Below are 288,358 nucleotides of genomic sequence, written 5' to 3'. Positions count from 1 at the left end.
ACTCTGCCTCTATCTTGTCTATCCCTTTCATTATTTTAAATGTTTCTATAAGATCACCCCTCATCCTTCTGAACTCCAACGAGTAAAGACCCAGTCTACCCAATCTATCATCATAAGGTAACCCCCTCATCTCTGGAATCAGCTTCGTGAATCGCCTCTGTACCCCCTCCAAAGCTAGTAGATCCTTCATTAAATAAGGTGACCAAAACTGCACGCAGTACTCCAGGTGCGGCCTCACCAATACCCTATACAGTTGCAGCAGGACCTCCCTGCTTTTGTACTCCATCCCTCTCGCAATGAAGGCCAACATTCCATTCACCTTCCTGATTACCTGCTGCACCTGCAAACTAACTTTTTGGGATTCATGCACAAGGACCCCCAAGTCCCTCTGCACTGCAGCATGTTGTCATTTCTCCCCATTCAAATAATATTCCCTTTTCCTGTTTTTTTTCCCAAGGTGGATGATCTCACACTTTCCGACATTGTATTCCATCTGCCAAACCTTAGCCCATTCGCTTAACCTATCTAAATCTCTTTGCAGCCTTTCTGTGTTCTCTACACAACCCGCTTTCCCACTAATCTTTGTGTCATCTGCAAATTTTGTTACACTACACTCTGTCCCCTCTTCCAGGTCATCTATGTATATTGTAAACAGTTGTGGTCCCAGCACCGATCCCTGTAACACACCACTAACCACCAATTTCCAACCCGAAAAGGACCCATTTATCCTGACTCTCTGCTTTCTGTTCGCCAGCCAATTCTCTATCCATGCTAATACATTTCCTCTGACTCCGCGTACCTTTAGCTTCTGCAGTAACCTTTTGTGTGGCACCTTATCGAATGCCTTATGGAAATCTAAATACACCACATCCATCGGTACACCTCTATCCACCATGCTCGTTATATCCTCAAAGAATTCCAGTAAATTAGTTAAACATGATTTCCCCTTCATGAATCCATGTTGCGTCTGCTTGATTGCACTATTCCTATCTAGATGTCCCGCTATTTCTTCCTTAATGATAGTTTCAAGCATTTCCCCACTACAGATGTTAAACTAACCAGTCTATAGTTACCTGCCTTTTGTCTGGCCCCTTTTTTAAACAGAGGCGTTACATTAGCTGCTTTCCAGAGTCCTCCCCAGAGTCCAGAGAATTTGGGTAGATTATAAAGAATGCATCTGCTATAACTTCCGCCATCTCTTTTAATACCCTGGGATGCATTTCATCAGGACCAGGGGACTTGTCTACCTTGAGTCCCATTAGCCTGTCCAGCACTACCCCCCTAGTGATAGTGATAGTGATTGTCTCAAGGTCCTCCCTTCCCACATTCCTGTGACCAGCAATTTTTGGCATGGTTTTTGTGTCTTCCACTGTGAAGACCGAAGCAAAATAATTGTTTAAGGTCTCAGCCATTTCCACATTTCCCATTATTAAATCCCCCTTCTCATCTTCTAAGGGACCAACATTTACTTTAGTCACTCTTTTCCGTTTTATATCTCTGTAAAAGCTTTTACTATCCGTTTTTATGTTTTGCGCAAGTTTACCTTTGTAATCTATCTTTTCTTTCTTTATTGCTTTCTTCGTCATTCTTTGCTGCCGTTTAAAATTTTCCCAATCTTCTATTTTCCCACTAACCTTGGCCACCTTATACGCATTGGTTTTTAATTTGATACTCTCCTTTATTTCCTTGGTTATCCACGGCTGGTTATCCCTTCTCTTACCGCCCTTCTTTTTCACTGGAATATATTTTTGTTGAGCACTATGAAAGAGCTCCTTAAAAGTCCTCCACATCCACTGGTTCTCCCTTATCCACTCTACTAGTTACATCCTCAAAAAATTCTAGAAGATTTGTCAAGCATGATTTCCCTTTCATAAATCCATGCTGACTTGGTCTGATCCTGTCACTGCTTTCCAAATGCACTGCTATAACATCTTTAATAATTGATTACAGCATTTTCCCCACTACCGATGTCAGGCTAACCAGTCTATAATTCCGTGTTTTCTCTCTCCCTCCTTTTTAAAAAAGTGGGGTTACATTAGCTACCCTCCAATCCATAGGAACTGATCCAGAGTCTATAGAATGTTTGAAAATGACCACCAATGCATCCATTATTTCTCGGGCCACTTCCTTAAGTACTCTGGGATGCAAACTATCATGACCTGGGGATTTATCGGCCTTCAATCCCATCAATTTCCCTAACACAATTTCCTGACTAATAAGGTATCCTTCAGTTCCCTCAGTTCCTCCTTCTTGCTAGACCCTCGGTCCCCTCGTATTTTTGGGAGGTTATTTGTGTCTTCCTTAGTGAAGACAGAACCAAAGTATTTGTTCAATTGGTCTGCCATTTCCTTGTTCCCCATTATGAATTCACTTGATTCTGACTGCAAGGGACCTACATTAGTCTTCACTCATCTTTTTCTCTTCACATATCTATAGAAGCTTTTGCAGTCAGTTTCTATGTTCCCTGCAAGCTTACTCTCATACTCTATTTTCCCCCTCCTAATTAAACCCTTTTCTAAATTTCTCCCAGTCCTCAGGTTTGCTGCTTTTTCTGGTCAATTTATATGTCTCTTCCTTGGAGTTAACACTATCCCTAATTTCCCTTGTGAGCCACGGTTGAGCCACCTTCCCCGTTTTATTTTTACTCCAGACAGGGATGTACAATTATTGAAGTTCATCCATGTGATCTTTAAATATCTGCCATTGCCTATCTACTGTCAAGTACCATTTAAGTATCATTCGCCAGTCTATCCTAGCCAATTCACGTATCATACCATCGAAATTACCTTTCTTTAAGTTCAGGACCCTAGTCTCTGAATTAACTGTGTCACTCTCCATCTTAATGAATAATTCTACCATATTATGGTCACTCTTCCCCAAGGGCCCTTGCACAACAAGATTGCTAATTAGTCCTCTCTCATTACACAAGCCTCAGTCTAGGATGGCCTGCTCTCTCGTTGGTTCCTCGACATATTGGTCTAGAAAACCATCCCTTGGAGGAGGATTTACACTGCAGTAAATCCTCCTCCACAGTATTGCTACTAGTTTGGTTAGCCCAATCTATATGTAGATTAAAGTCACTCATGATAACTGCTGTACCTTTATTGCACACGTCCCTAATTTCCTGTTTGATGTTGTCCCCAACTTCACTACTACTGTTTGGTGGTCTGTACACAACTCCCACTAACGTTTTCTGCCCTTTGGTATTCCGCAGGTCTACCCATACAGATTCCATATCATCCAAGCTAATGTCCTTCCTTACTATTGCGTTAATCTCCTCTTTAACCAGTAACGCTGCCCCACCTCCTTTTCCTTTCTGTCTATCGTTGCTGAATATTGAATACCCTGGATGTTGAGTTCCCAGCCTTGGTCGCCCTGGAGCCATGTCTCCGTAATCCCAATTACATCATATCTGTTAACAGCTATCTGGCAGTTAATTCCTCCACCTTATTACGAATGCTTCTCACATGGAGACTTAAAGCCTTCAGGCTTGTCTTTTTAACACTCTTTGTCCTTTTAGAATTATGTTGTCATGTGGCCCTTTTTGATTTTTGCCCTTGATTTCTCTGCCCTCCACTCTTGCTTTTCTCCTTCCTACCTTTTGCTTCTGCCCACTTGTTACTTCCCTCTGCCTCCCTGCATAGATTCCCATCCGCCTGCCATATTAGTTTAAACCCTCCCCAACAGCACTAGCAATCATTCCGCCTAGGACATCGGTTCCGGTCCTGCCCCGCAAGACCTGCAAATCCACTGGGAGGATAGAAACACCAACGTCAGTGTTCTCGATCAGGCCAACATCCCCAGCATCGAAGCACTGACCACACTCGACCAGCTCCGTTGGGTGGGCCACATTGTCCGCATGCCCGACAGGAGACTCCCAAAGCAAGCGCTCTACTCGGAACTCATACACGGCAAGTGAGCCCCAGGTGCGCTGAGGAAACGTTTCAAGGACACCCTTAAAGTTTCCTTGATTACATGCAACATTCCCACCGGCACCTGGGAATCCCTGGCCCAAGACCGCCCTAAGTGGAGGAAGAGCATCCGGGAAGGTGCTGAGCACCTCGTGTCTTGTCGCTGAGAGCATGCAGAACCCAAACACAGCTAGCAGAAGGAGCGTGCGGCAAACCAGACTCCCCACCCACCCTTTTCTTCAACAACTGTCTGTCCCACCTGTGACAGAGACTGTAATTCCTGTATTGGACTGTACGTCACCTGACAACTCACTTTTAGAATGGAAGCAAGTCTTTCTCGATTTCGAGGGACTGCCTCTGATGATGATGGAGGGAAAACAAATATTGGGGCTCTCACATTGGGATAAGGTAAATCTGAAATATCATGAACAAACCTTAAAAAAAAATAATTACAAAATCTTAAAAATTGCAATTTTTATCAGAATGGAGAAATTTGATACTCCACAAAATTAAAATTAGTTTGTCAGGGCTAAAGTATTTGTTTAGCAGTCTATGTGTGAAAACCCCAGTTACACCCAATCCAACAAGGCTTAACATTGAATGGGGTATTTAATAGCGATATTACCGTGGAAAAGTTCACATTTCCGTCAGTGTCACTGATTACACTGATGGCGGGGGGGGGAGGGTACATGTTGGCGCAGTGAATGACTGTCTGCGACTTCAAGATTTCTACGTTTGGATGCAAATGCGTTACATCCTGAAGTTGAGGTCAGTTTCAAAGGGGTAACGCTGTTAGTTCGCCGCTTTAACCCATCGCAAAATCCGACCCGGTGTCTTTTATAAAATGGCTTGAAGAACATAGAGCTTCATTTGGCACTTTAATTCATGAGCTAGTAGACTGCTGTATGAGTTTCATGTGTGATTGTTATACCAGATTACAGATATCCACATTAGCGTTGTTTTTAATTCTTAAATTTTGAATACTGATTTCCATAGAAACGAAAGAATGTGCATTTATATAAAGCTTTATCACGTCCACAGGACGTTCCCAAGTGCTTCACATTAAATAAATTGCTTTTGAAATGATGGAGGCAAACACAACAGCCAATTTTCACATAGGATTGTTGGCTAGGATATCTCTTTGCTCCTCTTCAAATAAAAAGAATAAGATTTGTGTTTACACCGTGCCTCTCACAACCTCAGCATGTTCCAAAGCGCTTTACAGCCAATGAAGTAATTTTTGAAGTGTAGTCAGTGTTGTAATGTAGGAAACGCAGCAGTCAATTTGGGCACAGGAAGCTCCCACACACAGCAATATGATAATGATCACATAATCTGTTTAGTGATGTTGATTGAGGGCTAAATATTGGTCAGGACACCGGGGAGATTTCCCTGCTCTTCTTCAAAATAGTGCCGTGGAATCTTTTACGTCCACCTGAGCGGGCTGACTGATTTACATCACATCTGAAAGACAGCACATCCCTCAGTACTGCATTGGGAGTTTCAGCCTAGATTATGCTCTCAAGTCTCTGGCGTGGGACTTGAACCCACAACCTGCAGACCGAGGCCAGAGTGCTACCCACTGACCCATGGCTGACATCATTAACGTCCATCTAAACAAACCTTTACATCTCATCTGAAAGATGGCATGACCAACTGTGCAGCATTCCCCGAAAGTGTCAGTGCCAGATAACGTGTTGAAGAGTTGGAATGGGATTTGAACCCACAGCCTCATGCCTTAACAGTGACAGTGCTACCAGCTAAGCTCTCACTTTAAGAGTAACTTTCCAGGAATAGATTGCCATTCAAGCAGCTGATCCTCTGCCTTTGAGGTTGGGACTATGGTTAATGCATTGGCATAATATATAGGTGGAGATGTTGTGGTTAATGAGTTGTTATGTCTTTGCGTTATAAATGCAACCAGTTGAGTAATGGCTTTCTTTTGTGGCCCATCATCATTTCCTGATGAAGGCACTCAAGCTGAAACATTAACCTGCTTTTTCTCCCTTTTCATATGTTGACAGATTTGCAATTCTGGCATTTACTATTTCATGTATAATTTTACATTGCAAATGAAATACAATATTTACATGGTTACATCTTGAATTGTTGAGTGAAATGGAATGTGCGTTACTCAGTGGCTTCAGGCTATTTTTGTCTCATCTTCACGAAGGTAATCCAAGCTGAGCCCAATTGTAACGGTCTCGCTGGTGGCTGCTGCTGGCACTGTGCACATGCTCCATCTGCTTGGCTCTTCTACCTCGCAAGGGCTGGGAAAATGTGGTACATTTGAATAACGTGGGAAGGAACTCTGTCTGAAAAAGTGTAAATCAATCCACCTTCAAAGTCTGGTTCTCATGGGCCTAGAGGCAACATGAACAAGTGTGGCCGCAGTGTCTCTCCGTGAGACCTCTTTTTCTTTTGTTTGTTCAAAAGCAGTTTTTCACAACATTTGAGTCCATATGAAATATGTTTGGTGTGGCTCGGATCAAAGTGACATCAGGAGTTTTCTGGTGTAAGTAATCAGAACATAATAACTTAAGAAATGAGAGCAGGAGTAGGCCATACAGCCCCTCAAGGTGGCTCTGTCATTCAATAAGATCATGGCTGATCTTCTACTTTCCTGCTCAATCTCCATATCCCTTGGTTCCCTTAGTATCCAAAAATCTAGCGATCTCGGCCTTGAATATACTCAACGACTGAGCCTCCACAGCCCTCTGGGGCAGAGAATTCCAAAGATTCATCACCCTCTGAGTGAGGAAATTTCTCCTCATTTCAGTCCTAAATGGCCAACCCCTTATTCTGAGACTGTGACCCCTGGTTCTAGACTCTCCAGACCGGGGGAAACATCCGCCCTGCATTTACTCTGTCAATCCCTGCACTGAAGTGTCAACCCAGATGATATGCTCAAGTCTTGGGCATGAGGGTTGAACTCACTACCTTCTGGCACAGAGGTGGGAAGCCACCACTCAGCTCAGGCTGACACGGATAATGCATCCTCTACAATAGTGTGTCTAGTGTCAAAGCAAGCAAGCAAGAAGAAGTGGCAAACTATTCAGCGGAAGACAGAAACGAGTGGAGCATTTAGATTTATTTAGTTGTGTTGCCCATGGAAAGTTAGGCTTTAACAAATTTCCCTCAGAGAGTATTCACCCTGTCAATCCCCCTCAGGACCTTAGGGAGGAAAAATTTGTCCCCTAGCACTGCTTGATAGTGCCAGAAGGTGGCGCTAATGCAGCGTTGAGACTAGTACCGACAGGATGAGGCGAATCCAGCAGCGCTGCCGGTAACAGCTACAGCCAGGGTCCTCAATGCCAGGGAGATCGTGACGTCAGTGAGTTGCTTTTAGCCACTTACCTTATCGTCTGGCGTAAACACCAACAGGGAGAGCTGGCATGCAGCACTAGGAAGCCGGCTGCAGAGACGTTATTTAAAAGGATCATCAGTAATCACACACAGCTGTCAGGTTTGTGCAGTTTTAGTGGCTTTTTGTTAGTTTCAGCTACTACAATGGTTTAATTGAGTAATTTCAAGGTTCTTTTGCATCAGGAGTTTTGTGCCAAGTACAAAGTGATGACATTTATTCTTGAATTATTCAAACTGCAGCAATGAATGGGGCTGTAAAGGCATGCTACCTCGCCCTCCAGGATCTACAGCAGAGGGAGCGTAAGCAACGCGAAAGATGGGAACATGTGCGCAGAGGGTGGAAGAAGACGAGGATGAAGAAGACGAGGAGGAAGAAGATGAGAAACAGGAGGGAAGGGGCAGTCACACAATCAGGCTTTCGGACGAGCAGCCAGTGATGTGATGTGCCACCTCCCTTGTAAGGATTCGACAAAAACATCGACAGCAAAAGCATAAACTTTTGGACTTTAAGTTTTGGACATTGCTTTTAACTTTGCTGTTACTGCAGAAGGGCAGACAGCATGACTTGGGACAGGTGCAAACATGATCCACAGGAATACACATCAGGGATGGATCGATGGCTGAATGCAGGAAAGCATCGCAGGAAGGAATCTAATGTAGGACCCTTTGTCATGTAATGGGAACCCATCAGGAAGATTGGTCGGTGCTCAAGACACAAAGGAAGCTTTTTGTCCACCCAGACTTGTTGGAGCCTTATCCCCAGGGTCAGGACAGTTGACAAAAACACCGGCCGAAAAGGTGTTTCATTTGCTTTTTAGTTGTACTACCTCAGGCGCGAGAAGAAGCATTTTTGCAGGTATGAGAGGCAGTTTTGGCTGCCATCTCTCTCTCTCTCTCTCTCTCCTCTTCTACGCTTGCTTGCTTCGTTCAATGCACTCAAAGATCGGGCACTCCGTTTGGGACAGAGAGAAGAAACACTATCTTCGAGCAAAGAGAGCCTCGCTCATCAGGAGAAGCAGCGAGTAAGCCAGAGGGGTAACTGGTGAGCATTATCCCAGCCCACGCATTCTTTAAGACGACCGCACAATGTGAAAGGGTGTTGTGTGTCCCAACCAAGCCTTAGGGGTTTAGTGGGGAGGTTTCTGCAAGGATCATAGGCTTACACACATTCTGTTGGACAGATTTGGTGGTGCCCTATCGAACCAAACAGGGGTGTTTTAGTCATGGGTGCTTCGCGTTAGGGGCCTGTTCAGGCGGGCCAGGGTTGTGTGTTGTACTGTGTTGGTTTGTTTTACACCACCAGGATGTGTTTTACTGGGAGCAGGTGTGTATTTTAACTTGAATAAAAGCATTGTGATGGTTGAGACCGAAAGATCTGGCTATAACTGTGTATTTCTGTTGACTACTGCAATTCTGGTGTCTAGAACTGTTGTAAGGGGGGGTGATTCGAAACCACCAAAGGCAAAACCACTTACACCCTCCACATAATGCGGCAGAGTTGTGGCAAGGGCCTCCTGCCAGTTGGTGGGTACAGGGCTTCCCACCTTCTCTCCACCACTAAAATTAATGCCTCCAAAGCGTCCTCGGAAAACCCCTGGGCGCTCTCCCTGGGGCTGCGATCTGCCATGAAGATTTGTAAATAAGTCTCCTCATCCTTCTTCTTATGGTTGTTGAGGCAGCTGCACAGCCAATAATGCTGAGAGTGAGGTGCTTCGGCATCAATGGACCTCCCCTTTAAGTAGTAAAAAAAAACCTGTTGCAATTATGACTTGCGATTAGACTGCACATGATATTGGTTCACCCTTTAAGCGTAATGCCAATGAGCTTGGGATTTAGACTTGATTTAAGACACCAAGGAAGTGAAATTGCCCCCTTTTATAGCCCCGTTAGCAACTCCGGGGGGCACTAACAGGGCAAAGGAAACTTTTCACCCTGGGGAGGTGGGGGGCGGGGGGCCGGGGGGGGGGAGGGGCGCTGTACTGCCTCCCGGAAAATTGGCCGGGACTTTGCAGAGGCATTGCCACGGCAGCACCGCGCCCCATGATTAGTGCCCCCTGGGCTGCAGCACAACTGCCGATGACATCATTGCCATGTGAGGCAACCCATCACTGCCCTGCACCGACACCTCACCGACCCCTTAATACTCCGGGGGTCGTGAAGCTGGCCAACACCTGCTCTCAAGGCGCTCCTTAAAGGGGAGGGAGCCAGCGCCCCTGGCCGCCATCTTTTTTTTGCCTGCTGACTCTTGGGTCAGCTCCACGATGGTGGCCCGAGCGTGGGCTGGGAAATGGACCTGAGTCCATGATCGGATCAGCCATGATCGTATTAAATGGTGGAGCAGACTCGAGGAGCCGTATGGCCTACTCCTGCTCCTATTTCTTATGTTCTTATGTCATCGGGCAGCCTTCACTCTGTCTTGTGTGCCGGGTTGCAGGTCCGGTCACACGCTGCCCTTGTAGCCGAATGGAGGCCATCAGACGTCTTGCGAAGTGTGCAGCGGCCCTTCCCTTTAATCGAAGGGGAGGGGTGTTGATGCAGGCCAGCGCTACGTGGAGCATCTGCATAGCGCTTCCTTCAGCGCCCCAGTAGCGCACCAGTTACCGCCCCCAAAGGAAGTGGAATGCACAACATTGCGCTCCGCTTCCTTTGAGGGGCGGTAAGGGCAATTTGGCAGCAGGGGTGGGACTTCTGCGCCGGGTGTAGAAAGTCCTGGCCCCAGATGGTTACCGCCCCCCAATCGGGGCGCAGGGCAATTTTGACGCCCAATTATTTTATTGAGCAGTGAAGACGAATTTTGCGTACAGCCTCGAGCATTTTTGCCTGGTGCTAATTCACTGGGGCCGAATTTGTTCCTTTTTGCGCCCTGTTAGCGCCTGGGATGAAATTGCCCCCTGAGATTTGGGGGGCGATTTGCTGGTAGCGCCGCGCCCCACGATCTGCACCCCAGGCCGGCAAGCACCTGACGATGATATCATCGCCGTCCACGCCAACCCTTTTGCGCCCCGTGGGGGAAATTGCCCCTTGGGACGTGAGGTTGGCACAGGCCGTTGTCCGCGTTTGCTTTGCTGGGCGTCGACATCCACTCGGGGCGCCCGTTAAAGGGGAGGCCGTGTTTGCCCCGGTGCCGTGTGCGCTTCGGGCCGGCATTTATTTTTGTCAGCCGACTCTTCTGCTGACCTGACAATGGCAGCCCTCGTCTCAACCGGGCCACCGTCATTCAGCCTCGCACTTCTCTTTGCGTGCCGGGTCGTGATTGTCCCTGGTGGCCCAATCGTGCCCAGCGCCACCCTGACACCTGAGACCGCGCTCCGCTTCATTTGAGGGGCGCTAAAGGGCAATTCCATGCCAGAGGTGGGACATCTGGCCCGAGCATTAACTGACCCGAGCTCGGATCTGCACACCTGGAGTATTGTGTACAGTTTTTGGTCTCCTAACTTGAGGAAGGACATTCTTGCTATTGAGGGAGTGCAGCGAAGGTTCACCAGACTGATTCCCGGGATGGCGGGACTGACCTATCAAGACTGACCTATCAAGAAAGATTGGATCAATTGGGCTTGTATTCACTGGAGTTCAGAAGAATGAGAGGGGACCTCATAGAAACGTTTAAAATTCTGACGGGTTTAGACAGGTTAGATGCAGAAAGAATGTTCCCAATGTTGGGGAAGTCCAGAACCAGGGGTCACAGTCTGAGGATAAGGGGTAAGCCATTTAGGACCGAGATGAGGAGAAACTTCTTCACCCAGAGAGTGGTGAACCTGTGGAATTCTCTACCACAGAAAGTAGTTGAGGCCAATTCACTAAATATATTCAAAAGGGAGTTAGATGAAGTCCTTACTACTCGGGGGATCAAGGGTTATGGCGAGAAAGCAGGAAGGGGGTACTGAAGTTTCATGTTCAGCCATGAACTCATTGAATGGCGGTGCAGGCTAGAAGGGCTGAATGGCCTGCTCCTGCACCTATTTTCTATGTTTCTATGTTTCTATGGAAGGTCACCGCCTCCTGACGGATCACGGGGGCAATTGTGGCCCCACCATCTTTTGTCCTTACACTGCCCATTCCTAGACTATAACAAATGTCTAGCCCTAATGTTTCAAGGAGGTCACGTCTCATTCTTCTAAACTCCAGAGAGCATAGACCCATTCTACTCATTGAACAGGTGACTTTGTTGATAAATGCCCCGTCAGGTATGGGACAGAACCATCCATACCTGCAAGATGCAAGGTTTAATTGCCGGTCGATGCTGGGTTACTTGATCTCATGTTGCGTTGTCCTCAGTGGCCCCTGGTCGAATAAGATTCAAAGTCAGCCACAGATGCTGCTGCTGCTAATAACAATTTAGCCACCCTGACTGGAAAGTGTGGAAATCAGATGAAGAGGGAATTGGGCATAGCGATGATGGTTAAGTAACCCAGTGATACCCACTGCCCAGGCAACAATTTAAGAATTAGCGTTCTCTTGTGTTTAGATACCAGAGGATTGTAGCTGTGGAACTGTACCCAGCACCAGTCAGTGCCTTGAAGAGAAGAGAGAAGAAAACTGCAGCGATGATTTTTGTTTTAACAGGCTGCACAGGAATGACTCGCATCTGTCTTTCGGATGAGATGGTAAACCGAGGCCCAGTCTGCCCTCTCATCATTCACATTGTTGTTTGTGGGAGCAGGCTGTGCGCAGATTGGCTGCCACATTTCCTAAATGACAACAGTGACTACACTTCAAAAGTACTTCATTGGCTGTAAACTGCTTTGGGACATGCTGAGGTCGTGAAAGATGCTGTATAAATGCAAGCCTTTATATATCTATATATTAGCTGGGTCATGTGATGTATGAATGATTGGATTGTTGGAGGAGTTATTTGCCTTACTCTGGACCACACTCCATAGCAGGGCACCTTACCTTTAGGACCTAGTTTTCTTAGATAAACCAGCTCTTAAGCATGTTTCTAAGATGAAGCCAAAGGTCTTTGTTGTTGGTTGAGGGCTACATGTAACTACGAAGAATACTTTTATATTGGAAGGTAACCTTTCCTGAGGAAAACTGACAATGCTGGAGTGCGTTTCTTTCAGCACTGAGGTGTGAACATTGATGTCATTGACTCAACGTACTGGAGTCTTGCTGGACCTGGATTCAGGACCATCAGCAGCTTCATGCCCTTAGTTTTGTTCGTCTCTATTCACATTCAGAAGTTATTCTTTTTTTAATCTCCTCTATATTTATTGTCTCTCCCATAAAGCCACTGCTCAGTGTGGTTCCACAGCTGCCGCTGCTCTCTGATGTCTTGCTGAAGTGGCCACACGACAGAGGCCATTACAGCCAAACTCAATCTTGTCACCCAATGTCCACCTGTACTTTCCAGTTGCACCACTAAAGAGTAGAAAGACCTTGCAATATATATAGCACCTTTCACAACCTCAGGACATCCCAAAGCGACGTGATGTGTAGTCACTGTTGTAAAGTAGAAGCCAAGGTACCCAATTCGTGCACGGCAAGGTCCCAGAAACAGCAATGCGATAATGACCAGATCATCTGTTTTAATGATGGCAGCTGAGGGATAAATACTGGTCAGGACACCAAGGCGAACTCCCCAGCGCTATTGGGAAAGGTGCCATGGGACCATTATGCCTACCTGAGAGGGCAGGCAGGGCCTCGGTTTACAGTCTCATCCGAAAGACAGCACCTCCGACATTGCAGCACTCCCTCAGTACTGCACTGGAGTGCCAACCTAGATTTTATGCTCGAGTATCTGGAGTGGGACATCAACCCATAACCTTCAGATTCAGAGATGAGAGAGTGCTACCCTCTGAGCCACGGCTGATACCTACATATTCAAATCAGGAGCAGGAACCCTGAATGATTTTATTTTTATCCAATACGTAGCAAGTCCAACAAGGGAGGGGCAGCTCTGGACCGAGTTTTAGGGATTGAAGCTGGACAGGTGGAAGGGATATCAGTGAGAAAGCATTTTGGTGCTAGTGATCATAATTCAGTTAGATTTAGGGTATTTATGGGAAAGGACAAAGATAGACGAGGAATAAAAGTTCTCAATTGGGGAAAAGCCAATTTTACTAAATTGAGATGTGATTTAGCCAAAGTGGACTGGAAACAGCTACTTGAAGATAAATCAATGTCAGAGCAATGGGAGACATTCAAGAAGGAGATCCTGAGGGTTCAAAGCAAGTATGTTCCCTTAAAGGAAAAGAATGGGACTAACAAATCTAGAGCCCCCTGAATGTCAAGAGGCATACAGGGTGGGGTAAAGTAAAAAAGAGAGGATTATGACAGATACCGAGGGCTCAATACGCAGAAACCCTGGAGAAATATAGAAAGTGCACGGGGTGAAATCAAAAAGGAAATTAGGAAAGCAAAGAGAGAGCATGAAAAAATATTGGGAAGTAAAATCAAAGAAAACCCAAAGATGTTTTATAAATAAATTAAGAGGAAGAGGAAAACTAAAGAAAGAGTAGGGCCTATTAGAGACCATAAAGGTAATCTGTATATGGAAGTGGAAGATGTGAGTATGGTCCTTAATGAGTCGTACTACTTGGTAAAATAATGGGACTAAAGGCGGACAAGTCCCCTGGACCTGATGGCTTGCATCCTAGGGTCTTAAAGGAAGTGGCTGCCGAGATAGTGGATGTATTGATTGTAATCTACCAAAATTCCCTGGATTCTGGGGCGGTCCCAGCGGACTGGAAGGCCGCAAATCTAATGCCGCTATTTAAAAAAAGGAGGCAAACATAAAGCAGGAAACTATAAACCAGTTAGCCTAACATCTGTCGTTGGGAAAATGCTGGAGTCCATTATTAAGGAACCAGTAGCAGGACATTTGGAAAAGCATAATTCAATCAAGCAGAGTCAGCATGGTTTTATGAAAGGGAAATCAGGTTTGACAAATTTGCTGGAGCTCTTTTAGGATGTAAGGAGCAGGGTGGATAAGGGGGAACCAGCGAATGTGGTGTATTTGGATTTCCAGAAGGCATTCGATAAGTTGCCACATAAAAGGTTAATGCACAAGATAAAAGTTCACGGGATTGGGGGTAATATATTAGCATGGATAGAGGATTGGCTAACTAACAGAAAACAGAGAGTCGGGATAAATTGGGTAATTTTCCGATTGGCAAACAGTAACTAGTAGGGTGCCACAGGGATTGGTACTGGGGCCTCAACTATTTACCATCTATAATAATGACTTGGATGAAGGGCCCAAGTGTAATGTAGCCAAGTTTGCTGTTGATACAAAGATGGGTGGGAAAGCAAATTGGGATATAGACAGGCTAAATGAGTCGGCAAAAATTTGGCAGATGGAGTATAATGTGGGAAAATGTGAGGTTATCCACTTTGGCAGAAAAAATAGAAAAGCAAATTATAATTTAAATAGAGAAAAATTGCAAAGTACTGCAGTACAGCGGAACCTGGGGGTCCTTGTGCATGAAACACAAAAAGTTAGTATGCAGGTACAGCAAGTAATCAGGAAGGCAAATGGAATGTTGGCCTTTATTGCAAGGGGGATGGAGTAGAAAAGCAGAGAAGTCCAACTACAACTGTACAGGGTATTGGTGAGGCCATACCTAGAGTACTGCGTACAGTTTTGGTCTCCGTATTTAAGGAAGGATATACTTGCATTGGAGGCTGTTCAGAGAAGGTTCACGAGGTTGATTCCGGAGATGAGTGGGTTGACTTATGAAGAAAGGTTGAGTAGGTTGGGCCTATACTCATTGGAGTTCAGAAGAATGTGATCTTATTGAAACATATAAGATAATGGGGCTCGACATGGTGGATGCAGAGATGATATTTCCACTCATAGGGGAAACTAAGACTTGGGGGCATTGCCTCAGAATAAGGGGCCATCCATTTAAAACTGAGATGAGGAGGAATTTCTTCTCTCAGGGGGTTGTAAATCTGTGGAATTCTCTGCTCCAGAGTTGTGGAGGCTGGGTTATTGAATATATTTAAGGTGGAGATAGACAGATTTTTGAGCGATAAGGGAATAAAGGGTTATGGGGAGTTGAGTCCATGATCAGATCAGCCATGATCTTATTAAATGGTGGAGCAGGCTCGAGGGTCCAAATGTCCTACTCCTGCTCCTATTTTTTATGTTCTTCTGTTTACGTCTGTTTTCACAAAAGAGAGGGGTGATGCAGACGTTACAATCAGGGAGGAGGAGTGTGAAATATTAGATAAAATAAACATTTTGAAAGAGGAAGTATTAAGGGGTTTAGCAGTTTTGAAAGTGGATAAATTCCCAGGTCCGGATAAAATGTATCCCAGGCTTTTAAGGAAAGCAAGAGAGGAAATAGCAGAGGCTCTGGTCATCATTTTCAAGTCCTCTCTAGCTACAGGTGTGGTGCCAGAGGACTGGAGGACTGCGAACGTTGTACCATTGTTTAAAAAGGGAGAAAGGGATAGACCAAGTAATTAAAGGCCAGACAGCCTAACCTTGGTGATGGAAAAGTTACTGGAAATAATTCTGATGGACAGGATAAATCTTCATTTAGAAAGACACGGATTAATCAAGGACAGTCAGCATGAATATGTTAAGCGGAGCTCGTGTCTGACTAACTTGATTGAATTTTTTGAGGAGCTAACAAAGAGGGTCGACGAGGATAGTGCATTTGATGTAGTCTATATGGATTTTAGCAAGGCTTTGATAAGGTCTCACATGGCAGACTGGTCATGAAAGTAAAAGCCCATGGGATCCAAGACAAATTGGCAAGTTGGATCCAAAATTGGTTCAGAGGCGAGAAACAAAGGGTAATGGTTGATGGGTGTTTTTGTGAAGGCTGTTTCCAGTGGAGTTCCGTAGGGCTCAGTACTAGGTCGCTTGCTTTTTGTGGTATATATCAATTATTTAGACTTGAATGTAGTGGGTATGATTAAGAAGTTTGCAGAAGATACAAAAATTCGCCGTGTGGTTAATAATGAAGACGAAAGCTGTAGACTGCAGGAAGATATCAAAGGACTGGTCAGGTGGGCAGAGCAGTGGCAAATGGAATTCAATCCAGAGAAGTGTGAGGTAATGCATTTGGGGAGTGCTACCAAGGCAAGGGAATATACAATAAATGGTAGGACACTGAGAAGTGTAGAGGAACAGAGGGACCTGCATGTCCACAGATCCTTGAAAGTAGCAGGACAGATCGATAAGATGGTTAAGAAGGCAAACAGGATACTTGCTTTTATTAGCTGAGGCATAGAATATAAGAGCAGGAAGGTCATGCTTGAACTGCATAAAACACTAATTAGGCCACAGCTAGAGTACTGCATGCAATCCTGGTTACCACATTACAGGAAAGATGTGATTGCACTAGAGAGGATACAGAGGAGATTTATAGAATCATAGAAAAATTACTAGGATGTTGCTTCTACTGGAGAAATTTAGCTTTGAGGAAAGATTGGATAGGCTGGGGTTGTTTTCTTTGGAACAGAGGAGGCTGAGGGGGGATTGAGGTGTATAAAATTATGAGGGGCCTCGATAGAGTGGATAGGAAGGACCTATTTCCATTTGCAGAGGGGTCAACAACCAGGGGGCATAGATTTAAAGTAATTGATAGATGGTTCAGAGGGGATTTGAGGGGAATTTATTTGACCCAGAGGGTGGTGTGGGTCTGGAACTTACTGCGTGAAAGGGTGGTAGAGGCAGAGACCCTCACCACATTTAAAAAGTACTTGGATGTGCACTTGAAGTGCTGTAACCTACAGGGCTACGGACCAAGAGCTGGAAAGTGGGATTAGGCTGGGTAGGTCCTTGTAGCCTGCACGGATACAATGGGCCGAATGGCCTCCTTCTGTGCTGTAAATGTCTGATTCTATGATTATCCAACTGGAACTGAGGTTAATTGTAGTGCCCAACTATTGCCTGGCTGAGATCAGGTATGTTGCCACGGATTAGAGACTGAACTTGGCACCTTAGAAGATATGCTTGCTATGGATTTTTATTTCTGTCCTATCTGATATGTACCTGATTATAAATTTCTATCCTTTGCTGTACCTTTTCCAGTGCTAGCAGTCCAGCTACTTTCTAACACAGCATATGTTCTTGCAGAATATAATTATACCTGGCATCTTTTAATCTGGTTCCTATTTGTGTTATTTTTGGTCTGTGTAATTCACATCTGTATCCAGATAGCATGTGCATTCTGATCTTTTGATATTGCTTCTGCTATATGTGTGTGTCCAGCTCCTCTGATTGTAAAATGCAGAAAAACACTAATTTTGTAAGTATATATGCATGTATGAGAATCTTATTCTGGAGTATGGGATGGAGTATAAAAGTAGGGAAGCCATGCTACATCTGTTCAGGGTATTGGTGATGCCACACCTGGAGTATTGCGTGCAGTTTTGGTCTCCTTATTTAAGGAGGGATATACTTGCATTGGAGGCAGTTCAGAGAAGGTTCACTAGGTTGATTCCTGGGATGAAGGGATTGTCTTATGAGGAAAGGCTGGGCCTGTACTCATTGGAGTTTAGAAGAATAAGAGGTGATCTTATTGAAAAATATAAGATTCTGAAGGGGCTTGACAGCGCAGATGCTGAGAGGATATTTCCCCTTGTGGGAGAATCTAGAACTAGGGGGCAATGTTTCAGAATAAGGAGTTATCGATTTAAGACAGAGATGAGGAGGAATTTCTTCTCTCAGAGGGTCGTGAATCTTTGCCTTTCTCTACCCCAGAGATCTTTGGAAGCTGAGTCATTGAATATATTCAAGGCCGAGATAGACAGATTTTTGAACTATGGGGAGTCAAGGGTTATGGGGAGCGGGCAGGGAAGTTGAGTTCAAGATCAGATCAGCCATGACCTTATTGAATGGCGGAGCAGGCATCGAGGGGCTAAATGGCCTAATCCTGTTCCTATTTCTTATGTTCTTAAGCATAATTGACTCTAGATGAGTATTTACAAGACAATGACAGTTGATCTCAAATAAAGAAGAATCTCGTGACAATAAGCGGTACTTTAAAAAAGGCTTAAATTGGGAAAAAGAAGTTCAATGCATGAAACTTATCTACAAAAGAGCAATATGGTAGAATGAATAAAATATGAATTACAATTTGCTTTCTTCAAAGACTGGAAAAAAAATTCCTTGATTTTCTGCCTTTCTCTACTGTCCTTTCCAGAGGGCACTGGGGTACAGCTCCACAAGTGGCTATTGTTCCTGTGTGTGCTTAGGTGGAGGGCTACTCAACTGTGGAAGGTGTCACATCCAAACCAATCCTTTCCACACCTGCCTTCTGCCTGTGTGCACTCTCCAGCAAGGGCCGCTCCATGGCGTTTCCCCCTCCTTAGATGAGGGTGCTGAAGCCAATCATACCACTCCAACTGAGATCCAACAAAATGTCAAACTTGGAAGCTTCTGGTCTTTGGGGGTTAGAATGACACCAGATTGTTCCTTGACCTGTAATGCATCAGGAGGGCGACGGCAGTGAAGAGGACGACTGGATTGGATGTCACCATCCAGGTCTGTGATTGGAGCGTGGGCAGGTACAGCAGGACTGGCGAGGTCGGGGCCCAGGAGAGGCGAGGGCCTTGAGGCAGCAAGGGCCAGCCCACACTGTGCGATATGTGCGCGCACTAGGCCTGTGCAGCAGAGCAGGTCTCCAGTCATCCTGGTTAATCCTTGCCACTGGACCAAGACCTAGATCTGTCAAGCCCGTGTGGTGGCTGGTGTGCAACGGTCACCCCATGTTAAAAAAGTCCACGCACAGACATCTTCCACCCTTCAGGATGTAGTTCGGGACCCGGAATATTAAGTCCTTCATTAAAACACCTGTGAACTCATCCCTTTTTGTCGTGGAAGCAAGTCATCCTCGCTTCGAGGGTCTGCCTAAGAAGTAGAAATGTATCCAGGGATGACTAAGAATGATATTGTGTGTTGTGATTTGAGTTTGATGCTTTTAATAAGCTAGTGGGAGAAAAAAAAGTCCAAATTTTCACCTGTGCTGGTGTCAGCCGTGGTTCAGTGGGTAGCACTCTCATTTCTGAGTCAGAAGGTTGTGGGTTCAAGTCCTACTGCAGGAACCTGAACACAAAATCTCAGCCGACACTCCAGTGCAGTACTGAGGGAGTGCTGCACCATCGGAGGTGCCATTCTCCGGATGAGATGTTAAACCGAGGCCCCGTCTGTCTTCACAGGTGAATATAAAAGAACCCAGGGCATTATTTCGAAGAGGGCTCGGTGGGTTCTCCCTGGTGCCTTGGACAATATGTAGCCCTCAACCAACAGCACTAAACAAAACCTGATCATCTGGTCATTATCACATTGCTGTTCGTGGGAGCTTGCTGTGCGCAAATTGGCTGCCGCGTTCCCTACATTACAACAGTGACTGCACTCCAAAAGCACCTCATTGGCTGTACAGTGTTTTGGGACCTCCTGAGGTTGTGAAAGGCGCTACAGGAATGCAAGTTCTTTTCTCCTGCCAGACCAAACTTACTCCTGTGGGCTTGCTGAAACTATGTAAATGAATTGAGTTCAATGGCTATGCCTTCTGGTCCTGCTAATTGTGTAACTGTGCCAGAGTTTAGTCTGTTGGAGTGCACATAGCTGTTAATAATCTGCAAGCTGATGCTTTTACTGTGTCTTACAGTGGTTTAGAAACAACAGTTCTTTCATTCTCCACATATTTGGAATGTTCTGTTTACGACTGGTGGTACATGTGATGATTTACAACCGGGGTCTGCTCTGGGAGGTCATGAAGTTTTAAATGGAACAAAAAATGAATAATATTTCTTCCCCCACAGGAAGCATTTTATATACTGAGAGAAAGTTGCAGACATGCCAACCTAGGAAACTGGAGAAAAGCTGACAGCTTCAAAAAAAAAACTGATAACTCAAAAACAGGCCAGGATAGAGGTGTGTGACATTGTCTGTAAGCTGCAGGTAGATCCAATTAATCGGTTCTAATATGGTGGAAGATTGTGGCAGACATTCCAGGAATTCTCCTTCACTTCTTGTGGAGAAAGTGCATGCAGTTGTGTCCATGTACTGGGGCTCTCTTGGTTTGTTAAATAGTTTATATGTCTGTCACGGTGACGCCTAGGCATTCCTCTCATCTTCCGCCCAGTTCTCACCTCCCCCCCCCCCCACCCCCAATCCTCCATCACCATTGCTCCTGGCTCCTACCTGCTGGTCTGAAAGAGGGTGGTCTGCTGAGCACTATGACAAGAATTCCCACAAAGTTTGTGAGGCAGTATTTTATCCCTGGATACCGTGGAAAGGTACAAATAATAATTGAAAAGGCTAATGGAATGTTGGCTTTTATCTCAAGAGGGCTGAAATACAAAGAGGTAGAAGTTACGCTAGAGCTGCGCAGAGCTCTGGTTAGACCCTATTTAGAGATGGTGATAAATATAAATGTATAAGTGAATGTTTTTCTTTCTTTACAGCAATCTTTGTTGCTGTAGCATTAAGTAGAGATATCAAAAAAGGAAGGAAAATAATAGCTGACTGTATGGCATGCTGTGTTGATGTATCATCTTGGGAAATATAAAAGAAAGACTTGAATTTATATAGTGCCTTTCATGACCACTGGACGTCTCAAAGCGCTCAACAGCCAATGAAGTACTTTTGGAGTGTAGTCAATGTTGTAATGTGGGAAACACAGCAGCCAATTTGTGCACAGCAAGCTCCCACAAACAGCAATGTGATAATGACCAGATAATCTTTTTTTTTGTTACGTTGATTAAGGGATAAATATTGAACAGGACACTGGGGATAACTCCCCTGCTCTTCTTCGAAATAGTGGCATGGAATTTTTTACATCCACCTGAGGGAGCAGACGGGGCCTCGCTTTAACGTCTCATCCGAAAGGTGGCACCTCCAACAGTGCAGTGCTCCCTCAGCACTGCAGTGTCAACTTAGATTTTTTTTGTGCTCAAGTACCTCGAGTGGGATTTGAACTCACAACCTTCCTACTCAGAGGGGAGAGTGCTACCCACTGAGCCACAGCTGACATATGTCACTCACTCATAGGCAGTCTCTCGAAACGAGTATGACTTGCTTCCACGCCAAAAAAGGATGAGTTCACAGGTGTTTCTATGAAGGACCTGAACTACGTCATGAAGGGTGGAAGATGCCTGTGCGTGGATTGTTTAACGTGGGGTGACCGTTGCACACCAGCCACCACACGGGCTTCACAGAGCTAGGTCTTGGTCCAGTGGGCAAGGATTACCCAAGACGACTGGAGACCAGCTCTGCTGCACGGACCTCGCGCGCACACATATCGCACAGTGTGGGCTGGGCCCGTGCTGCCCCTGGGCCCCTGGCCCCGAACTCACGCCTCCCCTGATCCCCGACCACATCCCTCTCACCGCTCCTTCACCCCGACCTCGCCGCTCCTGCTGTTTCTGCCCACGCTCCAATCACCGACCTGGACCTTAATGTAATCACTCTTCGGTGCCGTCGCGCTCCTGCACCAGCTCCCGCTGCTCCCAGGCCGCCGCACGCCACTCCTTTTATGGCCCCGACCCACCGCTGGTGTTCTCACACAGGTCGGGGCCATACTGCCATATATAACAGCACATGAAATGTCAGGAACAAGACATGGGCCAATTGATAATCAAAATCTCAGCCTTCTAGTATCCTAACTCTTCTATTGAATTATTCATGTGAAATTTTGAATATTTCTAATATTTTATCTCCTCTACCTTCCCTGGAAAATATCAATCTTTCTGCAAAGCAGTTGCAATAGAAGTCACTAAAGTGCCTGATAAGCAGAAAGGATGAAAAACGTGCATTTATATATCCTCTTTCACACCCTCAGCACATCCCAATATGCTTCACAAGCTCATTCCAAACTCTGCTGCTCTGTATCCTAATTTGCACCAAGTCCCGTTCACCCATCACCCCTGTGCTCGCTGACCTACCTTGGCTCCCGGTCCGGCAAAACCTTCACTTTAAAATTCTGATCCTTGTTTTCAAATTCCTCCATGGCCTTGCCTCCCTCCCATTCCCTATAACCTCTTCCAGGCCTACAACCCTCCGAGATCTCTGCGCTCCTCCCATTCTGCCCTCTTGTTCATCCCCGATTTTAATTGCTTCACCATCGGCAGCCGTGCCTTCTGTTGCCTCAACCCTAAGTTCTGGAACTCCCTCCCTAATCGTCTCCGCCTTTCTACCTCTCTTTCCTCCCTTAATTCGCTTCTTAACTACTTCATTGGTCAAACTTTTGTTCATCTGTCCCAATCTCTCCTTCTGAGGCTCGGTGTCAAATTTTGTTTGATAATCCCTCCCGTGAAGCACCTTGGGACGTCTTACTACGTTAAAGGCGCTATATAAAAGCAATTTGTTGTTGTTGTGCACAGCCAATGAGTTACTTTCAAAATGTAATCACCGTTATGTAAAAAAATAGTCCTTCTAAGTTTATAATCATAACGATTGACTGTAATAAATGAACTACTTCTTAAAGCTTTCAAACCTGTAATGTGTGATAAATATTTACCGTCTTGGAGACCTAAGAAGGAAAATAAAAATAGTTAAATCAATTGGTACTTTAGTTCATGATTACATTTATCCCTTTTGTAATCTGTTTCAGTTTTTTAAAAAAAAATCCTTCAAACTTGAAGTAACCGCAACTATTTTGGTTGATCTATCTTGCAGCTGTTAATACTTATAATTACTTAAAGTTCACAGAAGACATTTTGTGCTGCTTGCAAGATGTAATCTTTCAAAATAGCAAAAGAAAATCAAATTATACACAGATGAGAAAACTTTAGTGCATAATCCACAGAGACTCCTGTGTCCTGCAATCCTTAATCCACATAAATCTCTTCTAATGCACTGCCCAGCCATCTCTTCTTGTAGTCTTTCTCTTGTGTAATGCTCTACTTAATCCATGTCGGCATGTCACTAGATTTTGTTTTTAAATCGAAAATGATGAAACAATGCTCCAGTGTCTGAAGGAAAGAACGAGCAGAGCCTGAGAATGCCAGCATATAACAAATGATCAAATAATCCACACCTGTATTGTAGGGTCAGACATTGCTTTAAACAGAATGTACAGCACAGAAATAGGCCATTCGGCCCTATGTGCTTGTGCCGGTGTTTATGCTCCAGCATGGTTAACACCATCTTATACAGTACTCAAGTAAGATTCATTTTATAAGTCAAACCTCAAGATGAGAAATCTGCAAGGGTGAATTCCACAAAAATGAATTATATTAAGATTTCAGCATTTCCACTAAATATAGTCAGGTTTCCAAATGAGCGGGGATTCCACGGTCACTTAAATAACCAGAACACGGTGTTGTGACTCAGAATGGTGCTGGGTGATACCGACCTTTTAATCTCCATTGTTGTGCAGCTCCTTTTCTGAGTTTGTTCCAATTTTTGAGTTTTTTTGTTGTAACAGTAACAGTTACAGTCTGAAATCCGGAATCCTCAGGACCAAATTCGGGATTTCGGGTTTTGCCGGATTTCGGTCCTCACCACCAACGGATCCTCCACTCCTTGCTGCTCGCCAAAATGGCTGATTTTTGGACAATTCCGGTTTTCGGAAGTCCGGATTCAGGACGTTGCACCTGTATTACTATTTTTTAACCGGGTAACCATTTTCTCCCGTGCTCTTGTCCTTCTTCCCTCAGTTAGCCCCCTCACATTCACCAGAATGGTAAGATGGGCCAACCTGCAACAATCTCCAGGGACACTAGCAAGGTCCCTTGAGTGGTGAAATGGTTAGTGTTGTGTATGGAGAAAGAGTCAGACTGAACACTGTGAGCTCAAAGTAAAGTGTGACCGTAGTCTTTTATTGCAGGTCTCCAGAGTGCCTCTCCAACCTGTGAAGCCTTCTTAAATACCTGTGCTCCCAAGGGATTATGGGATCCCTTGGGACTCCAGGAGATGAGCCCTCTTGTGGCTGTACAGAGTAAATACAAGTATACAAATATAACAACACTCCCCCCCGCAAAATCACTAGTGTAACTATTTACAATGTGAGTCGATCTGGGGCCATTCTTGCCCTGGTTGATCGTCTCGGTGTGAAAGCTGGTGTTGTTGAATCATTTGTTGGGCCCTCATTGGGCTGCTGTGCAGCTGGTCTTGCTGGGCTACCTGGTGTGTTGGGCCCTGCTGGGCTGCTGTGACACGTGACACATTTGCGCAATCATGGTATGCACTTTGTTGAAGTCTCCTGCACTGTACCTGTTCATGCAGATCAAGGTGAACTAACGAGAGCCTTGTCTTAAGTGCTCTTTTCATGAGCAGTTCAGCATGTGGGGTCCCAGTGAGAAAGTGGGGTCTTGTGCGGTAGCTAAGCAGGACTCGGGATAGGTGAGTCTGCAGTGAGCCTTCAGTTACCCTCTTCAAACCTTGCTTGATGGTTTGCACTGCTCTCTCTGCCTGACCATTGGATACTGGTTTAAACGGGGCAGATGTGACATATTTGATCCCGTTACAGGTCATGAATTCTTTGAACTCAGCACTGGTAAAATATGGCCTGTTGTCGCTCACCAGGCCATCGGGCAGGCCGTGTGTGGGAAACATGGCCCGCAGGCTTTAAGTAGTGACAGCAGACGTGCTAGCTGACATTATCTCACATTCAATCCATTTGGAGTGCGCGTCTACAACCACAAGGAACATTTTACCCAAGAACTGGCCTGCGTAGTCGACGTGTATCCTAGACCACAGTTTGGCGGACCAAGATCATAAACTTAGTGGCGCCTCCCTGGGTACATTGCTTAACTGCGAGCATGTATTACATCTGTGAATGCAGGACTCTAAGTCCGCATCGATACCGGGCCACCACACGTGGGATCTGGCTATCGCTTTCATCATTATGATGCCTGGGTGGGTACTGTGGAGATCATTGATGAAGGTGTCTCTGCCCTTATAAGAACATAAGAATTAGGAACAGGAATAGGCCATCTAGCCCCTCGAGCCTGCTCCGCCATTCAATAAGGTCATGGCTGATCTGGCCGTGGACTCAGCTCCACTTACCCGCCCGCTCCCCGTAACCCTTAATTCCCTTATTGGTTAAAAATCTATCTATCTGTGACTTGAATACATTCAATGAGCTAGTCTCAACTGCTTCCTTAGGCAGAGAATTCCACAGATTCACAACCCTCTGGGAGAAGAAATTCCTTCTCAATTCCTTCTTGGGGACCATTACTCGATTGCCCCACAGAAGGCAGTCTGCTTGTATAGACATTTCATCTTTGCGCCATTGGAACGGCTTTATCTCTTCCTGCATTTCCACAGGGACACTGGACCAGCTCTCGTGAAGCACTAGAGATAATAAGGGGTCCTGGTTTGTCCAGGTTTTGATCTGCTGGGCAGTGACGGGTGATTGCTCACTCTCAAATGCTTCCATAACCATGGCTAGATCTGCGGGCTGCGCCATTTCCACCCCCGTGGTGGGCAATGGCAGCCTACTGTGAGCATCGTCGCAGTTTTCTGTGCCTGGCCTGTGGCGGATAGCGTAGTTGTATGCGGACAACGTGAGCGCCCATCTCTGGATGCGGGCCGATGCGTTGGTATTTATTCCTTTACTCTCGGAGAACAGGGATACAAGTGGCTTATGGTCAGTTTCCAACTCGAATTTTAGCCCAAACAGGTATTGATGCATTTTCTTTACTCCATAGACACACGCTAACACTTCTTTCTCAATCATTCTGAAGGCTCTCTCAGCCTTAGACAGACTCCTGGATGCTTAAGCAACCGATTGCTGTATTCCAAAATCATTAGCTTGTTGCAATACTCACCTGACGCCATATGACAACGCATCACATGCTAGTACCAAACGCTTACATGGATCATACAACACAAGCAACTTGTTTGAGCATAACAATTTTCTCGCTTTTACAAAGGCATTTTCTTGGCTTTTGCCCCAAACCCATTCGTCCCCTTTTCGTAGTAAGACATGCAGTGGTTCTAGCAGTGTGCTGAGACCCGGTAAGAAGTTACCAAAGTAGTTCAGGAGTCCCAGAAATGACTGCAGCTTTGTCATGTTCTATGGCCTCGGTGTATTCTCGATTGCCTCCGTCATCACGTTGGTGGGCCTGATGCCGTCCACCGCAATCGTCCTTCCCAAGAACTCCACTTCAGGCGCCAGGAAAACGCACTTTGAGCGTATTAACCTGAGCCCCACGCGGTTGAGTCGACTAAGAACCTCCTCCAGGTTCTGTAGGTGCTCGACTGTATTCCAACCTGTGACCAAGATGTCATCCTGGAAGACCATGGTGTGCGGGACTGACTTCAGTAAGCATTCCATGTTCCTCTGGAACATTGCCACCACTGATCAGATTCCAAACGGGCATCTGTTATAAACAAAAAGATCTTTGTGCGTGTTGATGCAGGTGAAGGCCTTCGATGATTCCTCCAGTTCCTGCGTCATGTAGGTTGAAGTCAGATCCAGCTTCGTGAACGTCTTTCCTCCTGCCAGTGTTGCAAAGAGGTCATCGGCCTTTGGTAGTGGGAATTGGTCCTGCAGGGAGAAATGATTGATGGTTACTTTGTAATCGCCACAGATTCTGACGGTGCCGTCTCCCTTGAAGACTGGGACAATAGGACTGGCCCACTCAATGAACTTGATCAGGTAAATTATGCCCTCTCTTTGCAGCCGGTCTAGCTCGATCTCTACCCTTTCTCTCATCATGTACGGTACTGCTCTCGCCTTCTGATGGATAGGTCGCACCCCCGGAATTAGGTGGATCTGCACTTTTGCTCCTTGGAATTTCCTGATGCCTGGTTCGAACAGCGAAGGAAATTTGTTTAAGACCTGGGCACACAAAGTGTTGTCAGCGGGTGATAGCGCTCGGACGTCGTCCCAGTTCCAGCGTATCTTTCCCAGCCAGCTCCTGCCGAGTAGCGTGGGACCATTGCCCAGTACCACCCAGAGTGATAGCTTGTGCACCGCTCCATCATAGGAGCCTTTATGGTAGCACTGCCGATTACAGGAAACAGTTCTTTCATGTAAGTTCTTAGTTTCGTGCGAACTGGAGTTAGGACTGGCCTTGAGGCCTTGTTGCACCACAACCTTTCGGAAGTCTTTTTGACCATGATGGACTGGCTCGCGCCCGTGTCCAGCTCCATTAACACCGGGGGTCCATTTAGTTCATCATTCAACATTATCGGGGGACAATTCGTAGTGAATGTGTTCACCCCATGTACCTCTGCCTCCTCGATCTGAGGCTCTGGTTCGTAGTGATCCTCCGTGGATCTGTTCTCCTCTGCAATATCATGGTTTGCAGGTTTAACAGGCTTTGCAGCTTGCCTGCACTCTCATTAGAGGTGTCCCATTGTTCCACAGCCCTTGCAAACGTACTCTTTGAATTGGCATGAATGGAAACAATGATCACCCCCGCAGTGCCAACAAGGTGTTAATGGCCTTGCATTCATCACCCTTGATGATGGACTCTGAGACACCTGCAGATGTGTAGTTGCAGGTATGCGTGATCTACGTTACGATTCGAAAACAACATCACTTTGTTCACAGTACTGGTAGCAACACTTGTGTGCTGAGAGATTTGCTTTCTATTGTCACTGGTGGCAATTAACGCCTGGGTTATCGCTATGGCCTTACTCAAGGTTGGGGTCTCTACAGTCAAAAGTTTGCGAAGTATGGTTTCGTGCCCAATGCCAATTACGAAAAAGTCTCTGAGCATGTGCTCCAAATGTCCTTCAAATTCGCAATGTCCTGCAAGGCGTCTTAGCTCGGCGACATAACTCACCACTTCTTGGCCTTCAGATCTTTTGTAGGTGTAGAACCTGTACCTCGCCATCAGAATGCTTTCCTTCGGGTTCAAATGCTCTCGGACCAGTGTGCACAAATCGGCATATAATTTCTCCGTGGGTTTCGCTGGAGTGAGCAGATTCTTCATGAGGCCATACGTTGGTGCCCCACAGACGGTGAGGAAGATTGCCCTTCATTTGCCAGTGCTCTCAGTCGCTCCACAAAAGTTTCCTAATCATCTCCCTCCGATAATTTCTCCAGGATGCCCACTGTTCTCTGCATCTTTGGGTTCACTATCTGTATCTTGTCGCCAGTTGTTGTGTATGGAGAAAGAGTCAGACTTAACACTGTGAGCTCAAAGTAAAGTGTGACCGTAGTCTTTTATTGCAGGTCTCCACAGTGCCTCTCCAACCTGTGAAGCCTCCTTAAGTACCTGTGCTCCCAAGGATTTTGGGATCCCTTGGGACTCCGGGGGATGAGCCTTCTTGTGCTGTGCAGTGTAAATACAAGTATACATATATAACAGTTTGTTCTCTTCTTTAGTTCCCCCTGCACCCCACGTCCCTCAGCCTTCCAGTTTGTAAACAGTCATGACTATCTAGTTGGTCTTGAAGGCAAGCCCCTGTGCAAAAATAGTTTTTGAACTTGAATGTTCCTGTTAAGACTTCAAGTTCTAGCTGCTGGCTCAACAAGTCACAATAATTTAGCAAAGTACCTGGGGTAGAGTTCCCACTTTAATTGGTAAATCGTGCCCAAAATGTGCTTGAAATTGTGTTGGTTAGGTTACACTTCAAGTTTCTGCAAACATTCATTTGCATTATCACAATCGTAAAGTCTTCCATGAACCAGCACAATTGGGCAGTGTTTCCAGTGAGGATCCAGAGGGCTCAGTACTAGGTCCCTTGCTTTTTGTGGTACATATCAATGATTTAGATTTGAATGTAGGGGGTATGATTAAGAAGTTTGCAGATGATATTAAAATTGACGGTGTGGTTGATAAATAAGAAAAAAGCTGTAGACTGCAGGAAGATATGAAGAGGCTCGACAAGGTGGATGCAGAGAGGATATTTCCACTTATTGGGAAAATTAAAACTAGGGGACACAGTCTCAGAATAAGGGGCTGCCCATTAAAAATTGAGATGAGGATGAATTGCTTCTCTCAGAGGGTTGTAAATCTGTGGAATTCTTTGCCCCAGAGAGCTGTGGAGGCTGGGTCATTGAATATATTTAAGACAGAGATAGACAAATTATTGAGCGATAAGGGAATAAAGGGTTATGGGGAGTGGGGAGGGAAGTGGAGCTGAGTCCATGATCAGATCAGCCATGAGCTTATTGAATGATGGTGCAGGCTTGAGGGGCCAAATGGCCTACTCCTGCTCCTATTTCTTATGTTCTTATATCAATGAACTGGTCAGATGGGCACATGGAATTCAATCCAGAGAAGTGTGGGATAATGCATTTGGGGATGGCTAACAAGGCAATGGAATCATCATCATCAACATTAAATGGTAGGACACTGAGAAGTGTAGAGGAACAAAGGGTCCATAGATTCCTGAAGATAGCATGCCAGGTAGATAAGATGGTTAAGAAGACATACGGAATACTTGCCTTTATTACCGAGGCATAGAATACAAGAGCAGGGCGGTTATGCTTAAACTGTATAAAACACTAGTTAGGCTACAGCTAGAGTACTGCGTGCAGTTCTGGTCACCACATTACAGGAAAGATGTGATTGCACTAAAGAGGGTACAGAGGAGATTTACGAGGATGTTGCCTGGACTGGAGAATTTTAGCTATGAGGAAAGATTGGATAGGCTGGGTCTGTTTCCTTTGGAGCAGAGGAGGCTGAGAGGAGTCCTTATTGAGGTGTATAAAAATTATGAAGGGCCTAAATAGAGTGGATAGGACGGACCTATTTTCCTTAGCAGAGTGGTCAACAACCAGGGGCATAGATTTAAAGTAATTGGGGCGAGGTTTAGTGGGGATTTGAGGGGAAATTTCTGCACCCAGAGGGTGGTGGGGGTCTGGAACTCACTGCTGGAAAGGGTGGTAGAGGCAGAAACCCTCACCACATTTAAAAAGTACTTGGATCTGCACTTGAAGTATCGTAACCTATAGGACTACGGACTAAGAGCTGGAAAGTGGGATTAGGCTGGATAGCTCTTTGTCGGCCGGCATGGACACGATGGGCCGAAATGGCCGCCCTCAGTGCAGTAAATTTCTATGATTCTATGCGCAGTATCTAAAATGGATAAGCCAATGAACGACCTGCATTGGAACTTGCAGGTTGTAGAGTTGGAGCCGGTTACAGAGATAAGGAGGGGTGAGGTCATGGAGGGATTTGAACACAAGGATGCGAATTATAAACTGATACTTTTCCGGACCGGGAGCCAATGTAGGTCAGTGAGCACAGGGGTGATGGGTGAACGGGATTTGGTGCGAGTTATGTTATGGGCAGCAGAGTTTTGGATGAGCTCAATATTATGGGGGGTGGAAGATGGGAGTCTGGCCCATCTTGAAGTAAAGATCATCATCATCATAGGCAATCCCTCGGAATCGAGGAAGACTTGCTTCCACTCTAAAAATGAGTCCTTAGGTGGCTGAACAGTCCAATACAAGAGCCACAGTCCCTGTCACAGGTGGGACAGATAGTCGTTGAGGGAAGGGGTGGGTGGGACTGGTTTGCTGCAAGCTCTTTCCGCTGCCTGTGCTTGATTTCTGCATGCTCTTGGCGACAAGACTCGAGGTGCCCAGATGTACTTCCTCCACTTAGGGCGGTCTTTGGCCAGGAATTCCCAGGTATCAGTGGGATGTTGCGCTTTTTCAGGGAGGCTTTGAGGGTGTCCTCGTAACATTTCGTCTGCATACCTTTGGCTCGATGGCCATGAAGGAGTTCCGAGTAGAGCGCTTGCTTTGGGAAGTCTGGCATGCGAAGAATGTGGCCTGCCCAGCGGAGCTGATCAAGTGTGGTCAGTGCTTCGATGCTGGGGACGTTGGTGCGTATATCCTCCCAGGGGATTTGCAGGATCTTGCGGAGACATCGTTGGTGGTATTTCTCCAGCGACTTGAGGTGTCTACTGAATATGGGCCATGTCTCTGAGCCATACAGGAGGGCGGGTATTACAACAGCCCTGTAGACCATGAGCTTGGTGAGAGATTTGAGGGCCTAGTCTTCAAACACTCTTTTCCTCAGGTGGCTGAAGGCTACACTGGCACACTGGAGGCGGTGTTGAAACTCGTCGTCAATGTCTGCTCTTGTTGAAAAGAGGTATGGGAAATGGTCCATGTTGTCCAGGGCCGTGCTGTGGATCTTGATGACTGGGGGGCATCATCATCAAGGACACTGAGGCAGTCAGGGCCCGCTGGAAGGAGCACTTTGAAGACCTCCTCAATCGAGACTCTGCCTTTGACTCGAGTTTTCTCTACTCCATCCCGCAGCATGCTACCCACCACCACCTCAGTAAAACCCCAGCACTGCACGAGGTAGAAAAAGCCATAAGACAGCTGAAGAACAACAAGGCTATGGGAACGGATGGAATCCCCGCTGAGGCACTGAAGTGTGGTGGAGAAGCACTGTTGGCACAAATACATGACTTCATCTCTCTCATCTGGAGAGAGGAGAGCATGCCGGGAGATCTCAGAGATGCAGTGATTGTGACCATCTTTAAAAAAGGGGACAAGTCCGACTGCGGCAACTACAGAGGAATCTCCCTGTTGTCAGCCACTGGGAAAGTTGTTGCTAGATTACTCCTCAAACATCTTCTCCCTGTGGCTGAGGAGCTCCTCCCGGAGTTACAGTACGGATTTCGTCCCCTACGGGGCACAACTTACATGATTTTTGCAGCGCGATAGCTGCAGGAAAAATGCAGGGAGCAGCGCCAGCCCTTATACATGGCCTTCTTCGACCTTACGAAGGCCTTTGACACTGTCAACCACGAGGGTCTATGGAACGTCCTCCTTTGTTTCGGATGCCCCCAAAAGTTCATCACCATCCTCCGCCTGCTCCACGACGACAGGCAGGCGGTGATCCTTACCAACGGATCCATTACAGACCCAATCCACATCCAAGTAAAGATAATTCTTTAATGATCAACAATATTGTATTCTAGACAATTGAGGTACTGTATTTGTTTTCTTAGTAGACTCTAATTTTTTAATGATTACAGAAGGAAGAAATATCTCAGACTCCAAACACTGACAGGGGATAGTGAATTTGCGTTTTTCAGATGTATAGTATATACTAACCGACAGAATGTGATGGAAACTATCTCAAGTGACAGCAGCAGGAGTAACCCACAGGCTGATAGTGAGAAATATGTCATGAATGAAAAATGAGATACATTACTGTATCCCAGCAGTCAAATACTGGGGTAGATTTAGACATTGTGCGATAACGAATGATTGAGTTACAGCAGTTTCTCCAGCACAGAAACAGGCCATTCGGCCCTGCTGGTCCGTGCCGGTCTTTATGCTCCACACGAGTCTCCTCTCAGCCCTCTTCATCTCACCCTATCAACATCCCCTTGTATTTCTTTCTCCCTGATGTGTTTATCTGGATTCCCCTTAAATACAGCTGTACTATTTGCCTCAACCACTCCCTGTGGTAGTGAGTTCCACATTCTCACCACTCTCTGGGTAATTAAGTTTTTCCTGAATTCCTTTTTAGATTTATCAGTGGTTATGGCTCCTAGTTTTGCTCTGTCTCACAAGTGAAAACATCTTCACTACGTTTACACTATCAAGCCCTTTTGTTATCTTAAAGACTTCTATCAGGTCTTCCCTGATAGCTATAGCCTCCCAGTTCTGGTATCACCCTTGTGAATCATTTTTGGCACCTTCTCCAGTTTCTCTATATCCTGTTTATAATATGGAGACCAGGGGGCCAAAATTCAGGATCTCAAAGAGACCCGTTATTGCCTGTTTGCGGCAGCCATTCCTAAAAACCGGGATTTTTCAGCCCGGACCCCATCCTGCCCGAATGGTTGCACCGCCAAAGAAAACAATAAAAAAGCAACAAAAGTACTTACCCATCGATTTTCACCTGAATCCGTCGATCCCCTGCTGCACGGTGCCCCCGACAGGTTTTTCTGCCGGTGCACCATCTTCACACTGAGTGCAGCCCGGCAGCACGGCCACCCTTAAAGGGGACTCCTGTGAGCCCCTTTAAGAATATAAGAAATAGGAGCAGGAGTCGGCCATTTGGCCCCGCGAACCTGCTCCACCATTCAATAAGATCATGGCTGATCTGATCTTGGCCTCAATTCCACTTTCCTGCCCGCTCCCCACAATAGTTGACTCCCTTATCGTTCAAAAATCTGTCTAGCTCCACTTTAAATATATTCATATATTCACACATTATTTCTCACTGAGGTTCAGGTAGAAGAATTGCTCCCTGAACACCCTGGGTGGATATGGGCTCTGCTGAAAGCTCTTCTCCCCCTCCTCCTCCCTCTTCTAGCAGCTTGTCCTGCTCTGCGTGGGCTCTGCTCATTCTCCCAGTCGTGCTCAATTACATGGGGAAGGCTTACTACTGCACCATGTCTGGGAGAAACTGGTTTGTGCAGAAGCCTTGAAGTCAGCAAAAAGTCCTTCAGTACCTGCCCCACTATGTCCTGTAGACATTTACAACTTGAAACAACTATGGGAAGCACCAAACACGTAGAATTGTACTAACACATCTGTTGTGAATTTGCAGTTACTGCAGTTGTACAGGGCCTTGGTGACGCCTCACCTGGAATATTGTGTTCAGTTTTGGTCTCTTAATCTGAGGAAGGACATTCTTGCTATTGAGGGAGTGCAGCGAAGGTTCACCAGACTGATTCCCGGGATGGCAGGACTGACGTATGAGGAGAGATTGGATCAACTGGGCCTTTATACATTGGAGTTTAGAAGGATGAGAGGGGATCTCATAGAAACATATAAGATTCTGACGGGACGGGACAGGATAGATGCGGTAGAATGTTCCCGATGTTGGGGAAGTCCAGAACCAGGGGACACAATCTTAGGATAAGGGGTAGGCCATTTAGGACTGAGATGAGGAGAAACTTCTTCACTCAGAGAGTTGTTAACCTGTGGAATTCCCTGCCGCAGAGAGCTGTTGATGCCAGTTCATTGGATATATTTAAGAGGAAGTTAGATATAGCCCTTATGGCTAAGGGGATCAAGGGGTACAGAGAGAAAACAGGAAAGGGGTACTGAGGGAATGATCAGCCATGATCTTATTGAATGGTGGTGCAGGCTTGAAGGGCCGAATGGCCTACTCCTGCACCTATTTTCTATCTTTCTATGTAACAGCCAGAAGGATGATCCCTTTAAATAGCATTGTTGGAAGGTCTTGTATGTTGCTTAACGCGTGTTCAGCTGTGCGAGGTTAAGAGAGGGCATAGACTGGAGCGTGTAGCTCCAAAATGGTAGCACTGACATCAAATCAGCGTACTTCCGGTGAATGTTAGCTGCACGCACACAAAGCCTTCACCAAGATTGTCATGTATCTTACATTATTATATATAACTGTATCCTAACATGCTATACATGACTGTAATAAGATATGACCTGTAACCACCAGCATACCTTACCACCAGGGGTGCACTTGCAAGAGACAGGTATATAAGGGCAGGTCTCAGACAAGTGCAGCATTCCGGAGCTGTGAAATAAAAGGAGCAGGTCCAGAGTGACCTTGACTTCACTACATGCCTCGTGTGAATCTGTACTGAGGGGACAGGACTTTACAAAGATGGCATCCGGCGTGATTCACAACAAATGTGTGTGCTCGCAGCGGAGGCCTTTGTGCTCCCCGAAGGCATTCGTACCCAGCCAACCAACGGGCGTTACCGACCCCAATTTTGCACACCCTTGCTTTTCAATTCTCTCCCCCTAGAAATAAAATGAACCTCTTTCACATCTCTCCCAATTTCTATTTCCATTGGCTATCACATAAGGTCAAAATCTACCCCACGGAGTCCCATATTTATATTAATAATAAATATTAGAATAATTCACTTTCATTTACTGATGCTAGTGACAGACTTGTCACTTGTATTATTTGCCAGTTAGGAATACCCCACTGACTTGCATGCCTCACACTTAGTGTAGGAGCTAGAAACAGAAAATGCTGGAAATCATCATCAGAGGCAGTCCCTCAAAAACGAGGAAGACTTGCTTCCACTCTAAAAGTGAGTTCTCAGGTGACTGAACAGTCCAATACAGGAATTACAGTCTCTGTCACAGGTGGGACAGACAGTGGTTGAGGGAAGGGGAGGGTGGGACAGGTTTGCTGCACGCTCCTTCCGCTGCCTGCGCTTGCTTTCTGCATGCTCTCGGCGACGAGACTCGAGGTGCTCAGCGCCCTCCCAGATGCACTTCCTCCACTTTGGGTGATCTTGGGCCAGGGACTCCCAGGTGCCAATGGAGAAGTTGCATTTTATCAAGGAGGCTTTGAGGATAACCTTGAAACGTTTCCTCTGCCCACCTGGGGCTCGCTTGCCGTGTTGGAGTTCTGAGTAGGGCGCTTGTTTTGGGAGTCTCGTGTTGGGGATGCAGACGATGTGACCCGCCCGACGGAGCTGTTCGAGTGCGGTCAGTGCTTCGATCGTGGCCTGATCGAGAACCGTGACGTTGGTGTGTCTATTCTCCCAGTGGATTTGCGGGATCTTGCGGAGGCAGTGCTGGTGGTATTTCTTCAGCGCTTTGAGGTGTCTACTGTATATGGTCCACGTCTCTGAACCATACAGGAGGGCGGGTATCACTACAGCCCTATAGACCATAAGCTTGGTGCCAGATTTGAGGGCCTGGTCTTCAAACACTCTCTTCCTCAGGCGACCGAAGGCTGCGCTGACACACTGGAGGTGGTGTTGGACCTCGTCGTTGATGTCTGCCCTTGCTGATAGTAGGCTCCCGCGGTATGGAAAATGATCCACGTTGTCCAAGGTTGCACCGTGGATTTTGATGACCGGGGGGCAGTGCTGTGAGGTGGGGTCAGGTTGATGGAGGACCTTTGTCTTACGGATGTTTAGTGTAAGATCCATGCTTCTGTACGCCTCAGTGAAGATGTTGACAATGACTTGGAGTTCAGCCTCTGAATGTGCGCAGACGCAAGCATCGTCCGTGTACTGTAGTTCGACAACAGAGGATGGGACGGTCTTGGATCTGGCCTGGAGGCGACGAAGGTTGAACAGGTTCCCACTGGTTCTATAGTTTAGTTCCACTCCAGCAGGGAGCTTGTTGAGTGTGAGGTGGAGCATTGCAGCGAGGACGATCGAGAAGAGGGTTGGCGCAATGACCCAGCCCTGGTTGACCCCGGTTCGGATGTTGATTGGGGCTGTGGTGGATCCATTGGTCAGGAGTACGGCTTGCATGTCATCGTAGAGCAGGTGGAGGATGGTGACAAACTTTTTGGGGCAGCCGAAATGGAAGAGGACGCTGTATAGTCCCTCATGGTTAACAGTATCAAAGGCCTTTGTAAGGTCAAAAAAGGCCATGCACAAGGGTTGGTGCTGTTCCCTGCATTTCTCTTGCCGTTGTCGCGCCGTGAAGATCATGTCTGTTGTACCCTGATGGTGGTTGGCGAAAGCTCAGGAGATTCAGCAGCTGGCCGACAGCCATGATGTGCGAGGATTCTTCACCGCAGTCAAATCCGCCTATGGCCCAAGCACCCGAGGCCCCACCCCACTGCTGGCCAAGAGCGGGGAGACACTCATCATGGACACCGAGGCAGTCAGGACCCGCTGGAAGGACCACTTCGAAGATCTCCTCAATCGAGACTCTGCCTTTGACACGAGTGTCCTCGACTGCATCCTGCAGCATGCTACCCGCCACCATCGCAGCAAAGCCCTAGCCCTGCACGAGGTAGAAAAGGCCATCTATCAGCTCAAGAACAAGGTATCGGGAGTGGATGGAATCCCCGCTGTGGCACTAAAGTATGGCGGAGAGGCACTATTGGCACGAATACATGACCTCATCTCTCTTATCTGGAAGGTGGAGAGCATGCCGGGAAATCCTCAGAGATGCCGTAATCATGACCATCTTCAAAAAGGGAACAAGTCCGACTGCGGCAACTACAGAGGAATCTCCCTGCTGTCGGCCGCTGGGAAAGTCATCACTAGAATGCTGAAAATATTCAGCAGGTCAGACAGCATGTGTGGAGAGAGAAACAGAGTTAACGTTTTGGGTGGATGACCCTTTGTCAGAACTGGAACATGTTAGAGATTTTTAATAGTTTTAACAGTTTTTAAGCAAGTACAGAGCCAGGGCAAGGGTATGAGGGCGGGGATGGAAGGGAGTGAGAAACTTACACGTGCCTTGAATCGTAAATTAGATTATATTACTGTATCCCAGCATTCATAGCGAATCAGCCTGCCCTCCCTCTTTGCCTGGTTCTGTACTCGATTAAAATCTCTAACTTTTTCCAGTTCAGATGAAAGGCCATCGACCTGAAACGTTAACTCTGTTTCTCTCTTCACAGATGCTGCCTGACCTGCTGAGTGTTTCTAGTATTTTCTGTTTTCATTTCAGATTTCCAATATCCACAGTATTTTTGCTCTTGACTTGAGAGTATAGATTTGTGACATGTTTTTGTGTGACTTTGCGCGTAGCAAGTTAGCACTCAAGGAGGAAGAACTTCAAATTCTAGAATGTTATGAAAGTGATTGGGACAGGGGTGTAGCGGGAGGTGACGGTAGGAAGTTGTAAAGTCATGTTCAATCAGTTAAATAAAAAGAGGCAATCTATTTGTAATGTCACACCAAAGACCGCAAGTAAACTCCTTTTGACTGACAATCTGATAGTCAGCCAAGTTGCTAATTTTCAATGTAAAGAGCTGCAGGGTGTAACTATCATAGCAGTTGAAATAGTCTGAACATCTGGTTTATATATAGTTATACCAATGAGCATGGATTTACAAGGAGCTTTTAAGGGTAGCAAGGCCATTTGATCTGATTGCTGGAGTATTTTTCATGACTCAGTGCAGCATTGAGGTCTTGCTTAATTGTCAGCAGTGCTAACTGTCGAATGAGACAAAACGTTGAGGTCCCGCATGAGATCTTGGAGGGTTGTAGGGCTGGAAGAGGTTACACAGATATATTGAGAATCCACAGCCCTTTGGAGTAGAGAATTCCAACACATTTGCACAGAAATTTCCCCTTAGCGCAGTCCTAAATGGCCGATCCGTTATCCTGGGCTAAAGACAATGCCCAGAGTTGTTGAGTGTATTCAAGACTGTGATTGCTAGATTTTTGGACACTAATGCGAACAAGTGATATGGGGATAGGGCAGGAAAGTGGAGGAATCACTTTCACAACCAGTATTTATTTTTTAGGCGAACGTAAATGATCCCACAGCACTATTTGAAGAAGAGCAGGAAGTTCCTCCGGTAGGCTAGTCAACATTCCTTCCTCAAACGGCATTGCCAAAAACAGATTATGCAGTCATTCATTCATTTGCTGTTTGTGGGACCATGGTTTGTGTTGATTGGCTGGTGTGTTTGCCTGCAATTCGAAAGCAATCTGTTGGTTGTAAAGTGGTTTGGAACGTGCTGAGGATGTGATAAGTTGCTATATATAAACAGAGTGACTGCTGCCAATGAACCGGAAGCTACCGGAAGCTGCGCATAACTGTTAAAAACCAATTCAACTTTTAATTTTTATTTTCTTCAGTTCGGCAGCAGGTCACGTTTCCCCAAAGCATAAATGTTAACTCTCTCTCTCGGTTCAGGTCAGCAACGGCGTGCACCATTTGCTTTTTTAAATAACAAGCAACAACAACAACTTCCATTTATATAACACCTTTAACATAGTAAAATATTCCAAGGCGCTTCACAGGAGTGATATCAGAAAAAATTTGACACTGGTGGAGATAGACAGATTTTTGAAAGCTAAAGGAGTCAAAGGGAAGTGGAGTTGAGGCCAAGATCAGATCAGCCATGATCATATTAAATGGCGGAGCAGGCTCGAGGGGCCAAATGGCCGACTCCTGCTCCTATTTCTTATGTTCTTATAAGGAGATATTAGGACATGTGACCAAAAGCTTGATCAAAGAGGTAGATTTTAAGGAGCATCTTAAAAGAGGAGTGAGAGGTAGAGGGGCAGAGAGGTTTAGGGAGGGAATTCCAGAGCTTTGTGCCTAGGCAACTGAAAGCATGGTCGCCAATGGTGGAATGCTTTCAATTGGGAATGAGCAGGAGGCAAGAATTGGAGGAACGCAGAAATCTTGGAAGGTTGTAGGGCTGGAGGAGGTTACATTGAGAATCCACAGCCCTCTGGGGTACCAATCAAGCGGGTAGCTTTATCCTGGATAGTGTTGAGTTTCTTGAGTGTTATTAGAGCTGCGCTAATCAAGGAAGTGGAGGGTATTCCATCACACTCCTAACATGCCTTGCAGATGGTGGAAAGGCTTTGGGGAGTCAGGAGGTGAGACACTCGCCGCAGAATACCCAGCCTCTGACCTGCTCTTGCAGTCACAGTATTTATGTATTTCCTTCTCGAAAGGACATTAGTGAACCAGATGGGTTTTTATGACAAACCGGTAGTTTCATGGTCACCGTTACTGATACTAGCTTTCCATTCCAGATTTAGTAATTAACTGAATTTAAATTCCCCAGCTGCCGTGGTGGGATTTGAACTCACGTCTTTTGATCATTCGTCCAGGCCTGTGGATTACTGGCCCAGTAACTGGTACTAGTCCAGTAAGATAACCACTATGCTACCGTACCCCATGAGAGAAAGGGGAATAGAAAGATATGCTGAAAGGGTGAGGTGAGGCAGATGGAATGGGAGAAGACTCGTGTGGAGTATAAACAACCGCACAGACTAGCTGGGCTGAATGTTATATATTCCATGTAATTCTTAGTGCAGTTTTAAAATGAAAGCATCTACAACATTCAGATTTAATTCATTATGTCTATTGTGACATTTCATAAAGTCACACAGTGTTAATGCATGGAAACAGGCCATTCTGCCCATCCAGTCTCTTTCATTGTTTTTCTCCACCTAGTCTAACCTTGTTCATTCCCCATACCCTTCAACAGTGCTGCTTTTCAAACAACTGTCTAACTCCATTTTAAAAGCATTTTCAACTCTGCTTCAATACTGATTCGAGCAACAACAAATAAAGCCACATCTTAAACACTTTCTGTGGAAAGTTCAATGGCTTCCTTGATCTATAATTATCTTGTGATCGTGTCACGGTAATCATTTGAATGCTGTATTGTGTAGGGGGTGTGGGGGGATTTAGGGTCATTCTGAGTGAAGAAACTAAGATGGGCCGAATGGCCACCCTCAACTGAAATTATGTTGTGATCTCTCATAATTAGGTGATTTAAAGTCTAGGTAATTTTGGTAAATTAGTAACCGAATTGAATGATAATAGTGATAAGCCCTGCGATTTTAATTATTTAGTGTCAGCTGTGGCTCAGTTGGTAGCACCCTTACCTCTGAGTCAGAAGGTTGTGGGTTCAAGTCCCACTCCAGAGACTTGAGCTCAAAAAATCTAGGCTGACACTCCAGTGCAATACTGAGGGAGCACTGCACTGTCGGAGGTGCCATCAGGAAGGAGAGAATAAAAGGAAAAGGAGGTGGCGTAGTATTGCTGGTTAAAGAGGAGATTAATGCAATAGTTAGGAAGGACATTAGCTTGGATGATGTGGAATCTATATGGGTAGAGCTGCAGAACACCAAAGGGCAAAAAACATTAGTGGGAGTTGTGTACAGACCTCCAAACAGTAGTAGTGATGTTAGGGAGGGCATCAAACAGGAAATTAGGGGTGCATGCAATAAAGATGCAGCAGTTATCATGGGTGACTTTAATATGCATATAGATTGGGCTAACCAAACTGGAAGCAATACGATGGAGGAGGATTTCCTGGAGTGCATAAGGGATGGTTTTCTAGTCCAATATGTCGAGGAACCAACTAGGGGGGAGGCCATCTTAGACTGGATGTTGTGTAATGAGAGAGGATTAATTAGCAATCTCGTTGTGCGAGGCCCCTTGGGGAAAAGTGATCATAATATGGTGGAATTCTACATTAGGATGGAGAATGAAACAGTTAATTCAGAGACCATGGTCCAGAACTTAAAGAAGGGTAACTTTGAAGGTATGAGGCATGAATTTTCTAGGATAGATTGGCGAATGATACTTGACAGTGAATGGGCAATGGCAGACATTTAGACACCACATGGATGAACTACAACAATTGTACATCCCTGTCTGGCGTAAAAATAAAAAAGGGAAGGTGGCTCAACCGTGGCTATCAAGGGAAATCAGGGATAGTAATAAAGCCAAGGAAGTGGCATACAAATTGGCCAGAAATAGCAGCGAACCCGGGGATTGGGAGAAGTTTAGAACTCAGCAGAGGAGGACAAAGGGTTTGATTAGGGCAGGGAAAATAGAGTACGAGAGGAAGCTTGAGGGAACATTAAGACAGACTGCAAAAGCTTCTATAGATATGTAAAGAGAAAAAGGTTAGTAAAGACAAACGTAGGTCCCCTGCAGTCAGAATCAGGGGAAGTCATAACGGGGAACAAAGAAATGGCGGACCAATTGAACAAGTACTTTGGTTCGGTATTCACTAAGGAGGACACAAACAACCTTCCGGATATAAAAGGGGTCAGAGCATCTAGTAAGAAGGAGGAACTGAGGGAAATCCTTATTAGTCGGGGAATTTGTGTTGGGGAAATTGATGGAATTGAAGGCCGATAAATCCCCAGGGCCTGATGGACTGCATCCCAGAGTACTTAAGGAGGTGGCCTTGGAAATAGCGGATGCATTGACAGTCATTTTCCAACATTCCATTGACTCTGGATCAGTTCCTATGGAGTGGAGGGTAGCCAACGTAACCCCACTTTTTAAAAAAGGAGGGAGAGAGAAAACGGAATTATAGACCTGTCAGCCTGACATCGGTAGTGGGTAAAATGATGGAATCAATTATTAAGGATGTCATAGCAGCGCATTTGGAAAGAGGTGACATGATAGGTCCAAGTCAGCATGGATTTGTGAAAAGGAAATCATGCTTGACAAATCTTCTGGAATTTTTTGAGGATGTTTCCAATAGAGTGGACAAGGGAGAATCAGTTGATGTGGTATATTTGGACTTTCAGAAGGCTTTCGACAGTGTCCCACACAAGAGATTAATGTGCAAAGTTAAAGCACATGGGATTGGGGGTAGTGTGCTGACGTGGAGTGAGAACTGGTTGGCAGACAGGAAGCAAAGAGTAGGAGTAAATGTGTACTTTTCAGAATGGCAGGCAGTGACTAGTGGGGTACCGCAAGATTCTATGCTGGGGCCCCAGCTGGTTACATTGTACATTAATGATTTAGACGAGGGGATTAAATGTAGTATCTCCAAATTTGCGGATGACTCTAAGTTGGGTGGCAGTGTGAGCTACGAGGAGGATGCTATGAGGCTGCAGAGTGACTTAGATAGGTTAGGTGAGTGCGCAAATGCATGGCAGATGAAGTATAATGTGGATAAATGTGAGGTTATCCACTTTGGTGGTAAAAACAGAGAGACAGACTATTATCTGCATGGTTAGGAAAAGGGGAGGTGCAACGAGACCTGGGTATCATGGTACATCAGTCATTGAAGGTTCGCATGCAGGTACAGCAGGCAGTTAAGAAAGCAAATGGCATGTTGGCCTTCATAGCGAGGAGATTTGAGTACAGGGGCAGGGAGGTGTTACTACAGTTGTACAGGGCCTTGGTGAGACCACAACTGGAGTATTGTGTACAGTTCTGGTCTCCTAACTTGAGGAAGGACATTCTTGCTCTTGAGGGAGTGCAGCGAAGGTTCACCAGACTGATTCCCGGGATGGCGGGACTGACATATCAAGAAAGATTGGATCAACTGGACTTATATTCACTGGAGTTTAGAAGAATGAGAGGGGATCTCATAGAAACATTTAAAATTCTGATGGGTTTAGACAGGATAGATGCAGGAAGAATGTTCCCAATATTGGGGAAGTCCAGAACCAGGGGTCATAGTCTAAGGATAAGGGGTAAGCCATTTAGGACCGAGATGAGGAGAAACTTCTTCACCCAGAGAGTGGTGAACCTGTGGAATTCTCTACCACAGAAAGTTGTTGAGGCCAATTCACTAAATATATTCAAAAAGGAGTTAGATGTAGTCTTTACTACTAGGGGGATCAAGGGATATCTCGAGAAAGCAGGAATGGGGTACTGAAGTTGCATGTTCAGCCATGAATTCATTGAATGGCGGTGCAGGCTCGAAGGGCCGCATGGCCTACTCCTGCACCTATTTTCTATGTGTCTATGTGTCTATCCTTCAGATGAGATGTTAAAACGAGACCCTGTCTGCTCTCTCAGGTGAAAGGTTCCATGGCACAATTTCGAACAAGAGCAGGGCAGTTATCTCTGGTGTCCTATCCAATAGTTGCCCCTCAATCAACATCAGTAAAAAAAATGGATTATCTGGTTATTATCACATGCTGTTTTGCTGTGCACAAATTGACTGCCACGTTTCCTACATTACAACAGTGACTTTACTCCAAAAGTACTTAATTAGTGTAAGTGCTTTGGGATTTCCTCTGGTCATGAAGGACGCCATATAAATGCAAGTCTTTCTTTATTTTGCACCCTTTATTTAATATAACCCCAGCATTTTTTAATTATTTAGTGACAGCCATGATTCAGTTGGTAGCACCCATACGTCTGAGTCAGAAGGTTGTGTGTTCAAGTCCAACTCCAGAGACTTGAGCACAAAAATTCTAGGCTGACACAATAGTGCAGTACTGAAGGAGTGCTGTACTGTAGGATGTGCTGTCTTTCTGGTGAAATGTTAAACAGAGACCCCATCTGCTCTCTCAGGTGAAAGGTTTCATGGCACTATTTCGAACAAGAGCAGGACAGTTATCTCTGGTGTCCTGGCAAAACAATTCCTGCCATGCAAAACTCCTGATAGATCCAGGCCTTCTTATTCATTGTTTAAAGGCCGATCAGATAGCATCTAATGCGGACCTTGGGGCCCAGAAGAGCCGAGGGCCCAGGGGCAGCACGGGCCAGGCCACACTGCGATATATGTGCGCTCTAGGTCCGTGCAGCAGAGCTGGTCTCCAGTTGTTTTGGTTAATCCTTACCACTGGACCAAGACCTAGCTCTGTCAAGCCCGTGTGGTGGCTGGTGTGCAACGGCCACCCCACGTTAAAAAAATCCACGCACACGCATCTTCCACCCTTCAAAATGTAGTTCGGGATCCAGAATATTATGTTCTTCAAGGGATTGCATATGATAATACCATCCTGCTTTTAAACTATGTAACTGGCTACCTGCTCAATACAACACTAAAATGCAAAGAAGATCTGAGGTGGAATCTCAGTTTGAAATGACCTTCAAACTCAAGTTTCAAGCCTCAAACTAATCAAAGAGATAGGATCAAAAACTAACCTGGAAGTCTTTTAATATACAAGTGGAGCTGACTAAAGAATTATCTGAAGGTTAGAATTCCAAGGGGAATAAATAGATTGGGGGATGGAGGGCATAATAAAATATCTTATTACCGTGTCACTTTAAATTACAGTAGAAATATCACTGCTACCACTCAACTTACAAATGAAGTCAGAATTTCATAAGTTGGACCATGGTTCCATTTCTACGCACTGCACATTCTTCAGATAATACACCTCTGCAATATTATTCTGCACTTTATTGTACAAGAATGCTTTTTGATCTGAATGTATTGTCATTGGCATAACCAATGTAGTTTTGTTTGGCTCAAATATCTATTCAAAGAGATTAAATTACCAAAGAGCATGTGGATTGCATTGTAAATCCATTTAGTGTAGGAATGTGATTACTTTCCACTATGGGTTGTAAAAATAATCATTAAGTTGAATTCCATAGAGGTTATGACTGATTAAACAAAATGGAAATAACTGATTAAGCAAGACTGGGACTCTTGAGATTGTAGATGGCTTCATTGTCAATTGCGCTTTGAAAACCGAATATTATCACTGCTTTCCACAACCACCGTACTTCAATATTCAGATAGAAAATGAAAGTTTCATTCTTTTATACTGACAATCTAACCGTAATAAAATGCAAGATTTTTTCACTTTTGTCCTGACTCAACAGGATTTATGAGTTCTCTTGGTTTCTGATATTCATTGGTACAAGTATCTGTTAAGCATATGACTGGAGTTATATTTGTGGTTAAATGATTTTAAAATGGTCACCCCCATCCTTACTTAAAAGAATTACGTTTCCAATTCATACTCCGCTGTACAGCGTTGTTTATTTTAAACACGACTTACAACATCGTTCCTGATGGCTTCAGTGGGTAAATGCCTTACAATATAGGGTAACTCCACCAAGAAAGAACGGAAAGAACTTGCATTTTTATAGTGCCTTTCACAACCTCAGGATGTTACAAAATGCTTGGCATCCAATGAAGTACTTTTTTAGTGTAGATAATGTTGTACTGCAGAAAAGGCAGCAACCAATTTGCGCACAGCAAGGTCCCACAAATAGCAATGAAATAAATGACCAGATCATCTTTTTAAGTAGCATTGGTTGAGGGATTAATATTAGCCAGGGCACCAGGGAGAACTCGCCAGCTCTTCTTTGAATAGTACCCTGGAATCTTTTACGTTCACCTGAGAGGCAGTGCGGCAGTCCTTCAGCACTGCGCTGAATTGTCAGTCTGAATTCTGTGCTCAAATCTCTGGAGTCGGGCTTGATCCCACAACCTTCTGACTTAGAGGTGAGAGTGCAACCCACTGAATCGAGATGACACCTAATTTCGCACACATAGAAACATAGAAAATAGGTGCAGGAGTAGGCCATTCGGCCCTTCGAGCCTGCACTGCCATTCAATGAGTTCATGGCTGAACATGCAACTTCAGTACCCCATTCCTGCTTTCTCGCCATCCCCCTTGATCCCCCTAGAAGTAAGGACTACATCTAACTCCTTTTTGAATATATTTAGTGAATTGGCCTCATCAACTTTCTGTGGTAGAAAATTCCACAGATTCACCACTCTCTGGGTGAAGAAGTTTCTCCTCATCTCAGTCCTAAATGGCTTACCCCCTATCCTTAGACTGTGACCCCTGGTTCTGGACTTCCCCAATATTGGGAACATTCTTCCTGCATCTAACTTGTCTAAACCTGTCAGAATTTTAAACGTTTCTATGAGATCTCCTCTCATTCTTCTGAACTCCAGTGAATACAAGCCCAGTTGATCCAGTCTTTCTTGATATGTCAGTCCCGCCATCCCGGGAATCAGTCTGGTGAACCTTTGCTGCACTTTCTCAATAGCAAGAATGTCCTTCCTCAAGTTAGGAGACCAAAACTGTACACAATACTCCAGGTGTGGCCTCACCAAGGCCCTGTACAACTGTAGTAACACCTCCCTGCCCCTGTACTCAAATCCCCTCGCTATGAAGACCTTGCGGGAAACCCTGCTCGAAGGTAATGAGTCGGTGAATTGGTGCCAGTTCTTGCAAGCACAGGATTGATGAAATGGCAGTGAGTTTTATAGAGTGCCAATGTCGCAGTTGCAATTCCTGATCTGTGCTGAGCTAATTATCTCAACTGGTGAAAGTGGTCGGGCACTGTGATTGTCCTCGATGTCCCTAGACTAAGAAGAGGCTAAAGGACTTGAAACACTGCTGCTGGAACAAGGCAGATTATAGGGTGATATATTGCAGAAATCATGTTTGACAAATTTGCTGGAGTTCGTTGAGGATGTAATGAGCAAGGTGGATAAGAGGGAACCAGTGGATGTGGTGTATTTGGATTTCCAGAAGGCATTTGATAAGGTGCCACATAAAAGGTTACTGCACAAGATAAAAGTTCACGGGGTAGCCTGGATAGAGGATGGCTAACGAACAGAAAACAGAGTGGGGATAAATGGGTCATTTTCTGGTTGGCAAACAGTGACTAGTGGGGTGCCGCAGGGATCAGTGCTGGGACTCCAACTATTTACAATCGATATTAATGACTTGGATGAAGGGACCGAGTGTAATGTAGCCAAGTTTGCTGATGATACAAAGATGGATGGGAGAGCAAATTGTGAGGAGGACACAAAATATCTGCAAAGGGATATAGACAGGCTAAGTAAGTGGGCAAAAATGTGGCAGATGGAGTATAATGTGGGAAAATGTGAGGTCATCCACTTTGGCAGAAAAATAGAAAAGCAAATTATAATTTAAACGGAGAAAAATTGTAAAGTGCTGCAGTACAGAGGGACCTGGGAGTCCTTGTCCATGAAACACAAAAAGATAGTATGCAGGCACAGCAAGTGATCAGGAAGGCAAATGGAATGTTGGCCTTTATTGCAAGGGGGATAGAGTACAAAAGCAGGGAAGTCCTGCTACAACTGTACAGGGTAATGGTGAGGCCACACCTAGAATACTGGGTACAGTTTTGGTCTCCATATTTAAGGAAGGATATACTTGCATTGGAGGCTGTTCAGGGAACGTTCACTAGATTGATTCCGGAGATGAGGGGGTTGACTGAAGATATTTTGAGTAGGTTAGTCCTATACTCATCCTATAGTCTCAAAATAAAGGACTGCCCATTTAATACTGAGATGATGAGGAGTTTCTTCTCTCAGAGGGTTGTAAATCTGTGGAATTATCTGCCCCAGAGAGCTGTGGAGGCTGGGTCATTGAATATATTTAAGGCGGAGATAGATAGATTTTTGAACGATAAGGGAATAAAGGGTTATGGGGAGCGGGCAGGGAAGTGGAGCTGAGTCCATGATCAGATCAGCCATGATCTTATTGAATGGTGGAGCAGGCTTGAGGGGCCAAATGGGCTACTCCTGTTCCTATTTCTTATGTTCTTATAATAGAAGTGAAAGGAGGAGACAGGGTAGATAGAAGCAGACTGTTTCCAGTAGTTGAGGGGTCTAGAACAAGAAGCCAAAGATAAAAGATTAAAGGTAAGTTATTTTAAACCGAGAACAGGAAATATTTCTTTACATAGAGAGTTGTGAGGCTGTGGAATTCACTTCCAGGACTAGGGGTTCAGGTAGAAGCAATGCCAACATTCAAGATTAGATTGGGTGGGTGGATGAAGGAAAAGCAGACAAATGAACTTGGGATAAGGATGGGTAAACGTGATTAAGACTATTTGTTCACATGCAAGGTAAACACCGATTATGGACTGGATGGGACTATTGGCCTGTTTCCGAGTAACATATGTATTTCTATGAACTCACTAATTGGAGTCCATTGGACCATTGGCAATTGTAAAAACTTGAAAATTATGTTTTGAAGGACAATTAATATGGTGGCAATCTGGTATGTTTTCCTGTTCATGTGCAATTTTCTCATTTAATTCTTCTCTCTAAAGGCAGTGACTCATTTTGAAATGTATGTCCACAGGTAATGACGCTCCAGTAAAAGAAATAAAGAAATATAGCACCTTTCAGGATGTCCCAAAGTACTTTTATCCAGTGAAGTACTTTTGAAGTATAGGTTGAGGGATAAATACTGGTGACATCAGAGAGAACTCCCCCAACATTTCTTCGAAATAATGCCATGCGATCTTTTATGTCCACCTGAATGAGCAGACGTCAGTCTAACACCTCAACTTAAAGACGGCACCTCTGATATTCCGGCACTCCCTCAGCACTGCACTGGAGTGTCAGCCGAAATTATGTGCTCAAGTATCTGGAGTGGGACTTCAACCCACAATGTTCTGACCCAGTGCTACCCACTGAGCCATAGCTAACACTTCACAAAAGTGTCTATTTCGTACGCCCGAAGCTGGATAGGAAATTATCAGTGGGTTATTTTGTCATTGGGATCATTGTAGTCAAATCTGACTCTGTCTTCACCTAATTGCAGCATGGGCATTGATCAAGATGGAAAGCCAAAATAATTTTTTTTCACTTAAACTCAGAGTTGCTGCAGCCAAGTGGCTCCAATGGCACCATGCCCGAGCTTGTCGAACTCAGCACAGATCGAGAATTGGATCTCGGATCTTCTGCACATATTTCAATCAATGTTTTCCAAATATGCTGTAAATCTGACAAAATATAAAAGCATCTTGCTGCAAAAATAGTTGCAATAATGTGTTTTGATAGATCTGGAAAAGTTTTGAGAGTAAAGTGCTAAATATTTGGCTTAGTTTGCAATTTTCTGATGTGATACAATCAGCCAAAAAATGTCCCCCATAAAACCAAGGGCATGTGATTTGGATATTATTTTATGGTCAACATAGCAACAAATCAGATGCTTGTCAATGACCAGCATAACCACAGCAAAATATTAATTTTTCATAAAGTAAATAATTTAGCAAAATTGTAAATAGTACTAAGGGGCAGCAGTTATATTTGTGGAGTTTACTTACTCCTAGGCCAGTGGCTGTAATGTTGGAGTCTCTTGAGGCACAACCTAATGGAAATGTAGGGAAGCATATTAAAGGCTAGAATTAAACTTATGTTGAGAGCTCCCCAGATAGTTTGGTGAGTTTATGCAATCAGTAGCTGTGCCAAAGATATCAGGAAGGAACTGGGTTTGATCCAGTCTGTGCACGGGACCCCTGTGTGGGGAGGGGAGGACTTGGAAAGTGTTGGGGCGAGGTGTGGGTAAGTCTGGGATCATGCTCGTGATCATAATTCCGTGAACCCCAGAGCGTGTGATGATGTTGGGCAAGCTTGGCTGTCCATGCCCCATAGTTGAATAATCATATAGGGTTATATAGAGTTACATAGATTCTACATCATAGAAACAGGCCATTCAGCCCAACTGGTCTATGCCAATGTTTATGCCCCACACGAGCCTCCTCTCATCCCTCTTCATCTAATCCTGGAACTGGCAACTTCCCGAATAGCCTGGGAGTAAAGTCCTTGTCCACTGCAGCATCAGCCATATAGATCTGAATCATAGGGACCGAAATTCAGCCTCCCAAAAAGGCCTCTTACTGTCGGAACGCGGCAGCCACGCAGCAAAGTCGAATGGCCGCCGATTCGGGGTCGAATGGCCGCCGCCAGCGAAATTCACCTCGATGGTTTTTCTGGTGGTCCCCACTTCGGCCCGGCTGCTGCTGGACCCTCCCAAGTGCGTAATCAAAGCGCGCACCGCTGATCTCCCGCACCTCCATCTAACTCTAAGCAAAAACATCCTAAAATATGGACATTGGTGACTTTAATAAATACTTCAATCCAGGTTAGTTTTGGGGTTGTGAATGTTTGACTCAGTTTTCATTCCTAGGAATTAAAACAAAAAAAAGCAAGAGGAACTTTAAAATGATTATTTATTAAACCCCATTTGCTGCATTAAACCATTAATTTGTGAAAGGGTTTTCATTTATGTAGAAATGGAGAACAAGTAACAATCTGATTGCCACTGGATAGGGTGTAGGGAATATAATTGTGAGACTTCTAGGAGTCAAATTTCTCCTCAGCAGCAGAAAAAAATGAATTTAAATATACATAGAGAGAAGGGTTTACATGCTCTGATGACTATTTCTTCAGCAGAAGCATTAGATCGCAATAGGCTTTAATTCCAATGGTACATGGCACTTGTTCCACCTTTCTTCAACAATCTTCTCTAACCCCGTGTCCTAGCACACATACATTCTACTCTTCTAAATCATAACATTGTTGAATGTTACAGCACAAAAGGAGGCCATTTGGCCTATTGTTTCTTTGGTAGAGCTACCTAATTAAACACACTACCCTGGTCTTTCCCCATAGCCCTGTAATCTGGCCTACTGCTTACGTTTCTCCTCCTTCCAAACTCAACCACCTTGGCTGAGCTTGCAACCATTATGCTCCTGCACTCTGGAATTTTCTCCCCAAACTTCATTGCCTTGCTACCTCTCTTCTGGCCTTCAAATACCTTCTCGAAATTTAGACTGTGCCATCTTTCATTTCCTCTCTTTTCTCCCCCTACCTGCTCCTAGGTGTGCACTGTAAAGCACATTTGGATATTTTATTATGAGAGGCAGTATACAAACCGAACTTTATTGTTGTTCAGAAACTATGCTGGCTTTTCTTTTTACAAAAAACGGCAGAGATTTGGATGGTCGTGGGATTTAGCAACCTGTATTCACATAGCATCTTTAATGTACAAAAATGACATAGAGCCAAAGAAGAAGATATCAGGATGGATGACTAAAAGCTTAGGTAAAGAGGTGGGTTTTAAGGAGGACCTTAAAGGAGAAAAGAGCTGAAGAGACAAAGCTTCAGGGAGGGAATTCCAGATCTTAGAGTTATACAGCTGAAGGCACGGCCGCCAATGGCGGGGTGAAGGGAGTGGAATATGCATAAGAGGCTAGAATTGGAGAGTCATAGAATTCTCGGAGTGAAAGAAAAAGGGAGATAGAAGTACCAAACTGGAATAAAAACAGAAATAACAACTGTTAGAGAAACTGGAGTAAGAATCATAGAGTGGGTACAGCACAGACCGAGGCCATTTGGCCTCTCGAGCCCGTGACAGCTCTCTGCAAGAGCACTTCAGCTAGTCTCTCTCTCCCGCCCTTTCCCCGTAGCTCTGCATTTTTTTTCCCTCCAGGTACTTATCCAATTCCCTTTTGAAAGCCACGATGGAGTGTGCCTCCACCACCCTTTTCAGGCAGTGCATTCCAGATCCTGACCACTCGCTGCGTGAAAAGGTTTCCCCACATGTCGACTTTGGTTCTTCTGCCAATCATAAATCTGTGTCCTCTGGTTCTCGACCCTTCCGCCAATGGGTACAGTTTCTCTCGATCTACTCTGTCTAGACCCATCATGACTTTGAACACTTCTATCAAATCTCCTCTCAACCTTCTCTGCTTCAAGGAGAACAACCCCAGCTTCTCCAGTCTCTCCACGTAATTGAAGTCCCTCATCCCTGGAACCATTCTCGTAAATCTTTTCTGCATCCTCTCCAAGGCCTTCACATCCTTCCTAACGATTTGTTCTTCTTACAACAGAGATGGTTAAGGGGAGATTTAATAGAGGTATTCAAAACCACAAAGGGAGAACCACAATATGGTGAAGCTGTTTTCAGTGGCAGAAGGGTTAGTAACCAAAGGACACAGATTTAAAGTAATTGACCAAAAGAACCAATGGCGAGATGAAGAGAATTTTTTTTAACGCAGCGAGTTGTTGTGATCGGGAACACGCTGCCTGAAAGGGCGGTGGGAGCAGATTCAATAGTAACTTTCAAATGGGAATTGGATAAATACTTGAAGGGGAAATATTTACAGGGCTGTGGGGAAGAGTGGGGAGTGGGACTAATTGGATCGCTCTTTCAAAGAGCCGAATGACATCCTTCTGTCATGTATCAGTCCATGATTCTACTGGGCCCAGGTCCAGAGCAGCAGCCAAAATGTGTTTGCGAATGGTCACAGAGGAAATTGAGCTTACAGGGGCATGGTGACAATAATGATAGAGATGTCCTGCTTGTAAACAGAGAATAGGGAGGAGACAATAAGAGAGATTCCAGAGTTAAAGTCAGAGGCCCTGTGGCGGGATGAAGTTTACTTGTGGATAGGGTGGAGTCACATTGGAGCACTGACAAACTTAACATCCAGGTTCGGAGACAGGAGTGGGGGTGGAGGGTTTCTGAGTCTAGGAGCGGTTTGAGAGGTAGAGTATCAGTGGGTGCATTGCTAGCGGGTTTCTTGTGGAGAATGGAGGGCCGAGGAAGTGTGGAGAATCGACCACGAACCCGCATTAGGTTTGATCCAAGGGTCCAGTGGAGGTGAGTAGTGTCCTCAGTGATTGGTAATGTGCACCAATAGCTCCAGTGCACCAGCAGAGGTATATCTGCGTCAATGGGAAGCAGGTGGAAAGCAGCAGAGCAAAGGTCATTCGGCAGCAGAATCTCGGTCAGATGGCACGCTATCCCACCAAGCCATCAAAAGCTACACATATTTCATGTTAAAACATAATTACGTCCAGTGTGTGATGTTCATCAGAACTTCTGTTGTACTGCCCCATCCTTCCACATGCCATAAGACTAAATATCTGCCAACCTTATTCTGTTTTAGTAACACATGCCTCATGTACAAAAACTGAGGGAAGATTCTGTCATCTAAAACAGTCTGTGGGGAAAGTGGACAGAATGACAAATAAAGATGACTCCTCTTTTGGGTTTTTCAGGGATTTTCTTCCCAAAACATTCAGATTTTTCAGGCGCCTTACTGTGGAGACTAGAAATACTTTTCACCTCATGACTGTTCTGGTTCTGCAGCACCGTGATGATTATTAAACCAGGCTAGTTCCTCCTGGAAGAACCATGTAGGACTGGAACCACACTAACTCCAACTATTATAACCAGATAATGCCATTATAAAATTACATTTGAGAAAAGATTGTATTTCAAATTCTTGTATGCAATCAGCTACAGGCTTCAAATCCGCTCTCTCCCGACTCACAATTTTTAATTACAGCTCAGAGATGACTGCACCCCAGATTAGAAAGTGTTGGAAGGCCAGAACAAAAAGCAGGGCTCAGTAACAAGCAAGTCTTCAGATAAGAAAGATTATGCAGAATGCCATAGGGAAGAAATTAATACTTCCTCAACTGACTAAAGTGGTGAGAACATAGGAAGGCATTCCCAAAGAAACTTGTCAGGTCATGAAAATACAAAAATGTCTTTCCAACTTTATATTTATCTCTGGTTAATTGTCCCCTAGCACTGCTGTATTCAAAATTAGCATATCATGGGAAAAGATGTAAGGACATTTGTAACATTGTTTGAATAGTTTTAGTACTAGACTGAGAATAGCCCAGCCTAACATGCAGAACAGGGTGTTTTATATTCTCAAATCGAATTCACATAATAATTAATAGGTCTTTTCCTTATACCTAGTCACGAGCACCTTGAGGCATTTCTTTACAGTAAAGGCACTATACAATTGCAAGTTATTGCTTTAGGTATTCAGAATTCCCTGTGATATTGGAGCCAGTTAATGGGCCTTCTTTTGTGTATGCCCAAATCACCTTTCCTTTTGAACAGAGTAATCTTAGAAGAATATGCAGATAGGGTAGATGAAGAGGGGGTGGGAGGAGGCTCGTGTGGATCATAAACACCGGCACGGAACTGTTGGGTCAAATGGCCTGTTTCCTGTGTTGTAGATGCTATGTAATTCTATGTACAAAGTAATTCAAAACTCAAAGACATAACTAAAATGTGCAGCACATTCCACATTTAACTATGTTGGGAAAACTGATCCATTTTCATGGGCCCAGGTCACATATTCTTATTCATGCATGATGAGAAAAGTGCGGAACACACCAAAGTAGAAGAACAGTCAGCAAAAATGATCAGAGTTGCTTTTGAAAAAGTTGCAGCTGTTGACTGAAGACAATGGCTCAGAAATCCCGGTTTCGTCTTCCGTGGGCGTTCGACTAAAAACAGGAGCAAAGATGCGCACTTACCTTTTGGTCGAACGCTCACCAGCAATTGTGGACTTGAGACCTCTTCTTGCGTAACGGAGCACATTCATGTAAGTCTGAAACTCCTATTACTGTGAATGAGAAACACCCCCAAACACTACATAAAAATTTTAAAAAATATCTCACATAAATACATTATAGAAATTAAAGTTGATAGAAATGTTTTTAACATAAATATGTATTTTTAAATTTTATTTTTATATGTTTTTGATATGTTTTAAAACTCTTATGCTGGTAAAAGTAGGCTATGCGCCTGCTTTTACCAGGCGCAAGAGTTTTAAGGACATTCGCAGGACAAGAGATGGGCAAATAGAGCAATCAGTAACGTGGAAATGTCCTTCTCCCCGAGATGCATGCGATCTGTCAAGCAAAAACTTGACAGATCGGAAAAGCCGGTTTTCGGCACATGCATATTACATGTTGAAAACCGGCTTTTGCGATGTCTTCCTGGGTCCGTACACACTTCGTACAGACCTGGGGAGGCCAGGATTTCAGGGCCATTGTAATCTGCTGAATGAGAGCTGGGCAAGGTATGTAAAGATGAAGAACTACCACTTTGTCAGGAGACTACTCCATTATGGAAGGTCTTATAAATAACATTTGGGGGTTTGCTACCAGATTAGTCAGAATATTTTAAAGTTATAAATCTGATTAATGTTGCAAGGAATCATTTTATTCAAAGAAAGAAAAGAAATAGCTTGCATTTATATATCAATGTTCTCATTAATTTTTTTTTGGGGGGGGGCCAGCCCATTCAAAATACCACGCATGTGCAGTTTTCGCATTGCAAAGCCGGCTGCGGGGTAAGTCTAGAGAGCTTAAAGGGAACACTGGCGCCTATCATGATCTCAGGACATTCCAAAGCACTTTACAACCAGTGAAGTGCTTTTGGAGTGTAGTCACTGTTGTAATGTAGGGATATCTCTTACAAAGTGCATGAGATGCAGCAAGAGCCAGTTATAGCTGTTACTATGTCGTTCCTTTGTTAATGATATATTGCCGATTTTACGTCCCCGCTGCAGTTGAAAGTTTTGCCCATAATATTATTTTTAACAAGTTTACAATTGCAATGATTAATATATTAAATTGGCTATGCATGTCAAGCACTCCTTACTTGTGCATCGCAATTCTGTGACACACTTCAACAATTAATCCAGAAGGTGCAGTTCCATATGTCTATTTTGACAACATCATTAAGGCACTCTCCGCACTGTGACTCCGTGAGGAGCACCTCAGCCACAGGGAGAAGATGGTTGAGGAGGATTCTAACGATGACATTCCCAGTGGCTGACAACAGGGAGATTCCGCTGTAATTGTCGCAGTCCGACTTGTTCCCTTTTTTAAAGATGGTCGCGATTACTGCATCTCTGAGATCTCCCGGCATGCTCTCCGCTTTCCAGATGAAAGAGATGAGGCCATGCATTCATGCCAATAGTGCCTCTCCGCCATACTTTAGTGCCTCAGCGGGGATTCCATCTGCTCCCGATGCCTTGTTCTTGAGCTGATAGATGGCCTTTTCTACCTAGTGCAGGGCTAGGGTTTTGCTACGATAGTGGCGGGTAGCATGCTGCAGGATGCAGTCGAGGACACTCATGTCAAACATAGAAACATAGAAACATAGAAAATAGGTGCAGGAGTAGGCCATTCGGCCCTTCGAGCCTGCACCGCCATTCAATGAGTTCATGGCTGAAAATGCAACTTCAGTACCCTATTCCTGGTTTCTCGCCATACCCCTTGATCCCCCTAGTAGTAAGGACTACATCTAACCCCTTCTTGAATATATTTAGTGAATTGGCCTCAACAACTTTCTGTGGTAGAGAATTCCACAGGTTCACCACTCTCTGGGTGAAGAAGTTTCTTCTCATCTCGGTCCTAAATGGCTTACCCCTTATCCTTAGACTGTGACCCCTGGTTTTGGACTTCCCCAACATTGGGAACATTCTTCCTGCCTCTACCCGATCTAAACCCATCAGAATTTTACACGTTTCTATGAGATCCCCTCTCATTCTTCTGAACTCCAGTGAATACAAGCCCAGTTGATCCAGTCTTTCTTGATATGTCAGTCCCGCCATCCCGGGAATCAGCCTGGTGAACCTTCGCTGCATTCCCTCAATAGCAAGAACGTCCTTCCTCAAGTTAGGAGACCAAAACTGTACACAATACTCCAGGTGTGGCCTCACCAATGCCCTGTACAACTGTAGTAACACCTCCCTGCCCCTGTACTCAAATCCCCTCGCTATGAAGGCCAACATGCCATTTGCTTTCTTAACCGCCTGCTGTACCTGCATGCCAACCTTCAATGACTGATGTACCATGACGCCCAGGTCTCGTTGCACCTCCCCTTTTCCTAATCTGTCACCATGCAGATAATAGTCTGTCTCTCTGTTTTTATCACCAAAGAGAATAACCTTACATTTATCCATATTATACTAAAGGCAGAGTCTCGATTAAGGAGATCTTCGAAGTGGTCCTTCCAGCGGGTCCTGACTGCCCCGGTGTCCATGATGAGTGTCTCCCCGTTCTTGGCTAGCAGTGGGGTGGGGCCTTGGGCCATAGGCGGATTTGACTGCGGTGAAGAATCCTCGCACGTCATGGCTGTCGGCCAGCTGCTGAATCTCCTGTGCTTTCGCCACCCACCATCAGGGTACAACAGACATGATCTTCACGGCGTGACAATGGCAAGAGAAATGCAGGGAACAGCACCAACCCTTGTGCATGGCCTTCTTTGATCTTACAAAGGCCTTTGACACTGTTAACCACGAGGGACTATAGAGCGTCCTCTTCCATTTCGGCTGCCCCCAAAAGTTTGTCACCATCCTCCACCTGCTCCACGATGACATGCAAGCCGTACTCCTGACCAATGGATCCACCACAGACCCAATCAATGTCCGAACCGGGGTCAACCAGGGCTGCGTCATTGCGCCAACCCTATTCTCGATTGTCCTTGCTGCAATGCTCCACCTCATACTCAACAGGCTCCCCGCTGGAGTGGAACTAAACTATAGAACCAGTGGTAACCTGTTCAACCTTCGTCGCCTCCAGGCCAGATCCAAGACCGTCCCATCCTCTGTTGTCGAACTACAGTACGTGGACGATGCTTGCGTCTGTGCACATTCAGAGGCTGAACTCCAAACCATCGTCAACATCTTCACCGAGGCATACAAAAGCATGGGCCTTACACTAAACATCCGTAAGACAAAGGTCCCCCACCAACCTGACCCCACCTCCCTGCCCGTCACCAAGATCCACGGTGCGGCCCTGGACATCGTGGACCACTTTCCATACATCGGGAGCCTATTATCAGCAAGGGCAGACATCAACAACGCGGTTCAACACCGCCTCCAGTGCACCAGCGCAGCCTTCGGCTGCCTGAGGAAGAGAGTGTTCGAAGACCAGGCCCTCAAATCTGGCACCAAGCTCGTGGTCTACAGGGTTGTAGTGATAACCACTCTCCTGTATGGCTCAGAGACATGGATCATATACAGTAGTCACCTCAAATTGCTGGAGAAATACCACCAACGATGCCTCCGCAAAATCCTGCAAATCCCCTGGGAGGACAGACGCACCAACGTCAGTGTTCTCGTACAGGCCAATATCCCCAGCATCGAAGCACTGACCACACTCGACCAGCTCCGTTGGGCGGCCCACATTGTCCGCATGCCCGACATAAGACTCCCAAAGCATGTGCTCTAATTGGCAAGCGAGGTGGGCAGAGGAAATGTTTCAAGGACACCCTCAAAGCCTCCTTGATAAAGTGCAACATCCCCACTGACATCTGGGAGTCCCAAGCCGAAGACCGCCCTAAGTGGAGGAAGTGCATCCGGGAGGGCGCTGAGCATCTCAAGTCTTGTCGCCATGAGCATGCAGAAAACAAGCGCAGGCAGCGGAAGGAGTATGCGGCAAACCAGATTCCCCACCCACCCTTTCCTCCAACAACTGCCTGTCCCACTTGTGACAGAGACTGTAATTCCCGTATTGGATTGTTCAGTCACCTGAGAACTCACTTTTGGAGCCTTCCTCGATTTCGAAGGACTGCCTATGATGATGAATGCACTCTGAGGGAAATTTGGTAAAGCCTAACTTCCCATGGGCAACACAACTAAATAAATCTAAATGCTCCACTCGTTTCTGTCTCCCGCTGAGTTGTTTGCCACTTCTTCTTGCTTGCTTGCCTTGACACTAGACACACTCTTGTAGGGGATGCATTATCCGTGTCAGCCTTAACTGAGTGGTGGCTTCCCACCTATAAGCCAGAAGATAGTGAGCTCAATCCTCACGCCCAAGACTTAAGCATATCATCTGGGTTGACAGTTCAGTGCAGTACAGGGCTTAACAGGGTAGATGCAGGGAGGATGTTTCCCCCGGGCTGGGGAGTCTGGAATCCGAGGTCACAGTCTCAGAATAAAGGGTCGGCCATTTAGGACTGAGATGAGGAGAAACTTCTTCACTGAGAGGGTGGTGAATCTTTGGATTTCTCTACCCCAGAGGGCTGTGGAGTCTCAGTCTTTGAGTATATTCAAGACAAAAATCGATAGACTTTTGGATATTAAGGGAATCAAGGGATATAGGGATAGTGCAGGAAAGTGGAGTTGAGGTAGAAGATCAGCCATGATCTCATTGAATGGCGGAGCAGGCTCAAGGGGCCGAATGGCCAACTCCTGCTCCTAATTCTTATGTTCTTATGTACTGAGAGAGTGCTGCACTGTAGGAGGTGCGGTTTTTAGATGGGATATTAAGCTGATGTCCCATCTACCTTCTCACATAAAAGTTCCAAGGGTTGTATTGAGGACTAATAGGGGAGTTCTCCCAGTGTCCTGGACAAAATGTATCCATCAACAACACATTAACTGGTCATTTATCTCATTGCTGTTTGTGGTACCTTGCTATGTGCAATTTGGATGTCGCCTTTGCCAACATCACTGTCATGTATTCAACTATCAGTGTAACCCATGCATAAACTGACCTAAGTTATACACTGTGAGAACACTGACCACAAGGTGTGTCAACTATCAGTGTAACACATGTATAAACTGACCTAAGTTATAAACTGTGAGAACACTGACCATAAGGTGTGTCAACTATCAGTGTAACCCATGTATAAACTGACCTAAGTTATACACTGTGAGAACACTGACCACAAGGTGTGTCAACTATCAGTGTAACCCATGTATAAACTGACCTACGTTATACACTGTGAGAACATTGACCACAAGGTGTGTCAACTATCAGTGTAACCCATGTATAAACTGACCTACGTTATACACTGTGAGAACACTGACCACAAGGTGGTGAACTATCAGTGTAACCCATGTATAAACTGACCTACGTTATACACTGTGAGAACATTAACCACAAGGTGTGTCAACTATCAGTGTAACCCATGTATAAACTGACCTAAGTTGTACACCTTGAGAACACTGACCACAAGGGGGTGAACTTGTGCGAGACACTCCTAACCTGGACTTTCAGGTATAAAAGGGGAAGCTCCACCCACCTTCATCACTTGAGGTCTTGGTAATAAAGGTAACTGGTCACAGCGTGACCTTCTCTCAAGTAGGGGCCTCGTGTGCATTTGTACTGTATAGTAAGGACATATCATTGGCGACGAGAAACTGGGAGTTAAACCACGCGAGCATGGCCACTAGCAGCACAGACGAGAGGTACTGTGTTGGTGATGATTGGGACGACTTTATTGAGAGACTACAGCAAAGTTTTGTCACTAAGGAATGGTTGGTACAGGATTCGTTCGACAAACGCGGGGCTCATTTCCTAACGGTTTGTATATCCAGAACGTACTCCCTGATGAAGGACCTTCTAGCGCCCAAGAAGCCGGCAGACAAGACGTTCGAAGAGCTCAGTAAGTTGATCGGGGAACACCTTAAACCGGTGAGCAGCATGCACATGGCGAGACACCGGTTTTACACGCACCGGCGGCGAGAAGGGCAAAGCGTTTCAGACTTCGTGGCAGATCTCCGGCGACTGGCGAGCCTATGTAAGTTCACAGATGCATGGAGAGCGGAGATGCTGTGAGACTTTTTTATTGAGGGCATCGGGCACGCTGGGGTTTTCAGGAAACTGATTGAGAACAAAGACTTGACCTTGGAAGCGGCAGCTCTGATAGCCCAGCCATTTATCTCAGGGGAGGAAGAGACCAGAATAATGTATGACAACAATCTTGGCTCAAATGTGGCAAACGACCAGGGAGTCAACATTGTTAACGTGGCACACAGTTCTCTAGGCAGACAAGGGCAGTCGGACATGCCCCAGCATGTAGTTGAACCCAAAGGGGGAATTCAACAGAGACAATGGCTAGCTGAACAGCGATTCATGGCATCGCAATGGACAATGTGGCCAATAATGGGGCCATCAACACCTGTTAATGGTGCACTTAAGGACAGTTACAGAGAGAGTCAGAGACGATCGACTGGTAATGGACCTTTTGTTTCCAACAATGAGGCCTCCAGCTCATGCTGGAGGTGTGGAGGCAAACACCCAGCCAGAGCTTGCAGGTATCAGCAATATACGTGCAGAAACTGCAACATCAGCGGTCACTTGGCGCGTATGTGCAGGAAGCCTGCAGCCAGGTTGGTTTACGAGGACGGGCCCGATGTAAGCCCTATGAGGCCAAATGAATATTGGGCGAAATCCCTGGAAGCTGAAGTTCAGCAAGTTCATGTGGAGCACATATACAGTTCATATACCAGGACGCCACCGATAATGATGAAAGTGCTCCTCAATGGCATCCCAGTATTAATGGAGCTAGACACGGGGGCCAGCCAGTCCCTGATGAGTATCAAACAGTTCGAAAGGTTGTGGGTGTCCAAGGCCAGGAGGCCAAAATTATTGCTGATTGACGCACAGCTACGGACATATACAAAGGATATCATTCCGGTGCTAGGCAGCGCCACGGTAGTCATGACCCACAAAAATTCGGAGAACAGGTTGCCACTCTGGATTGTCCCGGGGGACGGTCCCGCACTACTGGGGATGAGTTGGCTTGCTGTCATGAACTGGAAATGGGGCGATGTCAAAGCAATTTCCTCTGTGGAGCGAGTATCATGCTCACAGGTCCTGGACAAATTTGACTCATTATTTCAACCCGGCATCAGCACTTTTATGGGGGCAAAGGTAGTGATTCACATAAACCCGGACGCCAGGCCAGTACACCACAAGGCCAGTGCGGTGCCGTACGTGATGCGGGAAAAGATAGAATGCGAATTGGGCCACCTGCTGAAGGAAGGCATCATCTCGCCAGTCGAATTCAGTGACTGGGCAAGCCCAATCGTGCCGGTGCTCAAGGCGGATGGGTCGGTCAGGATATGTGGCGATTACAAGGCCACCATCAATCGGGTGTCACTCCAAGACCAGTACCCGCTACCGAGAGCGGAGGATCTCTTTGCGACGCTATCCGGTGGCAAACGTTTTTCAACATTGGACCTGACCTCAGCTTACATGACCCAGGAGCTGGCGATTGAGTCGAAGAAGCTGACCACCATCACAACATACAAGGGGCTGTTTGAGTATAACAGATGTCCGTTTGGGATTCGTTCGGCTGCCATGATCTTTCAGCGAAATATGGAAAACCTCCTCAAGTCGATTCCAAGGACGGCGGTTTTTCAAGACGACATCCTCATCACGGGTCGTGATACTGAAGAACACCTCCACAAGCTGGAGGAGGTGCCTCGCAGACTGGACCGGGCAGAGCTGCGACTGAAAAAGGCGAAGTGCGTCTTCTTAGCTCCAGAGGTAGAATTCCTGGGGATGAGGGTAGCAGCAGACGGGATCAGACCTACTGCGTCCAAAATAGAAGCGATCCAGAGAGCACCCAGAACCCGCAACACGACGGAGCTGCGTTCGTTCCTGGGGCTCCTGAACTATTTTGGTAACTTTTTTCCAAAATTGAGCACGCTGTTAGAGCCACTACACATGCTCTTACGCAAAGGTCACTATTCGGTCTCGGGGGACAGGAAAGGGCTTTTGATAGAGCACGCAATTTGTTATGTTCCAACAATCTGTTAACGTTATATGACCCGTGTAACAAACTTGTTTTAACGTGCGATGCGTCGTCCTATGGTGTCGGGTGTGTGCTGCAGCATGTGAATGACAAGGGTCAGTTACAGCCGGTAGCTTATGCCTCCAGAAGTCTGTCCCAGGCAGAAAGGGGCTACGGGATGGTAGAAAAGGAAGCGCTAGCATGTGTAATGTGTATATGCAGTAAAAATAACGCACTAGTACCTGTTTGGTAGGAAATTTGAGCTGGAGACAGACTACAAACCCCTAATGTCCCTTTTGGTCAACAACAAGGCCATAAATGCGAATGAATCGGCCTGCATACAGAGGTGGGCACTCACGTTAGCCGCCTATGACTACACAATTCGGCACATACTGGGCATTGAAAACTACACTGATGCACTCACTAGTCACCACTGAGGGGGCAACTGAGCATGATGCTGAGATGGTCATGGCTGTTGAAGCTTTCGAAAGCGAAGGCTCACCTGTGACAGCCCGTCAGATTAAAGTCTGGACAAATAAAGACCCGCTACTGTCTTTAGTTAAGAAATCTGTCCTGAATGGGAACTGGGCAGCCACGTACGAAGCATGCCCTGAGGAATTTAAACCGTTTCATAGGCGCAAGGATGAACTCTTGATTCAGGCCAATTGCCTACTGTGGGGAAACCGAGTAGTCATGCCCCAGATGGGCAGAGAGGTGTTTATCAGAGAACTTCACAAAGAGCACCTGGGCATTGTCATGATGAAGGCAATTGCCAGGTCACATGTTTGGTGGCCAGGGATAGATGCAGACCTGGAACTTTGTGTTCGCAGGTACAACACGTGTGCTCAGCTGGGCAACGCACCCAGGGAAGCCCCCCTTAGCCCCTGGTCCTGGCCCGCCAAGCCATGGTCACGCATCCATGTGGACTACGCAGGTCCTTTTATGGGAAAAATGTTTTTGGTTGTAGTTGACGCCTACTCCAAATGGATTGAGTGTGCCACTTTAAATTCAAGCACATCCTCTGCCACGGTAGAAAGTCTACGGGCAATGTTTGCCGCCCGTGGTCTACCAGATGTCTTGGTCAGCGACAATGGCCCGTGCTTCACAAGCACTGAATTCTAGGACTTCATGGCAGGCAATGGAATCAACCATGTCAGAACGGCACCGTTCAAGCCGGCCTCAAACGGCCAGGTGAAACGAGCAGTGCAGATAATCAAACAGGGGTTCCCTACAAAGCCGCTTATCACGCCTCCTGTTGGCCAATAGATCCCGACCACACTCACTCACAGGGGTTCCACCCGCAGAGCTGCTAATGAAAAGGACGCTCAAAACCAGGTTATCCCTTATTCACCCTACTATGAAAGAAATTGTTGAGAGCAGGCATCAGTCACAATGTGACTACCATGACAGGAATGTGAGGGCGCGATGTATTGATCTCAATTACCCTGTTTTTGTCCTTAATTACGCTGCAGGGCCCAAATGGCTTGTAGGCAGTGTGATTGCCAAAGACGGGAATAGGGTTTTGGTCGTTAAACTTACCAATGGACAAATCTGCCGCAAACACGTGGATCAAACTAAAAGGAGGTTCAGCAACCCCATAGAAGAAGCAGAGGAAGAATACGACGTAGAGTTCACACAGGTGACCGAACACCGGAATCAAGTGGAGAAGAGCCCAGTCACTGTGGGCAGTCCGGACAGGCCTGAGGCACTGCAAACAGCAGACACTCAGGCCAGCACCCAACAACCGGAGCCCCAACTCAGGCACTCTACAAGGGAGCGTAAACCACCAGAGAGACTTAACCTGTGATCCCAATAAGACTTTGGGGGGGAGGTGATGTCATGTGTTCAACTATCATTGTAACCCATGTACAAGCTGACTTAAGTTGTTCACCTAGAGAACATTGACCACAAGGGGGTGAACTTGTGGGAGACACTCCTAACCTGGACTTTCAGGTATAAAAGAAGAAGCTCCACCCACCTTCATCACTTGAGGTCTTGGTAATAAAGGTAACTGGTCACAGAGTGAGTTTCTCTCAAGTATGGGCCTTGTGTGCATTTATACTGTATAGTAAGGACATATCAATTACAACAGTCACAATACTTCAGCTGTACTTAATTGGTATTAAGTTTTCTACCTTACAATGGAGGCTACACTTCAAAAAGCACGTCATTGGCTGTAAAGCGCTTTGGGACGTCTGGTGATCATGAAAGTTGCTGTATAAATGCAAGTCTTTCTTTCTTTTTATTAAAGTGTTTTGGCTGTCCTGAGGATACGAAAGGGGTAATATAAACACATAAGTTCTTCCTTTCTTTGTTTGTTTCCTTGTTTGAATCGTCCACTATTTCATTTCAGGTGGAGGATTTCTGTATTTCCCTCTATTTTCTTACCTCCCAGAAAAGTCTCTCTGTCTCCGCTATGCTGCAAGATCAGAAGAATATAATGGTCCACTGCACTAAATCTTTCCAGACAGCATCAATGAAGCCCCTTCATTTACCTTCCAGAAAGTGTACCCCTGGGTGCAGCTGTACCAGAGTCCTGCACAGCTGACTTGGCTGTGACTCACTGGTGAAAAGCCAAGCAGGATATTATTTGAGAGATGGCCTTGAATAGAGACTCTTCCTGTGAGCCCAGATTGTTGTAACATTGCATCAGTCGACTTTATTTGTATAGACTGCTTAACTTTAGGAACTTTTCCGCAGTCTTAGGTTGCATCAGCCCCAGACATAGCTGTACATTAGCTTTCCCCAATGAGCGGTGAACCTAACATGTTTTTTTAAAACTGGGCTGAAAGCTGATTTCAGGGATCTAACAGTTTAGCTGCTGAATTCAGTGAAACCAGCCAAGATTTACTCGATGTGTGGTGCATCTGTGACAGCTGCCCCACTCCATTTTACCAAGCAGAACTGATGGTTCGACCTACAGCATGCCTGTCCAGTTGAGCAGTTTCTTATTCTAAGCTGCTCATGTTTTACTTGTCACCAGAGCTAGCAACCGAACAGTAACTAATACATAGCCTTACTGAGTGAATTAAGCAATAGCTAACAGGAAACTGTATATTAAGTGCGGGGATTTGGTCAACAGGGAATGTTCAGGCAAGAAGTGAGACGTGGTCCCGAAAAGCAGCAGAGTGCTTTAAAGACTATATGCACACAGCTTCTTCATTATTGCTGCTAAGCAATTAACGTTTGATTTTTGGATTTCTAAAGGTTTTATTTTTGTTTTTTGTGATTCTCTAGATTTCAGACAGAACAATATGAAAAAAAAGAACTGTCATTTATACAGCACCTCTCACGACCTCAAGACATCCCAAGGCGCTTTACAGCCAATGAAGTACTTTTTGAAGTGTAGTCACTGCTGTAATGTAGAAAATGCGGCAGCCAATTGCCGCACAGCAAGCTCCCACAAACAGCACTATGATAATGACCAGGTAATCTGTTTCTTTTTAGTGATGTTTGTCGAGTGCTAAATATTGGCTAGGACTTTGGGGATAACTCCCCTGCTCTTCTTTGAAATAGTGCCATGGGATCTTTTACGTCCACCTGAGAGAGCAGATGGGGCCTCGGTTTAACGTCACGTCTGAAAGGCGGGACCTCGATAGTGCAGCGCTCCCTTACTACTGCACTGGGAGTGTCAACCTAGATTATGTGCTCAAGTCTCTGGAGCAGGACTTAACCCACGATATTTTGACTCAGAGGCGAGAGTGCTACCCACTGAGCCACGGCGGAGTAAAATTAACCATTTATAACAAACTTAGTAGTGGTTCCAAGCAAATCAATTCTCTTTTTGTTAGATTTTTTCTCTCAGCAATGTCACTGTCTTGCCTCCCCATCTCTCCTAAAGGTATTGATTCCTTTCTGGGTTCGGCTATCATCACCTGCTCACTGGTACATTGCCCAAGTGGCCATTATTCATGCCTGAGTCTTGGAGTGTCTTTGGGAGTTGAGTGACTCCAAAATGACATAGTTACGTGACAGACACTGGAATCCAATACCTGAGCCAGGTAGGTCCCAGTCGGCTCCAAGGCACTGTTGATGATTGATCAACCAGCCTGGCTCATTAATGGGACCTGGAGGGGTTAATCTATCACAGAGAGCTGGGATTCTGCCTATTCAGCTCCAGAGAGCCTGCAAGCCAATGTCTTACCTGGTAGGGTGGTCCTGGCTGGACGAACACAAAGATATTTATCAGTTACCTGTGTAGGTGGTTTGCATGGTTATATCCAGCAGTAGGCCAGATTACATTTGGGGCCCTATCAACCTCCACGTAAGCCCTCTGGACTTAGGGAAGTGGAATGTGTACCTGAAGGTAGAGAATGTGCATTCCTCATAAAGCAAACATAAATGGTCCAAAAGGTCTGCTGCCCGTGTCCTAACTCACACCAAGTCCCGCTCACCCATTATCCCTGTGCTCATTGACCTACATTGGCTCCCGGACCGGCAACGCCTCGATTTAAAAATTCTCATTCTTGTGTCCAAATCCCCCCATAGCTTTACCCCTCCCTATCTCTACAACCTCCTCCAACCCTGCAACCTTGCAAGATCTCTGCAATCCTCCCATTATGACCTCTTGTGCATCCTCAATTTTTATCGCTCCACCACTGACGGTCATGCCTTCAGCTGTCTACGCCTTAAGCTCTGGAATTCCCTCCCTAAACCTCTCTGCCTCTCTCTTCTCTAAAATGTTCCTAAAAACCTACTTCTTTGACCAAGCTTTTGGGCATCTGACCCGATATCAGGCTCAGTGTCAGGTTTTGTTTGATAACGCACCTGTGAAGCAACTTGGGACCAATGTTTCCTGTAAGCTGCACTTTCTTTTAGTGCACGGTCCTTTTAAATTTCCGCACGTGTGCGGTATATACAATGGAGAAGCTAGTGAGAGGCCTGCGCGGGATCTTTCCCATTACTGTACACCCACGTGGCTTAGAGGGAACATTGCTTGGGACGTTTTACTAGTTAAAGGTGCTATATAAATGCAAGTTGTTGTTATTGTTACTGCGGCAACTACAGAGGAATCTCCATGCTATCAGCCACTGGGAAAGTCGTCGCTAGCGTCCTCCTCAACCGTCTTCTTCCCGTGGCCGAGGAGTTCCTCCTGGAATCACAGTGCGGATTTTGTCCCCTACGGGGCACAATGGACATGATTTTTGCAGCGGACAGCTGCAGCAAAAATGCAGGGAACAGCGCCAGCCCTTATACATGGCCTTCTTCGACCTTACAAAGGCCTTTGACACTGTTAACCGCGAGGGTCTATGGAGCGTCATCCTCCGTTTCGGATGCCACCAAAAGTTCGTCACCAACCTCCAACTGCTCCACGACGACATGCAGGCCGTGATCCTTACCAACGGATCCACCACAGATCCAATCCATGTACGGACCGGGGTCAAACAAGGCTGCGTCATCGCCCCAACCCTCTTCTCAATCTTTCTCGCTGCCATGCTCCATCTCACAGTCAACAAGCTCCCCGCTGGAGTAGAACTAAACTACAGAGCCAGTGAGAACCTGTTCAACTTGCGCCGACTCCAGGCCAGATCCAAGACCACCCCAATCTCTGTCGTCAAGCTACAGTATGCGGACGATGCCTGCATCTGTGCATATACAGTGGCTGAACTCCAGGACACAGTCGACATATTTACTGAGGCGTACGAAAGCATGAGCCTTACGCTAAACATCCGTAAGACAATGGTCCACCACCAGCCTGTCCTCAATGTACAGCACTGCTTCCCGTCGTTAAGATCCACGGCGCGGCCCTGGACACCGTGGACCACTTCCTATATCTCGGGAGCCTCCTATCAACAAGACGAGATCCAACACCACCTCCAGTGTGCCAGTGCAGCCTTCGGCCACCTGAGGAAAAGAGTGTTTGAAGACCAGGCCCTTAAAACTGCCAGCAAGCTCATGGTTTACAGGGCTGTAGTAATAGCTGCCCTCCTGTATGGCTCAGAGACATGGACCATGTACAGTAGACACCTCAAGTTGCTGGAGAAATATCACCAACGATGTCTTCGCAAGATCCTACAAATCCCTTGGGAGGACAGGCACACCAACATTAGTGTCCTCATTCAGGCTAACATCCCCAGCATTGAAGCACTGCCCACACTCGATCAGCTCCACTGGGCAGGCCACATAGTTCTCATGCCAGACACGAGACTCCCAAAGCAAGTGCTCTACTTGGAGCTTCTTCACGGCAAACGAGCCAAAGGTGGGCAGCCGGAACGCTACAAGGACACCCTCAAAGCCTCCCTGATAAAGTGCAACATCCCCACTGACACCTGGGAGTCCCTGGCCCAAGATCACCCTAAGTGGAGGAAGTGCATCCGAGAGGGTGCTGAGCACCTTGAGTCTCAACCGAGGGCATGCAGTAATCAAGCGCAGGCAGCGGAAAGAACGTGCGGCAAACCAGTCCCACCCACCCTTTCCTTCAACGACTATCTGTCTCACCTGTGACAGAGTCTGTGGCTCTTGTATTGGACTGGTCAGCCATCAAAGAACTCACTTCAGGAGTGGAAGCAATTCTTCCTTGATTCCGAGGGACTGCCTATGATGATGATGTCTAGTATTTCTCAATGATTTGTTTTGGAGATTCTTAAATATGGGAGTGGGTTTCCGTGCATGTCGAGGAGCGTTCACACGATGGATTAAACTCAGACCAAATCGCTTCCGAGTTTGCTTTAGAGGTTGCATCATTTATACAGGCACCTCCAAAACTTTTATCATCATGAGGGTCAACCAATTGGAGAATGATTTTTGACATTTAAAAAAATGCTATCCTTGACCTTTGGGTTTTGAACTGCAGAAGACTGTGCATCCACTGTCCGAGATCGACAGTTCAGGTCTGAAAGCTAACAGATGCTGGGTTAGACAGTCAGGTTTAAAGATTTTTTAAATTCGTTCCTGGGATGTGGGTGTCGCTGGCATGGCAACAGAGGGACCTTGGAGTATATGCCCACAGATTCTTAAAGGTAGCAGGGCAGGTCGATAAGGTAGTTAAAAAGGCATATGGAATGCTTTCCTTTATTAGCCGAGGCATAGAATATATATCTAGGTGGACACTTCAGTGCAGTGTTGAGGGAGTGCTGCACTGTCAGAGGTGCTGACTTTTGGATGAGACATTAAACTAAGGCTCCGTCTGCTCTCTCAGATCCCATGGCCACTATTTCAACAGAGAAGGGGAATTATCCCTGGTGTCCTGGCCAACATTTATCTCTCAATCAATATCACTAAAACAGATTATCTGGTCATTATCGCATTGCTGTCTGTGGGAGCTTGCTGTGCTCGACTTGGTTGCCGCATTTCCTACGTTACAACAGTGACTACACTGCAAAAAGATTTTATTGCGGAAAAGCACTTTGGGACATTCTGAGGTGGGTCGTGAAAGGTGCTTTATAAATGCAAGTCGTTCTTTATAATAGATGCAAACCCTGGCCTGTTTCCCCTTTTGTAACCCAGGAGTGCAAAGGCCAGGTGCACTATTCCACCCATTACCCTGGCTAGGGTCAGCTAACTGGTCTTAGACCAGCAACCAAACCTGGAATCTACTTGGTCTGTTATTCAGCTACTCTTAATTAACTCCACTGAGGTATGGGGAATTCGCTGGTCTTCAATATTAATTTTGAAAATATAAATATATTACAAACTTGAGTTTATTTGGAAGTGCTTGGCTAATCTCAGTGAACACTACTGAAGTTCTTCTAAAGGAATTTCTTTTTTTTAAAACAATTTAAAAATGCAATCGACAGAAATAGCTTCTGGGGAGGAATTGATTAGCAGCGTCAAAGCTTCTGTAGTCACTAAACAAGAACCAAAGGCTCTGATGAATGGTCCCTTTTCATAAGAAACCGTGCCCGAGGCCCTGAATCGTCTTCAACTACTCAAAGCTAACTCAACCCAAGGAATTTAATCCGAAACAGTTTTTGGACCAAAGGGATCACTGTAATTGATTGCCTCAATGTTTCCTAACGTTTTTTCAAGGTACTAGAAACATAGACATAGAAAATAGGTGCAGGAGTAGGCCATTCGGCCCTTCTAGCCTGCACCGCCATTCAATGAGTTCATGGCTGAACATGCAACTTCAGTACCCCATTCCTGCTTTCTCGTCATACCCCTTGATCCCCCTGAGAAATATGAAACTTGACGAGGAATTGTTTTTCCCCCTGAAATATACACAGGTTAGTAAGGAATTCAATATTCTTTCTCTGGTAGAATCCAAAATGATAGACACCACTGGATTTGGGGTTGGGGGTGAGTGTACATCTCAACTCAGCTCGGCAAATTGAATATTTACGAACTTTTGCTTTATTTAGATCGATTGACATCGAGTCTACAGCACAGAAACGGGCTGTTCGACCCAACTGGTCCATACCGGTGTTTAGGTCCTCTTCATCTAATCCCATCGGCATATTCCTTTTTCCCTCATGTGATTATCTAGCTTCCCCTTAAATGCAGCTCTGGTATTTGCCTCAACCACTCCCTGTGGTTGCGAGTTCCACATTCTCACCACTGTCTGGGTAAATAAGTTTCTCCTGAATTCCCTATTGGAGTTATTAGTGACTATCCTATATTTATGACCTCAAGTTTTGGTCTCCCCTACAAGTGGAACATCTTCTCTAAGTCTACCCCATCAAACTCCTGCGTAATTCACTCCGATCTCTTGCTCAGTATTTTACTTAGGATTTCTGATTTTTCTGAGATTATTTTCCCCATATCCCAATCTCTAACCCAATATAATTCCCTCTTTTTATTGATCAATTTCCCTCTATTTTACTTTTAGCATTTCCCTTGCGTGTTTCCCATTATTTCTTGAATGTTCTTACTCTTTGTTAGTTACCTTTCTTTTCCTGATACCCTTTTCTATGTCCTGTTGTCTCTTTCTCCTACCCCTTCTATTTCCTGTCTAACCCATTGTTGCTCAATTTCTTCCCTTTTCTCATTTTTGCCTGTTTTTCCCTAAATTCTTCACTCCCAGTTTTCTCAAACTCCGCTTTCTTCTAATTCTTTTCCCATGTTCCCGGGCTATTCTCTCCTTTCCCTCACTTTTTCCAAAACTCTTCAAAAGCTCTCCCCATTTCCCTTAAAAATAACCCCCCACTTTTTTGAACCCCTTTTTTATCTCATATCCCCAATTTTCCTCTTCCCACTTTTTCCCAAAATGCCTTTCTCCCAGTTCTCCATTTCTTCTCTCCATTTTCTTCAAGGTAATTTTTCTCATCAACTCTTTCTTCTGAACTCCTTTCTGCAATTTAACTCAAACTCCCTTTGTCTTATGTTTCCCAATTGTCCTTTTTCTTCCCTCCCTCCAAAATTATCTCCTTTCCCTCCACTTTTCTCAAACTGACTTATCTCTTAGTCTCCCATTTCTCTTCTGTCTTCACACTCTTCTCTCTCCACACTCTTCTCTCTCATCCTCTACTTTTCTCCAACTCACCTTTTTCTCTTAGTTTCCCATTTCTCTTCTTCACATGAGGAAAAATGATTTTACGCATCGAGTGGTTGGGATTTGGAACGCGCTGCCTGACAGGGCGGTGGATACAGATTCAATAGTAGCTTTCAAAAGGAAATTGGATAAATACTTGAAGGAGAAAAAATTGCCGGGATATGGGGAAAGATCAGGGAGTGGGACCAGTGTTCCGTGTAATTTTTTTTAATGCATGGTCCCTTTAAATTTGCTGCGGCTGCGCATGTGTGGTATCTCTTCCAGCAGAATATCCGAGGAATGGCCTGCGCGGGCCCTCCTGATCGATGCGCGGCCGTCTGCCCATGGAGCTAAGGTGGGAACATTGGCCCCAAGTTTCCACATGATTTGCTCCTGATTTTTAGGAGCAACTGGTGTAGAATGGAGTATCTTAGAAATCGGAATTCTCGTCATTTAGTTTGCTCCAGTTCTAGTCAGTTAGAACAGTTTCACTTTGGAACAGAATTTTTTTTTCAAAAGGGGGCGTGTCCGGCCACTTACGCCTGTTTTCAAAGTTTCGTGAGTGAAAACTTACTCCAAACTAACTTAGAATGGAGTAAGTAAAGATTTTTGTATGCTCGAAAAAACCTTGTCGAAACTTTAGAAAATCAGGCGTAGGTTACAAATCAGGCGTAGGGAATGGTGGGGGGGGGGTGGGTGTTTAAAGGGAAGTTTACAAACATTAAACACTTCAGTTTTACAAATAAAGAGCCATCATCAATAATAAATGATAACTACATCAATAAATCAACCAATAAATCAATCAAAAAAATTAATAAGAAATAATTTTTTTTTTAAAATCAATAAATAAAACATTTTCTACTTATCGACTGCAGCACCGGGAGCCCTCCAACAACGTGCTGGGATGCCTCCCTCAGTATGTCTCTGTCAGTGGCTCTATCTCTCTGTCTGTCTGTGTGTCTCTCATTCTCTGTCTGTCAGTGTCTGTGTTTCTGTCAGCGAGGGGAGGGGGAGGAGGGGGGTAGAGGGAGAGAGGGGGGGAGCAGAGGGAGGAAAGGGGAGAAGGGGGAGGGATGGGGGAGAAGGGAGAAAGATCGGGGAGAAGGGGGAGGGATGGGGGAGAAGGGGGAGGGATGGGGGAAAAGGCGGAGGGGGGAGAAGGGGGGAGGGGGGGAGAAGGGGATAAAGGGGAGAAGGGGGAGAAAGGAGATGGGGGGAAAGGAGATGGGGGGAAGGAGATTGGGTGGGGAAGGAGATTGGGGGGGAAGGAGATTGGGGGGGAAGGAGATTGGGGGGGGAAGGAGATTGGGGGGGGAATGAGATTGGGGGGGGAAGGAGATTGGGAGGGAAGGAGATGGGGGGAAGGAGATTGGGGGGGAAAGGAGATGGGGGGAAGGAGATTGGGGGGGAAGGAGATTGGGGGGGGAAGGAGATTGGGGGGGGAATGAGATTGGGGGGGGAAGGAGATTGGGAGGGAAGGAGATTGGGGGGGGGGGAGGAGATTGGAGGGGGTGGGGGGGAAGGAGAAGGGGGAGGGAGGCTGAACGGGCCGGGCCCGAGACTTCGGGCAGGGCCCGTCCCCAGCACCAGATTTACAGGTAGGTAGCGTTGGGCCGGGTCGGGTCGGGGGGGTGGTGGGAGGGAGGTCGGTTCGGTTCGGGTCGGGGGGAGGGAGGGAGGGAGAGGGAGGTCAGGTCGGGGGGAGGGAGGTCAGGTCGGATCCAGTCCGGGGGCGGGGGGGAGCGGGTGTCGGGTCCGGTCCGGGGGCTGGGGGGTGGTGGGGAGCGGGTGTTGGGTCCGGTCCGGGGGCGGGGGGGGGGGGGGAGCGGGTGTCGGGTCTGGTCTGGGGGCGGGGGGGGGAGGGGGTGTTGTGTCCGGTCCGGAGGCGGGAAGCGGGTGTCGAGTCGGGTCGGGAGGAAGCAGGAGCTGGCCGTGGGAGGAGCCTTATTCACGCAGCCCCAGTAAGGCCATTGGGCCAGGGCTAGGGGCTGCGTGCTTTGGGCCCCTTCCACACAGTTTCGGGCGCCTGGAGCTACTGCACTTGATTGCCCACTGTAGCGCGCATGTGCAGAGGTCCCGGCACTGTTTTCGGCACAGGGACCTGGCTCCGCCCCCTACAGCTCCTGCTGCGCTGCGCCGAGGGCCAGAGGATCTGCAGGGAGGTGGAGAATACGGAGGGTTTTTTTAGGCGCACTTTGTGGCGCGAAAAACGGGCGTCCAGGTCGGGACTGCGCCGTTCTAGGCGCGGCTCGAAACTTGGGCCCATTGAGTGGGACTAACGGAACTGCACTTCGAAAGAGCCGGCGCAGACTCAAATGGCCAAGTGGCCGCCTTCTGTGATTCTAAGATTCACGCCCTTCTCTCTCATCCTCTACTTTTCTCAATCTCACCTTTTTTTCTCTTAGCCTCCCTTTCTCTTCATCACGCTCTTTTCTCTCGCATCCCTCGCTCTTCTCCACATTAATTTCTCTTCTTCCACACTCTCACCTAATAACTCCAGTATTCCGCTAGTGGGAAGATTTACATTTATATAGCGCCTTTCACAACCACCGGACGTCCCAAAGCACTTCACAGCCAATGAAGTATTTTTTGACGTGTAGTCACTGTTGTAATGTGGGAAATGCGGCAGCCAATTTGAACATAAGAATTAGGAACAGGAGTAGGCCATCTAGCCCCTCGAGCCTGCTCCGCCATTCAACAAGATCATGGCTGATCTGGCCATGGACTCAGTTCCACTTACCCGCCCGCTCCCCGTAACCCTTAATTCCCTTATTGATTAAAAGTCTATCTATCTGTGACTTGAATACATTCAATGAGCTAGCCTCAACTGCTTCCTTGGGCAGAGAATGCCACAGATTCACAACCCTCTGGGAGAAGAAATTCCTTCTCAACTCGGTTTTAAATTGGCTCCCCCGTATTTTGAGGCTGTGCCCCCTAGTTCCAGTCTCCCCGACCAGTGGAAACAACCTCTCTGCCTCTATCTTGTCTATCCCTTTCATTATTTTAAATGTTTCTGTAAGATCACCCCTCATCCTTCTGAACTCCAACGAGTAAAGACCCAGTCTACCCAATCTATCATCATAAGGTAACCCCCTCATCTCCGGAATCAGCCTAGTGAATCGTCTCTGTACCCCCTCCAAAGCTAGCATATCCTTCCTTAAGTAAGGTGACTAAAACTGCACACAGTACTCCAGGTGCGGCCTCACCAATACCCTATACAGTTGCAGAAGGATCTCCCTGCTTTTGTACTCCATCCCTCTCGCAATGAAGGCCAACATTCCATTCGCCTTCCTGACTACCTGCTGCACCTGCAAACTAACTTTTTGGGATTCATGCACAAGGACCCCCAGGTCCCTCTGCACCGCAGCATGTTGTAATTTCTCCCCATTCAAATAATATTCCCTTTTACTATTTTTTTTTCCAAGGTGGATGACCTCACACTTTCCGACATTGTATTCCATCTGCCAAACCTTAGCCCATTCGCTTAACCTATTTAAATCTCTTTGCAGCCTCTCTGTGTCCTCTACACAACCCGCTTTCCCACTAATCTTTGTGTCATCTGCAAATTTTGTTACACTACACTCTGTCCCCTCTTCCAGGTCATCTATGTATATTGTAAACAGTTGTGGTCCCAGCACCGATCCCTGTGGCACACCACTAACCACTGATTTCCAACCCGAAAAGGACCCATTTATCCCGACTCTCTGCTTTCTGTTAGCCAGCCAATTCTCTATCCATGCTAATACATTTCCTCTGACTCAGCATACCTCTATCTTCTGCAGTAACCTTTTGTGTGGCACCTTATCGAATGCCTTATGGAAATCTAAATACACCACATCCATCGGTACACCTCTATCCAACATGCTCGTTATATCCTCAAAGAATTCCAGTAAATTAGTTAAACATGAGTTCCCCTTCATGAATCCATGTTGCATCTGCTTGATTGCACTATTCCTATCTAGATGTCCCGCTATTTCTTTCTTAATGATAGTTTCAAGCATTTTCCCCACTACAGATGTTAAACTAACTGGCTTATAGTTACCTGCCTTTTGTCTGCCCCCTTTTTTAAACAGAGGCGTTACATTAGCTGCTTTCCAATCCACCCCAGAGTCCAGAGAATTTTGGTAGATTATAACGAATGCATCTGCTATAACTTCCGCCATCTCTTTTACGCACAGCAAGCTCTCAAAACAGCAATGTGATAATGTCCAGAAAATCTGTTTTTTAGTGATGTTGATTGGGGGATAAATACTGGCCAGAACACCAGGGAGAACTCCCCTGTTCTTCCAATAGTGCCATGAGATCTGTTGCTGCCCTTCTGACAGTGCAGCACTCCCTCAGTACTGCACTGGGAGTGTCAGTTTAGATTTTTGTGCTTAAATCTTTGGAGTGAGACTCAAACCCACAACCTTCTGTTTCAGAGATGAGGGAGCTAGTCAATGAGCCGCTGGCTGGAACAGAGAGGGAGGAGAGGTGCCACCACAACTGCATGCTGATCACTTTGGCTGGCTCACATTCCCCCCACACCCTCCTTCCTCCCCGGAATAATTGCGTTGCCCCTATTGGCTCAAAGCCGTGGAGGGGGGAGGTCTTCTTTCTTATGGTCATAGCAAAACAAATGTCAATATCAAAGTCAGATATCCAGACCTAAGCTTCCGTTGTAACAGCGTGGATATTCTGTGGGTTGCCTGTGAATTCCCTCTGAGGGCAGTGCTCAATGATGTGCTCCCGGGTCCGTTTAGGAGTTCCACAGTGCATGCTGGGGATGCTTTAATCTTCCACCTTTGGAGAAGGTGGCAGCATCGACCATGATGAGTTCTGAGGCGGTTGATGGTTGTCCACTGTTATGTGAGGAAGATTTGATCCTACAGGTTGCACTGTGGTGTCCTCTCTAAGGAATCCTTTCCATATGTCACAGTTCATCCAAGCATTTCGTCATCGGTCATCAAGGCTGAAGGGAGATTGCTGAAGGGCTTTGGTGATGGTCCAGAATGGCCTTCTAGATTTGAGAGAGGTTGCTGGTAGGTTGTTCCGGTCAGCCTGGATTGGTATGTTGGTGTAGCAGTTGTATTCTCTGGAGACTACATATTTGTGGCGTTGATGTGGTGGTGCAATGTTTGCAAGCACAGGCAGCCAAAGTGTTGGTGTTGATAAAAGCATGCCGCTGATAATTCTCACTGTAGAATTCAGCTAGACATCAATGGAATTGACATGCGGGCTTGAGTACTTCTTCTTAGGCAGTCCTTCGGAGTCGAAATGACTTTCTTCCATACTAAAAATGAGTTCTCAGGTGACTGAAAAGTCCAATGTGGGACCTACAGTCTCTGTCACAGGTGGGGAGGATGGTGGTTGAAGGAACAGGTTGGTGGGGTGCCTGGGGCCGCACACTCCTTCCGCTGTTTACGCTTGGCCTCAGCTTGCTCTCAGCGATGAAACTCAAGGAGTTCAGCGCCTTCCCGGTTGCTCTTCTTTCACTTTGGGCGGTCTTGGGCCAGGGATTAACAGGTGTCGGTGGGGATGTTGCATTTTTTCAAGGAGGCTTTGAGGGTGTCATTGAAGCATTTCCTTTGCCCCCGCCGGGGCTTGCTTGCCGTGGCGAAGCTCCGAATAGAGCGCTTGCTTTGGGAATCTCGTGTCAGGCATGTGGACGATGTGGCCCGCCCAATGGAGCTGATCGAGCGTGGTCAATGCGTCGATGCTGGGAATGTTTGCCTAAGCGAGAACATTGACGTTGGTGCGTCTGTCCTCCCAATGGATTTGCAGGATCTTGCGGAGGAGGCACTGGTGGTACTTCTCCAGCGGTTTAAGAACGTAAGAACATAAGGAATAGGAGCAGGAGTCGGCCATTTTGCCCCCGAGCCTGCTCCGCCATTCAATAAAATCATGGCTGATCTGATCATGGACTCAGTTCCACTTCCCTGGCCGCTCCCCATAACCCTTTACTCCATTATCACTCAAAAATCTGTCTATCTCCGCCTTAAATATATTCAATGGCCCAGCCTGCACAACTCTCTGGGGCAGAAAATGCCACAGGTTTACAATCCTCTGAGAGAAGAAATTTCTCCTCATCGTTTTGAGTTGTCTGTTGTACATAGTCCATGTCTCTGAGCCATATAGGAAGGCGGGTATCACTACTGCCCTGCAGACCATAAGCTTGGTGCCAGGTTTGAGGTCCTGATCTTGAAACACTCTCTTCCTCAGGCGACCGAGGGCTGCACTGGCACACTGAAGGCGATGTTGGACCTCGTCGTCGATGTATGGAAAATGATCCACGTTGTCCAAGGCCTCGTCGTGGATTTTGATAACCGGGGGAGGCAGTGCTGTGTGACGGGGGCAGGTTGGTACAGGACCTTTGTCTTACGGATGATTAGTGTAAGACCCATGCTTTCGTACTCCTCGGTGAAGGTGTTGACGAAGGCTTGGAGTTCGGCCTCCGAGTGTGCGCAGACGCGAGTGTCGTCCACGTACTGTAGTTTGATGACAAAGGATAGAAACATAAAAAATAGATGCAAGAGTAGGCCATTCGGCCCTTCGAGTCTGCACCGCCATTCAATAAGATCATGGCTGATCATTCCTTCAGTATCCTTTTCCCGCCTTCTCTCCATACCCCTTGATCCCCTTAACCATAAGGGCATATCTAACTCTCTCTTGAATATATCCAATGAACTGGCATCCACAACTCTCTGCAGCAGGGAATTCCATAGGTTAACAACTCTCTGAGTGAAGAAGTTTCTCCTCATCTCAGTCCTAAATGGCCTACCCCTTATCCTAAGACTATGTCCCCTGGTTCTGGACTTCCCCAACATCGGGAACATTCTTCCCGCATCTAACTTGTCCAGTTCCATCAGAATCTTATATGTTTCTATGAGATCCCCCCTCATCCTTCTAAACTCCAGTGAATAAAGGCCCAGTTGATCCAGTCTCTCCTCATATGACAGCCAAGCCATCCCTGGAATCAGTCTGGTGAACCTTCGCTGCATTCCCTCAATAGCAAGAACGTCCTTCCTCAGACTAGGAGACCAGAACTGAACACAATATTCCAGGTGAGGATTCACTAAGGCCCTGTACAACTGCATTAAGACCTCCCTGTTCCTATACTCAAATCCCCTAGCTTTGAAGGCCAAAATACCATTTGCCTTCTTTACCGCCTGCTGTACCTGCGTGCCCACTTTCAGTGACTGATGAACCATGACACCCAGGTCTTGTTGCACCTCCCCTTTTCCTAATCTGCTGCCATTCAGATAATATTCTGCCTTCGTGTTTTGCCCCCAAAATGGATAACCTCACATTTATCCACATTATACCGCATCTGCCATGCATTTGCCCACTCACCTAACCTGTCCAAGTCAACCTGCAGCCTCTTAGCATCCTCCTCACAGCTCACACCGCCATCCAGTTTAGTGTCATCTGAAAACTTGGAGATATTACACTCTATTCCTTCATCTAAATCGCTAATGTAAATTATAAAGAGCTGGGTCCCAGCACTGAGCCCTGCGGCACTCCATTAGTCACTGCCTGCCATTCTGAAAAGGACCCGTTTATCCCAACTCTCTGCTTCCTGTCTGCCGACCAGTTCTCTATCCACGTCAGTACATTACCCCAAATACCATGCGCTTTGATTTTGCCCACTAATCTCTTGTGCGGGACCTTGTCAAAAGCCTTTTGGAAGTCCAAATACACCACATCCACTAGTTCTCCTTTATCCACTCTGCTAGTTACATCCTCAAAAAATTCCAGAAGATTCGTCAAGCATTAATTCCCTTTCATAAATCCATGCTGACTTGGACCGATCCTGTCACTGCTTTCCAAATGCGCTGCTATTTCATCCTTAATGATTGATTCCAACATTTTCCCCACTACTGATGTCAGGCTAACTGGTCTATAATTACCCGTTTTCTCTCTCCCTCCTTTTAAAAAAAAGTGGTGTTACATTAGCTACCCTCCAGTCCATGGGAACTGATCCAGAGTCGATAGACTGTTGGAAAATGATCACCAATGCATCCACTCTTTCCAGGGCCACTTCCTTAAGTACTCTGGGATGCAGACTATCAGGCCCCGGGGATTTATCGGCCTTCAATCCCATCAATTGCCCTAACACAATTTCCCGCCTAATAAAGATATTCTTCAGTTCCTCCTTCTCACTAGACCTACTGTCCCCTAGTACATTCGGAAGGTTATTTGTATCTTCCTTCGTGAAGACAGAACCGAAGTATTGGTTCAATTCCTCTGCCATTTCTTTGTTCCCCATTATAAATTCACCAGAATCCGACTGCAAGGGACCTACGTTTGTCTTTACTAATCTTTTTCTCTTCACATATTTATAGAAGCTTTTGCAGTCAGTTTTTATCTTCCCTGCAAGCTTCCTCTCATACTCTATTTTCCCCCTCTTAATTAAGCCCTTAGTCCTCCTTTGTTGAATTCTAAATTTCTCCCAGTCCTCAGGTTTGTTGCTTTTTCTAGCCAATTTATATGCCTCTTCTTTGGCTTTAACACTATCCTTAATTTCCCTTGTTAACCATGGTTGAGCCACCTTCCCAGTTTTATTTTTATTCCAGACAAGGGTGTAGAATTGCTGACGTTCATCCATGTGATCTTTAAATGTCTGCCATTGCTTATCCACCGTCAACCCTTTAAGTATCCTTTGCCAATCTATTCTAGCCAATTCACGCCTCATACCGTCGAAGTTATCTTTCCTTAAGTTCAGGACCCTAGTTTCCGAATTAACGTTGTCACTCTCGATCTTAATAAGGAATTCTACCATACTATGGTCATGCTTCGCACAACAGGATTGCTAATTAGTCCTTTCTCATTAAACATCACCCAGTCTAGGATGGCCAGCTCCCTGGTTGGTTCCTGGACATATTGGTCTTGAAAACCATCCCTAATACACTCCAGGAAATCCGCCTCCACCGCATTGCTACCAGTTAGGTTAGCCCAATCAATATGTAGATTAAAGTCGCCCATGATAACTGTACCTTTATTGCACACATCCCTTATTTCTTGTTTGATGCTGTCCCCAATCTCACTACTACTATTTGGTGATCTGTACACAACTCCCACTAGCGTTTTCTGCCCTTTGGAATTCCGCAGCTCCACCCATACTGATTCCACATCATCCAGGCTAATGTCCTTCCTTACAATTGCATTGATTTCCTCTTTAACCAGCAATGCCACCCTGCCTCCTTTTCCTTTCTGTCTATCCTTCCTAAATGCTGAATACCCTTGGATGTTGCGTTCCCAGCCTTGGTCACCCTGGAGCCATGTCTCCGTGGTGCCAATCACATTGTATCTGTTAACTGCTATCTGCACAGGATGGGTCGACCTTGGATCTAGCCTGGAGGTGGCGGAGGTTGAACAGATTCCCATCTGTTCTATAACTTGTGTAGTACTGTAGAGTACCCCATCATCATAGGCAGTTCCTCGAAGCGAGGATGACTTGCTTCCATGCCAAAAAGGGATGAGTTCACAGGTGTTTCAATGTTCCAGATCCCGAACTAATATTCCAGGTCCCGAGCTACATCTTGAAGGGTGGAAGATGCCTGTGCGTGGACTTTTTTAAATGTGTGGTGGCTGTTGCACACCAGCCGCCACACGGGCTTCACGGGTTACCCAAGACGACTGCAGACCAGCTCTGATGCACGGACCTAGTGCGCACAGATATCGCAGTGTGGGCTGGCCCATGCTGCCCCTGGGTCCTCGCCTCTCCTGAGCCCCAAACTCACACCTCTCCTGGGCCACGGTCACTTCCATCTACAAACTCTTGCCGCTCTTTCGTCCCTCCTGCTGTCCCTGCCCGCACTGCAATCTTTCTACAGTCAGTGCACTGGAACACTCTCACTCAGGTGTTGTGTCTCGGTGCTCTTCCAGTTACACTGATATTTGAAATATTTTTCCACAGACGAAACAGACAAACATTTCTCCTTCCACATTAAAAGGCTGATGATATTCAGGTCCTGGTGAGTTGAGTGACTCTGTCAGATCTTGGTATGATGTCTCGTTTGAGTTTCCCATCTTTAAGTCCTCCCCTAATACCCTAGGAGTCTCATTCATTCATAGGCAGTCCCTCGGAATCGAGGAGGACTTGCTTCCATTCCCAAAGTGAGTTCTTTGATGGCTGAACGGTCCGATACGAGAGCCACAGACCCTGTTACAGGTGGGACAGACATTCGTCGGGGGAAGGGGTGGGGTGGGGTGGGGCTGGTTTGCCGCGCGTGCTCCTTCCGCTGCCTGCGCCTGGCCCCTTCATGCTCCTTGCGTCGAGACTCAAACGGCTCAACGCCCCCCCGGGTGGACTTTCTCCACCCTGGGTACAGTCTGTGGCCAGAGTCTCCCAGGTGTCAGTGGTGATGTCCAGTGGTGAAACCAGCGAGGCTTTGAGGGTGTCCTTATAACGTTTCCGCTGCCCACCTTTGGCTCGTTTACCATGAAGGGGCTCCGCACAATAAAGCATTTGCTTTGGGAGTCTCGTATCTGGCATGCGAACGAAGTGGCCCTGCCCAGCGGAGCTGACCGCGTGTGGTCAGTGCTGCGATGCTGGGGATGTTGGCCTGGTCGAGGACACTGATGTTGGTGCGTCTGTCCTCCCGGGGGATTTGCGGGATCTTGCGGAGACATCGTTGGTGGTATATCCCCAGCGACTTGAGGTGTCTTCTGTACATCGTCCATGCCTCAGATCCACACAGGAGGGCGGGTATCATTACAGCCCTTGTGTGGTACTGTAGAGTACACCAATGGTGGCGATGGGATGGGATCATGAAACAGGTTGGCTGCCTCACATTCACCACCCCACCGTCTCACATGCCCTCGCGCCACCTGGTAATTGCTGCGACCCTATTGGCTGACGGTGGTGGGGCAGCGGGAAGCGGGAAGGGGGCCCGCCGCGCCTGCGCGCTGATGGCGGTGCCCGGCCGGCTCGCGCGGCGGCGGTTGTGCGCTTGAATCAATCGCGCGCGCCGCGGGGGTGGGGGGGGAGGAAAGAGAGAGAGAGAGAGGCGACAGTGCGACGGAGCTCCGAGCTGGCGGCGGCGAGGCAGGTCGTAGCTCCGAGCTGAGGAGCTGAGCTGCTGAGCCGCCAGCGCCAGGCGGCGGCAGCAGAGCGCGCGGACGGAGCTCCGAGCTGCCAGCTCGCAAGGCAGAACGCGCAGGAGCGCGGCGAGAGCAGCAGCAAGCAGCAGCAGCAGCAGCGGCTGGGAAGGGGGGCACACACACACACACACACACACGGCTGTCCGTCCGCCCGCGTGTGAGGTAAAGAGAGATCGAGAGAGAGAGAGAGAGACACACACACACACACACACAGAGAGAGAGAGCTGATCGGTTCCCCCTCCCCGCAGGGATGGCCGATCCCTTGCGCCGGACCCTATTCGCCAAACTGAGGAGGGGGAAGAAGTCGGCGAGCGGCGGCGGCGGCGGCGAGGAGGAGGAGGAGGAGAGGACGAGGAGACAGGCAGGTAAAGCCAAGCTTCCCGATCGACAGCAGCAGCAGCAGCGGCGGCGGCGGCGGGCGGCCGGGCCCGCAAAGGTTGTAGCCGGGTCGGGGAGTAGCGGCGGAGGAGAAGGGGAGGAGACGGACAAGCAGCCCGGGCCGACGCAGCCTGCAAACGGAGCGGCGGCGGCGGCGGCGGCAGGAGGAGCAGCAGCAGCAGGATCTGCCCCGCCGGCGGTGAACGGCACCGGCATGTGGTGCCCGATCGGTGCGGCACCGGCTGCAGAGCTTGCACCGGGAAACGGCCCGGGACCCGCTCACTCGTTCGATGGCGAGGAGGACCAGCAGCAGCAGGAGGAGGAGGAGGAGGAGGATGAGGAGGAACAGGATCAGGATGAGGATTACTACGACAACCAGCGCTACTGCCAGCCCCCCGAGCTGTCCCGGGGCTTGGCGTCCCACCTGGAGACCGTGCTGTCGCACAGCTACCCCTGCACCAGCAGCACCACTGCCAGGCACAGGAAGGACGGTGCCCGAGAGAAGGAGAGGCTGAGGAGCCAGCTACAAGAAGCCTATTACCTGCTCATGCACGCCATGCACGATATGCCGGTGGTGGCAGGCAGCAGGCTGGGCGATGCCAGCACGCCCAGCTGCCACTCGCAGGATAGCGTTTGCACACAGTCATCAGTCAGGGTTAGAGACAGTGACACTTGGTCTTCTGAGGAGACCAGCCCACAGCAACAGGTATCTGACACAGATTCCCTGCCAGGCAAACACATTGCGTCTGCCAAGAGTAAAAGCATTGCCAACCTAGCTAGCCTGGTGCCTAGACCGCCTCTGCAGCGATCAGTGAGCGACGGGGTTATTAATTATGCTCCCGTGTCTTGCCTCCGTGACTCTGAGTTGAAAGATGCGCAGTCAGGGCACAGTGTGCATTATCACGGTTTCAGGGGTCTTCACAATGAAGGCCAGCCCTCCTGCAAGACTGGCAGCTCACATCATAGTCAGTCGCCCACTTCAGAATGTATTGAGGATGTGATTCAGGCTTCTAAAAGTAGTGCGATCTTGTTGAGTGACACTGGCTGTAATGTGAATAAGTTGAGAGGTTCCAGTGATCTGGTCTGTGGCTCATGTGACAAACAGGATGATAGTCAGGGATGCTCTTTAAAACCACCTGCGGTGACCGTCAACAAAATGCAAGAATGGATGCACAGAGGGCGCATGCTATCCTTGGAGATGAAAGAACGTATTAGTGGCTCTGTCAAAGTCGGTATGCCATCTGGTTCACTGCCAGGTCAGGCAACCAGCACAGAAGTAGAAGGACAGAAGACCAGTCTCTCTGCTACTGTCCGAGTACAAGCAAACAAAACAACACCGTCCCCTACCAGCCAAAGAGTCTTGCTGACAGGTAGGCAGTTGCTGTGGCAACTGGATCCTTCATTGGGCCTTGTGTATGGGTCTGTCGCCCACCGTAAAGCATCCAGCTGTTGTCTTCCTCTCCAGAATAGGCTGTCTGGAAATGGGATGCTGCCTCTTGTCTGTTTTACCGATTGGTGGCTAACACTGGTGGAGGCTCGCTCTTTCCTAAGACTATGGAATCTGAATTCTAAAGATGGTGATAGGCTGCCACTAACACTGGGTTATAGTGCACGATATACTAACTTTCTGTACGTATGCAATATGTGGTGACTACTGTATCCTAATCAAGTAGGTATTGAAAGTCGATGTTTGTGAAATCAGTTGGCAATTCATATTGTAATTACTGTATGGCATTACTTTTACATTTGTTGCATACTTATTACGAGTTTGTAAACACTTAAAAATAATATTCTAATGCGAAGATTCAAGTGAAATATAAATCTCAGTAATTAAAGGCCAGGCTGCAGGTGATACTTGCATCCCCCATTTGCAAGCTCCTGTTTGCATTCTGGCAAATATATTCTTTTGTCATATATCTATCAAATGAAATTTGGGAAGGTCTTGGGTGTATTTTCTGTTTTGCTGGGTGGTTTCTTGCAACCCACATTGGATTTATGCGTTAAATATATACAGAATTACTATAAGTGGCTATCTGGTTGAACAGATGCAGTGCTTTCATTGATGAGCTGTGAACTTAGTGTAGAATAAATCTAAAAGTAATAGTTGGATTACATTTAAGTATTACCAGATAATATCTAGTTATAGTGGTTGAAATTGCATAATGTCTTTTAGATCAAATACATATTCCTTAAACTGCTTTGTAAAACTAAATAACTTAATTGATTTAAAAATAAATCACTACATGTCCTTCTATCACCTAATTTATCTTCTAAGGATGCAAGTCTCCATGATATTTTTTTGACATTATTATGGATATCTTGCATCACTTTATAGCCTATGGGGAATTGGTTCTTTTCTTCATCAATCACCTGTGTTTACAAGTCCATCCAAAATGCTTCTATAATCAAAATGCTGAAAAATTGGCAGTTGGACATGTGGAAAAGATTCATTAGTTTTATAATAGGACAAGTCTCTTAACCAAGCAGTTGGGTATCTGTCACATTTAGTCCAGAGTAAGAAAATATATGCATTTTATGCCTGTACATTTTCAGTCTACAAAGCTTTATTTCCTGTTGTCACATATGCAACCTTTCTATTATAAATTTCTATGTCTATTTTAATGGAAACTTCCTGTATTAACTTATCACTCTAATTATAGCCACCCACCAATGGTGACGTTGTAACACCTGACAGTTGTGTGTTTCCCAGTTCCTCAGCTGAACTGCCAGCTTTACTTCCCAAATTGGCCTAAGTTTTGCTATACAACTATAAATAGTATTGAATCCAAGTATTATATAAAAATAAGGACAGAATGAAAATGAATTGTATCTGTATGTCCTGGCCCAATTATCCCTCACCCTGTAACCCTGCTTCACCTGAAGAGTATACTTGGTCTTGCCTACCCTGCTGCAATGTGACGGAAGATCAACTAGTAGTATTTTAAGTGATGCTTTCTAATAGGATTAACATGAACAATACAATGTAAAGATGAAAGCTTTCAAAACTGCATGGGATTCTTCTTGTAGATTGCTGAATGAGCAATTGAAGTTTAGCATCTAAGTGGCATTTAGTCTCATTTTAAATTGTATTCAATTGCCTTCTGATTTTTATCCCATCCCTTTTTTTCTGGGGATGTCTGTGGGCTGTGCTGAATGTATGCCATTGTTGTCGTCTTCCCCCGCCCCACCCACCGACCGTTTTTGATGGCATGACGATTATCCAGAATTCTCAACCTGAGGAATCACTCTTATGCTTTCCCTCCTACCATAGTATGCCCCTTACTGGAGAAGTCCATGTTACACATCTTGGCCCTTAATTTTCCCTTCTGGCACCTTTACTGAAGATAGTGGCTGAGGATGAGAAACAGTTCCGCAGTTTGTAGCTGTGCAATATTTAGCCTACGTGGCTATTCTTAATGTAGGAGCGTTTTTAGTGAATGGTGGGCAAGTGCGAAGGAATTGGAGCCCTGGGCTGTTTTATTTCCTCCTCAATCTAGGATGTTAATTGTTGTCCTCCTTTGCTACCTGAGCTAAGATTGGGTAATGCAGCATATGCTAGGAAACGAATTATGAATATTCTTTCTAATTAAGGAAATATCTAGGGAAAGCTCTAGTAAAATAAGATTACCTTTTTTTTTAGTCGTGTAGTATTGAACTGGCTTCAGGGCTCTGGATGTGGTGGATGGGATGAATTCCAGCAGAGTTCTTGCTCCTGGCTGCTTTCTGGAGCCCCTTACTAGAAAAGTTCATGCACCAGTATCCTGGATAGGGGAAATGCTTTTAATATAATACACCCACTAATTTGTGACATTGCCTCCTTTGCAAAACTTGCCACATCGCCCACTTTCATGCAGACCAAAGTGGTGCTGTAGCTAAAAAGAAAGCTGTAATCAAAATCAGCAATACATTAGCTATGGTATCTCAACATCTGACGTGCTATGAAGAGCTTGGATTTCTGTTATAAAGTATATACTTGCACTTGTATCACAATTAAAGTGATCTTGCAGAATTGTGCTCGAAACCTTCTTTCAAATCCTAACCGTACTTGTTCTATTCTTTAACAACAACAACAAAAAATGTATTATATCCCACTCTTAAGTTGTTTGAGGAAATTATGACCAAGCCTATACATTCTTCCTTTTTGTAATGCCACCTTTCTCTGAATTGTGACTTGCCAAACATTCTTGGGTATAAATTAGCGTAAATGTTAGTAATTCTTAGAAAATGCTGAAAGCGACTGGTATATAATTTGCAGTGCAGTACTGTACTGTATTATTACCATCATTTACCATTAAATGTTAGCTATTTCCAGCAGGCTTTATTTCCATGTGAATACTGCAACAAAAGAAAAATACAACAGATACTGGAAATTTAGAATAAACCAGAAAATGCTGGAAACACTCAGCAGGTCAGGCAGCATCTGTAGAGAGAGAAACAGAGTTAACTTTTCAGGTCGATGACCTTTCATGCCAGGACTGCATTTGATGAAAGTAAACATTACAAAAGCAGAACTGTTAAAGCAAACAATATTCATGTTTTAGTGAGGGGCTTCCATAGGTTGACTACAGATTGGGTACAATTTATATTATTTGAAAATGACTTTCTAATACTTTTGTAGCTGGGATAGATTAAAAATAACGAGCTGAATATCAAGTCTGTTTAGGCAGGAATATTACCAGACATTAAAATATAATCTCTAATTTCAAGTAGGCAATTATGTTTTTAAATCTTGATTTAAAAAGGTATAGAAACATCGAAATTTACAGCGCAGAAGGAGGCCATTTTGGCCCATCGTGTCCGCACCGGCCGACAAACAGCCACACGGCCCTCGGTCAGCAGCCCTAAAGGCTAGTAGATATTGAAAATACTCCCGTGAAGTTTGTTGAAATTATCTCAGTAATAAAGACTGGTCATGAGAAGAATTGTTAGCTTTGGGCACTGATTCCAGACATGTATATGGTCTGTTGACTCTGGTGTATGTGGAACATTCTGAAGAGTTTTCTTTAGTTAATGTACTTGTCTTAAGTTGAGCCTCAAGCTACAAATTCCCTTCTCTTTCCCCCCCCCCCTTCGCTACCCTCCCCACACAAAAATACTGAATAAATTGCACAGAAGAGATGATCTGTAATGTTTGGGTTAAGGGTATTAATCAAAGCATTTGATTTATGTTGTATGAAAGCTTTAATTGGTGTATAAAGGAGCTACCACACGCATTTAAGGCATTGTCCAGTAAAATCTACAGATCTTAAGCAGGACTGGATGAATGGCTATATGTTGGGGCGGTTATAATTGTGGACAGGCAGCTTGATTAAAGGATGAGACCATGCTTTGAATCATCTAATCAAGTGGCTGCCCTCCATTACAAATACCAGCTCATTATTGTGATTCAATTTATTTTCTACAGACATCTAACTCCATGGAATCAGATGTAGCAGTTTAATAAAATATACATGAATGCAGCACATAATTTTTTTTTTTAAAGTGTCTTTAAATATGTGACAGCAAAGATACTGGTAGAATGAATTTACCACTTGACATTGCTACCTCAATTTCCTCACCATCTCTGTGGTCGGTAGATAGGAAATGTATCTGGTTATATTTGCAATAAGGAAATGCTACCTCGAAGATCATATGAGTAAGATCATCTGATTCACTTATTGGATATGAATTTCATGATTATTTGTTTTCTCACCAATTCACGTAACTGGTTTCCTTCCCTCCGCGTGCTGGGAGGCAGATCTGGAGATGGTAGTTGTCCTGCAGTGTCTTGCCAAATTGGCCATTATTCATTTGTGATCTTTAACTTTAAATACCCTATGTCTGCTGACATTTAAAGTTAAAGATTCTGGGGTATTTAAAGTTAAATATTCAGCGGTATTTGACAATTCGGAAGGACAGACAGATAGGAAAAGGAGGTGGGGGAGCACTGTTAATAAAGGATCGGATCAGTGCATTAGTGAGAAACGATATTGACTCAGATGATCAAGATGTTGAATCAGTTTGGATGGAGATAAGGAATAATAAGGGGAAAAAGTTGCTGGTGGACGTAGTCTATAGGCCCCCTAGCATTAGCTACACTGTTGGACGGAGTATCAATCAAGAAATAATGGAGGCTTGTAATAAAGGAACGGCAATAATCATGGGTGATTTTAACCTTCATATTGATTGGACAAAGCAAATTGTCCAGGGTAGCCTTGAGGAAGAGATCATACAGTGTATCCGGGATAGTTTCCTTGAACAGTACATTGTGGAGCCAACCAGGGAGCAGGCTATCTTAGATCTGGTACTGTGTAATGAGACAGGATTAATAAATGATCGCGTAGTAAAGGATCCTCCAGGAATGAGTAACCATGACATCATTGAATTTCAAATTCAGTTGGACGGTGAGAAAGTTGGATGTCCTAAGCTTAAATAAAGGAGACTACAAAGGTATGAAGGCAGAGTTGGCTAAAGTGGACTGGGAAAATAGATTAAAGTATGGGACGGTTGATGAGCAGTGGCAGACATTTAAGGAGATATTTCATAACTCGCAACAAAAATATATCCCAATGAGAAGGAAAGACTAAGAGAAGGGATAACCATCCGTGGCTAACTAAGGAAATAAGGGAGGGTATCAAATTGAAAACAAAGGCATACAATGTGGCCAAGACTAGTGGGAAGCCAGAGGATTGGGAAACATTTAAAAGCCAGCAAAGAACAACTAAAAAGAAACGACAGAGAAGGAAGATAGATTATAAAAGTAAACAAGCACAAAATATAAAAACAGATAGTAAGAGTTTTTAACAGGTAGATAAAAAGGAAAAGAGTGGCTAAAGTAAATGTTGGTCCCCAAGAGGATGAGATTGGGGAATTAATAATGGGGAACAGGGAAATGGCAGAGACGTTGAACAAATATTTTGTATCGGTCTTCACAGTAGAAGACAGTTTAAAAAAAAATCCCAATAGTGGATAATCAAGGGGCTATAGAGAGGGAGGAACTTAATACAATCACTATTACTAAAGAAGTAGTACTCGGTAAAATAATGGGACTAAAGGCGGACAATTCCCCTGGACCTGATGGCTTGCATCCTAGGATCTTAAAAGAAGTGGCTGCAGAGATAGAAGATGCATTGATTGTAATCTACCAAAATTCCCTGGATTCTGGGGAGATCCCAGCGGATTGGAAAACTGCAAATGTAACGCCCCTATTTTTGAAAAAAAAAGGAAGCAGACAAAAAGCAGGAAACTATAGACCAGTTAGCCTAACATCTGTCATTGGGAAAATGCTGGAGTCCATTATTAAGGAAGCAGTAGCGGGACATTTGGAAAAACATAATTCAATCAAGCAGAGTCAGCATGATGTTATGAAGGGGAAATCATGTTTGATAAATTTGCTGGAGTTCTTTGAGGATGTAACAAGCAAGGTGAATAAGGGGGAACCAGTGGATGTGGTGTATTTGGATTTCCAGAAGGTGCTACATAAAAGGTTATTGCACAAGATAAAAGTCCACGGGGTTGGGGGTAATATATTAGCATGGATAGAGGATTAGCTAACTCTCAGAAAACAGAGTCCGGTTGGCAAAACTAGTGGGGTGCCGCAAACAGTAACTAGCTGAGGCCACAACTATTTGCAATCTATATCAATGACTTGGATGAAGGGACCGAGTGTAATGTAGCCAAATTTACTGATGATACAAAGATGGGTGGGAAAGCAAATTGTGAGGAGGACACACAAAATCTACAAAGGAATATACACAGGTGAGTGGGCAAAAATTTGGCAGGTGGAGTATAATGTGAGAAAATGTGAGGTTATCCACTTTGAGATACAAAAAATAGAAAAGCAAATTTTAATTTAAATGGAGAAAAATTGCAAAGTGCTGCAGTACAGAGGGACCTCGGGGTCCTTGTGGGCGAAACACAAAAAGTTAGTATGTAGGTACAGCAAGTAATCAGGAAGACAAATGGAATGTTGGCCTTTATTGCAAGGGGGATAGAGTATATAAGCAGTGAAGTCCTGCTACAACTGTACAGGGTATTGGTAAGGCCGCACCTAGAGTACTGCGTACAGTTTTGGTCTCCATATTTAAGGAAGGATATACTTGCATTGGAGGTTGTTCAGAGAAGGTTCACTAGGTTGATTCCGGAGATGAGGGGGTTGACTTATGAAGATAGGTTGAATAGGTTGGGCCCATACTCATTAGAGTTCGGAAGAATGAGAGGTGATCTTATGGAAACATACAAGATAATGAGGGGGCTCGACAAGGTGGATGCAGGAGGATATTTCCACTCATAGAGGAAACTAAAATTAGGGGACATGGTCTCAAAATAAGGGGCTGCCCATTTAAAACTGAGATGAGGAGGAATTTCTTCTCTGAGGCTTGTAAACCTATGGAATTCTCTGCCCCGGAGAGCAGTGGAGGCTGGGTCATTGAATATATTTAAGGCGGAGATAGACAGATTTTTGAGCGATAAGGGAGTAAAGGGTTATGGGGAGTGGGTGGGGAAGTGGAGCTGAGTCCATGATCAGATCAGTCATGATTTTATTAAATGGCGGAGCAGACTCGAGGGGCCAGTTGGCCTACTCTTGATCCTATTTCTTATGTTCTTAGACCAATCAGGGAGGGCTGCTCAGCCAAGCTGAATCCCATTCTCTTTTGATGATCGCACAGTCGCACTTTCAACATGAGTTACTGGATAGTGCTCAGGAGCAGGAACCTTGGCTAGCTGACTTGTTCCCTTCCATTCCCAAAACCAGGAGCACTGAAGCTAATAATAGTGTCATTGCAGCTAATACAGCAAAGAACTTGGCACTTTTCTGGTCTATATAACTCAGCTACTTGCTGGATAAATCCCAACCATCAGATGGGTTTCTGTTTTAAAAAAAAATAATCAAGGTTAAAACTGATGATCTAGAATAGGCAGGGTGGTGCAGTGATTCAGATAAGGCCCGTTTACTTCTGAGACCTGGGTTGAAATTCATCATAGATAGATAAGAGGAAAGTATTTTCTCTCCAGTGAGGGTCAGATATATAAAGAGTTTAGGGAATCGATCAAATTCCTGGTAAAGGCAAGCTCACAGTCAGCCTATTCAACATCAGTTGAGCTATTTTGCTTCCTGAATGCAGTATGTATGAAGTACATTAAACATTTGCCACTTCATTTATGCTAGCTGGATTGTACTTTTTTGCACGCATTGACTCGACTGTTTTCTAATAAACATGGGCTGTCACTGTGCATGCGCAGTGGTGCTCATTTCAGAAGAATCCAGAATTCATGCACCGACTAACCTTGCTGCATAAATATTCTGCCTACCAGCTATTGCGTACTGGTCAAAGGGGTTGGAGTAACCCTGGGTAAATGGCTCATTTGATAGAAATCATAATATGCATCAGATTCTAGGGCATTGCATTGACTTCAGTTGTAACACTGGAATTGCAAAGCATTAATGCACTGCTGAACAACAGCTGTATGGGCTGAGTGAATGCAATACAACTAATTTGGTGGCATTTATTAGCTGTATACTAATGATTTTTTTGCTGAATTTATCCTGCTATGATTTCGTAGTAAGATTGTTAGTTCATGATATTAGATTAAATTGAACTGGGACAATATACATTCTCCCAACCCATTTTTATCGAGTACTTGTCTGGGACAATTTGTTGTCATCACTGAATACAACTGAAGGAGTGAACAAGAGTGGAAAGGAGGAAGGGTTCTTTAGCTTTAAATGTTTGTATTTATAGATTGCTGTTGACAGTGGGCACAAGTTATTTTCTGATAATAAGCTTGAAAATCTTTTGAGCAATTTTCTAGTTTGATCTGTAATCAGAAGATAATTCTTGGTCCCTTTTTATTTTTATGTAAAAAATGCTATGCACACGTAGAAAATTTCTGGCAATTTGAATGTTTATTGCTGGTACAGTATTTTGAAATACTGGTCTACAAAAAGTGAGAGTATTGTATAATTGACAAAAAAATTGTCTGTCACGGGAGAATGGCAGACTTACTGGTATTTCATAGCTTGCCACCTCAAAGGATAAAACAACTGTTTATAAATGGGTATTGCCTGATAGGTAATTAGACACTAGAAAAACTTAGTGGCTTGGGAATTATTGTTTTACTTCATCAGAATCTGTAAATGCATTCCTGGTGTTATAAAAACACCATCACTGAACCAATATAGTATATTTAGCAAGCATGAACTATTCTATCTTGCACGAAGGTCTAGGTCTCAGTAACTTACAGTGGGACTGTTTGAGAATTTGAATAGCTTTTACATTTTTGTCCAAATTCTAAGGGGGTTTTAACGGAAAAAACATGGCTCTTCATCAGCACCTTGTTGCATGTGGACTAGTCTGATTTGAAGTAACAAGAACTTGGATTACTGCTAAATGTTTAGTATTATCAAATGTGCTTACGTGCAGGGTTTCATAGTTGACGGGTTCAGACATGTATGCAAATGAAAAGCATGCCATCCCTAATGAGATAACATGCACTTTTCTTTTAAGAGCTTGTTTCCAGTTAAAAAGAGTGGTTCAGTTGTGGGTTAATTTCTGGAGTAAGTACATGTTTAGTAAAACGTACCTGATTATATCAGCATTGGGAAAGAATTGAGAACTAGTTGAATCTGTTATCTGGATTCTCCAGGAATGTAGTGCAAGCACAAACGTGCTTGTATCATTTGTTGACCCTGAAAAGTAGTAATACACCAAAGTGTTGCAGTGCTCGCGTGTTTTGTGACCACTGCATTCCTGTGCAAGTATTTGCCTAGAAGGCAATATTATATGGTATTGTCAACCGCTCCTGAGAAAAATGATAGTAAACAGATTTTTGCCAAAGTGACTTAGCTCTGTTTATACCCAGAATATCATGGAAGTCCTCAGTTGCCTGTTTGCCAGGAGCAAGGGGATATGTTTATTTGCATGTGAAATTGTAGTGTTTTGACCCAAATATTGAAGGACCTGAGTACTGGGTCCAAATTCTAAATGAGTCCCTGCACTGTTCAACTGTAATCTACTGAGGCCAGGTATAGCACGGGGCCAGATTTTTCAGGAAATAGTACATAGAAGTTGGCTTTTCTTGTAACTATTTCAATTCTGCTACAATTTCTTATTGCTGTAGGACAAGGTTCAACCACTTGAGTTATTTGTGGAGTAACATTGGTTTTCACATTTCACAAAAGGATTTTAAAGAATGTCAATCTCCATTTTGAAGATTGCAATTAAAGATGTGGTGCCTAGGATTGTTTACAAATCCAAGGACATGTAAGGATTATACAGCATGAAATAGATGCAAAGAGAACTAGGCAGATTTAACTATGAACTGTGAACTTCTGTAACTAAGTATGCAACAATTGTAAAGACAAATATTATGATGGTAATAAATACACACTGTTTGTGTTGAATGTAATTGTAGCCTGTAACTATTGGCAAATCTAATTCCATACAGTACATATGCACTGATAATGAAGTATGGCTTAATTTCAGTAAACTTTATGAATTGCAGGGTTTGGAATGTTACTTATTTTAAGAGGTGTGATGGCACTTGCTTTATTGCATTTGGATGTGCCTTTTTCCTGTTTGAATGTTTGGTGTAAACATTTTAAATGTTTTCACTCCTACACAAATGAGCTTTTTGTTTTTCCCTCTTGATTACAGACATCATTGAAAATGTTCATGCCTCCTCAATTATCAAAAGAGAATTAAAAGCCACTGAAGCAAACCAGCTCAACGACTACAGGCCACACATAAACAACATCACAGTGTCCAAAAAACGGAACTGGCTGCAGCAAAGCACTCTCAGCCCTTATTTGAATGAAGACACTAATGTTCTGGTACCAGTAGAGCTAACAAACCATGCGAGTGGCCTGAGCCCCTTACAAGAAAGCAGGCAGCCAGCGCTTCCACCAAGAGAGCCTGTCCGACAAGATGACCCGAAGCATGCTGTAGAGAGTACTCTGGATCATAGTGAAGAAAATGATGCAGACGATGAGGGAGAGATTTGGTACAATCCTATCCCAGAAGACGATGAAGTTGATCTACGACAAGTTCAGTCCCCTCTCAGGATTTCTGTGGCTAAAATTGATAATCCAGGCAGCAGCTTGCAGGTGAAGCAGCCTTCATTGCCTGCTGGTGACTTGATTGTAGGACCAGTGACCATTGGAACCTCTGCTAATTGCTATGAAAGTGTGAGGGAAATCCAGGTAGCTCCAGCGATTGATGTGAATCAGGGGAATTCTGTGAATTCTACAAATTCCACAGACACTGTGCAGCTGCACAGGCAGGTGTGTGTGTGCAAGTCTCGAAGTGGAACGAGTGTGGAAGACATGCGTGTGCACAGGCTTCCAGCTTCAGGTAAGCTGTTATGTTGCATAACAGGAAACTCTTGCCCTGTAAAGATTATGTAGCTTTTAAATACTTTAATATTATCAAAGCAGAAATTGGAATTTTAAATTGTAAATCCCTGTTGTGTTCATTTTTTACTTCCAAGAATTTCTAATTATTTATTGGTTTTAAATAAATTTGCTAACACTTAAGTTAGAGTTGCTCCATGTAGATTTGAAAAAAATAAACATTTTTTTTAGACTTTGTAGCTTCTGGACTCTAGAGATTTATGATCCCCATTTTTACTTTTGAGCTTTGGAGGAGGGATGAGGCTTTAAAGTGCCTATATTTTTGGTTCCTCAATTTAATTGTGTGCAAACCTGCCATATTTCTTCGTGATGCAGGAGCACTACCCTTATAGGGATAACTATTATTGGTAATGCTGGAATAGCATGTTTTACAATGGAGGTAGAATGAATTGAATTGCACTGCTATTGATGGTGGGATATGCGTCTTTAATGGTTGCAGGAGTTTAACTACCCCGGTGTACATTTGCTGCAATAGAGAATTGGGCTAGTAATATTTAACTGAATAGGAAGGTAACAATGAACACCCAAACATTTAAACAAGAAGTTTTCTGAGACAACATTTATCTCTGGTTAGACTTACATTTGAAGTACTGCATGCTTCACTGCACTGCACTTCAGGAAGGATATATTGGCCTTGGAATGGGTGCAACGCAGATTTTCCAGAATGATACCGGGGCTATAAGGGTAAATTATGAGGACAGGGTGAATAGAATAGGTTTGTATTCCCTTGAATTTAGGAGATTAAGGGGTGATTTAATGGAGGTGTTTAAGATGATTAAAGGATTTGAAAGGTTAGATAGATATAAAGAAAGACCTGCATTTCTATAGCGCCGTTCATGACCTCAGGATGTCCCAAAATGCTTTACAGCCAATGAAGTACTTTTGAAGTGCAGTCACTGTTGTAATGTAGAAATAAACTATTTCCTCTGTTGAGGGAGTCAAAAACAAGGGGGCATAATCTAAAATTAGAGTGAAACCATTCAGGGGTGAAGTCAGGGCTCACTTCTTCACACAAAAGGTAGTGGAAATCTAGAATTATTCCCCCCCCCCCCCCCCCCCCCCACTCAGCCAAAAAAGAAAACTGTTGCGGCTAGCTCAATTGAAAATCTTAAAACTGGGGTTGATAGACTTTTGTTCGGTAAGCATATTAAGGGATATGGAACCAAGGCGGGTAAATGGATTAAGCTACAGATCAGTCATCATCTAATTGCATGGCAGAACAGGCTTGAGGAGCTGGATGGCATAGTTTTTCAAAATAGGAGTTACAAATAGTTGTAATGTGCTGAGTTAATTAAAATTATCTGTTCATCACAATCATTTGTTCAAAATTTTAGTCTACCATCTAAATATTAATACAGGGTATAGCTAATAAACATGAGGTAATAAGCCTCCAACTACACCTGTACCGTGGTCCAGTTTAGTGACCGAGGCTGAGTGTGCTATTTGGTGACTAAGTAGCTCTGCGCACATACAGAGGCTGAACTCCAGGACATAGTTGACGTATTTACTGAGGTGTACGAAAGCAAGGGCCTTACGCTAAACATCAGTAAGACAAAGGTCCTCTGCCAGCCTGTTCTTGCCGCGCAGCACTGCCCCCCAGTCATCAAGATCCACGGCGCGGCCCTGGACAACGTGGACCACTTCCCTTATCTCGGGAGCCTCCTATCAACAAGAACAGGCATTGATGACGAGATCCAACACCGCCTCCAGTACGGCAGTGCAGCCTTCGGCCGCCTGAGGAAAAGAGTGTTTGAAGACCAGGCCCTCAAAACTGCCACCAAGCTCATGGTCTACAGGGTTGTAGTAATACCCGACCTCCTGTATGGCTCAGAAACATGAACCATGTACAGTAGATATCTCAAGTCGTTGGAGAAGTACCACCAACGATGTCTCCACAAGATCCTACAAATCCCCTGGGAGGACGAAGCACCAACGTTAGCGTCCTCGTCCAGGCCAATATCCCCAGCATTGAAGCACTGACCATCCGGGAGGGCGCTGAGCACCTCGAATCTCATCGCCGAGAGCATGCAGAAATCAAGCGCAGGTATCGGAAAGAGCGTGCGGCAAACCAATCCCACCCATCCCTTCCCTCAGTGACTAGCTGTCTCACCTGTGACGGAGACTGCGGTTCTCATATTGGATTGTACAGCCACCTAAGAACTTATGTTAAGAGTGGAAGCAAGTCTTCCTCGATTTCGAGGGACTGCTTATGATAATGATGAGCACAGTGTGTTGGCAAATTGTCCTTTCACCTCATTTGTTCTTATTCTGGATTCAAATGCAACCGATATTGGTGAAGTAAAGATAAAATAGGTTGTGCAGTCTAAAACTTGTTTCCTACTTGCAACATTAACTACTCCATTTTGGCATTAAGCTGGCAATTTCATTTGGTGGGATCACAGGATGGTTCGTGCAGGAAATGTCAGGATGCACTAGGTGTGTATCTGAGACACTTTGTGCCTAAGATACTTTCTTGGAGCATGGTAGAGGAACCTTGACTCTACCTCAGGAGTGTTTGCTGGCATTGGTGCCCAAAATGAAAGCGTTCCAATCTCCAGTACTCATTAAGCAGTAATAAAAACCAACTGCTTAACATACATGACGGGAAACTGGCGCTGAGGTAGATCAGCCGTGATCTTATTGAACGGTGGAGCAGGCTCGAGGGGCCGTAAGGCCTGCTCCTGCTCCTATTCCTTATGCTCTTTGCTTAATACTTATATTTCAGTTTTAATAAACTGCATTAATGACGTGATGCACTTGTGTTTATATTGGTGCTTGTACAGGTTTGAAACCCCCGACACGAACGTGCAACTTAAGCACCCGGCTTTACAATAAATAAAATTCAAAATACAAACCTTGTATGTCCAGAAAATAATGTGCTGGGTTTGGTGTACTCCACTGTTTATATTTTTAAACCTATTTTTTAAGCCTTTAAATTTCTATTGATTGGAAAGTGCTGACTTGTACCATCAGCTCTTTTTTAACATTAGAAATTTCAATGGCTGTGAAGAGTGCTCTGTGCAAGGGTCCTTGCATGCATGCGCATGCATACAGTTCTGATTTCTTCCACTCAGCATTACAACTTGCAGTGTAACTTCAATTGCCCATTTGTACCATTATTTTCAAGGTACTTCAATCACTTGTGGGGTGAATAGGCTCTCAGACTTACTGCTCTAGACAGATTTCTAGTATCATGAATGCTGTATGTCATCATCATAGGCAGTCCCTCGGAATCGAGGAAGACTTGCTTCCACTCTTAGAATGAGTCCTTAGGTGGCTGAACAGTCCAATACAAGAGCCACAGTCCCTGTCACAGGTGGGACAGACAGTCGTTGAGGGTAAGGGAGGGTGGGACAGGTTTGCCGCACATTCTTTCCGCTGCCTGCGCTTGTTTTCTGCATGCTCTTGGCGATGAGACTCGAGGCGCTCAGCGCCCTCCCGGATGCACTTCTTCCACTGAGGGCGGTCTTTGGCCAGGGACTCCCAGGTATCGGTGGGGATGTTGCATTTTATCTCGGAGGCTTTGAGGATGTCCTTGTAACGTTTCCTCTGCCCACCTTTGGCTCGTTTGCCATGAAGGAGTTCTGAATAGAACGCTTGCTTTGGGAGTCTCGTGTCTGGCATGCGGACAATGTGGCCTGCCCAGCGGAGCTGATCAAGTGTGGTCAGTGCTGGGGATGTTGGCTTGGTCGAGGACACTAATGTTGGTGCGTCTGTCCTCCATGGGGATTTTGTAGGATCTTGCGGAGGCACCGTTAGTGGTATTTCTCCAGCGACTTGAGGTGTCTACTGTATATGGTCCATGTCTCTGAGCCATACAGGAGGGCGGGTATTACTACAGCCCTGTAGACCATGAGCTTGGTGATAGATTTGAGGGCTTGATCTTCGAATACTCTCTTCCTCAGGCGGCCGAGGGCTGTGCTGGCGCACTGGAGGCATCGTTGAATCGTCTCATCAATGTCTGCTTTTGTTGATAAGAGGCTCCCAAGGTATGGGAAATGTTCCACGTTGTCCAGGGCCGCGCCGTGGATCTTGATGACTGGGGGGCAGTGCTGTGCGGCGAGGACAGGCTGGTGGAGGACCTTTGTCTTATGAATGTTTAAAATCAGGCCCATGCTTTCGTACGCCTCAGCAAATACGTCGATTATGTCCCAGAGTTCAGCCTCTGTATGTGCGCAGACGCAGGCGTACTGTAGCTCGACGGCAGAGGTTTGGGTGGCCTTTGACCTGACTTGGAGATGGCGAAGGTTGAACAGCTTCCCACTGGTTCTGTAGTTTAGTTCCACTCCAGCGGGGAGCTTGTTGACTGTGAAGTGGCGCATGGCAGTGAGGAAGATTGAGAAGAGGGTTGGGGCGATGATGCTGCCTTGTTTGACCCCGGTCCGGATGTGGATTGGGTCTGTAATGGATCCGTTGGTAAGTATCATGAATGCTGTATGTAATCTAGTACCGTGCCCTTTTTTTTTCCCCCCTCATGCTTGTTTTGTCCACAGAAATCATCAAGGAAAATTTGAGACATTTGTCTTTGCTACAGTTCCCTGTGTCTGCACCTTGCTATGTCAGCAGAAATATGTGTCTATATTCATATATAAATATATATTACGCATATAAAAGAAATATTTGAGCCAGGTTTAATATGTAGGGGAAGGATTAAGATCACAATAGATTAAAGCACTGATGTTCAGTTGCTGAGATCTAAAAATGTTATCTCTGATTGTCTTTAAATAGCAGCACATCTGATTTTAAAAATACCAGAATCTTCTCTGAATTGGGAATCTCTTGGATTAATTTCACTTACAGGGGAGTCTTTGCTTTTGTTAGTCTTTTCATAATGTTGCAGTGAATGCCAAACAATTCCTAGCATGAATTCAAGATATAAAGGTACAATGTGTTCATGCATTTCAATCTGGCTACAATTCTTAAACATTTGCACTCTTTCCCCCCCCCCCCCCGACTAGCTATCTTTTATTTATTTGAATATATTTCATCACAGTAACAGGAAAACTCATTAGTATTGCTGCAGCACTAAATTGCTTTTTGCCTGCTGTCATTAGTTGGACTTAGTTTGTCAGATGAGCTGGTATGTTTGTTAGTTGTTGGAGTACATTGAAATCAGATAACAGGACGTATCTTTATAAGTCAAAGTTAAGCAACCCGCTGAGCACTTGACAGTCATGTGGAAATGATTTTGAGTAGCAGTCAAACAGGAAACTAGACATTTTTAAAATTCCATCTAGCCTCCCCTGCTGAACTCCGGATTATAAGACATTAGCCAGCTGGGAGATTGAGGCTTTTAACTTCTATGTACGAGATATGCTGGTGATGGAAAGACACACACATCACTTTGCCGTGCACACTGCAGTGGCATTGTGCACTGAAGTATGATTGGCTTGAACCTGCTCTGATAATGCAGCTGGACTGTGCTGATAACCTGTCCAGTGAATCCTGCCTGAATTATCTTTCCTGCTGGTTCACAAATGAAGGTAGTTCAAGTCTGCAACCCAAATACCATGTCCAAAGAAACATGTGTGGTCAAATGTGGATTTGGAAAAAAAATCTTGGCAAAGGCGATTGTTTTTGTTCGTGAGGAGAATTTCCTGTAAAGGGGCTCATGAGTGATCTATACATTTCTCTGAAATTGTTACCAAATGAATTTGAATAGTTCATCTTCTGGCATTGAAACTCCGAGTTACTACAAAGTTTAAAAATACACCTGGTTTATATTCTTCACATAATATGTAACTGCTGTTTATAAATTAAAAATAAATGTTATTAATAAGGATCTATATGCTGCCAGCAATTGACACTTGAAATCATAGAGGGAAGTTATTTGAATGTCTCCTATGACTAACCCTAGAAGCTTTCTATGTGCCAAGCGCATAAGACTTAATTTTAGGAAAGAGGGTGACTATTTTGAGGTAAACTGAAATACTAGGATAGCCTCCTCTATTGAACTCAGGATTATAAGCCAGCTGGAACATTGAGGCTTTTTAAAAAAAAAAATTATTTGTTCATGGGAAGTAGGTGTCGCTGGTAAGGCCAGCATTTATTGCCCATCTCTAATTTTCCTTGAGAAGATAGGTAATGTTGAGCCGCCACCTTGAACCGCTGCAGTCCGTGTGGTGAAGGTGCTCCCACAGTTATCTTAGGGAGGGAGTTCCAGGATTTTGATCCAGCGACGCTGAAGGAACAGCCAATATACTTCCAAGTCAGGATTGTGTGTAACTTGGAGGGGAACGTGGAGGTGGTGGTGTTCCCATGCGCCTGCTGCCCTTGTTCTTCTAGGTGGTAGAGGTCACAGGTTTGGGAGGTGCTGCTGAAGAAGCCTTGACAAGTTGCTGCAGTGCATTTTGTAGATGGTACACACTGCAGCCACGGTACTCCAGTGGCGGAGGGAGTGAATGTTGAAGGTGGTGGATGGGGTGTTGATCAAGCGGGCTGCTTTGTCCTGGATGGTGTCGAGCTTCTTGAGTGTTGTTGAAACTGCACTCATCCAGGCAAGTGGTCAGTATTCCATCACACTCCTGACTTGTGCCTTGTAGATGGTGGAAAGGCTTTGGGGAGTCAGGAGGTGAGACACTCGCCGCAGAATACCCAGCCTCTGACCTGCTCTTGTTGCCACAGTATTTATGTGGCTGGTCCAGTCAAGTTTCTGGTCAATGGTGACCTCCAGGATGTTGATGGTGGGGGATTCGGCGATGGTAATGCCGTCTAATGTCAAGGGGTGGTGGTTAGACTCTCGCTTGTTGGAGATAGCCATTGCCTGACGCTTTTGTGGTGCGAATATTACTTGCCACTTATCAGCCCAAGCCTGAAAGTCGTCCAGGTCTTGCTGCATGCGGGCATGGAGTGCTTCATTATCTGAGGAGTTGCGAATGGCACTGAACACTGCAGTCATCAGTGAACATCCCCACTTCTGACCTTGTGATGGAGGGAAGGTTATTGATGAAGCAGCTGAAGATGGTTGGGCCTAGGACACTGCCCTGAGGAACTCCTGCAGCAATGTCCTGGGGCTGTGATGATTGACCTCCAACAATCACACCCATCTTCCTTTGTGCTAGGTATGACTCCAGCCAGTGGAGAGTTTTCCCCCTGATTCTCATTGACTTCAGTTTTACTTGGGCTCCTTGATGCCACACTCGATCAAATGTTGCCTTGATGTCAAGGGCAGTCAGTGTGAAGACAGGAATTCGTCTCCACAATGACACTGCGATGGTCACTGCTACCAATGCTGTCATGGACACATGCATCTGCGACAGTTAGTTTGGTGAGGACGAAGTCAAGTAGGCTTTTCCTTGTGTTGGTTCTCTCACCACCTGCTGCAGGCCCAGTCTGGCAGCTATGTCCTTCAGGACTTGGCCAGCTCGGTCAGTAGTGGTGCTACCAAGCCACTCTTGAGCTGGCCATTAAAGTCCCTCACTCAGAGTACATTTTAACTTCTATGTACAAGACATGCTGGTGCTGGAAAGACACACACATCACTTTGCCATGCACACTCGCCAAGGCTCCTTCGGCAGCATCTCCCAAACTCGTGACCTCTACCACCTAGAAGGACAAGGGCAGCAGGTGCATGGGAACATGGGTTGGAAAAAAAAATCTTGGCAAGTGTGTAACTTGGAGGGGAACCTCCACGTTCCCCTCCAAGTCACACGCCATCCTGACTTGGAAGTATATCGCCGTTCCTTCATCGTCGCTGGGTCAAAATCCTGGAACTCCCTCTCTAACTGCACTTTGGGAGCACCTTCACCAAGCGGTTCAAGAAGGCGGCTCACCACCACCTTCTCAAAGGAAATTGGGGATGGGCAATAAATGCCGGCCTTGCCAGCGACACCCACATTCCGTGAATGAATAAAAAAAAAACACTGCAGTGGCATTGTGCACTGAAGCATGATTAGCTTGAAACTGCCCTGATAGTGGAGCTGGACCATGACTGTGCTGATAACCTGTCCAGTGAATCCTGCCTGAATTATCTTTCCTGCTGGTTCACCAATGAAGGCAGTTCAAGTCTGCAACCCAAATACCATGTCCAAAGAAACATATATAGGTTGGAAAAAAACTGCTGGCAGCATATAGAGCCTTATTAATAACATGTACTTTTAATTTATAAACAGCAGTTGCATATTATGTGAAGAATATAAACCAGGTGTATTTCAAACTGTGTAGTAACTCGGAGTTTCAATGCCAGAAGATGAATTATTCAAATTCATTTGTTAACAATTTCAGAAAAATGTATAGATCACTCATGATTCCTGAGGTAAATTTAAACACCAAGATAATTTTCTATTTTTATTTGAGATAAATTTTGATGTGTAAATTGACTCTTTCCTTCACATGTGACATGGTATTTCAGTTAATATACTTAATTACAAAGTGATAGAAGAAAAGAACCCAAAAAAAGTTTATACTAGCTGCGTAACTGCAATTCAGGTTTAAATAGCCTGGGTGGAATTTGAATTCTGCTGCTCAGGAGAGAATTGAGTATGTGTGCTTTTATGCATTTGTAGAACTCTTTTCCTAGCAGTTAAAATGTAAACATTAAGGGGGCGAAATTGGTTCGTTGCAGAAGTCCCGCCCTCATGCGCTCCACTTCCTTTCGGGGCGGGATCAGGGGCGCTATGTGGCCTCTCCGCGAGGCGCTGATGCGTTTCAACGCCCCCTCCCCTTCCATTAAGGGGAAGGATGCTGCGAGCTCTGCAGCTTTTGATGGGCCACTAGGGATGAAGGGTGCCGTGACGGAGTGCTGGGCTGCACGATTGCGACATCGTTGGACAGCGGCCCGACTGGTGAGTCGGAAACAAAATTGTGGTGCAGCGCACCTCCCCTTTAAGTATTTGCTCTGTGGTGGGTGTGCGGCCCAGTTTGTGATTTGCGAGGCTGGCGCTACTGTATTCACGGCTCTGCTAACTCCCACGCAATTTCGCGGGAGCTGGTAGCACTGCATCCCCCCTTCCCCCGGCGAAAACACTTTTGTGCCCTGTTAGCGCCCCCCCGAAGGCGCTAACAGGAGGTGCACAACAGGGGAATTTTGCGCCCTAAGATAATTATGTGATATGTGGCAGCATCTGTACTTTCTAATTGCTAATAAATGTAAAAAGTGTCAAGGCAGTCCCAGTGATTCTGCTGGACACTTCTTGTTAACACCTGGTTTAACGCTGCACTGGACTTGCATTCAACATGATGTTACGCAGAAATGGTGAGGGACCCTATCCAACAAGAAGGTCTTGCACCACTTTTCTCCAACATCAGATTGGGCCCTAACTCTGGATTTACAATACAACCTTCATGTCGCTCTCAAGCAGAAATGTGTTGCACTAATGCTTTGGCTGTAGTGTTAAATCACCTTTTGGAGGTATTGCACTTTGAGCAGCTGCAAAACTTTCTCATACAGCAGTGTAGGTAAGGAGTGTCTCTCAAACTGTGCTGACTGTATCCTTCTGCTTAGCAGGTGGATAATGTGTCTCCTTTGAACCTGCATATTACTGTACCATGTATTATTATTTTTGATTTGTATGCTATGTTACGGATCTTTTTGTAAAGAGAGAACTTGCATTTTATATAGAGCTTTACACTTCCCAAAATGATTTATAGCTAATTAAATACTTATTTCTGTGCTATTTTCTTTCTGAACTCACCCCTCCCCCCCGCCCCCCCACCCCACTTCAGCCTGTCAAAAATGATGCACAACCAATAAGCATTTAAAATGAAGGTTATCTAATGTATTCTTCTTTTGTGAATTTGGGGCCAAGGGAAAAAAATGAGGTGCTATTCAAATGATATTGGCATAAAAGTGAAAAGTTTGGTTTATATTTTCAATACTAAATCACAGTTTTAGGAAAGATTATTGTCCTTGCTGGTTGATCTAATTTGAATAATATTTTGGAGTACAAAAATAATAAGTATTGAGGTCTTAGATGTTTAAATGGCTGACCTTTGGCTCTGACTTTAATACATAATGATTATTCCATCTGGATCATATTCAGACCAGCAAAGGAGCTCATTGGGTAGCTTTTCTAATCATTATCATTATAGGCAGTCCCTCGGAATCGAGGAAGATTTGCTTCTATTCTTAAAATGAGTCCTTAGGTGGCTGAACAGTCCAATATGAGAGCCTCAGTCCCTGTCACAGGTGGGACAGATAGTCGTTGAGGGTAAGGGAGGCTGGGACAGATTTGGCGCACGCTCGTTCTGCTGCCTGCGGTTGATTTTTGCATGCTCTCGACGATGAGACTTAAGGTGCTCAGGGCCCTCCTGGATGTACTTCCTCCACTTAGGGCGGTCTGTGGCTTTTCTAATATTGGGTAGGTGATAAATTATGTAAAATATTACCAGTAAAAGAACCTTGCCACAAAAGGTGAGTCATGGCTGGTTGGCACTCTATGCAAATGTATTGCCGACAGTATTGCATCTTTGTGTTACACCAGAGTGCAGTAATAATATCAAGGACCACTAAATGGAAATTCTGCTTCCGGGACATTCTGCTCATCCATCTATTTATGTTCCTCCCACTCTGAAAAATCATGCTATGCAAGTATAATAATAACTTTTATTTATATAGCGCCATTAACGTAGTAAAACATCCCAAGGTGCTTCACAACAATTTTACAAGACGTTGGATATTGACCATTGAGGGAAAGGGAGAGAGAGAGAGAGAGTGTGAGAAGGACGTGTAAAAAGAGGTTAAAGGCTCGGGTCCGAAGCGGTAGCCAAAATGCGTACGCAGATAGACACAGGCGAAAAAACAAAAATTCAAATTACATTGTAAATAATACAATAAAGAGTATACAATAGTAAAATCAGTATAATAAAGATTAATTATAATTAAACAAAATTAAATAATATATAACATAATTATAAATTAAGTTTAAAATGATAAAATCAGCAATTGAAGCAAATTAAATCCATTATTAGCTGTCTTTAAGATTCATTCCCTGTCCAGTGATTCAATTAATCTGGACGAACCAATTTCCATCCTTGTGATGTCATAATTTTATTAGTTTTTATTTCTCATTTTGTCCTCTTGGTAGGACCCGTAATAGCTCCAGACTCAAGCTGCCTCCGCTGTCAGGGAGACGCTGAAGTTTAAATCTCTCCAACTGCTCCAGGTTCGCGCTGCCTCTGTTGTCGGGGAGACGCTCATATTTAAATCAAGTATAACATGACAAACTATCGAAATGGGATGGATCAGATGGGCCAGTTCAGTTCAGTTCAGTTTGTATTGTATCCTATAGTGGGCATCTTTGCATGAAAACGGCAGACATTACACTGCTAGCAATTTGACATTGAGGCTTGAAAGAACCTTTGTTTGCCTTCTTTTCAAACTTTCAAAATTTCAGATCAACAGAGAATCGTTACAACATGTAACCAGTAGGGCCCAAGTTTCCGCCCTCTGTTAATAACAGCGCACCTCCATAAGGTGCGGCGACTTTCTGGAATAAAAAGGGCGGCAAAAACTTATCTTGTGATTCTCTGAGCTCCTCAGGACGTCTTCGGCCTCGGCGTGGCGCAGCACAAGAGGTCGGGGACCGAGCTAGGTCCCTGCGCTGAAAACAATGCCGGGACCTCTGCACATGCGCGCAAGAGTGTGCGTGCATGTGCAGTAACTCCTCGCAGCCCGAATCTCTGCGATGCTGCGTGGGAGGGGCCCGAAGCACGCCGCCCCTAGCCCTGGCCGAATGGCCTCCCCAGGCATTGAAGATCAGGACTTGTGCTTTCCTCCCGTTCAGCTCCCTCCCGCTACCTCGCTCCCGTTCAGCTCCTCCCCCCGGTTCAGCCTCCCTCCACCTTTCCTCCCGTTCAGCCTCCCCCCCCGCCCACCTTGCTCCCCCGCCCGTCTCACTCCCGCCTCTCTCGCCCCCCCTGCGCCTCTCGCGCCCCCCCGCCTCCCTGCCTTCCCTCCTCCTCTCGCTGTCTGAGACAGAGAGACATTGACAGAGACAGACAGACAGCGAGAGACACTGGGGGGCCCCCGACCCAGCACACTGTTGGAAGGCTCCCGATGCTGCAGTAGGTGAGTAGAAGTGTAATTTTTTATTTATTGATTGATTTTTAATTATTTTTTTTATTTTTAATTAATTTTCTTTGATTGATTTATTGATCATTTATTATTGATGATGGCTCTTTATTTGTAAAAGTGAAGTGTTTAATGTTTGTAAACTTCCCCCCCCCCCATCTCTCGTTCCCTACGCTTGATTTATAAGCGTAGGCAAGGTTTTTCTGTGTGTACAAAAATCTACACTTACTCCATTCTAAGTTAGTTTGGAGTAAGTTTTCGCTGCCTAAACTTGCAAAACAGGTGTAAGTGGCTGGTAACACCCCCTTTTGAAAAGAAAACTGTTCTAAAACAAAACTATTCTAACTCACTAGAATTGGAGCAAGCTAAATGCCGAGAATTGCAATTTCTAAGATACTCCAATCTAAACTAGTCGCTCCAAAAAAATAGGAGCAACACAAGCCGAAATTTGAGCCCTATATACTTTAATAGAGAAATCTTTCCCAGTTCATGACCATCTGGTTGATTTCTGTGAATGTTGTGTAATGTGGTGCTAATATAAACTGTCAAAAGTACAAATTCAATGCATTGAATTACATTAATTTAACTTAATATTTGTAATTTGGAGGGATAATTTAATATTCTTTGCTAACTTTTTCCAATGTTACCCTTTTCGCCTCTTCCCCATCTCTCGTGAAAGCAACAGCTCTTGGTAGGGTATAGTAGTTCTGCGGACGTCTGGCATCTCCTACAAGTGTGCATTCTTATTTTTTCCCTTTACCTTTCTATTCACCCCACCTCCCCCCGCCCGCCCCCCCCGCCACAACCATCATTTCCCAAACAAACCTAGGGGTGCTGATGTAGTGCTCTAATTGCTGTCCCAGCAGAGAGAGCCACAAATCTCGAGAGATTGAAAAGGACTTTGCTGATGGTTCCTTATTGCATTAGTGCATCTGAGAACATATAATTAAATCCATAATATAATTTTTTACCAATCTAATGATCTTGAGTAAGGTTCTGGCATTGTGCATAATACAGTTGATATCCGGTACTGTATTGAATATTGAATAAGTTACGATGTTGTTTATCAAAGATTACAGAGATGTTTTTTTTAAATCCAGCAATTAGTTTTTTTCAGTTGTCTAAATATATTTGATAAATAATCAATTGCATCCTGAGCAGAGTAAATAGATGGCCGATTCCTGCTGTTAACTACTTAGTTCTGCTCCCATAAGAAAGAAGTGGATTAAAGCTTTTTAATATTTTACATGTTCAAAGGTAATTTATTTCAAGGAGTAATTTGACAGTGCGGAAATGATGTGGAATGAGTTAATTTGGATTTTGTGCAGATCTTTAAAAAGCTTCAAGTTTCAGACCCTATCACTTTATGTAGAGAATGTTGATACTAAAACCGTTTAAGGCTATCACAACCCATTACATTTATGACATCCATTTGTGTAATGATCTAGAAGCATGGTGCACTCATTGAGTCTCATGGGACCTCATTCTGCAGTGCCTGCGTCTGCGCACATACAGAGGCTGAACTCCAAGTAATAGTCAACGTATTTACTGAGGTGTACGAAAACATGGGCCTCGCACTAAACATCCATAAGACAAAGGTCCTCCACCAGCCTGTCCTTGCTGCACAGCACTCCGCCCCAACCCCCCCGACCCTCCCCCCGCCCACACCCCAGTCATCAAGATCCACGGCGCGGCTCTGGACAACGAGAAACATTTCCCATACCTCGGGAACCTCTTATCAACAAGAGCAGACATTGACGACGAGATTCAATGCCGCCTCCAGTGCGCCAGCGCAGCCTTCGGCCACCTGAGGAAAAGAGTGTTTGAAGACCAGGCTCTCAAACCCACCACCAAGCTACAGGGCTGTAGTAATACCCACCCTCCTGTATGGTTCAGAGACATGGACCATGTACAGTAGACACCTCCAGTCGCTGGAGAAATACCACCAATGTTGTCTCCGCAAGATCCTACAAATCCCCTGGGAGGACAGACGCACCAACATTAGCGTCCTCAACCAGGCCAACATCCCCAGCATTGAAGCACTGACCACACTTGATCAGCTCTGCTGGGCAGGCCACATCGTTTGCATGCCAGGCACGAGACTCCCAAAGCAAGCGCTCTACTCTGAACTCCTTCACAGCAAGCGAGCCAAAGGTGGGCAAAGGAAATGTTACAAGGGGAGATGCAACGAGACCTGGGTGTCATGGTATATCAGTCATTGAAGTTTGGCATGCAGGTACAGCAGGTGGTGAAGAATGCAAATGGCATGTTGGCCTTCATAGCTAGAGGATTTGACTATAGGAGCAGGGAGGTCTTACTGCAGTTGTACAGAGCCTTGGTGAGGCCACACCTGGAATATTGTGTTCAGTTTTGGTCTCCTAATCTGAGGAAAGGACGTTCTTGCTATTGAGGGAGTACAGCGAAGATTCACCAGATTGATTTCTGGGATGGCAGAACTGACATATGAGGAGAGACTGGATCAATTGGGCTTGTATCCACTGGAGTTTAGAAGAATGAGAGGGGATCTCATAGAAACATATAAAATTTTGACGGGATTGGACAGGTTAGAGGCAGGAAGAATGTTCCCGTTGCTGGGGAGTTCCAGAACCAGGGGTCACAGTCTAAGAATAAGAGATAAGCCATTCAGGACCGAGATGAGGAGAAACTTCTTCACTCAGAGAGTGGTTAACCTCTGGAATTCTCTACCGCAGAAAGTTGTTGAGGCCAGTTCGTTAGTTATATTCAAAAGGGAGCTAGATATCGCCCTTACGGCCAAAGGGATCAAGGGGTATGGAGAGAAAGCAGGAAAGGGATACTGAGGTTGAATGATTAGCCATGATCTTATTGAATGGCGGTGCAGGCTCGAAGGGCCGAATGGCCTGCTCCTGCACCTAATTTCTAAGGACACCCTCAAAGCCTTCCTGATAAAGTGCAACATCCCCACCTGGGAGTCCCTGGCCAAAGACTGCCCTAAGTGGAGGAAGTGCATCCGAGCTGAGCACTCGAGTCTCATCGCCGGGAGCATGCAGAAACCAAGCGCAGGCAGCGGAAGGAGTGTGCGGCAAACCACTCCCACCCACCCTATCTGTCCCACGTGTGAAAGGGACTGTGGCTCTCGTACTGGACTGTTCAGCCATCTAAGGACTCATTTTTAGAGTGGAAGCAAGTCTTCCCTGATTCCGAGGGACTGCCTATGATGATGATTATGGCTCTGTCAATGGGGAGTCTGATACCGTTAGAGCTGAGTCAGGATGGCAAGATCAATTCTCTTTAAAAACTGAAATAAGACAGTAGTAGCAGACCTTATGTAAAATGATTTTGTGTCTATTCTCGGGTCCACTACTTAAAATATTAGCGGATCTGCTTTTTAAAAATTTACATTCTTAAATTTAAGGATAATTTATCTCTTCCATTCACACACACTGACTTAGAAATTCAAGCGCGTGGATTACGCAGGTTATATGCTCTGCGCCTGAATGATGAAGCCCAAGACACCCGATAATTGGACCTCTGGCCTCATTACAGTGGCGCCAGCGTGGCACAACAACTTGCATTTATATAGCACCTCTAACATAGTGCAACAGCAGTCAGCTGGTGAATGGTGAAGAGGAGACTAAGATCTCGCCACTGCAGCAGCCCTCGGGTCCGTGATGGCAGGGAGCAAGAGGGGAGGATAGGTGGTCGAAGAATTTGAGTGTCAGGAGGGAAGAGTTGGAGGTCTGGGGTCAGGAGGTAATGATCGGCAGAGGTTCAGAGGCCGTCCGTCAGGCGAGGCCAGCAGTTGGGATTGGAGAATGGGGGGGGTGGGGGGGGGTAAGGATTGGTGGCGACCTTGCCTTAAATGTGGGGCAATAGGAGCACTTCCCGACGTCTGGCTTTACTGAGTGCAGGTGGCGCCAGCTGCCTCAGGGCAAAAGAATCTTGAAGTGGGTGCATTAAACAGATATTAGGCCCCTGATTTGCATATGCAAATAATGGGCCCTGGATGCCTTTTTTTTGTTTCCCAGGGGGGATGGTGGGTGTCATATGTCCGACAGGAATTGTGCGCTTGTTTTCTGCCTGCCATTTTCTTGGCTTTGTAGGCCAGTTAAGTGCATGAACATGGTGCTGCATGGCTGAATGAAAAGGCCAGTATCCTTAACGTTGATGTTTTAATCACATAATAAACTAAGATCTGGCATCTACAGAGGGAGAAGCATGGATAACAAATGAATCTTGGTTACTCACAATTTCAAACTACTAAAAGATTTCTCCCTCATGATCCCCGTACCATCTAGCTATCCACTGATATGTAAAGCGCTCTGACACATCATTGTATGTAATTAGAGCTGTACAAATGTAAGTTATTGTAGATGATATATTTATTGGTGGCTTTTAGTATGCTCATCAATATGAGAGATGTCAGCACAATCAAGCAATCTTTACTGTTTATGTTCTCTGAAATTAGATTGAGGGTCACAGTTCTTCAACTGTGCCCAAACAGTTGCAGTAACCCCAATCTCTCACGAGTGAGCCTCTAAGGAAAAGGGGTAAGCCATCTTGGACCGAGATGAGGAGAAACTTTTTCACCCAGAGAATTGTGAACCTGTGGATTTCTCTACCACAGAAAGTTGTTGAGTCCAGTTCGTTAGATACATTCAAAAGGGAGTTAGATGTGGCCCTTACGGCTAAAGGGATCAGGGGGTATGGAGAGAAGGCAGGAGTTGGGTACTGAAGTTGAATGATCATCTATGATATTGAATGGTGCTGCAGGCTCGAAGGGCCGAATGGCCTATTCCTGCACCTATTTTCTATGTTTCTATTGCACCGCGGTGAATTTTTCCCCATTTTCACACCAATTACCCTGAGAACTTTTTTTGAGTGAGATTGATAGTTTAATGCTGTAAGCTCATGTCTAGGCTCCCTGAACTCACTGTGTATTAGCTCCTTACAGCTGCAGGGATGGTGAGCCGTTTACCTGCTCAGACTGACGATCAGTGTGCTGTTCATTGGATTTTCACGATTGAGGGTTTAAATTGTGAGAGGCTACTTTATCGTTTTTTTCTATTTAGTTTAAAAAAAACTTATTTAAACATGCAGATTAAACATGTTTTAAAAAGTGCTACACTATTGAAACAATATTTTTTTCTTGGCCATGAACTGCCATGTGAAAATATTTTAAAATTATGCATTTCTCTAAGTTTTTGGTTATGGATTTAATTTGTTTTTAAATGATCAGTCTTTTGGCTGATACCATATAAATACAACGAGCAGTATTCCATGATAAACAAAAGGCCAGCAGCAGGAAAATGCAATGAGTCGAATATAACATTTCCTTAATTTAGAATCTAAATGAATAATTTTAGTAGCTATAGCTTTGGGGAACATTTTGATTTAAAGGAGAAGTATTATAAATCAGATTGCATATTTGACTGAATGATGTACATTACATTCGCATGATTTTAAAACCAGAGTACTTTATGAACCATTATTTCCTGAAAACCTAAAACAGGATCCCCGATTTATGTTGGTTGAAGTGTGTCTAAATAAATTAAAATTCGAGTCTTTTAAGTGTTTCTTTTCTCTCTTTGACCACACGCTGCTGGTGCTGAAGTATTTTGAGTGGTGGTGGGGTGGGGGGGTAATCTGTGTTATGGTAGTCAGTCAGCCAACCATGGAGAATTGCTTGCCATGTGAATAACTGCAAAAATGGTTCATTGGATTTTAACTAAAGTTCTTACAGGAAGCAACTTCCTTTGTTCAGAACTTCTTTAAAGAAGTAGCCAAGCTGGGAACTGTATGCATCCCATGAGTGCAGAACTCTCAACTCAATCATTAAAATCTTTCTGAACGTTAATCAACAGATAGTCCACTCCTTGGACACAGAGTGGGTTCCTTTCACAGTCGAACATGCTGAGAATCATAGGCATGTATGTGGTGAGAATAACACACATTGCCCCAGTAACTTTTAAAATTGCTGTAATTGTTTTTAAGTTCACTTCTAAAGAAACTTCCTCGTCTATGCTGGGTTTGTTTCAGAAATCAATGTGCAGATCTTATTTTGGTATGAAGTTTTCAGTCAGTACCTCCAAGGTTAATTTATCACCATGGATTAGCTGTGCTGAACTTCAGTTCAAATGCACATCTTTGGATACCCTCTTACCATTTGACCTACCCCCCCCCCCCATTTGCCCCCCATTTTGCTTCCCCTCCCCCCCCACCCCCCATTTTACAGGTGAATTTTTTATTTAAGTTGATCTATTACAACATGTTCTCATAATATTCATCTTATTCAATATGATTATTATTTTGTTTCTACCATTAAATGTAGAATTTGGAGCAGCTTTTTTCTCCTTTTGATTTGGTCCATTTTCCTCCTCCTGCTCGAGATGTTTTTTCTGCTGAGTGAATTTTCATAGTCGCCTTACTCAAGCAACGAGTCTTCAAGTATGCACCTAAAGACTGATTGTTTAATACGCACCAAATCCCGCTCACCCATCACCCCTGTGCTCGTTGACCTACATTGGCTTCCGGTTAAGCAATGCCTCGATTTCAAAATTCTCATCCTTATTTTCAAATCCCTCCATGCCCTCGCCCCTCCCTATCTCTGTAATCTCCTCCAGCTTCGCAACCCCTGAGATGTCTGCGCTCCTCTAATTCTGCCCTCTTGGGCATCCCTGATTATAATCGCTCCACTATTGGTGGCCGTGCCTTCTGTTGCCTCGGCCCCAAGCTCTGGAATTCCCTCCATAAACCTCCCCGCCTCTCTACCTCTCTTTCTCCTTCAAGACGCTCCTTAAAACATACCTCTTTGACCAAGCTTTTGGTCACCTGCGCTAATTTCTACTTATGCGGCTCGGTATCAAATATTTAATCTCAATACTCCTGTGAAGTGTTGGGATGTTTCACCACGTTAAAGGTGCTATATAAATACATGTTGTTGTTTGTAGACTATTCAAGCATGTCGTAGGTGAGAACATCACAGATCCTGGCCTCATTCAAGTTGTGTACACCAACTGTCCATCAATAATTAGATACTGATCAAGAGTAGAAACTGACTTTCTCTCTTTATTTCTATACCTCCACGCCCCCACCCCATGCCACGTTCAGGAATGCAGAGGCCTACTCCAGCTGAGAGTGCCTAATTTATTACAGATGAGGGCATGGATCTGGGACCTTCCTTTTATCGATGGGTCTTCTGCTGGTTTGCAGGGTATGTGTCAAGTAGAATACCAATAGTACTTTTATTTTTTTAATTCATTTTCACTTTTTTTTTCTCTTACTACCACTCCACATCCTTTCAATCAGTGTCTTTTAATATCCAAATAGAGTCACAGAATAATAAGTGAGAAGGGCTAAGGCTCGAGTTTGTGCCTGCCAGCAACTACCATATAGTTGTCATAGTGAACCTGAGGAACAGAACATTAGAGTGTTAATGGGGGACATCTCGTTTAGCCCCCACCCCACCCCCTGTAGATACTTTTTTGGTCAGCCAGATGTTTGATATGCATGGAGATTCATCACCACAGTAGATAGTCTCCAAACCACATTATTGAGAAATCTACACGTTTTCCAATAATGAGTATGCTCACATCCCCTATAGGAGCACACCCTGCTTACCTAAGCCCAGAGAGATTAGGTGCAGGTTGAAAAAAGCAATGGATCAGGCACGGTCAGGTATGCAAGAGAAGAGTTGCTGAGTTAAAACCATGCACCAACACAAACACTGCTAAGCTTCCTGCTGTTTGTCCAGCTGAGACCTCTCAACCTGTTAGTGCAGTGCCTTGCAGAGTCATCGGGAGCTTATGGAACGAATCCTAGCCCCCAATGATCTGTTTACCCTTTCACTTTCCATTCAGGAGTCTGGCTGGTCAATCATCAACGTTGCTCTGGGGAACTGCCAGATTAATCTGGGTATTGGATTACCCATCTGCTATTGAGAGTTGACCCGTTGTGCACCTTCATTGCTTGCGTGTCACCTACTAGGAACCAACTTGAATCCAAAGGGGGTAAATATATTTCTGCAATGTGACAGAGCACACCAAATAAACTTTAATGATGACAACACAGTACTTGCATAAATTTAAACAAGATTCACAAAATAATGCAAGCTTTAGAAATTAATGGCCCACTTATTACTTTTAACAAATTCTGGAAATAATGGCCCAGAATTTGTGGTCAGTGGCAAAGGAACAGCATTTATTATGCTTACAGCTGCCCACAGACTTTTCGTGGGCTTTTTTATGGCAACTTAGTTACAGGTTGAACCTCCCTTATCCGGTACCCTCGGGACCTGGCCTGTTCTGGATAAAGGATTTTTCGGGCGAGGGGTGGTCACGTTAAATTGGATGGTACAGGTACTGAGCAAGGGGATATTGGGGCTGGCTGGCTTGGGGCTGAGGGTGTGGCAGAGAGATCATGGAGGGGGGCGGTGGATCACGGAGTCAGGCCAGCGATTGCGGGAGTCGGCAGCGAGGAAGGACTTCAATTTGTTCATGTCAGAGTTCTGTGCATGCACCACCCGGTGGCTGGGAATGGTTCTGGACGAGGGGTGGTTCCGGATAAGGGAGTTCTGGATAAGGGAGGTTCAACCTGTACTGGAGATCCTTTTCCACGCCGCCCTCTACAGGGGATCTGTGGACTGTGAGCAGGACGAGCAACAGCATCTCTTCAACCAATCAGCTTGAAGAATTCTCACTGAGCCATTCAGATTCTAAACCAGGAAGTATAAATTAGAATATTTAATTCATTGTAAAATCATGTATGAAAGCAAAATAAAGTGAGGGAAAGAAAGATGGGATTAAGAGAGAGAGATACGAAACAGAAAAATGTTTTTTTTAAATCTACAGCAATAATTATATTCTGAAGGAATGAGACACCACACTTGTAAGATTACATTTTTAAGGCCAGCGAGTAATTAATACTTATCACATCAGTAAAAATTCACTTGCACCTGAATGCACTAGCCCTAACTATTTCTGTCGTGTTTAGTTGGTAACCAGTGTGAATGTATAGCACCTTCACGCACTTCATGTATTTGAATGCTGAATCTCTTGGAAAGATAGAATTTGCTAGAATTCTTTGAGGATGTAACGAACAGGATGGATAAAGGGGAACCAGTGGATGTGGTGTATTTGGACTTCCAGAAGGCATTTGACAAGGTGCCACATAAAAGATTACTGCACAAGATAAAAGTTGGGGGTAATATATTAGCATGAATAGAGGATTGGCTAATGAACAGAAAACAGAGTAGGGATAAATGGTTCATTCTCGGGTTGGCAATCAGTAACCACTGGGGTGCCACAGGGATCAGTGCTGGGACCCCCAACTATTTACAATCTATATTAGCGACTTGGAGGAAGGGACTGAGTGTAACTTAGCCAAGTTTGCTGACGATACAAAGATGGGAGGAAAAGCAATGTGTGAGGTGGACACAAAATCTTTAAAAGGACATAGACAGACTAAGTGAGACGTCAAAATTTGGCAGATGGAGTATAATGTTGGAAAGTGTGAGGTCATGCACTTTGGCAGAAAAAAATCAAAGAGCAAGTTATTATTTAAATGGAGAAAGATTGCAAAGTGCTGCTGTACAGCGGGACCTGGGGGTACTTGTGCATGAAACACGAAAGGTTAGTATGCAGGTACAGCAAGTGATCAGGAAGGCCAATGGTATCTTGGCCTTTATTGCAAAGGGGATGGAGTATAAAAGCAGGGAAGTATTGCTATAGTTGTACAGGGTATTGGTGAGGCCACACCTAAAGTACTGCATGCAGTTTTGGTTTCCATATTTACGAAAGGATATACTTTGGAGGCATTTCAGAGAAGGTTCACTCGGTTAATTCCAGAGCTGAGGGGGCTGACTTATGAGGAAAGGTTGAGTAGGTTGGGCCTCTACTCATTGGAATTCAGAAGAATGAGAGGTGATCTTAATGAAACGTATAAGATTATGAGGGGGCTTGACAAGGTGGATGCAGAGAGAATGTTTCCTGATGGGGGAGACTATAAATAGAATGCATGATCTTAGAATAAGGGGCCTCCCATTTAAAGCTGAGATGAGGAGAAATGTCTTCTCTCAGAGTCGTAGATCTGTGGAATTCGCTGCCTCAGAGCTGTGGAAGCTGGGACATTGAATAAATTTAAGACAGAAATAGACAGTTTCTTAAACGATAAGGGGTTATGGGAAGCGGGCAGGGAAGTGGACCTGAGTCCATGATCGGATCAGCCATGATCGTATTAAATGGCGGGGCAGGCTCAAGGGGCTGTATGGCCTTCTCCTGCTCCTATTTCTTATGTTCTTATGATACCGGCATAATGAAGCTTGTGGAGGAGCAAGGTAAATCACACAGCAACTTCTGGATTTCCGCATTTAACTGCGCGTGTACAGACGTCAGAAGTTGTTGTCCGCTTTACTCCATGATAACTGTGCACTGATGGCTTCACTGTTAGTCCGATCACACAATCCGGACCGTTAACTTTGCATCTTCTGGCGTTTTCTGTTGTAACAATCCTAAGGATATTGGAGGATTTGTTTTTACTGTGGCACCATTTTAGGATTTTGATGCAGCATTGCCAGTGCAGAATTCTCTTGGATAACATTCCTTGTAGTTAATTGCCAAAAAGAACTTGAAGCAGAACCAAGTTACCTGAAGCAAAAACTGGGTTACACGTGAGGTTGAATTACTTTTGTCTTTGAATTGGTGGAGCTTGATGATGTAGCTGATACACTAACATCATGACAAGAGGGTACGGTCGTCCAATGGTTAAATCCCAACATGGTAGTTTTAAAATTTGAATTCCGTTTAATAGATAATCTGGAAATAAAAAGCTGTCGGGTTGTTCTAAAGCCTCAACTGGTTAACTAATGTACTTTTAGGGAAGGAAACATGCTCTTTTTACCTGGTCTGGCTTCTATGTGAGTCCAATCCCACACCAACATAGTTGAGTCTTAACTGTCCTCTGAAGTGGCCAAGCAAGTCACTCAGCCTTATCCAACCACTACTAGCTGTTCAAGAAGGCAGCCCAGTGCCAGCTTCTCGGGGCATCTAGGAATGGGCAATAAATGACTTGGATGAAGGGACCGAATGTAATGTATCCAAGTTTGCTGATGATATAAAGATGGATGGGAAAGCAAGTTGTGAGGAGGACACAAAGAATCTGCAAAGGGATATAGACAGGCTAAGTGAGTGGGAAAATATTTGGCAGATGGAGTATAATGTGGGTAAGTGTGAGGTTATCCACTTTGGCAGGAAAAATAAAAAATAAAATTATTATTTAAATGGAAAGAGATTACAAAATGCTGCAGTACAGAGGGACCTGGGGATCCTTGTGCATGAAACACAAAAAGTTAGTATGCAGGTACAGCAAGTAATCAGGGAGGCCAATGGAATGTTGGCCTTTATTGGAAGGGGGATAGAGTATAAAAGCAGAGAAGTCCTGCTACAACTGCACAGGATATTGGTGAGGCCACACCTGGAGTACTGCGTACAGATTTGGTCTCTGTATTTAAGGAAGGATATACTTGCATTGGAGGCAGTTCAGAGGCGATTCACTCAGTTGATTCCTGAGATGAGAGGGATTGACATAAAGAAAAGTTGAGCAGGTTGGGCCTATACTCATTGGAGTTTAGAAGAATGAAAGGCGATCTTACTGAAATATAAGATACTGAGAGGGCTCGACACGGTAGATGCAGAGAGGATGTTTCCACTCATAGGGGAAACTAAAACTAGGGGGCATAGTTTAAGAATAATGGGTCGCCCATTTAAAACTGAGATGAGGAGGAATTTCTTCTCTCAAAGGTCGTAAATCTGTTGAATTCTCTGCCCCAGAGAGCTGTGGAGGTTGGGTCATTGAATATATTTTAGCTGGAGATAGATCGATTTTTGAATGATAGTGGAATAAAGGGTTATGGGGAGCGGGCAGGAAAGTGGAGTTGAGTCCATGATCAGATCAGCCATGATCTTATTAAATGGCAGAGCAGGCTCGAGGGGCCAAATGGCTGACTCCTGCTCCTATTTCTTATGTTCTTAAATGCCAGCTTTGCCAGCGATGCCCACATCCTGAGAATTCATTTAAAAAGATGACACTACTAGGAGCACAATCATGGAGCTCTGTGGTTATTAATGCATTATAGAGGCAATGTGGGTAGCAGAATAACCCAGGACAATAATGATTATTGATCAGTGTGTCAGCCGTGGCACAGTTGATAACACTCTCGCCTCGCTGAGTCTGAAGGTTTGTGGGTTCAGGCCCCACTCCAGACACTTGAGCGCATCTAGGCTGACACTCTCGAATGGACATAAGATTCCATGGCACCATTTCGAAGAAGAACAGGGGAGTTAATCCTGGCCAATATTTATTCCTCAATTAACATCACAAAAACAGATTAACTGGTCATTATCACGTTGCTGTGTGTGGGAGCTTGCTGTGCGCAAATTGACTGCTGTGTTTCCTACATTACAACAGTAACTACACTTCAAAGAATACTTAATTTGGTTTAAAGTCCTTTGGGATGTCCGGTGGTCGTGAAAGGCGCTGTATAAATGCAAGTTTTTTTTAAAGCTAAATAAGATTTTCAAAGTTTTCCTTAGTGTTCTTATTCAGCATTCAGCATGGTGGTGTTCTTCATGTTAAATTTAAAAATATCATTTGGAAGTCTTATTTTCAATTATAAAACATATTGGCAGAGAAATTGCATAGCGCCACGTTTGCGGGGGTGGGGTCACATCTGCAAGGCGGAAGATCCTGCGCAGGCGCGAAAGTCCCTCCCCGCTCGTGAAATTGGGGTTACCGCCCCCGAGGGGAAGTGGAGCGCAAAAGAACACGTTCCATTTCCTCTCTGGGGCGGGCGCAGCGCTACGCACTGGGCTGCGAAGAAGGGGCCCTCCCCTTCATTAAAGTGGAGGGCCAAGCTGCAGGCTCTGCGGGGCCCTACCTGAACCACCGGGGTGCGGGATGCTGTGCCAGCAGCCCGGCACTGAAGCATAGTGCCGGGTTGCCAGATCGCAGCACGGACACCGCGTTTAAGGAGGCAAAGGGCCTCAACAGGTAGGTCGGATGATTTTTTTATTTACACGCACGCCACTTCCCTTTAGCGGCTGGCCGGCAGGTACGCGCCCCCTGAAGCTATCCAATACCGAATTTTTGATGGGCAAAAACAGGTCGCTGCGAACGGTGAAGAAGTCGTCATTGCCGGCGTAATGGAGCGGGGCGTTACTGGTCACCGCTGTAGCTAAACTCCTGTGCAATTTAGTGGGAATTGTTAGTGGTGCTGCACCCGGGTGAAAAGTCATTTGCGCCCCGTTAGCGCCCCCGGGGGCGTTAATGAGAGGCGCAAGCGATCCCGATTTCTCCCCCATTTATTTCTTACCAGTTGGGACTTAACATATACAGAGAGCTTTCATTATTTCTCCACAGATGCTGCCTGACCTGCTGAGTATTTCCAGTATTTTCTGTGGTTATTTAGGATTTCCAGCATCCACAGTATTTCGCTTTTGTTTCATTGGCCCCAAGTTTCCACATGATTTGCTCCTGATTTTTAGGAGCAACTGGTGGAGAACGGAGTATCTTAGAAATCGGAATTCTCCACATTTAAGTTTTCTGCCGTTCTAGTCAGTTAGAACAGTTTCACTTTTGAACAGAATTTTTTTTTCAAAAGGGGGCGTGTCTGGCCACTGATGCCTGATTTGAAAGTTTCCACAGTGAAAACGTACTCCTTAGAATGGAGCAAGTGAAGATTTTTATAGGCCTGAAAAAATCTTGTCTACACATTAAAAAATCAGGCGCAGGTTACAAATTAGGCGTCCGGAACGAGGTGGGGGGGGGCGGGGTGAAGGGAAGTCATTACATTCTACAATAAATCCTTAGTTATACTTATACAAATATTATACAAATAATTCCAACCTGAATAAACATTTATAAGCAAAGAAAAGATTAAATAAACCATGTTCCTACCTGTGTGAAAGTGCTTCAGGCAGGGAGAATGCTGCAAGAAGCCTCACAAGTTGAGGCAGCCGTTCCCGACGGCATGGGTGGGGGGGGAGGAGGCAGTAAGGGCCCGACCGACCGCAGCGGGGGGCAGGCAGGGAGGAGGCAGCCATTCCCGATGGCATGGGGTGGGGGAGGAGGCAGTAAGGGCCCGACCGACCGCAGCGGGGGGCAGGCAGAGAGGAGGCAGCCGTTCCCGACAGCATGGAGGGGGGGGGGGAGGCAGTAAGGGCCCGACCGACCGCAGCGGGGGGCAGGCAGTGAGGGCCCGACCGACGGCAGGGAGAAGGCTGCAGGAAGCCTCAGAAGTTGAGGCAGCCATTCCCGTCGGGAAACAGCTGCCTCAACTTCTGAGGCTTCCTGCAGCCTTCTCACTGCTGCAAGAAGCCTCAGTGCTGATCATGGAAGGGCAGTGTGGTTTTATTAAAAAATGTTAATAATTGAACAGCTACAAAGAACTACAAAAATGGGCGAGTGCCAATGTTTCCTTCACATTGCGCGTGCGCGAACGCTTCAACGCGCACGTGCAGGCAGGGTTGCTGGCACGAAAAAAACTCATTTAAATGGTACCCGCCCCCTCCTACTTACAAAATCGGCGCGAGTGGTAGGCTCCACCCCCTGGGCGCCGCGCCAAGCAGACATCGAGCTGCAAAGCGCTCGAGAATAGCGCGTTTTTTTTCAGGCGCCGTTTTCGGCACGAAAAACGGGCGCCCAGCTCAGAGGGGCACCTGTTTTGCCGCGTGTGGAAACTTGGGGCCATTATTTTAGCTATTTTATCAGTGAAATTATATACATTTTTGGTTTATATTTCCCAATAATTGCAAGCACTACGTTCTCTTGATCTTTCATGTACACCCCACCAATTCAACTACACTCCAAGCCATCAATGTATAACAGTAAATTAAAGTATATATTTGTAGTCCAACTAAAACCTGAGGAGGAGGAAGACTTAAGGCAGTAAGTAAAAATATGTGGGAAGGACATACTCACAGCAACTGGGGAGGGGAAGTTATATATAATCTTCAGTAGGAAGGAACTGGTGCATTTCATGAGTAAACAGTCCATTGTCTGTTGCGTTCTAACTCATCTTGCAAATTAATGTCTTGAGCCACTTACTGGAGAAGAAGTAGCTGAGGTGGTATCCCATTGTCTTCATCATGGTTTTTATGTTAGGTGTACCTTCTCCTAGGTAAGCTGCAGTCACAGGTAAAGAGCCTTTAGGATGGGGATAGCACGAAGTGGACGCTAGTACCACTGCTGGATATCAATCCACTATTCAGGGCCAGTCTCTGCTTGCTGAGGCTGTTTGTGGAGTGGGGCCTGATCTCAACTCTTCTGACTCCAGAGATGACCACCACCACTGAGCAAGTGGTCACAACTTTCCTCCCTCCGCATTTGCACCGAGCAACTTCTCATCCTTGATGCTTTTAACCTCCATCTCAATTCATCATACTCTCTGAGTTCACTGCCCTCCTATCCTCCCTTAAGCGCCCTCTCCATATTCACAGCCACCCCCTTGATCTTGCCATCTCCATGGCTGCGCTACTCCCTTGATGTAAATCACAGATAAGGCCATCTCTGACCACTTCTTATGTCACTCTCCACCTACATCCTTCTTCCCCCTCCCAACTCTACTTCCTTCTATGTCTGCCCCTGGAAAAACACTCTCCCATAGAAACATAGAAAATAGGTGCAGGAGTAGGCCATTCGGCCCTTCTAGCCTGCACCGCCATTCAATGAGTTCATGGCTGAACATGCAACTTCAGTACCCCATTCCTGCTTTATCACCATACCCTTTGATTCCCCTAGTAGTAAGGACTCCATCTAACTCCTTTTTGAATATATTTAGTGAATTGGCCTCAACAACTTTCTGTGTTAGAGAATTCCACAGGTTCACCACTCTCTGGGTGAAGAAATCCCTCCTCATCTCGGTCCTAAATGGCTTACCCCTTATCCTTAGACTGTGTCCCCTGGTTCTGGACTTCCCCAACATTGGGAACATTCTTCCTGCATCTAACCTGTCTAACCCCGTCAGAATTTTAAACGTTTCTATGAGGTCCCCTCTCATTCTTCTGAACTCCAGTGAATACAAGCCCAGTTGATCCAGTCTTTCTTGATAGGTCAGTCCCGCCATCCCGGGAATCAGTCTGGTGAACCTTCGCTGCACGCCCTCAATAGCAAGAATGTCCTTCCTCAGATTAGGAGACCAAAACTGTACACAATACTCCAGGTGTGGCCTCACCAAGGCCCTGTACAACTGTAGTAAGTAACACCTCCCTGATCCTGTACTCAAATCCCCTCGCTATGAAGGCCAACATGCCATTTGCTTTCTTAACTGCCTGCTGTACCTGCATGCCAACCTTCAATGACTGATGTACCATGACACCCAGGTCTCGTTGCACCTCCCCTTTTCCTAATCTGTCACCATTCAGATAATAGTCTGTCTCTCTGTTTTTACCACCAAAGTGGATAACTCACATTTATCCACATTATACTTCATCTGCCATGCATTTGCCCACTCATCTAACCTATCCAAGTCGCTCTACAGCCTCATAGCATCCTCCTCGCAGCTCACACTGTCACCCAACTTAGTGTCCTCTGCAAATTTGGAGATACTACATTTAATCCCCTCGACTAAATCATTAATATACAGTGTAAACAGCTGGGGCCCCAGCACAGAACCTTGCGGTACCCCACTAATCACTGCCTGCCATTTTGAAAAGTCCCCATTAACTCCTACTCTTTGCTTCCTGTCTGACAACCAGTTCTCAATCCATGTCAGCACACTACCCCCAATCCCATGTGCTTTAACGTTGCACATTAATCTCTTGTGTGGGACCTTGTCGAAAGCCTTCTGAAAGTCCAAATATACCACATCAACTGGTTCTCCCTTGTCCACTCTACTGGAAACATCCTCAAAAAATTCCAGAAGATTTGTCAAGCATGATTTCCCTTTCACAAATCCATGCTGACTTGGACCTATCATATCACCTCTTTCCAAATGCACTGCCATGACATCCTTAATAATTGATTCCATCATTTTACCCACTACCGATGTCAGGCTGACCGGTCTATAATTCCCTGCTTTCTCTCTCCCTCCTTTTTTAAAAAGTGGGGTTACATTGGCTAGCCTCCACTCCATAGGAACTGATCCAGAGTCAATGGAATGTTGGAAAATGACTGTCAATGCATCCACTATTTCCAAGGCCACCTCCTTAAGTACTCTGGGATGCAGTCCATCAGGCCCTGGGGATTTATCGGCCTTCAATCCCATCAATTTCCCCAACACAATTTCCCGACTAAGAAGGATTTCCCTCAGTTCCTCCTCCTTACTAGACCCTCCGACCCCTTTTATATCCGGAAGGTTGTTTGTGTCCTCCTCAGTGAATACCGAACCAAAGTACTTGTTCAATTGGTCCGCCATTTCTTTGTTCCCCGTTATGACTTCCCCTGATTCTGACTGCAGGGGACCTACGTTTGTCTTTACTAACCTTTTTCTCTTTACATATCTATAGAAACTTTTGCAATCTGTCTTAATGTTCCCTGCAAGCTTCTTCTCGCACTCCATTTTCCCTGCCCTAATCAAACCCTTTGTCCTCCTCTGCTGAGTTCTAAATTTCTCCCAGTCCCCGGGTTCGCTGCTATTTCTGGCCAATTTGTATTCCTTGGCTTTAATACTATCCCTGATTTCCCTTGATAGCCATAGTTGAGCCACCTTCCCTTTTTTATTTTTACACCAGACAGGAATGTACAATTGTTGTAGTTCATCCATGCGGTCTCTAAATGTCTGCCATTGCCCATACACAGTCAACCCCTTCAGTATCATTCGCCAATCTATCCTAGCCAATTCACGCCTCATACCTTCAAAGTTACCCTTCTTTAAGTTCTGGACCATGGTCTCTGAATTAACTGTTTCATTCTCCATTCACATTAACACGATTGACCACACCATCCTCCTTCAACACCTCTCCACTGTCTGGGTGGGACTGTACTCACCTGGATCCACTCATCTATCTAATCGTTGCCCGAGAATAACCAACAATGGTTTCTCTTCCTGCTCACGCCTTGTTACCTCTGGTGTCCCCCAAGGATCTATCCTTGGCCACCTCCTATTTCTCATCGACATGCTGGCCCTCGGCGATAGCATCCAAAAACACAGTGCCAGTTTCCACATATACGCTGATGACACCCAGCTCTACCTCACCACCACTGTCTCTATATTGTCAGACTGCTTGGCTGACATCCACTGGATGAGCAGAAATTTAGTCTAACTTAATTATTAGGAAGACTGAAGCCATTGTCTTTGGTCCCCGCCACAAACTCACTTCAAAAGCCACCGACTCCAACCCGCTCTGCAGCAACTGTCTGAGGCTGAACCAGACTGTTCACGACCCGGATGTCATTTGACCCTGAAATGGGCTTCCGACCACATATCCGTACCATCACTAAGACTGCTCATTTCCATCTCCGGAACATTGCCCCACCTCGCCCCTGCTCCTGCTCATCTGCTGCTGAAAACCTCATCCATGCCTTTCTTACCTCTAGACTTGTCTATTCCAATGCACTTCTGACTGGCTTCCCACGCTTTACCCTCTGTAAACTTGAGGTCATCCAAAACTCTGCTGTCCGCATCCTAACTCGGACCAAATCCCGTTCGCCTATCAACCCCTGTGCTCGCTGACCTACATTGGCTCCCGGATAAGGAATGCCTCAATTTAAAAATTGTCATCCTTATTTTCAAAACCTACCTTGGCCTTGCCCCTCCCTATCTATGTAATCTCTTCCAGCCCTACAACCCTCAGATATCTACACTTCTCTAATTCTGGCCTCTTGAGCATCCCTGACGTTAATCGCTCCACCATTGGCGGCTGTGCCTTCAGCTGTCTTGGCCCAAAGCTCTGGAATTCCCTCCCTAAACCTCTCCACCTCTCTACCTCTCGCTCCAGCTTAAGCTGTTCCTTAAAACCTACCTCTTTGACCAAGCTTTTGGTTATCTGCCTTAATATCTCCTTATGGGTGGAGATAAGGAATAATAAGGGGAAAAAGTCACTGGTGGGCGTAGTCTATAGGCCCCCTAACAGTAGCAACTCTGTTGGTCGGAGCATAATCCAGGAAATAGTGGGGGATTGGAAAAGGAACAGCAATAATCATTGGTGATTTTAACCTTCATATTGATTGGACAAATTAAATTGATCAGGGTAGCCTTGAGGAGGAGTTCATAGAGTGCATAAGGGACGGGTTCCTTGAGCAGTATGTAACGGAACCAACCAGAGGGCAGGCTATCTTAGATCGGGTCCTGTGTAATGAGACAGGATTAATAAACAATCTCCTAGTAAAGGATCCCCTTGGATCCCCATATCATGATTGAATTTCACATTCAGATGGAGGGTGAGAAAGTTGGATCTCTAACCAGCGTACTAAGCCTAAATAAAGAAGACAATGAAGGTATGAGGGTGGAGTTGGCTAAAGTGGACTGGGAAAATACATTAAAGTGTAGGACTCTTGATGAACAGTGGTGTACATTTAAGGAGATATTTCACAACTCTCAAGAAAAATATATTCCAATGAGAAGGAAAGGGTGTAAGAGAAAAGAGAGCCATCCGTGGCTAACTAAAGAAATAAAGAATGGTATCCAATTAAAAACAAGACCATACATAGTAGCCAAAACTAGTGGGAGGACAGAAGATTAGGAAGCTTTTAAAAGCCAGCAAAGAATGACTAACAAAATGATTAAGAAAGAGAAGGTAGACTATGAAAGTAAACTAGCACAAAATATAAAAACAGATAGCAAGAGTTTCTATAGGTATATAAAAAGGAAAAGAGTGGCTAAAGTAAATGTTGGTCCCTTAGAGGACGAGACCGAGGAATTAGTGATGGGGAACATGGATATGGCAGAAACTCTGAACAAATATTTTGTATCCGTTTTCCAGTAGAGGATACCAACAATATTCCAACAGTGGATAGTCAACAGGCTATAGGGGGAGAGGAACTTAACACAATCACAACCACTAAGGAGATGGTACTCAGTATGATAATGGGACTAAAGGCAGATAAATCCTCTGGATCTGATGGCGAGCATCCTAGAGTCTTAAGAGAAGTAGCGACAGGGTTAGTGGATGCATTGGTTTTAATTTACCAAAATTCCCTGGATTCTGGGAAGGTCCCAGGAGATTGGAAAACTGCAAATGTAACGCCCCTATTCAAACAAGGAGGCAGACAAAAAGCAGGAAACTATAGACCAGTTAGTCTAACATCTGTGGTTGGGAAAATGTTGGAGTCCATTATTAATGAAGCAGTAGCAGGACATTTGGAAAAACAAAATTCGGTCAGGCAGAGTCAGCATGGATTTATGAAGGGGAAGTCATGTTTGACAAATTTGCTGGAGTTCTTTGAGGATGTAAAGAACAGGGTGGATAAAGGGAACCAGTGGATGTGGTGTATTTGGACTTCCAGAAGGCATTTGACAAGGTGCCACATAAAAGGTTACTGCACAAGATAAAAGTTCACGGGGTTGGGGTAATATATTAACATGGATAGAGGATTGGCTAACTAACAGAAGACAGAGAGTCGGGATAAATGGTTCATTCTAGTAACTAGAATGGCAATCAGTAACTAGTGGGGTCCGCAGGGATCAGTGCTGGGACCCCAACTATTTACAATCTATATTAACGACTTGGAAGAAGGGACTGAGTGTAATGTAGCCAAGTTTGCTGACGATACAAAGATGGGAGGAAAAGCAATGTGTGAGGAGGACACAAAAAATCTTTAAAAGGGCATAGGCAGGATAAGTGAGTGGGCAAAAATTTGGCAGATGGAGTACAATATTGGAGAGTGTGAGGTCCTGCACTTTGGTAGAAAAAAAATCAAAGAGCAGCAAGTTATTATTTAAATGGAGAAAGATTGCAAAGTGCCGCAGTACAGCGGGACCTGGGGGTACTTGTGCATGAAACACAAAAGGATAATATGCAGGTACAGCAAATTGCAAAGGGGATGGAGTATAAAAGCAGGGAAGTCTTGCTACAGTTGTACAGGGTATTGGTGAGGCCACACCTGGAATACTGCGTTCCGTTTTGGTTTCCATATTTACGAAAGGATATACTTGCCTTGGAGGCAGTTCACAGAAGGTTCACTAGATTGATTCCGGATATGAGGGGGTTGACTTATGAGGAAAGGTTGAGTAGGTTGGGCCTCTACTCATTGGAATTCAGAAGAATAAGAGGTGATCTTATTGAAACGTAGAAGATTATGAGGGGGCTTGACAAGGTGGATGCAGAGAGGATGTTTCCACTGATGGGGAAGACTAGAAATAGAGGACATGATCTTGGAATAAGGGGCCACCCATTTAAAACTGAGATGAGAAATTTCTTCTCTGAGGGTTGTAAATCTGTGGAATTCGCTGCCTCAGAGAGCTGGGCCATTGAATAAATTTAAGACAGAAATAAACAGTTTCTTGAATGGTAAGGGAATAAGGGGTTATGGAGAGCGGGCAGGGAAGTGGAGCTGAGTCCATGATCAGATCAGCCATGATCTTATTGAATGGCGGAGCAGGCTCGAGGGGCCGAATGGCCGTCTACTGCTCCTATATGTTCTTATGTGGCTCGGTGTCAAATTCTGTTTTATAATCGCTCCTGTGAAGCACCTTGGGACGTTTTGCTACATTAAAAGTGCTATATAAATACAAGTTGTTGTTGTTGTTGAGATGCCATTAATCATGTTAATGAACTGTGTGAAAATGTGTTGTTATCTTAGTCAGATCAAATAATACATAAGAGAACAAAATTGCATCCGTTCTAGTTTATTCAATGACAAAGTTAGTGATTCCATTGATCAGTTCCCTGCATGTTCAAGACAAGCGGTTTTAATGAAATAATTCATAGAAACATAGAAACATAGAAAAATAGGTGCAGGAGTAGGCCATTCGGCCCTTCGAGCCTGCACCACCATTCAATAAGATCATGGCTGATCATTCCTTAAGTACCCCTTTCCTGCTTTCAGGGTATTCTGCAGCAAATTTCTTCCAACTAAATATCAGTAAGACTGAAGCCATTGTCTCTGGACCCACCACAAACTCTGTCCTTGACCACCGTTTCCATTCCTTACAGCTGTCGTAAACTGAGCAAGACCATTCGCAACCTTGGTGTTGTTTGTCTCCGAGCTGAGTTTCTGGTACATATCCGCTCCATCACCAGGATTGCCTACTTCCATCACTGTAACATCACTCAACTCTGCACCTGCCTCAGCTCATCTGCTGCTGAAACCTCAACCATGCCTTTGTTACCTCTAGACTTGACTATTCTAGTGCTCTCCTGGCTGGCCTCCCAACTTCCAGTTACATAAACTTGTGCTCATCCAAAACTCTGCTGCCGTGGACAATACTACAAAGCAGCTTTTGTTGCCCATCTCTAGTGGTCTGTCTTGGTTTAGTACAGGGCTATTGCTCCCGATGCAGAAAAGTAGCAGTAGAGTTAAGGGAGGTAACCAAAGACATTGTTGGCGACATAGTTTCTGAGAAGTAGCAAGCTAGAGCAGTTTAAGGAGAGAGTTCAAGTGTGGGATCAAGACAGATACATTCTCTGTTACTGAAGATGAACCAAAGGGATGGAGAATGTAAAAGGAGGCTAAAGTAAACAGTTTAAGGCATGTGGGGCTGGAGAAGTTGTAGACATGGACAGGTTTGTAGATGAGGGGTGAAAGTGGAAGTAATGAGGAAGGGTTGTGGGAAAGGGTAATTTGTGTGGATAGAGTCAGCAGTTTTGTGGAGGTGGAACTCGGTAGCCCTGGTGATGGCTAGCATTTGGGTTGGAAGTTTAGCTCAGGATCAATAGAACACAGAGGCTGTGCACCATTGGTTTCAGCCTAAATGAGCATTTGGAGAAGAAGAGGGAATGGAAGTATAGGATGTGGAGTATTTGGGGGCTGAACAGGTTGGCTTAGGTCTTGCTGCTGATACGTCCGTGAAAGTCCTTATTCAACAATTACTTGATGGCAGACAAGCAGCCAGGCTGCTCAGTGATGGCATGGAGTCGAGGGTGATGGCAGGGAGGTAGACCAGGATGTTGTCAGCATTAATATAAAAGCTGAACCCATGCCAATGAATGATATCAACGTAGAGCATGTAGATGAGGAATGGGAAGGGGCCTTGGAGTACTCTGAGGTGACCAGGGGTGAGAGGAGAACCCATTACAGAAAAATGTCTGGCTACGTTTGATAGATAGAAGTGAAACCAGATGTAGTCCACAAAGGCGTGATGGTAGGGGAGGATAGAGTTCAAACACCCCAAGAGATTGAGGAGGACATAAAGGGACTGAGAAGCAAAAGTGGAAATAGCAGAGGTTCTGACCATCATTTTCCAATCCTCTCTGGCTACAGGTGTGGTGTCGGAGGACTGAAGGACTACATAGAAACATAGAAAATAGATGCAGGAGTAGGCCATCCGGCCCTTCAAGCCTGCACCACCATTCAATAAGATCGTGGCTGATCATTCCTTCAGTACCCTGTTCCTGCTTTCTCTCCATACCCCTTGATCCCTTTAGCCGCAAGGGCCATATCTAACTCTCTCTTGAATATATCCAATGAACTGGCATCAACAACTCTCTGCGGTAGGGAATTCCACAGGTTAACAACTCTCTGAGTGAAGAAGTTCCTCCTCATCTCAGTCCTAAATGGCTTACCCCATATCCTACGACTATGTCCCCTGGTTCTGGACTTCCCCAACATCGGGAACATTCTTCCTGCATCTAACCTGTCCAGTCCCGTCAGAATTTTATATATTTCTATGAGATCCCCTCTCATCCTTCTAAACTCCACTGAATATAGGCCCAGTTGATCCAGTCTCTCCTCATATGTCAGTCCCGCCATCCCAGGAATCAGTCTGGTGAACCTCCGCTGCACTCCCTCAATAGCAAGAACGTCCTTCCTCAGATTAGGGGACCAAAACTGAACACAATATTCCAGGTGGGACCTCACCACGGCCCTGTACAACTGCAGTAAGACTTCCCTGCTCCTATACTCAAATCCCCTTGCTATGAAGGCCAACATACCATTTGCCGCCTTCACCGTCTGCTGTACCTGCATGCCAACCTTCAGTGACTGATGAATCATGACTCCCAGGTCTCGCTGCACCTCCCCTTTTCCTAATCTGCCGCTATTCAGATAATATTCTGCCTTCGTGTTTTTGCCTCCATGTATTTGCCCACTCGCCTAACCTGTCCAAAGCACCCTGCAGCCTCTTAGCGTCCTCCTCACAGCTCACACCACCACCCAATTTAGTGTCATCTGCAAACTTGGAGATATTACACTCAATTCCATCATCCAAATCATTAATGTATATTGTAAATAGCTGGGGTCCCAGCACTGAGCCCTGCGGCACCCCACTAGTCACTGCCTGCCATACTGAAAAGGACCTGTTTATCCCAACTCTGCTTCCTGTCTGCCAACCAGTTCTCTATCCACGTCAGTACATTACCCCCAATACCATGTGCTTTTATTTTGCACACCAATCTCTTGTGCGGGACCTTGTCAAAAGCCTTTTGAAAGTCCAAATACACCACATCCACTGGTTCTCCCCTGTCCGCTCTACTAGTTACATCCTCAAAAAAATTCCAGAAGATTTGTCAAGCATGATTTCCCCTTCATAAATCCATGCTGACTTGGACCAATCCTATCACTGCTTTCCAAATGTGCTGCTAATTCATCCTTAATGATTGATTCCAACATCTTCCCCACTACTGATGTCAGGCTAACTGGTCCACTAACGTGGTACCTTTGTTTAAAAAGGGAGAAAAGGATAGACCGAGTAATTACAGGCCAGTCAGCCTAACCTCAGTGCTGGGAAAATTATTGCACAAAATTCTGAGGGACAGGATAAATCTTCTTTTAGAAAGACACGGCTTAATCAAGGACAGTCAGCATGGATTTGTTAAGGGAAGGTCGTGTATGACTAACTTGATTAAATTTTTTGAGGAGGTAACAAGGAGGGTAGTGTATATGGATGTTAGCAAGGCTTTTGATAGGTCCCACATGGCAGACTGGTCACGAAAGTAAGGGCCCAAGTTTCCACATGAGTCGCGCCTGATTTTTAGGAGCAACTGGTGGAGAACGGACTATTTTAGAAATTGCAATTCTCCACATTTTTTTTTCTGCAGTTCTAGTCAGGTAGAACAGTTCTAGTTTAGAACAGAATTTTTTCTTCAAAAGGGGGCGTGTCCGGCCACTGACGCCTGATTTGAAAGTTTCCACAATGAAAATGTACTCCAAACTAAAGTAGAATGGAGCCAGTGAAGATTTTTGTAGAACTGAAAAAACCTGTTCTACACATTAAAAAATCAGGCGCAGGTTACAAATTAGGCGTCCAGAACGAGGTGGGGGGGAGGGGGAGGGGAAGGGAACTCATTAAATTCGACAATAAATCCTTATTTATACTTCTACAAATATTATACAAATAAATCCAACCTGAATAAACATTTATAAGCCACGAAAAGATTAAATAAACCATCTTCCTACCTTTGTGAAAGTGCTTCAGCCAGGGAGAATTCTGCAGCCATTCGTGCCGCTGAGAGGGAGGGAGAGAGGGAGAGAGAGAGAGAGAGAGAGGGAGAGAGGGAGAGAAGGAGAGAAGGGAGGGGGGGAGGGAGGGAGGGAGGGAGAGAAGGGAGGGGGGGGGGGGAGGGAGGGAGAGAAGGGAGGGGGGGAGGGAGAGAGGGGGGGGGGGAGGGAGGGAGAGAGAGAGAGGGGAGGGAGGGAGAGAGAGAGAGAGGGGGGGGGGAGGGAGAGAGAGAGAGAGGGGGGGGGGAGGGAGAGAGAGAGGGGGGGGGAGGGAGGGAAAGAGAGGGGGGGGGAGGGAGGGAAAGAGAGGGGGGGGGGAAGGGAGGGAAAGAGAGAGGGGGGAGGGAGGGAGAGAGAGAGGGGAGGGGGGGAGGGAGGGAGAGAGAGAGAGAGAGAGAGAGAGAGAGAGAGAGGGGAGAGAGGGAGGGAGGGAGAGAGAGAGGGGGGGGGTGTCGGGTCGGGGAACAGGAGCGCGGGTCGGGTCAGTCCGGGGTGGGGAGCGGGTCTCGGGGCGGGGTGGGGGGGGAGCGGGTGTCGGGTCATCGGGGGGGGTGTCGGGTCGGGTCTGGTCGGCAGGGGGGGGGAGAGCGATTGTCGGGTCTGGTCCGGCGGGGAGCAGGAGCTGGCCATGGGAGGAGCCCCAGTGAGGCCATTGGGCCAGGGCTAGGGGCTGCGTGCTTCGGGCCCCTCCCACACAGTTCGGCGCCTGGAGCTACTGCACTTGCGTGCCGACGGTAGCGTGCATGTGCAGAGGTCCCGGCACTGTTTTCAGCGCCGGGACCTGGCTCCGCCCCCCCCACAGCTCGTGCTGACTGCGCCAAGGGCCAGAGGACCTGTAAGTAGGTGCAGACTACCGAGGATTTTTTTAGGCGCGAAAAACGGGCGCCCAGCTCGGAGGAGCGCCCGTTTTTTTTCTTGTGGAAACTTGGGCCCTAAAAGACAGGATCCAGGGAAAAGTGGCAAGTTGGATCCTAAATTGGCTCAGAGGCAGGAAGCAAAAGATAATGGTTGATGGGTGTATTTGTGACTGGAAGGCTGTTTCCAGGGGGGCCCAGTACTATGTCCCTTGCTTTTTGTGGTAAAGATCAATGATTTAGATTTGAATGTAGGGGATATGATAAAGAAGTTTGTAGATGATACTAAAATCGGCTGTGTGGTTGATAATGAATAGGAAAGCTGTAGACTGCTTGAAGATATCAGTGAACTGGTCAGGTGGGCAGAGCAGTCGCAAATGGAATTCAATCCGGAGAAGTGTGAGGCAATGCATTTGGGGAGGGCTAACAAGGTAAGGGAATACACATTAAATGGTAGGACACTGAGAAATGTAGAGGAACAAAGAGTGCGTGTCCACAGATCTCTGAAGGTAGCAGGACAGGTAGATAAGGTGGTTAAGTAGACTTACGGAATATTTGCCTTTATTAGTCGAGGTATAGAATACTAGAGCAGGGAGGTTATGCTTGAACTGTATAAAACACTAGTTAGGCCGCAGCTAGATAGTGTGCAGTTCTGGTCACCACATTACTGGAAAGATGTGATTGCACTGGAGGGCGTGCAGGGGAGATTTACGAGGATGTTGCCTGGACTGGAGAATTTTAGCTTTGAGGAAAGATTGGATAGGCTGGGGTTGTTTTCTTTGGACCAGAGGAATCTGAGGGGAGACTTTATTGAGGTGTATAAAATTATGAGGGGCCTAGATAGATTGGACAGGACGGAGCTATTTTCCTCAGCAGAGGGGTCAACAACCATAGATTTAAAGTAAATGGTAGAAGGTTTAGAGTGGATTTGAGGGCAAATGTCTTCACCCAGAGGGTGGTGGGGGTCTGGAACTCGCTGGAAAGGGTGGTAGAGGCAGAAACCCTTGGCACATTTAAAAAGTACTTGGATGTACACTTGAAGTGCCCGTAACCTGCAGGGCTACGGACCAAGAGTTGGAAAGTGGGATTAGGCAGGTTAGCTCTTTGTTGGCCGGCATGGACACGATGGGCCGAATGGCCTCTTTCCGTGCTGTAAATTTCTGTGATTCTATGATTGTGATACAGTGTAGCCACAAAGGATGTTGTTGGTAACTTTGCCCAGGGTAGTCTCAATACTCGGATAGTAAATGGAGGGAAAGTTGTAAAGCTTTTTGATGAAAGAAGGAATCGAGGGATGGAGATATACTATGGTATTTTTGAACTGCTTAGTTGCACCTCAATGCTGTCTTCAGTCTTTAATTTGTTATGGCTGTTCTAGCGGTGAACAATACTTTTATTTGTGTGTAGAACATAGACTGTACGAGGAGCAGTAGGAGGATTGCTTTTAGCTCTATCATGTCATTGTCAGGCTAGCTGTAAAGTACAACAGTAATTTGCATTTATATAATTCCTTTATATAGTGTCATGTTTGAAAGCACTTCAGTATTGAGTGGCCACAGCGCAGTAGTAAGAGCTAAGTTTTGAATGATTTCCTGGCTTATTGTTTCAAACACACAACATTTTAATTTTTTGTTTGTTTATTCATTCACGGGATGTGGGCGTCGTTGGCAATGCCAGCATTTATTGCCCATTCCAAATTGCCCTGGAAAAGGTGCTGGTGAACCGCTGCAGTCCGTGTGGTGAAGGTGCTCCCACAATGCTGTTAGGGAGGGAGTTCCAGGATTTTGACCCAGCGACAAAGGTACGGCCGATATATTTCCAAGTCAGGATGGTGTGTAACTTGGAGAGGAAATTGCAGGTGGTGGTGTTACTGTGTGCCTGCTGTCCTTGTCCTTCTAGGTGGTAGAAGTTGCGGGTTTGGGAGGTGCTGTCGAATAAATCTTGGCGAGTTGCTGCAGTACATCTTGTAGATGGTGCACACTGCAGCCACGATGCGCCGGTGGTGGAGGGAGTGAGTGTTGAAGGTGGTGGATGGGGTGCCAATCAAGCGGGCTGCTTTGTCCTGGATGGTGTTGAGCTTCTTGAGTGTGGTTGGAGCTGCACTCATCCAGGCAAGTGGAGAGTATTCTATCACACTCCTGATTTGTGCCTTGTAGATGGTGGAAAGTCTTTGGGGAGTCAGGAGGTGAGACACTCGCCTCAGAATACCCAGCCTCTGACCTGCTCTTGTAGCCACAGTATTTATGTGGCTGGTCCAGTTAAGTTTCTGGTCAATGGTGACCCCCAGGATGTTGATGGTGGCGGTACTGACGATGGGAACGCCGTTGAATGTCAAGGGGCGGTGGTTAGACTTTCGCTTGTTGGAGATGGTCATTGCTTGGCACTTGTGTGGCGCAAATGTTACTTGCCATTTATCAGCCCAAGCCTGAATTTCATGTAGGTCTTGCTGCATGCGGGAATGGACTGCTTCATTGCCTGAGGAGTTGCGAATGGAACTGAACACTGCAATCATCAGTGAACATCCCCACTTCTGACCTTGTGATGGAGGGAAGGTCATTGATTAAGCAACTGAAGATGGTTGGGCCGAGGACACTGCCCTGAGGAACTCCTGCAGCGATGTCCTGGGGCTGTGATGATTGACCTCCAACCACCACAACCATCTTCCTTTGTGCTAGGTAATATGTCCTTGCTATACAGTATAAATGCACACGAGGCCCATGCTTGAGAGAAGGTCACTCTGTGACCAGTAACCTTTATTTGCTAGCACTTAAGTGATGAAGGTGGGTGGAGCTTCCCCTTTTATACCTGAAAGTCCAGGTTAGGAGTGTCTCCCACAAGTTCACCACCTAGTGGTCATTGTTCTCAGTGTATAACTTAGGTCAGTTTATACATGGGTTACAATGATGGTTGAATACATGACATCACCTCCCCCCCCAAAGTCTTATTGGGATCACAGGTTGAGTCTCTCTGGTGGTTTACACTCCCTTGTAGAGCGCCTGAGTTGGTGCTCTGGTTGTTGGGCGCTTGGCTGAGTGTCTGCTGTCTGCGGTGCCTCAGGCCTGTCCAGACTGCCCACAGTGACTGGGCTCTCCTCCACTCGGTTCCGGTGTTCGGTCACCTGTGGTGGAGTGAAGTCTACATCGTGTTCTTCCTCTACTACTTCTATGGGATTGCTGAACCTCCTTTTTGTTTGATCCACATGTTTGCGACAGATTTGTCCATTGGTAAGTTTAACTACCAGAATCCTACTCCCCTCTTTGGCAATCACAGTGCCTGTGAGCCATTTGGGCCCTGCAGCGTAGTTGAGGACAAATACAGGGTCATTGACATCGATACCTCGCGCCCTCTCATTCCTGTCATGATAGTCACATTGTGACTGACGCCTGCTCTCGACAATTTCTTTCATGGTGGGGTATATAAGGGATAACCTGGTTTTCAGCGTCCTTTTCATTAGCAGCTCTGCGGGTGGAACTCTTGTGAGCGAGTGTGGTCAGGATCTGTAGGCCAACAGGAGGCGTGATAAGCGGTTTTGTAGGGAACCCCCTTGGATTCTAAACATCCCCTGTTTGATTATCTGCACTGCTCGTTCTGCCTGGCCGTTTGAGGCCGGCTTGAACGGTGCCGTTCTGACATGGTTAATTCCATTGCCTGCCACGAAGTCCTGGAATTCAGTGCTTGTGAAGCACGGGCCATTGTCACTGACCAAGACATCCGGTAGACCATGGGCGGCGAACATTGCTCGTAGACTTTCTACCGTGGCAGAGGATGTGCTTGAATTGAGAATGTCGCACTCGATCCATTTGGAGTAGGTGTCTACCACAACCAAAACCATTTTTCCCATGAAAGGACCTGCGTAGTCCACATGGATGCATGACCATGGCTTGGCGGGCCAGGACCATGGGCTAAGGGGGACTTCCCTGGGCGCATTGCTCAGCTGAGCACACGTGTTGCATCTGCGAACACAAAGTTCCAGGTCTGCGTCTATCCCTGGCCACCAAACGTGTGACCTGGCAATTTCCTACATCATGACAATGCCCGGGTGCTCATTGTGGAGTTCTCTGATGAACACCTCTCTGCTCATCTGGGGCATGACTACACGGTTTCCCCATAGTAGGCAATCGGCCTGAATCGAGAGTTCATCCCTGCGCCTGTGAAATGGTTTAAATTCCTCAGGGCATGCCCCGTACGTGGCTGCCCAGTCCCCATTCAGGACACATTTCATGACTAAAGACAGTAGCGGGTCTCTATTTGTCCAGACTTTAATCTGACGGGCTGTCACGGGTGAGCCTTCGCTTTCGAAAGCTTCAACAGCCATGACCATCTCAGCAGCATGCTCGGTAGCCCCCTCAGTGATGGCTAGTGGGAGCCTGCTGAGTGCATCGCCGCAGTTTTCGGTGCCCGGTCTGTGCCGAATTGTATAGTCATAGGCGGCTAACGTGAGTGCCCACCTCTGTATGCAGGCCAATGCGTTAACATTTATGGCCTTGTCAGCCAAAAGGGACGTTGGGGGATTGTGATCTGTCTCCAGCTCAAATTTCCTGCCAAACAGGTACTGGTGCATTTTCTTTACTGCATATACACATGCAAGCGCCTCCTTTTCTACCATCCCGTAGCCCCTTTCTGCCTGGGACATACTTCTGGAGGCATAAGCTACCGGCTGTAACTGATCCTTGGCATTAACATGCTGCAACACATACCCGACACCATAGGACGACGCATCGCACGTTAAAACAAGCTTCTTGCATGGGTCATATAGCGTTAACAGATTGTTAGAGCGTGCAATTTGTTATACTCCATCAAAAGCCCTTTCCTGGCTGTCCCCCCAGACCCATTCGAGACCTTTGCATAGGAGCACGTGTAGCGGCTCTAAAAGCGTGCTCAATTTGGGAAGAAAGTTACCAAAATAGTTCAGGAGCCCCAGGAACGAACGCAGCTCCGTCGTGTTGTGGGGTCTGGGTGCTCTCTGGATCGCTTCCGTCTTGGACGCAGTAGGTCTGATCCTGTCTGCTGCTACCCCCCTCCCCAGGAATTCTACCACTGGAGCTAGGAAGACGCACTTCGCCTTTTTCAGTCGCAGCTCTACCCGGTCCAGTCTGCGAGGCACCTCCTCCAGGTTGTGGAGATGTTCTTTAGTATCGTGACCCGTGATGAGGATGTTGTCTTGAAAAACCACCGTCCTTGGAATCGACTTGAGGAGGCTTTCCATATTTCGCTGAAAGATCACGGCGGCCGAACGAATCCCGATCGGACATCTGTTGTACTCAAAACAACCCCTTGTGTGTTGTGATGGTGGTCAGCTTCTTCGACTAACTCGCCAGCTCCTGGGTCATGTAAGCTGAGGTCAGGTCCAATTTTGAAAAAAGTTTGCCACTGGATAGCGTCGCAAAGAGGTCCTCCTCTCTCTGTAGCGGGTACTGGTCTTGGAGTGACACCTGATTGATGGTGGCCTTGTAATCGCCACATATCCTGACCGACCCATCCGCCTTGAGCACCGGCACAATCTGGCTCGCCTAGTCACTGAATTCGACTGGCGAGATGATGCCGTCCCTCAGCAGGTGGTCCAATTCGCCTTCTATCTTTTCCCGCATCACGTACGGCACCGCTCTGGCGTTGTGGTGTACTGGCCTGGCGTCCGGGTTTATGTGAATCACTACCTTGTCCCCCATGAAAGTGCCGATGCCGGGTTGAAATAATGAGTCAAATTTTTCCAGGACCTGTGAGCATGATACTCGTTCCACAGAAGAAACTACATTGACATCGACCCATTTCCAGTTCATGACAGCAAGCCAACTCCTCCCCAGTAGTGCGGGACAATCGCCGGGACAATCCAGAGTGGCAACCTGTTCTCCGAATCTTTGTGGGTCACGACTATCGTGGCGCTGCCGAGCACCGGAATGATCATCTTTGTGTTTGTCCGTAGCTGTGCGTCAATCGGCGATAATTTTGGCCTCCTGGCTTTGGATGCCCACAACTTTTCGAACTGTTTGATACTCATCAGGGACTGGCTGGCCCCCGTGTCTAGCTCCATTGATACTGGGATGCCATTGAGGAGCACTTTCATCATTATCGGTGTCCTGGTGTATGAACTGTATATGTGCTCCACATGAACTCTTCCAGCGATTTCCCCCAGTGTATATTTGGCCTCGTAGGGCTTACATCGGGCCCGTCCTCCTTGTGCATCAGCCTGGCTGCAGGCTTCCTGCACATACGCACCTAGTGACCACTGACGTTGCAGTTTCTGCAGATATATTGCTGATACCTCCAAACTCTGGCAGGATGTGTGCCTCCACACCTCCAACATGAGCCGTTGTTGGAAACAAAAGGTCCAGTACCAGTCGATCATCTCTGACTGTCTCTGTGACTGTCCTTAAGTGCACCATTAACAGGTGTTGATGGCCCCATTACTGGCCGCATTGTCCCTTGCGATGGCGTGAATTGCCGTTCAGTTAGCCATTGTCTCTGTTGAATTTCCCCTCTGGGTTCGACTACATGTTGGGGCATGTCCGATTGCCCTTATCTGCCTGGAGAACTGTGTGCCGCTTTAACACTGTTTACTCCCTGTCCATTTGCTGCATTTGAGCCCAGATTTTTGTCAAACATCATTCTGGTCTCCTGCTACCCCGAGATAAAAGTCTGGGCCATCAAGGCCAGCATTTCCAAGGTCAAGTCTTTGGTCTCAATCAGTTCCTGAAAACCCCAGCGTGCCCGATGCCCTCAATAAAAAAAGTCTCGCAGCATCTCTGCTCTGTATGCATCTGGGAACTTAAATAGGCTCGCCAGGCGCTGGAGATCTGCCATGAAGTCTGGAACGCTTTGCCCTTCTCGCTGCCGGTGCGTATAAAACCGGTGTCTCGCCATGTGCATGCTGCTCGCCGGTTTAAGATGTTCCCCTCAACTTACTGAGCTCTTCAAACGTCTTGTCCGCTGGCTTCTCTGGCGCTAGAAGGTCCTTCATCAGGGAGTACGTCCTGGATCCACAAACCGTCAGGAGATGAGCCCTGCGTTTGTCGGCCGACTCCTGTCCCAACCATTCCTTAGTGACGAAACTTTGCTGTAGTCTCTCAATAAAATCGGCCCAATCATCCCCAACACAGTACCTCTCGTCTGTGCTGCTAGTGGCCATGCTCGCATGGTTTAAATCTCAGTTTCTCGTCGCCAATAATATGTCCTTACTATACAGTATCAATGCACACGAGGCCCATGCTTGAGAGAAGGTCACTCTGTGACCAGTAACCTTTATTTGCTTGTACTCAAGTGATGAAGGTGGGTGGAACTTCCCCTTTTATACCTGAAAGTCCAGGTTAGGAGTGTCTCCCACAAGTTCACCACCTAGTGGTCATTGTTCTCACAGTGTATAACTTAGGTCAGTTTATACATGGGTTACAATGATGCTTGAATACATGACACTAGATATGACTCCAGCCAGTGGAGTGTTTGTCCCTGACCCTGATTCCCATTGAAATTGGAATTTTACTCGGGCTCCTTGATGCCACATTCAGCCAAGTGCTGCCTTGATGTCTAGAGCAGTCACTTTCGCTTTACCTCTGGATTTCAGCTCTTTTGTCCATGTATGGACCAAGGATGTAATGTAAAACTTATTTTTGCTCCATGCCAATAACAAATGCTACATCAATTAAGTGTACATTGGATGAGTAAATTTTGTTTAATTGCAAGTTTTCTGCATTCGATTTCCCCCCATTTATTGTAATGGATGTTAATTCCTCATTAAAACTACTGTATCATCATCCATTTAGTAACTTCCTTCCTGCCATTCTAATGTAGGCCATGATTGTATGTTGGACTTGTTTTAGTGAGGTGTCTGATGGTAATTATGTTACGGATTTTGTTGTAGCTTTTAGAGTTAATGTTTTGTTTCCTTTCTTCAAACGATGTGATTCTGGAGCTAATTATTCCTACATATTTTATCTAGGATCACTTAGTAAAGGAGATGTATGTGTTTCAAGTATCAAAGCATTTCACATTCCTTTGAAGTACAACGGCTATTTTTTAAAAAAGTAATTGAAATTTCCTGCATCCCAAAGCAGTGAGGGAAGGCTTTGTTGATCTAGCCTCCAATTTTCCCTCCCTTCTGTGGTAAATTATCAACTTGTCCCCAGTGGGCGCTCAATCCTTGCTCAGCAATGAGTTGGTAAACCCATGTCCAACAACTCTCTTCCAATGTGCCAATATAGCTTGAAATATGTTCGGTATTTCCATCAGTTTCTGCTGCTTTTTCTGAAACCATCACTATCCCAATGTAAAGTGCCGTACTTCATTTTTTGATCAATATGTCATTTTAAACCCGTATAACTCAAATTGACAAATATTTCTATTTCCAATAATGTTACATCTGCAACACCCGTTGTGATATTTTTTGGGAGGCACCATGATAATTTTGTAAATGATGTATATGCACTACCTCAGCTACTTTCATAAGGTCCTTGTTCTCATTCTTTCATCTGTGACTTGTTGCATATTTTAGATTGACGCAGTATTTAATGAAATTCCAGAGAGTATGAAATGTACAGATGATGTAATCGATAAACTTGTTTGGCAATCTATTTCCTAGGGTTAGCATCGTGATGGAAGGGTAATATATTACCTATTAAAAGTTCACAAATTCTGAAATTTGCTTACTTTAAAGTGTGAAATACTTTTCCTGCAGTGTAATTGATTTTCACAGTAAATATTCATTTTAGGTGCTCCATCCAAATCTGCTTTTGTGTGTGAAAAAATGCACCACAATTTCAGTGGATATATATTTCACTATGCATGACTTGACATTTTAACAAGATTACCAAATTTCCCCTAATTCAGAGGCATTAATGTTGTCCACAAATTTTTTAGCAACCTGCCCCATGTACGTTTTTTCTCTTTTGTTTCTCTTCTCTTTCTTCACTGATTCTGAAAATAATACCCGAGAGACATGTCCTGTTTGGTAATTCTATGTTTGATGGCTTTGAAATTAAATAAGTGTGTCACGGTTGTGATTAGTAATTTCATTTGGATTTAACTGCTAGAATTGATGGACGTGCTGGCTCCATATGTGAGAGAGTGGGTGGGATTGAAGTGGTCTGTCTTTTGCAGAAATAGTGTGTTTTGGCAAACTTCTAAAATAGATGAAATGCAGAAATAAATTGACTGTTGTGGTTTGGAGTTCATTTGAAGAACTATAAGAGAATCTGAACGATTTCTAGTTCCAGTGGTATTAACTATGATTGGAGAACAACTTGGATAACTCGGCAGGTGTAGACAGCACTTGTGCTAAATTGCAAAAAGCTGATTCATTGAACTACAGTGAGTTTTGGAGGGGGAGTGAGACAAGGAGGAGAAATAGTTAAAGGCCTTTAAGATCAGTACCAAGAACTGCTGGCTTGTCTTGGAGTTAGCCTTCTGAGGCTGGAGCATAGAATTCTGTTTGAGGTGCATACATCTTCAGGTTTCCAGAACGCATTTGTGATTGGAAAATCATAATGGAACCAAAAATTGTCACGGAAGATCCCTTACCACCTTTTAAAGTTTGTATTTTGGAAGTGTTGGAGGCCTGGGTCCAATCAAAACACATTCTGGTCTCTTAAGCAATGTGTGGGGCAAGCTGTGACTTTATATTAAATTACACAGCAAAGCCTCAGGGGAAGCCAATTTATATTGGTTTCATTTTGTTTTTTTGTGAGGCAGTCAACCTGGTGCCTTGTGTAGAGCTGGAATCTATGGGAGTACGTGGCGAAATCTTGTATTTTATCCCGTATATTCTCGATCCAAAATCTGTGTAAATATGAATACAAGAGTCATTGAGCACAGTTCCCTCAAACAAGATCGTAGCAAGGTTGTCAGCCATTGGCATGTCAGCTGTGGCTCAGTGGGTAGCACCCTCACTCCTGAGTCAGAAGGTTGTGGGTTCAAGTCCTACTCTAGAGATTTGAGCGCAAAAATGTAGACTGACACTCCCAGTGCAGCGCTGAGGGAGTGCTGCACTGTCGGAGGTGCCGTCTTTCGGATGAGATGTTAAACCGAGGCCCTGGCTGCGAAGAAAAGTAGGGCAGTTATCCCGGTGTTCTGGCCAATATTTATCCCTCGGTCAACATCACTAAAAAACAGACTGATCATTATCATATTGCTGTTTATGAGAGCATGTTGTGCGTAAATTGGCTGCTGCGTTTCTTGCATTACAACAGTGACTTTGCTTCAAATGTACTTCATTGGCTGCCAAGCGCTTTGGGATGTCCGATGGTCATGTAAGGTGCTACATAAATAAAAGTCTTGTTATTATATTCCATGCCTTCATGAGTGAAGTATAAGATGTTGCCATGATGGTCTCAGTGGCTGTTGCAGGTATTTCTGAAAGTATTGTATGATTTTTACAAGTGCTGAGGATCGAGCACACTGCACTCTTCGGGGCCGAAATTCAGCCTCCCGAAAAGCCCCCTTACCGCCGGAAAGTGGCGGAGTCAAGTGGCTGCCGATTTGGAGTCCAATGGCCGCCGCCAACGAAATTCACCTCGGTGCCTTTTCCGGCGGTCCCCACTTCTGCCCCTCTGCTGCCGAACCCTCCTAAGTGCATCATCAAAGAACGCACTGCCGATCTCCCGCACCTCCACCGAAATTGAGCAGCAAAAGTCTTTGAGTCGCCGAGAGGCGCCCCCGACAGCTTATTCTGTCGGTGCACTGTGTTCGCTGTGTGTGCGACATGGCTGTGTGGCTTCTCTTAAAGGGGAGGGCGCACTGTCGCGACTACCATGTTTTTTTTATCGTCCGACTGCCATGTCGGCCCGACAGTTATGCCCTTGGGTTTGGCCAGGCCACCAACAGGCAGCCTTGCAACCTCCTCTTAGGTGCCAGGTCGCTGGTCTGGCCGAAACCGTCCCTGGTGGTCCAGTGGACCTAACTAAGCTTGCAGCAGCTCCCCCCTTTAAATGAAGCGAAAGACGTGGTGACGCACACGCGTCATGATGTCATCAGTGGCAGGCTGATGACTGACCGCGGCAGCGACCCCGTCCCGCCTCCACTTCCGTCCCTCTACAGTGCTCACCGCTGCACTTCTGCCCCCATTATGACTGACTCCACTCCACTCCAAAAAAAAATGCCAAAGAGATGAATTTCGTGCAGGAGGCGGTAGTGAAAACACATCAGAAGCGGTAGGTGTGACCTGTTCGGGCGGTGCAGAATTTCTACTGCTTCATCTTGAACAAGGAACCGACCAGTTTTATTTTGTGTGGTGCTCCCAAGTGCAGTATTATGGCTCTGGTTGCCTCAAGAGGATGCCAAGGATATTTATCAGGGGATACAAGGAGTTTCTGCCCCAGCTTTTGATTTGTATTGCTACCGGAATGTTCTGATGGATAGCAATTTCACCTAGGACGTAATTCTTCAGTGCCACCCTGAGAAGGTGGACACTCTTCTTTCTCTTCAGATTGCAGTGTCTGGAGAGTGAGTGAGTCCTACATTAGACACATCTCTGTCAAAGCTCCCCATATGTGGGTCTGAATTAAACATTTGGTGATAACTAATATTGAACTTGGATGTCAAGAACATCAAGGTAACCAGCACGTCGCAAATTGTACTGTGTATGTCCACCTACTTTGCTAAATGATGGGAAAACTGTGGCTTGGAACATAAGCCCCTGGAAGACATTACCTGGATTCTGGACTGTGAACAAGAGAGCCCATATATTTAGGATTTGGTACATGTGTATATCCATCTATACATACTTGGAAGGGATGCTGAACCTTAGCACTTGCTAATCTGCATCGAGGTTTTCTGGGCTTGGGTAAATGAGCTGTGTCCCCACAAGGAAAGAGTGTGCACTTCATATCAGGGAAGCAATTGTTTTTTATATAGTTCTCAAATAGAAAAATAAAACAAGAAGGGAAATTTCCTATAGTAGATGAAGTCTGAGAAGGTCAAAAAAGATAAATGGAAATCAGTATAAGATCAATATAAGATAGTGAATAATAAATCCAGTGGGGAATTCAGAAGAAACCTCTTTACCCAGAGAGTAGTTGAGGCGAATAGCATAGATGCATTTAAGGGGAGGCTAGATAAGCATATGAGAGCGAAGGGAATACAGGGTTATGCTGAGAGAGATAGATGAGGAAGGATGGGAGGAGGCTCGAGTGGAGCATATACGCTGCATTGACTGGTTGGGCTGAATGCCCTGTTCCTGTGCTGTATATCTGATGTAATCCTATGAAATGAGAAAGAGGCTCAAAATTAAGTAAGACCAGCAAGAAAAAAATAAAATCAAGATATAAGAAATGATAAAATATTCTTAGTTTTTCTATTCCTATAACAATTATCCTTGTATTTTGCATTGTGAGCCCACAGTTATTAAGAACTGGGTTGAAGTTAGCCAAATTTATTTTGCATAGAATTCCTTTCGCTGACAAAGCTTCCATCATCCTGGACTGAATTTGAGCCAGGTGGATGAACCATCCATTCGTGATGTGTAAATTTATTTGGTAGATTATTAAGGATAGAATTCAAATACAGATTGGGCCTCCCTTATCCGGGACCACCCCTCGTCCGGCATGATTCCGGCTGCCGGGCGCGCGTGCGCAGAACGCGGCCAACCTCCACCCCGACTTCAGGGCCGCTGCGACACCCGGGCCGCTGGGGCCGGTGCGACACCCGGGCCGCTGGGGCCGCTGCGACACCCGGGCCGCTGGGGCCGCTGCGACACCCGGGCCGCTGGGGCCGCTGCGACACCCGGGCCGCTGGGGCCGCTGCGACACCCGGGCCGCCAAGGGCCCACTGACACTTCGGGCCTACCCAGACCGCCGACCTCGGGCCGTTGACCTCCCCTCATCCGGCAAAATCCCTTATTCGGCACAGGCCAGGTCCCGAGGGTGTCGGGTAAGGGAGGTTCAACCTGTAGTTTCATTTTGCTGCTGATAAGGCATATAGAAGGATTTGGCTTTCTTTTCATTTCATTTTAGCTCTGCTTTATTGAATTTGTCACCTTTAATTTTGGTTGTTTCATTCCCTGTTTATGCTCTGAAGTTGCACTTGAAGCTGTTTTTGCTCTTGTGGGAGAGAGGAAAGGATAGCTGCCACGAGCCACTTTCTGGCTGCTCTTCAGGCATTTTGCATGAGACCTACCACAGATGTGGCTTCTCTTTAGTTCCAAAATAGAATGCATGAAGCAATTTTAAATGTGGGGGTGGATGCAATTAGCATAATGGTGCAGCGGGCCTTCTCATCTGTTTTGAATTATTCAAAGGGAACTTATGTACATGGTGGATGTGAAAACTGCTGAAAGATGGCCAGAGTAGAAGCAGCCATGTTAATAGCCGCAAATCTGAGGGTTCAATTTTCCCCAAAGCTTTTTTTTTGGGCGTACTTGAAGAGTTACACCTGTTTTTTTTTTGGGCCCAAGTACGCATTGCATCAATTTAAAAAGACATTGAAATATATTGCAGCAACTTGCCTCCAATGCTCCCAGCCGAAGGGCTTGCAGGTCCGGTCCGGTCCGCTGCCCGAATGGCCTCCCCGGTTTGCTGCCAGAATCGGTCTTCCGGTTTCTTTCTCTTTCTTTCTCTCTCTCTCTCTCTCTCTCTCTCTCTCTCTCTCTCTCTCTCTCTCTCTCTCCCTGCCCCCCTCCCTCCCCCAGGAATCTGCTGAACTTACCTACGCTGGCCTAAGCAGAATTGGAGTAACTCTCAGCTAGCCAAACTTGCCTAATTGGCGCGGGTGGCAGGTTAAAAAACAAACCTAAAAAAGTCGTAACTAACTGAGTTACGCTGGTGCAAATTCATTGAAGAAACTGTGTAATTTTAACTTAGGCCAAAAAAAGCAGCCTGCTCCAAAAAAACAGCGCAAATCACTGGGGAAAATTGACCCCTATGTATGGAGCACAACAGTGAAATGAGAATTCCAGAACAAAAACAAGGGTATTAAACCATATGGGTTTGATTTGTTGTGAATGATCTAAATGGACACTGTTTATAGTTGGGATGAGTGGCAATCCAGCCCATGTTTTGTCACTATAAAACTAGACTTTGGGGTAACTTGCACTGAAAAACAACTGGTTATGTACAGTAATAGCACTGGGCTTTATATTGGAAATTATATTGTCTTGTGTTCCATTGTATTTGCTCCTCCTCTCCCCTTAGCTCTTAAGTGTCTGCCACTAAAGAAAAGATTAATTTTGCATAGTCTAAAAATGGCCCATGTTGTTGATGAATGCTGTATGGCAGCCTTGCTATTCGGATTTCTCTGATTTACAGTACAAGGAGAGGTATTGTCTGAATTTATCAGATGTCCCATTTTTTGGACTGGTTTCTTGCCAGAACCACCCAGCAAACAGCTGGAGTATAGACCTTTCAGTCTTCGGAAATGTCTGCTGCTGCAGTACACAGATGCAGATAACAAGAAAAACTCTGCTTTTGTTTCCTTAAAAATCAGCCTCCTTATTTAGTTGCCTTATCTTGAGTTGGGAACATGTTAGTAGAACAGGCATTTGATCCTTATGTCCCTGATGCAGTTTCAGTTTTAAGTGTAAAAGCACAGTGAGCAAGATATAGAGTTCCCAGGCCTTACTGAAATTCTACTTGCACCAAACAGGGTGCTGGAAGTTAAATGACATTCTTCAACCGGCTATTAGCCACTATATTCTCTTGCTGTACTTTATTTACAAAGCCTAGCTACAGATTGAGTTAATTAACAAACTTAGCCATTGCTTCCATATGCTGATGAGTGCATATCGACAGGTACATTATTTCAAACAAACTTGATGTCTGAAAGTGACCAACGAGATTAGCTCCGCAATTGTAGCTTCTCATAGGGGTGAATACATCTGTCGACTTAAAGTAGAGTAGTGTCTCCGCTCTGAAGCTACTTACATGAGGTGCTTAATGAACATGTGATCTATTAAGACGTGCATTGTGAATCAATCTTTTTACTCAATTTAAAATGAAAACAATTCAAAAGTTAAAGATTTTTTTTCACAGAGGAGATTGTACTGAATTATTCTAATTAATTGTTAAATGCGGCCAAATTGCCTGCTGCAGTTCCCACATTACAACAGTGACTATACTCCAAGTACTTCATTGGCTGTAAAGCGCTTTGAGATGTCCAATGGTTGTGAAAGATGCTATATAAATACAAGTCTTTTAATGCCAACATCAACAGTACAATGTTAGACATGTTATGGATTCCTTCCCTCCTCTGAAAGTGTTGACTCCTTACTCAGGAGTGCTGTCATCTGAGCACCTCTGATATCTTACTCAAATGACCATTATTTATACCTGAGACTTTACTGACTGCCAGGAAGCTGCTTCACAGGGCGGCAGGTGTGGGGGTGGGGGAGAGGAAAGGAATGATGGTGCAATTATAATGGTCAGATTCTGTCCCAGTTCACAGTTCCAGTAAAGACTAGTGTGATCAGGAGTGAGAGGCCCCCATCAGTACTTTTACTTTATGCCTTTCTCCCAACCCATGGGTACTGAGGCCAATTGCGGTATCCTTACTGCCACTGAAGTAAGATTGATTAACATAGCCCAGCCTGGGGCTTGCACTTGGACTATGTGGCTCATTCACTGCTAGATTACGTGCTGAACTATTGAGAAAACCCAACTTTGTTTTATTTTAATAAAATATGAGCAATGTCCACAAATTATTTGCGGTCAATTGCAAATGTGTTATTGATGTTTAAGTTCTGGTAAAATTTTTAGTTACAAGTTTTTCAGAGATTCAGAATATGGTGTTTGAATTGAGTTTAACATAATCTTCATTAATTTGGTTTTAGTAGCTGCCTCTGATCCCTCCAATGGTCCTGTCTGTGCAGTAGCAGTAGTAGCGACAGCAGCAGCAACGACCGACTTTTCTCCGCCATCCAGCCCCAACCCTTTGAAAAAGGGTACTGCAATTAATTGGTCCTTTCCAGAAAAGATAAAATCTCCACGAACTGTGAGGAAGCTTTCAATGAAAATGAAAAAACTTCCTGAACTCAGCAGAAAATTGAGTGTTAAAGGGACTTCAAGCCATAACTGTAATGATAATCACAATTCATCGCCCAAAGGCAATCACGGGCCCTCCTTATCTCCTGGAATTGTGACTAATGCTGCTAGTAGGAATGTCATCAGTCGCTATCACCTGGATACAAGTGTTGTATCACAGAACTACAAGAAGAAAAGTTCAGGAAGCTCCAAATCTGCCAGCAAGGGTGGCTACCTTAGCGATGGAGATTCACCAGAACTCGTAGCTAAATCGGGTAAGCACTCCTGTGAAAGCAAACCTGCAAAGGGGAACATTGCTGCAACCTCTCATAAAACACACAGTACAGAAATTGATATTGATGCTTTCAGGCATTACAGCTTTGTGGATCAGCCTAAGTGTTCTCAATATATTTCAGGACTAATGAGTGTACATTTTTATGGTGCTGAGGATTTAAAGCCACCAAGGATTGATTCTAGAGATGTATTCTGTGCCATACAAGTAGATTCAGTCAACAAGGCCCGAACAGCCTTATTGACCTGCAGAACCACGTTTTTGGATATGGACCACACATTTAATATTGAGCTAGAGAATGCACAGCATCTTAAGTTGGTAGTCTTCAGCTGGGAGCCAACGCCTCGTCGGAACCGTGTTTGTTGCCATGGTACTGTTGTGCTCCCCACGCTCTTCAGGGTTTCCAAGATGCATCAGCTGGCAGTAAAACTCGAACCCAGAGGGCTCATTTATGTGAAACTGACTCTGATGGAGCAGTGGGAAAACTCATTGGACAGCCCAGACGGAGAACGGGAGCCAGTGGTGTTTGGTGTTGAGGCACGGAAAATAGTTGAGAAGGAAAATACGGGCTTGAGGGTGCCACTGTTGATGCAGAAATGTATTGTGGAAATTGAAAAACGAGGCTGTCAGGTAAGCCCATAGTCAATTTAAGTTATAATTGGGAAAGTTCTGTCTTTATAACTACATATGTGCTAGATTCCGTGCTAAGTCAGAAGGTCGTAGGTTCAAGGTCTGCTCCAGAGCATCAAGAGCATTATCAAGGCTGACACACCAGTGCAATATTGAGAGTGTGCTACACTATCAGAGGTGCTGTCTTTTGGGTGAAATGTTAAACGTCAGCCATTTCGGGTGACACAAAAAATCCGGTCGAGTTTTCCCGGTGTCCTGGCCAACATACATCCCGCAGCGAGCAAATGATCTGGTAATGATTCTCATTGCTGTTGGTAGGATCATGCCGTGCATAAATCGGCTGCTGCATTTCCCTACATTACAACACTGACTGCACTTCACAAGTACTTCATTGGCTCTGAAGAGTTTTGGGACATCCTGAGGACCTGAAAGGTGCTATATAAATGCAACTTCTGGGATAGTTCTCCTTGGAGCAGAGAAGGTTGAGGGAAAATTTAATAGAGGTATTCAAAATGATGAGGGGGTTGATTTAGTAGATAGGGAGAAACTGTTTCCACTGGCAAGAAGGTTGGTAACCAGACGACTCAGATTTAAGATAATTGGCAAAAAATCCAACAGGGTAATTAGACATTTTCTACGCAGCGAGTTGTTGCGATCGGGAACGCACTGCCTGAAAGGGCGGTGGGAGCAGACTCAATAGTAGCTTTCAAAAGGGAATTGGATACATACTTGAAAAAGAGAAATGTATAGGTCTATGGGGAAGAGCAGGGGTGTGGGACTAATTGGATAGCTCTTTAAAACAGCCAGTACAGACGTGATGGGCCGGTGGCCTCCTTCTGTGCTGTATGATTCTACATTTCTGCTTCCTTCTAAGTAATTGTGCAAATTTACAGATTATGAGCATCTGCATGCATCATAACCATAAAACTGGGGGCTTAATTTTCTCATGACTGCATGCAAGAATGGATGCATATGCCCCTAATTTGTGCTGGGAAGGAAAGTGCGCAAATTACTTTTGTACCCAAAGAAGCTATTATATCACTTGCCTATTGAGCATTGAACACATACAGACCTGCAAAGCAAGGTCTTGCCTTGTTTTACACAATTTCTGCTAGGGAGATGGAGAAAAGAGACTGAAGGAGGTTCACTTGCTGAACTTCTGCCTTGTTTAGAGCTGGGTGTCTGGCATTTTATTTCTCTTGTGAAGAAGTTGCTGCCGCAGGAGAGATTCTGGCCACACTTATGCTTGCACTGGTTGAACAATGGTATCTCCACCTGGTGCAACAGGCAAAGCGGAGCCTTTTTGAGTTATTACACCATTTTTTCAAAAGAGGGTAAAATCACTGCTGTGCAAGTAGGAATGAATAAAGCACAAACAATGCTTCATTCATTAGTGATTAAAGATATGAAATGTTATTTGAAGGACAGTGGTGACCTTCACTCTTGTGACTGATTAATACAGTACAGCCCTCTGTAAAGCTACCTTTTGGGAGCTGTACAAAAAGTATGTTGCAGCGGCAAAATTTATGTGCTTTGTCTTAGTAAGGTGATGCAAACCATCATTATGTAGCAGTCTACAGTATATCTGTGATTGTTCTGGTAAGGAGAGGCTGTGCATTATCCTTGATATTTGGTAGTGAACATTCTTCAATATGCCTAATATTGGATAGCTAAATTAATCAGATCTGGACCATTGATAGATTGTGTGTGGAACAGTTTCAGTCCTAAATTTACTATATACTAATTTGCACCTGTGTCCTCTTGCTCTACTTCTGCAATTTAATGAAAAATAATATGCCATAATAAACTTTTATACCTCTGAGATCACCAATCAAAGGCCTCCTTTCCAAGTTGAAAAACCCTAGTTACTCCATTTTTTGCTCTTAATGACCTTTGACGTTGGGGATCAGCCTCATGGCTTTTCTCTGCACACTCTCCAGCGTTTCAACATCTCCTTTGGCTTGACGGCTTGAACTGTATGCAGTACTCAAGGTGCGGTCCGATCAGAGCACCGTGCAGCTTGGTCATGACTTTGTCTGACTTGTATTCTCCAGTGTTGGCTATGTAGTTCAACATTCTACTGGCTTTGATTACTTCTTCGTATTGGTTAGATCTCCTGACCATTGAGCCTACTAAAACTCTCAACTTATTCATCAACTATTTCAGCACCTGTCATGGCGTAGGTGGGTCACTTACTTTTTTTCCCAATATGCTTAAATGTTATTTGCCCTGGCTCTGCTCACTTACATATTTTATCCAACACATTCTGTAACTTGAGTTGTCTCCTCCAATTCCACAGTCCCTTCTAGTTCAGCATTATCTACAAATGTGATTACTTTGAGTTGAGTTTCTGAATGCGAGTCATTTATATAGAAATTATAGTTGTCCTTGGGAACCTCCACTCAGTATCTTACTCCCTTCCTCATTTTGACATATCTCCTCTTGAGTATTCATTGCTTTCAACCTTTGAGGCAATTTCTTATCCATTCCCAAGGTTATGAGGGGGCTTGACAAGGTGGATGCAGAGAGAATGTTTCCACTGATGGGGGAGACTAGAACTAGGGGGCATAATCTTAGAATAAGGGGCCGCCCATTTAAAACTGAGATGAAGAGGAATTTCTTCTCGGAGATAGACAGTTTCTTAACCGATAAGGGAATAAGGGGTTATGGGGAGCAGGCAGGGAAGTGGAGCTGAGTCCATGATCGGATCAGCCAAGATCGTATTAAATGGCGGAGCAGGCTTGAGGGACCGTATGGCCTACTCCTGCTACTATTTCTTTAGTTCTTATGTTTACACTGGATTCCTAGAACTTTGAGTTTAACGAATAGCCGGGTCATGTGGAACTTTGTCAAATACAAGTTTAGGTTAGCCACATCGTATGGCTTTCCACAGTCCACTTGCGTTGTAATTTCCTTAAAGAAGCCAACAAGGTTGGTCATCAAGACTTTCCAAGTCCCTACTGACAGCATTTTACCAGGTTGTTATTGTGCAGAAATCCGTATTTCAAAAATGACTGTTTAACTGAAATAAGGAATTGTCAGTTAAACCACTAAGTATCCAATTAACTAAATTTGAACAAATCAAAAGCCATTTCAGTTGGTTGACACCAATGGGAATAATTAAATAACAGAAATCTGTCATTCACTTTTCTCTTGATAGCTACCATTTTCAAACAGCAAAACTAATTGCAAATTGACAGGTACTAATCAAATTGGTCAAATAATTTTGTGGATTTGATTTGGTCTGTCGTATTACATTTTTCACCTACCTGAAGATTTGCAGGTTAAAAACAATTATGTAACACATGATGCCCATTAACAGTGCCACATCAGAATGAAATTTCTAATTGATAAACACCAATTTTGGGGTTGCAATCTGTCATGCTCAGTCTCCCCAGAAGTGCACTGGCAGTCAATTTCAAGTGATCTTTAAGGCCCCATCCACAAAAAGGCAAGTCATTTTTTTGATGCTTTTATTTCTGTGGAGCTCGGGCTAGTGCCAGCCTAGGCACACCCCCATACGGATCGCCCCCCCGTTGCCCTCAGGACCTGCTTGCGGTCCGGCTCGGCATCGGAGCCAAACACATTTCTTAAGGGCACAATCGGCAAGCTGCACTAAGATGCCCAATTGGTGCCCACAACTGGTCAGTTTTAGTCAGAGGAGGCCCACAGTTCTTAGGAGTGAAACCGAGAAGAACTTTTTCATCCAAAGGGAAGTAGAAATATGGAACTGTCTTCCCCCAAAAGGTCGTGGGTGCTGGGTCAAGACAGAGATTGATAGATTTTTATTAGCTAACGGTAACAAGGAATATGGACCAAAGCTGGATAAATGGAGTCGAGGTGCAGATAGAATATAATCATTAAGAAGGAGCCTGTGCCAAGTCTTTGAAAGAGCTGTGAAACCTAGTCCTACAATCTAGCTTTTTCCCCATAACCCCACAAATTAGTTCTCTATTGGAAAACCGCAAATGTAATGCCCCTATTTTAAAAAAAGGCAGACAGAAAGCAGGAAACTATAGACCAGTTAGTCTAACATCTGTCGTTGGGAAAATGCTGGAGTCCATTATTAAGTAAACAGTAGCAGGACATTTGGAAAAGCATAATTCAATCAAGCAGAGTCAGCATGGTTTTATGAAAGGGAAATCATGTTTGACAAATTTGCTGGAGTTCTTTGAGGATGTAACGAGCAGGGTCGATAACAGGGAACCAGAGGATGTGGTGTATTTGGATTTCTAGAAGGCATCGATAAGGTGCCACATAAAAGGTTACTGCACAAGATAAAAGTTCAGGGGTTGGGGGTAATATATTAGCATGGATTGAGGATTGGCTAACTAACAGAAAATAAAGTGTCTGGATAAATGGGTCATTTTCCAGTGGCAAACAGTGACTAGTGGGGTGCTGCAGGGATTGGTGCTGGGTCCTCAACTATTTACAAACTATATTAATGATTTCGATGAAGGGACTGAGTGTAATGTAGCCAAGTTTGCTGATGATACAAAGATGGGTGGGAAAGCAAATTATGAGGAGGACACAATAAATCTGCAAAGGGATATAGACAGGCTAAGTGAGTGGGAAAAAATTTGGCAGATGGAGTATAATGTAGGAAAATATGAGGTTATCCACTTTGGCAGAAAAAATAGAAAAGCAAATTATAATTTAAATGGAGAAAAAGTGCAGAGGGACCTGGGGGTCCTTGTGCATGAAACGCAAAAAGTTAGTATGTAGGTACAGCAAGTGATCAGGAAGGCAAATGGAATGTTGGCCTTTATTGCAAGGGGGATAGAGTATAAAAGCAGGAAATCCTGCTACAACTGTACAAGGTATTGGTGAGACCACACCTGGAGTACTTTGGTCTCCGTATTTAAGGAAGGATATACTTGCTTTAGAGGCTGTTCAGAGAAGGTTCACTAGGTTGATTCTGGAGATGAGGGGGTTGACTTATGAAGGTAAGTTGAGTAGGTTGGGACTAGATTCATTGGAGTTCAGAAGAATGAGAGGTGATCTTATCAAAACATATAAGAAAATAAGAGGGCTCGACAAGTTGGATGCAGAGAGGATATTTCCACATAGGGGAAACTCAAACTAGGGGCATAGTCTCAGAATAAGGGGCCATCCATTTAAAACTGAGTTGAGGAGGAATTTGTTCTCAGGGGGTTGTAAATCTATAGAATTTTCTGCCCCAGAGAGCTGTGGAAGCTGGGTCATTGAATATATTTAAGGCGGAGATAGACAGATTTTTGAACGATAAGGAAATAAAGTATTAAGGGGAGCGGGCTGGGAAGTGGAACTGAGTCCATGATCAGATCAGCCATGATCTTGTTAAATAGCGGAACTGGCTCGAGGGGTCAAATGGCCTTCTCCTGCTCCTATTTCTTACGTTCTACAAATACATGTCGAATTGCCTTTTGAAAGTTCCTGTGGAATCTCCTCCACAACCCTTTCAGGTCGTGCATTCCAGATCTTAACTATGCCCCCTTTAGACTCTCCAGCCAGGGGAAATAACCTCTTAGCATCTACCCTGTCAATCCCCCTTAGAATTTTGTATATTTCAATGAGATTACACCTCATTCTTCTAAACTCGAGTGTATAGGCTCAATCTCTCCTCATAGGACAACCTTCTCATCCCAGGAATCAATCTAGTGAAACTTTATTGCACTGCCCCTAAGGCAGTGTGTCCTTTCTCACATAAGGAGACAGCCTTGCTCTGCCACCTTCGAAGATTTGTGAATATGCACCCCCAGTTCTGTTTGCTCTTCCACCCCCTCAAAACAGTACCATTTAGATTATACTGCCTATCCATGTTGTTTGTACCAAAATACATCACTTCACACTTATGTGCATTAAATTGCGTATGCCCAGTTCACCAGTCTGTCTGTCCTCCTGTTGATAAGTTTTGTATCATCCTCACACTTTGAAATTGTACTCCCGACACTCAGGTCATTTTATATATAACAAAATAATGGTTCTAATACTGACCCCTGGGGGGACCCCACTGCATACTCCTCTCCAGTCAGAAAAAATCCATTCACCACTACACTCTGACTCCTATCTCATAGCCAATTACGTAGCCAAGTTACCACTGTCCCGTTAATACCATGTGCTTCTATTTTCTGTATACATCTGTTAATGTGGTACTATAACAAATGCCTTTTGAAAGTCCATATATACAACATCGACTGCATTACCTTTATCAACCCTCTCTGTACTTCATCAAAGAAGATTAATCAGACGTGATTTGCGAAACCCATGCTGGTTGTCCCTTCTCCAAGTGAGAATTAATTGACAATGATCTCTGGTAGTTTTTCCACCACTGACGTTAGACTGATTGGACTAATTGGCTTGTAATGACCAGGTTTAGTGTTCTTTTTTGAACAGGGCTGTAATATTTGCAATCCTCCAGTCATCTGGCACCACTCTCATATCCAAGAAGGATTGGGAGATTGTGCTCAGAGCTTCTGCTATCTCCACCTTAGCTTCCCTCAACAACCTAAAATGCATCCCATCTGGATTGGGTGACTTGTTATCTTTGAGTGATGCCAACCTATTTAGCACCTCCTCTCTACTTATTTTTATCCTATTCAATATCTCTACTCCACCCCTCCCACTCTATTGAAACATTAACTTCATCCTCTTTTGTGAAGATAGGTGCAAAGTACTCATTCAGTACCTCAATCATGCCCTCTGCCTCCACAAGAAGATTTCCTTTTTTGGCCCCACCATTCCTTTAACTATCCTTTTACTATTTATGTTGATTAAAGGTTTTTGGGTTCCATTTTATGTTACCAACTAATCTTTTCTCATAATCTCTCTTTGCCCTTGTGTCCTTTTTCAATTACCCCCTGCACTCTCTCTCTCCTGCCTGGTTTCGATTGTATGCTGTACCTGACATTTGCCATAAAACTCTTTATAAAAAAAAAAAATTAAACCTCTTTTTGCTTTGCCTTCCAGGAAGCTCTAGTTTTGGTTGCCTTATCTTTCCTCTTTATGGGAATATGCTTGGTTTGTATCCGAACTATCTCAGCCTTGAAGCCTGCCATTGCTCATTTACTGGCCAATCTTAGTTTCCAGGTTACCTGTGCTGGATTCCTTCTCAAATCAACATTGATTTTTCTTTGTCCCTTTCCATAACTAGTTTAAACCTAATTATATTGTGATCACTCTTACCCAGATGTTCTCTCACTGCAACACACTCTACTTGCTCTACTTCATTCCCTAGAACCAGATTCAGCACTGATTCCTTCCCTCGTGCTAGAAACATACTGATTAAGAACATTTGTCTGTAAACATTATAGGAATTTGTCACTCTCTTTGCCCTTTACACTGTTTTTTCCTAGTCTGCTATTATTTTTGCATCTCTCTGAAATTTGCTCCTCTGTCTCCTTCTCACTATTTGGAGATCTGTAGTAAACATCATCATCATTATAGGCAATCCTTCGAAGCGACACGCCAAAAAGGGATGAGTTCACAGGTGTTTCAATGAAGGACCTTAATATTCCAGGTCCTGAACTACATCCTGAAGGGTGGAAGATGCCTGTGCGTGGATTTTTTTAACGTGTGGTGGCTGTTGCACACCAGCCACCACACGGGCTTGACAGAGCTAGGTCTTGGTCCAGTGACAAGGGTTAACCAGGACGACTGGAGACCAGCTCTGCTGCACGGACCGAGCGTGTACAGATATCGCAGTGTGGGCTGGTCCGTGCTGCCCCTGGGCCCTTGGCTCTTCTGGGCCCCAGACTCTTGCTTCTCCTGGACCCCAGTCACTTCCTTCTACAAACGCTTGCCGCTCCTTCGCCTCTCCTGCTGTGCCTGCCCGTACTGCAATCAGCGACCTGACTTGGCAGCCGTCACCCTCCTGCAGTGGTATGCCACTGCACGCTGCTCCCCCTGATGGCCCCGGCCTGCTGATGGTCTTGCAGGCTGGGACCGCACCGATTTCCGGGCCGGGCTCCCTCTAATGCACCCAGCAATGTAACACCCAGCCATGATTTGATAGATTTTTATTTGGTAAGGGTATCAAAGGATATGATTCCAAAATGGGTAAATGGAGTTGAGGTACAGATCAGCCATGATGCAATTAAAATAACAATACAGGCTCAAGCAGCTGAATGGCCTACTCCTGTTCCTGTGTTCTTCAGTCACTTTTTAGTAACTATTGTACATAAAATATACAGACGTTGGCTCCAATCATACTAGTGATTTTGGGGAACTATTTTCAAGCAAATGTTCAACAGCATTGAAAGTATGTTCAATCGTCTATTATAATATTAGTCAAAAATTTAGAGTAATTCCTGTTCTTTTGAAGACATTTTAGTACAAGATTCTTAGTGAACACATTCCAAGGCTGCAGTGGGGTTTTCTGGATTCGTCTGGCACCAGAGCAACATCAGTTGATTTGAGGTTGCACTCCTACTGTTTGTAAAGGGAACGCTCTGGGATATTGGCGACACTTCCTGACAGTGGCCTAGCTGGAAGAGCAAACATACTTAATTTTTATTGCCGAGATGCAAATCATTATTATATAAATGTGAAAGACATTTTTGAGACTTATAAGAGTGTAATTTGAACAAAAAGTAAACTACCCTCTAAACGTGCCTGCTCCTTTTAATTTAAAAAACACTTGTTCCAAAGAAAGTATTTTGGGGAAGAGTATTTGTATTGAAGCAATTTAGTCATTTTTTTGGCCAGTGCTTTTTTAAAAAAAAAACAATTTGGTTGAATTTGCTACTGAAGTAGGCTTATTTTTCAGTCTGTGGAAATATTTCTTCGGTTCTCCTTCACTTGAGCCATTTTGCCTCTATTGCCTGCACTGCCCCATTGTTTGTACTGAACATTTGAAGTTTGAAATGTGAACTGCCTCTATAACTTAGTGTCAGATGGCCTGAGCTGTTTGAGCTATTGTACGTAGACCCAGCAATCTATGTACCGAAGATGAGTTAATGTCTGAATTCATTGACCTCCGGATTCGTGGATGTTTATTTTAGACATCTGTGCTTTGAGCAGTCTGTAGGATCAAGAGCTGTTATTCTTCAACCATCAGCTTTATTTCAGATAAATAGAATAAGTTTTGGCTTTGCAAATGTAATCATATCTGTTACATTATTTTTCTTTCTCTCCTATATTCCTTAATTGGTTCCACATCAATAAACCTGTTTCTTGTTGCTTCCCACACTGTCACTAAATACGGCAACGTTTTAGGTCAGTTGCCCTAATTAGAGATGACATTGGTCCCAGCAGAGGCACATGGCCTGAACATTGCACAACTCTGGGTCTGCTAATGCTTAAAGTATTGTTAGAAACAAAGTGATTAGATAAGTTGCTCAAGGAAAATAAAATGCTGTTGATATTTGATGGTGCTGTCAACAGAGCAAGTACAGTGTGAATTTGTGCATCATTCCTCTTCTCTTCCTGCACCTCCATCAGAATTTTTTGAGGATGTTTCCAGTAGAGTGGACAAGCGAGAACCAGTTAATGTGGTGTATTTGGACTTGCAGAAGGCTTTCGACAAGGTCCCACACAAGAGATTAATGTGCAAAGTTAAAGCACATGGGATTGGGGGTAGTGTGCTGACGTGGATTGAGAACTGGTTGGCAGACAGGAAGCAAAGAGTAGGAGTAAATGGGTACTTTTCAGAATGGCAGGCAGTGACTAGCGGGGTACCGCAAGGTTTTGTGATGGGGCCCCAGCAGTTTACATTGTACATTAATGATTTAGACGAGGGGATTAAATGTAGTATCTCCAAATTTTCGGTTGACACTAAGTTGGGTGGCAGTGTGAGCTGCGAGGAGGATGCTATGAGGCTGCAGAGTGACTTGGATAGGTTAGGTGAGTGGGCAAATGCATGGCAGGTGAAGTATAATGTGGATAAAAGTGAGGTTATCCACTTTGGTGGTAAAAACAGAGAGACAGACTATTATCTGAATGGTGACAGGGAGGTGCAACGAGACCTGGGTGTCATGGTACATCAGTCATTGAAGGTTGGCATGCAGGTACAGCAGGCAGTTAAGAAAGCAAATGGCATGTTGGCCTTCATAGCGAGGGGATTTGAGTGCAGGAGCAGGGAGGTGTTGCTACAGTTGTACAGGGCCTTGGTGAGGCCAGACCTGGAGTATTGTGTACAGTTTTTGTCTCCTAACTTGAGGAAGGACATTCTTGCTATTGAGGGCGTGCAACGAAGGTTCACCAGACTGATTACCGGGATGGCGGGACTGACATATCAAGAAAGACTGGATCAACTGGGCTTGTATTCACTGGAGTTCAGAAAAATGAGAGGGGATCTCATAGAAACGTTTAAAATTCTGACAGGTTTAGACAGGTTGGATGCAGGAAGAATGTTCCCAATGTTGGGGAAGTTCAGAACCAGGGTCACAGTCTAAGGATAAGGGGTAAGCCATTTAGGACCGAGATGAGGAGAAACTTCTTCACCCAGAGAGTGGTGAACCTGTGGAATTCTCTACCACAGAAAGTTGTTGAGGCCAATTCACTAAATATATTCAAAAAGGAGTTAGATGTAGTCTTTACTACTCGGGGAATCAAGGGGTATGGTGAGAAAGCAGGAATGGGGTACTGAAGTTGAATGTTCAGCCATGAACTCATTGAATGGCGGTGCAGGCTCGAAGGGCCGAATGGCCTACTCCTGCACCTATTTTCTATGTTTCTATGTTTCTATTACCACTCGACAAATCAAATTGACATGGGAATGAATGTTACTGTTAAAAGTCAATACTGCGTATCTGTAACAACAGTTACAAACAATTCATCCCTGCTATTTATTTAAATACTTTCTCATGGGGGAGTGGACTAAGGATTTATTTTCTCAACACTGAATTCACCTGGCATCTGAATCAATTTTCTGAATTTCTAACTACCATCTTCTACATAGTCATGATACAATTGTGTATGTCATTGTTGTACAGTGACCAAGCATGTATACATCTCCTGTTACTATGCTAAAATTATATAGCCGCCTCTGTCAAACCTGTGTCAAAATCTGACTTTATTGGTTCTCAGTCTAAAAATGGCCAAGTTTTAAGTTCTGCCATCGAACATCTCCTCCCCTCCCCCAACCCCCAATAAAATATGGGACAGAATTGAAAGAGAAAAAAAAGAAAAAGACTTGCATTTATATAGCACCTTTCATGACCAATGGACTTCCCAAAGTGCTTTACAGCCAATGACACTGGGGATAGCTCCCCTAGCTCCTCTATCTAAATAATGCCTTGGGATCTTTTACGTCCACCTGAGAGAGCAGATTTAACGTCTCATCCTAAAGACGGCACTTCCGACAGTGCAGCACTCCCTCAGTACAGCACTGGACTGTCAGCCTAGATTTTTGTGCTCAAGTCTCTGGAGTGGCACTAGACCCACAACCTTCCGACTCCGAGGCGAGGCTGCTACCAACTGGACACACCCCTTGAAAGATATCCTTTAGACTTAAAAAGATAGTTATCTTCCAACAGAGCAGTGCTGATTGTGAGAGTAGATAACCAAAGTGATCCCAAAAAATCTTGGTCAAGAATGGCAACAGTGGACTATAACTAAAGCTATGGTCATCAGCATAGGCAGTCCCTCTGAATCGAGGAAGACTTGCTTCCACTCCCAAAGTGAGTTCTCTTGTGGCTAAACAGTCCAATACGAGAGCCACATACGCTGTCACAGGTGGGACAGACATTTGTCGAGGGAAGGGGTGGATGGGGCTGGTTTGCCACGCGCTCCTTCCTTTGTCTGCACCTGACCTCTTCACGCTCTTTGCGTTGAGACTCGAAGAACTCAACGCCCTCCCGGATGCACTTTCTCCACCTCGGGCGGTCTTCGGCCAGGGTCTCCCAGGTGTCAGTGGTGATGTCGCACTTTACCAGGGAGGCTTTGAGGGTGTCCTTTTAATGCTTCCGCTGCCCACCTTTGGCTCGTTTACCATGAAGGAGCTCCGCATAAAGCATTTGCTTAGCGAGTCTCGTATCTGGCATGCGAACTACGTGGCCTGCCTAGCGAAGCTGATCGAGTGTGGTCAGTGCTTCAATACTGGGGATGTTAGCCTGGACGAGGACACTGATGTTGACGTGCCTGTCCTCCCAGGGGATTTGCAAGATCTTGTGGAGAAATCATTGGTGATATATCTACAGCGACTTGAGGTGCCTTCTATATATCGTCCATGCCTCAGATCCATACAAGAGGGCGGGTATTACTATAGCCCTGTAGACCATGAGCTTCGTGGTAGATTTGAGGACCTGGTCATTAAAACACTCTTTTCCTCAGATGGCCGAAGGCTGCACTAGCGCACTGGAGGCGATGTTGAATCTCCGCATCAATGTCTGCCTTTGTTGATAAGAGGCTCCCGAGATATGGGAAATGTTCCACGTTGTCAAGGGCCGCACCGTGAATCTTGATGATTGGAGCGCAGTGCTGTGCGGCGGGGAGGACCTTTGTCTTACGGATGTTAAGCGTAAGGCCCATGCTTTCATATGCCTCAGTGAATACATTAACTATATCCTGGAGTTCAGCCTCAGAATGTGCACGGACGCAGGCATCGTCCGTGTACTGTAGCTCAACGACAGAGGTTAGCGTGATCTTGGACCTGGCCTGGAGGCGGCGCAGGTTGAACAGCTTCCCACTGGTTCTGTAGTTTAGTTCCACTCCAATGGGGAGCTTGTTGATTTGTGAGGTGGAGCATGGCGGCGAGGAAGATTGAGAAGAAGGTTGGAGCGATGACGCAGCCCTGTTTGACCCCGGTCCAGACGTGAATGGGGTCTGTAATGGATCCGTTGGTGAGGATCACGGCCTGCATGTCGTCAGGAAGTAGGCGAAGGATGTTGATAAACTTTTAGGGCATCCGAAACGGAGGAGGACGCTCCATTGACCCTCACTGTTGACAGTGTCAAAGGCCTTTGTAAGATAAAGGCGGCCATATATAGGGGCTGACGCTGTTCCCTGCATTTTTCCTGCAGCTGTCGCGCTGCAAAGATCATGTCCGTTGTACCCCGTAGGGGATGAAATCCGCACTGTGATTCCGGGAGGAGCTCCTCGGCCACAGGGAGAAGACGATTGAGGAGAACTCTAGCGATAACTTTCCCAGTGGCTGATAGCAGGGAGATTGCCCTGTAGTTGCCGGAGTTGGACTGGTCCCCTTTTTAAAAAATGGTCACAATCACTGCATCGCTGAGATCCCCCGGCATGCTCTCCTCCCTCCAGATGAGAGAGATGAGGTCATGTATCCGCGCCAACCGTGCCTCTCCACCATACTTTAGCACCTCAGCAGGGATTCCATCCGCACCCGTAGCCTTGTTATTCTTGAGCTGTTTTATGGCTTTGCCTACCTCGTTGGGGTTTCACGGAGTTGGTGGCGGGTCGCATGCTGCGGGATGGAGTCGAGAACACTCAGTCAAAGGCAGAGTCTCGATTGAAGAGATCTTCAAAGTGCTCCTTCCATCGGACCCTGACAGCCTCGGTGTCCTTGATGAGTGTTTTCCCGTTCTTGGCCAGGAGTGGGGTGGGGCCTTGGGAGTTTGAACCGTAGGTGGCCTTGACTGCAATGAAGAATCCTCGCATATCATGGCTGTCGACCAGTAGTTGTATCTCCTGTGCTTTCTCCTGTTCTTAGGTCCCGGGTTTTTGTTGGACTTGAGCCTTGAGCCGTCTATAATGTTGTTTTACAGCTCCCGAGTTGGGTTGTTGCTTGAGGCTCAGGAATGCTTTGATCTATTAGTTCTTCGATGATCTGATCATTTTCATCAAACCAGTCCTGATGTTTTCTGGTTGAGTGACCAAGTGTCTCATCACAAGCACTAGTTATGGAGGCCTGGAGGGCAGACCAAGCGCTATTGGCATTCAGCATCTCAGGGTCATCAAGGCACACCAGATTGGCTGTGAGGCGCTAGCTGTATAGGGCTCTCTTAGCTGAGTGTCTCAGTGCCCCGGCATTGACTTTTTTGTGGCACTGCTTCTGCTGTCCCCTCTGCTTTGGGGCTATGTTAATGTTGATGATGGATCGGATTAGGCGGTGGTCCATCCAGCAGTCGTCAGCTCCTTTCATGGCGCGGGTGATGCGCACATCCTTGCGATCCCTGGCTCGGTCGATGACATAGTCAAGCAGGTGCCAGTGTTTGGAGCGAGGGTGTTGCCACGATGCCTTGTATTTGTCCCTCTGGCGGAACAGTGTGTTGGTGATGAGTTCATGTTCTGGACATTTTGTCAGGAGTAGGGTACCGCTGGAGTTGGTTATCCCTACCCCCTCTCTGCCAATCACGACTCCCCAGAAGGTTGTGTCTTTGCCGACCCTGGCATTAAAGTCACCTAGGAGGATCAATTTGTCGTCTGTGGGGACGCGGGACAAGGATGTCTTGAGGTTGAAATAAAAACCCTCTTTAGCCTCATCCGTTGCATCGAGTGTAGGGGCGTACGCACTGATGACTGTGGCGCATTGGTTCTGGCTTAGGGTGAGACGACGGATCGTGAGGCGTTCGTAAACCCCGCAGCAGGAGTCTTTGAGACGGTTGACAAGCTCATTCTTGACGGCAAAGCCGACTCCATGAAGGCAGCGTTCTTCCTCTGGTTTTCCTTTCCAGAAAAAAATATAACCTCCACCATGTTCCTTCAACTGGCCTTCCCCTGCCCTCCGGGTCTCGCTGAGGGCAGTGATGTCAATGTCAAAACGTCTGAGTTCCCGGGCAACTATGGCGGTGCGGCGTTCCCGCCTGTTGCTGTTGGGATTGTCCACGAGGGTCCTGATGTTCCACGTCCCGAACTTCATACTGACAAAGTGGAAGATGCCTGGGCGTGAGTTCTTTTAACGTGGGGTGGCCGCTGCACCCCGGAAACCACACAGGTTTAGCTGAACAAGGTCTTGGTCCAGTGGCAAGGGGGTCCAAGACAACTGGAGACCAGGCACAGCTCTATAAGCCTAATTGCCTACGGCGAAGTGTTAGCTGCAAGCTCGGCGCCGAGTAGCGCCATTGGTGGTAGCAATGTATATGTGCCATGAAAGGATGTTGAAAATTAAACTCTAGCAGCCTGAATGCCATAACTCACCAAGGCACCTGAATTTAACTAGGAGCTACAAGAACTAATAGGATAATTAGAATAACCAAACATTATTGATGGCTCTAGAAATAAAATTCCATTTTTTTCCCTCCGGATATGAACGTCGCTGGCAAGGCCTGTATTTTTGCATAGAATTTACAGCACAGAAACAGGCCATTCAGCCCAACTGGCCTATGCCAGTGTTTATGCTCCACGCGAGCCTCCTCCCATCCTGCTTCATCTAACCGTATCAACACATCCTTCTATTCCTTTATCCCTCACGTATTTATCTAGCTTCTCCTTAAATGCCTCAACTACTCCCGTGGTTAGCAAGTTCCACATTTATTGCCCGTTCCTTGTTGCGATATGAAGGGGAGGTGGACCTTTTTGAACTGCTAGTAACAGTTTGCTACAGCTGAATGGCTTGCTCAGCTACTTCAGACAGCAATTAGAGTGAAGCACGTTAGTGAATGTCTGGAGTCACATAGAGGACAATGCGCCAGATTTCCTTTCCTAAAGTATATTAGTGAACCAGTCGGGTTTTTCCAACAATCCGACAGCTTCATGGTCACTTTTACTGAAACCAGCTTTTTATTTCTAGACTTAAAAAATAACGGAATTCAAATTCTCAAATTGCCATGGTGGGATTTGAACTGGCATTCTCTGGATTTAGTGTAAATCTCAGGCTCGCCACACTGCCACCACACACCTGTGGACAAGAGAGTAGCCTAAAAAAAAATAAACTGGACCATACCTGCTATAGGTGTAACAGATTGAGGGCTGTTGCTTTGGTATCTTCACACTCTTCCTTTGGAGAATAATATAAGGTAGTGGAAGGATTTACAGTCTGATTAGCAGTCTGACAGGCTGTTAACGCTCCCATGCCGTAACCATTATTGTATCAACCCATTACGATCGTTGGTCCTATAGGACGGAAGGTTTTTATGGAGTCCTGCACCGATTTATAAGAGGACCGGGGGGCCAACTAGTTCTACCAGATGCAAGTATCGTCAGGGCCAGAGCTCCTTTTCAAGGGCTATACCAAAGCCATCGATGTTGGACCCCTGTGCAACATTTATGCCATCACCCATTTCATAAAATTAAACAGCAAAATATATTTCAAACACAAGTTAATTCTCCAAGTTTAATAATTTGGAACAAGAAAACATTCGAGAAGATATATATGCTTCTGAGCCATTGGCATCCACACCACCTCCTCTAATAGCAGGGTGAAAAATCCAGAGAATGTGTCTACTGCACGACATGGACTTGCCCTTCTGGAAACAAGCAGTAATTTTGTGGAATGTTGAGTTGCTGCTCGCCAGTTGTGGTGCAACTTAAGTCAAACAGTGTATGGCTTGTTAATTGTGTCTGTAGAAAATGATGTCCTTCCGAAAATAACCAATTTAGAACATTGCATTGTACTCTGAGAATGACAAGCCTTATGATCAGGGTCACCGTGACCTTTTATGACAATTGGCAAGCAAAGCTCTGGAGAGGTGCTTGGTTGTACAGGATCCAAGTAGCGTAGAGAAGAGAACTTTTGGATGACCCCCTGAATTCCTGTGCTATTTCTTTCCCTCATTCTTGATTTTAGTGGAGGACTTGGCCAACTGCCATCTTAGAGAACTGTTAATTTATTGCTTGATCCTCCTGTAAAAGGATCGGGGAAGAGTATTTAAAGGTGTGCTCTCCTTATTTCCAGGTACAGAATCGATGGAGCTTACAGTAGTTGATGTGGTCATGAATTCCTTTTATGTGATCTAGACAAAGTAGACAAATAATGGTGATGGACGTAGCAACAGGGATACAATTCAAGGCCATACTTTACAGGAAAGTTAGTCTGGCATTCTGCATGCTGTTGCATAGCAGTTGAGTTGACAACCATGACTTTTTAAGCATCAAGATTCATTCTAAATAAGTTTAAGACACTTTGCAGCTTAAATGGCTACAGTTGAAAGAGACAACAAGGAATTGATTCATGTAAATTAAATTTCAGTTATATGGGTGAAAAGATCATATTCTTGTCCTGGAAAAACTGCCTTTTTAAATTGGCACACCCTATTTTCTGTTTCATTGAGAGAATTTAAACATTTCATTTAGAACAACATTGGAAGCTCAGTACAAGTTTGTTCTGCAAATTGTTGGCACACACAATTGTCAGTATTTACACTTTAGTTCCTATCTTCCTTGTTCGCCGTACTGTCCTTAGCCGCTTTCATTCAATGCTTATTGAGTCTTTACACTTGCCCTATTTTCTTGCACAGTGGGAGGTGGATAATTATATAATCAGAATCCTGCCCTGCTCTCAGCAACAGTAATGCTAACCCTTAGGCTGCCAACGGGTCTGTTATTCTTTGGTTTCTGCCCTCAACGGCATTGGCTGAGATCAGCAAACTTAACCCAAATTGGAAATTAAACCTTCCTGGTTTGTATAGCTCACCTGGTTACTGAAGAGGTATGCTGAGCTATTGGAAGCCAGAAATAGAAGGATTACTGGGCCAGTTTTTAATGTTTTCAGTTTTTACTGAAGTATTAGCTTTTCAGCATTGCTGAAATAAACACTAACTTTATAGAAATAAAACTATCTGGAGAAGATTTATTATTGCAGTATCAATAATTGCACTTACATAGTACGTTAGCAAGTCTAAGGGCTAGGTTTTCGACATTTCTGTTTTCGGGGCGGGAAAGTTAGCGGCCGGGAATAGTTTGCGCCTCAGTAGTTAAGTTTGGGCATCTGAGCCCTGCGTCAGAGGGCGCAGCACTAAGGGAGGCATTATACCTCTCATGGCGCAAGGATTGGAAACTCAATTTAAAGAGCTGGGCCGTGAGTGCTCCAAGAGAAGCGGGGGGGGGGGGATGCGGGGCGGGAATCTAAAAAAATCGCACAAAAAATTAAAACATAAAACACTCGCACTGACTTTTGTTGTACTTTACCTTCCTCGCCACTGCCGACATGGCTGGACTGCTCTGATTTCCAGGCAGTCATTGCGGGCGCACTTCCGAGCGAACGGGTCGGGCAGGAGCTCACATTCGGCCGGTGTAACAACCAGGAGCGTTGCACACCCGGCGCAGCTCTTCCCGGCGATGCTGCTCAGCGCCGCCGCAAAATCCGAACTGAGGATTGCCGCGGGGCGCTGGAGACCTCACGCCGCTCCGGGACGAAACCCAGAGCGCAAAGGGCTGGAAAATCCAGTCCAAAGTCTCAAAGCACTTCATGCAATGAATTACTTTTGGAGCACACTGACTTATATAGGCAAATGAGGCAATAATTCCGTGCCAGCAACAGCCCATAAATGGCAATGAGATAATTGACAAGTCCATCTTTTTTTAAAATCCTAAACTACAACATTAAATTCGATTCACTTTTAAATAAAAATTACTTCACACTGTTTTCTTTCCTCTATTTTCTCTCCTACTTTTATTTTATCTTTTTAATATAATTTTCACTGCTTTAGTTCTTTTTTCCCTCCATTTAAAATAAAAGGAGCTGCACATTCAGCTTCTAGATGAGCTCACAGGCAACGTGCGGTATAATGGAGCTGCTCAAGGGGCCTCTCCCTATAATTGACGTCATTGGCGTGACTAAGAAATGTGACCTGAAGTCTTGTGGCAGTAAATTTGAAGTTTTTCATAGAATATATATGTACAATTTTTTTCATGGATATTGTGGAGTACCTTGAATGGAAAGTACTCCCACACTCTTTCTTTTTCCTTTTAAACCTATACTGAGGAAGGATATGGATCTCTGAAATACAAACAGAAAATGCTGGAAATACTCAGCAGGTCAGGCAGCATCCGTGGAGAGAGAAACAGGGTTAACGTTTCAGGTCAATGGCTTGAATTCTGACGAAAGGCCATCGACCTGAAACGTTAACTCTGTTTCTCTCCCCACAGATGCTGCCTTACCCGCTGATTATCTCCAGCATTTTCTGTTTTTATTTCAGACTTCCAGCTTCCACAGTATTTTGCTTTTGTGCTTATAGATCTGGGGTTGGTTTTCGAAATGGATATACAGGTACAGGTATAATCACCTGGTTAGATTACACACTAGGGATTCTTTTGCGAATGTCACTCTTGTTTCCTTTTAAGAAATTTTAAGAGAGTTATAAAAATGTAGCAAAACTCATGGATAATTCATCCTCAACTAAGAACACATCGGGCCGGAAATTCTGGCCTTGCCGAAGTGCGCACGGACCCGGTGAGGCCTCACAAAAGCTGGCTTTCGGGGCGAGAACCGGCGTTTCCGATCTGTCAAGATTTCTCCAGACAGATCTCCACATCCCCAGGAGAAGGCCATCACGCAGGAGAGATTGGGCTATTTGCCCAACTCGTGCCCAGCGAATGTCCTTCAAACTTTTACACCTAGTAAAAGCAGGCGCATAGCTTACTGTTACCAGCACAAGAGTTTTAAAACATACAAAAAATAAATTTAACATTCATTTTTATATTAAATGCCCTGTCCATTAAGGTACGTTTATTTTAACACTTTTAAAACATGTTTCAAAAAAATCCAAAAAATAATTTTTTTCTAAAACATTTGATTGCAGTTAATTTTAAATATGTGAGGTGTTTTTATTTATTGTGCTGTATTTCGGTGTTTTCATTTTTTTTTCTCATTAATAGTAATAGGAACTCACACAAACGGAGTTTCCATTTTTATCAATGAGAATGCTACATAGTGATTGGTGGCCCAGGCCCACGTGACTCCAGCTTGTACGATACGTACGTACCTAACAGGCATCTCTCCATGCACTGCACAGCGAATCTAGGCCTCTGACCGGAACCGTAGGTTGCTCCCGGACCACTAGGTAATTTTATAGATTTTTTTCAGGTCGGAGGCATTTGTACAAAGGAAGCCTCCGTCCGCAAATTTGCTCCCCATCATCTTTAGAGCATAAATATGGAGTGAGTGAAGATAGTTTAGCCCATGTAGCTTATTCTTTCAACTAGGTCTTGTTTCAGGGCCTAATCTGACTCTTTAGTTTTTTCCTGCTGCTGAAAACTTGTCAAGATAATGACTAATGCTCCTATTGACGGGAATGTTGGATGTTTGCCATTTGCAACAGTTCTGAAAGATAGTGTATCTCTATAGAAATAAAGCTTTTCCCCTTCTCTCATCTCTGAACCCTGCAGGTGCATGAATTCATAACTTGATCTATACTTTTGTAATGCATGCCCAATGCATTTTTGCCCTTTATTAAAATTCACCTTGAATATGCTTTGTTCATAAAGTATCGCAGTCTTGTACAGTTTACTTGACAACAGATCTGTTTTTTTTGCTTTTTCCTCTTTTTGTTTGGAGGTATTTCTTTTTTGATTCGGTACATGCATTCCATTCTACTCTGGCTGCTCGTGAAGTTTGAGGTGTGTGTTGGTCTCCACTCTGAAACAATACTGAAACGTCCTGTTAAACAAAAGTTTGAACCTGGCTGTAAGATTACAGTCTGTGAAATTCCTTCCCAAAACCTATGTCATGCCGCAGTAAAAGTCCCAATGGATACCATCTGTTGGTTGGTATCTTTGCTAAACTGGCAGCTTTGGTAGCTGCAATGTCGGGAGGAAAAGGAATTAATATTCCAAGATCTTTTAAAAAAATTGCAGCATTAGCTTAAAATTCATTCCTGTATTGAACTGTACAGTCACCTAAGAACTCACTTTTAGCGTGGAAGCAAGTCTTCCTCGATTTCGAGGGACTGCCTATGGTGATGAATTCATTTGCAATCTTGCTAGTTTCAAATATATATGTGGTTTGGATTGGACCTATTGTGGTGTTCAAATCCTTTAGTTTATAGTTTAAGACAAAGCTTTTGGTACAAATAATTTCCATGTGAAATGTTTTATTGAATAATGCATTGAAATGCCATCTTTAATATGAGTTAACTATTAAGTGAGTACTCCAAATGCTGGGACAGTAATAGAGACATTCCATTTGGCCTCCGAATTCTGTGCTTGAGAAGGGAAGAACCACTCTGGATTGCTGCTCCTGATCAATACCCAGTAACCACTGCTGAAAGCTGCTTGTTTGTGGACAGGGACAGGGTGTAAGGCCTGTTTGGTGGAGATGTCTCCTGAGGTTGACCTTCACCATCTTGTCTTGCACATGACTGCTGTTCATTTGAGCAAATTACTGGGGGGAAGCTGCCGTCCATTAACTGTAACCCTACATAAATCAGTGCCTTGTGAGAGAGAGAGGGGAGAAAACTAAAAGACAGAAAAAAGTAAGTTAGAAAAATGAAGTTTAAGATGCATTTACAGCTTTTGGAAAAGCTGTATCTAGGATATTGCTTTGGTGGTATTCTTCCCAGTTTCGTGATTTATGGTGCACTTCCACTGGAGAAGATCGGGTTGCTTGCAAGAATATCGTAATCTAGACATATATAGGTGAAGAGATATGAATACTGACCAATGATTTTATGACCTTTTCACAATAATTTTGTTGGGAACTTTTCCGTTGCTTTACCCTACTTAATCCCTCCTTTTCCCTTCTTTCTCCCTTCAAAAAAACACAATAATAGTAATGAATGGAGTTTAGTTTACATGAATTTTGAAGTCCTGCCATCACTTTACTGGTCTAACAGAAGTATTTGTACAAAAGCAAAATCTTTTCACAATAATTTTGTTGGGAGAAAACTAAAAGACAGAGAAAAAGGAAGTTAGAAAAGTGAAGTTTAATATGCATTTACAGCTTCTGTAATTCAGTTTGTGCTTTGAAAAGAATCTGTAGTGGATGTAGTTTACTATCCTGTGACTTTTGTTTAGGTTGTGGGCCTTTACCGTCTTTGTGGTTCTGCTGCGGTTAAGAAGGAGCTTCGAGAAGCTTTTGAGCGTGACAGCAAGGCTGTTGGCTTATCTGAAAATCTATATCCGGATATCAATGTCATTACAGGTAAATGTGGGGCAGGTTGTGTGCTTTTATATGATTTGAATAATGTCAATATTCAGCTGATTTACAGGGGCTTAGTGCAAAAAATGAGAACCTCTTGAAATTCCTAAACCATGGCTCGATGCCACATACCTTGGGCTCAATTTTCCCCAATGCCGTTTTTTGGCATATTGCCAGAGTTACGCCCCTTTTTTTTTGGCCCCGACTATTCCAAAAAATAACAAGCAAGTTTCCCCATTCTATTTTTTGAAATTGGCGTCGCGCAGCCTGTCCTTTAGCTTCGGGGGGTGGAGCCTAATGTTTGACCGAAAAAACGATGACCCTCCTTCTGCGCATGCGCAAAAAAAAGGACTTTTTTGATGTGATTGCTATTGGTGCGCATGCCCAGTGCAGCTCCCGGTCTGCATTCGGCCATTTTTAAAGAGCCAGTTGTGTGTGCGAACTTTTAATTCTCATTGGAAAAATTGGAGCTGCAATGCAATTTGCAACGCAGCTCAAGGACCAAGAATTTCTTACAGGATGAAGTGGAGGCACTGGTTACTGTAATTGAGGCCAGGTAGCACGAGCTGGACACCAGCAGAGGTGTCACAAAAGTTTCACCATAAGAAATGAAGAAACGCTGGAACCAACTTGCAGAAGATTACTGTGCAATGGTGACCATCCCGAGGTCTGGAGGCCAGTGCAAAAAGAAGTGGCAGGATCTTGGTCAAGTAGTTAGTGTAAGTAATATTTTCATTTATTCAATCGAATTGCAATTGTAAATGTGACCAGCTGTCCCACCAAGCAGAAAGACACCCTCTCTCAAAAAAAAATTATATTTTCATCTTTGCAGAGGAAGGTGGCACACAACAAAAGGGAAAGAACTCGAACAGGAGGAGGCCCGGCAAATCTGCAGCCACTGACACCCTTGGAAGAGAGGGTCGCTGCTTTGATGGGTCCTCCCTGGAGAAAAGCAATCACTATTGCACAAGCTGGGCCCACACTCGAGGGAGAGGGTAAGTCCTGCAAATTCCACAGTCTGGCTTTGCTAAAATGTTAAGTACTGCGCGGGCTAGCCATGCTTCGGTTCATGGGGATGTCTCTTGTCAGCTACGCTTCGGTTGATGCAATGTGCTATCATTCATCGTGGTCCTTCAAATCAGCCTGCTGCCTGCGCTGTGTGAGCCTACTCATGCCACCCTGCCCCCTCCTGTGCTGCTAACCATTTGTCTGTTCTGTTATATTTTGCAGAACTTAAGGTCAACCCTGACTAGGCTGAAGCCAGTGCTGAAGAAGATTCAGACACAAACGAGCCTGAAGAGGAGAAAGTCTTACAATCCCACCTTCCAGACCAAGAGCATGGCGAGGAGGGGCAGGGGGAGGTGAAGAATGAAGCCCCCACTGTTGTACTCACTTTGGAGGAGGTGCAAGTGTAGCCCATGAGGTGCCAGGCCCATTCCTGAGTGGCACGAGTGCTGGGAGATTTCATGGTTTCTCACAGTCTGATGCTGCGATTCCAGTGGGGTGCAGCGAGGCACACCCAACGAGGCTGCGGGTCACACTGAGATGCAGCGAGGCACACCCCGGGCCCCACCGTCCGAGGCTGCAGGTCCCAGTGCGATGCAAAGAGGCACACCCAGGGCCCCACCATCCGAGGCTGCGGGTCCCAATGGGATGCAGCAAGCCACACCCAAGGCCCCACCGTCCGAGGCTACGGGTCCCAATGGGATGCAGCGAGGCACACCCAGGGCCCCACCATCCGAGGCTGCAGGTCCCAGTGGGATGCAGCAAGCCACACCCAGGGTGAGGAGGGGAAGGCGAGCTCGACAGCGCTCTCCTGAGGTGCAGGATCTAACAGATGTGGTTCAGATGATGGCAATGAGTGCGGAGAGCATTGACCTTACACGATCACTGCTGGACACCATCGATGGGGTGGGTGATGAGGTATCGGGACTGTCAGTAGAAGTAACAATTCGCTCATTAGAAGTGGGAACACTGTCTGGGCACATGAGGGAGGGAATGTCGCAGGTAGCTGATACGCTGTCGGCGAAATAAGGGAGGGAATGTTGCAGGTAGTTGAGACACTGTCAGGGCACATGAGGGAGGGAATGTCAGAGTTAGCTGCTGCAATAAGGGAACATACCCAGACCCTGTGCCCATTGACGGAAACAACTGCCACTCCCACTCCAATTCCCAGACCAGCCTCTGAAGGAGCCCAAGCCGGGCCTTCCACATTACCGCCTGCCCCCCCCCCCCCCATCAAGAGGTGCGCATTACCCGAGATGTTCGAAAGAATAAGCTTGGACCATCATGAGGCAGCAGCAGCTGGTAGTAGAAGGCCCACCTGAGGTGAGAGTGGCTGATGCTGGTGATGAGGAGGAAGTTGCAGAGGAGAGGAGGGGGACGACGAAGAAGCCATGCAACTACCTGAACCCGTAGCACCACGGTGGAGGAGGGTGGGCCATCGTGCCCCTTTAACGATTGCTCTAGCCTTGCAATCGAGATGTTCGAAAGAATAAGCTTGGACCAACCCGAGAAACGCTGCGCTACTGTCTGCGGGCAGGGATGGAGTCAACAAGACCAAGCGCAGCGGACGGTCTTAGAATAAGGTGGAGGAGAGATGGGTGCAGCCTTTCTTTGCTGCTGTTGTTGTTATTGTCGTTACTGTTGCAACTGTTTCAAATTTAAAGTTTTTTGTAAGTTATGTAAATTTACAAGTTTAAAAGTTTTTACACGATCTTAAGAGTTTCTAAGTGATCTGAAAGTTTCTAAATGATAAAGTTTGTAAGTGATCTTAACTGAAAACTTTAAAGTTTGATACAAGAATATTTTTATTAAAGTTAAGTACAAACAAATGTTAAACTTTTGAATAAAATATATTTAAAATTATAACTGAATCATTTCCATTATTTATTCCGTTAACACAACATAACATTACGGAACAGGTCCAAACAGTAAACATGGTCCATTTGGAATAGTTGTTGCTGAGCCTTCAGGCAGCAAAGCGTTCACAGATGAGCTGCTGGCGCAAGGCTCGAGCAATCGTTAAAGGGGCCACTCTCACCTCAGGTGGATCTTCTACTACCAGATGCTCTTGCCTCATGATGGCTAAGTTATGCAAATTGCAGCACACAATAGTGAACTGACCGACAATCTCAGGGGAGTATTGCAAGTAGCCTCTGGAATGGTCCGCTGTTTCAAGATGCCAATGGTCCTCTCTGTTATGCTGCGTGTTGCAATGTGCAACATGTTGTATTACCGGTCAGCTTCCGTCCGGGTTACGCATAGGGGCGTCGTGAGCCAGGTGGCGAGGCAGTAACTTTTGTCTCCCAGCAGCCAGCTCTGCCCTTCTGGCTGTTGCCGAAACGTGGAGGATATAGCGCTCTCTCGTAGGATGAACGCATCATGGGTGCTCCCAGGGTATCTCGCATCAACTGACATGCAAACTCGGAGTGGAAGCCTTTTCTGTTCCTGTACATCTCGGAACCTCCAAAGGTGCTCACAAGGCGATGTGGGTACAATGAATGCTGCCCTCTACCTTGAGGAAGCCAGCAATCCTGGAAAAGCCCACAACCCTTTCACGCATTGCCTGGTCGGTCATGGGGATCTTTATGTCGTCATTTCTCTGGGCATATAGTGCAGCAGTCATCTGTCAAATGCAGACATGTGTTGCCTGTCGAGAAATGCCGCACACATCCCCAGTTGTGGCCTGGAATGATACAGATGCATAGAATGGAAGTGCAGCTGTAACCTTTACTTCAACTGACAAAGCAGTCCTCCTGACGCTTTTAGGTTGCAGATCTGCTTTTACTAACTCTCAGATCTCAGTTCCAACTTCTTTGTGGAAACGCAGCCTTCTCACACAGTCCGCATCACACAGGTGTGGATATGAATGCCTGTCTCGATATACCCGACGTGGGTAAGGCCTCCTGCCCATCATCCTATGTGCTCTGAGGTTCCTCATGCGATGACGTCCAATCAATCGTTTCCTCTGTAGAACCATCGTGCAGAAGGCTTGCACGGGATATGGCATTGTCAGTATTGTCCTGTAAGGGAGTAAAAAGTATACTTAAAACTAAAATAAGGGTATGGCATGAAATCAGGCTAAAGGGCGCAGCTCGTACTTGGGTGCTTATCTTTAAAAACAGCAGACCAAGCTGGAAAAGCCAGAGCAAGGTTAAAACTGTAGAACAACACATTCCAATTGACTGAGGTCGGCTCCACATGCTATGGGGAGATGGAGATGCTGCAAAACCATTCAGCAGCCAGTCTGATAAGGGTTAACGAATCAGTGTAGCTCCGCTGATTAGTTGTAGGCCAACCGCTGGTCGTAGATGATTGTGCACGAGGACATCTCGCCTTAGAAACTGTATAACTGTGTGAAACCATCACTTCTTAGGCAACGAAGACTGTGATGCTTCCCCTGCATATGCTTGAATAAAGATCGTAAAAGTGAATCCAAGGTTTCGTCTGTTTGATTCCGTGTGCGTTATAAAGGCTGGTGTCGATTCCTTATTTCAGGGAGTCCACCTTGAAGAAGAGAAGTCTTCTTCTTACCCCAGCATGCCCCCATAATTAAATTGTACCTTTGCAAGAAGCTCAAAACAGCAGGATAAGGAGCTAATGCTTCTTCTCTCTCATAAGAACATAAGAATTAGGAACAGGAGTAGGCCATCTAGCCCCTCGAGCCTGCTCCGCCTTTCAAAAAGATCATGGCTGATCTGGCCGTGGACTCAGCTCCACTTACCTGCCCTCTCCCTGTAACCCTTAATTCCCTTATTGGTTAAAAATCTATCTGTCTGTGATTTGAATACATTCAATGAGCTAGCCTCAACTGCTTCCTTGGGCAGAGAATTCCACAGATTCACAACCCTCTGGGAGAAGAAATTCCTTCTCAACTCGGTTTTAAATTGGCTCCCCCGTATTTTGAGGCTGTGCCCCCTAGTTCTAGTCTCCCCGACCAGTGGAAACAACCTCTCTGCCTCTATCTTGTCTATCCCTTTCATTATTTTAAATGTTTCTATAAGATCACCCCTCATCCTTCTGAACTCCAACGAGTAAAGACCCAGTCTACTCAATCTATCATCATAAGGTAACCCCCTCATCTCCCCAAGGTCGATGCCCTAGTATGGACCACACCCAGGTGCGCAATAGGCTTGCTTAGAACAGGAAGCTCGGCATTCAATGAGGACATTTGGGGCAACAAAATTAAAGCAATTCTTTAATTTTAGATTTTGTTCAAAGTACCAGCCCACCACCGACCGAGCTCAAGGGCTGCCGGCAGAATCGCTCCCTCGCCCGGACACGGGCTCGGCAAACATCCCCCCTCCCCCCACTGCCCCCTTCCCCCTGGACTTCTTTTGATACTGTTGCATGATGTAAGGCTTCTCATGCCTTCAGTTCAGTTTCCACCCCCCACCCCCCCGGGACTTCTTTTGAAGCCGAGCCCCGAGCTCCTGCGTCCAGGCGAGGGACCGATTCTGCCGGCTGACGTTCCGACCCTCGAGCCCGGTGAAGAGACACTTTGTGGTGGCGTGGCACTTTGGAAAAAAGCCAAAATTAAAGAATTGCATTAGACTTCCATTTTCTCCATTTTAAGTTTGAAAAATTAAGCTTCATGATGCATATTTAATGTGTTCCTGACTCCCTCCAAAACTTTGCATAAAAACGATGGCGTCTTTCTACACCGATTTTTTTAATGTACGCTGGTTATTCTTAAGTGCCCAGAAGGTTTTTCGGGAGTGGTCACATACGCCATCCTAGGAGAAATGTAAGTTGGCCAAACTTGTGCAGATATCAGGATACGCCCCTATGACGCAAAAAAAACTAACTTAAAAAAATCGTGACTAACTGAGTTGCTCTGGGGCACAAACTTTGGGGAAACTGGGATATTTTAATTTAGGCCAAAAAGAGCGACGCACGCCAAAATAATGGAGAAAATTGAGCCCATTGTGTTTGTTATAATTGCTGCATTATTACTTGTCTGGTAATAGAACTCAATGTGATTTAAGCATTCTGTTACTCATTAAGTTATATAAATGATATCTGAATGTTTTCTTGATTTTAGCATTCCTCTGATAAAATGAATATTTAATTCTGGGTGGAAAAATCTATCAAACATTTCCCAAATGTAGGTATTTGTTTGTATCAAAGCTCCTTAATACAGCTATTTATAAAAACAATACTGGGGAAAGCAAGTACACGAACACAAGTTTACATTTCAAGCCTTTTTCAAGGGAGCAATGCATTTTACTATCAACAACAGAAGATTATAGTGATCTAAGGGGCTCAAATATTTGTTTTTATTAATCCCTAGTAGTGGACTAAATACTTGGTGCCTATGAGTTTTCATCAGTTTACAGATGAAAAGAAAAATGTATATAAAATGTAGATTCAATGAAAATAAATCTTTAGTATACTATTTCAGCTACATGTTAGAACGGTATTGGCACGGGCTTATTCGACTGATACTATTGTACTCGAGGTAAACTTCCAATTAAGCCAGTATGCTTTTGTGTTCTCCTCTATATGTGTGTGATAACTGATCATTCATCACTTTCAAGTTAGTCCCCACGACCAGTGACAGATCTGTAATCACCAATGTTACCTGTTCTAAAGCTCAATGCTCTCACCAGGCGCATTTCATGTTTGGATAGACAGAGCTGGATTTTTGGTTCTGTTCATTTCGGGGTGGTAAATGGGCGTTACACACCTGCCTTAGGGCGCTAGGCCGACTGAGTAACTGAAAATCCCGAGCTGAACAGATGGCCTCGGAGCGAAGTAAGAGAGGCCTTGGGGGGAGGTGGAGGGAGGAAAGACCCTGAAAAAAAACACCCAAAATATTCTCAATAAATAACTCACATCATCACCACATAAATCGCAAATAAAACCCAATCACACTTACCCGAGGTCGATGTTACTTACCTCAGAGCAGGCACTACAGCTCATACCGCCAGCTTTCACAGGCGTTCCCAGCAGAGGCCGCTATATGGAGCAGCCAAAAATCAAGCCGGTGTTGCAATCGGGGACGTTGCACACCGGCTCGCCTCTTCTGGGCGGTAATGTTCTGCGCCCCCTCGAAACTGGCACTGAAAGTCCCGGCGGGGCACTGGGAGCTTGCTTACTGCCATCATTGCCGCCCCTGTGGGGCACTAATGGTCCAAACATCCTGCCCAGAATGTGGCTGGATTTTCGGCTTTGCTCATTTCGGGGCGGTGGGGCGGTAAAGTTTGCGCTCGGGAACAGTTTGTGCTTCAGTCAGCAAAATTGGGCAGCTTGGCCCGGATTGTGGGGTGGAGCGCTAAGGGCAGCAATGCACAGCTCTCCTAGGTGGCTAGGCCGGTTGAACATGCGAAAATCCCCAGCTAAAGAGTCGGCCTCGGACTGCTCTGAGGTCTGGGGAGAAAAAAACCTACCAAAAACATTCCCAATAAATAACTCACACCACCACAATATAAATCGCAGAAAAATAAAATAAAAACCAATCACACTTACCGGAGGTCGACATTACTTACCTCACTGCAGCCGCTACAGCTTGGACTGCACACTTGGTCCCAGCATAGCGCCGCTCTACAGAGCACTACGGATCGGGCGGGTGCCAAAAATCGAGCCAGTGACGCAACCACAGGCGTTGCACACCGGCTTGGCTCTTCCAGGCGGTAATGCTCTGCACCGCTCAGAAACCGGCCCTGAAAATCCCAGCGGGGCGCTGGAGACTGGCCACCTGCCTGGACGAGCTTATTGCTGCCCCTCCGGGGCAAAAACCAAAGTAACAACAAGCGGAAAATCCAGCTTCCGATGTTAGTGACCTTAAATTTGCTTCATTTTTGGGACGCTTTTGTTTTTATTATTCATTATCCTTGGCATGCAAAAGTTAAAATTACTGTACCAACAGGCAAAATGAGGGATGCCTGTTGCTTTATGCCTTTTTAAAAAATAAAGTTCAGGTCCTTGTGAGCCTCCTGTTTCTGCATATATAAACATGCACAGTAATGTTCCCACATGATCAGCTGCGTTACCTCTATCCATTACATTTCAGCTAGTGCAGTTAGTGAGGAGCCTTTGGGACAGAACTATCTTTGTATTTTGGACATTTTTTCTTTGTTTAGTTAGCTATTTTATCAGATTTATGCTTCAGAATCACCAACACAAAGAGAGCCTTTCCTTTAGGTTAATCCCATGATCTGTGCATTCTTTCAGAACATGACTTTATAAAGGAGAACCGGTTACGGAGTTGAAGCAAAATTTCCCTTTGTGTTTGCCAACAAGGACCATGTCAGTTTGGACCACATTATCTTTATACAAGTACTTCCACAAAGAAGAACTAGTTAAGAATCGTTGAGAAGGAGAGATATCTGGTTCAATGCTTTAGCCAGAATGCAACTCAGCCGTTTCAAAGTTGCTATAGCTATGAACAACATTGAGAAAGCACTTGCAAAAATCCCAATCATTCACCCTTTGTATTTAACATGTCTTTTGCCCAACTATAGTAAAAACTAGGCCAATTAATCAGGTGGGCAACCATCATCTGAGACATTAGTGCAACAGACGTCTTTCTCCATGTGCCAAGTGAAATGTATTTAGCTTCGAGTCCTAGATACCCACATTAAGAAAGCTCCAAATGGTTGATACTTTTCAAGGATTGGTATAATTGGAGCCTGCCTACAATGTCTGTAGCAGTGGATTTAACACCAGTCCATTTCCTGTAAACAATAGAGTTATGGAAATTCTCAAAATAAAAAGATGTTGCTTAGGAGACATTACCATAGCAACAAGAAGTTGTATTCTTGTATCGACTTAGCAAATCGCCCCATGGAATTCACAGAGGTTGAAGGGGACGGTCATCAAGTTTTTGTGCTGAAGCTGCAGAGAACTACATCCTGCAATTTTCTTACTGTACAACGTTTGTTCTTGGGCAAGAAGCATACACATGCATATATGAAAAAGGACAGCAAAAGACCAGCTGACACAATTTCCGGGAGAGGCAAAACGACAGAGAAAAAAACCGTAGGCTAATTTAAAGGGACAAAATCTATTAAATTTATTTCCGATCCACTAAGGTGATCGAGCTAGGCCCCATTGATCCACCCAGCTCTCTTCTATATGTAGAGATGTTCACCACTCTCAGCAAGTCATCCAACTTGCAGCACTCTGCACTCACTGCACATGGTAGGAACTTGTACTAGAGCACAACGGTGGGGATGGGGGGGTGTGGGGGGAGACAGAAGAGTACTTCCTAGCATCTGAGTTACTCCTGAGGGTGGGGGAGAGGAGAGTACTTCCTAGCATCGGAGTTACTCCTGAGGGTGGGGGGGGGGGGAAGAAGAGAGTACTTCCTAGCATCTGAGTTACTCCTGGGGGTGGGGGTGGGGGGAGAGGAGAGAGGAGAGTACTTCCTAGCATCTGAGTTACTCCTGGGGTTGGGGGGGAAGAGGAGAGAGGAGAGTACTTTCTAGCATCTGAGTGACTCCTAGGTTATAATTGTGTTCCCATTGCATTTCTAACCTATCTAGCTGGAATAGCCCATCACTGTAGACAGACTCTAATCTCATCATTGTTTTAAAGACCTCAATCATTTCTCCTCAAAGTCTATACTTTTTCAAAGTTAAAAAGCCCCTGCTCTCCCCTACTGTCCTCATAACTAAAGACCCTTAATCGAGTTCCCTTCCTCTAAACCTTTTCCTGAGCTTTGTTATCATCAGCCATGCAAGGGTACTAAAACTAGACACCGCATTCTACACGTGGCTTGACCGAGGCCTTTGTGCAAGGAACAGATAGTAGTTTTTCTTTTATATTTAATTATTGTAGCAGTACATCAACACCCTATTCACTTTTACAATAACCTTGCAACACTGGTCATGGACCTTCAATGATTCAGGCATTATAACCCCAGATCCTCCTTCAGCTTGGGCACACAAACCTGCATAGTGCATATATGGAATTGTCCTGAGCCAAGTGTAACATGCTGCACTTGTCTACACTAGAGGACATTTGTCAGACATGGCCCATTCCTCCATCTAGATCTGCCTGCAATATTTTTTTTCACCTAATGTCCTTACATATATTGTCATCCACAAACTTGTGGATAGTTCTCCTTCATTCAAATTGTTAATCATAGAATGGTTACAGCACAGAACAGCAGAGGACCTAGCTTTGCACCTAACCATTCCAGGTTCAAGTTCACAATCCAGCTTCAAAAACGCTAAATTAACTGTGGACATATAATTCAAAATGGTAACAAGATCTCAGGGGTGACTGGTAAACCACCTAAATCAGTGGGTGCAGAGGTAAGCTATTCAGAACAGTTCTGTTCATTGCAAATCCTGTTTTAGGCTTAAAGGGTACTGCACTTTCAGTTGTGGATTTTCCCTTTGAGGTGCGATTAGTTTTTAAGAGGGTGGATGCTGAATTACTACAACTTGGAATTGGTGTAAAAAAACTGCCAGAATAGCAGGAAATGGTTCGTACTCGTGAGGTGGAGTGCATGGATCTCACAGAATCATCTAAGCTCTGGAAAAAATAAAAAGCTCAAGTTAATCACATTGCCTACCGTCACCCAGAGAATTTGCTCGAGAGACTAATCAAGGGTTTAGATGGCTACTGGATGAAGTCAGAAAATGTACTAGTTCTAGGAAATTGACACCTACGAATTCAAGCTTCCAGTTCTGTAATTTAACCACAGCTTCTCTGGTCTGTACCGAATAGCCGTTTGTATTATATAAAAACAGAAAATGCTGGAAATATCAGCGGGTCAGGCAGCATCTGTGGAAAGAAAAACAGAGTTAACGATTCAGGTTCATGACCCTTCGTCAGAACTGGCGAATGTTCGAAAAGAACAGATTCTTAAGGAGCACTGAAAGGGGGAGGGAGGAAAGAAAAAAAGGGAAGGTCTGTGATAGGGTGGAAGGCAGGAGAGATTCGAGAGACAAAAGGGATGATGGGCCCGAATTGAAATGGTAATGGCACAAGTTAGAAAAAGGTTAGTCTAGATAGGGTGTGAATGGCAGAATAATGACCAGCTACCATTGGAGACAAAGAAAAAACCCATAAAATCGGGAGGAGAGCAGGGCGGGGGGGGGGCGGGGGAGCCACACATGGGCAGAGATTAAGGTCTGAAATTGTTGAACTTGATGTTGAGTCTAGAAGGCTGTAAAGTGCCTAAACGAAAGATGAGGTGCTGTTTCTCGAGCTTACGTCGAGCTTCATTAGAACAGTGTAGGAGGCCGAAGATGCAGATGTCAGAGTGGGAGTGGAGGGGAGAATTAAAGTGACAGGCGACCAGAAGCTCAGGGTCATGCTTACGGTCACCCGATCTGTGTTTAGTCTCCCCAATGTAGAGGAGACCATATCTTGAGCGGCGAATACAGTATACTAAATTGAAAGAAATACAAGTAAATCGCTGTTTCACCTGGAAGGAGTATTTGGCGCCCTGGATAGTGGGAAGGGAGGAGGTAAAAGAGCAGGTGTTGTATCTCCTGCGTTTGCACGGGAAGGTGCCATGGGAAGGGGAGGGGGTGCTGGGGGTGACTGCGGAATGGTCAGGGTGCCTGGGTGGGAGCGGTCCCTTTGGAATGCTGAGAGGGGAGGGCAGGGGAAGATGTGATTGGTGATGGGATCACGCTGGAGGTGGTGGAAATGGCAGAGGATGATCCATTGAACGTGAAGGCTAGTGGGGTGAAAGGTGAGGACAAGGGCAACCCTGTCGTGGTTCTGGGAGGGAGGGGAAGGAGTGAGAGTAGAGGTGCAGGAAATAAAACGGACACGGTCGAGGGCCATGTTAACCATGACAGAGGAAATCCTCGGTTGAGGAAAAAGGAAGACACGTCAGAGGACTAGTGTGAAAGGTAGCGTCGTCAGAGCAGATCCGATGGAGACAAAGAAAATGGGAGAATGGAATGGAGACCTTACAAGATGTGGGGTGGGAGGAAGTGTGGTCCAGGTAGCTGTGGGAGTCAATGAGCTTATAGTGGATACTGGTCGATAGCCTATCCCCAGAGATGGAGACGGAGAAGTCGAGGAAGGGAAGGGAAGAGTCGGAGATGGACCGTGTGAAGGTGAGGGAAGGGTGAACATTGGAAGCAAAGTGAATGAAATTTTCTAGTTCAGGTCGAGAGCAGGAAATGGCACCGATACAGTCATCAATGTATTGGAAAAAGAGGTGAGGGAGGGGACTCGAGTAGGACTGGAACAAAGAATGTTCCACATATCCCATGAAAAGGCGGGCATAGCTAGAACCCATGCAGGTTCCCATAGCAACACCTTTAATTTGGAGGAAGTGAGTGGAGTTAAAGGAGAAGTTGTTCAATGTGAGAACAAGTTCAGCCAGGCGGAGGAGGGTGTGGTGGATGGGCCTCTGCTCGAGGAAAAAGCGGAGCGCCCTCAGGCCATCCTGGTGGGAGATGGAAGTGTAGAGGGCTTAGACGTCCATGGTGAAAAGGAGAACCGTTGGGGCCAGGAAACTGGAAACTGTTAAAGTGATGGAGGGCATCGGAGGAGTGGCGGATGTAGGTGGGAAGAGATTGGACAAGGAGAGAAAAAGTAGAGTCGATATAGAAAGAAATAAGTTCTGTGGGCAAGAACAGGCTGAAACGATGGGTCTACTGGGGCAGTCCTGTTTGTGGATCTTGGGAAGGAGGTAGAAGTGCTGTGCGGGGTTGGGGAACTATGAGGCTGGTCGCTGTGGAGGGAAGATCTCCAGAGGAGATAAGGTCAGTGAGAGTCTTGGAAACGATGGCTTGATGTTCAGTAGTGGGGTCATGGTCCAGGGGGGAGGTAGGAGGAAGTGTCAGAGAGTTGGCGATCGGCCTCTGCAAGGTAGAGATCGGTTCGCCAAACAACAACAGCGCCACCCTTGTCAGCAGGTTTGATGACCAGATTGGGGTTCGATCTGAGTGAGCGGAGTTCTACAAGTTCAGAGGGAGCTAGGTTGGAGTGAGTGAGGGGAACAGAGAAATTGAGATGGCCGATATCCCGTCGGCAGTTTGCAATGAAGAGGTCTAGAGAGGGTAAGAGGCCAGAGGGAGGGATCCAGGTAGAGCAAGAATTCTGACAATGGGAGAAAGGGTCAACTGTGCGGGGGGAAGACTCCTGGCTGAAGAAATGGGCACGGAGGCAAAGGCGGCGGAAAAAGAGCTCAGCATTGTGCCGAGCTCGAAATTCATTGAGGTGGGGGTGTAAGGGGATGAAGCTCAGGCCTTTGCTGAGGACTGATCGGGGTCAAAGAGAGGACGGTCAGAGGGGATAGTGAAAACACGGCAGGGGGTGAGATTGGAAGAAGGGATTGGATCAGAGAGAATTGTAGGGGAAGAAGGTTCCGGAGGGACGTTGGTGTTCAAGAGTTGTTGAAGTTTACAATCCTTGGCACCTGAAAGGAAAGAAGAAAGTTATTGGTTAATGTGCCGGATGAGACGAAGGATGAAATGGAACTGCGGACCAGGACAGGACAGCTTCGAGATAGTGAGTCGGTGTTCCTGAAGAGAGAGGTCGAGAGTGTGCATGTGGCAGCACAGAGCGTTGAGTGTGGATCCCAGGATGCGGCGAGAGCAGTGGTTTGAGAAACGCTGAATATCTCGGAGATATCTGAAATCCTGGGTGGATCCAAAACATGAAGGATGGAATTACAGTTGGAATCCACATGGATTAAGTCTGAGGGGGAGACAGTTACTGAGGAAAGAGATGAGACTGTGAAAGCAAGTCTTAGCAGATACTAGATCAAACACGAGAAGGGAAACAGAAAGCAAAGAAGATGAACAAGGTAAAAGAGACAAATGGAAATCCTGTCTGAGGGAAGAGCAGAATTCCTAGAAGAGAAGTGGCAGTGAATTAAACACTAAGACAAAAGCAAAAAACTTTTGGTGTAGCCGTATGTATTACCTCTCCTGTTCTTAAAAGGCTGCATAGTTACCCTTTATTCTCTGAGTTACATTCACTCACTTACTTTTACCACTGAGTGACTGGAAAAATTCTACCCAAGATGACATTTATGGAGATCAGGTTTTAGAGCATTGCTGTTCTCGTTTCTGACGGACATATTTCCTGGGCAAACCAAGTGGTGATTGCTTTCAGGCTACCTGTGTATACTTGGAGTTATTTCATTCTATTACCATGTAGGCAGAAATAAGAATGTCACAAAATTCTCTCAAGATCTTTATCTCAGAGCATTAAACCTTGGGCCAAACTTAAAAGTACAACTCATTGGTTCAGTGATTGTATCCCATGTTTCATAGAAACATAGAAAATAGGTGCAGGAGTAGGCCATTCGGCCATTCGGCCCTTCGAGCCTGCACCACCATTCAATAAGATCATGGCTGATCATTCCATCAGTACCCCTTTCCTGCTTTCTCTCCATACCCCTTGATCCCTTTAGCCGTAAGGGCCATATCTAACTCCCTCTTGAATATATCCAATGAACTGGCATCAACATCTCTGTGGTAGGGAATTCCACAGGTTAACAACTCTGAGTGAAGAAGTTTCTCCTCATCTCAGTCCTAAATGGCCTACCCCTTATCCTAAAACTGTGTCCCCTGGTTCTGGACTTCCCCAACATCAGGAACATTCTTCCTGCATCTAACTTGTCCAGTCCCATCAGAATCTTATACGTTTCTATGAGATCCCCTCTCATCCTTCTAAACTCCAGTGTATAAAGGTCCAGTTGATCCAATCTCTCCACATATGTCAGTCCTGCCATCCCGGGAATCAGTCTGGTGAAGCTTCGCTGCACTCCCTCAATGGCAAGAACGTCCTTCCTCAGATTAGGAGACCAAAACTGAACACAATATTCCAGGTGAGGCCTCACCAAGGCCCTGTACAACTGCAGTAAGACCTCCCTGCTCCTATACTCAAATCCCCTAGCTATGAAGGCCAATGTGCCATTTGCCTTCTTCACCGCCTGCTGTACCTGCATGCCAACTTTCAATGACTGATGAATCATGACACCCAGATCTCGTTGCACCTCCCCTTTTCCTAATCTGCCGCCATTCAGATAATATTCTGCCTTTGTGTTTTTGCCCCAAAGTGGATAACCTCACATTTATCCACATTATACTGCATCTGCCATGCATTTGTCCACTCACCTAACCTGTCCAAGTCACCCTGCAGCCTCTTAGCGTCCTCCTCATAGCTCACACTGCCACCCAGTTTCGTGTCATCTGCAGACTTGTAGATATTACACTCAATTCCTTCATCCAACTCATTAATGTATATTGTAAAGAGCTGGTGTTCCAGCACTGAGCCCTGCTGCACTCCACTAGTCACTGCCTCCAATTCCGAAAAGGACCCATTTATCCCGACTTTCTGCTTCTGTCTGCCAACGAATTCTCTATCCACGCCAGTACATTACCATGTGCTTTGACTTTGCACACCAATCTCTTATGTGGGACCTTGTCAAAGGCCTTTTGAAAGTCCAAATACACCACATCCACTGGTTCTCCCTCTACTAGTTACATCCTCAAATAATTCCAGAAGATTTGTGAAGCATGATTTCCCTTTCATAAATCCATGCTGACTTGGACCGATCCTGTCACTGCTTTCCAAATGCGCTGCTATTTCATCCTTAATAATTGATTCCAACATTTTTCCCACTACTGATGTCAGGCTAACCGGTCTATAATTACCCGTTTTCTCTCTCCCTCCCTTTTTAAAAAGTGGTGTTACATTGGCTACCCTCCAGTCCTAATAGGAACAGATCCAGAGTCGATAGACTGTTGGAAAATGATCACCAATGCATCCACTATTTCTAGGGCCACTTCCTTAATTACTCTGGGATGCAGACTATCAGGCCCCAGGGATTTATTGTACAGCAAAATTCTAAAAGGACAAAGGATGTTAAAAAAACAAGCCTGAAGGCTTTGTGTCTTAATGCAAGGAGTATCCGCAATAAAGTGGATGAATTAACTGTGCAAATAGATGTTAACAAATATGATGTGATTGGGATTACGGAGACGTGGCTCCAGGATGATCAGGGCTGGGAACTCAACATCCAGGCGTATTCAACATTCAGGAAAGATAGAATAAAAGGAAAAGGAGGTGGGGTAGCATTACTGGTTAAGGAAGAAATTAAGGCAATAGTTCGGAAGGACATTAGCTTGGATGATGTGGAATCTATATGGGTAGAGCTGCAGAACACCAAAGGGCAAAAAACGTTGGTGGGAGTTGTGTACAGACCTCCAAACAGTAGTAGTGATGTTGGGGAGGGCATCAAACATGAAATTAGGAGTGCTTGCAATAAGGGTGCAGCAGTTATAATGGGTGACTTTAATATGCACATAGATTGGGTTAACCAAACTGGAAGCAATACGGTGGAGGAGGATTTCCTGGAGTGCATAAGGGATGGTTTTTTAGACCAATATGTCGAGGAACCAACTAGGGGGGAGGCCATCTTAGACTGGGTGTTGTGTAATGAGAGAGGATTAATTAGCAATCTCGTTGTGCGAGGCCCCTTGGGGAAGAGTGACCATAATATGGTGGAATTCTGCATTAGGATGGAGAATGAAACAGTTAATTCAGAGACCATGGTCCAGAACTTAAAGAAGGGTAACTTTGAAGGTATGAGGCGTGAATTGGCTAGGATAGATTGGCGAATGATACTTAAGGGGTTGACAGTGGATGGGCAATGGCAGACATTTAGAGACCGCATGGATGAACTACAACAATTGTACATTCCTGTCTGGCGTAAAAATAAAAAAGGGAAGGTGGCTCAACCGTGGCTATCAAGGGAAATCAGGGATAGTATTAAAGCCAAGGAAGTGGCATACAAATTGGCCAGAAATAGCAGCGAACCCGGGGACTGGGAGAAATTTAGAACTCGGCAGAGGAGGACAAAGGGTTTGATTAGGGCATGGAAAATGGAGTGCGAGAAGAAGCTTGCAGGGAACATTAAGACGGATTGCAAAAGTTTCTATACTTATGTAAAGAGAAAAAGGTTAGTAAAGACAAACGTTGGTCCCCTGCAGTCAGAATCAGGGGAAGTCATAACGGGGAACAAAGAAATGGCGGACCAATTGAACAAGTACTGAGAAGGACACAAACAACCTTCCGGATATAAAAGGGGTCGGAGGGTCTAGTAAGGAGGAGGAACTGAGGGAAATCCTTATTAGTCGGGAAATTGTGTTGGGGAAATTGATGGGATTGAAGGCCGATAAATCCCCAGGGCCTGATGGACTGCATCCCAGAGTACTTAAGGAGGTGGCCTTGGAAATAGTGGATGCATTGACAGTCATTTTCCAACATTCCATTGACTCTGGATCAGTTCCTATGGAGTGGAGGGTAGCCAATGTAACCCCACTTTTTAAAAAAGGAGGGAGAGAGATAACAGGGAATTATAGACCGGTCAGCCTGACATCGGTAGTGGGTAAAATGATGGAATCAATTATTAAGGATGTCATAGCAGTGCATTTGGAAAGAGGTGATATGATATGTCCAAGTCAGCATGGATTTGTGAAAGGGAAATCATGCTTGACAAATCTTCTGGAATTTTTTGAGGATGTTTCCAGTAGAGTGGACAAGGGAGAACCAGTTGATGTGGTATATTTGGACTTTCAGAAGGCTTTCGACAAGGTCCCACACAAGAGATTAATGTGCAAAGTTAAAGCACATGGGATTGGGGGTAGTGTGCTGACATGGATTGAGAACTGGTTGTCAGACAGGAAGCAAAGAGTAGGAGTAAATGGGGACTTTTCAGAATGGCAGGCAGTGACTAGTGGGGTACCGCAAGGTTCTGTGCTGGGGCCCCAGCTGTTTACACTGTACATTAATGATTTAGACGAGGGGATTAAATGTAGTATCTCCAAATTTGCGGATGACACTAAGTTGGATGGCAGTGTGAGCTGCGAGGAGGATGCTATGAGGCTGCAGAGCGACTTGGATAGGTTAGGTGAGTGGGCAAATGCATGGCAGATGAAGTATAATGTGGATAAATGTGAGGTTATCCACTTTGGTGGTAAAAACAGAGAGACAGACTATTATCTGAATGGTGACAGATTAGGAAAAGGGGAGGTGCAAAGAGACCTGGGTGTCATGGTACATCAGTCATTGAAGGTTGGCATGCAGGTACAGCAGGCAGTTAAGAAAGCAAATGGCATGTTGGCCTTCATAGCAAGGGGATTTGAGTACAGGGGCAGGGAGGTGTTGCTACAGTTGTACAGGGCCTTGGTGAGGCCACACCTGGAGTATTGTGTACAGTTTTGGTCTCCTAACCTGAGGAAGGACATTCTTGCTATTGAGGGAGTGCAGCGAAGGTTCACCAGACTGATTCCCGGGATGGCGGGACTGACCTATCAAGAAAGACTGGATCAATTGGGCTTGTATTCACTGGAGTTCAGAAGAATGAGAGGGGACCTCATAGAAATGTTTAAAATTCTGACGGGGTTAGACAGGTTAGATGCAGGAAGAATGTTCCCAATGTTGGGGAAGTCCAGAACCAGGGGACACAGTCTAAGGATAAGGGGTAAGCCATTTAGGACCGAGATGAGGAGGAATTTCTTCACCCAGAGAGTGGTGAACCTGTGGAATTCTCTACCACAGAAAGTTGTTGAGGCCAATTCACTAAATATATTCAAAAAGGAGTTAGATGAAGTCCGTACTACTAGGGGGATCAAGTGGTATGTTGAGAAAGCAGGAATGGGGTACTGAAGTTTCATGTTCAGCCATGAACTCATTGAATGGCGGTGCAGGCTAGAAGGGCCGAATGGCCTACTCCTGCACCTATTTTCTATGTTTCTATCGGCCTTCAATCCCATCAATTTCCCCAACACAATTTCCTGCCTAATAAGGATATCCTTCAGTTCCTCCTTCTCACTAGATCCTCCGGTCCCCTCGTACTTCCGGAAGGTTATTTGTGTCTTCCTTCGTGAAGACAGAACCAAAGTATTTGTTTAATTGGTCTGCCATTTCTTTGTTCCCCATTATAAATTCCCCTGATTCTGACTGCAAGGGACCTACGTTTGTCTTCACTAAGCTTTTTCTCTTCACATATCTATAGAAGCTTTTGCAGTCAGTTTTTATGTTCCTGGCAAGCTTCCTCTTGTATATTAACAACACATTTTATATTAGCAATAACCATAAATGAGTTTCAAGTTTTACCTAAATCACTAAAGAAGACAAATTGAGCTATTTTTAGGATCTTGCTGCAGGATTGTTTGGAAAAAAAATGCCCCCAAGAAACTAGAGTCTCCTAATGCAGCAAATTGTATCTGTATTTCATATCTTTTAATCCCTTCCGATTTCCTTACTTGTTCCTTTAATACTTTGCCTTCTCTGAGTGCTAGTCATACGGGGGCCATTATATAGGGTGTGGAAGGAAGAAACTGATGATTAGAGCCAAAAATCTTGAATGAATCCTCTCCAAAAAAATAGACCTTGTCAATGGTGTACTAAAGATAGATTAATATGAAGAATGACGAGAAGGAAATGTGAGTAATCTTTTCTGAAGCGATCTTTTATAGAAGTTGAATTATGTTGTGGCTGCCATTCTCAATTTCTTAGAAAGCATACCTCGACTTTTATTTTGGAGCGAGGAAGAACAAACAGTACAAGCTCCATTCATGTCTCAACAAATAGTACTCATTTTAGATATCATTTCACGGTAGCTGTAAAGTAGTCTCCTTCAAAGATAAACCTTTACATATAAAAATTGAGATTCTGAAGGATATTATTGCTGTCATTTTTAAAGATAATTTGTTTTATTTACAAAAAAGTATGTCATTTTCCATGTTAAAGGAGTGAGAATGTTAAATCGCATTCACCAAAATAAATTTCATAGAATCATAGAAATTTACAGCACCTTTACAGCCGTACAAATTTACAGCCCATCGTGTCTGTGCTGGCCTACAAAGAGCTACCCAGCCTAATCCCATTTTCCAGCTCTTGGTCAGTAGCCATGTAGGTTAGTGCACTTAAAATGCATGGCCAAGTACTTTTTAAATGCGATGAGGGGCTCTGCTTCTACCACCCTTTCAGGCAGTGAGTTCCAGACCCCCATCACCCTCTAGTTGAATAAAGCCCCTCTAACTCAACTCGCCTCTAATCCTTCCACCAATTACTTCAAATATATGCCTCCTGGTTGTGACCCCTCTGCTAAGGGAAATAGATCCTTCCTATCTACTCTATCTAGGCCCCTCATAATTTTATACCTCAATTAAGTCTCCCTCAGCGTCCCCTGTACCAAAGAAAACAACCCCAGCCTTTCCAATCATTCCTCTTAGCTAAAATTCTCCTTTCCTGGCAACATCTTCATAAACCTCCTCTGTACCGTCTCTAGTACAACATCTTTTCTGTAATGTGGTAACCAGAACTGTACACCAGTACTCTAGCCGTGGCATAACTAGTGTTTTATTCAGTTCAAGCATAACCTCCCTGCTCTTGTATTCTTTGCCTTGGCTAATAAATGGAAATATTCCGAGTGGCTTCTTAACCACCTTATCTACCTGGCCTGCTACCTTTAGGGATCTGTGGACCCGCAGTCCGCTACACTTGGCAGTATCCTATCATCTATTGGTACTGGAGCACTGGAGAAGTACCACCAATGCTGCCTGCACAAAATCCCGCAAACTCATTGGCAGGATAGGTGCACCAACGTCAGCATTCTCTCTCAGGCCCTAGTATCGAGGCATTGACCACGCTCGATCAGCTCTGATGGACGGGCCACATCATCCGCAGCCCGATACTAGATTTCCGAAACAAACACTCTACTCTGAGCTACGTAACGGCAGGCGAGCCCCAGGAGGGAAGAGAAAAGGCTTCAAGGACATCCTCAAAGCCTCCTTGAAAAAATTTAACATTCCTACCGACTCTTGGCCCAAGACTGCTCAAAGTGGAGGAGAAGCAGCTGAGAAGGCGCCGAACATTTCAAGTGTCTTTGTCAGGAGCACGTGGAAGCCAAATACAAACAGTACCTTAGAGCTCATTTTAGTGTGGAAGCAAGTCATCCTCGACTCCGGGGTTGCCTAAGAAAGAAAGAAAGAATTCCCTTGCCTTGTTAGCCCTCCCCAAATGCATTACCTCACACTTCTCCAGATTGAATTCCATTTGCCATTTTTCTGCCCACCTGACCAGTCCATTGATAACTTTCTGGTGTCTACAGCTTTCTTCCTCACTATCAAACACATGGTCAATTTTTGTAATCTGCAAGTTCTAAATCATGCTCCTTACATTGAAGTTTAAATCACTGATATATACCACAAAAAGCAAGGGACCTAGTATTGAGCCCTACAGAACCCCACTAAAACAGACTACTAGTCACAAAACACCCGTCGACCATTACCCTTTGCTTCCTGCCTCTGAGCCAACTTGCTGCTTTCTCTTGATTAGAACATAAGAATTAGGAACAGGAGTAGGCCATCTAGCCCCTCGAGCCTGCTCCGCCATTTAACAAGATCATGGTTGATCTGGCCGTGGAATCAGCTCCACTTACCCGCCCGCTCCCCATAGCCCTTAATTCCCATATATGTTAAAAATCTATCTATCTGTGATTTGAATACATTCAATGAGCTAGCCTCAACTGCTTCCTTGAGCAGAGAATTCCACAGATTCACAACCCTCTGGGAGAAGAAATTCCTTCTCAACTCGGTTTTAAATTGGCTCCCCCGTATTTTGAGGCTGTGCCCCCTAGTTCTAGTCTCCCCGACCAGTGGAAACAACTTCTCTGCCTCTATCTTGTCTATCCCTTTCATTATTTTAAATGTTTCTATAAGATCACCCCTCATCCTTCTGAACTCCAACGAGTAAAGACCCAGTCTACTCAATCTATCATCATAAGGTAACCCCCTCATCTCCGGAATCAGCCTAGTGAATCGTCTCTGCACCCCCTCCAAAGCTAGTATATCCTTCCTTAAGTCAGGTGACCAAAACTGCACGCAGTACTCCAGGTGCGGCCTCACCACTACCCTGTACAGTTGCAGCAGGACCTCCCTGCTTTTGTACTCCATCCCTCTCGCAATAAAGGCCAACATTCCATTCGCCTTCCTGATTACCTGCTGCACCTGCAAACTAACCTTTTGGGATTCATGCACAAGGACCCCCAGGTCCCTCTGCACCGCAGCATGTTGTAATTTCTCCCCATTCAAATAATATTCCCTTTTACTGTTTGTTTTCCCAAGGTGGATGACCTCACACTTTCCGACATTGTATTCCATCTGCCAAACCTTAGCCCATTCGCTTAACCTATCTAAATCTCTTTGCAGCCTCTCTGTGTCCTCTACACAACCCGCTTTCCCACTAATCTTTGTGTCATCTGCAAATTTTGTTACACTACACTCTGTCCCCTCTTCCAGGTCATCTATGCATATTGTAAACAGTTGTGGTCCCAGCACCGATCCCTGTGGCACACCACTAACCACCGATTGCCAACCTGAAAAGGACCCATTTATCCCGACTCTCTACTTTTTGTCAGTTAGCCAATTCTCTATCCATGCTAATACATTTCCTCTGACTCCGCGTACCTTTATCTTCTGCAGTAACCTTTTGTGTGGCATCTTATCGAATGCCTTTTGGAAATCCAAATACACCACATCCATCGGTACACCTCTATCCACCATGCTCGTTATATTCTCAAAGAATTCCAGTAAATTAGTTAAACATGATTTCCCCTTCATGAATCCATGTTGTGCCTGCTTGATTGCACTATTCTTACCTAGATGTCCCGCTATTTCTTCCTTAATGATAGCTTCAAGCATTTTCCCCACTACAGATGTTAAACTAACCGGCCTACAGTTATCTGGCTTTTGTCTGCCCCCTTTTTTAAACAGAGGCGTTACATTAGCTGCTTTCCAATCCGCTGGTACCTCCCCAGAGTCCAGAGAATTTTGGTAGATTATAACAAATGCATCTGCTATAACTTCCGCCATCTCTTTTAATACCCTGGGATGCATTTCATCAGGATCAGGGGACTTGTCTACCTTGATTCCCATTAGCCTGTCCAGCACTACCTCCCTAGTGATAGTGATTGTCTCAAGGTCCTCCCTTCCCACATTCCTGTGACCAGCAATTATTGGCATGGTTTTTGTGTCTTCCACTGTGATCCCATGGGCTTTTACTTTTCTGACTAGTCTGCCATTTGGGACCTTGTCAAAAGCCTCGCTAAAATGACATCAAACGCGCTACCCTCATCGACCTTCCTTGTTACCTCCTCAAAAAAATTCAAGTTAGTCAAGCACCACCTTCCCTTAACAAATCCATGCTGACTGTCCTTGATTAATCCATGCCTTTCTAAATGACAATTAATACTATTCCAAGATCTTCGTGAGGTATATAAAATTATGAAGGGCCTGGATATAGAGTGGATAGGAAGGACATGTTTCCCTTGGCAGAGGAGTCAGCAACCAGGGAGCCTAGATTTAAATTAATTGGGGGAGGTTTAGAGGAGATATGAAAGGACATTTCTTCACCAGAGGGTGGTGGGGGTCTGGAACTCACTGCCTGAAAGGGTGGTAGAGGCAGAAACCCTCACCACATTAAAAAAATACTTGGATGTGCACTTAAAGTGCTGTAATCTACAAGGCTATGTACCAAGAGCTGGAAAGTAGGATTAGCCTGGATAACTCTATGTTGGCCGGTGCAGAAACGATGGGCCGAAATGGCATCCTTGCGTGCTGTAAATGTCTATGATTCTATGATTCTAAGTTAGTCAGACATGACCTTCCCTTAACAAATCCATGCTGACTGTCCTTGAATAATCTGTGTCTTTCGAAATGAAGTTTTATCCTACCCCTCAGAATTCTATCCAATAATTTTCCCACCACTGAGGTTAGACTGACTAGCCTGTAATTACTCGGTCTATCCCTTTCTCCCTTTTAAACAAAGGTACAACATTAGCAATTCTCCGGCACCACACCTGTAGCCAGAGAGGTTTGAAAAATGATGGTCAGAGCCTCTGCTATTTCCTCTTTTGCTTCTCTTAACAACCTGGGATACATTTCATCTGGGCCTGGGGATTGATCCACTTTCAAAGCAGCTAAACCCCTTAATACTTCCTCCCTCACTATGTTTATTTCACCTTATACATCCTCCGTCCTCATTGCAATGTCTGCATCACCCCCTCTTTTGTGAAAACAGACGCAAAGTATTAATTAAGAACCATACCTACGTCTTCCGCCTCCACACACAGATTACCTTTATGGGGGTCAAAATTGGGTACCGCCGCTTTTGAGGCAGTGTCACCGCCTGAGTTCTGATTTTAGTGTTAGACACAGCCTCAATTCAGTTTTTACAGCCAAAGATGAGAGAGCAGCGCTAAAAAGTGGCGTTGCACAGTAGTCCTCGGGCGGGAGCTCAGTAGGCCGACTGAATTTCCCGACGGGAGGCTGCTGTCCTGCTAGAAAAAAAAGGGAAGAAAAAAATTAAAAATAAAACTTCTCCGATCCACGCACAAACTACCCCACTCTTGAAACTAATGAAAACATGCAGAAATAAATAAAGAGAAAAACTTGCTTTCCTTTCTGGGCGATTTTGCCCGAGATCCGCTCTTTAACGACAATTTCATCCTTTTTTTTTCCAAAGCAAATATCGCGACAGAGGCGTCAAAGAGGCGTTGTACGCTGGATGAGGTCATCATGGGGGTGGCGTTAGCCGGTGCAACATTGCCTCTTGGCGCCTCTGCCAAAGAGCCGACTCAATTTAAGTCGAGGCGTCGACGCCGCTTACCGACGACGGTAGGCCTTTGTCGCCTGTTTGCTGCCTACCGCCGACAGTAACGGGCGGCGTACAAAATCCAATTTTGACCCCATGGTCTCGAATAGGCCCTACTCTGTCTTTAGTTATCCTCGTGCTCTTAATGTATTTATAAAACATCCTTGGGTTTTCTTTGATTTTACTTGCCAACATTTTTTCATGCTCTCTCTTTGCTTTCCTAATTTCCTTTTTAATTTCACCCCGGCACTTTCTGTACTCCTCTCGTCTTTCTGCAGTATTTAGCTCTCGGTATCTTACATAAGCTTTCCTTTTTTGGTTTATCCTACCCTGTATGTCCCTTGACATCCATAGGGCTCTTGATTTGGGAGTCCCATCCTTTTCCTTTGTGGGAACATATTTGCTCTGAACCCTCACAATCTCCCCCTTAACTGCTTTGACACTGATTTACATTCAAGTCGCTGTTTCCAGTCCACTTTTGCTAAATCACATCTCAGCTCAGTAAAATTGGCCTTTCCCCAATTGAAAACTTTTACTCCCGGTCTATCTTTGTCATTTTCCATAACTACGCTACATCTAACTGAATTATGATCACTACCATCAAAATGCGCTCCTATGGACACACCTGTTCCACCTGTCCAGCTTCATTCCCTAAAACTGAGTCCAGAACCCTCCCCTCTCTTGTTGGGCTTGCTATGTAAAGAAATTAGGGACTGATTAGGGACCAAAAAGGAGACTTATGCATGGAGGCAGAAGGTATGGCTGAGGTACTAAATGAGTACTTTGCATCTGTCTTCACCAAGGAAGAGATGCTGCGATAGACAGTGAAGGAGGAGGTAGTGGAGACACTTGATAGGATAAAAAATGATAAAGAAGAGGTATTAGAAAGGCTTGTTGCACTTAAAGTAGATAAATCACCATGAGCGGATGGGATGCATTCTAGGATGTTGAGGGCAGAAATCGCGGAGATACTGGCCATAATATTTCAATCCTCCATACATACGAGGGTTGTGCCAGAGGACTGGAGAATTGCAAATGTTAAACCATTGTTCAAAAAAGGGTGTAAAGATAAACCCAACAACTACAGGCCAGTCAGTTTAACTTCGGTAGTGGGGAAGCTTTGAGAATCAGTAATCAGAGACAAAATTAACAGTCACTTGGATATGGATGGATTAATTAAGGAAAGCCAGCATGGATTTGTTAAAGGCAAATCGTGTTTAACCAACTTGATTGAGTTTTTTGATGAGGTAACAGGGAGTGTTGATGAGGGTAATGCGGTTGACGTAGTGTACATGGATTTCCAAAAGGCATTCGACAAAGTGCCACATAATAGGCTTGCCGGCAAAGTTGAAGCCCATGGAATAAAAGCAACAGTGGCAGCATGGATGTAGAATTGGCTAAGTGACAGGAAACAGAGAGTAGTGGTGAACGGTTGTTTTACTGACTGGAGGAAGGTGTTCCTCAGGGGTCGGTTCTAGGACCACATGTACAGGGCACAATTTCACAATTTGCAGATGACACAAAACTTGGTAGTATAGTGAACAGTGAAGAGGAGAGTGATGGACGTTAGGAAGACATATACAGGCTGGTGAAATGGGCGGAATCGCAGGTGAAATTTAACATAGAAAAGTGTGAAGTGATACATTTTGGTAGAAAGAATGAGGAGAGGACATATAAACTAAATGGTACAATCCTAAAGGAGGTGCACAGACAGAGAGACCTGGGGGTATGTGTACATAAATCAATGAAGGTGGCAGGGCAGGTTGAGAAAGTGTTAAAAAGGCTTACAGGATCTTGGGCTTCATAAATAGAAGTATAGAGTACAAAAGTGTGGAAATTATGATGAACCTGTATAAAACACTGGTTCGGCCCCAACTGGAGTATTGTGTCCAATTCTGGGCACCACACTTTAGGAAGGATGTGAAGGCCTTAGAGAGGGGGCAGAAAAGATTTACGAGAATGGTTCCAGGGATGAGGGACTTCAGTGACGTGGATAGACTGGAGAAGCTGGGGTTGTTCTCCTTGGAGCAGAGAAGATTGGGAGGAAATTTGGTCGAGGTGTTCAAAATCATGAGGGGTCTGGACAGAGTAGAGAGAGAGAAATTGTTCCCATTGGTCGAAGGGTCGAGAACCAGAGGACACAGATTTAAGGTGATTGGCAAAAGAACCAACGGCGACGTAAGAAAAAACATTTTTACGTGGTTAAGATCTGGAATGCACTGCCTGGAAGGCTGGTGGAGGCAGACTCAGTTTTATCTTTCAAAAGGGAGTTGAATAAGTATCTGAAGGAAAAAGATTTGCAGGGCTGCGAGGAAAGGGCGGGGGAGTGGGACTAGCTGAGAGTCGGCACGGGTTCGACGGGCCGAATGGCCTTCTGTGCTGTAACCATTCTATGATTCTATGAATAAAGAATGAATTTGTACTTCTATAACATCTTTTATTTCCTTGGGTTATCCCAAAGTGCTTTACAGTCAATGAAGTACTTTTTGTAGTGCAGTCACTGTTGGAATGTAGGAAACGCAGCAGACAAAAATGCGCACCGCAAGGTCCCACACACAGCAATGAGATAAATAATCAAAGCATCTATTTTAGTGATGTTGGTTGAGGGATAACTGTTGGTCAGGACACCGGAGAGAACTTCCCTACTCTTCTTCGAATAGTCCCAAGCGATCTTTTACATCTACCTGAGACGGGGCCTCGGTTTAACATCTCATCTGAAAGATGGTCCCTCTGACGGTGCAGTTTTGCCTCAGTACTGCACAGAAGTGTTGCATAGAAACATAGAAAATAGGTGCAGGAGTAGGCTATTCGGCCCTTCGAGCCTGCACCGCCATTCAATGAGTTCATGGCTGAACATGCAACTTCAGTACCCCATTCCTGCCTTGGATACAGTGCTGAAGTCTGTGGAGTGGGACTTGGATCACACAACCTTCCTGCAGAGGTGAGAGTACTGCCACTCAGCCACAGCTGACAGTAATTTAAATTTAGAATGAAAAAACAAAATTGTAAATCTCATTCCTGTTGAAATATTGAGTCTTTTGCCCTGTAGACTTTTTTTCATCCAAACAATTACTTATTTTTCTGGAGCGCAATGAAGTATTGTAAGGGCAGACCAGTTAATCCCCTCAATCAAAGTGACAGTTTGAAACTTATTTCTATTGTGTATGCTCCAATATTGCAAAGTTAAATTAATGCCATTCAAATCTTATCTAGCAAGAAATCATTCATTACATTTAACATTCAGACACCAATAGCTAATTTTGAAAGGTCAGGGTCATTGCAACATTTTTAGCTGAGAAATAAGAAATGGCATTGAGAAGGAGCATTTTTCATTAAATAATTTTTGTTTATGAACACTGCATAGTACATGCTGTTTTAATTTGTTAAACCTGGGACAAAAATTGTTGGTTGAACAGTATTTGGTCTGAATGTGTTTTTCAGATTATTCTGGAGCATTTAATTTGCTCTCTCTCCACAAATTTGTGTGGTATTTATTAATATATTGGCTTTCTTAAGAAGCAGTGCAGCTCTCATCGTTTTGTAGATGATATCCATATTGCACTTACCGACATTATAAAACTGTTCAGTAGTTGGCTGAACTTGTAGTCACCCTGCATAGATGTATTTTTTGGTAAATGAATGAAATGTTTGAGTGACGGGGTTAATCTGTTCACCTAGCTACCACTATCCTTGCATGTATGTTATGTAGTTCTTTAAAAATAACAGTGGTTATTTGACATTCCAGCAGCAATAATGAAATCCAGTTAAGAAAAAAATGCGTAACATCACATTTTGGCGCCGCTTGTACACTTAGACAGGGCATAGTTCAGGTAATTGACCTTCTAAATGTATGACCCCTGGGGTACTTGAAAGTCTGTGACCCTGGAATGTGAGTCTATATCATTAAACACAAGAGGGGCCAATTAATGGTCGCAGACAGCAATATCACCGCTGACTGAAGGTTTGCTGTTGTCTCTGACAGACTCCCTGAAAACAGTGCTGTTCTTGTGTTTAACTTTTGAGGACTCAACATTTTCTTTTGTCATTTCACAGGTTTGGCATGGAATAAACAATTCACGCGTTGTAAAGGCCACCATATTTGGTGCTTTATTTTCATTTTTACCTCTCGTAATTAGCCGTGTTAGCTCTTCTGCAAAAAAACCTCACAAGCAGCCAAGTACTGTTTGGACTTGTGAGCAATATACTACAGTCCATGTATTAATGATTCAAAGCTCCCAATTGGGTTTGTGTGCATTGTCAGTTTTTAAAAACAGTTTTCCTGGCTAAATACATGAAGTCCCCAGCAGTGGTCTATTTACTGGTTTAATAGACGGCGTGGGGGGAAGAAAAGAGCACAGCAGTCTAGATGAACTCCACTGAATAGTTTTTCTACACTACAGTTCCATTTCTTCCTTCTGCTCTTTTGTGGAGTTAGCTGTAGTAACTGCCGATTACTGCTTTGACGTTTTCTTGCAGATTCTGAACCTTAATTTTATTTACATATTGTGCATGTGTCCATTACAAAAAATAAACCTTCAACCCAGCAAAGTTGAAGCCCATGGAATAAAAGGGACAGTGGTAGCATGGATACGGAATTGGCTAAGTGACAGGAAACAGAGAGTAGTGGGGAACGGATGATTTTCGGACTAGAGGACAGTATACAGTGGTGTTTCCCAAGGGGTCGGTACTAGGACCACTGCTTTTCTTGATGTATATTAATGACTTAGACAGGGCACAATTTCAAAATTTGCAGATGACAAAAACTTAGAAATATAGTGAACAGTGAGGAGGATAGTGATAGACTTCAAGAGGACATAGACAGCTGGTGAAATGGGTGGACACGTGGCAGATGAAATTTAACGTAGAAAAGTGCGAAGTGATACATTTTAGTAGAAAGAATGAGGAGAGGAAATATAAACTAAAGGGTACAATCTTAAAACGGGGTGCATGAACACAGAAACTTGAGGGTATAAATGCAAAAATCTGTGAAGGACAGGTTGAGAAAGCAGTTTAAAAAAAGCTTGCGGGATCCTGGGCATCATGAAGAGAGGTTTAGGGCCCGAACTTGGTGAGAGTTCTGCCTACCGCCGTCAAGGTTCCGCCTGAAAATTTGTTTTTTTTAAACAGATTCCTCACGTACTTCCCAGGCCCCACCCGGCAGGAGATTCCTCGGTGAAGTACCATCTGCGCAACTTCCTGCCGCCCGCCCATACCAGGTGCAAAACAGGGATATTCCTCGTGCACAGTCTTCTAAGATCCTGCTCCCTCCTGCCTGCCAGAAGGATCGCTGGCAAAAAGGTGGTCTGAGCTGGGAGGGAGATTCGCTCAGAGTGGTGCAGCGCTGCACATCCTGGCTAGTGTCCATATGCTGCACCATTATCAGAGGCTCAGAATTAGTTATCTGATTGACCTTAAGCTGCACAGAATTAATTCAGACATCCAAATGAAAAGTGCTCCGTTGAAGGGAAGGTGTGGTAGAGGAAGTGGCAATGAGTTCTGAGAGATGATAAAAGCTTAATTGATATGCCCGACAAAAGTATTTAGACCATTGCAGGCAGAACAGAGTTATTGACAGAATGTGAAAGCACAGATGGTATGAGCTTCTTTCAGAGTAAATAGGCGAAAGTGAGAACATGTAATACTGTGGCAGGTCGCCGCATCTGATAGTGAGAACAGCATCACCTCAAGAAGAGTAAACGGAAAAAAATATACAATGGACTGCAAGGGCAGTGAGGAGCATGTGATATCAGGGGTGGGACTCTGCGATGGTGGACCTAAGAAAAAGTGGACTGAAGTGCAAGCCTTAATGTGTGCCCTGCAAGTAGCGCAACTGTCTCTCATTGAATGGCAGCCTTACTGCATTGGTGACCGCTACTTGTCGTATTGCAATAGCCTGATGACAGGATCCATTAATCAGTCTCATCATATGTGGGCTGCAAGAGATTCCCCATACAGTAGTACACCTGAAGGAGATTTGTCTTTTCCTCGGAATGCACCCCACATACTGTTAAAATGAGACAAGGACCAAGAGTGGGTGAACAATGTGACTGTATTGAATAGTGCAGTATGCCAAAGTGACAGAAGATGCAAACGATTGAATCCAACATATGTACAGTTGTTCCGAGACCAGTCAAGTGACATTGTCAACGACCCATGTGAAACAACAGTCAGAACTTAATGAAAGGTAAAGAACATATCCAGCACCAACATCCAACCCTCTACCCACTACCACCTCTCTTTCCCCCCATCCCCCGATGTGAGGCCCATCGTCCTCTTGATGGGTCCGCCATGACCACTGTTGGGGGGAAAGCCCCGAGGTAGAAATAAATCTACTCCAAGACTACGTTAGAGAGTTGAAAACACACACAGTTTATTAATACAAGGTACCAGGGGAGTTGTATGTAGGTCCCTCAACCAGGCAACAACTCAATTTGGGTTTTCAAAAAATGAGTATTTAAAGTCGTAAACCGCAAAGGTCACATGTCACTGCTTCTCCACCTGGCATTGCAAAAAGCATCTACACAACGAGTTTTTTTCGTCTTTGGCCGGCTTACTTCCTTATCTTCGGCCAGCGTTTGGTGTGACTGGTTTCTTTCTTGCTCAGCGTCTTGTGACCTTTTCGCAATTGCTTATCTCATTCTGTCATATAGTACATTTTCTAAAGCACAGCAATTTCGCACTAACGCTATTAACCCTTCAATCCCTCATTTGGTCGAAATTTTTCATACACATAATTCTAGGCCAACGTATACCCGGTCTTCATGCAGAAATTGGTGATGTGATGTGCCGGTTCTTGAGCCCCGGGGTCTCCAATCCAGGGTCCAGGTTCCCATCTCCTGTCGCACCTCATTCTGCTGCTTGTAAAACCTCATCATATCGGTGCTTTGGGCGTGTGTACGCCACCTTCTGAGACACCACTAGGTTTTCATAGTTTGAGGGCGGTTGGGTTACAGGTCTGCTCGATAGTAAAGATGACAGTGCTTTGCTTATACAACATTTAAGTAACAGCATTATTACCACAACCACAAAGGTAACCAGACCTTGGATTAGTGACGTTCCCAGAGAACCAGTCCCACAAAGTAGAGGCTGGTGGTTGCTTAAGCTTTTTAACCTCTTCTTGGATATGCTCTGCCAGTTCGGTAATTTCTTCCGAGCTATCCGGGATGTATGTACAATGTTCGGCCCCGATGAGGGCACAGGTTCCCCCTTTTTCTGCCAACACATAGTCAAGGGCCATCCGATTTTGCAGAGCTACTGTACGGAGGGCTACCATCTCTGCATTAACCTTAACTAGGGCTTCAGCTGTATCGTTGGCCACCTGTTCCAGGACGGAAGCCATGTTAATGGATTCCCTTGCCAATTTACCCGCTCCATACCAGGGAAACGCAATGGCCCAGAATCTTTCAGTCTCCGTGATGGCTCGCCTGGCTCTCCGGTGGAGGTCCTTCAGAGAACCCAGATGATACATGTAGGGTACGATATAAGCCAGATAACAAGAACCCGTCCATTCTCGGGGCAACCAGGGGTAGGCCCTGTGACCGCACACAAAATGAGTCCCGTTGTAGGGCGTATACTTATTTATCGCTGGGGGGTCCCATTGGACCGAAAAGTCACAGTTTCCGTTTAATGACGGGAGTGTCACCCTACCCCCTTCGGCAGGTAGGGTAAGGCTATATGTGCAGTTACTGTACCCCACAACAGGATCTTCCAGTCGTCCCTGCCTTGTGAGACATAGCCCACCTCCCTGTCCCTTCTTACACCTTGTTCTCAGGAACGGTGGTAGATAGGAATCGTTATTTTCACTAAATTGTAGGGGGATTCCTTCCTCCGAGTGTGTGGGGACATGGGCACAGACCCAACAGCTGGCAACATTGGCTTTCTTGGCATAGATGTATGACATGTACAAAAAGGTGTTCACATACAACTCTCTCTTGGTCTGTGGGGGTACTCTGGCCTGAGTCCTCCCTAGGCTACATATTACACTTACACAAAAAAGCAAACTGCACATAATATCGCGTAACACATTCATCTTGGATCGTCTTTATTTCTTCCGGCGTTTTCTGCTGATGCGTCCGCCTTCAGTTTCCTAGAATGTGTATGAAGGCAGGGTTATTTGTTTTGTTCGCTTGTGCTGGGGTCATTGGATTCATATTCTTTGAGCTGAGACCAATGTTTCCATCAGCCAACCCCACCCATATCTATGCAGGCGCATGTATCTCCGCTAATTAGGACTTCAAATGGGCCAGACCAACGGGGAGCAAACCCCTTTCATCCTGGCAGACATTTTACCATTACCTTTGTCCTACCTGAGGAACCTCCCCATGGTCCTCCAATTCCTTCTGTTCGTCCCTGTCTGCTTGCCGTTCCCTCACTTCCTTCCTCAATTCCTTAAGTTGCTGACTCAGTTCCAAGACGTACTTTCTAATCTGATCCCTCAGGGTTCCTACGTCGGATCCTCCAGTTAGGATTCCTTCCGGCAGGCACATCGCCCTGCCTGTCATCAACTCATATGGAGTTAATCCCGTCACTCGGTTAGGAATTGCTCTTTGTCTCATCAAGATTGTGGGTAGTAAATCCGCCCAAGCTTGTCCCGTCTCTTGGATGGCCTTTGCTAGGGCTGCTTTAAGTGTCCTGTTCATACGTTCTATCATCCCAGAGCTTTGCAGGTGGTAGGGGATATGAAACTTCTGTCTAATACCCAACATAGTACACACCTCCTTCATTATTTGTCTGGTAAAATGGGTTCCCTGGTCGGAATCGATTTGGATATGGACGCCCCAACGTGGGATTACTTCCTCTGCCAATATTCGGGCCACCGTGATTGCGGTGCAGTTTCGCGTGGCAAACGCTTCTACCCTCCGCGTAAACTGATCTATTATTACTAGTCAGTATTTCTTGCCCCTTGAGGATGGTAAAGGTCCCGTGAAGTCTATCTATATACACTCCCACGGCCCCCTTGGTCGTGGTTGGTGAGCCATTCCAACCTTAACGGCCTTTCCTGGGTTGTGCTGAGCACACGTGACACATTGCTGACAATACTTAGCTACGTCCCGTCTCATTCCTGGCCACCACCAATCCCCAGTTATGTTTGTTATCATGACGTTCCGTCCGACATGACTGATGCCGTGGTGTAGTTCCATGAGCATTTGTTTAATACAAGCCGGGGCTATCACCTTCCCATCTTTCCTCCATACGAAGTCGTCACCCTGGCTCCCTCCTTTTGTGCCCCAATCTTTCTTTTCTTCATCACTTACATCGGCATGTAATCTCACAATGTCTATATCTTCCCTGGTAATGATACTACATACAACTTCTTCCTGCACTTCTAAAGATATACTTGCTTCCTGTGCCGCTTCATTCGCTGCTTCATAACCATGTTGGACATTGTTTACTACTTTCTGGTGAGCCTTAACCTTGATCACTGCTGCCTCTGCGGGTTTACTGGCGGCGTCTAATAGTAGTCTGATTCAGCCCTCATGTTTGATAGCCTCTCCGCCCGAAGTGATGAATCCTCTCCTTGCCCAGGCAGTCATGTAGTCATGGACTACCCCAAAGGCATAGCGGCTATCCGTATATATATTTGTCCGCCGGCCTTCGGCCAGTTCGGCTTCAGTCAGGGCAGTGAGCTCAGCTACTTGGGCTGACAGTCCTCTGTCGGTGAGTCCTCCCATTCCTGTGCCCGGCACTCATGAGGCTCACCCACGGATAAGGGGCCCTCTGCCGGGGTCTCCTCCCGTATCTCGTACAATTTTTACGGACCCATCAAAGAGAAGTAATACTGCTTCCCATTTGGCCCGGCGGACGTTGGACACGGAGCTCAATTTCCTGGTGTTGAGCATTTCCACCAAGGTATGTTTGGTATGTAGTATAACCTCCCCTGTCATTACTACTGGCTCACTAACTTTCACCACCCATGTTGCGCAGTCCAAGGCTGCTACACATCTTGCCAGATCTCCTGCCACGGGCGACTGTTGGGTGGAATAGTAAGCTACTGAGCGGGCTCGGTCTCCATGCATTTGAATAACTACTGCTCCGTAAAACCCGCCCTCGTTTTCACAATGAATGAAACGGTGCGCTCATATTTGGCAGTCTAGGCCTGGTGCCGACATCAGGGCTTCCTTTATCTGACCGTATGCTGTTTCTTGTTCTGGGCCCCATTCCACACTTTCTAGAGCTGGTTTTCCTCCCTTAACTAGTCTCTGTATGGGTTCCGCGATTGCTGCGAAGTTGGCTATAAAGTTCCTACAGTAGTTAAAGAGTCCTAATACTTTACGCACTCCTCGGATCGTTTTCGGTTGAGGCATAATGCGAATTGCTTCCTTTCTGTCATGGGGCATTGTTTTTGTCCCCTGCGACAGTTTGTGTCCCAAGTACTGTACCTCTTTCAATCCGATCTGAGCTTTCTTGGGGTTTACCTTAAATCCCGCTTTCTTTAAGGCTTCTAGGGTTTCTATTAGAGCCCCCATATGTCCCCTCTCATCCTCTGAGGCAATCAACAGATCGTCCACATATTGGAGGATGGTACTTCGTTGGGGGCTAAATCTACGGTCTCCAAGGCTCGACTCATAGTTCGGTGAAATATGGCCAGACTGTTGTGAAAACCCTGGGGCACTTGTGTCCAAGTGTACTGCCTATCCCCGACCGTGAATGCAAATTTATCTTGGGACTCCTGGGCTAATGGTATGGACCAAAATCCATTAGCTATATCTAAGACCGTGAATATTTTATGTTCTGGTTTCAGTCTATTAAATATGGTCGCTGGGCTTGCTACGATGAGGTGCTGGCGGGGAGTTACTTTATTTAACACCGTGTAGTCTATGGTCAATCGGTATGAACCATCTGGTTTCTTTACGGGCCAGGTTGGCGAGTTCGTAGTGCTTTCAGCTTCCCGAAGGACACCGCTCCGCAAGAGGTCCTGCACTGTTTGTTTTACGGCCTCTTGGGCTTCAAGTTTAATGGGGCATTGCTTATGAGGAGTGTGTTCGGGCCCAGGAATGACCACTGACTTGGTCTTTACTAGCCCACATTCCTGCTTTGATTGAGCCCACACTTCCCTCATTTGTTCGCATAATGGGCCGTAGTCTCCTGCTGTATCCCAATCTCGGGTGAGAAGTTGCACACTTCCGACCTTTGCGTGATTGTGCAAATTAGTCTGTTCCCCGTACGTCGTGATTTTGCGTCCTCCCTTATTTCTCCAAACTATTCGCTTATTCTGAGGGTCTATTATTGCCCCTAACTGTTCCAGGAGGTCGATCTCCAATATGGTCCCTTCTGCATTTGAGCATACATAAAATTGTGCCGGGATCAGAGTATCGGCTATCTCCAATAGAATTACTTCACTCTGGTGGGCTTTAGTGCAAATCCTCCCACGCCAGTTATATGGACCACATGTTTAGTTGTGGGTAAGGGAATATCTGTCATCGATACCGATGCTCCGGTATCCACTAACATATCACACTGCCGGCCCCCTAACAGCGCTGTTACGTGAATACACGGATCCTCTCCCTGCCCCACGGGGGCCGCTGGCCTTCAGTCTCTTCCTAAGTCCCTCAGCGCTGTGATTAGCTGCTGTCAGTTCATCTCCTCTACTCTCAGGCCTGACTGACTATTTCTTTTCTCCTTGGGCGCCCAACATTTATCAGTGGTATGTCCCTTTTTCCCGCAATTGTCACACCGGATGGTTGGTTTTTTGGGGCCCCTACAGTCGGCGGCAAAATGACCCACCTTGCCACAGTTGTAGCATTTCCCTCGGCCCGTACTCTTACTACTCTTAGCCGCGGCCACTTCTTGTTTTATTCCCCCAGAGTTAATGTGGCATGCCCACTGGACAGCTTGGTCATAGGTGTCCGCAACTACCACCCCCATTTTTAAGATCTTTTGATGGTCGGCCGAAAGGCCGTCCTTAAACATTTTCACGAAGACTGGGTCGTCTTTGTTCAGGGCCGCCTATCCCGAGGATTCTTGGTATTGGAACCATAACCTCTCTCCGTAGTTATTGGCGTTTTCTCCCTTTTTCTGGCGGGTCTGCATTATCACTCCCCAATTTGGAGTGGATGCTCCCATTAAGGCCTGTACAGCCTGGACGCACCCCGTTCTGGCAGCGTCCCGTTGTGCCCTTGTGGCACCCACGGCAGGTATCCATGTACCGTCACTGTGAGGGGGAGCTAGCCCTGTCCACCGGTCCTTTGGACACTTAGCTCGAACTATTTGGTGGACATCTCGCTCATGCATATCGTGGGTCTCATACAAAAGTTAGTTGCCAAAATTCTACATTTCTCTTCCGTGGTTGTAGGCTCCCCAAATCCTGATTCATCATTTGTTTTTCTGTGGGGGTGAAAGCGTAGTATTGATATCGGGGGTTCCCTCCCTGTACGCCCTGGGTTACCCTAAGAGGGGCTGCCCTTTCTGTATTTACTGAATTTGACCCTTCCATTTCGGTCTCCTCATCAAAGGGAGGAGCCGAGGCTGCTACTGTGGCAACATAAGTCGGAGGGAGGTCATAATCTGATCCCCCCCCACTTGCCGGTTTGTTCATACCGCTCTCTCCATTTCTTATTCTCAGCTTCTGTTTCCTTACTTTTCTCTACTAATTGTTTGGTTTTACTTTGTGACACACATAATTGATATCCTAAAAGTACTCCGGCTTTCTTTGCCTTTTTCTGTTTCTCCGACCAATTCTTTTGCTCCTTGGGGACAGCCGAGGGATCCCACCCGTCTTTAATCATTTTATCTATTAAGCCCTTCTGGTCGTCTGCATAGAACCTACTAAGAGACCCTCCCGGCCCCCATTCAAGGTCTTCCCCCGAGGCCATTATGTGATCTGACCTTCCCTCGCTTCTTTGTGAATGAGTCTCTTCACGTGGGCCTACTTCTACTCCGTCACTTATTTACCGCGATGGGATTATCCCTCAACTCTCACACCAGTTCATGCGTATCACACAGTCACTCACAGGTTTCCGCTGTCACTTTGTCCTCCCGGTGTTCCCTTCGACCTTAATCCTTGGCCATCACGTAGGGCATTTGCCTTCTTAATTCTAGCTCAAGTTAGGTGATTGAGATAGTTTGTGATAATTGAAGTGACGGGGACATTTGTTTCTCTTACTTATATTCTACTTTATCTTAATTTCTACTCACTTGTCTGTTATCAAACCTCTCTGAACCTCACTTGTTCGTTGGGTGTCCGGCAGCCTCACCCCTGCCGGTTCGACGTTCCAATTTCTGGGATGTCGTGAAATCAGACCTTATCCCCGTACGTTCGAGTCTCGGTCAGGAGGGCTTACCGATACATCTTGCTCGCAGTGCCAAAACTGTTGGGGGAAAACCCCGAGGTAGAAATAAATCTACTCCGAGACTACGTTAGAGAGTTGAAAACACACAGTTTATTAATACAAGGTACCAGGGGAGTTGTATGTAGGTCCCTCAACCAGGCAACAACTCAATTTGGGTTTACAAAAAATGAGTATTTAAAGTCGTAAACCGCAAAGGTCACATGTCACTGCTTCTACATCTGGCATTGCAAAAAGCATCTACACAACGAGTTTATTTCGTCTTTGGCCGGTTTACTTCCTTATCTTCGGCCAGCGTCTGGTGTGATTGGTTTCTTTCTTGCTCATCGTCTTGTGACCATTTCGCAATTGCTTATCTCATTCTGTCATATAGTACATTTTCTAAAGCACAGCAATTTCACACTAACGCTATTAACCCTTCACTGCGACCCGCACCTCTGCCCCTCACTGCCTCTGCTCCATCACGTTGTGCAGGAGGGCAGCCGAAGCGCTGCTGCCGTGTTCATCTTGGAGGGAAGGTAGGGGGCGTGATTGGAGGCGCGGCATCTCCGGCTCCTTGGGATCTGTCGGCCTCGATGGTGTGGGCTCGGGGGTTGCATGACATGGCCAGAAGCCATTGCTTGCCTCATCGCCTCATCAGAGTCGATGTTGCGCTCCACCGCACTACTGAGCTGCTCCAGACTGGCTGTATGCTGCTCAACAAAGGTGTCGATGCTGGCAGCTATCCCAGCCATGGTCTGCAGCAGATCTCGACCTAGTTCCATGCTCGACCTTGACAGCGGGACCATTTCCTGAATCGCTGCGAGCCGCCCTCCATCTTCGTTGGATTGTTGCATCATTCTGACTGCTTGTGGCTCGGTGGATTTTCCGGCACGGCCTCTGCACCTCCCAACACTAGTTCCTGCTTCGTCCAACTCGAATCCTCAGAAGTCGGACCCCGTCACCAATGTTGGCCAGGGAGGTGGCACACATGTCAGGAGGCTGGAGTCTTCCTCTTCCACCTCCTCGACCTCAAATGGTTCGAAGACTCGCACTTCTCCCTCCTCTCCCTCCTGGTCTTCGTGTCTCTGGGTGGTGGAGGTGGATAGGTGATCTTGCGCGTGGGGCGGGGGGGGAAGCTGGTGTGTTGGGCTGATGGTGACAACGTCGGGGTGGGAGACGTTGGTGTCACACTCAGCCTTTGTGTTCCAGAGGTGGATGGGGGCATTGATCAGTGCTGTCCGATTCAACATCTGCAAGTAGAGGACAACATTTCGGTGTATAGCTGGGGGGTGGGGTTGGTCAAGCTGACATGTGAGCCGTTACATTTAACATTCTTCAAGGAGTTCCATCGCTACAAGAGCACACTAATGGCCAACACACTGAGTTAAAAGGCATTTGACTTAACATTGCATGACCTTTCATGATGTGAGCGTGATGCAGACCAGAGTTTAGTATAAGCTTACCATGCTCTAGCAAGGGATCTGCATCACCCTTTGTGGTGGCACGGCGGTGGTCACCCACCAATGCCAAGGCATGCTACTCTAGGCTGCTCAACTCGATGACATCTGCTGGGCCCCCTCCCGTGGCACTCGGGCTTGATGCCTTGGATGTTATTTTCTTCTGCAGAAAGAAACGTTGCAGCCTTTGCCCCTTTTGCTCATGCACCACACACACACACACATCATCATCATTAAAGTGAGGTCTTTGATGGCTGAACAGTCCGATACGAGAGCCACAGACCCATTTACAGATAGGACAGACATTCGTCGAGGGAAGGGTGGGTAGAGCTGGTTTGTCGCGCGCTCCTTCCGCTGCCTGCGCTTGACCTCTTCACGCTCTTTACGTTGAGACTGGAAGAGCTCAACGCCCTCCCAGATGCACTTTCTTCACCTCGGGCGGTCTGCAGCCAGGGTCTCCCAGGTGTCAGTGGTGATGTCGCACTTTACCAGGGAGGCTTTGAGGCTGTCCTTATAACGTTTCCACTGTCCATCTTTGGCTCGTTTACCATGAAGGAGCTCCGCATAAAGCATTTGCTTCAGGAGTCTCGTATCTGGCATGCGAACTATGTGGCCTGCCCAGCGAAGCTGATCGAGTGTGGTCAGTGCTTCAATACTGGGGATGTTAGCCTGGACGAGGGCACTGATGTTGGTGCGCCTGTTCTCCCAGAAGATTTGCAGGATCTTGCGGAGACATCATTGGTGATATATCCCCAGCGACTTGAGGTGCCTTCAACACATTGTCCATGCCTCAGATCTATACAGGAGGGCGGGTATTACTACAGCCCTGTAGACCATGAGCTTGGTGGTAGATTTGAGGGCCTGGTCTTCAAACACTCTTTTCCCCACACACACACACACACACATACACACACACTCTCTCTCACACACTATCTCTCGCACACTATTTCTCACACACTATCTCTTACAGACACACACACACACACACAACTGACACAGAACCTTTTGAAGTCGCACGGGAGTGGTCCAATAAATGTTTACTCACTCTTGCAGATGCTACCACATCATTCCATCCTTTCCGACACTGGTCTCCCTCCCGCACAATGTTGCCCACTGAGGACACGGCCTCAGCAATCTCCCTCCAAATGCGTCTATATAGGGGAGGTGGAGGCTTGCCACGACCATCCCGGGTCAGGTCTTTATACCGGCGCTCCACCTCATATACAAGCTCCTCCAGCTCGTCATCATTAAACCAAGGAGCTCTGGGCTTGGCTCCATCACACTTCTTGGAAGCTTTTTTTCCACTCATTATTACTTTCCTTGATGGATGGTTGATGATGAATTTGTATCTCTCTCCAAAACTGAGCCCTTTCCAACTGGCGGGTGCAAATGAGTGCACAGCGTTTATGAGCATGTGTAGTTTTGCCATCAGCCCCAATCGCGGCAAAAGTGATATCATCGCCCAGAGGAAACTACAAAAAAAACCCCCAAGTCTTGCGCAGGCGCGGTGCATGCTGAGTCGAGAGGCCTGCACCTAGCACCCACTGCTGCTGCCGCCCGCTTACGCCCGCCGATTCCCACTGCCTGCCCTGCCGCCGACATAACCGCGGTGAAACCGACATAACCAGAAGTTATAGCAGATGCATTCGTTATAATCTACCAAAATTCTCTGGACTCTGGGGAGGTACCATCGGATTGGAAAGCAGCTAATGTAACGCCTCTGTTTAAAAAAGGGAGCAGGCAAAAGGCAGGTAACTATAGGCCGGTTAGTTTAACATCTGTAGTGGGGAAAATGTTTGAAGCTATCATTAAGGAAGAAATAGCGGGACATCTAGATAAGAATAGTGCAATCAAGCAGGCACAACATGGATTCATGAAGGGGAAATCATGTTTAACTAATTTACTGGAATTCTTTGAGGATATAACGAGCATGGTGGATAGAGGTGTACCGATGGATGTCGTGTATTAGATTTCCAAAAGGCATTCGATAAGGTGCCACACAAAAGGTTACTGCAGATAAAGGTACGCGGAGTCAGAGGAAATGTATTAGCATGGATAGAGAATTGGCTAACTGACAGAAAGCAGAGAGTCGGGATAAATGGGTCCTTTTCGGGTTGGAAATCGGTGGTTAGTGGTGTGCCACAGGGATCGGTGCTGGGACCACAACTGTTTACAATATACATAGATGACCTGGAAAAGGGGACGGAGTGTAGTGTAACAAAATTTGCAGATGACACAAAGATTAGTGGGAAAGCGGGTTGTGTAGAGGACACAGAGAGGCTGCAAAGAGATTTAGATAGGTTAAGCGAATGGGCTGAGGTTTGGCAGATGGAATACAATGTCGGAAAATGTGAGGTCATCCACCTTGGGGAAAAAAACTGTAAAAGGGAATATTATTTGAATGGGGAGAAATTACAACATGCTGCGGTGCAGAGGGACCTGGGGGTCCTTGTGCATGAATCCCAAAAAGTTAGTTTGCAGGTGCAGCAGGTAATCAGGAAGGCGAATGGAATGTTGGCCTTCATTGCGAGAGGGATGGAGTACAAAAGCAGGGAGGTCCTGCTGCAACTGTACAGGGTATTGGTGAGGCCGCACCTGGAGTACTGCGTGCAGTTTTGGTCACCTTACTTAAGGAAGGATATACTAGCTTTGGAAGGGGTACAGAGACGATTTACTAGGCTGATTCCGGAGATGAGGGGGTTACCTTATGATGATAGATTGAGTAGACTGGGTCTTTACTCATTGGAGTTCAGAAGGATGAGGGGTGATCTTATAGAAACATTTAAAATAATGAAGGGGATAGACAAGATAGAGGCAGAGAGGTTGTTTCCACTGGTTGGGGAGACTAGAACTAGGGGGCACAGCCTCAAAATACGGGGGAGCCAATTTGGGGCCGAGTTGAGAAGGAATTTCTTCTCCCAGAGGGTTGTGAATCTGTGGAATTCTCTGCCCAGGGAAGCAGTTGAAGCTGGCTCATTGAATATATTCGGGTCACAGATAGATAGATTTTTGACCAGTGGGGGAGTTGAGGGTTGTGGGGAGCGGGCGGGTAAATGGAGCTGAGTCCACGGCCAGATCAGCCATAATCTTGTTGGGTGGCGGAGCAGGCTCGAGGGGCTAGATGGCCTACTCCTGCTCCTGGTTCTTATGTTCTTGTGTTCTTATGTTCTTATTAATGTTGCGGAAGTCCAGAACCAGGGGTCACAGTCTAAGGATAAGGAGTAAGCCATTTAGGACTGAGATGAGGAGAAACTTCTTCACCCAGAGACTGGTGAACCTGTGGAATTCTCTACCACAGAAAGTTGTTGAGGCCAATTCACTAAATATATTCAAAAAGGAGTTTGATGTAGTCCTTACTACTAGGGGGATCAAGGGGTATGGCGAGAAAGCAGGAATGGGGTACTGAAGTTGCATGTTCAGCCATGAACTCATTGAATGGCGGTGCAGGCTTGAAGGGCCGAATGGCCTACTCCTGCACCTATTTTCTATGTTTCTATGTTTTTTTCTATGAAACTCACTCCCGGCTGGCTCCAGTGGCAACAAGGTACGTTCCGCCCGGGGACCACCAAGAAATGGGCGGGTCTTAGCGTTCACCAAGTTCGAGCCCATAGAGTATAAACGAGTAGATATTACGATGAATTGGCATAAAACACTGGTTTGGCCTCAACTGGAGTATCGTGTCCAATTCTGGGCACCACACTTTAGGAAGGATGTGAAGGCCTTAGAGAGGGTGCAGAAAAGATTTACAAGAATGATTCCAGGGAGGAGGGACTTCAGTTACATGGATAGACTGGAGAAGCTGGGGTTGTTCTCCTTAGAGCAGAGAAGATTGAGGGAAGATTTGATCGAGGTGTTCGCAATCATGAGGGGTCTGTGTCGAGTAGATGGAGAGAAACGTCCCATTGGCAGAAGGATCGAGAACCAGAGGACACAGATTTAAGGTGATTGACAAAAGAACCAAAGACAACATGAGAGAAAACCTTTACGCAGCGAGTGGTTAGGATCTGGAATGCACTGCTGAAAGGGTGGTGGAGGCAGACTCAATCACTGATTTCAAAAGGGAGTTGGAGAAGTACCTGAAAGAAAACATTTTGCAGGGCTGCAGGGAAAGGAATTGAAAAAGTCATAATCAAAACCATGACTTGTTCTGTTCTTTTCTAGTCAGTCTAAACCTAATTTGTAATAAACAGTTCATCATAAATGTAACATCATTGGAGTTCATTTAAATAAGGTACCACTAACAAACTGAATGATGACATGGGTTGGAATACTGTCAACCTTGTGATTTAAGCTCAGTCTAATGGTTGTAAGAGTTCAGAGTGTCTGGTCAGTTTCAACCCAGTTGCTACCAGATAAACCTAGTTACCAACTAAACTCTCCACAATTCAGCTCAAATTGTTACTTAAAGAGGCTGAAAAAAATGCCTGGAATGGAAATGAGCAACTCCAACATTTAGGGATATTGTTCTGAGATTAAAGCATATTGACCTAGGGTAGGAGTTTTATCTTGCTCCTGATCAATGCTCAGTATGTCTTGGAGGTCACTGACATTGGGTTCACCACTCATGTTTTTGTCATGTGATGTTATTACACCTGTCCAGTGCTAGAGAAGGGAATGATTGGTGAATTCAGCTGTCGATTAGAATAATGGCAGATCATTGAGGAGATACGTCATTAATAAGAAGATGGCAGCGGATGATTAGCAAATTATGTTGTTGATCCTAAACAGATACTGGGCAATTGAAAGCTTCCACTGCCATTCAGTAGTGGGTGAGTGATTAGCCACTTTCACTGGCAATCAGGAGGAACAGCTGATTGGCAGATAACATAGTCTGTCGGGAGGGCCGTTAATCCTGTTGGGATGTCAAGAGGAGGTGGACAGAGTCAATGGGTGGCATTAGTATTGCAGTACACAAGGGGCTGATAAGCATGCACAAGAGAAGGTTCCAGGGATATAATGTATTTGTAATTTCTCTGACAGGTTACAGTAAAAGCTGGTGATAAATTAGCATCAACAGATACAGCACATGTATACATAAGAGGATAAGGTATAGGAGCAGGAGTAGACCATGCGGCCCCTTGAGCCTGCTCCGCCATTCAGTAAGATCATGGCAGATCTTCGACCTCAACTCCACTTTCCCGCCCGATCCCCATCCTGGATTCCCCGAGAGTCCAAAAATCTATCTATCTCAGCCTTGAATATACTCAACGATTCAGTATAGTTATCAATTGGCCATGTTATAGGAAAAGCGGCTTTCTTGTGGAGCAAGATAGATCTTATCCTCTTGTACATATAGTATTTGTAGCTCTTCGCTGTAATATCTTGGTATGATGAGAGTATGCAGTAATCTGTACAAGGTTTTATATTCTCTCTTCAGTACAGTAGGAGCATTTGTGGAAGGGGTCACTCATCCCATATTTTAATGTGGCTGTACTTTGGTTCCAATGCCTGTGCCACAGAGTGGTTGGGATCTGTAATTTTTCAACAACAGCAACTTGTATTTATATAGTGCCTTTAATGTATTAAAACATCCCAAGGTGATTCACAGGAGCATTATAAAACAACATTTGACATTTAAGGAGCTATTTGAACCGATGACCAAAAATTGCCAAAGTGGTAGGTTTTAAGGAGGGTCTTAAAAGAGGAAAGAGAGGTAGAGAAGCGGAGAAGCAGAGAGGTTTAGGGAGGGAATTCCAGAGCTTAGGGCCCAGGCAGCTGAAGGCACAGTGATTAAAAATGGGGATGCTCAAGAGGCCAGAATTAGAGGAGCGCAGAGATCTCGAAGAGTTGTAGAGTTGGAGGCAGTTACAGTGATTGTGAGAGTCGAGACCATGGAGGGATTTGAAAACATGAGAATTTTAAAATCAAGGCATTGCTTAACTAGGAGCCAAAGTAGATCATTGATTCCAAGGGTTACGGGTGAATGGGACTTAGTGCGAGTTAGGACACGGGCAGCCGAGTTTTGGATATGACCGCAAGTTTACATAGGGTAGAATGTGGGAGGTTAGCCAGGAGTGCGTTGGAATAGTCAAATCTAGAGGTAACAAAAACATGGATTTTCACAGGATTATTTTAGCCAGTCACTTAGCTGCCATTTCCTACTGTAAGGAGTCTAAGGGCCGGTCATGCACTGAGTTATTGATTGGTATGGGAAGACTTAAAGTTGTTTTTGGCATAGTAGGTAGACTCGATATCAGTATAGTTTAAAAAAAACTATAGAAAATAGATGGAGCGGCTAGTATTCCCGTAGTGACCTTTGCTTTTGTCGATCATTTTAAAATGTATTTGCCACTCTGAAGTTGATTTTGTGTGTCATGGTGTTTTATTTCACCTGTGTGCTTTTTGTAGGAGGTGGTGTTGTGTTACTTAATGAAGAATAAAGGAATATTGCATATTCATATAAAATAATCACTTTTAGCAGAGTGTCAAATTATTTCAAAACTCTGGAAAATTCACTGGGAGTGTGAGAAAGCAAAATTTCATAGAGCGGGCGAGGAAACATGCTCAGAAACTCCCCATAGGAAATAATATTTCTGCATCAATAGAGCCTGCTTTTCCCCTTCAAAGATTGTTAAATCCACCACTGCAAAATTAGCATTTTGTGCACTTCTATGTTTCCTCTGATACATTTAATCAAATATAGGGTATAACTCAAACTGAAGCCATAAGTTTATGTTCCACTGCACTCCCATTGTAATTACTTTTCGTTTCTGATACATGAGGCCATTGCATTTCAGTTTTCACAGAAAAATCAATAGGATTGTGGAATGTGTTCTGAAAATACTAATTCAAAATCTTGCAATCCAGTGTGGTAAGTATTTTAACTTATTCCAACCTTTCAGCAGTTGGCTTGGTCATGGGTCTTTATTCAGGATTGTCTTTGAATTGTCAACTTTATTTGGAATTTGCATCTGCTTTATTGAAGCAGTTAATCAACTTTTCCGGGCTTTCATGTATGCAGGCTTTCACCAACATCTATTAAGCGATGATGTATAAATCACAAAATGGTTAATGAGCTGTCAAAGAACACATTCTGATATTTGGTGAATTCAAGATTTGGAAAAAATTGATGAAAATATGTAGGGTTGAAAGTAGCTGCAATATGTTGGGGGGAGGGGAAGGGGTGATGCCATTCCATACTAGAAATTCCTAATGTCAATGCATCTTTTAAAAGTATGCATTTTCACTTTTGTTTTGAAAGGCCAAAGTTGCATTTAAGTTGGAATTTGAAATTGAACATCGATTTACTTTTGATAGATCAGGAGGTTGTGAGGGCTGTACATCAGCATGTTTTCATTAAGGCTTCTTCAATTATTCATTAAAACAGATACTATTATGTTTGCTTATATGTTGTGATATGCACTTTGCCGCTGTCAGCTATAGAACGTACTCCTGTAGTTTGCATATGTCAACATGTCAGAAGTTGGGTATTTGAACATACATGTGTGTAATGAATAGTAAGCTAAGAAGCCAAGCCTGGATAATGGAAGGTAATAAAAGCTAGTAGAGATGAAGCAAAAGCATTCCGAGATGCAGGTTGTCTGGGGCAGAGCGGATTAATGAATAGTTAAAGGAAACATTCAGCTTGTAAAAGATCTGTTAAAATAAGTCATTTAGAATTACTAAGGAAATTAAAACACAGTACAAAGAAGTTTGAATACATGCGTAGGGTTACTGATCATAGAAAAAGGAGTCAAGATTAGTAAAGGTGTGAAATTAACCAAAAGGGAAATGGGTTCTTCAGTTCATTCTTTGGACAGAAGCAAAAGAGATATTTCAAAACAGACAGATTGAGGGACATAATAGAAATGTTGTTGGTATTAAACTGGTAGCTGGATACTGCCAAAAGATCCAACTAAATAAAACACCTGGATACCCTGGAGGGTTCTTACACAACACAAGAATGAGTTAGCTACACTACTATCAGGTGTTTCAAAATCGTAAGGCTTGGATGTAAATGATCATGGGCTATTTGTATTGATCTGAGATAGCAGAGCGAAGGGACGTGAATTTCGGATGAAAAGAGGTAGATTCGGATACAATCTAAGGAAACGTTGCTTTGATTAAGGGTACAGTTTACGAAGGGAAGTTGTAGTGTCTAGTAGTTTAGATATCTTCAAGGCACAATTGGACAAGTAACTTGAAAAGAAATGCATTATCAAATATAGGAAGGCAGACTACATGGAGCTACAAGCCGGGGTTTTCTGCTTCAACACTCGCCAGCCCGCAATATTTTGCCCATTCACTTTAATGCGTGTAAAATGATGGGCCAGCGAGCACTGAAAATAGATAACAGTGGCTGTACTTTTATTCAGCTTTAAGCTTTCTAGGTCTCTGTTTCAGTCAATGCTTTACTATGAATTTGTATTTAGTCTATGTTTGGTAAGTTCGCATCGCAATTTGGTTTCTGAATTGGTAGCTGAATAAGTTCATGTCTAATTCTGTTTTGCTTATTATCTGAATAAATGTCTCAGTATTAAAGTTTTACAAAAAATAATTCATATGACTTGACAATACCCATGGAATAAAAGGGACAGTGGCAGCATGGATAAAAAATTGGCTAAGTGACAGAAAACAGAGAGTAGTGGTGAACGGTTTTTGTTTGGACTGGAGGAAGGTATACAGTGGTGTTCTCCAGGGGTCGTTAGTAGAACCACTGTTTTTCTTGATATATATTAATGACTTGGACTTGGGTGTACAGGGCATAATTTCAAAATTTGCAGATGACACAAAACTTGGAAGTATAATGAACAGTGAGGAGGATAGTGATAGACTTCAAGAAGACATAAACAGGCTGATGGAATGGGCGGGCTCGTGGCAGATGAAATTTAACAGAGAAAAGTGTGAAGTGATATATTTTGGTAGGAAGAACGAGGAGAGGCAATATAAACTAAAGGGTACAATTCTAAAGGGGGTGCAGAAGCAGAGAGATCTGGGGGTATATGGGCACAAATCGTTGAAGGTGGTGGGACAGGTTGAGAAAATGGTTAAAAAAGCTTACGGGATCCTGGGCTTCATAAATAGCGGCACAGAGTACAAAAGCAAGGAAGTTATGATGAACCTGTATAAAACACTGGTTCAGCCTCAACTGAAGTATTGTGTCCAATTCTGGGTACCGCACCTGAGGAAGGATGTGAAGACCTTAGAAAGGGTGCAGAAAAGATTTACGAGAATGGTCCCAGGGATGAGGGACTTCAGTTATGTAGATAGACTGGAGAAGCTGGGGTTGTTCTCCTTAGAGCAGAGAAGCTCCGCCTCTCTAACTCTCTTTCTTTCTTCAAGACACTCCTCATACCCTACCTCCTTGACCAAGCTTTTGGTCACTTGTCCTACTTTCTCCTTATGTGACTTGGTATCAAATTTTTGGTCTCATAGTACTCCTGTGAATCACCTTGGGACGTTTCACCACGTTAAAGGTGCTATATAAATACATGTTGAGGTTTCCAAAATCATGAGGGGTCTAGGCAGCGTCGATAGAAAGAAACTGTTCCCATTGGGTAAAGGCAGATTCAATTGTTGCTTTCAAAAGGGAGTTGGATAAGTACCTGAAGGAAAAAAATTGCAGGGCTACAGGGAAAGGGCGGGGGAGTGGGACTGGCTGAAACGCTCTTGCAGAGAGCTGGCATGGGCTCGACGGGCCAAATGGCCTCATTCTGTGCTGTAACCGTTCTGTGATTCATTGGGGGGAAATTGCAGTCAGAGGATTCCTTCAGGCAAACGTCTCCAACCGGAAAAATAATGACGAAAATACCTGGTGGTCCCGGAGGAACGTAGGATTGCGGTCAGTGGCCTAGTTCGCAGTCCAAGATCGCAATCCTATGTTCCTCCGGTATCACCAGGTATTTTCGTCATTATTTTTCCAGTACTCGTATCCTGGGATCATGCGGGCCTGGAGCACCAATGAACATGTAGTATTCTCATTGATAATAATGGGAGCTCCGTTTGTACGAGCTCTCATTAACACAACACAATAAATAAAAAAAACCTCACATATTTAAAATTAGCTGAAATTAAATGTTTTAAAAAAAAAACATTAAAAACATTTTTTTTTAACATGTTTTACTAGGGTTAAAAATAAACTTAATGGACAGGGTTTTTAATATAAAAATGAGTGATTAAATGTAATTTTACTATGTTTTAAAAATCTTACGCTGATAAAACTAAGCGATATGCCTGCTTTTACCAGGCGTAAGAGTTTGAAGGTCATTCACTGGGCAAATAGCCCAATCTCTGCCCCGCGAATGTCCCTCTCCTGGGGATACATGCGATCTGCCAAAAGACATTTTGATAGATCGCAAAAGCCGGTTCTCGGCACATGCGCATTGCACACCGAGGACTGTCATTTGCGAGGCCTTTCCTACGTTCCTTCAGGATCACCAGGTATTTTCGTCATTATTTTTCCGGTTGGAGACGTTCGCCCGAAGAAATCCTCTGGCTGCAATTTTCCCCCCAATGAATCACAGAACGATTACAGCACAGAAGGAGGCCATTCGGCCCGTCGAGCCCATGCCGGCTGTCTGCAAGAGCACCTCAGCCAGTCCCACTCCCCCGCCCTTTCCCCGTAGCCCTGCAAATTTTTTTCCTTCAGGTACTTATACAACTCCCTTTTGAAAGCAGTAATTGAATCTGCTTTTACCCAATGGGAACAGTTTCTCTCTATCTACGCTGTCTAGACCCCTCATGATTTTGAAAACCTCAACAACAACATGTATTTATATAGCACCTTTAACGTAGTGAAACGTGCGTGAGCGCATCGTACACACCCGGAGAGGCCGCAATTTTCATCCCATTATCCGCTGTTGGGGAATGTTTTCTTAAATTACTGTCACCGTACACAGAGGGGCAATAGTAACAGTTCAATGCCGTTTTGGGTGATAGAAAATTAAAACAAAATTTTCTACATTTTGCCTAAATCTGTTGTCCCAGTAGACTAATATGACTCTTCACCTTGAAGTCAACTTTTTAAAATCTGCCGCAACAGATTGATCATGAACAATCATAGGTGGCAACTTAAGCTGGCACAACTGTGATTTAATTAAATAAAAAATAGAAATGTTAAAAATTGCCTATTGCATCCTAGAGTTTTTGTGATAACTTGGAAGATGCTATTCAATAATGTATATTGTCCATTCTGTCAAAACTATTGAGCTTAAACAAAAATTACGTTTCAATTTTTAAATTTGCAGCTATGGTTGTGTTGTGAAATGAAAAACTATTTGGGGATTTCAATGATGTGGGAAGCTGATAGTCACTTGTTTTGACAGATTTACAATGACCCAGGGATGGGCATTAATGCAGCAAATCTTGACCCAGAAAATAACTGGGCTGGTATTGGCTTACTTCTAATGCAGTGCACTGGCTGCCTCCAGTTTGCCGTCCCGTGTTGATTTTGGGAACAGGCCCGTAGCAATGTTCTTGCATCATGTCTGCATTCATTCGCCTAAATTTGCATGTCAAAGTTAAGCATGTACACTTAACAGTTCAGTGGATAAGAAAAATGGGAAAGCAATGAAGTGGATTCTCGGTTTAGCTTGCTGTCTAAATTTGTTCGATACAGAAAGTGGCTGTGTTCAGGATAAATAAAGCACAGCAGTGAGTTGGCAATCGGGGCATTTAAAAACAAGTTAAAGTGGAACAAAAAACAGCAGCTGTTTTTCACGGGGCTAATTTAACTAGGGGAAGGAGACTATTTACAAGAGTCAAAGTTCATCATGGTTCCCCTACCTCAGTATTTAACTCGCTAGAATCATTCTAGGCACTCGACTTTAGTGGCAATAGTTTCATTTTTTAATTATCTCCAGACAGGGTAATTTAGAAATATAATTTTCAGTTTAATTATTCTTCAGGGCTGCCAATTGAAGCATACAAAACCTTTCTGAAACTCTTGACATTTTCATATTTTTATTGTGTAGTTTACAAAATATACAAATACGTGAAGGGAATATAAATAACTTCACGCTTAGCGAGACAAAAGCCCAGCTACAAGTAATCTTGCATATTTGACTTATTGGCTAGAGATATGCAACCTTAAAGTTAAACTTTCTGTAGTGTTTCCCTTGTCAGGGAAGCCATGCAAAAGGCAAGGTTTGCAGTTAAGTCTCACTTTATTAGAAAATAAATACTGGCAGGAGTTGGGAGTGTGCCGTGGGACTGAGTTGTTTCAGTTGGTAGAAAGGTACTATAAGGACAAAGAAAGTTGTCTGACTGTAAATCTGCCTCCATTTTTCTGCATGAGTGACGGTCCAGCTACGCAGAACAGACTTGTCACAAGACAAATTTCTTGTTGGGTGTTTGTCCAGATTGAAATGTGCATCTGGTGTTCGCCTGTTTTTGTGTCCATTAACCTTTCCTCTCTTCTGTAAACTTCTTTGCTGGCATGGACACTGGGATCTGGCTCAGACCTGTGACTGCATATTAATAACACAAAATATGTGCTTGGTTGAATAGTTGAGAACAGTAATAGTTAATGCTAATGGTTCGTATAGAATTTATTATTTATGCTCTAAGATACGTACACGATAGCATCATGTGTAACGGATCTGGATATGTGTCTACTGATGAAGCAAAGATTGTTCACCAACAGTGGGGAGGAGCGGGTCAGAACAGCAGCCACCATCAACCAGGGAAGCCAGCCAGATCGCATGAGTTCCCCATGAGTTCACAATTCCTTTGTCTGAACCCATTTTATTGATAAATAGTTGAATAATGGACCTTTCAGCTTAAGGAGGGGTCGAAGAGCCAGCTTCAATAAATTACTCTTTGCGACAACCTTACTACGCAGCCCAAAGTTAACATTCTGCTGATACCGTTGTAGAGGTTTTGGAATGTATGTATTTTGTACTCCTCTTGAAATTGAAGAAAGAATCCTTACTATCAAACGCACAAGTTTTGAATGGCTAAGGAACAAACACCCTCTGGTTGGTAGAACCTATATATAAAAGAAACTCAATGATTTGTGTGGTGATGAACATTTTTACTATGCCACTGTTGCATAAATTACCATTTGGAACTGAAAGATTGATCCTCTAGTCTTTACATCTTTCTACTGGTCTTGCACAACAGATGGGTTTGTGGTTTTTTTAATTTACTAAAAGCATCTTGACTAAATTGCACATGTGTCTTGTTTGTCAGCCTATTCCCACAAGTTGATATTGCTGGGTTTTCACTTAGAAACCAAAATAAACAGGTTTCCTCATAAAATTAGGAGAAAATTGATTGTGCTGTTAATGTGCTATTAATAATATATAAAATAACTATTAAAATTACAAAATCTTTTAAAATCTGCGTATCACCTTATATTTTGCTTTCTATCTGATTATAGTGCTTCTTCTTGCAGTTGCAATTGCTTTGAATTTATTGCCCTCTTTAAAGTAACCCAAGGATGTTGGTGCTCAGCCTGTTTTGCATAATCTACAGGAGATTCTCCACAGCACTGAAAGATAACAACATAAGAAATAGGAGCAGGAGTAGACCATCTGGCTCCTCGAACCTACTCCGCCATTCAATGAGATCATGACTGATCTGATCATGGACTCGGCTCCACTTCCTTGCCCGCTCCCCATAACCCTTGACTCCCTTATCGCTCAAAAATCAGTCTGTCTCCGCCTTAAATATATTCAATGACCCAGCCTCCACAGCTCTCTGGGGCAGAAAGTTCCACAGATTTACGACCCTCTGAGAGAAGAAATTCCTCCTTATCTCAGTTTCAAATGGGCGACCCCTTATTCTGAAACTATGCCCCCTAGTTCTAGATTCCCCCACGAGGGGAAACATCCTCTCTGCATCCACCTGTCAAGCCCCTTCAAAATCTTAGACGTTTCAATAAGATCACCTCTCATTCTTCTAAACTCCAATGAGTATAGTTCCAACTGCTCAACCTTTCTTCATATGACAACCCCTTCATCTCAGGAATTAACCTTGTGAACCTTCTATGAACTGCCTCCAATGCAAGTATATCTCTCCATAAATAAGGAGACCAAAACTATGCAGTACTCCAGGTGTGGTCTTACCAACGCCCTGTACAGTTGTAGCAGGACTTTCCAACTTTTATACTCCATCCCCTTTGCAATAAAGGCCAACATTCCAAGTGCATTCCTAATTACTTGCTGTACCTGCATACTAACTTTTTGTACAAGGACCCCCAGATCCCTCTGTACCGCAGCATTTTATAATCTCTCCCCATTTAAATAATAATTTACTTTTTTATTTTTCCTACCAAAGTGGATAACCTCACATTTTTCCACGTTATACACCAGCTGCCAGCTTTCTGCCCACTCACTTAACCTATCTATATCCCTTTGCAGTTTCTTTGTGTCCTCCTCACAACTTGCTTTCTCACCTAGCTTTATATCATCAGCAAATTTGGCTACGTTACACTCAGTCCATTCATTCAAGTCATGAATATAGATTGTAAATAGTTGAGGCCTCAACACTGATCCCTGTGGCACCCCACACATTAACTGCACCACATTACAACAATGACTACACTTCAAAAGTACTTCATTGGCTGTAAAGCGCTTTGTGATGTCTGCTGGTCATGAAAGGCACTATATAAATGCAAGTCTTTCTTTTCTTTTACCTCCATCAACTCTCTCCTTTACTTCATCAAAGAACTCAATCAAGTTTGTCAGACAAGATTTCTTCGTTCCAAGGTCACTGTATCCTTTCTGAGGTGCGGTGCCCAAAGGTAACTGCAGTACTCCAGATGAGGTCAGACCAAGGCTGTATACAACTGAAGCATCACTTCTGCCACTTTGTATTCCCGGCCCCACTGAGATTCCATTAGCCATTTTAATTACTTTTTGTACCTGTGATTTGTGTATATGTACACCCAAATCCCATTGCTCCTCCACAGTTTCTAGTCTCTCATCATTAAGAAAATAGTACAATTTATCTTTCTTGGGTCCAAAGTGGATGACCTTGCACTTCCCCACATTGAACTCCATCTGCCATATTTTTTCACACTCCTGTTCCCATCCACACAACTTAACTCCTAACTTGGTGTCATCTGCAAACTGGGCTAAATAACACTCTATTTCTTCATCCGTCATTGATATATATGGTGGAAAATTGAGGCCCCACTACAGATTCCTGGGTAACATCACTTGCCACATCCTGCCAAGCTTAGTACATTAGACTTGAATTTAGGGGGTATGATTAAGAAGTTTGCAGATGATACAAAAATCGGCTGTGTGGTTGACAATGAAGAAGAAAGCTGTAGGCTGCAGAAAGATATCAATGAACTGGTTAGGTGGACAGAACAGTGGCAAATGGAATTCAATCAGGAGAAGTGTGAGATAATGCATTTGGGGAGGACTAACAAGCCAGTGGAATACACATTCAATGGTAGGACATAAGAACATAAGAAATAGGAGCAGGAGTAGGCCATTTGGCCCCTCGAGCCTGCTCCACCATTCAATAAAATCATGGCTGATCTGATCATGGACTCGGATTCACTTCCTTGCCCGCTCCCCATCATCCTTTATTCCCTTATCGCTCAAAAATCTGTCTATCTCTGCCTTAAATATATTCAATGACCCAGCCTCCACAGCTCTCTGGGGCAGAGAATTCCATAGATTTACAACCCTCAGAGAAGAAATTTCTCCTCATCTCAGTTTTAAATGGGCAGCCCCTTATTCTAAGACTATGCCCCCTAGTTTTAGTTTCCCCTTTGAATGGAAATATCTTCTCAGCATCCACCTTATCGAGCCCCCTCATTATCTTTATAAGTTTCAATAAGATCGCCTCTCATTCTTCTGAACTCCAATATGTATAGACCCAACCTACTCCACCTATCCTCATAAATGAACCCCCTCATCTCCGGAATCAACCTAGTGAACCTTCTTTGAACAGCCTCCAATGCAAGAATATCCTTAAATACGGAGACCAAAACTGTACGCAGTACTCCAGGTGTGGCCTCACCAATACCCTGTACAGTTGTAGCAGGACTTCTCTGCTTTTATACTCTATCCCCCTTGCAATAAAGGCCAACATTCAATTTGCCTTCCTGACTATTTGCTGCATCTGCATACTAACTTTTTGTATTTCGTGCACAAGGACCCCCAGGTCCCTCTGTACTGCAGCACTTTGCAATTTTTCTCCATTTAAATTATAATTGGGTTTTCTATTATTTCTGCCAAAGTGGATAACCTCACATTTTCCTACATTATACTCTATCTGCCAAATTTTTGCCCACTCACTTAGCCTGTCTAAATCCCTTTGCAGATTTTTTGTGTCCACACAATTTGCTTTCCCACCCATCTTTGTATCATCAGCAAACTTGGCTACATTACACTCGGTCCCTTCATCCAAGTCATTAATATAGGACACTAAGAAGTGTAGAGGAACAAAGGGACCTTGGAGTGCATGTCCACAGATCCCTGAAGGTAGCAGGCCAGGTAGATAAGGTGATTGAGAAGGCATACGGAATACTTGCCTTTATTAGCAGGCAGGTTATGCTTGAACTGTACAAAACACTAGTTAGGCCACAGCTAGATTACTGCATACAGTTCTGGTCATCACATTACAGGAAGGACGTGATTGCACTGGAGAGGTTACAGAGGAGATTTATGAGGATGTTGCCTGGACTGGAGAATATTAGCTATGAGGAAAGATTGGATAGGCTGGGTCTGTTTTCTTTGCAACAGAGGAGGCTGAGGGGAGACCTTATTGAGGTGTATAAAATGATGAGGGGTCTAGCTAGAGTGTATAGGAAAGACCTATTTCTCTTAGCAGAGGGGTCAATAACCATGGGGCATAGATTTAAAGTAATTGGTAAAAGGTTTAGAGGGGATTTGAGGGGAAATATCTTCACCTAGAGGGTTGTAGGGGTCTGGAACTCACTGCCTGAAAGGGTGTTAGAGGCAGAAACCCTACCACGTTTAAAAAGTACTTGGATGTGCACTTGAAGTGCCGTAACCTCCAGGGCTATGGAACTCATACATGTTTAAATGCTCAGTCACTCTGTCCCTGATGATAGATTCCATTGAATTCCCCATAACTGATGTTAACCTGACAGGTCTGTATTTTCTAGTTTTCTCCCTCCCACCTGTCTTAAATAAAAGAGTGATATTTGAAATTTTCCAATCCAAAGGCAACATTCCTGAATTTAAAGAACTTTGGAAAATTATGATTAACACCTCTGCAATTTCCCCACCTGTTTCTTCCACCTTAGGGTGGAAACCATCATGTCTTCGAGATTTGTCTGTATTAAAATCCCATTATTCTCACTATTAACATTGTTTTACTTATCCAACAAGTTCCTCACCATGAGCTATTTTTAGGCTCCTTTGTATCATTGATAATTTGTCTTCATCCTCCAGTGAAAACTGAGTCAAAGTATTCATTGAACAAGTTTGTCATTTCTTTTTTATCCATTATATTATCATCTGCATCAATCTTTAATCGGCGCACATTTAGCCATTTCCAAATTTCTTTCTCTTAATATAATTCTAAAAATAGAATTGATATCTTTTGCATGTTTTTGTTCCTACTCCCTTTTTACAACTCATTACTTTCTTTGTATCTTATTTTGCTTTTGTTTTTTTATTTAGTTTTGTTTTGTTTTTTATAGCTGTCTCACGTCTGCTGGATTTCTGGTTTTGCTTACATGTGTAAGCCTTTTAGCTTAATACTGCCTCTTACCTTATTTGTTGACTATTGTAACTTAAAGTTGCAAAGGTGGAGCTTTCTATTGATTTTGTATTGTACCAAAAACTTCCCTGAAAGCTTCCCACTGTTGATCTGAAAGTTTACCCATTAACAGCTCAGCCTAGTTTACTGTTGTCAATTTATTTCTCATTCCTTCAAAGATTGCCTTACTTAAATTTAAAATCTAAATTTGTGACTCTTGCTTATCCCTTTCAAATCCGATAATCAAATTCAATCATATGGTCACTGTTCGCCAGATGTTTCCTTACCTTCAGATTGTTAACTGATTCTCATTTGTTGCTGATCACTACGTCTAGTGTTAACTTAGCCTTTGTTCTAAAACATATTGTTCTAGAAAACGGTCCCTAATACATTCGAGAAAATCATTGCCGTCCCTGAATTTGCGGATGGAGGTGTACCAGAAGAATATGCCTCCAACCCGAAAAGAAAATTCCAAAAGTACCTGGTGTCTCCGGAGCTTCGGAGTCTAAGGGTCCTGGGCCCCCAGGCGTATGTCTGCGTAAAGATCCAGGGACTCGAGCGGTTCGGAAGCATCCCTGGGATCACGTGGGCCAGGCCAACCAGTTAGAAAGGGGATTTCCTCATAAGCTTATGGGGAGTCCATTTACGAATGGAATCCCCATAAGCTTATGAGAAAACCCCAAATAAAACACAATTCTGATTTTTTTTTTAAATATCCCCATGTTCAAAATTAATTAAAAGTAATGAAGCATTTAAAATAAATATTGGTAACTTTTTGAAAAATAATAAAAAATCATTTTATTCCAGCCCAAAATTTACATGAACTAATTTTAAGGGCTAGAAATTTCATTTTTGGCAATATCGTTTTTTTTCTGTCATTTTTCGGAAAAAAGTATCACTAAAAACGTCGCCATTTTTTAAGGGGGTAAAATTGGCAAAAAAAAATGTGGCCGATGGTAAAAATCGGAATTGGAAACCGCGGTCCTCACCAACTTTAGCTCGAGGCCTATCACCGCCAGAAATACAGGCCCTGAAAGGGGAGATAACACACAAAAAAATTGCAAAAATTAAAAAAATCAGAAAACATTCCCTATGCATTTAACTAATGAAACGCTGAAAAAGAATTAAAAAATAAAAACTTCAAGTTACCTTTTTTGTAAGTCTTTATACCTATCGCTGTTTCTGGGGCTTCAACGCAGGCTTTTCTTGGGAGTTTTGTTCACCTTGAGTACGGGTGCACCGAACGGCCAATTTTAATCAGTCGCACTTTTTTTGGTGTTGCACGTCGTCGATCCGCTTTTTGTCGATATTTCAAAACCAGCTGTTGTTAACTGGCCAATTTAGGTGAGTACCTTTTACTGGCAAAATTGCAAAATATCGCCCAAAAAACGTGCGCAAGGCTGGCCAATTTCTCCTCCTAAATGTTTTTGTATATTTTAATCATTTTTAAAATTTTGATTTAACATTTATTTTAACCCTTACACTGGTAAAGGCAGGCCTTGCACCTGTTTTTACCAGGCATAAGGGTTTCATAAGCATTTGCTGGGTATGTAGTTGGGCAAACAGCAGGAACCCAGAGCTTGCGGGGTCATTCTGAGGACCTACGATAACGTACGCTATCATCGGCCCCGCAAAATCCGGGCCATTGGCTTTACTTCTTGATCTATTCTGCTTCATCCAGTCTAAATGAAAATTAAAGTGTCCCTTTATAACCATGTTGTCTCTGCAACATGCTTCCCTGATCGCTATAGTTATGCAATTGACCCCCCCTGCCCCCCACCACTGTGTCACTACTGTCACGAGTTCTGAGCCGTCTCCCACAAGAGTGTTTCATCCTTTACTGTTCTTTGGTTCTACCCATTGTTTCCACTACCTGTTCACCCTTACTCAAATCGTTTCTTTCCACTGCTGCAATTGTATTAATATTGCTGCTACTCTTCCTCTCCCAATTTCTCTGCCCTTCCTGAACACTATAATAGATTTCAGTAACATTTGCATTTCATTCTTTCCCTGCCCCTTTCCCAATTTACATGGGGATTTATTGTAGCATTGCTGGCATTCCTAAGTTATCACCTAAGAATATATTTTTTAAACATCAGACTTTTGGATAAAGTAATTGTCTTGAAACCTAGCTGACACTGGATGTTTAAAGTGCACTGGAAGGTAACACTATCACTGCCCCTTGCCCCTTGCCAGTTTCTGTGCCAACTTCATGCCTACTTACCAATTCGAAATAATTAGTGTATTCAATGCTGAAACTTGTATTCCATTCACTATTTTTCCTCACATTTTAATTTTGTGTAAAGTCACTACTTCTAACTGTATTGCAGTTTAATCGATGTTCAAATAAATCGATTTCTGCGCAGTTAAAATGATATTTTGGGCGCAAGTTTCCGCCCTCTGTAAAAATGGCGCACCTCCATAAGGTGCGGTGACTTTCTGAAATAAAAAGGGCGGCGAAAACACACCTTGTGGTTCTCCGAGCTCCTCAGGACATCGTCGTGCTCGGTGTGGCGCAGCACAAGGGGTCGGGGGCGGAGCCAGGTCCCGGCGCTGAAAACAGTGCCAGGACCTCTGCCCATGTGCGCCAGAGTGTGCGCGCAAGTGCAGTAGCTCCTCACCCCTGAGGCTGTGTGGGAAGGGCCCGAAGCACGCCGGCCCTAGCCCTGGCCGAAGATCGGGACTCGGGACTCCCTCCCGTTCAGCTCCCTGCCCCCCCTCTTCCATTCAGCCTCCCTCCCATTCAGCCCCCCTGCCCCTCCCTCCCTCTCGTTCAGCCTCCCCCCCTCCCTCCCTCCCGTTCAGCTCCCTCCCTCCCAGCTCCTCCCTCCCTCCCGTTCAGCCCTTCCCCCTCATCATCCCCCTCCTCCTCTCCCTCCCTTCCCCCTCCTTTCCCCCATCCTCTTCCCTTCTTTCCCCCCTCCTCTCCCTCCTCCTCTCCCTCCCTCCCCTTCCTCCCTCCCTCCCCCACCTCCCCCCACCTCTCGCTGTCAAACAGAGAGATACTGACAGAGGCAGTGAGAGAGAGACACTGGGGAGGGTCCCATCCCAGCACTCTGTTGGAAGGCTCCCAGTGCTGCAGGAGGTGAGTAGAAACGTAATTTTTTAGTTATTGATTGATTTTTTAATTATTTTTTAAATTTTTAATTAAAAAATTTTTTTTTGATTGATTTATTGATTTATTTATCATTTATTATTGATGATGGCTCTTTATTTGTAAAAGTGAAGTGTTTAATGTTTATAAACCTCCCCCCCCGGCCAATCTCTCGTTCCCTACGCCTGATTTATAAGTGTAGGCAAGGTTTTTCTGAGTGTACAAAAATCTACACTTACTCCATTCTAAGTTAGTTTGGAGTAAACTTGCAAAACAGGCATAAGTGGCTGGACACGCCCCCTTTTGAAAAAAAAAATCTGTTCTAAAATGAAAACTATTCTAACTCACTAGAACTGCAACAAACTAAATGCCGAGAATTGCAATTTCTAAGATGCTCCATTCTAAACTAGTTGCTCAAAAAAAGAATAGGATTAACTCAGGCCGAAACTTGAGCCCTTTGTGTGTAGGGTGGTTCTAGAGAGACAAATAAACCAGGACATGAGTTGTGTTTAAAAACTCTGAAAAATGCATACCTGGAACTGGAGAAGATGCGGGTTGAAGATCCCAGTCACAAATGTGTGTTCATTGCTTTTGACCAGGCCAGATGCGACAGTTGGCTTCATTATTACCGGGCAAGGGATGAGAGATAAAAAATTGGCCAGGGTTGCCAATTCTGATCACTATTTATTGATTCCTCCTGGCAATGTATATGCGTAAATGTCGAAAGAAGATTGAACTGGGTGCTGATATGATCGAGTAGCTTTTTGGTACTTGTCTGCGTCCCCCTCAGTACGGGTTGCTGCCTGCAGAAGAGAGAGGAAAGTAACAAATCTTGTGCATCTGATCAATGATTTTGTGGGATAGAGGTTGAAGTGCACTGAAGAATTTTGCACTTTAAATTGTCTTGTGGCATAAATTCTATTAATAGAATGAACTTTGACGGATTGGCTTGTAGTTGCATACAAGATCGGCATCTAGTTACTGTACTGCAAACAACAGGACGATTGTTCATCCAGTCGCTTGCATTACGGCCTCATGCAAGCATGTGTCAGTCTGTCCTTGTGTTCTAAACATTGCTGGACAGATTCTGTACAGGTTCACAGTCAAGAACTTTTGCACCATATGCAACAATAACTTCTGGAAACCTACTTATGGGTTTTTATTTTTATCTTCTTGCCAGTTCCCCCTCGCCCGCCCACCCCTCCTCCCCTGGTTTGTGCACTATAATGTCGTGCCCAAGTGGCCACTATTTATGTGGCAACATTCACGGTGCGTTGTGGCAGAATGTTTGATCGCTTACAGCTGGGCCCAATCCTGACCTTGCCTGATGTCCACACATCCCGCAGGTACTTCTAGTTGGAGATCAGGAGTGGGAACTTAGTCAATTTCCCCTACTTAATCCAGGAGAGCTGAGAGCCATTGTGCCCTTATCATAGTCCTGGCTTAGATAACAAACTGGGGAACAAATCTGGAACCTTTATATTTAGCATAAGTATATGTAACCTAAGGGGAAAATTGCATTTATATAGTTCTTCACATCGTAAACTACTTTTGTAGTGCAATTATTATTGTTATTAGTTATTACTATTGTTATTAGTACCAGTTAAATATTGGGAAAACCAAAACAATCATAAGAACATAAGAAATAGGAACAGGAGTAGGCCATACGGCTCCTCAAGCTTGCTCCGCCATTCAATAAGGTCATGGCTGATCTGATCATGGACTCAGCTCCACTTCCCCGCCTGCTCCCCATAACCTCTTATCACTTTATCGTTTAAGAAACTGCCTTATTTCTGACTTAAATTTATTCAATGTCCCAGCTTCCACAGCTCTTTGAGGCAACTAATTCCACAGATTTACAATCCTCTGAGAGAAGAAACGTCTCCTCATCTGTGTTTTAAATGGGCGGCCCCTTATTCTAATATCATGCCCTCTAGTTCTAGTCTCCCCCATCAGTGGAAACATCCTCTCTGCATCCACCTTGTCAAGCTCCCTCATAATCTTATATGTTTCGATAAGATCACCCCTCATTCTTCTGAACTCCAATGAGTAGAGGCCCAACCTACTCGACCTTTCCTCATAAGTCAACCTCCTCATCTCCAGAATCAACCTAGTGAACCTTCTCTGAACTGCCTCCAAAGCAAATATATCCTTTCGTAAATATGGAAACCAAAACTGCACGCAGTATTCCAGGTGTGGCCTCACCAATACCCTGTATAGCTGTAGCAAGACGTCCCTGCTTTTATACTCCATCCCCTTTGCAATAAAGGCCAAGATACCATTGGCTTTCCTGATTACTTGCTGTACCTGCATACTATCCTTTTGTGTTTCATGCACAAATACCCCCAGGTCCCACTGTACTGCGGCACTTTGCAATCTTTCTCCATTTAAATAATAACTTGCTCTTTGATTTTTTTCTGCCAAAGTGCATGACCTCACACTTTCCAACATTATACTCCATCTGCCAAAATTTTTGCCCACTCACTTAGCCTATGTCCTTTTGCAGATTTTTTGTGTCCTCCTCACACATTGCTTTTCCTCCCATCTTTGACCCCCACCACAAACTCCGTACCCTTGCCACCGATTCCATCGGCCTCCCCAGCTATTGTCTCACACTGAACCTCGGCATCCTATTCAATCCTGAACTGAGCTTGTAAACCCAGATCCTTGCCCTACCATTGGCATTCAGGCCTTCAGCAGTCTCGACACCAGGCTCTGGAATGTCCTCCCTAAACCCCTCCTTAAAACCCACCTCTTTGACCAAACTTTTGGTCACTCCTAATATCTCCTCTGGCTCAGCAGCCATCTTTGTCTGTTGCACATCTGTGACGTGCTACCTGAAAGTAACTATATAAATACAAGTTATGAGTTGAAACAAACATGATATTCTGATTTGAACTCTAGATTTAACATTTCAAAAATATCTATGATGTCGAATACTCGTAACTAGCTTTAAATATTGGCAGTCTCGTGTAATTTCTTCCTCAACCTGTTTTTTGCTCTGGGTGCGTCTAAAGTTTTGGAGCTTTTTGCAATTGATATTCTCTCTACCCAGCTTGGTTCAGTACTTATTGGAGTCGCTACCTATTGATAGATTAAGATATTTTATGATACTCATTTAAAAAAAAAAATGTAATATTTCTTAAGGGCAGTTAGAAACATAGAAAATAGGTGCAGAAGTAGGCCATTCGGCCCTTCGAGCCTGCACCACCATTCAATAAGGTCATGGCTGATCATTCCCTCAGTACCACTTTCCTGCTTTCTCGCCATACCCTTGATCCCCTTAGCCAAAAGGGCCATATCTAACTCCTTCTTGAATATATCCAATGAACTGGCATCAACAACTCTCTGTGTCAGGGAATTCCATAAGTTAACAACTCTGAGTGAAGAAGTTTCTCCTCATCTCAGTCCTAAATGGCCTACCCCTTATCCTAAGACTATGTACCCTGGTTCTGGACTTCCCCAACATCGGGAACATTCTTCCTGCATCTAACCTGTCCAGTCCCGTCAGAATCTTATACCTTTCTATGAGATCCCCTCTAAACTTCTAAACTCCAGTGAATAAAGGCCCAGTTGATCCAGTCTCTCCTCATATGAGAGTCCAGCCATCCCTGGAATCAGTCTGGTGAACCTTCGCTGCACTCCCTCAATAGCAAGAACGTCCTTCCTCAGATTAGGAGACCAAAACTGTACACAATATTCCAGGTGAGGCCTCACTAAGGCCCTGTACAATTGCAGTAAGACCTCCCTGCTCCTACACTCAAATCCCCTAGCTATGAAGGCCAACATGCCATTTGCCTTCTTCACTGCCTGCTGTACCTGCATGCCAACTTTCAGTGACTGATGAACCATGACACCCAGGTCTCGTTGCACCTCCTCTTTTCCTAGTCTGCCGCCATTCAGATAAAATTTTGCCTTCGTGTTTTTGCCCCCAAAATGGATAACCTCACATTTATCCACATTATACTGTATCTGCCATGCATTTGCCCACTCACCTAACCTGTCCAAGTCACCCTGCAGCCTCTTAGCATCCTCCTCACAGCTCACACCACCACCCAGTTTAGTGTCATCCGCAAACTTGGAGATATTACACTCAATTCCTTCATCTAAATCGTTACTGTATATTGTAAAGAGCTGGGGTCCCAGCACTGAGCGCTGCGGCACTCCACTAGTCACTGCCTGCCATTCTGAAAAGGACCCGTTTATCCCGACTCTCTGCTTCCTGTCTGCCAACCAGTTCTCTATCTACGTCAGTACATTACTCCAATACCATGCACTTTGATTTTGCACACCAATCTCTTGTGCGGGACCTTGTCAAAAGCCTTTTGAAAGTCCAAATACACCACATCCACTGGTTCTCCCTTGTCCACTCTGCTAGTTACATCCTCAAAAAATTCCAGAAGATTCGTCAAGCTTGATTTCCCTTTCATAAATCCATGCTGACTTGGTCCGATCCTGTCACTGCTTTCCAAATGCACTGCTATTTCATCCTTAATGATTGATTACAACATTTTCCTCACTACCGATATCAGGCTAACTTACCCGTTTTCTCTCTCACTCCTTTTTTAAAAAGTGGTGTTACATTAGCCAACCTCTAGTCCATAGGAACTGATCCAGAGTCGATAGACTGTTGGAAAATTATCACCAATGCATCCACTCTTTCTAGGGCCACTTCCTTAAGTACTCTGGGATGCAGACTATCAGGCCCCGGGGATTTATCGGCCTTCAATCCCATTAATTGCCCTAACACAATTTTCCGCCTAATAAGATATCCTTCAGTTCCTCCTTCTCACTAGACCTACTGTCCCTTAGTACAATCGGAAGGTTATTTGTGTCTTCCTTTGTGAAGACAGAACCAAAGTATTTGTTCAATTGGTCTGCCATTTCTTTATTCCCCGTTATAAATTCACCTGAATCCGACTGCAAGGGACCTACGTTTGTCTTCACTAATCTTTTTCTCTTCACATATTTATAGAAGCTTTTGCAGTCAGTTTTTATGTTCCCTGCAAGCTTCCTCTCGTACTCTATTTTCTCCCTCTTAATTAAACCCTTAGTCTTCCTCTGTTGAATTCTAAATTTCTCCCAGTCCTCAGATTTGTTGCTTTTTCTAGCCAATTTATATGCCTCTTCCTCGGCTTTAACACTGTCCTTAATTTCCCTTGTTAGCCACGGTTGAACCATCTTCCCTGTTTTATTTTTACTCCAGACAGGGATGTACAATTGCTGAAGTTCATCCATGTGATCTTTAAATGTTTGCCATTGCTTATCCACCATCAACTCTTTAAGTATCCTTTGCCAGTCTATTCTAGCCAATTCACGCCTCATACCGTCGAAGTTACCTTTCCTTAAGTTCAGAACCCTAGTTTCTGAATTAACTGTGTCACTCTCCATCTTAATAAAGAATTCTACCATATTATGGTCACTCTTCCCCAAGGGGCCTCGCACAACAAGATTGCTAATTAGTCCCTTTTCATTACACATCACCCAGTCCAGGATAGCCAGCTCTGAAGTTGGTTCCTCGACATATCGGTCACGAAAACCATTCCTAATACACTCCAGGAAATCCGCCTCCACCGCATTGCTACCAGTTTGGTTAGCCCAATCAATATGTAGATTAAAGTCGCCCATGATAACTGCTGTACTTTTATTGCACACATCCCTTATTTCTTGTTTGATGCTGTCCCCAATCTCACTACTACTGTTTGGTGGTCTGTACACAACTCCCACTAGCGTTTTCTGCCCTTTGGTATTCCGCAGCTCCACCCATACCGATTCCTCATCATCCAGGCTAATGTCCCTCCTTACTATTGCATTAATTTCCTTTTTTAACCAGCGACGCCACCCCGCCTCCTTTTCCTTTCTGTCTATCCTTCCTAAATGCTGAATACCCTTGGATGTTGAGTTCCCAGCCTTGGTCACCCTGGAGCCATGTCTCTGTGATGCCAATGACATCATACCCGTTAACTATTATCTGCGCAGTTAATTCGTCCACCTTATTCCGAATACTCCTCGCATTGAGACACAGAGCCTTCAGGCTTGTCTTTCTAACACACTTTGCCCCTTTAGAATTTTGTTGTAATGTGGCCCTTTTTTGTTTTTTGCCTTGGGTTTCTCTGCCCTCCACTTTTACTATTCTCCTTTCTATCTTTTGCTTCTGATTCCATTTTATTTCCCTCTGTCTCCCTGCATAGGTTCACATCCCCCTGCCATATTAGTTTAATTCCTCCCCAACAGCACTAGCAAACACTTCCCCTAGGACATTGATTCCGATCCTGCCCAGGTGCAGACCGTCCAGTTTGTACTGGTCCCACCTCCCCCAGAACCGGTTCCAATGCCTCAGAAATTTGAATCCCTCCCTTCTGCACCACTGCTCAAGCCACATATTCATCTGAGCTATCCTGTGATTCCTACTCTGACTAGCACGTGGCACTGACTAGTTGTTTTTTTTAAGCTGTTGATGAAATTTTGCTCCGTGTTTGGCATGAAAATTGCACATACTATCATTTTGTACGTCCCTCCTCTTTGTACACACAGTCACCGGTTAACTTCTTCCTGCACTACACTCGTGAAGGAATTCTAGAAAGCTGTTTGTCATTCCTAAATGTTTTAAACAAACATGTACACGACAGGTGGCCTCATTCGTTCTTTCTTTCAACACGTACAGGTGTTCTCAAGGATTACTTGAGGGAACTGCCATCTCCTTTGATAACAAAGCAGCTGTATGAAGCTGTTTTGGATACCATGGCTAAGCAACCCCTCAAGATTACCTCGTCTGGATGTGAAAATGACCTCAGTGACTCTGAATACACAGTTGGTCTCTTGGACTGTCTGCCTGAAGTGGAGAAGGTAAGGACGAAGAGTCTGTCTGAACAAACTTCTGTTACTAATTTAACATTTTTGTCTGACATACAATATTTATGGAATTGATTGAGGTTTGGAGCAACAAGAAGGAATATACAAGTATTGTGGGACCAATTACAGTATATTCCTGTCCCTTCTAGTCTAATGTCACATAAGCATACAATCAGACATGTACCCTTTTTTCACTTTTCTGTCCGTAAATAAGTAATGAGATCGCCACTAAGCTGCAAAATATTACTCTGAACATGAATTGGCTAATTCATAATTTTAATCTTTGAGGATAACTACACCGATATGCACACAAACTGTGGAATAATTTGGGTAAAATAGACTGTTTATAAGAAGTATTCAATAAAGCTTACAGACATAACAAATTTACTAATGAAACTTAGTGATCCTGTGTTCCCAGTGTTGCTTGAAGAAATGGCTGCCAGTCTCGCCATCATTTTTCCATATGTGCTCCCTTTGAGTGCAAGTCAATATTGAAATGATACTGTGGTTAGACGATAGTTGAATATTGTTGAATACTAACTATTGAGGTGTTAATGACTAGCCCGTTTAGATGTAATATTTGCAAAGATGAGGGCCAAACCATCAAAGTAAGTGTGCGTGGAAGCAAAACTGCATTTCAATAAAAATTGTGTTTTCTGTAACCTGTTTAGTGTTCGAAAATCCTGCATGTAAAACCTTTGGGCTATACACCTATATTGGTTTCTAAACTGAAACAAATGCTCTAAGAATATTTGGCAACAAACCTTTAAATAAAACGCCACCCAAAGGTTGAAAATTTTTAAAGGAAATAATGAACTGATTTGGGATTGTTAACTTCATCTAAGGTCTTACATTTAGTTATAAAAGCGGGGCAGATGATTCAGATAATATGCAGTTCTATTGTGCTTTCAACTGAAGGCTTGGCTGATGGCTGGATTCCAAGACTACAATCGAATAAAAGTTAAATGTCAAAACATTGTGTGGTTTAGTAGCATTCGACTATGTATGTTGCCACATAAATTGATAAGCGAATCTCAAAAGGTTCTGTGCAGACTCACTGGTGATGAACGGCAACGTGAAGAGTGAATGAATATTTAACCCTTTGATCTCATGACACCATAAGTTCTATAAAATGTTGAAGTGAACCACAGCTGGTAATAATGCCCATTGTAAATCTGATAATTCTTGGACAGTATCTCTCTAATGACATCTGAGAACTGTGCCACCAACCAAGCAGCATCCTAGTGAATCTATTTGAAGAATCTACTACATCCTCTCTCTTGCCTCAACATCTTGCATATAGTCTGGATCCCAGAACATAAGAAATAGGAGCAGGAGTAGGCCATTTGGCCCCTCGAGCCTGCTCCGCCATTCAATAAGATCATGGCTGATCTGGTCATAGACTCAGCTCCACTTCCCCGCCCACTCCCCATAACCCTTTATTCCATAATCACTCAAAAATCTGTCTATCTCCGCCTTAAATATATTCAATGACCCAGCCTCCACAGCTCACTGGGGAAGAGAATTCCACAGATTTACAACCTCTGAGAGAAGAAATTTCTCCTCATCTCAGTTTTTAAAAAGCGGCCCCTTATTCCAAGGCTATGTCCCCTAGTTTTAGTTTCCCCTATGAGTGGAAATATCCTCTCTGCATCCACCTTGTCGAGCCCCCTCATTATCTTATATGTTTCGATAAGATCACCTCTCATTCTTCTGAATTCCAATGTGTATAGGCTCAACCTATCTTCATAAGTCAACCCCTTCATCTCTGGAATCAACCTAGTGAACCTTCTCTGAACAGCCTCCAATGCAAGTATATCCTTCGTTAAATATGGAGACCCAAACTGTACGCAGTGCTCCAGGTGTGGCCTCACCAATACCCTGTACAGTTTAGCAGGACTTCTCTGCTTTTATACTCTATGCCCCTTGCAATAAAGGCCAACATTCCATTTGCCTTTCTGATTACTTGCTGTGCCTGCAAACTAACGTTTTCAATTTTTCTCCATTTAAATTATAATTTTCTTTTCTATTATTTCTGCCAAAGTGGATAACCTCACATTTTCCCACATTATACTCCATCTGCCAAATTTTTGCCCACTCACTTAGCCTGTCTATATACCTTTGCAGATTTTTTGTGTCCCCACAATTTGCTTTCCCACCCATCTTTGTAACATCAGCAAACTTAGCTACATTACACTTGGTCCCTTCATCCAAGTCATTAATATAGTACACTGAGAAGTGTAGAGGAACAAAGGGGCCTTGGAGTGCATGTCCACAGATCCCTGAAGGTAGCCGGCCAGGTAGACAAGGTGGTTGAGAAGGCATATGGAATACTTGCCTTTATTAGCAGGGAGGTTATGCTTGAACTGTACAAAACACTAGTTAGGCCACAGCTCGAGTACTGCATGCAGTTCTGGTCACCACATTACAGGAAGGACGTGAGTGCACTAGAGAGGGTACAGAGGAGATTTATGAGGATGTTGCCTGGACTGGAAAATTTTAGCTATGAGGAAAGATTGGATAGGCTGGGTCTTTTTTCTTTGCAACAGAGGAGGCTGAGGGGAGACCTTATTGAGGTGTATAAAATGATGAGGGGTCCAGCTAGAGTGTATAGGAAAGACCTATTTCCCTTAGCAGAGGGGTCAATAACCAGGGGGCACAGATTTAAAGTAATTGGTAGAAGGTTTAGAGGGGATTTGAGGGGAAATGTCTTCACCTAGAGGGTTGTAGGGGTCTGGAACTCACTGCTTGAAAGAGTGTTCGAGGCAGAAACCGTACCACGTTTAAAAAGTACTTGGATGTGCACTTGAAGGGCCCAAGTTTCGGGCCGCGCCTAGAACGGCGCAGCCCTGACCTGGATGCCCGTTTTTCCTGCCACAAAATGCGCCTAAAAAAAAACTTCCAGATTCTCCGGCTCCCTGCAGGTCCTCTGGCCGTCAGCGCGGCGCATCACGAGCTGTGAGGTCGGAGCTAGGTCCCTGCGCTGAAAGCAGTGCCGACACCTCTGCACATGCGCGCCACAGTGGGCACGCATGTGCAGTAGCTCCAGGCGCCCAAAACTGTGTGGGAGGGGCCCAAAGCACGCAGCCCATAGCCCTGGCCGAATGGCCTCACTGGGGCTGCGTGGATAAGGCTCCTCCCACGGCCAGCTCCTGCTTCCTCCAGACCCGACTCGACTCCCGCTTCCTGCCCCCCCCCAGACTGGACCTGACCTGACTCCCCGGACTGGACCCGACCCGCGCACCCCCCCCCCCCCCCCCCCCCCCGAACCGAACCGACCTCCCTTCCCACCCCCCCCCCCAACCCGTGCTCCCGACCCCCCACCCGGACCCGACCCAACCTGATCTTCCTCCCCCCGACACGAACCGATCCGAACCGACCTCCCCCCGACCCGACCCGTGCTCCCGACCCCCGGACCGGCCCCGACCCGTGCTCCCGACCCGGACCCGACCTGACCCAACGCCACCTACCATGTAAATCTGGTGCTGGGGATGGGCCCTGTCCGAAGTCTTGGGCCCGGCTGCTGGGCCCGGACCTTCAGCCTCCCCCTCCCCTCACTGTCAGAAACACAGACACTGACAGACAGAGAGTGAGAGACACACAGAGATAGAGAGAGAGAGACACTAATAGAGACACACTGTGGGGCGGGGGGGGGGAATCCCAGCATGCTGTTGGAGGGCTCCCGGTGCTGCAGTCGGTAAGTAGAAAATGTTTTATTTATTGATTTAAAAAAAAAATTATTTCTTATTAATTTTTTTTGATTGATTTATTGGTTGATTTATTGATGTTTTTATCATTTATTATTGATGATGGCTCTTTATTTGTAAAACTGAAGTGTTTAATGTTTGTAAACTTCCCTTTAACCCCCCCCCCCCATTCCCTACGCCTGATTTGTAACCTACGCCTGATTTTCTAAAGTGTAGACAAGGTTTTTTCGAGCGTACAAAAATCTTCACTTACTCCATTCTAAGTTAGTTTGGAGTAAGTTTTCACTGCCGAAACTTTGAAAACAGGCGTAAGTGGCCGGACATGCCCCCTTTTGAAAAAGAAATTCTGTTCCAAAATGAAACTGTTCTAACTGACTAGAACTGGAGCAAACTAAATGCCGAGAATTTGAATTTCTAATATACTCCATTCTACACCAGTTGCTCCAAAAAATCAGGAACAACTGAGGCCAAAACTTGGGCCCGAAGTGCCGTAACCTACAGGGCTATGGAACTCATACATGTTTAAATGCTCAGTCACTCTGTCCCTGATGATAGATTCCATTGAATTCTCCATAACTGATGTTAACCTGACAGGTCTGTATTTTCTAGTTTTCTCCCTCCCACCTCATAAATAAAAGAGTGACATTTGAAATTTTCCAATCCAAAGGCAAAATTCCTGAATTTAGAGAACTTTGGAAAATTATGATTAACACATCTGCAATTTCCCCACCTGTTTCTTCCACCTTAGGGTGGAAACCATCATGTCTTCGAGATTTGTCTGTATTAAAATCCCATTATTCTCACTATTAACATTGTTTTACTTATCCAACAAGTTCCTCACCATGAGCTATTTTTAGGCTCCTTTGTATCATTGATAATTTGTCTTCATCCTCCAGTGAAAACTGAGTCAAAGTATTCATTGAACAAGTTTGTCATTTCTTTTTTATCCATTATATTATCATCTGCATCAATCTTTAATCGGCGCACATTTAGCCATTTCCAAATTTCTTTCTCTTAATATAATTCTAAAAATAGAATTGATATCTTTTGCATGTTTTTGTTCCTACTCCCTTTTTACAACTCATTACTTTCTTTGTATCTTATTTTGCTTTTGTTTTGTTTTGTTTTTTATAGCTGTCTCAAGTCTGCTGGATTTCTATTTTTGCTTGCATGTGCAAGCCTTTTAGCTTAATACTGCCTCTTACCTTGTTTGTTGACTGTTGTAACTTAAAATTGGACAGGTGGAGCTTTTTGCCTTTTACGGGTATGTATTGATTTTGTATTGCACCAAAAACGTCCTTGAAAGCTTCCCACTGTCTGTATCCTTTTGCAGATTTTTTGTGTCCTCCTCACAATTTGCTTTCCCACCCATCTTTGTATCATCAGCAATCTTGGCTACATTACACTCGGTCCCTTCATATAGATTGTAAATAGTTGAGGACCCAGCATCGATCCCTGCGTCACCCCACTAGTCACTGTTTGCCAACCAGAAAATGACCCATTTATCCCGACTCTCTGTTTTCTGATTGTTAGCCATTGCTGTTAGAATTGCACATACTACTGAAACTGTGGTCTTAGAGTTTTATATAGATTCACCATTATGTCTTGAACATTACATTCTATCCCTCTTGCCATAAAGCCCAATATTCCATTTGCCTTTTCAATGGTCTTATCCACTTGAGGTACAATTTCTATTACCTTCTGAACCCCAAATCATTCTGTTCTTCCACATCACCGAACCTTCCCCCATTCAAAGTACAGGTACAACATCTGAAATCCGGTTGTTGAGTTTTGCCGGATTTCGGACAAGAAAATCAATCGATTGAAATCCGGAATCCTCGGGACCAAATCCGTGGCAGATTTCCGGTTTTGCCGGATTTCGGACCTCACCGCCCACCGTTCCTCCGCTCCTCGCCGCTCATTGATGGCATTGCGTTTTTTACCGCATCTTGCCATCTTGACCACCTCAAAAATGTCTGGTTTTTGGACAATTACAGTTTTCAGAATTCCGGATTCGGGACATTGTACCTGTATAATTATTTTTTTAAATCAAAATATGCTATCTTGTATTTACTGCCACTATTGTCCCCTTTCCACAATCTTACCAATATCTTCTTGCAGCTTCCTTTGGTCTTGAAACATTATTTACCGGCCCTGAAATCCCGCTGCACTGCTTCCCGCGGGCACCCGACAGTAAATGGTAAAACAGATGCGCACCTACCTGTTCCTGCTGCGCCCACCAGCAATCCCGGTCCTGAGGCCTCCTCACCCGGCACATCGCAGCGCGTGCACGTCGGGACATTCATATACTGGAGCTGGAGTCACATGGCACTGGGCAGCCAATCCAGGTACAGTATTTTCTCAGTCATAATCATGGGAACTCCGTAAGTAGAAGTTCTCATTATTATGATTGAGAAACACCCCTCCTCCCCAAACACCAAAACACAAAATAAAAATTGAAAAAATACATCACATATTTAAGATTAATCTAAATTAAAGTTAATAAATGTCTTAGAAAAAATATATATTTTTCCAATTTTTTTGGAAGTTTTTTAAATTATGGTTTAAAATAAACTTTCTTAGTGGGCAGGGTTTTTAACGTTAAAATGTGCTTTTAAAATTTTATTTTTATCTGTTTTTGCATGTTTTAAAACTCTTACATTAGTAAAAGTAGGCTATGCGCTTGCTTTTACTAGGCACAAGAGTTTTCAGGACATTTGAACATAAGAACATAAGAAATAGGAGCAGGAGTAGGCCACACAGCCCCTCGAGCCTGCTCCGCCATTTAATACGATCACGGCTGATCCGATCACGGAATCAGGTCCACTTCCCCGCCCGCTCCCCATAACCCCTTATTCCCTTATCGGTTAAGAAACTGTCTATCTCTGTCTTAAATTCATTCAGTGACCCAGCTTCCACAGCTCTCTGAGGCAGCGAATTCCACTGATTTACAACCCTCTGAAAGAAGAAATTCCTCCTCATCTCAGTTTTAAATGAGCGGCCCCTTATTAAACATAGAAACATAGAAAATAAGTGCAGGAGTAGGCCATTCGGCCCTTCGAGCCTGCACCGCCATTCAATAAGATCATGGCTGATCATTCACCTCAGTACTCCTTTCCTGCTTTCTCTCCATACCCCTTGATCCCTTTAGCCGTAAGGGCCATATCTAACTCCCTCTTGAATATATCTAACAAACTGGCCTCACCAACTCTCTGCAGTCGAGAATTCCACAGGTTAACAACTCTCTGAGTGAAGAAGTTTCTCCTCATCTCGGTCCTAAATGGCTTACCCCTTATCCTTAGACTGTGACCCCTGGTTCTGGACTTCCCCAACATCGGGAACATTCTTCCTGCATCTAACCTGTCCAGTCCAGTCAGAATTTTATATGTTTCTATGAGCTCCCCTCTCATTCTTCTAAACTCCAATGTATAAAGGCCCAGTCGATCCAGTCTCTCCTCATATGTCAGTCCTGCCATCCCGGGAATCAGTCTGATGAACCTTCGCTGCACTCCCTCAATAGCAAGAACGTCCTTCCTCAGATTAGGAGACCAAAACTGAACACAACATTCCAGGTGAGGTCTCACCAAGGCCCTGTACAACTGCAGTAAGACCTCCCTGCTCCTATACTCAAATCCCCTAGCTATGAAGGCCAGCATTCCATTTGCCGCCTTCACCGCCTGCTGTACCTGCATGCCAACTTTCAGTGACTGATGAACCATGACACCCAGGTCTCGTTGCACCTACCCTTTTCCTAACCTGCCGCCATTCAGATAACATTCTGCCTTATTCTAAGATTATGCGCCCTAGTTCTAGTCTCCCCTATCAGTGGAAACATCCTCTCTGCATCCACCTTGTCAAGCCTCCTCATAATCTTTTACGTTTTGATAAGATCACCTCTCATTTCTTTGGAATTCCAATTTGCTGGGCAAGAGATGGGTAAATACCGCTATCTTGCCCTTGCAAATGTCCTGGCTGTGGGGATACGGAGGATTTATCAAGCCAGAGCTTGACAGATCGGAAAAGCCAGTGTTCAGCGCATGTGCATTGTGCGCTGAAAATTGGCTTTTGCGATGCCTTCCCGGGTCCATGTACACGCCGTACGGACCAGGGGAAGCCGCGATTTCAGAGCCACTATGTCTCCTGTTTTAGTGTAGTTTGAAAATTTAGATGCATTTTCCTCTAGCCCTATATCCATTCATTCATATACACAGTGAACAAAAACAGTCCCAGAACAAAACTCGCTTTCAACCCTCTGAGAAACTGCCCTTAATTCCCATTCTCTGTTTCCTCCATCCATCCATTCAATCCAATTCCCCATATTCCATACCCATTTATCTTCTCAGTGGTCTCCAGTCTCGTTGGACTTGGAAGTCCATGTACACCACATTGACTACATGTGCCCCATTCACCATAGCCGTGACCTCCTCAAACATCTCTCAGCAGGATCAGATGAAGAGTGCAAACGTTGTCCGAAGGAAAATTCATTCTACCAATTGCACCTAATTTACATTTCCACTTAAATAGTTATAAAGCAGACGTGGTAAGCTTGATGAGTAAGTCCTTGCTTTATAAAACTTGGACCATGTACGTATGATTAATGATTTCACTTTGGAATAGAATGTTGTAGCTCATTATGAATATCCTCCACAAAGCTCAATTATTATAAAGAGCTAAAAGATATTTTTCCAAATGGGAAGAAATTGGTATGAATGCGGTGCTATAGCCTTCAAGAAGTAGAATAGAATAGTACAGTACAAGAAGAATTTAAATCTAGCCTCTGCTGTGGCACTGAACCGGTCCTAAACAAGGTCACAAATGACACCTACTGTGACTTTGACCATTATGTGCTATCCCTCCTCGTCCTTGTCGGCCTCGCTGCAGTCTTTGATGTGGTTGACCACACTATCTTTCTCCAGTGCCTCTCCTCTGTTGTCAAGCTCAGTGAGACTGCTCATCCTTGGTTCCACCCTTAACTATCCAATCGTAGCCAGAGCATCTTAAGTTGGCTTCCCTTCACGCCCTTCACCGTTCCCTCTGGCATCCCTAAAGAAAATATTCTTGCACCCGTCCTCTTCTGATCTACATTCTACTCCTTGGTGACATCATTCGAAAGTATGGACTCAGCTTCCACATGTACACTGACGGCACCCAGCTCTAGCTCGCTACCACCTTGTTTGACTATTCCACTGCCTCTGTGTTGTCGGACTGCTTGTCTGACATCCAGTTCTGGATGAGTTACAATTTCCTCAAGTTAAACATTGCGAAGTCTGAAGCTGTCATTTTTGGCCCCTGCCACAATTTCCATAACCTCGCCACAGATTCCAACACCAGGCCCCACCCCTGTCATGGCCATTGTTTCAAGTTGATCCACACTGTTTGCAACCTCTGTGTCCTATTTTAGCCAGAGCTGAGCTTCTGTCCCCATATCCTCTCCATTACATTGACCATCTACTTCCACCTCCATAATGTTGCCTGCCACTGCCCCTGCCTCAGCTCATCTGCTTAAACCTTCATCCACGCAATGTCACCTCCAGACTCAAACCTGACTGTTCCAGTGCTCTGCTGGACTTTCTCCACCCTCTGTAACCTTCAGTTCATCCAAAACTCTGCTACCTGTATCCTATCGCACAAGTCTTGTTCATCCATCTTCCCTATCCATGCTGAACTACATTGGCTCCCGGTCCCCCAATGCTTGCAATTTAAAATTCTCATCCTTGTATTTAGCCCCTCCCTATCTCTGTCGCCTCCTCCAGTCATACACCCACCCATCCACTCCACCACCCCCCATGAACTCTGCATTCCCCCGATTCTGGTTTCTTGTGCATTCACCCTCTCTGCGCCCATCGTTGGCAGCTGTGCCTTCAGTTGTCTGGCCCCTCTGCTCTGGAAATCCTTCGCTAAACCTCTCCATCTTCCTCTCATCCTTAAAACCCACCTCTTTGATCATGCTTTTTGTCACCACTCCTAATATCCCCCTTGGCTTGATGTCCATTTTTGCCTGATTACATTTCCGTGAAGCATAGGGATGTTTTTCTACGTTAAAGATAATATACAAGTTGTTGATATAAATCAGCTTTGTATGATGTCAATTACAGAGATTTATTTTTGAAGAGGTTACACAGTATTTGCAATTTTAAAAGTTTTGAAAAATTCTTGTTACGGTCCTAAAAATCTGTACTGAGAGGGGAAAACATTTTCAATCTGGAGTACTTTCTCCTGCCCATCTCCAACAAAACGTAACATATTTATAATTTCTGCTAACGGAGGAGAAATTGCAAATTCTGGCAGTCATTGACCAGCAAGTGGCATTGAGTCTCTCAGCCAGTAAAGATCCCTTCTGTCCACCCATGTTGCAGATATGCTGTGAATATCTGGTGTTTTCTTGTCAGGATTGATATCTTTTCTGGTCACCAGTTTTAATGTTTAATTAACATGGAAATTTCAAACAAAAGTTTTGTCCTCTTTAAGGTGTATTTTCAGTTACTGTCATGGTTTAAATGTTTATTTTCCATTACATATAGTAGACTAATCCTAACAATATTTAACTGAGGCCCTGAAATAATGTACAACTATGTAACTTATTTGTAAAAATCCTTCATAGCTCTTCAGTTACAATGCGTTTGATTAGAATATTTTCATATGAATGATGGTTGAGGATTGATTGAAAACTGAAATGCATAATCATCATTTGCACGATTTCTTGAATAAAAGTCATTGTCATTTCAAAACTTAAAAGGAAGAAGGTTTGTATTCAGACAGAATCTCCTGTACTGAATAGCAATCCTGAGGTGTGAGCTTTTTAGTTTGCTGTTGGGGCTGTGCTGTGGTTGAATCCGGGAGGTCTGGACTGTATTTGCAGACCTTGCAGTGCCATCATGTCATGTTATTGATGTGTTTTTCACTGGTGCAGCTCAAACATTCTTATCACTGGTTTTGTTCCTTTGCATTCTTTGGATACCAGCAATAATCTGAAATTAAGTGAGATGACTTTCTAGGATGAAAGACTTGTTGGTATTTCAGTGCTGTAAGCAGCGTCTATTCGTGCTAGAATTTGAAACTCGGTCCTCTTTATACAATGAATTAAACTAGCTTAACATACAGTTGAACAATATTTTGTTTAATCCTGTTCACTAAAATTAGAAGTGCTTGAAATAAGTGCAGTCAGAGAGTGCCAATTCTCAGAAAGACTTCTATGTATTTGGACATACAGTTATAAAACTGGCTTTGAAAATCATAGAAAGAGGGTGTTTAATAATGGTTCTCTCTTTGTGAGAGATCACAGTGTCTTTTTATATTAGAAGCTGATTTGAGAGTCTTATAAAAGAAGTCTGTTGTAGGGCATTAAAGAGTTATTTCTGATGACTTCTGTCATGCAGCTGTGTTCCTTTCATACACATCTAATGTTATTTATCAAAGTGCATCTGAGTGAAATAAAGCAGATTCTGAAAACTTTATTTATTCTTACTGAAAAGGTTTTTCTATAACCACATAATGGGGATATTTTGTTTATTGTTTAACTTTATCGTTGCTAACTGGCTTGAAGATATTTTTGCAAAGTTTAAAAACAAACTGGGTTAAATAATTTAGCATTTCTGCTTGAAAAGATGTCCAGTTACAAGCAAGTTTTGTTTTGTGTATTGCTGGTTTTTAAATGCATTCACAAAATGATAAAGTGTATATTTCACAGCATTGAATTAGATTAATTGATCCAGATTTGGCATCGCCTGTAGTGCCTGTTTTATAGGCGCTGCGCGGATGCTTAAGGCTCCAAAAAGGTGGGCAAGAAGTGCGCGCACACCTCTGGCCAGAAGTGCGACGCCCGCCATATTAGGTGAGGACAATCGAGCCGCCCTTTATTTGCTCCTGAAGCAGATGTTGGGGTCTGCTTGAGTTCCAAGATTAGTTTGCCCTGAGGCAGCCTGTGCCATCGCGGGCTGCACTGGGGGAATCTGATCGCCTGCAACAAAGAAGGCATTAACTTAGCTAAATGAAGCCAGGAGGAGCTGGTGTGCTGCCGGCCCCCAATTGCCCATGCTCCAGGCCCCCGCAGATCCAGGCCTCCCATGACCCCTACCACTGGCCCTGTGCTGTCTCACCACCTTCCCATGACCTGACCTCGGGATCGACCGGCTCCATTACAATGAAGTCCGAAGGCCAATATTGGAGGCGCCTCAGACCTCATCATTCACACGTAGGAATTGATCCCTGCGTCCCCTACACGTCCGAATTTCTAGGCCATTATGCTTAACCACCAAGTTTACTCTGTTGCTTTCAAACTTTAAGCCGTAGTCCGTTAGTTGGTTTAGTGATTTCTGCTTTCTATCAATTGTACATTTCTCGCCCCATTTATTTTTTATCTTAGGCAACACTGAAGATGCTGCTGGATCACCTGAAACTTGTAGCTTCATACCATGAGGTGAATAAGATGACCTGTCAGAACTTGGCAGTATGTTTTGGGCCTGTACTTCTAAGCCAGCGCCAGGAGGCTTCCAATCATAGCAACAGGGTTTTTACAGACTCGGAGGAGTTGGCCAGTGCGCTGGACTTCAAGAAGCACATAGAAGTATTGCATTATCTACTTCAGCTGTGGCCAGGTGAGAGAAACTTGTCAATTTAAAAAAAAATGCATAACTGCAAGAAACTGACTTTTTATTGGCCCAGATATTGCGGTCAGCAGCGAAGGGACGGCGCTCGACATTGACCTCAAAATGCTGCCCACAAAGATTTAGTGGGCTCCAGAGCATCGAGTTTCCCACACCTAGTGACAAGCGAGTGCAGCATCAGCAGCAAATCTGGTTTCATTAAACGTTTTGTCCCTCTAACAGTTCCCTGCCCCTATCGAATCCCCTGCCTCCATCGAATCTATCTAGTAGAATCTACCTTGTCAAAATATTCCCAAATTCACCTGAAATAATTCACCTTTCTCCCAAACCTAAAGCACGTTGAAAAGAAATGGGCCAAATTGACCAAACCTTATCCCGAAAAGATTTTATTTCGGGACAAGTTACAAGGCTCCAGAGAGTGAATGGTAGCAAGGCAGAATCGTTCAGGAACAGGTTCAAAGATAAACTGATGTAACTTTCAATCTGGCGTCATCTATAGGGGATCTGTGGCATCCAGCAACAGTGACGTCATCAAAATCAGACTGAAGAATTCTCGCTGACTGCAAACCCGGAAGTAAAAGGCAGGGGTTATAATTCATTTTCTAATCATTTTACAGAAGCAAAATAAAGGTTGGGACATACAAATGGGATTAAGGTAGAAGCTGAAATATAAACAAACATTAAAAAGAAAAGAAACATTATTTTTTATTATTAAAAATCATCCAATTTTTAAATGTTATTGTGAGCTGACACCACTTCTTATTTGTTAAATTAGTTTTTCAGGACAGGGAGAGGTTGTTCAGCAGTAATTATGACTTAGTACGGCGTTAGAAACTCAGTTACACCTCATTCAACAAGGCTTATCATTTGCAATGGCTTTTACAGCAAGAATAGTGTGTAAAAAGTTGGAAGTTCGCATCAAATTCTGTGTTGATTGCATCTGTGAAGACTGCAACAGCGCACCCTGTGGAGGAGAAAATCATTCAATTTTTAAATGTTATTGTGAGCTAATAACACTCCTTATTTGTTAAATTAGTGGAGGAGAAGCGTATCACAGGCAGCAACTTGCGCGTTTAACTGTGCGTGTGTGGACACCAGAGGTTGCTGTCGGTTTTGCACAGTAAGATGGTGAGCGCTGACAGTTTCACTGTCATGACCAACTGCAAATTCTGGGCCAATAAGTTGCATATTGAAAAACATAAAAATAGCTGATCTATGTTGAGCCAGGGTACTATCTTCTGATCTATACCAGTACTGTACCTCAACACTGACTTTTGTTAATGGCCTATTATTGAATCTTATCCTATTAAAATGATACACAAAATCAACTCGTTAACTTTGGCATTTGTAGCAGAGGGCATTGTGCTGTGTGTTGGAAGATATTGGTAGAACCTTTTAACCAATAGCACAATCTTGTGTTTTTATTTAATTCTCTCCGATTTTCATCCCTTTTCCCCAAAGTCCTAGGCTGTTACTGGACTGCTGTTCCACAGGTAACTGGCATGCTCCAGTGCCTCATCCAAGTGACCATTCTTCATTATGGCCCAAAGATGTGTATAAGAACATAAGAAATAGGAGCAGGAGAAGACCATACGGCCCCTCGAGCCTGCTCTGCCATTTAATACGATCATGGCTAATCTGATCATGGACTCAGGTCTACTTCCCCGCCCGCTCCCCATAACCCCTTATCCCCTTATCGTTTCAGAAACTGTCTATTTCTATCTTAAATTTATTCAATGTCCCAACTTCTACAGCTCTCTGAGGCAGCGAATTCCACAGATTTACAACCCTCAGAGAAGAAATTTCTCCTCATCTCAGTTTTAAAATGGGTGGCCCCTTATTCTAAGATCATGCTCTCTAGTTCTAGTCTCCCCCATCAGTGGAAACATCCTCTCTGCATCCACCTTGTTTCGATAAGATCACCTCTCATTCTTCTGAATTCCAATGAGTGGAGGCCCAACCTACTCGACCTTTCCTCATGAGTCAACTCCCTCATGAGTCAACTTCCTCATCTCTGGAATCAACCTTGTGAATCTTCTTTGAACTGCCTCCAAAGCAAGCATATCCTTTCATAAATATGGAAAACAAAACTGCATGTAGTATTCCAGGTGTGGCCTCACCAATACCCTGTACAACTGAAGCAAGACTTCCCTGCTTTTATACTCCATCCTCTTTGCAATAAAGGCCAAGATTCCATTGGCCTTCCTGATCACTTGCTGTACCTGCATACTATCCTTTTGTGTTTCATGCGCAAGTACCTCCAGGTCCCGTTGTACTGAAGCACTTTGCAATCTTTCTCCATTTAAATAATAACTTGTTCTTTGATTTTTTTTCTGCCAAAGTGCATGACCTCACACTTTCCAACATTATACTCCACCTGCCAAATTTTCGCCCACTCACTTAGCCTGTCTATGTCCTTTTACAGATTTTGTGTGTCCTCCTCACACATTGCTTTTCCTCCCATCTTTGTATCGTCAGCAAACTTGGCTACGTTACACTCAGTCCTCCAAGTCGTTAATATAGATTGTAAATAGTTGGGGTTCCAGCACCGATCCCTGCGGCACCCCACTGGTTACTGGTTGCCACCCCGAGAATGACCCATTTATCCTGACTCTCTGTTTTCTGTTCGTTAGCCAATCCTCTATCCATGCTGATATATTACCTCCAACCCGGTGAACTTTTATCTTGTGCAGTATGATGTTGGCAGGTTGTTTGACTGTGGGGAGGATCATCGCAGTCAGGCCGGATTCTGCCTTCACCCAGAATGAGCAGGGAACCTGGCTGATTTTCCCTACCCTAGCCCTGGGATGCTGAGGTCAATTATTAGCAAGCCCACTGCCACCGCAGCTGAGATTAGTTAATTCCGTTTAGACCAGGAATCAAAACTGGTCTGTTTTGCTCAGTTACACACTGGCTTTACCAATTAAGCCATTAATGGAAGCTCAATTAAACTTTATTTAACAAATTCTAAATTGTAGCGAATATCTACTTTTAATCGATGGTTACAGTGGATTTTTAATTTTATTTCCTTCCGCCCCTCCAGCACTTTGTGCAACGTTGGTCCCCATCCCTGTAACCTTTGATCCCAGGCAGATACGCCAGCACACCTAGTGACAAGCGAGTGCAGCATCAGCAGCAAATCTGGTTTCATTAAATGTTTTGTCCCTCTAATAGTTCCCTGCCCCTATTGAATCCCCTGCCTCCCTTGAATCTATCTACTAGAATCTACCTTGTCAAAATATTCCCAAATTCACCTGAAATAATTCACCTTTCTCCCAAACCTAAAGCACACATTGAAAAGAAATGGGCCAAATTGACCAAACCTTATCCTGAGAAGATTTTATTTAGGGACAAGTTACAAAGCTCCAGAGAGTGAATAGTCGCAAGGCAGAATCGTTCAGGAACAGGTTCAAAGATAAACTGAGCCCCAGTAATAGCAAGCTGGTGTCTGTGAATATGTGACAGGATGTCTGCAGAACCAGCCAAAAAAGTCTCTTGATAATTACGTAGAATTTGCAGCACACACCATTCGGACCTACTGATCCATGCCTGTGTTTATGCTCCACACGATCCTCCTCCAACCCCTTTTCCTCTCATCCTATCTGCAATCTTGCAAGATCCAAATCGAACAATCATGAAAAAAGCTAGTTTTGGAAATCTCAGGGTAAATACAGAACTGGTACCAGAGCAGCTGACTTTAAACTTTGCTCTGAAGTCCTCTTGATTTTATTATGAAGAAACGTAGTTATCAGTTTAATATTTTGACTACAATAGGTGAATGAAGATTACTCTTACTATAATGTGCAGTATTTTTCACCTTTTCATTTTGTTTTACTGTTGACTAACTGCTGTCATGTCCAGGGCAAGTCCTGTCTCCCTTGGCCAAATAATTTTGTAAGTTTTCAACTCATGGATTGTGAAACTGAAACAAACATTCATATTATAGAAATAAAACCACTAAAATGTAGCTTTATTACTCTGCTGGTAATCCCAGTCTACGACAATAACAGCTGCCAATGTTCTTTCCAACATTCTCATCATTCTCTCTCTTCCGTCCCCATCCCCAGTTAATGAAGTCTAGAATATATAGATTGACAAAGTCACATCGCAAATGCTATCAGGTTAATTTTTGAAGTGTAGAAATGGATCAAATGTAGAAGTTCTGCCAAACAAAAACACTCGGCGGCACACCACGTTCAGGAGAGCACAAATCAGTGGTTTAGTCCGCGACACAGGTAATGGAGTATTCATTTGAGAACGCGGTGAGAAAAAGCTCTCCCTGCTTTTCTGAGCCAAAGGCTGCAATTTCACACGCTGACTTTGTCAAGAAATGAATTTGAATGCCACCCAAGGTTAACTGTAAATTCCCACTCGGCCTGTGCAGATTGAAAGTTTTGCAATTACATAAACGGGTTTCTCCCTCTGCTGTGTATATTCTCCCAGCTCCAGTCTAGTACAGCTCTTCAAGGGGTGGGGAGAAAATTGGTGAGTACAAGGAAGGAAACAAATTGACTTTTTTATTGGACAGGGAATTAACACTGGAAGGATTCATTTCTTCTGTTCCTAACTTCAGTTTTAGGCAGTAAAAGGTTTATGTGGTGAAAGCACCTTGTATTTCATTTCAAAAGCCCAAGCACTGATTATGATAGTATGTTGTAAATTAATTATTGAAATGTTTCTATTCTCAAATTGGATTGACTCTTCAAGCACCTTTTAACTTCAACAGTGGTCAGATTGATCAAATGCCTTAGTCACTGGTAACTTAACTACAGTAAAAGACTTCACAACTTAATTTTGAATGCAGTTTCTTTTCTCTTCAGACAATAAAGCAGATGTGTGCTTGGAGGTACAAGACTATATCCATAAACGTTTTAGGGTTGGATTTTCGGTTCTGCTCATTTCGGGGTGGTAATGGCAGTGGGGCGGTAAAGTTTGCACCCAGGAACGGTTAGTGCCTCATTCAGCAAAATTCACCAGCTGGGCCCTGAGTGTGAGACGGAGCACTAAGGGAGGCGTTACACACCTCTATTAGGGCGCTAAGCCGGCTGAGCAAGCGAAAATCCCGAGCTAAAGAGCCGGCCTCGGAGCGCAGTAAGCGATGCCTGGGGGGGGAAGAAAAAAACCCACCAAAAACATTCCCAATAAATAACTCACGTCACCACAACATAAATCGCAAAAAAAAACAATCACACTTACCTGAGGTCGACATTACTTACCTCACTGCAGTCGCTACAGCTCGGACCACCCGCTTTCACAGGTGGTCTCAGCACGGCACTATACGGAGCGCCATGGTTCAGGCGGCAGCCAAAAAATCAAGCCGGTGTCGCAACCACGGGCATTGCACACCGGCTCACCTCTGGACGGTGATGCTCTGCGCCCTGTTGAAACCTGCACCGAAAGTCCTGTGGGGCGGTGAAAGCTGGTCACCCGCCTGGAGGTGCTTATTGCCGCTAAATGTCTCCACCATGTACTCTCTGATATAAACACTTGGGGGGAGAAATTCGCCTTCTTTGTGGCTCACATTAGCGCTTCTGGGGGGGGTTGGGGGGGCGGCGGCGATAACAGGGCGTTACCGGCTCTATGACCAGGCATGGCGAGAGTTCTGATACCCGAGAACTTCCCTTGCAGGTTAGCGGCGGTGGTAAACCCTAACTCCACGATCTCCTGCGCCCCGGAGATCGTGACGTATCTGGTGCGCAGCGATCCGGTACCACACCGGATGCGAACTTCACTTCCGTCCCCTGCATCATCGCCTGATGTCAACACCGGCAGCAGGAATAGGCCATTTCACTCCTCGAACCTGCTCCACCATTTAATAACTTCATGGCTGATCTGATCATGGACTCAGTTCCACTTCCCTGCCCATTCCCCTTTATTCCCTTATCGCGCAAAAATCTGTCTATTTCCGCCTTAAATATATTAAAATGACCCAGCCTCCACAGCTCTCTGGGGCAGAGAATTCCACAGATTTACAACCCCTTGAGAGAAGAAAATCCTCCTTATCTCAGTTTTAAATGGGACTAAGTTCCCTAGTTTCCCGTATGAGTGGAAATATCCTCTCTGCATTCACCTTGTCGAGCCCCCTCATTATCTTATATGTTTCGATAAGATCACCTCTCATTCTTCTGAACTCCAATGAGTATAGATCCAACCTACTCAACCTATCTTCATAAGTCAACCCCCTCATCTCTGGAATCAACCGAGTGAACCTTCTCTGAATAGCCTCCAATGCAAGTATATCCTTCCTTAAATATGGAGACCAAAACTGTACGCAGTACTCTAGGTGTGGCCTCACCAATACCCTGTACAGTTCAGCAGGACTTCTCTCTTTCAATAAAAGCCAACATTCCATTTGCCTTCCTGATTACTTGCTGTACCTGCATACTAACTTTTTGTGTTTCATGCACAAGTACTCCCAGGTCCCTCTGTACTGCAGTACTTTGCAATTTTTCTCCATTTAAATAATAATTTGCTTTTCTATTTTTTCTGCCAAAGTGGATAACCTCACATTTTCCCACATTTCTGCCCACTCACTGAGCCTGTCTATATCCCTTTGCAGATGTTATGAGTCCTCCTCAGAATTTGCTTTCCCACCCATCTTTGTATCAGCAGCAAACTTGGCTACATTACACTCGGTCCCTTCATCCAAGTCATTAATATAAATTGTAAATAGTTGAGGACCCAGCACTGATCCCTGCGACACCCCACTAGTTATTGTTTGCCAATCGGAAAATGACCCGTTGATCCCGACTCTCTGTTTTCTGTTAGTTAGCCAATCCACTATCCATGCTAATATATTACCCCCAACCCCGTGAACTTTTATCTTGTGCAGTAACCTTTTATATGGCACCTTATCGAATGCCTTCTGGAAATCCAAATATACCATATCCACTGGTTCCCCCTTATCCACTCTACCCGTTACATCCTCAAAGAACTCCAGCAAATTTGTCAAACACAATTTCCCTTTCATAAAACCATGCTGACTCTGCTTGATTGAATTATGCTTTTCCAAATGTCCTGCTACTGCTTCCTTAATAATGGACTCTCGCATTTTCCCAACCACAGATGTTGGGATAAATGGTCTATAGTTTCCTGCTTTCTGTCTGATTCCTTTTTTAAATAGGGGCGTTACATTTGCAGTTTTCCAATCTGCTGGGATCTCCCCAGAATCCAGGGAATTTTGGCAGATTACAACCAATGCATCCACTATCTCTGCAGCCACTTCTTTTAAGACCCTAGGATGCAGGCCATCAGGTCCAAGGGACTTGTCCGCCTTTAGTCCCATTATTTTACCAAGTACTACTTCTTTAGTGATAGTGATTGTATTAAGTTCCTCCCTTCCTATAGCCCCTTGATTATCCACTATTGAGATGCTTTTAGTGTCTTCTATCATGAAGATCGATAGAAAGTATTTGTTCAATGTCTCTGCCATTTTCCTGTTCCCCATTATTAATTCCCCAGTCTCATCCTCCAGGGGACCAACATTTACTTTAGCCACTCTTTTCCTTTTTATGTACCTGTAGAAACTCTTACTATCGATTTTTATATTTTGTGCTAGTTTACTTTCATAATCTATCTTCCCTCTCTTTATAATTTTTTTCGTTCTTTTTGGCTTTTAAAAGTTTCCCAATCCTCTGGCCTCCCACTAGTCTTGGCCACATTATTTGCCCTTGTTTCAATTTGATACCCTCCTTTATTTCCTTAGTTAACCATGTAGTCTGGCCACTTGGGGAATGGTAGTTAAAAGGATTGTCGGGGAGGTAGGAGCAACACTTTTATTAAGCTCTCAGGTTATTTTTTTTTTAATTTCTTCTGCCGCGATTGATCTGTCTGGACTCTAAAGTGCTTGGGGCTGATCATCGCAGATCACAGGTGCCATCGGCGAGCAGCGGATTCAATTTCTTGCAGCGCCTGCAGCAATGGCCCTTTGCCTTAAGGGAGGGTATGAGCCTCTGATCCGGTTTAGCTCTCCAGGAGGGAAGTAGAATGCTAAATTAACCGCTACCACTTCCTTTGGAGCGCTAACCCAGGCAAGAGGGGCGGTAGTGGCAGAGAGCTGCACAGTGCCCAGTACAGCGCTGAAGCTCTCTGCCACTACCGCCCCGCTTGCCTGGCTTAACGCTCCAAGGGAAGTGGTAGCGGTTGATTTAGCATTCCACTTCCCTCCTGGAGAGCTAAACCGGAAGTTTGCGGCTGGTAGAATTGGGTTGTTCCCGGCGATGCATTTGCGCTCCTGCAAAAGTTACCGCCCCAAATGGGGCGCTATGCAATTTTCAGCCCTTAGTGATAAAATTACCTTGATGCCCAAGGAAGCAGTTGAGGCTGGCTCATTGAATGTTTTCAAGTCAAAGATAGATAGATTTTTAACCAATAAGGGAATTAAGGGTTACGGGGAGAGGGCGGGTAAGTGGAGCTGAGTCCACGACCAGATCAGCCATGATCTTATTGAATGGCGGAGCAGGCTCGAGGGGCTAGATGGCCTACTCTTGTTCCTAATTCTTATGTTCTTATGTTCTTATGAAAGGTAAATATTAAATTCACTCGGGTTTGTGGTTATATTTAATTTTTAATTTTTTTTAAAAGCAAGGTCTGCAATGACATTTTGTGAAACACTTGTTTGTTAGTTGAAGGATCAAAGTGCAAATTTTGCATTTTTTGGTGATTTTTATGCTGAGAAGCAGTTGTGAAATGCCCACTGGGGATTTATTTCTGTCATTAATCCAAGAACGCTACTTTGCTAAATTACTTGCAGTTCAGTTATGCCATCACCGTAATGCACAGAAGGAATTTTATCCTAGAATTTATTATGGGAAATGATACTGCTGACTTCCTGAAATTCCAGTTTTCCCATTGAAGCTTGGAATTGGAGTTAAATTGCCTGGGGCTCAGTTATTTCACAATGAAAATAAATTCACATAGACTCTAGTAAGATAAGAGAGACAACTTTATTGCTAACACAGCTCTGGGAGAAGAGTTGAGATCCCGCGATCTGCGAATACCTTCTCCCCGAGTGCCTTGTGCCGCTGGGTTATAAGCAGTTTACAGGGGGCGGAATATAATCATTTAAATTCATTTACATACAACCAATCAATCCATATGGCAACGCAATTCATTTACAGACAACTTTTTAGTCCTAGTGAAACCTGATAGCATGGCGCGAGTTTGGGGCCCTTCCTCTGTATCTTCTTTTGTGGTTCGTTATTCTGTTGCAAAGCTTTCTATGAAACAGTGGCCTGCACCTGGCCAGGAGTCACTTGTTGCTGCAGAGTTCATATCAGGGACAGCAGATAGGCTTCTTGGTACAAAGTTCATTTAGTGAAAAGGCAGATAGTTGGCTTACCCCATCATGCTTTGCTATGTCCGAAAATCCATTCCAACACTGTTTAAATAACCTTAAATTGTTTTATAGTGTAATGCTTATTCCTGCATTAGATTCTATTTGAACCTAGTCCTATGACTGTTGTGGTAAGCACAGTAATTGGCAAGACACGGATTGAAGTAGCATGTGTTGACTTTTGTGAACAATTTCCTGAAGGCTGATTAAAGGGAATGATCTACCTTGAAGTTTCTATTTTCAGGAAATAGCAATTCCATTTGTAAAATGAAAACAATATCTCAGTCGTGAAGCAGGCACTGTTTAACATGTCTGATTCAACAACTTCTGAGATTTCAGCAATATGGGTTCTAAGGATTGATTTGGGTTAAGAGGTATAAGAGACTGAAATAACATTTGAATTAATTTCTGCTGAGATGATCAGAGATCTCACCAGTCATCAAATTTCTGCTGGCGGTTCTGTGGTGCCAAATGTGGAAACGAGTTTATTTCAGCATTTTTGTCTTGATTTTAAAAAAATGTTTTGTGACCACATGGAGTTTACGTCCCCCTCCCCTCAATTCTGTGGGGCCTGAGTTTGAATTCCGAGCCGTCTGTTAGGATGAAGTGTCCTCTCTTGTGCTGCGTATAAAGCTACTGCATGAAATATAACTTAATACCTGTAGTCTTAACCCAATTCCTAGTAAACATGGGTCCAGAGCACAGTATAGCTCATAATTAAGCACAAATTGTCACTGAATTATCAATCTCACTCAGTGACCACAAGGAAAGTTGATGCAGAAAATGGAAAATTCACTCATACCGCAGTAAGGGCTGTTGTTCTGACTTTGCAGTTGCGGCATATTGTTGGAGCAGATTTACTCCTCTCTGGTCTGGTCTATCTGGCCAAGGAGTCCTTGATGCTGGCACTGAATGCCCAAAATGGGAAACGTTCCAGCTCTAGCATCTCTCACCTGGATGAATACAAAAAGCTTACTTGTGTATGTGGGGTGGGAGGGATGATTTTCTTTGGTTAGTTCTTTAATATCAAATTCTCTGCACCGAGGAGGAGTGCAGAGATTGTATGCATTGCAGCTGATTCATTATCCCAATGCAATGTATTGTGACTCTGCAGAGAATGAAGAATTACACGAGTACGTGATGGCACCAATATCTTTTAGACTCACATCTGGCCCAGACTGATGCCAAACAATGGGAACTTTCATCCCAGCAATAGAATCTAAAGTCATTGATTCTGAGCAGTTATAATTCAGTTTCTACATGTAACAAGACACAGTATATACTGGCATGGACAAGGGGGCTCATTTGAGGCTAAGATTGCCGTCCATTGGTGGAGTGTGGTAAAATGTACTTTGCTCTGCATCGGGTACCCATGCTTGACCAGCGAGTGCTTGAAGTTGATACCACATGCACAGATGAAAAATTCTGATAGGGCTGGCATTGTCATCCCTCAATGAGAACAAAACTCCCTTCCCTGCCCCCCATCCAAAAAAATATTATCATAGCTTTTGGTGTCGTCCTGCTGTCAGATTAACTATCGTTTTAGGTTGATTTCTGTGTGAGAGGGTTGTCCTATGAGGAGAGATTGAGTAGAATGGGCATATACTCTGAAGTTTAGAAGAATGAGAGGTGATCTCATTGAAGCATATATGATTCTGAGGGGGATTGACAGGCTAGATACTGAGAGGTTGTTTCCCCTGGCTGGAAAGTCTAGAACTAGTCTCATGATTGAGATGAGGAGGAATTTCTTCACTGAGTGGGTGATGAATCTTTGGAATTCTCTGCCCCAGAGGGCTGTGGAGGCTCAGTCTCTGAGTAGATTCAAGGCTGAGATAGCTAGATTTTTGGAATCCAGGGATATGGAGATAGTGTGGGAAAGTGGAGTTGAGGTTGAAGATCAGCCATGATCTTTTTGAATAGTGGAGCAGGCTGAGGGGCCGTATGGCCTGCTCCTGCTTCTAATTCTTATGCAACTATTGAGGTAACCTTCAGAAATTGGGCTGATCCTGTCTGGACAGACCACACCAGCATCATTTTTCAAACAAGAAAATGTAAACTTTTTTATTCAAGCATGGATGTAAATTTATTTGGAATAGCAGTTAAGTACTTGCAAGTTTATTGTAATGTGGATGGTCGGATCAATTGAAAGATGACAAACTATCCTTTTCTTCACACATCTCTTAAAGCTTCATTTTAGCTATAAATCTTCTTATTTTATTCCTGCGCCAAACACTTCTTCATGGCTGGGAAGGAAGGCGCAGAAATCTGTGGCTTGACTTGCTCTAAATTATTTCATTTTTCTTTATTTCCCGTTTTGCCTTTTGTGGGATCATAGAAACATAGAAAATAGGTGCAGGAGTAGGCCATTCGGCCCTTCGAGCCTGCACCGCCATTCAATAAGATCATGGCTGATCATTCCCTCAGTACCCCTTTCCTGCTTTCTCTCCATACCCCTTGATCCCCTTTAGCCGTAAGGGCCATATCTAACTCCCTCTTGAATATATCCAATGAACTGGCATCAACAACTCTCTGCGGTAGGGAATTCCACAGGTTAACAACTCTCTGAGTGAAGAAGTTTCTACTCATCTCAGTCCTAAATGGCCTACCCCTTATCCTAAGACTGTGTCCCCTGGTTCTGGACTCCCCCAACATCGGGAACATTCTACCCGCATCTAACCTGTCCAGTCCCGTCAGAATCTTACATGTTTCTATGAGATACCCTCTCATCCTTCTAAACTCCAGTGTATAAAGGTCCAGTTGATCCAATCTCTCCTCATATGTCATTCCAGCCATCCCAGGAATCAGTCTGGTGAACCTTCGCTGCACTCCCTCAATAGCAAGAATGTCCTTCCTCAGATTAGGAGACCAAAACTGAACACAATATTCCAGGTGAGGCCTCAACAAGGCCCTGTACAACTGCAGTAAGATCTCCCTGCTCCTATACTCAAATCCCCTAGCTATGAAGGCCAACATGCCATTTGCCTTCTTCACTGCCTGCTGTACCTGCATGCCAACTTTCAATGACTGATGTACCATGATACCCAGGTCTCGTTGCACCTCCCCTTTTCCTAATCTGCCGCCATTCAGATAATATTCTGTGTTTGCATTTTTGCCCCCAAAGTGGATAACCTCACATTTATCCACATTACACTGCATCTGCCATGCATTTACCCACTCACCTAACCTGTCCAAGTCACCCTGCAGCCTCTTAGCATCCTCCTCACAGCTCACACTGCCACCTAGTTTAATGTCATCTGCAAACTTGGAGATATTACACTCAATTCCTTCATCTAAATCATTAATGTATATTGTAAAGAGCTGAGGTCCCAGCACTGATCCCTTGGCACTCCACTAGTCACTGCCTGCCACTCTGAAAAGGGCCCGTTTATCCCGACTCTCTGCTTCCTGTCTGCCAACCAGTTCTCTATCCATGTCAGTATATTACCCCCAATACCATGTGCTTTGATTTTGCGCACCAATCTCTTGTGTGGGACCTTGCCTGTCTTCAGATTCTGTCCCAGGTGAACATGGCTAAGATTGGGAACTCACCAAGTGGTGAATATGGGATGAAATTGTGTTCATACCTCTGTGGTACAGTGTATTTTTACACCAGCAAATTGTGCCACTATTGTACATTTTTCGATAAAGTTGCCCTGAATATTGCATTTTATTTTTAAGGCACAAATCAGTCAGAGTAACTTAGGTATGTGTTTCTTTTAGCTTCAGTAGTCTTTAGCTGTTTACTTCTTATATCTCTGCTGTTACTGTTTTTAAATTTCTGTTGGATCAATATTTAGAGTCCCTGCTTGATTCTGCTTGTAGTTGAAACTTTAGCAGTCCAGCTTTAAAAATCATAGAGATTATCAGCTATTGGTCTTAATGAACAAAAAATGAGAAAAGAGGACACGGATGTGAAAGAATAAAGGCTGGGTTGGACATTCGACATCAAAACACAGGGAGGGGTGGTGTAGCAGGTTGTGGTTATAACATTGACACCAAATGTTACTACGACAACCAGTGCAAGAATGTTTATAATGTGAAGTCATGGCCTCACAGAAATCTCTTTTTCTGACTATTTCTCTGCTCCTCCTTACAAGACTATCATTCCACAGTCACTGGTCTTGCTGCCATTCTTCAGGTCTGAGCAGACATGGTACTCACTAGTAGGCTACTTGATCAAGAAGGGCATCACAACTGACCCTGATCCGCACAAATGCATTTCCAGCAGGAATTGCTGATAGCAATTATTAACAGTAACTGTGGCTATTTTTCTCTTCTCTAGCCCAGGTGCTGTTTTACATATCTGTAAATCTCAAAGAAACAGTTTTGAAATGATACAGAAACTATGATTAACAAATAGTCAGAATATTGTTGCCTTTTTGAAGTTGCAGTGTTCCTTAATAATTTGAAGTGCATGTCTTTCATTCAGTAGATCTTGCCACACACAAAAAATCAGCTGCCTAAACCACCTGTTTAAATAAAGTTTTAAACGTACGGCAAAACAATTTGCCTACCAGTCATGCTGATGTCAGTGAACTCTAGGAACAGGAGGCGGCCATTTAGCCCTTCGAGCTTGTTTCGCCATTCAGTGACATCACAGCTGATCTGTGACCTAACTCCATATACCCATCTTTACCCCATATCCCTTAATACCCTTGGTTAACAAAAATTATCAATCTCAGATTTAAAATTAACAATTGACATAGCACCAACTGCCATTTGCAGAAGAGAGTTCCAAACTTCTACCACTCTTTGCATGTAGAAGTGTTTCCTAACTTCACTCCTGAAAGGCCTGGCTCTAACTTTTAGGCTATAACCTCTAGTCCTAGACTCTCCAACCAGCGGGAATACTTTCTCTCTATCAGTTGCCCTTAATATCGTGAAAACTTCGATCAAATCACCCGTGAACCTTCTAAATTCCAGGGAATACAACCTTAGTTTGTGTAATCGCTCCTTGTAATTTAACCCTTGGAGTTCAGGTATCATTCTGGTAAATCTACGCTGCATTTCCTTCAAGGCCAATATATCCTTCCTGCAGTGTGGTGACCAGAACTGCTCACAGTGCTCCAGGTGTGGTCTAACCAGGGCTTTGTACAAGATGTCAGCAAAGCAATGAGAATTATTCAGCTGGCAAGAATTTTAATTTGTGCATGGGGCACTTCGGTGTTGATCTTTAATGAATACGATGCCTAGACCATTTGTATAGAAGCGCACATATTGGACAATCTTGTCTCAAAGTGGACTCTGTCATTGTCATTTAGTTCTTGTACGCTGATACAATCTTTGTATTGTTTAGGATCAAACCTTAAAATCACTAACAAAGGTTGCATATTACACAGTAACTACGCTGTTTAAACATTTGTTCTCCCAGAGCATTGTGTGTATTTCAATGAATTGAGTTAGGAGTTTATCGCTTAGAAAAGCAATAACAATTCTGCTTCCCTTTGCAGTACGATGCAACTAGCAAAATTAACCATTGATTTATTTTGTGTAAAAGCATTGTATTGATCATCAGTTTTATGAAAGATATTCTAACTTCCAAACCCTTATACAATTTTTAAAAACTGCTAAAATTGCCTCAATTTTGACTCTTTTATTACCTGGGGGTGATAACTTTCTCGGGCCGTTACTTCCTACCCCCAGCGTGGAAGTCCCACCCCAGCAGCGGAATTGGCCTTACCACCCCTCAGAGGAAGTGTAGGGACGCAATCTTGCACACTTCACTTGCTGTAGGGGCGGGTCCAGCGGCACTAACGGGCGTGATTGGCAGCACTACATGGATGTTTCACGTAGTGTTGATGCGGTTCAACGCCCCTCCACTTTGCTTAAAGGGGAGGGCCGCTGTGCACTCTGCAAGGCCTCTGATGGCCTCCACCAGGGCAGCGTGATACCGGGGCTGCTCGATGGTGGCCCGGACCATGTTAGGGTACAAGTACTGGAGTCGACCAGAGATTCGGCAAAACCGACAAGATGGCAGCATGGGGCGCTGGCTACCTCCCCTTTAACTTCTCTTGCCCCGTGAGCGTATGTCGGCCCGCTTCGTGACCCGCGAGGCAATATCCGCCGGGGGCGGAAATGGGTCGGCCCACGGCGCTCAGGGAAATTTCCCGGGAGCCCCGTTGGCGCCCCCCCCCCCCCCCCCCAGAGGTGCCAATGGAAGGTGCAAAAAGGGGCAATTTCGACCCCTAAGACTGTTGTCACACAGAACTCTTCGCTATTGTGATGGCTGCTTTATTGCACCGTTCCTCAGTTTGATTAGACTGAACACCTTGCTCAAAATGTTTGGCCGTGTTTCTGTTCTGACAAAGAAAATAGCTAATTTTGATTTGAGCTAAATTGCACATGTCCAGTGTTGCATTTACAGTAAGATTACATTTGCAGTCTGTTCCTTGGGGATAATTGCACAGTAGCTAAGACTATTACAAAGACAACTTGAGTAGAAATGGTTCTGTAATGTAAATATGACGAATATTTGAAAATTACTGGAACTAATACGTAAGTGAAACATGGGACTGTAAATCAGGGTGCAGGATTAAACTGCAGGATTTGAAATAATCATCAGCAGGAAACTGTTGTGCTAATGGTAATGGTATTTGCATGTTATAGCACTGCACCTACTACATGTTTAAGTTCATGCAGCCAGTGCTTGGTGCTGTAAAGGGCGCAGGACTTCTCTCAGTATTGTGTGTTTCAGGAAACAAATTACACCATACCAAAGATTCTCAAACAGAATCAGGTGATGCTGTGTAACCACCAATATTTACTTTTACTCCTGTTTAACTGTACGTTTAGTTAATGGTGTGGAACAGCTTTTAATGAATGCAGTTAAAACTTCTTTCATTTCTCTACAACTAAATTGCATTATAATAATTGTTGTGCTAGTGTGTAGTTATCCAGGTTTTGTTCATTGGCAAGTGTTTGGTGTGGTTGAAACTTGAAACTGAGTCATCATGATTTGCTGAATGATGGGGATCGCTGCAACCAAATTTAGCTTTATATAGGGATGTGTCAACTTTGCTTTAAAACATAATGGGGGTGAAATTACACAGCGCCCTGTCTGGGAGCAGTAACCGACTTCGAGCGGGACTTCCTGTGGTACGGATGTCCCGCCCCGGCTGCGAGATTGCGGTTACTGCCCCTCACAGGAAGTGGAGAGCAATGTTCTGCTCTCCATTTCCCCTTGGGGCGGGTTCGGGGGTGCTACTCGGGCGCGCTACTCGGGCGCGTTCATCAGCTGGAGGCGCTAATGGGAGGTGCAAAACTGGGCAATTTCAGCCCCGATATCTAGGCTTTAATTTTAAACTGTTCAAAAATAGAGGAAGATCAATTCAGGAGCTAAAGCTTAAGTTGGGAAGGCACCATATTGAAGACAGGCCTTCCACTTTACAGGGGAGGAACTTCGTCAGTGGCTGTGAGAGCTGAGTATTAGCACCAGTTGTAAAGTGGAAAAAATTTAATTAACTGGCATATTTAAGATGTGCAAAAGCTGTTGCAATCTAACTGTAACAGCTAGTTTACAATGAAGTCTTGTATTGGAAGAACTTAAGTTCTTCTTGATTTGTTAAGTTTTGTACAAGCACCAATATTTCATTTTTGGGGGGTTTGTTCCCCTATATTTTTCCCTTCTAGTGCAAAATGTGGGTACCAAAGAGCATATGGGAAGCGATGGATCGTCTGAACAGGATAAGCCAATGAATTACGTGAGGAGGAGGAAGCAGCGACCTGCAGTGTTAAACTTGACAAATGCTGAGGTGACTGGGGTACTCCGGCCCAGACAGATCAGGCTCGACAGCCCGAGTAATCGCTATGCTGGAGACTGGAGCAGCTGTGGTGAAAGCTACCTTCTGAGATTAAAGGAAGGTAGCGTGGAGGCAGACTATGATGATGTTCCTTCAGAGGATACTGGGAGCGAAGAGGAGAACCCAGCCACAGACAGGACAAATGATGTGCTGGTGCCGCCTGCAGAGCCGAAATCCAAAGAGCAAGCATACGAGGCCTATGTAAGGATGCAGAAGATCAACCCAGCACTTGAGCATAGGGTGAACCTTAAGGATCTTCAAGAAAGTATTGACACACTAATTGGAAATTTAGAACGAGAACTCAGCAAAAACAAGCTGAATGCCACTTGCTAAAATGTTCTCCTCATTCTGGGATAGAGGAATAGTATTGCAGGCCCAAGCGAACAGTTTTCGTAGCTGTTCATTGATGGTAGTACACTTCTGGATACCAGAAGTAGCACGGACCATCTTGGGTCATCTTGACTTATTTCAGGCATTCCAGGACATTTTTATGTATACTTTTTTTTCTTCTTATTGGAAGAATTCCAGTGGATTGACCCTTAGGGGTATGTGGTGCCTTAAAGGCATTTTTTTTAAGTGTACTGTAGACTGGACACTGTGTTCAGGTAGGAATGTTAACTGATGCACTTATAAAGCAGGCTTTTGACAAGGACTTTTTGAAGGAGACTAGCCATTGCCGCTCAGCAGACACTCTAGGGACTGAATCCTGAGTCATCTTTAAGAAGCTAAAGTGTTTAATTCTGATCATTCTCATTATTGAGGATGGTTGATGCTGCTTGGCAGATCTTTCTGCAATGTGACAGAGTATTTTTTTTCTCTCAGCAATAATTACCAGTTAGAGATTTGCTGGTCACCTTTCATTTGCAATGTAATACCAAGGCTGCTATGAAGAGACCATTTTCACAAAAAACCCTGCACATTTTTTGGGTGATGAGAAATATTGTAAACTGTTTTCTTCCTTTATTATTAACACGTCTCTGTAACTGTATTTAAACGCAAATCAAAACAAATGGTATATTTTTCTAACCCAGTATATTTTTGATAAAGTGTGGACACATAATTTATAGTGACGCACCTACCAGAAGGCCAAATACTGTTAGATGTACTGCCTGGGAAATGTAGCATATATAAATATATAAAGTGCACGATGATGAGAGCTGTGAGGAAGTGTTCTCAACATAACGTGGCTGATCATTTGCAATACCTGCTGTGGTATTATGTTTTTGTCACGTCAGTATTGATAGCTAAGGTTATTAACAGCATTAAAACGGGTGTTTTCTATTCGAATGATCCATATCTTTACACAGATAGGAAATGTGAATGAATAATGACTCTGACTTTAAACTGTCAGCCTTCCGTTTTAAAGGAATGTTTGAGAGGCTGATTTGTGTATAGTGTTGGGTACATTTTACATTCATTTTTATCTAATTCTGGTCATCTTTCTGTAATGTTAACTGATGAATTCCAGTTTTAATAACCGTAAGATGAGAATCTGCAAAGAATCACAATATAAAAATTGGCTCTTGGATTTTGACAGTACTGCAGTGGCATACTAAATGTAAAATTTGAAAACTCTGCAAACGAAATACTTTGTACAAGTGGATTTTCATTTTAAATGTTTTGTTTGCAAACAAATTATTTGTTATAATCCACACAACATAGAAAAGCTAAGTCATAGGAACAGGGCATCCAAAGAATGCCTGGCTAAATGGCGATCATCGTGTCCCCTCGAGGAAGCTATTCAGGATGGTGTCCGAACCAACATTTGTCTCTGTATTGAGAAAGAGTCCAGGCATCTCAATGTTTAGCCTGGCTGATTTAACACACTGATTACGAGATAGATACAGACCAGGAAGTCATCCACCCAGAAACTCTACAGTCCCCCTCCCTGCCCCCTCCACCACAACATCCAACTGCTTCTTAATTGATGCCAGGGCTTTTGCCGACGCTACTCTATCCAGAACAGTCCATTCCACGTATTGATCGCCACATATTGATCATTCTGTCTATCAAAAGTAATTTCCTGAAATTTGTCTATTTCTACTTTGAACCAGCATCCCCTACCCACCACAGTTTAGTTTGAAGTAGCATTTGGGAAATACCTTTTCTGGGATTTCCAGAATCTGCATCTGACCGATATTCACGGCCAGAGTCTGATGCTTGTGCACTTGCCAGCCAGCAAGTTGCCCCATTCATTTTAGAGGATGGGAAAATGACACGGTAACGACTGGCGAAGGGGTAGATGGGACCCGCAGTGGGAGAAGCCGTTCTCTCAGCAGGCGGGTGCTTCATTTAAATATTTTTTTTGAAATAGGCATGCAAGGATGCTGGACACTTAAGGGTATGCAAAGGGCATAGCAATGTGAAGGAGAATGCATTTTAATTATTTTTTTCTTTTTTTTTAACTTCCCAATCCCCTTGTTTTTTTTCCATGTTGGCTCAAAGTCTTTGTGCCAGCTGTAGGCTATATGCTGGAAGGTTTGCTGCAGCTTCCACACAGCACAGGCTGTCAGGTGCAGTAATTTGTGGCCTGCAACTCCATAGTTTAGTATTGCCGTGTGTCTGCAGAGTTTGGGATCCACCATCCTCACTTCTCTTAAAGAGGAGGTACTTTTCAATGGTGACTCAGTGGCACAAAGTCCAAACTCACCCTTTTGGTCTATTTCAAAGTCTTGACTCAAAAGACTTGCACTGACTGCTTGCTTCTCTTCCGTGGTCTTGTGCACTCCCAGGTGGCCATGGAGAGGGACCAACATTACGCTTGAGGCCTTCTATGACCAGCGGGAACAACAGGACATTAATTATATCACTGATCGTGATTTTGTTTTATTTTGCGCTTCTTTCAGTTTGATCGGACCATTTGTAAGATTGCTTTAATCGTGGTGCTCTCCTCAGATTGAAGGGGGCACTTATGGTGTTGCTGTCTGTCCTGGTGACTATGGCTTACCCAGTGCCACCTTTTTTGGTCCAATTTAAAATAGCCCTGATGCAGAATCATCTCCAATTCAGCAGCCATAAAATTGGGGTCAGGTGTTGAGCTGATCTATCACTTGTCTGCACACTTATTCCTGCACCTTAGGCCTTGTTTCATTACTTTCTGTTTTCGTAGTCCTCTGCACCTTACACCTTGGCAAAGGCTGCCAGTGAGTTGAGAATGCTTTTGAGGCTCTCAACGCTTTCAGAATTTTTGTCCCCATTGTGATACTCCCCTTTAATTGTCCCAGTCCCTTTGGGGGAGAAATTCGGCTGCTTTCTGCTTCCCGTTAATGCCTGGGGGGTGGGGCCTAAGGGGTTAGCAACTGGACGCGGTGAATTCAGCGGTGCCCGCGAACTTCAGTACCGGTTTAGCGCTGGCACTAATCCTTACCGCCTGGGCCTCCAGCACCTCACAGATCGTGACGTCATAAAGTGCGCAACTTCCCGTTACCGCTCCGGGTGTGAACAACGGCAGGAAGAGCAGCCGTTGTCACCTTGGCTGGTCGCTTGGAGAGTGCAAATTAAAGGGAATGGTTTTCAGGTAGGCCAAACTTTATACTTTGCAACAGTCTGATGCCTGCTGAAAGTGTTCATGCTTCATTGCTGCAAGGTGTCCAAGCCTTCCACTCTCTTGAGAGTGTTTGGGGCTGTAATGGCAGTCCCACAGGTTGCCTTGCAATACAGAACTGACGATGAGAAGGTTGTGCACCATCATTGGCCCTTCACTTTAAGTGAGGGAAGCAGCCTTTGATGCCGGTAGCATTGCGCTGCACATTGTTCAGCGCTCTGCCGCTACCCGGAGAGAAGAGGTTGCGCTTGATTTAGCGCTCCACTTCCCTCTTGGAGTGCTGAAGCTGAATTTCCCAGGAGGAGAAATCATTAGTGCCTGGATTTCAAAAGTTAGCGCCCCAAACAGGTTCTACGCAATTTCTAGTCCTTTAACTTTAAACTACACTTAGTTTTCTGCTCCCACAATCCATTGAAATCTCCAGCCAAAGTAAAGCTAATGAGCCGACCACAGCAAATTGAATACAAACAGCACATTTACATTCGAATCTGTCCAAAACACAGCAACAGACATTCTGGCATAACCTACGAAGGAAAATCTAGACTAACATCTGGAATGAAGATTTACAGCATCCTTGGATTTCCTAGTGCCATGACTTGGTATGTGAACAATTATTTAATTTGAAGAATAAGGAATACAAAACTAAAGATACACTTGAGGGATTTAACTCAAAAGTTTCATTTATGTCCAAAGTGTTAACAATGCAATTAAGATTTTAAACTTTTATTTTTGCAACATTTGACCATAAAAATTTGTTTGAAAAACAGGGATATTTTGAGGACGTAGTCGTAAACATTTACTGAAAATATGAAGTCTTATCATAACAAAATAAACTTATTGCCAATGCAGTATATGTCACAAATGTGTATTCTCCTGTGCCTCAACTTGCTTCTGAAATGATTTACTAATGTGTATACAGTGTATAATGTGAACAAATTTGGTCGTGTTAGTTTTAATTAACACTCCTCACAGCTTAAAGATTCTTTGTAAAAGGGTTTTCAGGCTCTTAATTTATCTGCTGAAATTTTTATTCTTGTGTTTTAGTAACCCTGTATGCATTATCTGTTACACAAAAGTATAGTTACCTTGAACCTGATAAAGTATCACTAAACGTGTAAATACGACTTTATATACTGATTTCTGAGTGTTGTGCTGTACTGTGACACAAATATTAAAAAATGCATATTTAACAAATTCAGTTTCTCTGATACGGGGAAAGGGCGGGGGAATGTGACCAGCTGAAATACTCTTGCAGAGAGCTGGCGAGGGCTCGACGGGCCGAATGGCCTATGCTGTAACCATTCTATGATTCTATGATGCTGCTAAAAATATATGGTAGTACTTAGACAATTTCTGATGTACAATATTTTGTGTGCAATATAGGATACTTAAAGACATATTTTCATGACATCTATACACACTCATATATTATGCAATATATATATTATTATGCAAGCTATTTTTTCCATGAGGTTACGTGTGTTTACTTGAACACATAGTTCACTAGTAATAAAAAATGTCTCGTTAGATTTTTTTTATATTAAGTTTTTGACCACAATATAGCTAATTGTACCTAGTGTACCATTTTATTGGCTATATCTTTTCAGAAATAAAATGTTCCAAATCACCAGCAACAAAAATATACTAAATATTCATGTGCTTTGGACTAAAAAGCATCATGGATTTGGAAATATTTGCCCTGAACTTGGTGCGAGCGTAGGCCCGCCCGTTTCTCGGCGATCCCTGGGCGGAACGTGAGTTTTCGCTGCCGCTGGGGCCAGTCGGGCACAAGTTTAATCGTGCTTGCAGGAGTTGGCGGGTGCAGGCGGCAGCATCAGTGGGTGCTAGGTGCAGGCCTCGCGCCTCGGCAAACATCGGAGGCCGTGCACCCCGCAAGATTTCAGAATTTTCTTTTTGTAGTTTCTTCTGGCCAATGACATCACTTTTGCCGCGATTGAGGCTGAGGACTCAGCTGCGCATGCGCATATAACCTTGTTACTCACTGCACCTGCCAGTTGTAGCGTGGTTTAATTTAGAGAGAGAGAATCAACATTGTCAGCAGCCATCCATAATACAAAGCGCTCTCGAGTGAAAGAAAGGCTGCCAAGCAGTCTAATGGAGGGAGGCCCAGAGCTCCCTGGTTTACTGAGGCTGAGCTGGAGGCACTTGTCTAAGGTGGAGCGCCGGTATAAAGACTTCACCTGGGATAATCATGGCAAGCCTGCACCACCCGAATATAGACGTATTTGGCGGGAGATTGGTGAGGCCGTGTCCTCAATGGGCCACATTGTGCGGTATGGAGCCCAGTGTCGGAAACGATGGAACGATGTGGTAGCATCAGCAAGAGTAAGTAAACATCTTATTGATGCACTCCCATACTACTCAAAAAGGTTCTGTAGCCGTTGTTTCTGTGTGTGTGTGTGTGTTGCATCCACCGATACCTGGGAGTCCCTGGCCAAAGACCGCCCTAAGTGGAGGAAGTGCATCCGGGAGGGTGCTGAGCACCTCGAGTCTCATCGCCGAGAGCATGCAGAAACCAAACGCAGGCAGCGGAAGGAGCGTGCGGCAAACCTGTCCCACCCTCCCCTTCCCTCAACCACTGTCTGTCCCATCTGTGACAGAGACCGTGGTACTCGTATTGGACTGTTCAGTTACCTAAGAACTCTTTTTTTAGAGCGGAAGCAAGTCTTCCTCGATTCCAAGGGACTGCCTATGATGATGTAAAACGGGTAAAGGCTGCAACTTTTATTTCTGCAGAAGAAAAGAATAGCCAATGCATCAAAGCAGAGTGGCATGGGAGGGGCCCACCAGAGGTCATCGAGGTGACTAACATAGAGGAGCGTGCCTTGGCGTTGGTGGGTGAAAAGCCCCGTGCCACCACAAATGGTGGTGCCGATCCCGTGCTAAAGGATGGTAAGTATAAATGACTCACCGGTCTGTGTGACGCTCATGTCATGCAAGATCATGTAATATGATGTCAAATGCTTTTTAATGCACTGTCTGTCGGCCATTCATTCTGTGGTGATGTATCGATGGTAGTCCTTGAAGTAAGAATGTGAAATGTGACAGTTCTCATGTCAGGATTATCAACCCCAACCCCCAGTTAAACACACTTATATGTTGTCCTGTACTTGCAGATGATCAGTCAAACATCATCGATGTATGCACCCCATCCACCTCGAAGTCTCCAGAAGCCCAACATACCAGCTCCTTCCGTTCCCTCCATCCCCCAAAATCCCCCATATCCACCTCTGCCACCCAGAGACACGAAGACCAGGAGGGAGAAGGCCCAGTGTTTGTACCATTTGAGTCGAGGAGGTGGAAGAGGAGGACTACAGCCTCCTGACATGTATGCCACCTGTGCGGCCAACATTGGTCTCTGGGTCCGAGTTTTTGGGCTTCGAATCGGACTAAGCAGGATCGAGTGTTGGGAGGCGCAGAAGCGGTGCCGGTAAAGCCACCAAGCCGCATCCACCCAGGATGATGCCTCAAGCAGCGGACAATGCAGGATGGGTGACAGCAATCCAGGAAATGGTGCAGCTGCCGAGGATGAGCATCGAGCTCGGCCGCGATCTGCTGCAGTCCATGGCTGGGATAGCTGCCAGCATCGCCACCTTTGCAGAGCAGCATTCTGCCAGTGTGTCGTGGCACATTAGTGCGGTGGAGCGACACACCAACTCGGTAGATGCCATCCGCCAATCGATGCTTTCGGGTCATGTCATCGAACCCCCCCGACCCCACCCCAGCAACGCCGACACACCCTGAGGAGCCAGAGATGCCACCAGCTTCCATCTCACCCCTTACATTCTCTCCACGACAAACACGACAGCAACACTCCGGCTGCCCTCCTGCACAATGTCATGGAGCAGAGGCGGTGAGGGTCGCCATGGTGAAGGTGGACCCATGAAGAGGACAATGGGCCTCACATCGGGGGAGGCGGAAGAAGAGAGGTGGTGGTAGTGGGTAGAGGGTTGGTTGTTGGTGGTGGTGTTAAATCCTCTTGATGTTCTCGCTGTTTCACATGGTTCCTTTTGATTCTCACTTTACTGTTCTTTGAAATAATGTTAAAGATTTGGCTTCACGTGTTTGCATCTTCTGTCACTTTGGAATGATGTACAATTCGATAAAGACACATTTTGGAACAACTCTTAGTCAGTGTTGAAGTTTTTGGTAATCTGGCGAACATGCTGAGAAACAGACAAATTTCCTTCAAGTGTAATGGTCTCTGAGCAATATCTTGCCATGCACTTATGATGCAACTCTTTAATGGTTCCTGACATCGGGCAATCTAGCAATGGCAAGTAAGGGTCACCAATGCAGGAAGGCTGCTATTGAATCACAGATAGTTGCACAACTTGGAGAGCAGACATTATGGCTGGTATTTGAGTCCACATTCTCATAGGTGCAACATCGCCAAGCCACACCCGTGACATGACATGTTGTTCAGTGACATTGCAGCCCATTATAGATAGTTTTCCGTCTGCTGTACTTGAGCTCATGTTCTCAGGATCACATCCTGCCACCTAAGAGAACCTCACAGGATTTAAATCTTGCCTATTTTTGACATTAGCGCATACCATCTGTACCCTCACATTGTCTCACTAACTGTTGTGTCTGCAATGGTTTCAACACCCTTATAGCACTTCTCCATCGCCTTCACTGTGCTTTGCACCTCATTTCTCACACCTGCCCTTCAACGGACCACTTTTCATTTCCATGTGTAAAGTGTTTGAGAAGTTTAATTTCCACATGTAGGGCTCAAATTTCCCCAGGAGTTCGCCCCGTTTTTTTGGAGTAAGTAGCTTTTTTTGGAGTAACTTAAAAATCGCAAATTTCCCCATTTAACTTGCTCCAATGTAAGTCAGTTAGGTTTTTTTCTGGTTTAGTTTGTTCTCTTCAAAAGGGGGCGTGACAAGCCACTTACACCTCTTCTGGCCATTGAAGCAAATTTGGCCAGCTGAAAGTTACTCCAAACTAACTGAGGCCAGCGTATGTGGCCACTTTTCTAGGCGCAGAAAAACATTACCTACATTTAAGAAATCAGTGCAGGTAGCCAGAGATAGGAGGGGGGGGGGGGGGAGGTAAGTTAGAGGATTCTAAAGCACTAATGATCTTCGCAGCATCAGCACAACATCTTCAACACAACAGCTGCACAACATCATCACAAATAAATGAAAGATAAATCAGCTACTGAAAATAGAGCAGTCCTATCTTGCCGACTGCAGAACGCACTGGCTAGCCCTCCCGCCAGGGCTAGGGCCGGCAAGCACACATGACTGCAGGGGCGAGGGATTTTTACTTTTTACAGTTGTCCATAAATGTTGCGTGGTCCTAATGGAACATGATTCAGTTTCAATGCAAAATATCTTTTATTGGATATTTTACAGTGCACTTCAACAACAACAGCAAAGAAAGGCTGCACTCATCCCTCACCCACATCCTGGGGAACGTGCACTTCCTCAGAGTTGGTGATGGTGTTGGGGGGGTGGTGGGGTGGGGGGGGCCCAGCTTGCGTTTCACCGGTGGCTGGTATGGGTGGCATTTGAGTATCCGGCCTTTGTGCCCTTATTGCAGAAGCTAGCTCCTTCATGACATATGCCATCGTTAGCACAGCTTCTGAAATGTCCGCCCTCACTTCCCATCTCAGTGCAGAGATTTCACCCGACATTGTCGCTACCTCATCACGCACCCCCACTGACAGCCGCCATGAGTGATCTTGTGAGGGCATTGGTCTCCTCACCCAATGACACAACCTGATTAGCCTCTGCTGAATACTGCATCTCAGGAGAGAGTGGTAGGCTTCTCCTTCCCCTCGCCCTGGGTCTGCCTAGTGGCACCCCTCCAGTGTGAGGCGCAGGCTGGGACAGTGGAGCACTGGGTGTCCCAACATGCATTTCACGACCACCACTGGGACCTGCGACCTCAGAAGGTGTGAAATCATGGAATGTCGCCGAGGATCTCATGGAGGTTTCTGGCAGTGTGATGCCCTGTACTATGGACTGATCCATATCACGATCAGCATCCTCCCGTGAACACACTTCCATGGACCCCTCCTCCCCCCCACCTGACTTGGTCTGGACACACGCATCTGGATCTTTTGGTGGATCTTCTGGATGTTGAGGAGTGTCATCTTCTGCAAAATACAACAGAACAGTCAAATGCAGCACAGGAGGGGGCAGGATGGGTGGCATGAGTAGTCTGACGCATAGCAGGCCAGTCAGCAGGTTGATTTGAAGGGCGACTGCATTTTAATGATTCACCCTCACCCTCACCCTCGCGTGTGGGTCCAGCTTGTGCAGAGCTGATTCTTTTCCTGCCGGTGCGACTCAGCCAGGCAGCAACCCTCTGTTCCAGTGGTGTCAGTTGGTGCAGGTATGGCGGACCTCCTCCTGTTCTAGTTCTCTCCCTTTTGTTGTGCGCCAATTTCTTCTGCAAAGATGAAAATATTAATTTTCACACATGGCGCACGTCTGATGGGTGGGACACACACAGATGGTCACATTTTCAATTGCAATTCAATTTAAAGATGAAGATATTACTTACACTCACTACTTGACCAACGTCCTGCCATTTCTTCTTGCACTGGCTTCCAGATCTTGTGATATTGACCCTTGCGGAGTATTCTGCAACTAGGTTCCATCTTCTCATTTCCTTGGATGAAACTTTTGACAGACCACTCTTGCTGATATCCAGCTCCAGCCATTTCTCCTCAATGACAGTCACTAATTTCTCCACTTTCTCATGGAGGAAATTCTTTGTTCGTGTTGCACGCTCTTGCGCCATTCGAGTATTGGACTTACACTCAGGTAATGTTCAAAAATCACACCTCTCACCTTTCTTCCACTTATCCAGCACTCCTTCCCACTCCCTCAGCCACACAAAAATCAATATTCAAACCTTACCTTTATATATGGTCCATTACCAATGATACCAAGGATGCTCTCCCTTTAATTGGCCAATTCCCAAGCTTCCTGCTGCATTGCGCCACGCTCAAACAGACATGCATCCCCCCTGCCGGCACTCCACAAGACGCTGGGCCCAAGCCCCCCCCCCCCCCCTCTACAGCGCGGCCAAAACTCCGCCCCCCCGCAGGCTCTGCAACGCCACGCCGATGGATCCGGACGACGAGGAAGCGGCCAAAGTGGAAGGTAAGTTTTTGGCGCTTTACTTGGCTTAGAAAGTTGGCGTGCCACCCCTAACTACGCCGCTCTCGGCCACTGGGGAAAGTGTATCTGAGCAGTGTAATTTCCATCTGTGAACTCATTCTGAGGGTATTACATGGGTTCAGCATATGTACGTGAGCCGGGATGTGCAGCACTGGACCACTCTGTGCGATTGTCCCTCCAGCCTGCTTTACTGCCCAGCTTTTTCCCAGCGGCCGTTCTGACGGGCGGGAGCAGGATCTTAGCCACCAAAACCGTGTTTTTTTCAGACTTCGGCAAGGGCGGGCAGTAGGAAGTTACGCCGGCGGTACTTCCCTGATTTAAACTCCCACCGGGCAGGACCTGGGCATCACATCGGCGGTACCTGAGGATTTTCCTCAAATATAGATTTTTGGGGGGCGGTTCCTCAGCGGCTGTGGGCGGCACCTTGACCACGTTCGGGGTCATTGTTTTTTTCTCGTCTAAAGAGATGGAGGAGAGAAATAGCAAAACCTGCACTGTTCGCGACTAGTTCGTGGGATTAATTTTTGGGATATTGTGCTTTTGTCAAATTTACATCTATAGCCTTGGCGTATGCCACTAAACAAAAAGCTTGATCCATCCGTTCTGCAATAACTGGAATTCATTATCTAACTGTAAAAATTGGCTGTGGCATATTGGATTCCATTCTACCTTAAATCATTGAACAAGCAAGCATACCCCTGATCAGAATGCAGCTAGTATGTGTGCAAAAGGTTTAATAGTTAATATATTTATTTTGGCCACATATCTGGAGTGCCCAACTTGTAATACTGGCTTCTGATTCACCGATGTACTACAGCTGTATTAGCGTTCTAATTATAGATAGAACTGTTAATTAGTTAATGTAAGCCCTTGTTGATAGTAGGCTCCCAAGGTATGGAAAATGGTTCACGTTGTCCAAAGCTGCGGCGTGGATTTTGATGACCAGGGGGCAGTGCTGTGTGGCGGAGTCAGGTTGGTAGAGGACCTTTGTCTTACGGATGTAAGGACCATGCTCTCATACACCTCAGTGAAGGTGTTGACGATGGCTTGAAGTTCGGCCTCTTGAGTGTGCGCAGACGCAGGCGTCGTCTGTGTACTGTAGTTCGATGACGGGATGGGACGACCTTGGATCTAGCCTGGAGGCGGTGAAGGTTGAACAGGTTCCGGTTGGTTCTATAGTTTAGTTTCATTCCAGCGGGGAGCTTGTTGAGAGTGAGATGAAGCATTGCAGCAATGTCCATGTTCGTGCTCCGGCCAACATCCCCAGCATTGAAGCATTGACCACGCTCGACCAGCTCCGTTGGGCAGGCCACATCGTCCGCGTGCCCAACACGAGACTCCCTAAGCAAGCGCTCTACTCGGAGCTCCGACACGGCAAGCGAGCCCCAGATGGGCAGAGGAAATGTTTCAAGGACACCCTGAAAGCCTCCTTGATAAAGTGCAACATCCTCACAGGCACCTGGGAATCCCTGGCCCAAGACTGCCCAAAGTGGAGGAAGAGCATCCGGGAGGGCGCTGAGTATCTCGAGTCTCGTCGCCGAGAGCATGCAGAAAGCAAGTGCAGATAGCGGCAGGAGCGTGCGGCAAACCAGGCTCTCCACTCCCTCTTTCCCTCAACCACTGACTGTTCCACCTGTGACAGAGACTGTAATTCCCGCATTGGACTGTACAGTCACTTGAGAACTCACTTTTAGAGTGGAAGCAAGTCTTCCTCGATTTCGAGGGACTGCCTATGATGATGAGTTTAAATGTATTCTAAGTATGTTGGGAGTTGTGGATATGGTGTCTGCTAAAATCTGTGTTGAGATCTCATTCTGTTACTGAAGGTACCAAGTTCGCTAATCTGTGGTTAACATAAATGCAGTTTTCAATCTCTATGCATAATGAATATCCCATAGAAAATAATGGACACAGGTACAGTCGACGAAAAGGAGTCATTTTTGTCATGTCACATCCATACCTCAGGACTTCTGTATTTTGGCAACATGCTCAGTTGAGCAAATCTAGTGATAATTCTCTTTGGTGCTGCTTTGTAATCACGATAATCTTTTGAACAGAATCACAGAGAATTTGGTCTGTGTTAGTGTTTATAAGCTACATGGGTCTCCTCCCAATCTAATTCCCACCCTGCCCCTGTATCCCTCTCTATCAATGCTGTCTGTTTCCAACCACTCCATGTGACATTTTCACCATCTCTATTTAAAGAAATTCCTCTGAAATTCTTTATTTGGCCTGTTAGAGGCAGTCATATATTTATGCCCCCATAAGTGTAAATCGTTTCTTCATATCCACCCTATTGAACCTCATCATAATGTAAAGACCTCTAGCAGATCTCCACTTAATCTCTTTTTCAGAGAAAAGTGTCCCAGCCTGCTCAATCTTTCGTCTTGGTTGCATCCTCTCAATTCTGGTACCATCCTTGTAAATCTTTTTTGCATTTTCTCCAGTGCTTTAATATCATTTTTGTAGTATGGAAACCAGAACCACACACAGTACTCTGTAGTCTCACTAAGGTTCTATATACATTTAACATTATGTCCCTGCTTTTTGTATTAAATTCCTCTAGAATTGAACCTCAGTACTTTGGCTTGCACGCTTTATGGCATTATCAAGTTATGTTACTATTTTTAGTGACTAATGGGATGAACAGCCAACAAATCCCCCTGGGACTGATGGCCCACAACCTCGGGGTCTAAAAGAGGTGGCTGCAGCGATAGTAGATGCATTGGTTGTGATCTTCCAAAATTCCTTAGATTCTAGAACGGTCCAGCAGATTGAAAGGGAGAAGATGTAACCCTGCTATTCAAGGAAGGAGCAAGAGAGAAAACAGGGAATTGCAGGCATCAGCCGACAGGAAAATGCTGGAATCCATTATTAAGGAATTGGGTAAAAGACCATTTAGAAAATCATAATATTCTTTACCCAAAGAGTGGTGAGAATGTGGAATTCGCTACCACAGGAAGTGGTTGGGGAATAGTATTAAAGGGAGGCTAGAGGGAGAAGGAAATAGAGGGTTATGCTGATAGATTTAGATGAGGAAAGATGGGAGGAGGCGCGAGTGGAGCATAAACACCGGCATGGACTGGTTGGGCCGAATGGCCTATTTCTGTGCCGTATATCCGATGTAATTAGGTAGAGTCAACATGGTTTTATGAAAGGGAAATCATGTTTAACAAATTTATTAGAGTTTTTTGAGGATGTAACTAGCAGGGTAGATAAAGGGGAATCAGTGAATGTAGTATATTTGGATTTTCAAAAGGCATTCGATAAGGTGCCACATAAAAGGTTGTTACACAAGATAAGGACTCATGCGGTTGGAGGTAATATGTATGCATGACAGAAGGGATAAACGGATCGTTCTCAGGTTGGCAGGCTTAACTAGTCGGGTGCCACAAGGAACAGTGCTTTGGCCTCCGTTATTCACAGTCTATGTTAATCACTTGGATGAAGGGACCAAGTGTAATGTATACAAGTTTGCTGACAATATAAAGCTAGGTGGGAAAGTAAGCTGTGTGGAGGACACAAAGAGTCTGCAAAGGGATATAGACACATTACCTGAGTGGGCAGTAAGGTGGCAGATGGAGTATAATGTGGGGAACTGTGAGGTTATTCTTTGGTAGGAAGAATAGAAAAACAGAATAATTTTTAAATGGTGAGAAACTATTAAATATTGGTGTTACGAGAGAGTTCTCATACAGGAAACAGAAAGTTAGCATGCAGGTACAACAAGCAATTAGGAAAGCAAATGGCAAATTTGCAAATAATCTGCAAATTTGTACACAATACCTCCCAATTTCTGAGTGCAAATTATTTACGTATGTGATGAGTGACAGTGGTCCTGCAGGTCACCATTCTCACTTTCTGCCAGTCTGAGAAACTTCGCTTAACAGCTACCTTATGTTTTCTGCTTTGCAGCAATCGTTCAAACCATTCTGCTACGTGGCCCATGACTCCATGTTCTAACCTTTGTCGTGAGTCTCTGATATGGCACCTATCGAGGGCTTTCTAAAATTTCATATGTGCTACATCCACTGCATTGCCCTGGTCTACTCTTACTTCAAAGAATTCAATAACGTTGATCAAACATGACCTTTCTCTTAGAAATCCAAGTTTTTAAAAAAGTTTATATGCTCCATCTATGGATATTTAATAATCTGATCTTTTGGCAAAGATTCAATATCATTGCTACCATTGATATTAAGCTAACTGGTCTATAGTTCCCTGGATTACTTCTATCTTTTTGAAGATAGGAATTTCATTTTCTGTTCACCAGCCCTCTGGTACTATTCTTTGTTTAATGAATGTTTTATATACTGGTGCCTCTGCTATCTGCTCCTTAGTTTCTTTGAGGATCTGTGGCTGCAAACCATCTGGACCCTGGGGTTTAGCTAGTTGTCTAGTATCTACTTTCTTTCTTAAATGTTGTAATATCCTTCTTGATGTCTACTGCAGTCATTCCTCTTATTAGCTGCTGGATTTTAAGGAGGAAGGCAGGGTGGGTGGGGTGGTGGGCAGAGGAGGGGTGGCAGGGTGCTCCGAGGTGGCTGGAAGGCCGGGTTTCCCGCAGGTCCGAACGGCTGGGCCTGATTTGCACGCGAGCCCTCGAGAGGCTGGCTGGCTGCGGGCAGGTAGGCTTGTGGCAGTAGGCCACACAGAGGAGGGAGGGCGTGTTTGTGTGGGGGCCAGGCCGTTAAAAGGGTGGGGGTGGGCGGGGGAAGAGAGGTTCGGGTCGGATGATTGGGTTGGGTAAAGGGAAGATCAGGACTGGCCACCGGAGGTTGGGTGTGGTGAGAGGGAAGAGAGGGGTCAGCCACCAGAGGATGATCATGGGAGGGAGGGGGGGGGTGTATCCGATTGTGGCGAATGGCCTAGGCAGGGACGCTGGATCCAGGAGGCAGGTTTAAAGACACTTACCTCCTGGATCCAGCAGTCCACGTCTTACTGTAACCGCCGGGTTTTACTAATGATGTAAAACCCGTCCACATGCAGTTAAAAACAAAATGGTGATTTTAAAAAAACGAGACTTCCAGCCTCATTATAATATTTAATTTAACGTCACGCCTCCTGGGAGCCCTGCTGCCTGCCCCATCCCACCTCCGTTAAAACCAAAAGTGGGCGGCTTGGAGGCAGGTTCAGGTTGGGAATACGATTTTTAACAATTTAACCACCCCACGGTCCAAACCCATCCCTTTTTTAGGTAGAAATTCCCCAGCAAATAACTATTCAGTATCCCTGCCATTTCAATATCTTCCCGTCAGTTTATCTTGCACATCCCTTAATGCCCCATCTTAATTCTTTTATGTTACCTATGTGCCTATAGAATACTTTACCATTTCTTTTTATAATCTTTGATATTTTCCTTTCATATTTCTCTTTACCTTCCTAATCGTGTTTTAACCTCTTCCCCCAGATCATCACATTCCATTTTGTCATCCTCTACTTGATGATGTACTTTGAGTATGCCATTCTTTTTAGTTTAAATATTATTTATTATTGGCTAGTTTGTTATTTTTTTGGTTCATCCATCACCCGTGTGCTCGCTGAGCTACACTGGCTCCCGGTTAAGCAACGCTTTGATTTTAAAATTCTCATCCTTGTGTTCAAATCCCTCCATGGCCTCGCCCCTCCCTATCTCTGTAATCTCCTCCAGCCCTACAACCCCCCCCCCCCCCGCCGAGATGTCTGCGCTCCTCTAATTCTGGCCCCTTGGGCATCCCTGATTATAATCGCTCCACCATTGGTGGCCGTGCCTTCAGCTGCCTGGGCCCCAAGCTCTGGAATTCCCTCCATAAACCTCTCCACCTCTCTACCTCTCCTCCCTTAAGATGCTCCTTAAAACCTACCTCTTTGACAAAGCTTTTGGTCATCTGCCCTAATTTCTCCTTATGAGGCTCAGTGTCAAATTTTGTTTGATAATGTTCCGGTGAAGATCTTTGAAACGTTTTACTGCGTTAAAGGCGACATATAAATGCAAGTTGTTGTTGTAATATATTTCTCCTACACGCTATCGATTTTTCCTTTTAATTATTATCTGAGGTTGTTCTGCTGCTTTATCAATATTTTTCCCCAGTTTAACCTTCCTTAGCTCCTTTCCCATTTCCTGTGTTGACATTTTGCCAGTCTATTACTTTGGTCTTTGTATCTTTGTTCTATCTGGATCGCTTTTCACTCAGTATCTTAAACCTTAATCTCTGACATATGAGAGAGGCTAATATAAATCCACTGAGAGCTGCTCTAAAATCTGCATGATATCGACTTTAATGTTTATCTTACTGATAAGTTTTATATAAACATACATAATACTAGCAGCTCCCCTGTGGTATAGCTCATAGTGAGTCAGAAGAGGTATTGTTTTCTAATAGCGATATTATCAACAAATTATGATGGGGAAAGGTTTTACAGGAAGTTATATATGACACTTAAAGAAGTGCACGCTATGTGCAAGTATTTCTTTCCGGAGGCGCTCTGGAGTAAGCTGCTTGGGTAGTAAGTATGGATTCATTGCAGTCTTTTTAAGAAAAGACTTGATCAGTTCCTACATAAAAGGGTGATGTGACATTTTGATTTGGTGGGTTTCAGATAAGATCATCTTCTGATACTTCATGGGCAACCATGGTCTGTGTAGTGCTTTTTCCTCCCCTGTCCCTTTGTTCTGATCCTATTTGAATGTGGTTTAATTTCTAATGAAGGGCTACGCCTGAAATGTTAACATATCTGTTCTGGCCACAGATTCTGCCTGACCTGTGTGTTTTCAGCATTTTCTGTTTTTAGTGCAACATTTGCAGTATTTTTGTTTTTTAGTTTTCTCTGAAGCTTGCTTGGTTGACTTATGAAATCTGCGATACATTTCCTAAAAGCTGTCTTTTTGCCTCCCCTGGCAGTTAGTATTACCAGAGTTTAAGCGGGCGGTGCTTGAGGTGGCACTGTTTCTTGGATGGGCCAAACAGTCTTTACTCACTGCAGCGATCTTGCCGAGAGCAGGATCAGGCTTACCTGAAAATGAGGCACCAGCCTGGTGAAGGTGCAACGCAGGGGGCTAAACTTTCCTATCATTTTCGGCAGGTTCTCGGCGGTACAGCTCTTTTTCCGCCCGGCGAAAGTTTCCCTCTTATTTTTTTAGTGGTATCGCCCAAATCTGAACACGCCCACTGGGACCAAACCGCCGAGAAAATCGCCAGGGCGTAAGCTTGGCCTCAACGGAAGCCCGTCCAGATCACCGAGGGAACCGCCCTGTGAAAGCTGCTTAAGCAGGGCGGTAGGTGGGTACTCTGCAAAGAAAGGTAAGTTAAAGGTTCTTCATTTTGTTTTAATTTTAAAATGGTGATTAGGTGTAAAAGTGTCTTGGGAATGTTTTTTACCTTTTTATTTTTTTGGGAAAATTTTTTTTTTTTTTTTTAAGGGTTTCCCCCCTCCCTAGGCCCAACCGCAGCCTCGGTCTAAATTTTTAAAAAACCCACCGTTTTACTTAGTTTGCCCTTAACCGTCGAGAATAAAGGTGCAAGGCCCATTTTCTCGCCAGGCGATTAGTTTTAACATAAAAGTGTAAATTTTCGCCAGTGTTACCAAATGTTAGCGTTTTTTCTGGCCGTGCAATTGGGCGTTGAGGGGCTCTCGGGAAAGTCTAGCCCAGGGCTCCATGCATGCACAAAATCAGCGAAGCAATTTCCCCCAACCAGCGAATCGGGTCACACCTCCGTAGCCCTGCCCCAATCCAGCCCTGATTGATGGACAATTAAACCGGTTAAATGGGAGGAGTGGGCTCGTTCCATGAATATTGCCATCCTCAACGATGGCAGAGCCCAGCATGCGAGTGCAAAAGACAAAGCTGAAGCACTTGCAACCACCTACAGCCGGAAGGGCCGAGCATACAATCCTTCTCGGGCTCTTCCTGAGGAGCTCACGCTCACGGAAGCCAGTCTTCAGCCAATTCGATTCACTCCACGTGACATCAAGAAATAGCTGAGTGTGATCTTGACACAGCAAAGACTGCGGGCCCCAACAGCATCCCAGTCATGCTGGAGAGCTATGATGCTGGGACATGCTTGCCGTGACGGAGCTACAGTTACAACACGAATCTCTTCCCGACAATGTGAATGATTACCCAGGTGTGTCAAGTCCACAAAAGGTTGGACAAATCCTATACGGCCAATTACCACCCTATCCGCTGACTCCCAGTCATCAGCAAAGTGATGGAAGGAGTCATTAATAGTGCTACTAAGTGCACTTATCAACAACCCGCTCACTGCTCAGTTTGGGTTCTGCCAGGACCACTTAGCTCCAGATCTCATTACAGCCTTGGTCCATAAATGGACACCAGCTGAATTCCACAGGTGAGGTGGGAGTGACTCATTTTGGCATCAAGGTAGCATTCAAACAAGTGTGGTCCTAATGAAACTGAAGTCAATGGGTATCGGGGCAATTCTCTCCAAAGGCTGCAGTCCTAACTGGCACAAAGAGAGATGGTTGTGGTTAATGATGACCAATCATCTCAGCCCAAGGACATTGCCCAGGTGTTCCACAGACCAGCATCCTCGGCCCAAATATCTTCAGCTGCTTCACGATCAGCCTTCCCTCTGTCAGGTGTGGCTGTTTGCTGATGATTGCACAGTATTCAGCTCCATTCTCCATTCCTCAGATAATCAAGCAGCCCATG

The 288,358-nt window shown here is 44.8% G+C and overlaps 1 protein-coding gene and 1 long non-coding RNA gene across 2 annotated transcripts in view; both read left to right on the top strand.

The window, feature by feature from the left end:
• The first annotated feature begins 83,009 nt into the window (after positions 1-83,009).
• Positions 83,010-273,716, top strand: syde2 (synapse defective 1, Rho GTPase, homolog 2 (C. elegans)). Its single transcript, XM_070886434.1, has 7 exons — positions 83,010-84,507; positions 94,774-95,469; positions 149,644-150,755; positions 172,530-172,656; positions 239,365-239,546; positions 251,622-251,853; positions 268,826-273,716. The coding sequence occupies exons 1-7, from the start codon at positions 83,010-83,012 to the stop codon at positions 269,326-269,328; spliced, it is 4,350 nt and encodes a 1,449-aa protein (XP_070742535.1). The 3' UTR covers positions 269,329-273,716.
• A 12,904-nt stretch (positions 273,717-286,620) lies between these two features.
• LOC139268380 (uncharacterized) overlaps positions 286,621-288,358 on the top strand; it is a 73,425-nt gene continuing 71,687 nt past the window's right edge. Inside the window, exon 1 of the long non-coding RNA XR_011594016.1 lies at positions 286,621-286,985. This is a non-coding gene — a long non-coding RNA (uncharacterized lncRNA). The remainder of the gene's footprint in view (positions 286,986-288,358) is intronic.

Source organism: Pristiophorus japonicus, chromosome 8 (assembly GCF_044704955.1).
Source record: "Pristiophorus japonicus isolate sPriJap1 chromosome 8, sPriJap1.hap1, whole genome shotgun sequence".
Taxonomy (NCBI): Eukaryota; Metazoa; Chordata; class Chondrichthyes; family Pristiophoridae; genus Pristiophorus; species Pristiophorus japonicus.
The sequence above is the reverse complement of the archived record's forward strand: the minus strand, read 5'-3'. Positions and strand labels throughout refer to the sequence as shown.

Bases quoted from the DNA above. Each gene is read 5' to 3' on its own strand.
- syde2 (XM_070886434.1), top strand. From the start codon at position 83,010: ATGGCCGATCCCTTGCGCCGGACCCTATTCGCCAAACTGAGGAGGGGG. The intron at 150,756-172,529 runs GTAAGCCCATAG...ACTTTTGTTTAG, and splicing joins TTGAAAAACGAGGCTGTCAG to GTTGTGGGCCTTTACCGTCT. The intron at 251,854-268,825 runs GTGAGAGAAACT...TTTCCCTTCTAG, and splicing joins TCTACTTCAGCTGTGGCCAG to TGCAAAATGTGGGTACCAAA.